Source organism: Magnolia sinica, chromosome 6 (assembly GCF_029962835.1).
Source record: "Magnolia sinica isolate HGM2019 chromosome 6, MsV1, whole genome shotgun sequence".
Lineage (NCBI taxonomy): Eukaryota > Viridiplantae > Streptophyta > Magnoliopsida > Magnoliales > Magnoliaceae > Magnolia > Magnolia sinica.
In genome coordinates this window covers 72122810-72411167 of record NC_080578.1, presented here as the reverse complement: position 1 = coordinate 72411167, position 288358 = coordinate 72122810, and the positions used below count along the sequence as shown (strand labels likewise).

The 288358-nt window shown below is 39.8% G+C and overlaps 3 protein-coding genes and 1 long non-coding RNA gene across 20 annotated transcripts; all 4 read left to right on the top strand.

Moving 5' to 3' along the window:
- Positions 1-19629: 19629 nt before the first annotated feature.
- LOC131248858 (acireductone dioxygenase 2-like) lies at positions 19630-40447 on the top strand. Its single transcript, XM_058249347.1, has 7 exons — positions 19630-19781; positions 30495-30606; positions 30690-30784; positions 38239-38353; positions 38466-38590; positions 40003-40073; positions 40176-40447. The coding sequence occupies exons 1-7, from the start codon at positions 19764-19766 to the stop codon at positions 40237-40239; spliced, it is 600 nt and encodes a 199-aa protein (XP_058105330.1). The 5' UTR covers positions 19630-19763; the 3' UTR covers positions 40240-40447.
- LOC131248859 (uncharacterized) lies at positions 30791-34607 on the top strand. The gene is made up of 2 exons (XR_009172506.1): positions 30791-30992; positions 31074-34607. It is a non-coding gene; the product is annotated as an uncharacterized LOC131248859 (long non-coding RNA).
- Positions 40448-54464: 14017 nt separating the features above from the next.
- LOC131250071 (oxysterol-binding protein-related protein 3C-like) lies at positions 54465-55190 on the top strand. Its single transcript, XM_058250734.1, has 3 exons — positions 54465-54618; positions 54702-54820; positions 55068-55190. The coding sequence occupies exons 1-3, from the start codon at positions 54546-54548 to the stop codon at positions 55188-55190; spliced, it is 315 nt and encodes a 104-aa protein (XP_058106717.1). The 5' UTR covers positions 54465-54545.
- Positions 55191-69348: 14158 nt separating this feature from the next.
- Positions 69349-239895, top strand: LOC131248856 (probable inactive protein kinase At3g63330). 17 transcript variants are annotated; one of them, XM_058249336.1, is made up of 20 exons: positions 69354-69816; positions 78575-78833; positions 80117-80222; positions 80335-80476; positions 80702-80966; positions 92911-93302; positions 94191-94267; positions 109528-109681; positions 117898-118090; positions 119618-119852; positions 130698-131102; positions 147318-147375; positions 167757-167844; positions 176004-176078; positions 208270-208353; positions 208453-208596; positions 214247-214325; positions 225291-225373; positions 225501-225555; positions 239586-239895. In XM_058249336.1, exons 1-20 carry the CDS (start codon positions 69552-69554, stop codon positions 239649-239651), a joined length of 3225 nt encoding a protein of 1074 aa, XP_058105319.1. In that variant the 5' UTR covers positions 69354-69551; the 3' UTR covers positions 239652-239895. The 17 variants fall into 17 exon arrangements, 13 of the variants coding, with proteins under 13 accessions (XP_058105326.1, XP_058105328.1, XP_058105324.1 ...); XM_058249333.1 differs by having other exon boundaries at positions 69355-69816; positions 130698-131186; XM_058249334.1 differs by having other exon boundaries at positions 69356-69816; positions 92911-93278; positions 130698-131186.
- Positions 239896-288358: the final 48463 nt, after the last annotated feature.

Sequence of the window (288358 nt, the reverse complement as noted above, 5' to 3'; positions counted from 1 at the left end):
GGCAGCCAGTTGGGCCCATTGCTAAATTTCTAGCCCGCCTATTTCCTGGGACTGCTGGAGCCCAATAAATAATAAAAAAAAATCAAGTATAAGTTTCCTGGTGGCCCACATATATCCCTGGGGGTCCCACCAGATAAGAGGGCTGAATTAAACACATAAAATAGGTTGACCATGCTGCTGGACTGAAAGTCCAGCAATGGTCCAATGGGCCTGGACGTCCCAAGGGTAGATGGTCCTATGGGCCTGGGCAATTGGCCCAAAACTCATCCAAATGGGTCTAAAAATGGAAACTACTGAGGGAGATGGCCATGTCTCACATGGACCAAGATTGGATGGATGGTGGGACAACAAAATACATCAAGGTGGGCCCACAAACTTGCATGGACGGCCAACCATAGCTAGACACCCCAGCCTGGCCGTCCCAGCCTGGTGGGCCGGTCCAGCCTGCACCACGGGCGGTACAGGGGTCCATTAACCCCAAAAACTTACAGGTAGGCCGTACCATGGGTGGGCCATACCTCTACAAAATTTTAGAATTTTTGGATAATCAGAAATATTTTAATTAAATTAAGGAATACAATCTGTCTAGAAAATCTTCTAAGTGTAGAGTTCTAAATAAACCCTGATTGAGCACCCAATAGGGTGAGCCCAGGGTGTCCAAAAATTGGAAAAAATTGATTTCTACATCCCCACATATGTATAGTACAAGGTAGGTCCACCAAAGTGGCCCACCTGATCAGAAATTATTTTATATTTTTAAGTTTCCAAACTGTAATGTTGCTAGAATTACAACAGAAAATTCAGCAAGGTACCCATATTGCCCACTCTTTTGGAGACCCAAATGAGGTGGTTGAGGCTAAAATTTGGCATGCTTATAGGTGGAACATGTACCTTCAAAAATCATATATTACTTGATACAAAACTCCCCACTAAAAGCCCCAAATTCTGGCCTCAAGTTGGCCAAAAATCTATCCAGACAAATTTAGATAATAACATGTAATTGAAAGAAATTAAATATAGACATCACTTAAGATGGGATTTAACCGTAAAAAATCATGTTGTGGACCACCCCAGTGGGCCCCACAAATATCCAGACCTTCCCCATCATTAAAAACCCCTTGCATGTGCCCTATTTAGATGGATCTTGGGGCCACATGTTTAAAGATGGACCGCCATGGATGTCCAACCTCCATGGATGGTCTGGATTTTTGTTGGTCTACAAGGTGGGCGACACATGCATGATCAGAATGCTAACATCAGAAAAAAATAAAAGATCGGCCACACGAGGAGGGGCTTCGCCACATTGAGGCCCTCCTCTTCATCAATACACCACACATTTCATTAATTTATATGTTACAACATAGATCAATCACATGCATGTCTTAGAATGAGATCAATGGTTAGGATGTCATCCCAACCATGATTCTAGGGTCTAGATGACTCATCATGCAATAAAATCCAAGGGATCCTTCATGATGGGGCCCATGAGGGGAAAACCCCATGCATGGGCGTGCATGCATAAAATAGGCCATTTGGCCACAACTAAGGGATGGTGTAGGATCTCTACCATTGATTGGTGGGTCCTACACTTCCAATATGAAAGAAAAAAGAGATCTAACAACATAGAAATGAAGACCCTACATTCTAGGAGTATATCCACCTTAGATCTCTTCCAAACTTGTATCACCTAGCTTCTAGTACTCCAAGGATGATGAATCAATGGATGAGATGAAGTGATAAGGGCTAGATGGGAGGGGATTAGAGGGATAAGGGGCTGGAATAATGGAGGGAGGTGGGACAGTTTGGAATTGCTAGGGAAAGAAGAGAAGAGAGAGAGAAATGAGAGGGAAAAAGAGAGGAGGGTTTTAAGGCAAGCAATCATTTCTCTCTTGCCTTGGTTAGAGAAGAGTGATGATTGCAATAGGGAGTTAGAAACAATGTTGTAGAGTTAGTAGGCTTTTTAGGTTTATGGGTGGTATTTTAGAGATAGGTGGTATAGGAATAGGGCCTAGGTAGTGTGTGTATGTAGTGTGTGCTGGAAATAGTGCTAAGAGATAGGACCTACTTAGAAATCCGTGCACACTATCCCTAGGTGGGCCATATGACCATGATCAAGGGCTTAGAAAATGAAATGTACACAACTTATGATCTACACGTCAGATGGACGCACAAGACGCGACGTCAGAACTGCAACGACGAAGCAGATAAGACGGCAAAGGTTTCGGCTCGATACGAGTCGGATCTATATGATCGAACTTAAGGATGACCGCAAACACTATCCGAGGGTCGCGAGTCACCGAGATTCGACCGGTAGGACAGCAGGAACAAGAGAAACGAAATGCACACTCAGACACACACATGCACACACCCGCACTCGGGTCGGGTCTTACACAAATAAACACTACAGACACATTAAAGTGCGCCCTAAGAAGTTTTTAAAGGTAATGCGGTCAATCACCGTTACTTCTTATGCTATGGTCCACCTGATAGTTGGATTTCTTCATTTTTGGTATGAGTCTTAAAATGATATGAAAAATAGTTAGGATACAGAACACATACGACAAGGTGGGTCCACGGTAAGTGCTGCACTGTCCTCGAAGAGTGTTACCTAATCCACTCCCCTATGCACAAGTTTATATGGATCCTCACAGTTTGTCGGCTAGATTATAAATGCTTTCCTCTTGACGGCACTTTCACCGGGCGCAGATAAGGTGCTACCCCTGCCAGTTCCAAGCTTGAGACAGGCCACTGAGGGGTCACTATGATGTATTAATTTTATCCACACCGTTCATCTATTTTTTTTTTATAATTTTAGATTACTGGACCAAAAATAAAGTAGATCCAAGTCTCAAGTGGACCACACCACAGGAAGCAGCATTATTAACAATGCCCGCCATTGAAACCTTCTTAGAGTCCACCGTATCGTTTATTTTCCATCCAACCTGTTGATATGGTCATATACACCTAGATGAAGTGAAAAAATAAATATCATCTCGATCCAAAACTTCTATGGTCCCTAAGAAATTTTCAACGTTAAGAATTTAATCCCCACTTTGTACTCCATTTAATCCTTGGATCTGCCTTATTTTTTGTCAACGTTTTTGGTCAATTTGGTCAAAAATTCTAAAATTATATTTTTTAAAAAAAAAATAGATAGACGGTGTGGATAGAAGTCACCCATCATGGTGGCTCCCTCAGTAGCCCGCGGGGCCTCCACTGGTCTTGAGCTTGGAATAGGCGGTGGTATTACCTAAGAGTTTTTTCCTACTGTACTCCGCACTTTTGAGCCACGTACCTTATTAAGCCCCTCAAAACCTACCTTCCAAGACTACTCCCCTGCTGTACGGACACACATTTACTGGACCAAAATGCCCCTGCTTTATAGTTGCGATTACCTATGGCTACAGATTACAACCGTAGCCATTAAAATTGACCGCGAAGTGAATGAAATTGACAGCGAAGTGAATAAAATTGACTACGAAAGGAATGAAATTGACCGCGAAGTGAATGAAATTGACTGCGAAGTGAATGAAATTGACTGCAAAGTGAATGAAATTGACCACGATGTGAATGAAATTGACCGCTAAGTGAATGAAATTCACCGCAAAGTGAATGAAGATTCACCATAAAGTGAATGAAATTCACCGCGAACTGATTGAAATTGACAGTGAAGTGAGTGAAATTCACCATAAAGTGAATGAAATTGACCGCAAACTGATTGAAATTGACCGCGAAGTGAATGAAATTCACCACGAAGTGAATGAAATTGACCACAAAGTGAATGAAGTGAATGAAATTGACCGCAAAGTGAATGAAATTCACCGCGAAGGGAATGAAATTCACCGCGAACTAATTGAAATTGACCACGAAGTGAATGAAATGGATTTTCGACCATCGACTTGATGGAATCTTGGAAAATGACCAGGTTAGTTGGCTAAAGTAGCTTCTCCTACCCCAAAATCATATATGGTACATCAAATAACTCGTTCTAGATTAGGAGATATACTTGTTAAATGGATAAAGAAATAAATGAGTAAAAAGAGAGAAAAATATTTTTATATGCTTATATATACATATTTACATAAATATGTATTAGAGAAAAATGTAGGAGGAAAAAATTTCTCCTTGTAATAATAATTTTAAAAAAAATGGACAGACTACGGCAACACTACCGCCGAATTGGCAGTAGTGCCACCCTAGTCTGTCCAATTTGTGTTTTTTTATTTTTTTTGCTGGTGCAATTCCCCATTGCTTTTGTGGGTCTTATTATGAGGTATGTGTTATATCCAAACCGTCCATCCATTTGGCGAGCTCGTATTAAGGCTTGAGATGAAAAATAAGACATATCTAACTATCAAGTGGACCACAGTGTAAAAAGTAGTGAGGGATTGAATGTCTACCATTGAAACCCATTTAGGGGTCACAGAAGTTTTGGATCAATATGAAATTTGTTTTTCCTCTTCATCCAGGTCTTTGTGACCTTATGAATAGATTGGATGGAAAATAAACATTATGGTGGTCCCTATGAAATTTTTAATGATGAAAATCAATTTCCCAACTACTATTTGTGGTGTGGTCCAATTGATCTTTGGATACGATTCCTTATATATATATATATATAATGCTCTAAAATGATCTTGAAATATGTATGAACGTTGTAGATATAATAAATACATAATTGTGGGGCCCATGTAACTTTGATCTAATTTGAAGTGAATGAATTCACCACGAAGTGAGTGAAGTTGATGAAATTCACCGCGAAGTGAATGAAGTTGACTGTAAAGTGAATGAAATTGACCGCAAACTGATTGAAATTGACTGTGAAATAAATGGAATTGACCGCGAAGTGAATGAAATTCACCATGAACTGATTTAAATTGACTGCGAAGTGAATGAAATTGATCACGTAGTGAAAGAAATTCACCGCGAAGTGAAGGAAGTGAATGAAATTGACCGCAAAGTAAATGAAATTCACTGTGAACTGATTGAAATTGACCACAAAGTGAATGAAATTGACCGCGAAGTGAATGAAATTTACCATGAATTGATTGAAATTGACCGCGAAGTGAATGAAGTGAATAAAATTCACCATGAAGTGAATGAAGTTGACCGCGAAGTGAATGAAATTCACTATGAAGTGAATGAAGTTGACCACGAAGTGAATGAAATTCACCGCGAAGTGAATGAAATTCACCACGAACTGATTGAAATTGACCACAACATGAATGAAATTTACCGCGAAGTGAATGAAATTGACCACGAAGTGAATGAAATTGACCGCGAAGTGAATGAAATTAACCAACTCAAACTCCCTAAAATTCATAACTTAATATAAATAGTAAAATTTTCTATTTATAGCAAGTGTCCTATATGGCTTGACCACTTTATTCTTCTAATTTTTCTAAGCACTTTTCATGTTTGACACAAATCCTAAAGCTCAAAAGATGAAAAGTTATAATCAAGCTAAATTTTATTATAAATAATAAAAATAGAAATAAAATGGATTTTCGACCATCGACCTAATGAAATCTTGGAAAATAACCAGGTTGGTTGGCTAAAGTAGCTTCTCCTACCCCAAAATCATTTACGGAATATCAAGTAACTCATTCTGGCTTGGGAGATATGATCATTAAATGAATAAAGAAAGAAATGAATAAAAAAAGAGAAAAATATTTTTATATACTTATATATATACATATTTACATAAATATGTATTATAGAAAATTGTAGGGGGAAACAATTTTTCCTTGCAAATAAATAAACGGACAGACTACCTCGGCACTACCACCGGACTGGCGGTAGTACCGCCGCATAAAACAGGAAGCAGATTGGCTGGTGCAAGTTTGTGAGTCTTATCATGAGGTATTTGTTATATCCAAACCGTCCATCCATTTGGCTAGCTCGTATTAAGGCTTTAGACGAAAAATAAGACAGATCTAAATATCAAGTGGACCACACTGTAAAAAACAATGGAGGATTGAACGTCTACCATTGAAACCCTTTTAGGGGTCACGAAAGTTTTGGATCAATATGAAATTTGTTTTTCTTTTTCATCAGGGTCTTTGTGACCTTATGAATAGATTGGATGGAAAATAAACATTATGGTGGGCCCTACGATATTTTTAATGGTGAAAATCAATATCCTCGCTGCTATTTGTGGTGTGGTCCAGTTGATTTTTGGATATGACTTTTTTTTTGAGATAATTCTCTAAAATGATCTTGAAATATGGATTAATACTGTGGATATAATAAATACATAACCATGGGCCCTGTAGCTTTGATCTCTTTTGAAATGTTCGTACATGCCGGATTTGGAGGAGCGTCGGCTCTCGTCTTCGCGTACGAAAGGAAAGGAAAGGACAGGACGGGTATCTTGTTCCGGTGAAAAGTTACCCCAATAGCAGGGGATTATTTTAGTAAGGTAAGTTTGCACGGGCATAATACGGTGCGTGCCTCAAAAGTGGGATTTACATTAGGAAAAAGCTGATTGCCTAGTCCGCGCGCACTCTCGCCGCGCCCCCCTCACATGGACACGCACGTCGAGACGAGGACGAATCCCCTGAACCATTACTCTGCCCTGTTTCGTGCCAGCATACCACTTGCATGTGTAGGACATCAGTGCCATTAAAGTTGCAAGACTTGCCGTGACATTCACCTGGCATAGAAATCAGCCTCATCTGCTCATCAGGTGGACCATGCTGTTGGAATCAATGGACCACCGATGGCTTAATATAACGCTTTGCCAGCCTAGTGAGGGAAATGGATTGGCTACTCCCCCTGCCCCCTGCCACGGTCGGTGCTCTGTGAGCCTTGCCACGATGTATATGTTTCATCCATGCCTGTCTACCCATTTTTCTAGGTCATTTTATGGTATAAGCCTAAAAATGAAGTTGATACAAATCTTAAGTGGACCGCACAGTGTTGATTGAATGCCCACCAGTAAAAACTTCTTGGGGCACAAGAGTTTTGGATCAAATTGATATATATTTTTTCCCTTCATCCAAGTCTGTATGACTTAATCAATAGATTAGATGTCGAATAACCGTTACAGTGGGCCAGGTTTTTAATGGTGGACATTCAATCACTACTGTTTTCCCATGGTACCGTCCACCTGAGATTTAGATATATTTCATTTTTGGGACCAAGCCCTAAAATTATCTTTCAAAATGGATGGACGGCATGGATAAAACACATACATCATGGTAGGGTCCACATAGCACCAACTACTAGCCACCTAGCTACTGGCGGCGTCACAAGACAAACCGCGTCCCCTAGCGAGTGGATTAGCCTGACTCCTGAGAGCGGTGATCCTCATGGGCGCGGATTAGGTACCAACCCCGCCTGTTCCGAGCTCAGGATAGGCGGAGGCCCTGCAGACCACTGAGGATTCACCGTGATGAGTTACTTTTATTCAAACCGTTAATCCATTTTTCAATATCATTTTAAAATATTAGATAAAAAAACAAGGCAGATCAAAGGCTCAAGTGGACCACATTACAGGAAGTATCAGTGCTAAGGATGCCCACCATTGAAACCTTCATAGAGTCTATTGTGTCATTTATTTTTCATCCAACCCATTAATATGGTCATATACACCTGGATGAAGTGAAAAAATAAATATCATCCTGATCAATAACTTCTTTGATCCATGAGAAATTTTCAATGGTAGGAATTTAAACCCCACTGTGTGGCCTATTTAATCCTTTAATCTACCGTATTTTTTGTTCGGTTTTCTAAAATGATATGGAAAAAATGAATTAACAGTGCGGATAGAAGTCATCCATCGCATTGGCCCTTCGGTGGTCGGTGGGGCCTCCGCCTGTCCCGAGTTCGGTACAGGCAGGGGTAGTACCTAATCAGTGCCCGATCCTCTTGATGGCACGTCGGCAAGAAAGATGTCACTATACCACAAGTTGTGGTACAATTTCCCGAAGGTGATTAGTTCATTGCTGAAACTCATTAGTAGGGAATCATCAATGCCACTGATGGCGTACTGGCGGAAACGGATTGGCTACTCCCCCGCCACTAGTGGTCGGTGCTCTGCGGGCCCACTATGAAGTATGTCTTTTATCCGTTCATCCATTTTTAAAAATTATTTCAGAGCTTGATTCCAAAAATGAGAGGGATATAAATCTCAGGTGGGTCACACCACAGGAAACACAATGGCGATCAGATATCCACTATTAAAATCCTCCTAAGAGCCACTGTACTGTTTATTTGACATCTAATTGGTAGATTAGGTCATACAGATTAGGATGAAGGGGGAAAAAAAACCACCAAAGATCAGCTTCATCCAAAACTTTTATGGCCCCCAAAAAGTTTTTAATGGTCGACGTTCAATCAACACTGTTTCCTGTAATGTGGTCCAATTGATATTAAGATATACCTTATTTTTTGGCTCATATCATAAAATTATCCAGAAAAATAGATGGACGACATGGATGAAACACATACATCATGGTGGGGCCCACAGAGCACTGATCACTAGCAAGTAGCGAATCTATTTCCGGTACTACCTCTACTAGGAACTAGGGGTGTACATCGAGTCGAACCGAGTCGAGCTGGCCTCAGCTCGACTCGACTCGAACACTAGCTGACATCAGCTCGAACTTGGCTCGGCTAGGTCCTCGAGCCTGACTGGCTAGCTCAGCTCAATTCGATCAGCAGCTCGGGCCGAGTTCAAGCCAAGATCGAGCCGAGTTCGCCATTGAGACATTTCCACAAACACTTGAACTGCAATTTCAAAAACCCACTGTTTTACAAACAAAGGCAATGGTTTTACAGGTGTTTTATCAAACACTTTTTCAGTAACATAAAAAACCAAAAAAAAAAAAAAAAAACAGACAAAAAAGATATTTGTTTAATGTACATACCTTGCTTGCCACCGGCCAAACCTTGCCACTAGCCACATTTCGTTGAGTCATTTTATCAAACAGTTGGTGAGCAACATCAATGGCAAAGTAATCGAGTCACCAAACTGATTCGATTCGAGTTCGATTTAAGCCGGATTCGATCCGAGTTGAGTCGAGCTGGGGCATGCTTGAACTCATCTTCAAGCTCAAAAAATCAACTTGACTCCGCTCGAACTCAGCTTCGAATTGAGTCAAATCAAGCTTTTTCGAGTCAAGTTGAGCGAGCTAACCGAGCTAGCTTGGTTCGTTTATACACCTACTAGGACCTAACTAAAGAGGGACGCAGATTGCGTCCGACTCCCGCCCGAACAGGGCTCTGTGGGGCCTACCGTGATGTAAGTGTTTTATTCACACCGTTCACCGATTTTCTCTGATCATTTTAAAGTATGATCCTAAAAATGAGGCAGGTCCACATCTCCAGTGGACCACACCAAAGGAAGCTGCACTTATAATGACATCCATCATTGAAACCTTTCTAAGGGCAAACGTAACGTTCTTATTTTTTTACATCCAACCTATTCATAATGTCATGTAGGGGTGGATGAAGTCAAAACACAAATATCAGCTTGATCTCAAACTTCTCCAACTCCCCAAAAGTTTTTAGTGGTGGACGTTCAATATCCACTTTGTGGTCCACTTGAGCTTTGGACCTGCCTCATTTATTGTTTCATATCTTAAAATGATTTTTGAAAAGAGTTGAACAGCGTGGATAAAACATTGACATCACGGTGGGCCCCATAGAGCCCTACCCGGACGGATTACGGTCCGGGGGTAGGACGTAATCCACATCCACTAAGGACGGTCACTCAGCGACGTCCATCGTTGCGGTGATGTACGTTTTTTATCCACACAGTCCATCCATTTAAAAAAATAATTTTAAGCAATTGGCCAAAAAAACAATGAGGCAGATATAATCTCATATAAACCACACCACAATCAGCAGGGATTGAACACCTAGAGCTGAAAGCCCTTTGGGGGCTACGGAAGTTTTGGATAAGCTGATGTTTATGTTTTCTTTTCGTTCAGGTTTACGTGACCTTATGAACAGGTTGGATTGCAAATAAACATCGCAGAGGCTCTATGAAATTTTCAACCGTGAGAGTCATTGTCACCACTACTTCCCTTTAATCCGCCTATATTTTTTAACTTAAGCCTTAAAATGATCAGTCAAAATTGATGGACGGCTTGGATGAAAAAACATATACGACAGTGGGCCTCACGGAACCCCTAACAGGACTGTCAGCCTTTAGCTAGTGCCCGCCACTGGGAAGACCCACAGATCGAGGGAAACAATGAACGGTCAAAATTTTGACAAATAGTATTCTACATCTAATCCTCGTGTTCAGACTTCGAACTTTTACACCCGCTCAACTTTCAAATGGATGACACCTGTGGTGGGGCCCGCTTGATGAGCTGTTTTATTCCCGTACACGTGGGGCTTTTACCACGTGATTTTTAGTGATTTAAAAAATACCTTACTTTATATATGATTTTCTAGTTGTGAGCACTGATGTTGCTAACGGTCCAAAATGTGAGCATTTATTTAGTACAAAAATTCAGAAGTTGGTAGCTTTTTGGTATATTTTTAATCATACTAAGAAATCCTGCAATCTTCGATTTGGACTGACGCGGGTTGTTTATCGTACTGACTTACTCAGTGGGTTCTTATCATACGGAGTAAACTCTGTTGGGGCCACTGTGAATTCTGTGAATTCATGTAGTTTATCCACGCAGTCCATCTGTTTATCCAGGTCATGTTAGGGGTTGATCCCAAAATTGAAGTATATCAAAGGCTCAAGCATACCAAAGGAAGTATTGATTTCCACCCTTAAACCTTTCCAAGGCTCCCAGTGCTGTTTATTTGTCATCCAAATTGTTCATAGGATCACACAAACATAGATGAAGGGAAAACAAAAATATCATCTTGATCTAAAACTTCTATGGGCCCCCAAGAACTTCTCAATGGTGGACTTAAATTCACACTGTTTCAGGTGGTGTGGTCCAGTTGAACTTTGGATATGATTAATTTTATATTTAAAGCACTAAAATTATATGATAAAATGGATGGACAGAGTTGATGTAATGAATGAATGACTTTGAGCCCCACAGTTTACTCAGCAAGCTTAATGTATTGAGTTACTCGCAATCTGCTTGGTTGGTGTACCACACACCAGCAATCTAGTTGGTGAGTTAATATTAGTAAGTTCTGTGGGTCCCATCATGAGGTATGTGTTGAAAAATAAGATAGATCTATAGATCAAGTGGACCACACTGCAAATAGCAATGAGGGATTAAACATCTACCATTGAAACCTTTTGAGGGGTCATAGAAGTTTTGGATCAATATGATATTATTACCTCTTCATTCAGATCTTTCTAAGGTTATGAACAGATTGGATGGAAAGTAAACATTATGGTAGGCCCTGCGAATGTTTTAATAGTGAAAATCATTATTCCAACTGTGATTTGTGGTGTCGTCCAGTTGAGCTTTGGATATGATTCAATTTTTGGATCATACCGGAAAATTATCCCAAAAAATGGATGAACAGTGTGGATATAATAAATACATCATTTTTGGGCCATGCAACTATGATCTCCTTTGAACCTTTCCTACAAGGCTACAACTCGGAGTTTGAGATTAGTCGCTCGTCTTCGCATGACAAGTAGCACACCAGGTATATTGCTGGTGTGTGGTACATCAGCCAATATACTTTCAGCGTGAGGTGGCAACTGGACAGTGCTCTATGGACCCCACTATTATTTATGTGTTTTATCCGCGCTATCTATTCAATTATTCATGTTATTTTAAGGCATGAACTAAAAATTGAGGTATATTCAAATACAAAGTACTGGACCACACTTTAAGAAAATGGTAGTAATTGAACGCCCATCATTTAAAACTTTGTATGGCATTCTGTAATGTTTATTGTGGATTAGGTCACACATATATAGATGAAAGGAATACGCAAATACCAGCTTCATCCAAAACTTTTGTAACCTCTAAAATGTTTTTAATGGTGGGTGTTCAACCATAGTTACTTCGTGTGGTGATTTTTTTTTTTTTTTTAAATAACATATTTATATATAGGATTTTTCTAATTGTAAATACTTATGTTAAGGATGGTCTATAATGTGAGCATTTATTTAGAGAAAAAAAATCAAAAGTAATTTTTGGTGTATGTGCAATTATATGAAAAAAATCCTCCATCCTCCATTTTCACGGATGTAGATTGCCAGTAGGGTGGTGGCGATTGGACAGTGCTATGTGTCCCCCACCATGATATCTCTTTTTTATCTACGCCGTTTATCATTGCCTAAAAATAAGACATTTAAATCTCAAGTCCATCTCAAGTGGACTTGTACACACCCCACAGTCAAGACCTGGGGAGCCTCAACCGGCTTTACCCATAACCGATGGAGGCTCTACCGGTTATGACCAATACCAGTTATATCTCTACCGGGTTCGATTGGGTACGTGTGAGCCTGACTTTCAAACCAAGCCAAGACAAGCCTGGCCAGGTGACAGAGCCATAAAAAAAAATAAAAAAAATAAAAAAGAAGAACAAGAAGAAGGGAAAGAGCCAGAGTGATAGGAAAGGGTGAGACAAAAATGGTGGGCAGAGTTTTTGCTCCTGACCTCTGATATCCAAAAGCCAAAGCTCCTTCTATCTGTTATCTCAATTTCATCCATTTTTTCAATCTCTTCTATTTTATTTAAGCTTCAATATAACATAGTATTGTCGATCTATTATTTTTCAGTTTGTATATTTCAACCTCATTACTTTGAACACCTGAGGAGTAGGCTCTGCTTTAACATCACGTAAAATATGCTCTATAGCTGTTAGTAATGAACACCAGAGGAGTAGGATCTGCTTTAACATCATGTAAAATATGCTCTATAGTTGTTTCTCTTGAAAATCTTATGTATTAGAATATGTGACTTAAAAGAGTAATTGAAAACTATGTTCCTTTTCTTTTTCGTACTTTTATTAGAAAATTCTTTTTGTACCATTTTTATTTTGTTTTCAGTTTATCTTTTGTTGTTTAGACATCTAAATATTAGTGTTTTAGTGAAAATTTCTTAAATTTCATTTGAAAGCATACAACCTAGCAAAGTAAAGATTGTGTTTTACAATGGTAGTAAAATGGTGCCTAACTTATTTCTTTTTCGTAGCCAATGCCTTTACCCAGAATTCATGGCACAAACTTATCCAAGAGTCACTTGAGCCAGAAATTCTTCAGTTTTCCCAATATCTAAATGATATCACAAATTCTAGCTCACTGTGGATTTTATAGCATTCATTTTACCTAGTGTAACGTCTCGAAAAAATCCATACAAAGACCGAGTACCCCCTCTGGTAGAAATTACTAGGGACTAAAACCTTTAGAAAATTAGGTTAATGTTAGCAAGTGTTAAATTAAAGTACTTGTAAAATTAGCACTAATCACTTTAAATATGATCTGCAACAACCAAAACGTGCAAAATCATTGACGCTACATTATCCTGAAATCTAGAATCCATCCTTAAACCTGGTTGCTCTCGGGAGTACACCGAAACTCCGTATCGGACCTAAACCGCACGTCGAAAGTCCAATTACCCCGAAACTATACGGATATGACCGCATTACTGGACTTGACAACCCCCTCGGAAATCAAGCCTTGATTGTGTTTAGAAATGCACAACTTGAGCCCGAAGCAAAGTATGTGAGAAATGTGAAAATATTTAGAAATAAAAATCCGAATTTAAGTAATCTGAGTCGTGTTGCTTGTGAGCCAAATATAAGGATTCAGACCGTTAGAATCTAACCCAAATACACCCTCGGATCAGGAGAAATGTCCCACACATGTCGATATATTTGTGGCCCTGATCGAGTGACCGTGACCGTTGAACTAAAACTAGTCCGCCACGGCTGATCTGTAAATCTGATCGGAACGAAAACTCAGCCTCACCTAGATCCATGGTCGGGGAGCTTAAGTCCGACCACACGTGAAAAATGGGCCACCAGAAGTGCTCCGTTGGACCGGAACAGTCCGTATTTGAATATAATCTAAGTATACCTTGGCCCTGGGGTCATTCTCATCAAACCTGGGCCTATATAAGGACCTTAAACATTCTCTCTCATATGCCATACGAATTTTGCAAACCCTAAGGGAAAGAAGAGAGAAAAGAGAAGAAGAAAGTGAGGAAGAGAGAGAGAGAGTGAGAGATAGATGTTGGGATCTTTCCCTGACGCTCCACGTGCTTAGCCACCACTCCTGTGTCGTTATACAGGCGATATCAATCCCGTTCTTACGTAAGAAAACTTAACCCTAACTTGTCTTAAGATTTTTGACTAGTGTATTAGATGAATTAGCTAACCTATTTCCTGTTATAAGTTATTGTGGTGCTGTAGACAAGACTTAACTTTTAAAACTGAGTTTACTACGAGTCTACCGACGTAAGGTGCGGACTATAGACGTATTGGTTATGGTTTTCAAAGCTTTCAATGTCGGTTAATGATTTATAACTGACATGGGTGCTATTTTACATGCGAAATGCGTCGTCTGTTTCGTTTTACAAGTATATATGAACTATGTGACATATAGTGTATTCTATGTATATGTTGTGATATTTGAATACGTATGGAATTTGGAATTGTGCCTAACATGATTATCTGTCGTGGTATATGCTTGTTATATATGCGACAACTCCTTAGCGAAAGGACTTGCCCTAAATCACGTCACCGCCAATATACGTTTTATATGTTAAAGTGTGTAGCCCACGTGTTTGTGGAAATGATTAAATGAATATGGAACCTGGATTCATGCATGCCATGATTATCCGCCATGGGTATATGTGTGTGGTATACGGGGCAACTCCCTAGTGAAAGGATTTGGCCTAATACATGTGTGATCAACATACATCATGTATGAAGATGTATGTTGACTAAGTGTTTGTATAAATGTCTGAATGAGCTAGTTGTTACTAAGAAGTACTTTGTTTGAGGCTTGAGATATGAATCTCGGCTACCTTTATTATGTGTATGATTTCCTCCATGTATGTTACACTATGATGTTTGCTTCCTTATGGAATGAATGTGTGTAAACTCATGTTTACGTTGCTTTTCATTACATGATCATGTGATAGTAGAAATTGAATTATTGTCCGTTATTGCTTTGACGGTCTCGTATGATTACTTGTGGAAACTGAATGAGGTTGGGACTATGATATAGTCCAGGCAATTGGTAATAGGCCCTGATTTGGTGGCTGAGGTTGTTCTCGCCACATAGAAAGTGATTGATGAATCCGAGCTGTACTTGGGATGTCGGCAGTGGTTAGGCCACATGGAGTGCTTACGCACTTCATGTCGGTCAACTCAACGTGCGCTCATACTAGTCGAGCTCGTCAAGTAACCCGATTGACCCGATGTATGTTCACCATATATGGACGCTACTGCTTGAATCTAAGGTACCAAACTCACCAGTGAAAATTTCTTTAACCTTAGTACCTCGATCTGCTAAGACTCATGAGCCAGGCATGATAGTATGGGACACCGTGGTCGAGCTGTCGGCCTACGCTGGGGTGACGAGCCTCCCCGTAGTGACCAGTGAGTAACCCAGACTCGTGAGCCGAATACGGTGGTATGAGACACTGTATTCAAGCTGTCGGCCTACATTGATAAGGTGACGAGCCCTTTGTAGTGACCTCGAGCGTACGTTAAGACTGCGTAGAGACGACGAGCCTTTACGTATTAACAGGAATACACTAGGCCTGCACTGATAAGGTGACAAGCCCTTTGCAGCGACCTAGAACCGTAACACCGTATGAGATTTACTAGGATTGACGACCCTAGATTGGATCATTGTTTGGGAATTGATATAAGTGAGGTACCTTAGATTCACAATCCTGCTGTATGAAAGGAACTAATAATAACTCGGTAATTACGCTCATTCCATCGCACTACATGTGCCCCGGGTTGAAGAGCACAGATGGAAGAAAGCATGCCGCGACCGTAAGATGGTGTCGCACGAGGGAGTATAGGCGAGGACATGCATCATGCTTACATTTCATCCTTGCATTAATAAGAGTATATATAAATGTCCGATATGTCTGCTTTATCATTACTGCTTGACTGAATTGATAACATGTTAACCTTTGCTATATGATCCCACTGAGTTGATCACTCACTCCCATGTTCTGGGACGGTGTTTTCATCACCCACCAGGCTCTATCTTAGTTGCAGATGACGATGCAACTCAAGAGGTGGAGCCCGATTACTATGGTGATCAGGATGAGTTCTCATATATGCAATTCTCCGGTGGTTTCGCTTAGGCCATCCGGATCGACGGGGCTTCAGGGTTCTACTTATAGTGGACTATCACATTTTTGACGTTTTGTACTTGGAAACAATACATGTAATTATTGACCTGGCAATGCATACACACTTTGGGGACCTATGCTGTGTTATAACGCTATACGTATTTTAGTAAGTCTTCCGCTTGCGTATTACAACTGTCCCTGGATTATGTTTTGCTGCTTTGGCTTAATCTTATTCATGTTTTATGCACTAATACAAATAATATTTAATCATCATTAAATATGTTGCATAAGTGATGCGTCGAAACTCGGGAGTTGGACTTTTACTTGACACCCAATTTTCAAGGCGTTACAGCTAGTGGCGACTTTGATCAATGCATGAACACGAGTATGTTGTATGAGGTATTACAAACAGTATAAGTATAATTATTAGATTTATTCTCAACCTTTTTGTAAGGTTGAGTATGAAGGTTTTAGATATAGATTTCATTGGATCTTAATTGACTTTAGATTTGAGCCTTCATATGTTATTGCCCATATTAAGTAAGTACCTAAAATCATTACATTCTCTTATCAATCCCTCCGCAAGGTTCGAGTATGGAGGTCTTACCTATGGGTTTCATTGGATCTGAATATACTTTGGATATAAGCCTTAACATGTTATCTCCCATTCAACCAAGCATATTATATATATATATATATATATGGAAAAGGTTTTATGTGATTGAGCTCATGGGAACTTCCCATGAGGTCGAGCTGTGTGAGCCCCACCGTGATGCATGTCGACCATCTACCACATCACTTAGATGCACCATTCCATGGTGGGCTTGGGGCTTAAAAATTAAGTCAATCCCTGACTTGTGTGGGCCACACCACATACAAAAGTTGAGAGGGGTTAACCTTTCATTAAAACATTAATCATTTGTTGGGCCCACCAAATGTGGTTCACAAATCTAGCCCATCCATTATTTGTGTCCCACTTGGATGAGGGGTTAGATGAAGTTTCATATGCATCCAAATTTTAGGTGGGCCTCACCAAGTACCTTTATAAATTTTAAGCATGTCTTCACATGATTTTAGATGGTATGGCCCACCTGAGTTCTGTATACGGTTGATTTTTGGGATATCCCATAATTTAAAGGGGACACCCATCAAATGCACGGTGTTGATGTTCGACGTACATCACAATGGGACCCACACAGCTTGACCTCATGGAAAGTTCTCGTGAGTAGAACCTTTTCCCACGAATATATATATATATTCATTCATTGTCCGATTCATGCAACTACCGTGCGGTCTAAGTAAGACCACTAGTGGGACAGCCTGGGAGAAATTTTGCCTGAGCATTCACATAACCACACCATAAGAAAACATTGGTGATTGAATGGCCACTAGTAAAAAATTTATATGGCTCTCTGTAACGTTTATTTGGCATCTAACCTATTGATTAGGTCATGCGTGCTGGATGAAAGGAAAACACAAATAGCAGCTTCATCCAGAACTTTTGTGGCCTTCTATAGCCCTTAAAAAGTTTTTAACGACAGGCGTTCAATCACCACTGTTTCCTAAATTGTGGTTCCTATATTGAGATTTAGATCACCCTCATTTTAGGTATCATGCCCTAAAAATGCTATGTAAAAGTGGATGGACAAAGTGGATAAAACACATACATCATGGTGAGGCCCATGAAGCAGAGTCTAGTGGCCACGGGTAAAGTAGGCAATCTGTATTAATTTCATTTTCGAAAGAGACTTTTAAATAAATTTAGTTTTCACAAGGAGATGGGCATAAAAATCGAAATGGTTTAAATTGTGGGTGGCATGGTGCATGTGTCTAATAGGAAATTCCGCGTAAAGATTCCTATCATATATTTGAAGGCCACCAAGTCCGACCATTGAAAAGAAAATTGATAAATGATTCAAACTCAGGTTGGCAAAATTCCATTGGTTGGATGTTTATATCTCCAGCCAAATAATCTGTGGGTTGGATGCATGCGGAAAGTCCATCCGTATGACATTCCCCACCCTATCATATCATGGTAGAATTCCTTCCTTATAAGAATAAGTAATTCGCATGACGAGATATAAAAGAGAAAATTTCGGCCCTTACTGGTGGTCTCCAACTGATGAACGGCCCGTATCTGCTTACTTCTTTAAAATAAACCATGAGGGAGGACCCCCCTAAGTCAAATTGCGTGCATGAGATGGATCGGCGTGTCAGCATGACACACGTGTGGAATATCCCGGCCATTCATCCGATTGATTTCACTTTGATGACGGCTGAGTCCCAAAAACCGGTCGTCCACTGATCACTAATTTTCCTAGCCGTCCATTTTCCTCTTAAACTGTGGGCCACCTGATCAGGCATAAGGAATATATTCTAAGAGGAGTCTGTCTACGTTCAAGATGCATGGGCTGCCTAATCACGGATATTTATCGGAAATAACAGATTTACATAGAAGAAAGGTTGGGCTGGGCTTGGTGGGCTAAAACTAGTTGAGCTGAAATCAAGCCCCGCCCAAAAATCAATTAGGCCATATATGCCAGGCCCAAGTTGGGCTGGCCCATCAGCCAAATTAATCTGTCGGACTGGATGTGTTGCGGGGCCCATTACCAGCCTTAGGTGCAGGAAGCGGATTGAGGGCAGCACCCGCCACAGGACTATCCACGCCATCCATCCGTTTTTACACAATGCATGAGTTCAAAGCTTATGAAGATCCAACGCTCAAGTGGACTACACCAAAAATAAAATAAAAAAACAGTGGGAATTTAAATCCCACTGTTAAAATAAACTTGGCAAAATGGATGGACGGTTCGGATAAAACACATGCACCACGGTAGGCCCCACAGAGCTCACGCCACGTCGTGCCACGGGGATACCTGTTGGCGGTGCAACGCATTACGCATCTGGTCGGTTTTTAGGGTTGTCAGAAAATCAGTCTGCACCACATTGTAGAAAACTGCGATACTCTGGCAGAGTGTGATTGGCGATACGCAGGCACTAGAAATTACATATGTGGCACATAGAAGAAAGTCAAATTAAACTGCCCAAAAATTATTTGTCCCATTTAAGTTGTACCATGAAATTAAAAATAGGCATGTTATATTATCTAAATAGGCATATTATATTATCTGACTATACGATTCGTGGACAATCATTTGGACGGTGAAATTGATAATATCCAACGGTCCCTTTTCAACAAACAAGTGGCTGCGAATCAGACGTTGGAATTGTTCAAAAACTCTGGATTTTGAACCATGACTTAGAGACAACGGATTCCACAATTTAGTCTGTTCATCTGTAGTTGATATATGCCGCGTCTACAATTTCAACTGCCTGCGCATCAAACATCATACGATGACCGAGTATCATGTCACTCGCCTTTTCTAAATACAAGAAGGGTAGTTTAGCCTTTTCACTATCTCGACTCGATTGAATCCAGCGGCTCGACGACTTTCTTACCGTCTATAAGTAGGGCCTTCGCGTCGTTTCCAAGCTCTGGAGATAAGAGAGAGAGAGAGAGCGGGGAGAAAATCAACGGTCGAGATAGTAGAGATGGACGCCTCGTGCAAGGTAATTTTCCTTTTTCTTTTTCCATCTATTCTCAAGGGTCGATAGCTAATATGCGCCGCTGGCATCGCTAGCTTAACCTGAACCGCTCCTGCTCCTGCTCTCAAAAGCCCCACTCTGTTTGTTATTGTTTAAGATCTCTGATTTCTTTTCTACCGTTGATTAGTCAGCAGCTCTCTGTTCGAATTCAGTTACTGCTTCTCGCGGTAGTTTGATTTTTGGGTATTATTTGTGTTCATCCCCATTATCGCCATTCCTCATGAGAACCAATCAGAATAGGTTATGTGAGATCTGTACGGATCCGCATGGTGTATTTGAAGATTTGCAGAAGATTTCTTGGTAACAAAAGCTGGGACGTATCAACCAATGCCATGTCATTGTTTAAGCGACCGATGGAAGAACGATCGTGAAGGATCAGTTACAGGACAGATGGCAGAAGAAGAAACAGAGGTAGCCAAGTAGTGGTGAACGGTTATGGTAACCGTCATAACATAAGAAAGATCTAGATAGTCGGATCAAAGCTATAAATAGCAAAAGAGTTCAACATAAAAAAGTTGTCTCATACCAACTAAATCAAACCAAACATTATCTTTCAACTATCCTTTCAATTATCAGTCAATTACATTCCTTAGTGTAATCATTTACTTTTCCTATCAAGTAAATTATATTCCTTAGTGTAATCGATTACTTTTAGCTTGCCGTTTACATTCCGTAGTGTAATCCGTAGCGCAAATCAAGTAGCTGGTAATTTTAGCTGTAATTTGAGTTTACGCTCGCGCACACTGGATTCAGTTCTTCACTCAGAAAGGTGTTTTGCAGTTGTTCTTCGCGACCGACTGTAAGAATCATTTTCTCATTTGTCTTTTATTTGTATCGAAAAATCCTTTCATATGGAAGGTAAAGGTGTAATCCATCATCAGAGTACGAACCCCACCCCCTGAATATCGCTTGATCCTGTTTACACATTGAGCGAGTGACTGAATTGGCGGCCGATCACATCAGATCTTGATCATACACTACGTGTCTACCTATCTTGGCACTTGGGGTCATAGCTATTCGGTTTGAATTAAGCCGCAATTTCAATTCTGGCACGCTTGCACACATGCAGCCGAAAATCGATCACCAACAATTTGAAAATTCAAGAAATTGATTAGATTAGCTTTTCTTTTCAAAAGGAAATATCATCCAAGTTTCAAAAAATATTGTTTGATTTTATTGTATCTTTGTTTGAATTTAACACAATGAGTTCCCAAACACAGTTTTTGGATTCCGCAGAATGAAATTTCAAGTTGCCTAAAATGATTGACAGAATTCAATTCTCTTGGAATAGAATTATTTATTTCCAAATTCTGGTTATCAAGGTTGTTTGGATGCCTTTACCTTTTTAAGTTGTGAGTGACTTACGCCTGAAAGTGACTTTCAAGTGTAAGTTGTTTACATGTTGTCTATTTGGATTTAAGTTGTAAGTTACTTATAGGTAAACTATTATTTGTGTTTGGGAAATCTGTAAAGTGTTTACAAGTAAGAAATGTGTATTCACACCAAACAAAGCTTGAAGCAGGGAGTTGCTCCAAAATCTTTAAATCACATTAAAAAAAAGCTTGGCATGAGATATGCCATTGAGTTGAGCCTATCTAGATAGATCTTTGAGCTGATTCTTAGGCTAATCTAGTCATTAGATGAGCCACAAAAATAGCTCACAAATTCAAAATACATGTAATGTAGAATTACTTAATATAAGCAACAATTAAAAATGAGACCATATGATCCAAAACTCCATGGTGTCTATTGTGATGTCTGCATGAAATTCACTCCATCCATTAATTTTGCCAGCTCATGTTAAGATGGGAGACAAAAATAAGGCAAATCGAAGATCCAACTGGGCCGCACAATTCTAAACGGTGGGGTGGTCAATTCCCACCATAGAAACTTCCTTGGCCCACATTTTATTTCTAATCCAAATCGCTTGTAACGTGATTCTCACTAAGATGAAGGGAAAACACAAATATCAACCTTCTCCAAAACGTCTGTGCCTCAATAGGTTTTAGTGGTGGGCATTCAATTCCCGTTGTTTCTTGTGGTGTAGCCCATCTAAGTTTAGGATTCGCCTCATTTTTATGTTCACGCCCTAAAATGATCTAGCAGAACTGATGGGCGGAGCGGATGTCAAACAGACATTGCAGTGGGCCCCACACCACTTTAGGTTACACGGGTTCTGTCCATCAAGCTGACACCACTATTACAAAACCCTCTCTCTCGTGCAACCTTATTTCAAAACATTCATGCTGCCTTCTTCCATCTTCTTTTAAACTCTCTCTCGTGCAGTTCTCTGAAAAAAATGCAGGAAAAAAATTATACTTGAAACGAGAGCTCACCGGAAGGGACAGAGACAGTGGCGCTTGCTGGACAGAGGCTGGAAGGTAAAGAGATAATGGAGCTTGTTAGAGGGTGGGCAGAAGGGAGAGGGAGTGGAGCTCGCCGAAAGGGTAGAAGGGAGAGGGAGTGGAGCTCACTAGAGAGAGAGAGAGAGAGTCCTTATGCACTGAATTAAAAAAAAAAAAAAAACCATTGGGGTATAAGTCAGTTACCTGGAAGTGAAAACACAACTCAAGCAAATGTTTTCAGTTGTAAGTGAAAGCTATAAGTGACTAACATGTTGTAACTCACATATGGGTGAATTTCACACCCAAACACTACCTTGAAGCAATGTTTTAAATAGAAAATAGCGTGTAGCGTAGCATTCACCCCTCTGAAACGTGAGGCGTAAGCTACACTACACGCTATTTCTAGATTTTTAATCAAAGATGCGCTTGGTTGCACCAATTCATTATATTTTGTGCTAAATTAGACTAATTAATAATGAAATTTTAATTAAATTTCATGATATTTGGTGCAACTAAACGCAACCTAAAGTAATAGGAACGGGTAAGTATAAAGGTAAAGAAAGAGAAATGAAACTAATTTAATATTATTACTTATATTGTTTATTAAAAACATTGTCTGTGAGTTATAGGTAAGTCACTTACAACGAAGGTGTTCAATAATAGTTACATAACGGCCATTTCGTAATGCTAAGGGTCCATGCTGTTATGCCATATGGGGCTATTACACCCCATTATAAAAATGTTGGATGGGGTTAAGCCATTATGGCGCCGTAACAGTCCAAAGTAAATGGGTTTATAAAAACCCGCGATGTTTTTTGTACTTTTCTCCTCCATTTTTTTTTTAAAATTTTTTATTTTTTTAAAAGTTAGTTCTTAGGTGTGTTTATAACCTAATTTAGACCATCCTTGTGCAATCTTTGATTCATGCGAATTCATCCTACATGCTTGCTACAAATGTCTAGTACAAATTGCCTCAAGTTTTCGCAACTAGCTTCATGTGGATTCTAGTTTGCATCAACATGTTCGCTCTCTCTATATATGCCCTCCCTCAATTGTCATACAAGCTCCTTTAAGAACATTTCCCAAGAAATCACTTGCCTTTTAACTTTAGCTATCAGTTGGTTTGCATTGGCTGAGTTATTGTATAATCTTCAATTATTTTTCCTCCCAAATTGACAAAATAATAACTAAGAATGATAGCTTTTACAGTATCCTCCTCTTGCCTCCTCCCAGTTCCCTTCTCCCAAGCTTCCATCACTAAATCAATTGCTTCTGGCATTACCCATCACACTTCGAATTGCTTTAACCACCGCCACCAAAACTTCCGCCAAAAAGGGATAGTGATGAGAAAATGGTTCAATGCCTTTTTGAGGCATAAGTCACCCATTTACCAATCCTACTCCTTGGATGGTCGATCGTCTTGTTCTGCCTTGTTACCCAAGTAAACGTCATGGCTCTTGGATGATTAGATGACCAAATTCATGAGGATACCTTATCACCCTCTTCCCTTCATATTAGTTCAACATGATATAACCAAGAAGGCACCAGGTGATCCCTCTCCAAATCCATTTATCCCTTCCCTCTCCTTGGAAAACTGTACTTCTTAATATTCTCATTAAACAACCTTCTCTAATATGCCCATGCACTTTATGTTTATGTTTAGATGCCCCCAATCGGTGTTAAAGCGTCTAGATAAGATGAGAAGAGATTTCCATTGGAGAGGGGCTCATGATGGGCGGAAGTTCCACCTCCTGAAATGGGTGGAGGTGTGCAAACTGCTTCATGAAGGAGCAGGGAGTAAAGAATTGGGACTATTGAATGTTGCGCTTCTCAAAAAATGGTTATGGAGGCTTGGCACAGAAACAAGAAGTTTATGGAGGGAGATCATTGTGGGCAAGTATGGAGTGGAGGAAGGGGGCTCGTTCATGAAGCAATCATCCTTATATGGGGCTTATAGCATATGGAAAGCTATTGCTTTGGTGGATCACCTATTTAGACGAGGGATTTCCTTCTCTCTATGCAAGGGAAATAGGGTTCGTTTCTAGGAGGACAAATGGTGCAGGGAGGACAAATGGTGCAGGGATAGGACGATGCAAGAAGAGTACCCAATGTTAGCTATCCTAGCTTTAGACCTTCATATCCTCGTTTCTCAATGCTTCTTTATTTGTGGTGGAGCTGTTGTTTGGTACCCTCCCAGTTGGAGGAATCTTTCCGATGATGAAGCTTATAGTTTGTGGCCCTGCTACATAGGGTTAAGTAGGTTGTGCCTTCCTTGCAACTGGAGGATTCTTTGATTTGGAATGAACATTGTTTGGGAATTTTTTCGGTTACTTCCTTTTACAGTCTCATCTCCACATCGACACGGCCCACACATACTTCCTTCCCTTAACTCTATTGGCATTATGGGGCTCTCCTCGTGTTGTGGCTTACGTGTAGCTTGTTGGCCGTAAGAAAGTCCTTGCTATCGATAACCTCCAAAGAAGGTTTCTCATTCTCCCTAACATATGCCTCATGTGCATGAAGTATGCAGAATCCATTAATCACTTGTTTATCCACTGTACCTTTGCTCATAGTGTGTGGGAGTTCTTCCTAGCAGAGGCTCAAACAGCCTGGGTTATGTTGAAGTCAGTAGAGAACCTCATATGGGGATGGCATGGAGGGGTTAGCGGAAAGGCATCTAAAATTGTCTGGAAGTTGGGTGGATGGGGTAGTGAAGAGGATTATGGGGCTTGCTCAGGAATTGGTCCCTTTTGTATCTACAGCTAGAGCTACCTCTTCTTTTTCTTTTCTTTCTGTCTAGCTGGGCTTTGTATTCTTTCCATGCTTTCTGGCAGGCTTCTTAATAAAATTGTTATCTTTAAAAAAAATCCCATGAGCTTCACAAGATTCTAAATTTTGGTTTCCCTCATTTCTTTTGAAGGGTATCACCCACATCCTTTGATCCCCTTCCCATTGATGAGTCGATTGATTTCATTGCCTTTTGGAATAGGAAAAAGGTACAAAGGTTTGAATTCCATGCATAATGGCCTTTTAGTGCACCAACAGTCCTCCTAAAATCACCAAATTTGAATTTGATTATTCTAAGGAACTTCTACTTCACATTGAGAACCACTATCGACACCCCTGATGCTCTATAACAAGGAGTGTTGCACCTATACCACCTTAAATCCGAAATCTATTTTTACATCGTAGAAGGCTAGTACCTTCTTCCACTATCCCTCTTCCTCGTCACCATATCTCCCATTTTGCTAAAAGTGTTTTTTTTTTTTTAAATAAATTTATTTATTATTATTATTATTATTATATTTATTTTTATTACTTTGAGACTCGAAGGACTTGATTCCGGTCCCCCATTGAATAGTTGGCTTACATCCTTCTTTCCATTGAAAAAGAAAAGAAAAGAAAAGATGTAGAGGCCATGCATCACCTAGTCATTCAATTGTATCATTGGCTTAACACTTTAAACCCATTTTCTCAATCTTTTAAAAAATGAACAGGCCTTTCAGGAAACCCTTGGTTAGGTCTTTGCTGCTTGGGGGAGAGGACCTTTCATGGAAAGGGGCCAATCATGTGGAGAATGCTTTCAATGGCTCTTTACTGGGAGATTTGTTGGAAAAAAAAAAGTATATTCAATGACATTACCTTTTAAAAAAAGTATATTTAATGACATTATGACACCAAAAATCTCTTTGAGAAGGTGACTGATTGCAAAGATGGTCTTCTCCCTTTCTAATTGGTGTTTGGTGGTGAAAAGTGAGGCCATCTCCTTCAAAAATTGCATTGTTTGGAGACACGCCTTTGCTTGGTTGTAGAAACTTAAGTTTGATGGCTCATTGCAGTGCAGCCTTGGTCTATGTAGAGTGGAGGGCATGTCGCAAAATGGTGAAGGTAGTATCATCTTCACCTTCTCCGGTGGCCAGGTGGATCCATTGTTGCCACGAAATCGGAGGCATTCACTCTGAGAGACTTGTTGAGACTCCTTTTTGAGTAGCACTTGGGCCCGGTAATCCTGGAAGGCAATTTCTAATTTTTCATCAATTGCGTGTCAAAAGTCTTTAGAGCATTTTGAACTCTTCCTATTTGACAAAGTTTGTTGCCATGCCTCAAGGCAAAACATTTCATTTACCCACATCAATAGAGTGAGCGGGACGTTTCTCCCTTATCTTTGTAATTATCTCTTGACATAAATTATTTTCATCTTACCAAACATGTCGGAATGACACAAAATCGGTCCTGTTTGAAAGCCTATTGAGTTTTCATTCAAGTGAGCCCTAGATCATGGGATTATGACCTGGAGTTCCGAACAATTAATGGAAAGCTTGTATGGTTGTGACCTGATTTGCAGATACTTTAATAATGTATATTTGATTAAAATAGAGGGTTAAGATTGGACTTGGATTAAAGTAGGGTTCCTTTTGTTTTGTTTTGTTTTTTTTTTTTTTTTTTTGGAGAAGTTACGTATTATATTAATAAGAGAAAGAAAACATTAGAAACGAGGCTGCACCACCGAGGGAGCTACACAGCCTACTACACTCCTAGAAACAGCAAATTATAGTCCTTTAGTTTGTCGACATTGACGGCCCACTCAACAACTAACATTCTAGCTCTAGCAGCTACATATTCCACCGATTTAGAGATTCCTTTGAAACATCTGCTATTTCTTTCTTCCCAAACTGCCCACCAGATGGCGAGAAGGGACATTCTCCATAGCTTCGTCCTTCTCTTGCCCACCGAGATACCATGCCAAGCCTTTAATAGTCTACCTGTCGAATTTGGGGCAGACCAAGCTATATCGAAATGAGACAGAAAATCTATCCAGATATGGCTGATAAAGGAACAATGAATAAATAGATGATTCACTGATTCCTCCATTGACATGCAGCACAAACATACATTAGGAATAACCATGCCTCTTTTCTTCAAGTTATCTACCATGAGCACCTTGCCCTTGCCCACAAGCCAAGCAAATCCCACAATCTTTGGAGGGGCTCCTTTTGTTGTCGGAAGAATATATATAAATGCAAAAGATTCTTTTAGTTGAATGAAAAATTGGAGTTTTATGCATTGTGGAGATTCTGCTGCTTTTGGGAATGACTCCTAATAACCTATTTGGTTATGCTCAATTTAAGAGGGCTGCGGTTCTATGCTTATACAATGTGTTGCGAATCATTATTGGATTGTCCAATGCTTTCCAACTTCGTACGTAAAATAGAGGGTTAAGATTGGACTTAATGAATAATTGGATTAAATTAGGGTTCCTTTTGTTGTTGGAAGAGTAAATATAAATGCAAAAGATTCCTTTAGTTGAATGAAAAATTGGAGTTTAATGCATTGTGGAGATTCTGCTGCTTTTGGGAATGACTCCTAAGAACCTATTTGGTGATGGTCAATTTAAGTGGGGTGTAGTGCTATGCTTCTACAAGTGCTGCAAATCATTATTGGATTGTTCAATGCTTTCCAACTTGTATGTAAAGATCTAAATTTGTAATTAGTCGTTTATTTTTGAATTATAGCATTAAACTGTTCTTAAAGTTATTACAAATGTTTGACACCGGCTGCCAACCTGACTTAACCCTCCTTTGTCAGGCTTGGGACCGGCAATGAGTGCACGACACTCCCATAAGTCTAATTGAAGTTATGGCCTGTGATAGAATGGAATGGCAGAACAGGATTCATGTAGCTGACCCCAGTTAATTGGGAAAAGGCTTAAATGATGATGATGATTTGTTCTTGAAGGATTGGGATTGGGATTGTGGCTGATTGGGACCATCTAACAGCCACCGTCCTACATCAAGTGACTTCATATGGAGATGTGTCTCTTGCTAGTTGATTTGGTCCTCTCTGCAATGAACCGTTATCCAAACATTGTCTAATGGTTACTTTTGGAGGACATTGTACAAGTGACTTTATTTATTTATCTATTAATTTTTTGAAAGATTGTACAAGAGGCTTTATGTTGGCTTCCCATATATAGAGGATGTATTGTCAAAGGACCTTTGGGGAGCATGGTGTGCCAAAACAGTTACGTATCGGCCGTAACGGCCGATACGTAATGGTAATGGTGGGAACCGTTACGCGTTTCGGGGTCGCATCGGCCGTTACCCGATTTTGTACCCGTAATGGCCGATACGGGCCCGTTACGGGGTGTAATGGCCGTTACGGGCCCGTAACGGTAACTTTTTTTTTTTTCATTTTAAGTTCTGTTTTTGCTGTTTTTTTGAAACCTCTTGCTTCCAAACTGTTTCTCACTCCTACTACTAATTTCGACCAACCTTAGCTAGACATTTGAGATAAAAACACATTATATTACAGATTTTTTAAAATCAAAGCTTGGTGGGCCATTTTTCAGAAATTCGTAAAAAATAGGTATTTATACTTTTTTAATATGTTTTGCTGTTTTAATCATGTCATATGATGTGTTAATCATAGTAGAACATGCTAATGTGCATTTTACAGATTTGGGGTGCCATTTAATAATTTTTATATATTTTTTTCTATTTATGCATGAATTTTGGTCCCTTTTTTTAAATTCGAAAAATCAATTTTTAATGGTTGTTTTGCTGTTTTAATCATGCCATTTGATGTGTTAATCATAGTAGAACATGTTAATGTGCATTTTACAGATTTAGGGTGCCATTTTATATTTTTTTCTATTTACGCATTTATTTTGGCCCTTTTTTGAAAATTCGAAAAATCATTTTTTAATGATTCTTTTGCTGTTTTAATGATTCCATATGATGTTTTAATCATAGTAGAACATGTTAATGTGCATTTTACCGATTTGGGGTGCCATTTTATATATTTTTTATATTTTTTTTTTCTATTTACGCATTTATTTTAACCCTTTTTTTGAAAATTCGAAAAATCATTTTTTAATGATTCTTTTGCTATTTTAATGATGCCATATGATGTGTTAATCATAGTAGAACATGTTAATGTGCATTTTATAGATTTGGGGTGCCATTTTATATTTTTTTCTATTTACGCATTTATTTCGGCCCTTTTTTTGAAAATTCGAAAAATCATTTTTTAATGATTCTTTTTCTGTTTTAATGATGCCATATGATGTGTTAATCATAGTAGAACATGTTAATGTGCATTTTACATATATGGGGTGCCATTTTATATATTTTTATATATTTTTTCTATTTACGCATTTATTTCGGCCCTTTTTTTGAAAATTCGAAAAATCATTTTTTAATGATTCTTTTGCTATTCTAATGATGTCATATGATGTGTTAATCATAGTAGAACATGTTAATGTGCATTTTACATATTTGGGGTGCCATTTTATATTTTTTTCTATTTACGTATGAATTTTGGCCCTCAAAAATAATTGCAAACACCTAAATGTAAGATATTTTCATATTACATTCATTCTAATATATCTATCATTGATAGTAGATAGTTAGAAAATTAAATATATGAATTTTGTAGTCAAATTCAGGTTATCTGGTTCATAAATTCATCAGACAGCCCGATACAACTTCTCACCAAAGAGTGGACCGTTAAACCACCATAAACATGTTCCAATTTATAAATGAATGCAAATTTGGAATGCTTAGAATATTCCGGATTTAATCCATATTTTTTCATATTTTTTTAGCAAAAAAAAAAAATTGCGCCGTTACGGGCCGTTACGCCCCCGTATCACCGTTACGCCCCCGTATCTGTATTGGTTTTGGAGGTCACCGTTACGCCAACTGATACCAATACGGGACACCTTGTTGGGGAGTCAATTCATACACAAGAAGCCTGTGAACAGGCTTGTAGCCAAGGTGGTATGGATGATCAGGTTATGCCTAGGAAGTCTTGTGCATTTTCAGTGTCATGGCTTTTGCTGATGGGAACATGAGTCCAGTTAGTCAGTTTTGAATGCTCAAGCCTTTCTCTTGTATGATAGATGGCATATGTTCTCCTAAATCCTAATGGCTTAGGTTGTGTTTTGATGTTATTATATTTGCATTCAGTTCAAAGGGTGTCAGCTGGAATTTACTGCCAGCCGGATTACACTCACTTGAGAAAAAGCACTGGTTTTACAAACATTCGCATTAAGATGGCTTTGACATGGAGTTTCCAGACTTTCCCAAACAAAATGCTATTTTATAACCAAAGCAGTCACCATGCAAATATCACCAAATGCCATTTAGTGTGACATCCAAAATAGGTGTTAGATTTGACTGGATATTGATGTATTTGGATGGCTTTGGCATTTTATCATGGTTGCATTTCTATTATTATAACATGGTTGTATTTCTATTATTATCCAAGAACAATTGCATAGATCATAATGCAGTAAGGTGATGGGATTGTAATCTGCCTTTTGCTACAGGATGGAAGAGAGGATGTCATCCAAGCCTGGTACATGGATGACAGTGATGAAGATCAGAGACTTCCCCATCATTGCAATCCCAAGGAGTTTATTTCCTTCGACAAACTTGCAGGCACACATCTTTACAAAATAATTATTTTCATCCCCGTTCGTATTACAATCTGACTTTCTGAGAGCAATCGTGTTTGTATGCAGAGCTGGGCGTGCTCAGTTGGAGTTTAAATGCTGATAACTACAAAACTGATGAGGAGTTGAAGAAAATCCGTGAAGACAGGGGCTACACCTATATGGTATGGGGTTTTCCCCTTTTTTCTTCTTTCCTTCCCTATTTCTAGAAGCGAGAAACTTCCCTAGCTTGCTAACTATTTCTTGTTCACATGTCATCGATCATTGCTTGTGCCTTACAACATGGCTGTCCAAACCATTCATCTTGTGTGCTTCACTATGGATGGGCCATTTGGACTCCAATAATTGAAGCCCCTCACCATCCTCACACAGGTGTTGTAATGCGGACCATTGTTTGTAAAGATCTATGTATCGACGGTGACGATTGTATTTCAATGGGATTTTTATGGACAGTGATGATCGTATTTCAATGGGATTTTGCCATGTGGCCCATCCACTGTGAGATAGCAGTGCAACTTGGGTTGGCTTAACCCAACCGCAACTGGCTCAGTCCGTAATTTTAGTCAGGTCGGGACAGTGGGGTTGAGGATGGGTTGGGTTGGGTCGGGTCGGGTTGGGTGAGGCTCAGGCTCCCGTAACCACTCATCTCTTCCTCTCTCTCAAAAGTTGTGCATGCAACAACAACATTGAGCAAGGAGCAACATATCTTAGAGGTGAGTCTTAAGGACAGTTTCAATGCTTTACACTGCAGTGGGCCCCACCCACAAGGTTTTGTGTTCATGTGAAATACTTGTACGCTAATCTGGTGAGGGAGTTTTGATACTCCAATATGTATGACACTTGAAGCTCTGGCCACCCAACAGCTGCACGCGTGGCATGAATTGACTCAAATAAAACCAACTACATTGTGGGGCCTGCTACAGCGTTAATCACGTACCAGATTGGTTGGACAGTCCTATCCTTTGATTTGTGGGGAGCTTGTTTGTTGAAACAAGGCCATCGGATGATTTGATTTGAATCACTTATGCTCATTGGGTCCAATCCTTGAATGCATGTTTATCATGTATGATAGTATCAAAAGATTTATAAAGAACTGGTTGTGAGAAAATAATCACCTGCACAACACCACAATCTGTTCAAATCACATGTTATTCGTTATCATCAGATGTTGTTACCACCCAATGGATGAGTTGGATATATGAAAATAACTTGACCTTTTGGTATGCTATCATCTAGAAACATATCATGCCGCTTTACATGTTACACTAACGCTACACATGGGAACAACAATACTCTAGCTTTAACTCCAAATCTAAGCACCGATGTCGATACTACTATTGTTATTAATGTATCTGTAAGTATCATGTAACTATAAAAGATTGTATAAAACAATTATAAAGTGCTGATGGGGGAAAGCCATATCATGCAACATTTAACTACTGTTATAAGGGGTTTGGGTGTGTTGCTACTTAAGGAACTAGCACACTCAAACGATGCTTAGAGAATGTCCTATATATCCATGCATAAACAATTGTTCCAAATAACAACTCCTAAACTGTTCGTAAATAGGTGCAAGTAATGTTGCTAACTGGAAATTCAATTAAGAATTCTATTGGTAAACAATTTCTAGAATGAGTATTGTCGATGAGTTTATTGTTAATTTTTATTGGAAGTGAAGGGTTTAGAGTTTTTATAATGTTGTGCAATCTAAGCTCAAATTTATATCATGTACCACTATGCCTAAGGACTAAATGGAACTATACTGAGTGAAAGAAGAAAGTTGAAAGAGAAATCGGGGCCCTTAGCACACGTATGCGTCACCAATGAGCTCTGGACTTCTATTCAAACTTTGATATGTCTAATTGCCATCATATTGATACGGATTGGAATTTACAAAAGAATATTATAAATTTTCATGTGATACTAACGTTGTATAGTGATGAGTTCATTGACTATAATATTGACTTGTATTTGTTGGCATGAAGTATAGAAAAATTGTGGATAATAACCAAAGATAATGTGAGTTTGAATGATCTTGCGATTTAGATTTTAAAGAGAAAGTTCAATAAAAAGAATGAAATGCTAAATGCTAATAGAAGCTGAATTCTTTCACGTGTTGTTGTGCACATATCTTGTAAAAGATATGGAAGTGGTCATGAGCGTCATACTTGTATCCGAAACAATGTGAGAAATTCACAAAGTATACTGAGGCGGTTGTGCTTGAATGGTTATACATACTGGAACTCTACATGCTTTATGTTATATTCTGCTTTACAGCTTCAAGAGGCATTTGAATTGTTATAAGAACATGATTTGAATTATCAAAAAGAAGTTAAGGATTGGTTCCTTATTGAGGTAGATTGGCTAGGCACCAATACGAATTTTCACAAAAACTAGATAGGATTTTGTGGCTTTTTTTTTTTTTTTTTTTTTTTTTTTTGAGAATTTTATCCTGATTACAACACACAAATTTTACCCCTATGGGATTTTATGTAAATTGTGTGCAAAATTTTACCTGATTGTAACAGAAATTTTTTACTCCTCATGGGATTTTATGCAAATTGTGTCCAATTTTTTTAGCCTGATAATAATACAGAATTTGCACAAAATTCCTCAATTTGCACACAATTTACTCAAAATCCCATAGCAAGTAAAATTTGTGTTGTTATTAGGTTAAAAATTATCTAAAATTTTTCGTGAAAGCTTAGCTAGATTCCAATCTAGCTCCATAGTGGATCCATCCTTAACCTGAAACCCTAAAGTAGACTCTATACAAAGTTCCATCGTGTACAAACATCTAAGAACAATGACCTCTTGCTCATGATCAACTCTCCCTTCATACTTCCTTAATTTTTATTGTCATGACGGAAAACTCATATCTTGGTGAACTTCTTGCATATTTTACGTTGTTACGAATATGAAGTATTAAGTCTTGACCTCTTTTATTCTCTCTTTAACAATGAGGTTTAAGATGTGTGCACATTATTGCATGTGAAAGAGTTCAACTATTAGTATCAACCCATTCTTGTTATAAAACTCTCTTCAAAGTTTGAATCAGTGCTGGGACTCAAATTATTCATGGTTATTGTGCATAATTCTTCTATACATCATGTCAACAAGTATAACTTAATATTACACTCAACAACCTCACTACTATATGGTATTAGTTATCATAGGGAAATTTATAATTTTCTTTTGTAACTTCCAATTCATATCAATATAATGCACGATAAGGCACATATTCTATTTATTTATTTTTATTTTTTATAGAAGTTTAGAGGTTGGTAGGCATCCTCGTTATGCCTAGGGCTATACTTTCTTTTTCAACTTCTCTCTCACTTAAATACAACTCCATGTTATCCTTAGCTACAATGGTATGTGAATAAGTTTGAGCTGTAGATCACAGGATAATACACGAAAACTAGAACCCTTCATTTTCAACAAAATTGAAAGGCAAGTTGTCAACAATAATCGTCCTAGAAAGTGCTTCCCGACAATTTTAATAATTGAAATTTCAATTAGCAACACCATTTTTACCTACTTATGTGAAAGCTAGGGGGTGTTTTCTCAAATCTTTGTTGTTGTATGGATATTTAGGACCCTTCTCTAAATGTTGTCTAAGTCTGCTAGTTCCTCGAGCTGGCACACCCTAACTCCTTAAACAGTAGTTGCTTGTTGCACAATCTGGCTTTCCCCTGTTAGCTGTTTTTTACTCTATAAAATAATCCCGCACAGCAGAAACTGTTTTATACACCCCTTTACATCTAAATGATACTTCAGATACATCAGTAGTAGCAGTAGTATTGACATTGCTACTCGAAATCAAAGTTTTGAGCTGGAGTATTCTTGTCCACCTTGTTTGACATGTAATGTGGCATCATGTAAATTTCTAGAACATAGTTTACTAAAAAGTTTAAAGTTGTTTTGATACTTTAAGATCCAATTCATTCTATGGTGGGATTATAATGAAATAGCACGTGATTTGAATTGTGGTGTTGTGCAATTGAGGTATTTTCTTATTTTTGGTTCTGTATATAAAATCTTTTGATATTTTGTTGAAGCATGATGCATGATGAATGTGCGCCGAAGGATTGAACCCAATGAATGTAAGCGATGCAAATTAAACCGTTCAGATTGTTTAAACATAGAATGAACCAAACTCATGCCAACTTTTAATTCATGACTGCTATTGCACTATAAAAAAAATGATAATATCCGATGGCCTTATTTCAGCATACAAGCTCCCTAGAAATAAGAGGCTAGGATTGTCCAACCAAGCTGATTTTTAGCCTATGACTTGGCAGCAGTGGGCCCCACAATATAGTCGGTTCCAACCAATCTGATTAATGGTCTATTACTTGGCAACAACAGGCCCCACAATATAGTCAGTTTGTCATGTGTACGGCTACTAGGTGGCTACCATATCAAGTGTCATATGCACCACAATATCAAGATCCCCCACACCAGATTGGTGTACGCATACCACGTGTATGATAATTTCGTGGGCGAAAAAAATGCTAAGATTGGTTGAGACCCATGTATCAACAACTTTGGTGATTGACAATCAAAGTTCATTTACAAATAAATATTGACAATCATGATCCTTAGATCTTTCAAAAAATAAAAAATAAAAAATAAAAATCATGATCCTTAGTCAGTGATTGCCATCAAGTATGCCAAATGAGTAAAAGAATAACAGGACAACTAAACAAAAAAAATTGGTGAACGGTCAATTATTTATTTTACAAGCTACTCACTTGCATGTAGGGTTGTCAATAGGTTGGATTCTATAGGACCCATACCCGGGCTAACTACGTCTAGGTCTATATCTAGAAGGACCCAGACCCAAATTCGATCGGTTTCAGGTACCCATTGGGTATTTAAATGGTTGGCCCCACCCGATGGATGGAATAGATCTCACTCACATATGTCACTTTGAGACACATATGGTGTGTAAGCAGATTCTCTTAGATGTGTGTGGTTTAGGAAGCCTCATTTATTTTGCTAGAATAATCAATGTATATTAAATATATACAATTTTTCTATTAAAACTAACTAGACCCGGTCCGACCCAACTTTAACTGGGTCCATCACATGGACTCGACCCAAACCCGACTAGACCTGATTTTTAACTGGGTTCAAAAGGTGATATACCAAACTTGACCCCATAGAAAATAATGGAAAATAATGGACAACCAACAAAAATACTGGATTCATGTGGTGGTCCACACGATAGTTGGATCACCTTATTTTTAAGTTGTCCCAATATCATGGTGGCTATATCCTTTTGGACGGGTGGGATGCATCGAAACATCTGTGGACCTCACGAGCAAGAGTTGTAGAGTATGCTTCTTCCACAAACATTGCAGATTGCAAAGGATCTGGGCCCACTTGCATTATTCCTATGAACTGAAAAGCATAATGCATATGATTGACTCTTTAATCTTCATCCCATGTGGTTAATTTGGAGGGTCGCCTAATCATGAAAATTGGATGGCCCAAAAATCAGATCAATCCAACAATCGTTTGACCACCACATTAATTTGGATTTTCTTTTTCTTGATTGTCCATAATTTTCTTTAGTGTGTCTCGCTTGATGATTTTATTATAGGAATGTTTTTTTTTTTTTTTTTTTTTTGGTTTTGGAAATCCCATCACATTAATCTTCATGCCATATGGGATATTTGAATACTCGAATTGTGAATGACACTTGATATGCAGGCACTTTTGTGAACTGACTAAATTGTGGGACACACTGTTGCTAAGCCACAATGCCAAAATCAAATTTTGTCCAAACAATCATAACCTTTGATTCATGGACAGTTAAGTACAACTTACAAGTGCGTGCGTGTATGTGTGCAACTTTCTTGGTGGGGTGATGGGGACGTCACGCGCACACGCACGCCCCCCCTACGCACATACCCAAGGAGGAGGGCTCCACCATCGATCTGGATCGATGACAAAGTCCAGGGAGGGTCTCCTAGTTAGAGGATTGCGTTTTGGTTCCTTGAAGTGGACCCAATTGTCATGTGTATCCCACCATGGGTTCTCATGATCATGGCCCACTATTCCAAACGATTTAGTACTTTGAATTTGGTTATTATTGTTATTAGGAACATCATTGACGGTTTAGATTACTTTGTTAGTTGTTATTTGTCGTTACTTCGTCTCTAAGTAATAGGTTGCGCACATAGCGCGAGTTTTGGGATATAAGATTTTATTATAAATAGGCACCCCTCGTAGTCTTTTTTCTCATTGATGATTGGAATAAAATTTCTGCGTTTTTCTGCTCCTTTTTGAGTTGTGAAAACCTAATCGGGTGCGAAACCCTCCCTTCTTCGAAGGGCTACTACCGTGGTGCAAAGCCACACTCATCCTGATTCGCCCCCACCTTCTACCATTTATATTCCTCTTCTCCTACAGTCATTCCACTTGCAAATCCATCGTTATTTTGCAGCCATTCCTTCTCCACAGCAGATTTCTGGAATCTGGTTGAAACTTCGATGGAGCACCACGCACGGACCGTACGTCGGATCGGGCCGAAAGTTGGGGGGTTTGTAGCCTAACCCTAGCTGACCAGCCCCAAGGAGAGGGTTTTTGGGTTCGTGGGCCCCACGCACGTGCGGACAACCCTCAAAGCACGTGCATCAGGCGTGGCCTGTTGTCCACACGCGCAGGCGGGCTTCAGGTTCACTCTCTCCTCTCTTTCACTCCTCTCTTACCTGATTTCCCTAACCCTAATCCTAGATTGTCTTAAACTCTCAATTTTTTTGCCCTATTTCCAACCCTAGAGTTTCTTGAACTGAAACTTGTGAATCCCTTGGATTGGGGAAAATATTCCCGTGCATGTGTGGCTGAATCTACTCTCCTTTAAGCATTGTTTGGTCTATAACTTTAATTGATCTAGCCCTAGCATGTGTAGGCCTAGATTCGCATAGATTCCCCTTGTTGAGTGCTTGACTTTATGTGGGATGTGGAATTTTGTATGATTGTTTCTGAACTAGTATGATCTAAAGCCTGAAATCTTGCATAACATGTTTAAATTTTCATGTCCTACATCATGGGCCCACCCCTGTGGACTAGTTGGATTCTGTACACAAACCTGGTACGCGTGGAATTTGTGTGCACCAATCAGGTTCGGGGGTTTTGATACTCTGTATATGTGTGTGATATTTATGCTGGCCACCAGCAGCTGGACACATGGCATGCGTTGATTCAACCATCATGTGGACCCAGGCCTAGCTGTACACTTGGTGGGGTTTTGTTTTGATATCCTAGTCGCAACTTGACCCAGTCCGACCAACCAACCTAGCTAACCCAACCCAACATGATATTGGCTAGGGTTGAGGATATATGGTGATCGGGTTGGGCTGGGCCACGGGTCGACCCAATTTGAGGTCAGGTTTTGGACTCATAGTCACCCTCAACCTGACCCAACCAACCCAAGTTGCACCCCTACTGTGAGACCTACTGGATGAACATCCATGTGGCAAGGCACAAGAGGCAAGATTAACAAGGGCAAGCAATGCTAGCAAATCTCAAAGGATGGAGAAAGATGGATCATGATGGTGCTGTATTATACTAAATGTTAAACAAGATGGAGCTGTCATTTTTGCAGGACATTATTGAGGTGTGCCCAGAAAAGTTACCAAATTATGAGGCCAAGATCAAAGACTTTTTTGAGGAGCATCTTCACACTGATGAAGAGATCCGTTATTGTTTAGATGGAAGTGGTAAATAGCATTTACTGTTGTGGTTGTGAATCTTACACCATCACTTGAGGATGCCACTCAATTTACCTATTTGTTTTTGTTTTTTTTCTCTTGGTTTCTTATGATGGTGAAGGATATTTTGACGTGAGAGACCAAAATGACCGTTGGATCCGTGTAGCATTGAAGAAAGGGGGCATGATTGTTTTACCTGCTGGGATTTATCACCGTTTTACACTGGATTCCGACAACTACATCAAGGTATCTTATTTTATTTTATTGTCTGTTCCTCTCTTAATAGAAACATATGCTAGGCTTGAATTATCAGCATTTTACTTATTGCTAGAAGTTTGTACAGAAAGGAACTCACTTTCATTGATGTCCAGATTTTCAACTGGTGGACCCCAAACTGACAGGAGCTGTTGCTAAATGGCCAAAACCAGCATTCAAGAAGGACGAATGCAAGTCTCCACCCGATGAAAAAAACCGTCCACTGATTGAATGGCTGGTTTTGTCCAGTGGAGAACAGTTGGTCAATCAACTACACATGATGGGTCCACCAGATGAACTATCTGGAACCACAAAATACGGATCACGCATCTGTGAAAACCCCAGTAACAAAGGCTGAGTTTTGAAAAATGCCGTCTTTTTTCTAAACCAGAGAAGCTATTTTAACTTGCACATTCGATGTGCATAGAACAGATGAAATTTTATTGAATAAAAACAAACATGGATGATGTGCTTTTATCTTTGGCGACCGTCCTCAGTTTTTATATGGATAATTAGTGTTTAACGAGAGGCGGTCTGGATACTTGTAAGAACTGAAAGATGATGCTTTAGAAGGACTTATGATACATGGGCCACATCCTCGCATGGTGTGCAAATGTTTTTCGATTTTGATTAGTGAGGCCCATGGTTCAATAATTCAGATGGGGCAATCTGTCGTGTCCATTCCAGATGAATATTCCTTAAAAATCTCCTCTCCATTGGACAATCTTAACCTTCTGATTTCTGCGCTGGCTAAGAAGAGAAGCCTGACAATGATCTGCATTGAACTGAAAAAGTCCTAATGTTGGTAACTGTAATCCTTCGATCTGGGAGATCATCGCAGCGTGTCCCACCCATGGCATGGCTCAACATACCAATGATCTGGATTGCTGAACAATGGAGCCTGCTTCTTGGAACTGAAAGTGCATGTATACTTTGCAAAGATGTGGGAGACATCATAAAAGGTCTCGTGTCTTGTGTGCAAATAGACCAATGGTCCTAATGTTAGTCACTGGAATCTTTCGTTCTTGGGAATTACCGTGGCATGTTTCTTCAATGGCATGACGTAACAAACCAGTGGTCTCGATTACCGAACAATGTGCCCCACTTCTCAGAACTGAAAACCCATGCATAATTCAGAAAAATGTGAATAGTTCAAAAAAGCTCAGCTGGACTTGATCTATAGCCGGAAGGGACAACTACTAGACTCGGCAGAAAAATCCCTTCTTCCCCATTTAAATTTGGTTAAAACTTGACTAGAGAATGATTAGACTAAAAATGCGAATGGAATTGGTAAATTCAACTGAGTCTTTACTCATCCCATCCTGCTAGACTATGTTTGTGTTTCCACCATCTAAGTGAAATGCCACCTTAGGAATTATGTACCTACATGATGCATTTTGTAGGCGATGCGGCTGTTTGTGGGTGAACCAGTCTGGACTCCGTATAACCGTCCTCATGATCATCTTCCTGCAAGGTAATGTGCTTGTTCTTGCAAATTTGCATTTCTATGGCTGGGTTTGATTCCCCTCAGCCCTGTCTTCTCCTGTAATTCTCAAAAAGGTTTGTGAATCTTCAGGAAGGAATATATTGAAGCTTTTGTGAAGAAGGAAGCCACTGGCCATGCTGTCGAAGCTCATTGACAGGTGTTGTTGGTAGATGCATTTCTGTTGTTGCTGCTTAGTCTCCCAAAACTGTTGTGGCTTTTAATAATTTCTCCATATCGTCCTTATGTGGAAGCTATGTATGGGCTTTCTTATTTGGATGAGATGATGGCTTTTGAGGATCATGTTGTTAGTATCAACTAAACCACGTTGAATTCGTATCTTTATATGCTTGCTCTATTTTTCATATTGTTGTACTTGGTGTTGTTGCCAATTCAATCAAACAAGGCCACATGTGTAAGCGAGGGATTGGATTGATTGTTCGTGTTAGGGTAAAATGCATGAGCGTGGCAGAGTGCACTCGACTCAAAAAGGTTTTGATTGAATCGCTGGTGTCCCCTGCGTCGAGATGGACAGATTGGAGACTACACCGGGATCTAGTTATCCTCTCAACCACCAGTTTGTGATCTATTCAGGCAATTTGTGAGAGGGTTGGGGTTAGCTCTTTCGAATGTGTTCATTTTTCCCTTATAACAATAGATGCGACTTTACGGCCTTAAGAACTTTTTCTTTCACTACTTTCTAAGTTTGTATGCCTCTCAAATGAATAAGAATGTAAAAATAAACAAAATAAGGCTAAACAGTATGGACCTTATTGATATTCAAAATGTATGGTCCATTACAATCGATAAAATAATATTCAAGTAGAGAAATAATCGAAACAAAAACAAAGATGAATAACTGATTCGTCTATCGGAATAGATGATCGAGGCGGGTGGTCAGCACAATGTGTTACTGGATTGATATGATCAACCGAATCGGAACTCAATCGAACATGTTCTTATAACTTAAAGGTTGAGGATATTTATTCATGCTCTTAAGGTACTATAGTAGGAGCTACTATGCAGTCCTCATCTATATTAGAACAAGTCTAAACTAAGAAAAGATAAATATAAAGTGAATAGATGTGTTTGGCGTGAGGTTTGGAGCTCTTCGTGGAGTGCTATTTATATAGGCTTCTAGGAGTTAATAGCCTTGTGTAGTCTTCAGCATCGTGAAGGATTTGGATGATCGGTTGTGAAAATCTCTTTGATTATTTTACATTAGCGTGGCCTGTTGCATACGACCACCTGTACAAGAGATAATTTTTCGCATGCATCGGCTGAAGTCCTCACATCTATGGACTTGGATCCTTGCGTTACTTGGTTTTGACATCCGTAGAGAGTTGCTTTTGATAAAGCTTTAGCATTTAATACTAGATAAATATATTTTTTGATGAGATTCTGACATTTAATGCTGAGAGAGAGAAACTTGCTTTAGTAAAGACTCTTGATTTTTGCAAAGAATACTTTTTGATAGAATTCGAACCTTTAATGCTCTCTTAAAGTCATTTACACCACACATGGCATAGCCACCATGTGCGTCTTCTGTATGGTTTAATTTGGGCACGCCAGATCAGGCCAAATTAGGTGTAAATGATAATGGATGATGCGAGTAAGATTTCGCCATTATTTAACACGTAGTGCCGATACGTGGCGGTATCTCATTGTGCAACATAAGAGTGTCAAAAACGAGTATAAACACTTGATATCCTCTGATTTGTTGACGATGGCTTTTGATCAGATGGGCCTGATTTTGAATGGACTGTTGTCTGAAACTATTAGGCTTTGATTTTGAACGGACTGTTGTCTGAAACTAATAGGCTTTCAGTTTGGAGGAGTTTGGTTCCATGGTTTTTGTTATGATAGATGAAGACTGTCGATCAGATGGGCCTGATTCTGAATTTACAAGCAGTATTGGGTAGGTTGGCCAACATCATGCCATGTGTAATTTTACATTGTTCCTTATGGTGTTGGCTATAGGAGTCTTTATCAGGCTGATCTTTTGCATGTATGGTTAAAATAAATGTTCCCACATGATAGACGGAGTGGATTTAGCCGGCTGGTAGCTTGACTCGTTTATGCACAGAGGAATGCCAGTTTCATGAAACCCCTGTTACACTAGCCGTTGTTATGAATCCCAAGGAGTGACACACACGGGACGCGGATTGCGTCCTACTCCCGGCTGGACGGCCGTCCGGGCAGGGATCCGTGGGGCTCACTGTAATGTACGTGTTTTATCCACGCCGTTCAACGTTTTTCTCAGATCATTTTAAGATTCGAACCAAAAAATGAGGCAGGTATAGGTCTTAAGTGGACCACAAAGTGGGGATTGAATGTCCACCGTTAAAAACTTTCTGGAAGCTAGAGAAGTTTTGGATCAAGCTGATATGTTTGTTTTCACTTCATCCACGTCTACATGACCTTATTAATAGGTTGGATGGTAAAAAAAACATCACTGTGGCCCTTAGAAATGTTTCAACGGTGGATGTCATCATCACTGCAGCTTCCTTTGGGGTGGTCAATTGGAGATGTGGACCTTCTTCATTTTTAGGATCACACCTTAAAATGATATGAGAACAGGGATGAACTGCGTGGATAAACCACTTACATCACAGTGGGCCTCACAGAGCGGACGGATTACTTAAAAAGCAAAAGCATTTCGTTTTTCTTTTAAAAGGACTATTTTGAAATCATATTTTGATACATAAGATAGCGTTGCAAAATGGATAACTAGGCCAATTGTAATAACGATCTCATCTTGGATTTCAGTCTTTAATAAAGAGACTCAGCCTATGGATCCTTACAAGCTATCAATGGATATACAGTTGCTCTTTTGGAAAATCTAAGAGCATCCAGGTATTGTCTTCACTGAGACTCACTTTTTTTACGTCTCAGTTTCCCTAAAAGACTCCATGACAAGCCCCTGGTCAAGAGATTGGCAAAAAATGTAGCCGAAGCGTATACTCCCTAGTCAAGACCTTAAGCAAATTCCTTTGTGTGGTCCTTGTAATGCAGGAGTATTTTCATACCAGGCTCGAGTGGGTTAGCCCATGGAATGCGGGGATACACTTAAGGTGGGTGGCTCGTGTGAGATAGTACCCATGTGATGTGGGGCCCACAAGAGGGCTTCAGCTGGAGTCCTAACCCATGTGATGTAGGGACTGAGCTATGAGATAAAGGAATTGAGTCGCCATCCTCTATTAGTTCGAGCTTTTAGAGCAAGTGGTTAATTATCCTGCATCACCTTCTCAATGTGCCACAACCCCATGTGAGCAAACTAATGTGCTCCCATGTACATGGCTTACTACAACATCATTAGTGAACAACTTAGATCAGAACCAAAGTAATTAAACAAGACCAACTTACATACACAAGGGATGAGACACAATAACCACAATCCAATGTAGTGATATCCATGTGTGTACAAGCTAAAAGGAAATATCTGAATGGATTTCAAAGGCACAAAAAATGAATACTTGTCTCCCAAGTCTCCTTAGAAAAGGATGTTATATCTCATACAGTCCCCATTAGGCATATGCCCTGGATCAATCCCACCACTGCCCACAACACTGAAAGGCTAGCCTATGCAGTTTCTCATGTGGTGAAAAATTCACATTTTCATCCTATGAAATGCTGGCAACACATTGTTTTATTTCTAAGTTTCCTCAATTTTCTACAAAGTCATTAAATTTTCGTATTTTAGTTTATTATAAATACTTTATATTTGAAAAATAATAGTATTACGCTTTCATCTTTGTAAAGCATATAATTTGTAATTGTAGCTACATAAGGAAAGTGTAAATACTTTATATTTAAAAAATAATAGCAAAGATTATGCTTTTGTCTTTGTAAAATATCTAATTTGTAATTATAGCTATATAAGGAAAGAGTTAAAGATATGCACTTGATCCCATTTGTGTATTGGATATGGAATCTTATAATGAGGATTACTAGGAAAGAGTATTGTGCTCTTTCAGAAGACAATACATGGATGGATATAGTTAGAGCCATAGAAGGTGATAGAGGGGTTGGGTTTCATGATCATGGGATAGGTGATCTGGCATGCTTTAAACTCAAACATTCAATTTAGATGGCTTTTCTTCAATTGCAAGATGTAAGACTATGTGATGATCTAGTTATCCAATTTACCCGTTGGATATGAACATCGACGACGAAGATCACCAAGAAAGAGACCCTGCCTTGCCACAAGATAACAGATAGATGAATATGAGAGAATGTCTATAAATGGTGATGGAGGAATTAGGTCTTCACGATGACTAGGTAAGCAACATAGTATGCTTAAAACTCAAACATTCAATCTACATAACTTTTTTTTTTTGTATTGCAAGTCCTAGAAAATAGTTTTCAAATAAGAAACAAAGGGCAAAAAGCAAGGGGCGAGGAGGCACAAGAGGAAGAAGAATTGTGTCATTATTTCTTGTGAAGAAAACAAAAAGAAGAAGGCAATATTTCATATCAAGATGATAGTGATGAAGATGGTGATTGTTGATGCAAAAATCCGGTGCACCATTTTTAGACCTTCGAATATCTGCGAATACGTGCATAGGAAGAAGACAAAGGAAACCCTGACTAGAGCAGGGGACCCTCCGATGCCAAACTTAGACTACGAATCTGGGTCCAGTAGTATTGAGGGGTTTTGGGTGAGAGATTCTACGTACCTTTCATCTAGGCGGATCCCTCATTTATAGCCTTTTAGGGCAGTGGTGTATATGGAAATACCTCTTGGATGGTGATTGCGTATTGCGGAAGATATCTTCCTTCGAATGTGTTGTGATTGACTTCCCAAGATCCTCGGTGAATAAATCGGAGAATAATCCTATCATATCTTAATATATTATAAGTGTATTTGAATTCCCGAGGCTGAGGTCGGCATCCGAGGCCGAGTTGATATTTGAAGCCGAGTCAGTATTCGAGGCGACCTTCAAAGTTGGTAACTGAAACCGACCTCCGAGGCTGATGATATTTTTTGACTCTCAAGCAATCCATAGTCTTCGTGTCTATACATCTGGTCAGTCCATTTTTACCCATAATAGTAGCCTCATACTTCTGAGTGTTCTTCAGAAGCTCGGGAAGTTAGCATGGACTGACACTGTGTGATGCCTTGCTCCGAAGAGGTTGGACGAAGTAGAGCTAGTGGCCTGAGCAATCGTAAGATCAATAAGTCGATTGTTCAATGGTAGATCGCGCATGGTAAAATTAATAGGAATGACTTTTCTTCCATTCAAAAGAGAGAAGTACCAGTCGTTCACATAGTAGTAGGCCGAACACTCGGTAGAAGAACTTTCTTCCCTTATACTAAGGGAAGTCCTTATTGTATATCGCGCAATCCAAGTAGTGTTACTAATTAGTGGTCCAACCTCTTTTCTAAGGATCGGACGACTGGTTGAGGAATGTTTTTCCTTTCACTAAGAGTAATTCTTAGTAGTTCGTATAGCTCGGATTATAGAAATTTGAAAGAAGTTCTCTTCCCATGACCCGGGGAAGTTCTTTTATTGTATAAATTCGTCGAATAGTAGAAAGCACGATGATAATGTCGTGAGCACCTTTTTCACTTTTAGAAAGGGAGGTTATCCTCGTCGAGTAGGTCGGTCATTTGACGCGTTTCTGATTGGAGGACTTCTTGAGTCCTCAAGAGTAGTGATCTTTTAAGTTATCAACATTTCATGGGTGAGGTAAGAGCCCTCCATGTCTTCTAGTCGATATATCCCTTAGTATTTGATGTCGAGGTCAGAGTTGGCCGATGAGCCTTATTACCGAGCTTGGTTAATTGGTTCGGTTCCGCTTCTTTCAGTACCTACTTTGGCTCAGTGTTCAAGGGAGTGTACCAATGTAAAACGATTTTGTGGATGTCAGTTGGTATGTTGGTAGGCTAGGCACCCTGCTCGGCTGATGATTTGGGAAGAGCTGGGATGGTTGCAGCAATGACAACTAGAGCTTTCTTCTTTCTTTTCACCATTGTAGTTTTTTGGTAAAGCATGAACGACTTTGATGTCATTCCCACAGACGACGCCAAACTATTGATGAAAATTTTGGTCCACCCTTTTGAGACCTTCGAGTACCTGCATAAGAAGAAGACAAAGGAGACCCTGACTAGAGTAGAGGACCCTCCGATGCCAAAGTCAGGCTAGGAATCTTAGCCAAGTTTATCGCGCTTTCGCTTTTATAATTGATCGGCAAGACCTCTTGTTGAAGCCCCAACTAATTTATCATTCCTCTCAACGAAACACTTTCTTTGAATGCTTCTGTCATTACCATATACTCAGCTTCGATCGTGGAAAGAGCCATCATAGACTGAAGTTTCAACATCCAACTGATTGCTCCACCCGCTAGCACCAACGAGCAATCGGAAGTTAACCTTCTATTATCCACACCGCTCGCGTAATTTGAATCTATATAGCTTACTAACTTGTCTCCTAATTTTTTAAATGATAAGACATAATCCTCTGTGCCTTAAATATATTGAAGTAATCATTTCACTACCTTCCAGTGTTGCTTGCTGGGGCTAGACATGTATCTGCTAACAACACTCACCGCTTATCTGCTAACAACACTCACCGCATATGAAATATTTGGTCTTGTAGTATAAACCACGGCATACATCAAGCTGCCAACTACACTCGAATAAGGCACACAAGACATGACATGCTCTCTTCATCTAATTTAGGACACTGTTCAAAAGAAAGCTTAAAATGAGCTGCGTGCGAAATGCTGACTGGCTTTGCCTTGTTTAACCTTTACTTCATTAATACCTTCTCAAGATATTCTGCCGGAGATAACCATAGTCTTCTCCTCTTCCTGTCTTTGTGTACGTCAATGCCAAAACCTCTTTGTAACCGCCAGATCTTTCATCTTGAATGTCTCCGATAGTTGAGTCTTTAGTATGTCGATCTTAGATATGCTATGACTGGCGATAAGCATGTCATCAATATACAATATCAAGATAATGAACTTCCCATTACCCAGTGTCTTGTAATATGCACAATGATCATATTCACTCTTGGTAAACTTCTAACTCACCATGAAAGAATCAAATTTTTTGTTACCATTGCCTAGGTGACTATTTCAGGCCGTATAACGATCTCTTTAACTTATAAACCTTATTTTTTGTCCCTTGTGTTTCGAAACCTTCTGATTGCTTCATATGTATATCTACTCTACTAATTCCCCATGCAGGAAGGCAGTTTTCACATCCATTTGTTCCAACTCAAAATTATATTGGGCAACCAGTGTCAATATGAATATGATAGATACTTATTTTATTACCAGCGTAAATATTTTAGTGAAGTCCACACCTTCTTTATGAGCATATCCCTTTGCTACCAACCTTGCCTTGTACATATCATGTTTCTTCTTGAAGATCAACTTACACTCTATCTCTTTTTGGCCAATGGGAAGTGTAAGGCTCGTATCCTAAATCGTATTATTCCGTAGGCTTCCGCGGTCCTCCCGGTCGAATTTCGACAACTCGCGACTTATAATCGGCGATTGCATGCGACCCTAAGTCATATCCTGTATACCTATGTTGACTCGACTCAAAACTTGTATCTTAGCGACCGCGTTGTCGTCGCGATTCCAACACCGCGTCTCGCGCGCCGATGCGATACCCAGGGCAGGAGTTGTGGGCCCGCGTTTATTTCGAGAAAAATGCTGCGCATTACAAATTCTAAGAGAATTTGTACAACCCATCATATCAATCAACCAATCACAAGTCAAATACACAACCTATCCCTCTCTTACCAATAAGGCATGACTCCCATCTCTCTCCCATTCCTAAAGTCAACTTTCTCTCTCTCTCTCTCTCTCTCTCTCTCTCTCTCTCTCTCTCTCTCTCTCTCTCTCTCTCCACCCATCCATTTCTTACAACATCCATTCCTCCCATCCCATCTTTCTTACAACACCCTCTCCTCTCTCATTCTCATCACCATTTTCCAAGCTTCCATGAAAGAAAATCCTAAAGACAGAAAATAGCTAAGAGAGCATCCATCTTCTTACCCCCTCATCTCACCATCCAACCCTTCAATTCTCATCTTTCACTATTAAAGAAGAAGTCAAGGAGCTAAGAAAGTCAATGGACCAAGAAGATTAGCAATTGGTGGGTACTTTTATAGGATTAGGTTATATTTGGTTGTTAGGCCAAGTGGGGCTTATTGATTGATGGTATGAATCTCACTTTGGACCCTAGATGTGGCCGATTGCCCACCATGATACATAAAATCATCCTATGATGGAGCCATTCTCTATGGACCCCATATAACGCCCCGATTTCTAATACCCGAGTACGAGACTCGCTTTAGAAATTCGGGAGTTTATAAATCAGATAACCAGCGGAAATACAAACTCAGAATGCGATAGCAAAATGAAGCATAGAGAATCATGTGAACCCAAATATTTGACCCACACAGCTGGGGGTCTTAGTTACAAAATTCCATAAGTTTTCAAAATTCTAAACCATTGAAATTAAAATATTGAACTATTGATTAATCTCGAAATACGCCACTACTTCTTGTTGCGGCTCGTCATCATAGTACTCTTCCTCGGGCTCCACGGTCGCACCATTAAGGCCAGCACTGTCATTCTCTACATCCGTCCCTGCATACTATGTACAGTTGAATAGTTGATGAATGAGTGACCAACTCAGTGTGAATTCCCCTCAAGATTACACATTGCCACCATAACAAACATAGTTTAAAGGAAAACAAAACAATAATCCAAAACAGGCAATATGCAGTATTATTAGATGCATGGATGTATGAATGCACATCGACTTGGGGATGCACATCCAGTCGGACTTGGGCTCGTCACCCATGCAATCATCGACCTGGGAATAATCATCCAGTCGGAACAGGGGTCGCTAATCGATGGTCTGAGAGATAGCGAAACAATACCCCAACAACTCTAGGACACGTGCTACAGCATCCAGAATTAGTTACCCGTCATCGCCAATATGCTATGAATGCATGATTAGCCAACTGCTATTAATCCAGTTACAATCAGCCAATTTAAGTAACTCAATGGTCACTATGGGGGGCTCATCACCCAGTGCAGGCTGACAGCTCGAGCATAGTGTCCCATGACTACCATCCTCGGCTCATGAGGTTCCCCACCTTAGGATGTTTTAATAAGATCCCTTAATAAAAAATAACACTGGTTCAAGGGTCCTATTTTCCCACACATTTCAACTAATTACATCTCAAGTGTGGCTTGCGTAAAATTATGGAATCCTCCACATGTAGCATTATGAGATTATATAAAGAGGCAATCATGTCAACATATGACAACATATGACTTTAAATAAAACATGCAAGGAGGCATCAGAGTTTTAAATAATGATCAAGACATGTGAATAGTAATCATTTTTCAAGGGTTATCTAGCATGTGAGCCTATTATATGGAATCACAATCAGATATTTATAATGAACACAACGACCTTAAACTAACGATGGCAATCTAGCACAAACTATGTTTAGGTAGCTTGGAAACGGAAAGCCCAAGGGAATAGTCATCACCTGTAGGGTAGTGTTCACAAACTCGGTCCAAGCCTTCTTGTGGCCCGGGGTCACTCATGGAACCTCCTAAAATTACAGATTTTATTTGTCCGGTATTCTTATGGTTTAGTTCAGCCAACACGAAGGTTTAAAGGAATGCAACAACAAGGCCTCTTAGGCTTGTGCTAGGCCCACCATGTACCAATTCAAGCAAGGTGGTCCACCTGGGCTCAAGCTCTTTCTTACCAGGGGTTGAACTGGTCCTCCCATATGGATCAAACATTGCGGATGAAGAATCCCAGCCATCCAATTATTGAACTTAGCCTAAGAACCATTGCCTGTATTTTCCTCTTGTAAGACCATTTGTAGGTCAAATGTTAACTGGTTAGGATGGTCCAACACTGAGGGTTTTGGTAGCATTGCCATCGACGGTGAGACACCCATATGAACGGTAGAGGCAATAAGTGTGCGAACAGCATCAGATGCCAGCCCAAGCTCAGCAACTCAGGTCAAGTATTTTCTAGTTTGTATTTCTTTTAGACGATGCCGGACCAAACATAACAGAGCTACCTAGTTTGCCCATAACCCATATGGATGAGCCCGTCACCTCTGTGATGGTGTGATCCAGTCCATTCATCTAGAGTCGGCCTTTCACGGTAGTTCCATACCCCATGAAACCTCCCCCATCAAAAATCCTCACATAAATGAGGTAGAGTTTTAATTAAGGAACCTTTAATTAAGGAACCTTGGCTATTGACTAAGCCTTTCATTTGACGATCCCCAAACAAACTGATAAAATCACGTCACTGGTCCATTGGTAATGGATCCTGCAAGATGAACGGCCTGGATCTCCCCAATGTGGGGCCTACCTGAACAAAACCTTTCTCTTGTTCAACCAATCATTACAGAGAACACCTCTAACAATAACATCATTCAGACAAGCTATGTATTCAGACACATACGGATTACGTGGATTTCACCAGCATCTAGTATAGGTACAGACATTATATCAACGTGGGTCCCACATGGGGCCCACCACGTGTATACAATGTAGAAATGCACGTGTATGTTGAAAGAGGCCCTGCGTCAGATGGTTGGACGCCAAGGGTTAGATCACATATTCCACAAGGGTCCCACCGTCCACGTGTGGACGGTGGATTGTGGGACCTACTGGTTTAATGCCTGTAAATAAAATATTAAGGGTCATACATAGGTGTTTCCCTCCCCCTTTTTTTTGAAACGTCCAGGGCTGTTGAAATGGATGGACGGTCTGAATTTGGTGTGGCCCACCAGTAGTGCAGGCCGCCAGCTTTTTAGTGGGGCCCACGGTCAGTGCAGCAGGGTGCGGCCCATCCGGTTTTTCTCTTTCATTTGGTGAGGCCCACCTGCAAGTTGGTGAGGCCTAGCTGAACTTTGGTGAGGTCCAAAGCCTGTCTAATACTTCTACTGCCAACGTGCTCGACCCATTTTTCAGGCCGTTTTTAACTCTCCTTTTGGCTGAGTTTTCGGCTGATTCCAGGCTGCATGATCACTTGTTTTAACTCCATATAGGCCTGGTTTTTCAGCCATCCCATGGCCTGTTTTTCGGCCCGACTTCCAGCCGTCGCATGGCCTGCTTGTGGGCTGGCTTCAGCTCATCCCACGACCCAAAGCATGGTTGGTTCCGGCCCTGTTTCAGCCTGATGAACGGCCCTGATGGTGGTTCGATTTCAGTCCAGACGTGGCCCGTCCCAGGGCCGTTCCCAGCTCGACTTCAGGGTCCATCAGAGGCTCTGTTTTCAGCCTAGGGACAACCCGAGTTTGGCTGAGATGGGACGCCCCATCCAGAGGCTGTTCATGGTCCTGTTTACCACTTGTTTTTCTGGCCCAAACATGGTGTTTGTGAAAGAAAAATGAAGAAGAAAGTGGGAGAGGAAAACCTGTTTCCTCCCTAGCCGAACCGATGCCCACACTCTTCCCTTCTTCCTTCTCTCTTTTCTCTCTCTTTCCTTTCTCTTTCTCACTCAAGTGGTGTTGCTGTGGTCCCATGCTGTGGTCCCACACTGACTCGGCTCGGTCCGGTTTTCACGGACTGAGCTGGGGCAGTGTGCTCTGAGCTCACCAAAGACGCACTCCTCTTTTTTTTTTCTTTTTTTTCACTTTCCTTCCTCGTTTTCTCTCTTTTCTCTCCCTATCCTATCCCTCTGTTTTCTTCCCTCTCTTAGTGTGGAATCTGCAGGGCTGTAATGCTTATTTATAGGCAAAGCTGAACAGCTGCCGACGGCCGTGCCAGCTTTCTTTAGCCCATAAACGGAAACCTCTGTCTTCCTCATTAAGGCCATTTCCGGCCATTTTTGGCAATGACGAGACCCTCTCCCAGCTGGCTCATGGAAGGTATGGGTCCATTGGTTAATGGGGGGTTTGGCTTGCAATAGAAGCTACTCGATTGTCCTCTCCTTCGGATCTCAACCGTTCGTGAAAGGATTGGACGGCTGGAACCGTTCTCTTTCGTTCCTATGCAGGGGTCAGAGAACCTAAATCGTTTTATTTAGTGGGCCACCACGAGTGAAATGGACGGTATGGATCGTCCGAAAAGTGCTTGGTGAGGCTCACTTTGGGGTTTAAAGTTTTACAGATTCAAATTTCTCGATGGCGGGAGAGGTCCCAACTATTTTGAAGTTTTGCTCGGTCAAAGGCGGTTTGACCGACCAACTTTATCCAGTGTACGTCCCATGCTTATAGTCCGAGGTGCGCACGCATCGTATGTGGGGTCCACTACAATGTTCCCTTCAGATCTACTCCGTCCAACTGGTTTGGGGTCCCTATATAGGGGCCTTGGCCCAGTTTGGGGTGCATTGTGAGGCCCATGTGAGCCGCTATATACCTTTTGGGGCTGTATTTGGCCTGCATGATGTGACCTGTCGGTCAAACGGGTTCAATATTTGTTTCCAACGGTTAAATGCATGTCTAAGACATAGGGGTGCTTCATTGGTTATCCTCTGACTCCCATGGATTCAGTTTCCAGAGTACTGCTAACACATATGGTCTTAGAAGCTGATTGGGCTTAAGTGATTAGATCATGCTTACCTCTTTGATTGGAGTGGAGTGTAAACTGAGTCTCCAGAGTCGTGGCAGATTATCTCAACGCTGCTTGGAAATCCTACCCTGTGCGTGTTAAGTTAAGTCATTAGGGTGACCGATCTTGAGTTTTAGTAATCGTGGGTTTAAAAGGTAACACTCGTGTTCCAGAGGTGTTATCCCATCCTCTGATTGATTTCCAAGTAGCGTTGAGATAATAAAGTTATGATACAAAAATGTATGAATAATCAGAAATACATGCATACATAGCTTGCGCAATGGACCGGTATGCCGGCTCACCCCAATATAGAATGTTATCACATCCTACAGATTGGAGAAGAGGAAGGATTTCAAACAGAGTAAGATGTTCAACATGAACAGGTCGTTTAACTATAACATTGTGCAACCGTATATCCCGCACATAAGAGGGATCATCTTCGGGTGACCGAAGCATTGTGATAGGTGACGATCTAGAAGATGAAGGACCACGAGAACTTTTCTTTTTGTCTCTACCTTCCATTTGCAACTATGAAATCAAGGAACCAAGTGGTTGCAAAAGAAGTAGAGTGGGTTTTCTCAAGATCAGATTTTAGAGAAGAAAATCCCAAAAACCTCAATGAAATAAGAAATAAATCATATCAAAGATGGAAAATGAGTGATATGAACTTGAATCTACAAGGAAAATGAAAATAAAGCACTAACCTTAAAGAACTAGGAGATGGGTTCGACTTAGGACTCGTTGGAGAAGAAGTACAAAATGAAGAAAAATGGATTTTCCCTCTAAATAAAGGCCAAACCCGCAATCCGCAAGTGGTCGAGTACAGGCTCGACTGGTCGAGTATATACTCGACTGATCGTGCACAGCCAAAAATGAGCAATTTTCATGAAATTTCATATTTTAAACGTATAAAATAACAAATATATATATATATATATATATATATATATATATATATATATATATATATATATATATATTATGATACAAAAATGTATGAATAATCAATTCAAATTGCACATACCAAGATCAAATTTTAATTTAGAAACCTACTTTTGTCGAGCGATTTTGTGAATATGTCTGCAACTTGAGTCTCGATTGGTATGTAATCCAAAGAAATTGTCTTTTCTTCCACTAATTCACGAATGTAGTGATATCTAATGTCAATGTGCTTGGTTCGTAAATGCTGGATTGAATTTTTAGATATATTAATTGCACTGGAATTATCACAATATAAAATCGTACTGCAACCTTCCTTACTATTCATAATGAGGAAGCAGTCCTCTTTTTCTTTTTCTTTTTTTTTCTGTTAGCTTTGTTAGTACACAACACTGTCAGTTCACACTTCACTGTTAGCCACCCCCACTAGGGATCGATACCAAGACCTCATTGTTGAAACGAGGTATCTTTCACTCAGTCTACCACTTGAGCAAGGGATCTGGGTGTAGGAAGTAGTCCTCAATTGGCAGTTGGAAAAAGAGGAACTGTCTGATTCATTTTTCACCGATATTGTCAACTGTACATTGGAGCAGTGATGAACTGAGATTAGTTCATTTCTTTTTATAATTGCTACTCATAATTTTCATGACCATGACATTGATCTGTTTGCTCTTTCATTTTTAATGAATGTCTTTTTGCTTTTTGTTTTTTGTGTTTCGAATCTTCTTTGCATCTCTTGCAGGATCGAGATAGTTATTGGAAGATGATGCAGAAATATATAGGTTCAGATGTTACATCAATGGTGACGCTTCCAGTTCTTATATTTGAGCCCATGACAATGATTCAGAAAGTGGCAGAGGTCTGTGCTATTTGCACTTTAAACCTAATGCTTGTCAATTTTGTGCAATGCCTTCAGCCTTGCTTATCACATATTGAGCATTATAAATTGCATTATCCTCACATATGCTGGAGTACTCCCACTTGTTAGACCTGGCTGATGAATGTGAGGATCCCTACATGCGGATGGTCTATGCTAGTAAGTGGTCTTCTCTACTGTGGTGCTTATGAGCTGCGTGCATGTATTATCTGGTTTAATGGAATATTGGCTATTGTCTGCAGCATCATGGGCAATATCTGTTTACTATGCCTATCAACGAACCTGGAAGCCCTTCAATCCCATCCTTGGTGAGACTTATGAAATGGTTAATCATGGTGGCATTACATTCCTTGCGGAGCAGGTGAACTGTTCATAAGTTTACTTTGATTTTGATTTGTCATCTTTTGGCTGCTGATATTTCACAAGAACACTGTCAGCTGATTTTTTTAACACATTCATGCATACACCCACCGCCTCCCTCAACGACCCACCCGTTAATTGCTAAACCATGTTAACATTATTTGCTGTGGTTGCTTTTTCATTGTCATTTCCATGGTGTTGTTCTGCTATGCTCAATTCCTTTCTTTTATCATGCTTCCAATTGTCAGGTGAGTCATCATCCTCCAATGAGCGTGGGGCATGCAGAAAATGATCATTTTACCTATGACGTGACATCCAAGTTAAAGACCAAATTTCTGGGAAACTCCGTAGATGTGATTCGGTCCTTCTAAATGCACATTAGTGCGTGGTGGTGGACTTTACTTTAGCAAAGGCACAGGGGTAAGTAAAAAAGAAGAACTTTCTCATCTTTAAAGGAAAAAAGAAAAAGAATGAGAGGGGTCAGGGCCCACGTGGGCTGATCCACCTATGCTTGATTGATCTGTCAGTAAAGTGTAGACTGCCTCACCTACTAGGGAGTTGTCAGGGCCCACCTGGGCTGATCCATGTCATCACTACACCAAAATTGCTAAATATAATTTTCATGTTTTTCTAATTAGGGATTTTTCTATGGCTGGAAGTATTTGAAATCCTTGAGGGATTTATAACTGTACCTCCGTTGTTAATGGATTTATACACTTCTTCCTGTTCCAAGAGATGATATTTCTGTCTACCTTCTGATGCTTGTTTAGCATCAAGATCTAGTGCTAAAGGAATCTACTATGGCGAATGACAAAGAAGATCAGTGGACCTCTAGGAGGAATCCATACATCTGTGATTAGAGAATTTCTCCATATCCTTGAGCGTCCTTATGTATTGTTTAGTGTTGCTCTGTTTTGAGGGGGTTTCTGTTTTGGTTACCCTCTCTTTGCTCTATTTGTGTTGTAGTTTGTCTTTCTGCCTTGAGCTTACATCTTTGTCTATCTACCAAGGTGTCATCTAGCTGATTATTTTACCAGGTATGGATGTTTTAACAAGTGGGGAATATCATGTTGCAGTGCCTAGAGGGTTTCAAGCATCTATTTGCTTTCCTGCTTAGGTGTTGTGATTTTACAAAAAAAAAAAAAAAAAAACTGAAATTCAAAATCGGAATCGATTTTTATTTCACTATCTATGCCTTGAAATCCATTTTATTTTTGATTTGAGATTTCAATTGATTCCTCTCTCTCAGCTGGAAGAAGGAGAGCTGCTAGCTTGGTTAGAAATATCAGATTCTTATCTACTTAGGCATCAGTTGATATGAATTGCCTGGCTTTGCTGCCTAAATTCTTTTCCTTAAATTAATCCCTGTGAGTTATGTTGAGTGAGCTTTGCCCTGAATTAGGCAACTTGCATCAGTTTCCCTACATATAGGCAAATGGATTAAAAATTGGTTTTGACATACGATATCACTCACCACCAAAACTCATGACAGGTGATATAGGGCCAATATAGAGTGAGCTCTGTTCAGTCCAAATCAGATAGTTAGGTTTTTTAATAACTGTTTTGAAAGATGTGTTCAGGTTGGATTATATACTCCTACTTGCTGAAAATTAGTTTTCTAGGTTGTTTTGGTTAATAATCTTGTTCTCGACTTGAAACCACATGCTCCATCATTTGTGCAGGCCCCATCAATTTCTTTGAGTTCCATTCCTGCTAATGTACTCCATAGGCAGATACTTCATTCAGAATTAAACCAGATGCGCCATCATTTTTGTTTTTGTTTTCGAGGGGAAACTGCTTCAAGTGTGATCACTTTGGCTAGCTATGTTCTTCTTGCTGTAACTCATTAACGTTTTATGCTTTTTCGATACCTCGCTAAAGCAATTTCTAATATAACATTGATGATAATTTGTGCTTTATTTTCTTTGTAGTCAGTGTAAGTGAAATTGAAGCTTGTATGAGCTTTTTAAGAAGATCAGCAATATTGTATGTTCTTCAAAAAATAAGCAGACCTGCTACTCTGCCATTGCAGGAAGAGTTCCAATTGGCCCTGTGCCTTCTAATGTTGCATTCTAGTATTGGGATTTTCCATGTTGCTCTATTTGTTGAAACCCCATCTTTTTTCCCTTGTCACTCCTACGTGAAATAATAAAATGCTATGCTTTAGTTTATTTATATAATAACATGTGAATTGTGAAAGAATCGTCAAAATAAATAATGAATATTTACCTGAAATAACTTTTTATATGTTGAAGAAGTTTCACAAAATAAAAGGTAACAATAGGTAAATGCAAACATAAAATTGTTTCTATATATGAGCCATGTTTATGACTGTCTAATATGCAGACACATTTAAGTGTCGACATGATGTGACTTCATAAAAATGCCATTTTTTTTTTAATTTTTAACTAAGCTATCCTTGTATTGTAAATGTGGGCAGTTGCCGATTTCTTTTCTTTTGATGTATTTTATGTTGTTCCATTGATGAACTTTTTGGTTGATCCATGACTGGAAGTTATGTAAGTAATAACTTATCTTCTGCAAAGAGCATTATGTTTGTGGTTACTATCCCATGGATTGTGCTTAGTTTTTAATGATTTTTCATATTTATTTATTTTTTGAATTTTCTTTAATTACAGAGATCTTTTTTGGTGTAGTTCTTGGATTAGGAGGAAAAACAGAGAAATTGAAAAAAGAAAAGAAAAGAAAAGATAATGCCTTTGGTACTTGTTAACATTTGTGAAATTCTATCTCCTTTCAGTTTTTGTTAAGAAACTGATATTTTCAATTTTTTTATTTCCATTGCAGTTTAGGAAGTTTATTTCAGAGTTTTGGAGTTTCTCGAGATGATTTGAAGCCATATTCAGATTGAGGAGGATTGGAAAAAAAAAATCCAAATAATTTTTAAGTTTTTCATATCATATATCACACTTGATGGTGATTGGTGACCTCCTTCTACATCTTACAGCTATACATGTCAGATCTAACGACACTAATTACTTGGACATGTGAAAGGTGCAGTGATATAATCAAGGTATTCAGGCATCACAATGCTTATTGGGCTCCCATTTCATTTTACTTAGGGCTATTGTGAAAATATGGCATTCCTCCTTGATGGCTGGCAAGCTGATAAGTGTTCTTTGATGTTGAACCAAGGGGTTTGAGATAATAGAGTTGATAGTTGATGTGCAATACTGCTTACAGGTGCGCTCTCATTTACAATTGTGTATAAAAGAACATTGTTGAGTCATTGATATATTTTAAAGCTACTAGAAATCTATAAGCCTTCTGTATATAGCCTTGTTAGGAAAATGGTGGATGTTAATAGGTCCTTTCATGTTTGTATGTGGAGGATAGTTGCATGTCTTTATCTCCGAATCATTTAAGTCATCAACCATTCTCTTTTTCTCATTCTACCATGAATTGTTGATTGGGTTTGCATGTCTTTATCTCCATAGCTCTCATCCTTGGAGATGGACTCTATAACTTCATCGAAGTACTGTCTTTCACCATCAGAAGCTTCCATGGTAGATTGAAATGGAAGGACCCTCAGAACAGGTAAAAAACCATGACAAGGGTTTGAACTATTTCGCATTCGAAATTATTTATATGCAAGAATAATTGTGAATATTTCAAAGTCTTGGTTGAGTTTGTGACTTGTAACTTTAGTTCTGATTAATAAGATATAAATTGGCTATCACTCTCAGCTGTTCAGGCAGTTTTGGTTAGGTTTGTGACTTTACTATGGTTCTGGTTAACAAGATATAAATTGGTTATCCCTCTCAGCAGTTCAAGCATTGATAGTTCCCAGTTTTATGACCTTGTATAGTATGGCCATGTAATGATGGATGTTGTTTCTTTATTGCAGGCCCCTGTTCATATGTTACCGCATTCACACACATGTTCGATGATAGCAAAAGGGGTGGGTAGTTCAATTGCAAGAAGAGAATCATTGCATGTGAGTTCTCTGCGTTATAAAACACAACTTTCTTGATTGTAATCTTGTCACCTACCCTATTGAATAATGACAACTGTTCAAGGTCTCCATTAAATATGAACCATTGGTTGTAACTATCTCATGGCTCATTCCATGGCCACCAAATCAATGGCTTTGGTGACCAGAAGGTGTGCACTTTAGGTTTGTTTTTATTTATTTATTTATTTATTCGAGACCATTTTTAATTTATTGTAATAAATATTATATTTTTTTTATGGTGAAGTAATATAAATTTTGTTCAATATTCAGTTTTAATTATATTGCATCATTTTTTATATTTCAAATATTTAAAAAAATGCACGTTTCAATTGAATTATATAAAAAATATTATTAGCCTGCCAGGGCCTTACAAATCGACACAAAGACCTTTTTCGGTGCTTATGTAGACCTTTATCGGCGCTTTTCCGTGAAAAAGTGTTTAGCAATAGTGCATTTACCGGCGCTTTTTATACTTTTGTCAGCACTAATACCATTATACAACTGCGGCGCTGAGACAAGAGCCGCTAAAATTATACTAGCGCCGCTGAAGCTTTTGCCAACACCCCCAATTATCGGTGCTTGCCTAGCGCCGTGAAAACCTACGCCAGCGCTTTTTGGGGATTTTAGCAGCGCTTTTGAGCGCCGCTAAAAGTCCTTCTTGTCGTGAAAGTGGGCTCCACCTTGATGTATATGTTTTATTCATGACGTGCATACGTTGTTAGATCATCTTTAGGACCGCATGATGGACCATGCCTATTCATATGCTTTTACCGTACCATGCACATAAAGGTATGAAGGAACTGTCATACGACTGAGCTATTTAAGGTTAAACGTTACTTTGTTATGAACCTGACATTGTATAGGTGAGGGAGAATACGTGGGTAAGTGCCGTGATTGGTAACACCATAGCCTGTTAAAGTTGGCACTGATAATATACTTAGTATAATGCATACCATGCTTATTCACATGCTCTTACTTATCATTTATATCCCCGACTATGGATATGAATGTATCATTGCTTATGCCATAGGACTGTGGTTGATACTTAGGCCACGGGACTTTTTTAGGGGACCTGCATGACTTTTTTAGGGGACCTGCATGAGATGGATTCACTTTGCATGTATGCACGATTTGCATAACATGGTTGCATGACTCAGATTATAAACTCCGCCGTTCATGTATTTGTATGCACACCCTAGAGACATCAGGGTTGTACCCACCATGGGATTATCATGGTTGCAATTATGAAAACGGACACCGAAAAATCTTTTACAGCATGTTGGGCACTAATGATGTTCATGGGTGAAAGGTCATAAATTCTGAAATCATGGGATACTCTAATATCTAGATCAAGTGGAATCATAAGCGCACGAAGACCAAATACCAGTAGGTTATGTTTCACACTCTGTTGGGCTTCATTGGAAGGGGGTGTGACCTTACCCGCCTGGGTGAAGAGAGATATATGCTATGTTGAGTCTAACCAGCTCTAAAATGAATTCACTATTGACTAGTCAACTGAATTTTTGCATGCCACTGATGAGGTGGATAGTGAGGTCTCCTCCACTCGCTTGGTTTTGCATGAGATGGGGCGACAACCAGTGTTGAAAGTGTACAAGACCCTAATGATGTCCAACTAAGAACCGTACTAAGATGTGAGGATTGGAATGATGCATCACATATGCTATTTAGACAATATCGCATCATATTTGTCATTCATATACTTGGAATTGTGGATGCATATATACAATCTAAGTATCATACAATCATCGAACACGATCCTCAATATGTATGGGACTATTTAGGATCAGAAGTCTATCATTATGGAGTTACTTCACATGTTAGGTATGTGACTAACACGGGTTATAGCCTTGGGTGCAAGACCCTTACCAATGCATGATACTACACACCATGACTCGATAATTCAATATGCACTCTTGCATTCTTGTATCATCTCTATTGTGATAACATACCTTGCTCATGTTATTTTATAGCATATATTGCATAGCCTTGGTGCAAATAGTTGTATGATTGATTTCCATCATTTTCTACTTACTCTGATGTTGATATATTGATACAATATATCTGTCACACGCATTGAGCATACATACACACACTCTACTAAACTTCATAAAGGCTTAGCATGATGTTTAACATACAGGTTACTATAGAAGGTAGCTGTCGGCAAGCTGGAGCACGCTCATTGTTTATATTTTGAGATATTATGTATTAATATTGTACTTTGAACGATTGATTAATGGATGTTGATGTTGCTTGTGAAGTTCCTTAAATTATGCTTAGATCCATAATTTTTCCCTAAAAAACAATCATCCATGTAGAATTCTGGTTTTGAGATTTACTATAAGCTAGGAGCCAAAATCGGGGTACTATGGAAGTTGTCAACATTAAATTTGGTCTACAGCAAATGGGCGTCGGAAATCGAATTTGAGGCATGACACAAAATCTGGTCAATAATTTTTGAGTAATGGATGTTGTTGGTCACTCTATTCCAGATAAGGCTTATGTTATACCTGAGTAGTAGTGCGGCCGAGAACTTGGCCTACCACTTCTTAAACCAGTTGCATAACCTAGTCATGATTCAGATGTTGAGGATGTTAAGATTCAGCCACTAGTGACGGATCTGGACCTCCCAAGTATTGTCCAACGTTATAAGGAGGATTCCTAAGTAAAGAATGCCCCCTAGGCATTCACTGGTTTCTGACTAGGGGAATAAAGTTTCTACCTTTCTGCTCAAGTAGTCTAGATTCGGCAGGTAGAGGCGCACTTCACATTCCTTGTACAGGGGTAGGATGCATATTCTATTGTATGGTAGGTATTGGCAGCATTGGTACCAAGTTCCCAACAGAGCTAACTTTAACATTTTGCCGAGGTGCATTGGGCACTTCTTGATAAGTACAGCTACCATTCGGTTCAAGTTTTTAGTATGGCTAGCCATCCATCTATTGAAGGTTTCTACTTGAATTCGTGATTGCTATGCTTGAGCTCGTCCTTATTCCACAATATGCTGGGTTTCCATTTACATATCGTGCATCCCAATTGATATTGTCTCGAGAGAGTCGCTTCGAGATGAGGATGTCCCTTCCTGATTTTAAGGATTGAGCATTGGGTTTGATGATGAACCCAAGAGTTTAGGTGGTGGTCATACCTGCATCTCCCCAACTGGAGGCAATTTATAAGGTGTCGCGGGCTCGTTTGCCCCAAAAGAGTTTTGGATAATCCTTCAACTCATATATTCACGGTTGGACAATTAGTCGCGCTTATGTCACACGGTATATTTATTAAATTAGGGGTCCCGCCGGGCGTGCCAAAAACTGTTGGCCTCTTGATTTTCTAAATTTGGTCATGTATGATATGTGTGGGCGTGTTAGAACCGACTGTGTAGCTTGATTGCAACCGAATAACTTTGACCCCAAGCGCCAAGATAGACAGATTTGTCAGAATTGATTGTATATGACTGAGATTTAAAAAGAATGGTCACCTATTCAGTCATTCGTAAGATGTTATTTAAAATGATCAAGCGATTATCAGAGGGTAGGGTTTATCCTCCGAGAATGAGTTGCACATTGCCTTTCGTATGAAAGGACTTTCATATATAAAAGTAAAATAAAAAGGAAACACTTACAGTCAACTATAGAGAGTAACTGCCAAACACCTTTATGAGAGAACTGCTTGTATTTCAATATAAATTGTCTAACATATAAACGTAGACTTGGATTACAACTAAGAATTACCGCTACTTGTAATGTAAGACTAGACTACTCATTATGGCAAGGAATGTAAAAGATAAATTATGCTAAAAAAATATAAAGATAATTGATAGATTAATTTACTTGATTGGGTTGCTATAAGACAATTTACTTCGTTAAATTCTTTTGTTATTTATATACTTCCTTGAAATAACCATTTACATGCTTCTTTCCATATTCAATTGATTATACCAATTACTTCACCACCAATCCGACCTGTCAGACTCTTCCTGAACACTTGTCCTAGTAACTACTTCAGTACTGCTTTTGTGAGACTCGTATCCTAGCCCGTACCGTTCCGTATGCCTCCGCGGTCCTCTCGGTGGAATTCCGGCGATCCTCGACCTGTATCCGATGTTTGCGCGTGATCCTAAGCCGGGTCCTGCATATCAGAGTCAACTCGACTCGAAACTTGTATCCTAGCGACCACACCATCGCCTCGGTTCTAATGCCGCAATTTGCGCACCGATCTAATACCCGGGCCAGGAGATGTGGGTCCGCATTCATTCTAAAGAAACGCCGCGCGTTGCGAATTCTGAGAGAATCTCTACAACATATCCCATCAATCGAGTCAAGTACACCCTCCATACCTCAATGCCACCTCACCCTATCCCAAGTACAAGCACTCATTCTCTCTTTTCCCCAAGTCAACTCTCTCTCTCCCCACCCATTCCTCTTTTACACAATTTTCAACTAAACCCATACCTTCTCATCCCCATTCCTTACAACACCCATCCTATCATTCCTTATCAATCCATCATTCCCCCCTCACTCTCTCTCTCTCTCTCTCATTCTCTAACAATTCTCTAACTCCCAAGAGTAAACACCCAACATCCAAGCTCTCTCCCAAATCCAAGAGTGTGACCCATTTTCCTATCCTCTCATCTCCCATCTCAACCATTTATTCATCATCAACCTCCATTAAAATTGAAGGCAAGGAGTATAGGAGTTCAAGGAGCTAAGGAAGAAGGCCGATAGGTGGGTGATCTACCGTCGATTTGCATTTGAGGGTCCACTTATATGTGGGACCCATTTTGATGTATATGTTGTAATCATGAGGGGCCCATAGTGGCGGGGTCCCTCCATCACCCCCCCTTTATCTCTCTCTCTCTCTCTTCCTTTGTATGGTGATGATGACGAAGAGGCGTATGGCCCACCATGAAGTAGGTATCTTATCCATGCCATCCACCTTTGTGGGACCCGCCTGATGGATGTGTTAAATTTACACCGTTAAACCCATTATCGGGCCTAGACGGAAAGGAAAAACACAAATATTAGAGCGATCCAAATCAGGTGGGCCACGTTCATGTGGGACCCACCATGATGCCTGTGTTGAATCCTTTCTGTCAGTGGAGGCAGTGGGGTGTGGCTACCAGTGTAGTGTGATCTGACGTTGGAGTGTACTAACCAGCTAACTTAAAGAGAGAGAGAGAGAGAGAGAGAGAGAGAGAGAGAGAGAGAGTATAATATGTATTAATAATATATATATATATATATATTAATATAGTATATTATACAGTATATGTGTATGAGAGGTGGGCCACAGGTGTGGACCCACCATGACCTCGTACGTTAGATCAGCACCGTCCAGAGCATCCAGGGGTCTCTAGATGGTGGCCTTTTTTTTTTTTACATCATGTTATATTATAATATATGATATTATATTATATTATATGACATTATATTATATTATATTATACTATCTTATGTAATATATGCTGTGGTGGGCCACTGCTACGTGGGACCCACCTTTATCTTGGCATCCACACCGTCTAGATGGATCTGAACGATGGATATGGGCAGCCTCCTGCCACCAAATCATATATATAATATATGATATTATAATATATAATATATAATATATATTGATAATATTAAAATGGGTGGGCCACTCCTACGTGGGACCACCTTTAAACATGGGATATGCACCGTCCAGATGAATCTGGATGGTGAGTATGGGCAATGCTGCTACCTGCTCACATATACATAATAAATAATATTATATTATATAATATACTTATATTATTAAGAACATATTGGTGGGCCACTACGTGGACCGCACCATGATATATATATCTGCACCATCCAATTGCTGGATGGTTCAACAAGCTTGACATCCATGTCGTCCATTCATTTTGAGGGTGGAAGCCATGCACGGTCCCACCACGATGCATGTGTTGTATCCCTACCCTCCATCCATTGACGACTGGCCCCACCATGATGCATGTGATGTATCCCTACTGTCTATCCATTTGGTGAGTTTGTCCCCAGGCTTGAGAATAAAAAATCTGACAGATCTAGTTATCAAGTGGACTACATTGCAGAAACAGTAGAGATTGAACGTCTACCGTTGAAATTCTTTTGAGAGAATAGAAGTTCTGGATCAATATAGTATTTGTTTTTCCTCTGGATTCAGGTCTTTGTGACCGTATGAACAGGTTGGATAGAAATTAACGTTATGATGGGCCCTACCTTGAAGATGTGTTGTATCTGCACCTTCCCTCTGAACTAGATGGTGGAAACCCACCTTTGATGTGTTTATGGACTATCCATGAGGCCCACCTTAGATGTGTTCATGGCCCATCCGTTAGGCTCACTTTGATGTATTTTGTGGCCCATTCGAGAGGCCTACTTTGATATACTTGTGGCTCATCTGTGAGGCCCACCTTAATATATTCGTAGCCCATCTATGAGGCCCATTAGTGTAGCTCACTCGATGTGTATGAGGCCCATGTGTAGGGCCCACCTATTGTATATTTGAAGCCCATGGATTGTGACCCATTGTGATGTATTCGAGGCCCATGGGGCAAGGCCTGATGTGATGCGTTTATAGCCCATATGATGGGGGCCATTGAGATGTATCTTCGGCCCGTGTGTTGCCGCTCATTTGATGTATGAGACCCTTGAGTGAGGCCCATAGTGAAGTATATCAGGCCCTTGTATGGGCTCATGGGCTTACTATACGTTTGGCTTTATGTGGGCCACTCCTTGGGAGCAATGTTGGTTAAATGTCTACATTGATGGGCAATGATGGTTGAATGTCCACATTGTGACCTTCCCTTAGGCTTTGCTAGTTCCATTCTCATCGATTATCGAGGCCGATACCGATTGTCGAGGCCGAGTCCGATCGACGAGGCCGATTCCATATGTCGAGGCCGATTCCGATTGTCGAGGCTGAGTCCGATTGACGAGGATGATTCCGTTAGTCAAGGCCGAGTCAGATCGATAAAGGTCAATTCCATATGTCGAGGCCGATTCCGATTATCGAGACTGAGTCCGATTGACGAGGTTGATTCCATTTGTCGAGGCTGATTCGGATTGTTGATTCCGATTATCGAGGCCGAGTCCAATTGACAAGGCCGATTCTGATTGTCGAGACCGATTTCAATTGTCGATTCTGATTGTCGAGGTCGAGTTCGATTGACAGGCTGATTCCGTTAGTCGAGGCTGATTGTAGAGGTTGAGTCCGATCGACGAGGCCGATTCCGTATGCCGAGGCCGATTTCGATTGTCAAAGTTGAGTCCGATTGACGAGGCCGATTCCATTTGTCGATGCTGATTGGGATTGTCGATTCCAATTGTCGAGGCCGAGTCCAATTGACGAGGCCGATTTCGTTTGTCGAGGCTAATTGTCGAGGTCGATTTCAAATATCGATTCTGATTGTCAAGGTCGAGTGTAATTGACGAGGCTGATTTCGTTAGTCAAGATCGATTGTCGAAGCCGATTTTGATTGTCGATTCCGATCGTCGATTCCGATTGTCAAGGCCGAGTCTGATCGACGAGGCCGATTCCATATATCGAAGCCGATTGTCGATGCCGATTCCTATTGTCGAGACTGAGCCCGATTGATGAGGCCGATTCCATTTGTCGAGGCCGATTTCGATTGTCGACACCGATTGTTAAGGCCGATTGTATAGGCCGACTATCGAGGCCGATTCCGATTGTCGAAGCCTAATGTGATGTATATGCGGTCCATATTTGAGGCTCATTGTGATGTGTATTCAACCCGTGTTTGAGGCCTAATGTGTTGTATATTAGACCTATGTGATGAGGTCTATTATGGTGCATTTGAGGACCAGGCGATGGAGCCCATTGTGATGTATCTTAAATACATGTGAGAGGCTCATCGTGATGTGTATTGAGCTCTTGAGAAAGGCCCATCGTGTTGTATATTAGGCCCTTGTGCGAAGCCATGGGTCCACTATATGTTAGGCTCTATGTGGGCCATTCCTTGGGGCAATGTTGGTTAAATGTCCACATTGTCGAGGTTAATTATTGATACCAATTATGAGTATATGACAGCATAACATCATGATACATGCCCATACGTATCATCTGCATGTTTGTTATGAGATGTGGTTGACCATTGCATATGTCATTGGACAAGTTGTTATGAAACTCCTTAATAGGCGGAGGTTATCTTACATGAGCGCACGGTATGCGCAGGATTGATGCATGACTAGATTGTATGACTCATACATCTTGCATTGTGTGTTGTGATTACTGTACTCCCTAGCAATATTAGGGCCGTGGCCTCCACAGGCATATCGTGGATGGCCAGATGGGACACCAAAAATGTTTGGTTTGAGCATCGGATTGCCATAGATGGCCCTGAGTGAAAATTCCTAAACCCTCTTGGTACCAGAGGACGTACCAACGTCGAGACCGAGTGAATATATATGAGCACATGAGGGTCGTATACCTGTAGGCAGCGTCTCTTACTGTGTCATGGTCGGTTGAGAGGGGGTGTGGCCTTACTCACCTGAGGGAGTAGGCATAGGTAGGCTGAGTTTGACCAACTCATGAATGGATCCGCTATCGACGTGCCGAGTAGATATTGGCTGACTACTGGCTAAGCGGATAGTAAGGTCTCTTCCACTTACTCAGTTGTGTGCTTGACGGGGCGGCAAGCTGGTGTAGAGTGTACTGGACCCCTATGATGATCCCAGAGATGAACAGTATTGATATGTGGACTTATTGAGCAGGAGTTGTATACTCATTCATTCATTCATTTACTATTCACTCAGGGTGGTGGTGCGCAACTATTTGTTACTGTACCTACACAATGGTCACGATTTCGGTTAGGGGCGCGCGACTAACCTGAGATCAGGATTTTATCACATTGAGTCTGACTATCCAAATAAGGTATGAGACTAGTTTGGATAGAAGTCCCTTGTAATGGACACCATTACTTGCGATACTATGTACTATCATCCCGACTTCACACTCCGGCATGGTCATTCCATTCGCACCGCATACTTCATTACAACCCCGGCATATGGCATTTTGGATTATTGTGTTTCTGCATTTATATGGTCTAGATACGCCTGACGGTATTCGTGAACTCATCAGGAATTGTATATTACATTGCATCCTCGACATCCGATATTTGGCTCTTTATGACTCCTCATTTGTATAGCTAATCTGTATTGCGTACTCTGATATTATTTGACTCATGGACTTGTCAGTATTTCCACTTACTTTGATATCGTATGATTCATGATCTTACTAGTATTTCCGATATTGTATGATTATGACATTGTATTGAATACTTGGCACTTACCTTGTGCACACACTTATACCACCCTCTAAGCTTTCTATAAGCTTATGCATGATAGATGTGTGCAGGTGATCTTAGGTAGCAGCAACAACATAGAGCTTGGAGCATGTAGCTAACTTCTAGAGCATTGACTTTGACATATGTATTTCTTTTCAGCACTATATTTAAATGTTTATATTAGTGGATATGTGATGATGATGTTGTTCTTATGATTTGGGTATACTTGTGGTTATGTTTTTTATGAGATAAATGTACGTTGAAAAATTCTCCTTCTACGATCCCAGGATCGGAATCTGGTGCATGCACACTGGGAGCCGAGAATGAGATACTACGGAGGCTGTCGACACCAGATTCGGCGATCAAAAATTTTGTGCATCCGGTTTCCAAATTTGGGGCGTGAGAGCTTTTCTCTCAACCACGTTTCGTCTTTCATCACTCGTTTATGCAGACGCGTATCATCCGACTAGTGTTAGCTATTATCTCGACAATAATATTTTAGCTGATCTTAAACATAATATGTATTTTTTATGCAATGACATGTCCTATCAGATCCAATAACCATAAAAAATAGGGCAGAACAAAAAAGCATTAGAATATGAACGGTACAAATAATCATTTAAGACGGAACAGTAATGCCCTGAGTGCTGTATCCTATCACAGCCCTTCAACATTAGCTCTCCTGAAGATGTGTTTGCCTAATTCCTAGAATAAGCTTAACATCCGGAACTACGTGTGTGGCGGACGGCACTGTTTCGACAAAATCTGATCTGTCCATCGTGCGCATCCCATCCTACTCTTCTTATATTCCAAAACTCAGGTAAGCACCACCGTGTAAAATCATGCTTACAAAGACTAAGATTAAGTGTTATGGCCTGCCTAATGTATTAGGCGTCCATTCATCCTAGCGGGATGCATCTTATGAATGGATTAGATTTAATATACAAAATACAGTGAACCGCACATACAAAGTAGACGGTTTTTAATGGTCGGCGTCCCATCATAACCGTTCCCTGTTGTGTGGCCCACTTGAACTATGGACCGGCCTGATTTTTGGGGGCAGAAAGGGCACAAATGATGGACGAATTGGATGCCATTACACCACGGTGGGCTCCACACGTCGAGTTACATGCAAGCTTAATACATGACGTGGGCTCCAGACGTCGAGTCATATGTCAACCTTAATACATGACGTTTGTCTTGGATCCAGCTTCTTCAGACGTATGTGATCCGTTGGCGGTAAAGAAAGGTGCTGTATGTGAAATCGCACGTGCAACCGCTGTATGCGATCAATTTTCAGGTCGTAAATAGGAATTTCTGGTTTTGAGTGGAAAATCGTTAGTTCTTCCCCAAACCTTCTGTTTTGATTTCATGTCGCCGTATCTCCGTACGCGTCTCCTAAACTCATAGAAAAGGAGGTACCATCGCCATACAATGCCCGAGAAATTCATCTTCTTTTTAGGGTTTCTCTCAGCCATAGTCTCACTTTCTTCCCAAGAATCATCAACATGCCTAACAGTATACAAGGAAGGTGGGGCCCCCGCCGTCTTCCAATCCCCAAAATGCCCTCGCTGGACTCTCTCTACTGACGGTCTGCGCCGTCGGGCAACGAATTGCCAGTCGGCCGTGCTTCAGGGCAGAAGGAATCATCAGGAGGATCGTACCCTCTGCGTTCTCGATATGCGGATTCCATTCCCCAGTACGTCGAGGATTCATCGTCCCTCCCCCGCCTTCTCTTTTATTTCGTTATTTCTTTATTTATTTTATGGTAACTTTCCTTCGGCTGCGTATGTTAGTCTTACACCAGTTTTTGCACCATTTTGGCAATGGGAAATTATATGATACTCAGGTAGCGTATGACACTTGATATGCAGGCAATCAGAAGTTGTACTAAATCGACTAAATTGTGGAACCTGCTTTCGCTATGTCCCAGTTACAAAATCATATTTGGTTGAACAATCCTAACCTCTGATTTGAGGGCACTTGTTTGTTGAAATAGGACCATTGGATAGTTTTCTTTTTTTTATTGTCCAATAAATTTCCACCAATCCGATAGTCAGATAATGAAATAAGCATAGTTTTTGGTTCATGATGTATGTAAACTGCAAACCATGATCTGGACATTTTAACTGGACTTGCTTGTGTGCCACATGTATGGCATATCTAAGTAATTTCCAAGGTATGTCATATCTAAGTAATTTCTAAGTGCCCTTGTATCATCCATCACACTTTGCCAAAATATAAAGAATTTCCTCTTTGAAAATGGTGTTGATTTGACCTCCTCAGATTTTGCAATAGTTTACAGCTATTTAGACTGTCCCCATTGTGGGTCCTGTTGTGGATGGATCATATCTCTAAAATCACATTGATCAAGCAATCCTAATCATCCACTTAATGGCTACCAAATGGATGTTAAAAATTTAATAGCGAGTGCTCCAAATTCAAAGGGATAAGAACTTGAATTGATAATGTTATATTTTTGCTGAGTGTTTTTGGTTATGCTTCATCTGCAGTTAGGTCAACAATTTCTGTAGAACTATGCCATGTTATGGTTGTAGAGTTGCCACCATTTTTTAAATGGCGCAACACTAATGTAGGAGTCTAGACCTTCATCTAGATGTAAAGGTTGTTCGCCCCACACGTACCTCTGCAATATGCACAGATGCATGCTAAACTTGTACATCTATAGGACATCTGAGCCTTGTATCTAGTGGCGCTGCTGCATTGATTTCCTGATCAAACTAACAGATGTCTGAGCTTTTTAGACCATCAATTGTTTTTATTTTCTACATGTGTGGCCTACTGCCTCCCTAATAATCGACTGGTCTGCCTTTTGGCCAAATGATGGACATTGTGGGTCCCACCTGATACATGTCTTCTACACATTCCAGATTGGCACGTCTGTCCACATCTAGAGCAGGTTTGTTAATTCTCTCAAGAAGGGGATTATTTGATCTGCTGGCAGTGTATGAAATTTGAAATGCATGCTGACAGCCAGTTTACATGTGGTGTGCATGTACCTCAATCCACCATCCAAATTGTGGTCCCCATTGTTGATGGGTATGGGCCAAAAATTACTCTAAATGGATGACCTTAACTGGTCAATTTTTGGTTATTAATTGGGTGCCTCAATGAGAGAAATGTAATTTTCCAAATTCTACAAGCCAATCTCAATCTATTTCTCATTTGACGGGGCGGGGGTTGTGTGGTCCCCTCCTTGTTGGAGGAACATCATGGATGAGGAGATTGGTGAGGTTGTTGGTCTGTTGGACTTCCTAAAAAGCACAAAGCCGGTGATTTAGATGGAAGACATTGTTTCTCCAATGTTTCCATGCATTTCTGGTTATTGGCGATATCGACATTTTTTCTGTATCCCTGATCATCATCGAAACATTTAGCGACACTGGTACTTCGAACACTGGTTCTCCCCAACATTTGCTTGATGTGCATGGGGAACGAGGATACCATTGATGACCCCTTCATTCATTGCTTGTTTGTTGCCAAAGTGTGGGATCATTTCCTGGGATTTTTTTCCACTGCCTGGTTCATGCCGGAATTAATGGAGGATTTGCTTTGGGCCTGGCATGGAGGAGTTGGTAGAGCTGGAAAAGACTCGTGGAGATTGCTAATTATGGTTGTGTTTGGGGTTATTTGGGTATAAATGGGCATTGTTTTTGCAATCATCAAGAGGGTTTGAATGAGGTCAGTAGTAAAGTCAAAGGCCTTGTTTCAGATTGGGCAGTGAATGTAAAGACAGCTTCGACTGGTCCTATCTTTGAGATGCATTGATTTCACTCGTGGGTTGTATTCTTTCCTCACGCTCGGCGAGTTTTCTAATAAAATTGCTGTTATTTTTAAAAGAAAATCTCCATTAATAGGTTGTTAACACAATCCAAACAATCTAAGTTTAGGTACATGCCTTTAGAAAGTGGCTTCACTATTTGGACAGTTTGGCTTGAGTTACATATCACAACTTGTGATGCATATGGATTGTCTGTTTTGCCAGAGAATCAGTGTTTTTCTACTTTCAGAAACAATAAATCTTTAGGAAATTCATAAGCTTGATTGATGGAATTTGCAAGATCCAAGGAATTTCCAAAATGAATCTATTTGCCATTTTTTTTTTTCTATGATCGCTATCACTACAGTTTGTGATAGAAATGTGATTCTTCTGTCACATTTTATGATCCTTGTATACACAAATATTTGATCCTTGGTTAGTGGATGTGTATTGCCACCTTGTGTCCCGAGTTCATACGTGTTGGGCCCACAGTCAGTGATCCGGGCTGTTGATTTGATGAGGCCCACTTTGTATGGATAATACCCCAAATATCTCCCCAACGGGAAAATTCTCACCCTTTTATCAGTAGTCTGCAAATAGATGGTTAAGAAAGGATTACTGTTTTTTTTTCTTTTTTTTATGAAGGGTAAGAAAAAATTACTGCAGTCATCATTCAATGGAAAAAGGCCAAACTTTAGATGACTAAAAATTTCAAATTTGAGGGGTTTCTAAGACATGGTCCAAGGATGGTGGGGCCCATCAGATCAACTGTCTGGATCACTGAAGCACAAGTCTGGTCCCACTTGCCCAAGGACACTGTTTTTGGGTTGAGGAAAATCTTCCCTTCCTGTAGTATCTGACTGCAATAACTGTTATAAGGATTGTTAAACAGGTTTAATAGCCTTATAACCGGTATACTGTAAGTCTGTAACCAGCTTCGTAAGAACTAGACTGGACCAGACAGTTCCACATGGTTTGTACCAGAGCTGGTACTGTTTCTATTTGATGAGAATACTGGATTGGTCAAGACCAACTGACATTTGTTTGAGCCTGAATGAGTTGATGTAAGATAGTGTCAAACCATTTGGACTGGACCACCAACCTCACCAGTTCTAATGCATTACAACAGCTATCCGTCCACTGGCTGATGGCTGTTTAGAATTTGTTATAGTGAACTCTTTTAAAGAATAAAAAATGGAATAAAAGAAGACAAAGTTCCACGGTAACATCTTTTATAAATTCAGTAACAATTCATATGGTTATCTTGGGTGGATATCATGGAGCAATAAAGGTGTTACGAAAATCTTTTTGTTTGCTGATCTTTTATTGAGTTTTCTTGGAAATTCAATACTTTTCAATTTAAAGGTTGGAAGCCATTTTGGCAAATAAATTGCTTCATGATTTACTTGTTAGCAGGTTGTTCCAGTTTGGTATTCTTCCAGAGCACTGGATACTTGTCTTGTAGGCCTCCCACTGGAAGGAGCTGTAATGCCCCGGTTTTCGAAACCCGAATATACGACTCGTTTTTCGAAAACCCGAGTGTTAACCTCTAAAGATAGTCAAATTTCAGATATATATATATATATATATATATATATTTCTTTCTTTTCTTAGAATTAGCAGTTTAGCGGAATAGAATAAGTTGATCATAAAAGGGAATCCAAATATATAAATCCAATTATTCAAGTGGCTGTCCGAAGGCGTATACAAACCAATGTCTCATTAATTTACAATTACAAAAAGAGATAATTTAATACATGAAACAAGATAAATTGCAATTGGTCTTTAACTATAAGATCACGTAGCAGATCTTGAGTAGACTTTGTACTCTACACCTCATCAACCTGAACATGATTATATCATTTAAACCACCTGCACTACCTGTACGGTTATATATTCGATGAATGGGTGGTCAACTCAGTGTGAATTCCCCTTAAGATTACACATCGCTGCATTAGTTAAGCATAATTTTAAACAATAAGATATACAAAACAATCTATGATGCGATCTTGTTTAAGTGCATAGATGCGTGAATGCACATCAACTGGGGATGCACATCCAGTTGGCCAAATAAATGAACCTGTTCAACAGTCAGTCCACTCATACAAGAGAGTGGGCCTTTCAAATAGTCGGTCCATTCAGGCAAGAGAATGAGTCTTTCAAACGGTCAACTCATTCAACTTGTAAAAGAATGGGTCTGTCAAACGGTCGACTCACTCAAGTAAGATAGTGAGACTTTCAAACAGTCTGTCCATTCATGCAAGAGAATGAGTCTTTTAAACAGTCGGCTCATTCAACTTGCAAAGGAATGAGTCTTTTAAACAGTCGACCCGCTCAAGTAAGATAGTGGGCCTTTCAAACAGTCGACTCACTTAAGCAATGAATGAGCCTTTCAAACAGTCGGCTCATTCATGTATGTGGATGAGCCTTTCAAATAGTTGGCTCATCCTTAATAAGAGAATGAACCTTTCAAACAGTCAGTCCATTTTGACAAGAGAATGGGTCTTTCAAATAGTCTACTCATTCAACTTGCAAAGGAATGAGTTTTTCAAACAGTCGACCCGCTCAAGTAAGATAATTGGCTTTTCAAACAGTTGGCTCACTTAAGCAATGAATGGGCCTTTCAAACAGTCGGCTCATTTATGCCTAGGGATTAGCCTTTCAAATAGTCGGCTCATCTTAATAAAAGAATAGACCTTTCAAACAGTCAGTCCATTCAAAATGCAAGTGCCATGAATGCATGATTAGTCCCAGCCTTTATTATTCCAATTTGCAACTAGTCGATTTAAGAAAGCTCAAAGGTCACTATGGGGGCTCGTCACCCAGTATAAGCTGACAGCTTAGGCATAATGTCCCATTCTACCATCCCCGGCTCATGAGACTCCAACATTTAGATGTTTAACGGTATCCTCCTCAACTAGTGGCCAATCACAGTCTAATAAGTGAGACTTACCATCGCATGGTCACACAAAATAATCCAACAAGCTGCCTAGGGCAAATATTCAATAATCAGGGTCGCAAGGGGCAAATATCAACAGAAAAAGATACAAAGGCACAACAATCCATGGATGGTAAGCCTACATCAATGTTTCATTTAATACATCAATCGAAGTAGTCACTAGGTGAGGGTCCATTATAATCACAATCAGTCAAGTTACATCTCAAGTCTGGATATACATATATAAGTGGGGTTTTCCATTGATAGATGTAACAATTCAAGTTCCACAAGCAATTCATAAGCAATCCACAAGCATGGTAAGATATATAAGTACAACATATAAATGTTCATACAAGATAAATGTGAAGCACATAATTTTGATGATCAGATTTAATAACTAACATAAGCAATCATGAATTAGAGATAATTATCAGCTGAAATAAAAGTTGAACTATTATTTAAGCTAACATGGAAGAGGAAAGCTCAAGGGGAAAGATTCATCACCTTATGAGTTGAACTGCCTACTAATGTTGTTAGGAGGTGCACGTGCTCTTAGAACCTTCTCGAGATAGACTTGACTTCACTTGCTCTCAGCTCAAACAAGGTGAAATTGAAAACATGATATTAGGCTACATGTTAACCGGGATTAGGAATCAATTAGCCAACCAAGGCTTTAATTTGAATTTCAATGCAAGGGTTGAGAGCGAGTCAACCTCCTCTTCTTCTTTCCTTCCTCCTCTTCGTCTTTCCTTTCTCCTCCTCTTCTTCTTCCTCTCCTCCTCCTTCTCCTCCTTCCTTCTTCCTTCTTCCTTCTTCTTTTACTGGAACTCCAGCAAAGCTTGGACTAGACCCAAACCAACTCAACCTACTTGCCTTGAACCAGGTCGAGTCGAGCTAGCGAGTCCCAACTCAACAACGAGTTAGTGCGGCATGAAACTGCAGTCCTTCTCACTCTCTTCTCCTTCTGCTCTTCATCTCTTCTTGTAGACCAAATGTTGCCCGGACTGGACCAGTCCCTCACCCAACTTGGTCTGGGCTTGGTCCAGGCCCGGTTAGTTCGAGCTGGTGCGGCAACACCCACCTTCTCACTCTCTTTCTCTCTTTCTTCTTCTCCCTATTTTTTTTTTTCTGCCAAACACGTCCAACAAGGTGGCTGGATTAAACCAGATCCACCTTACCCAACCCAGCACGACTCGGTGAGAATAGCTGAGTCAGCGAGCTCGGACTGGCAGCGAGCAACTTGCACTTGACTCGGTGTGGCACGAGCGTACAATAACCCCTACCCTCTCTCCATCTCTCTCTCTTTTTTCCTCTTTCTTCTCTTTTCCCACTCATTGCCTGACCAAAACAAGGCTGGACTCGTCTCCTTAGCGTGCGGCTCGAACGGGAAGAAGGCATGGGTGTTAATGGCAGATTTCCTCCCACTGCTCCTTTCTTCAATTCGACAATGTGAGACGGTCCCTAGGGATGCAACGGAGCTTGCGGATGCAGGAAACCGAAGGTTCGAGGATGTTTTCTCAATGGGTTTGGAGGGAGAACGAATAGGCTGCTTCTCTTCCGGGTTGCTGTAAGAGATAGAGGAGGACTATTGCTGATCGATCTTCTCTCTTCTTATAGAAAGCCCTAGCTCCCTTGGATTGTAGGATCGAACCCAAATGGTCGGGATATGATCCGTTTGAAACCACTTCCAAATAGGGCTGGTAATACAAAGCCGGTCCTTGTTTTGTTTTGGTTATGAACGAGAGCCCTAAGTTGAAGGGCCGGGATTCCTATATTCTACGACTAAGATGGAGGAGGAGAGATGCACGTAGATCTCCAGCGTGGCAGCAGCAGAGCAGGATTTCCGTTTTTGGAAAAATCCACCGCATACATCCAGTTTGGACCCTTGATTGTGTGCATGTATAGCTGCATGAATGCACATGGATGATGTGGATTTGGTCGGCCCCACCTCTTGGATTAGATGAACGGTTTGGATCTCCCAGTTGGGTGATCATGGTGGGCCACAGTGCAACCAATGGTCAACCTATTTGAGTTGTTTTCGGGCGGGAAGAGAGAAAGGGAGGAAGATCCTTCCTTTGTTTGGAAATGTCAGGTCAGCCCGACTTTGACTGGAGGTGCAATCTAGTGTATCGTTGGTGCATGTGAACTGTGCTCACGCACTGCCCCAAAATGGGGTCCACCAAAGGGTGTGATCAAATCCACGCCATCTATCAGGTTCTGCTTGCATAATTAGGACGCTTGGCCATGGTTGAGGAAGATCCACGGCTCGGGTGGGCCCCACAACTCAATTTGCAAGATGAAACAATATTTTCTAATGAAATAACGGCTGGATTTCCCTTGATTTCAATTCACTCCAATCCATTCAATTTGGGGGTCCCCATCTTGGCCTCTGACCAAAAACCAGGCAGATCCAAAGCTCAGGTGGGCCATACCTAGTGATCTCACGGTCAACTATTGATTCCCACTAATCCGATGGTCGGATTTCTTCTAGATTTGATCATCACCGATCAAAAGGGTTCTAAAGGCCCAAGGGCTATCCACACTGTGGTTAGTAGTGAGATTTAAGGCCCAGATTGTGAGTTCTTGCAAATCTCTGTTACTTTTACTCCCAACTTAATCTTCAAGTTGATGAACAATGGACTTGACGATTTAGGCTTCAAAAATGATGTTTCCTAAGATCCATACCACCTAGGAGGCCCTATGGGTTTAGACCTGGCCAAAGATGAGGCAGATCTAACTCTTAGATCGGTGACACTTTCTAAACTTATGGTTATCCCACGGCCTATGAAGATCTGATAGCCAGATCATTTCACAAACGAATTATTTGATGGTATAGGGTTCTAAGGTCGATCACACGGAGTCTAATAGTAAATCTTGAATTGAATAACCAACCTAGTACATTTGAGTGGGGATTTCGCCTGACCAGACATCAGAGACTATTGGACGGTTTGATTTTGTCTATCAAGGTGTTGAAACCCTAAGTAGATTTCTCTGATGGTGTGATGATCCATCTTGGAAATTAACGGGTGGATAGCTTGATATATGGACGGGGATTGTTTTCAATGGTCGGAGTTAGGCTAGAATGCACGTGAATGTTTACTTAAGCTAGGTTTGTATTTATACTAAGTTAGGTTACACGGTAACATCCGAGTACCGGAAGGTACGGGGTATTACAGGAGCATTGGGACATGCCTGTGTTATGTTAGGACTGGAGTCGTACACTTGCAGGGTCTATCATTTGTTTGCATCTGATTGGAGATCCATGGAGCGACAAATTTGATACTTTGACAAGGTACCTTCCCTTTCTCATGGGCATGTACTGCACCACACACTGTTTTTATCTTTCTGTTCTGTGTCAATGACTGATTGGCATACTGGTACAATATCTGCCATTGCAAAGTCATAGATAAAAAATCAAAGAATTGGCAATCCTAGCTCTCCGATTTGAGTCCTTTTTTTTTCCCAGTTGAATGTGAACTATCTGCCAAATTTTCTTTTGACCATTGATTTGCAGTCCACATGTGCTCTGGTTAGTGTGTTTTCTGGACAGTCGCCCATCCACAACAGGGACAGCACAATAATGTTCAGAATACACATGTTCCACATGTACAGGATTGTAGTCCACTGATAACAGCATGTAAAAAGTGTTTCACACTGCACTTTCCCTTTTTATTGTTACAAGAAGGGCGAGCGATCATACTTGGCTTCTCAGTGTATTGAATTATGGTATTGGAGCAGGTAGAATGGGTGTTAAGGAGGTCAGTGTCGGTATTGTGGCAGTTTTTGATGGTCATAATGGCGCTGAAGCTAGTGAGATGGCATCAAAACTTCTGTTCGAGTATTTTCTCCTGCACATATATTTTCTTCTTGATGGGATATACTCTGTTGCATTGAAGAAATCAGCCGATAGATTGCCATATAGGGTACAACAAGATGTGTTTTTTCATGTGTTCAATCAATACAAGGAGAGTGGTCAACATAATCCGGATCCTGAAAGGTACATACTTTTTCTTTTCTTTTCTCTATACTGCAATTGTGTAATGCCCATTGGAGTTAGGTCTCTATCACCTCTCTCCTCTAAGTTGAGGCCTCTATATGCCTGTGTGCCTGCTTGCTTGTGCATGGTTGGATATCTCACCATGGTTTTAAAAAATGGTTATTGAATGTATGACCCCATCGTTACATAAAATGGGAGCGAAGTAGCTTAGTGGAAAAAATGGGATGTTTCGAATGACATGGTCAGATAAAGGGCCATATCGGCACTGGTTCAACTTAATTTGTCTATAAAGATTCCTTTGTTATGAAGATGCCATTTTTGATTAGTGGCAATGGAATTCAGATTTGAAAAGTTGAAGCCCCAAGTACTATAATTTTTGGGTTTCTTCAACATTGCTTGACTTGAGTGATGCCAAAGTCGGTGATTGACTTCATGTGGGCATGGCATGGGGGCGGTGTTGGCAAGGCTGGTAAAGCTGTGGAGATTAACCATCATGGCCATCTTGTGGGGGGTGCTAGGAATGGGTGTTGTTTCCGAAATGAGAAAACCAATGTTGAAGAGATTATTAGGAAAGTAGAGTTCCTGGTTTCTAGATGGGCTGTTTATGTTAATGCTATTCCTGTCGGCTGCCGCTAGTTGTTTTGGGCTAGCTGGTTTTGGTTGTATTCTTTTCTCTCTATTGCAAGCTTTCTAATAAAGTTTTTGTTCTCTCTCTCTCTCTCTCAAAAAAAAAAAAAAAAAAAAAAAAAAAGAAAAAAAAAAGAAAGAAAAAAAAAAGTTTGCTCCCACTTGGTAAGTGTTTTGACCTTATTTTTTGGGCCAAGCCACATATTGGGGTTTTCCTGATGACAGCTTGGATCTCTCTCATGTGTGCCATGATGGTAGATATGCAAACTACCATGAATCTTCTCATTTCTTCTATTTAATAGAGAACAACTGGTTAATCAAAAGCTTCAAATTCATGAACCATAATTTACTGCTACTGTTATTTAGTATGATAGCCGACCCCAAATAGCGGGGATAAGGCAATGATGATGTTATTTGTTGCCTGATATAATTGTTAAATATTTCTAAGGTCCAAATTGTGCAGGTGGTGACACACTGCTCTAGCAGTGCCACTATTCAATGCATGTCAGACACGGATATGACATGTCTTTGAATTGTCTGGGTAATGCAGGTGTCTGTAATAGCATGGTCATTAGAGTTTAGAGACCGATATTTGTAGTCCTATTTTCCTTCAAATGTTTACCATTGCAGTAACATCAGCGTTATGGCAACCACAGGTTCAAGTTGACATTGCCCAGGATTTTTGATGGGTCGTTTCACATGGAAATCTTAAAGGAATCATTGTTGAGAACAATCCGTGATATTGATGCAACGTTTTCTAAGGTGAGTACTGCTTCTTTTGCTGGTATGCCTACATGTTTTTGTTTTGTAAGACCACATCTCGTGCTCCCTGGTACTTACATTTTTATTTTTTCTGTCCTTGAAATACGTGCAGGAAGCTTACAAATATAACCTTGAATCAGGTTCTACAGCCACCATTGTTCTGATAGCTGATGATCAAATTTTAGTTGCCAATATTGGAGATTCAAAAGCTCTTTTGTGCTCAAAATGTTTTCGCTCCCCTCATGAACTTAAAGGTTCAAATCTTCTACTAATTCACTTCCTCAGTCTTTTAACATGCTACAATGCAGGAGGTTAGATAATTGTTGTCTTCTAAAGACGGTTCTGCTACAATGTTGGCATGCTGTTGCGTTTTCTTGCAGGGATTACAACTGAATTGACAGTATCTTTGCACTCACATCACTATAGTACTCAGATTTCATGAAGTAGAATGGTTCTATAATTTGTACTGTACATTGCAGGTACTCTCTCAAAGTTGTATGGACGGAAAAGACATCATGATGCTATATTTCCTGCGAAAGAACATGAGAATATCAAGTTAGTAGCCTCCAAAGGATCGACATACTTTTGTGCTAAGGAACTGACAAAAGATCATCACCCAGATAGAGATGATGAACGAACTCGAGTGGAAGCTGCTGGTGGTTATGTTATAGAGTGGGGTGGTGTGCCTCGAGTCAATGGTGAGCTGGCTATATCTCGAGCCATTGGTGACGTGTCCTTTAAAAGGTGATGCTTTGGCTCCAAAGATATCAGTTGATACCTTTTATTTGCCTCTTTTGACTCTTGCTACCAGTATCGTGATAATAAGTAAACATGTTTGACCTATTCTGTCATTGTTTTCATGAGGTCACTATTACCTCTTGTGGGGTGTATGGTTAATTGGTTATAGCCTTTCAAACTATCGCGGTTTTTGTGGTTTTAACTTACATAAACAAGTTTTGATTTTGTTTCTCTCCCTTTTCTCACCATAGAATATTCTCTGCTGTTAGTTGGTAAATGATAGTTCATCTTGTGGGGTGTATGGTTAATTGGTTATAGCCTTTCAAACTATCGTGGTTTTTGTGGTTTTAACTTACATAAACAAGTTTTGATTTTGTTTCTCTCCCTTTTCTCACCATAGAATATTCTCTGCTGTTAGTTGGTAAATGATAGTTCATCCAGCCCATAAAGAGCCCTTGGCCACATGACATGCTATGGCCTTTGGAAAGTACTTTGCTTTAAGGGTCCATAGTCCAGATTAGTTCAAGTTTTCCTGGTATCAAAGAATCCACAATAATGCTCTTAGTTCATTGGGCAATGCAAGAAAACAGGCTAGAACTTCCAGAGCTTCAAAGTAAGAGGTGAATGTGATGATAGTCATAAGTGTTGCTCTGAATGAACGGAAAGGTAAGAAGGCTTTTCTTTAGCAATGGGATGGGACTACACTAACCAAGATGACTTATGTGGCCTTGATAGTTGATACTTGATACTGGATCGTGTGGGGCCTACTACCGTTTTTAGGGACCGTACAATCATTTCACATTATTTATTTGATTCTTTTCTATTCTTGTAGTTTGTATCTTTTTGGTAACAATTTTATTGAAGGCTTGGAAAGGGCAACAAAGAAACTAAATCATCAAGGCATTGGACAAGAATCTCCAATGCAGAGAGAAGATTCATGAACCCCTTGTTTTTTAAGAGTTTGCAATACCATTTGACAGTAATTCATTCAATTATCTTTTTGAGGAGCAATAACCTAACCTTAATTCATTCAAAATTGAGCTCTTGCAAGGGCAAGATTCTTCTAGAGGCCCAAGCAATAACATTATGAGAAATCAAAGGCCCGCCACCTTGTTTTCAAAATCTGCACATTATGAGAAATCAAAGAGCACATGAAACTTCTAGAAGATGTCTATTCTTTCTTTCAACAATTCCATTTTGTTGTGGAGTAGAAGCACAAGTGGTTTGAGAATTAATACCGTGCTCCTGAAGATAAGATATCATAGTATGGGGAAGATATTCCTTTGTGTTATCTGTGTGAAGAGTACCACTGTTCATATTAAATTGGTTTTTAACTCAACTAAGAAACACTTTGAAATGAAGTTGACCTTATCTCTATTCTTTCATTAAATAAACCCACGTCATACAAGAAGCATCATTAATAAACGAGACAATATTTAAATCTATTAGAAGCAATAGGAATTGGACACCATACATCAAAATGAACTAAAGAAAAAATTGTACTGGACTTTCTTTCCACAAGTGCATAAATAGACCTATGATGTTTGGCTAAAACATAAGCTTCATAGTGCAAGTTCTTGACATCACTAGACTCGACTGACTGAGGTAAGTGGTAGCAAATATTGTAAGACTAGACTAGAGGGATGACTAAACCAACAATACCAAATATAAAGGTCTTCCTTCTTAACACTTGGGCAATCACTATCTCACTTGAAGTATTTAAATAAAGAACGTATATTCCATCCTTCTCATATCCACCACCAAGCAATTCGTTTGTCTTTAAATCATGAAAGATACAATGAGCATGATAAAATGTCACACTACAATTTAGGTATTTTGTAATTGGACTAACATATAACAAATTAGATGCAATATTAAGAACCAATAATAGAGGACAAGAAGAATGACGGAGAAACAGAAACAATAACTTTTCTCCTAATAAGTATTAGGGTACCACATGCTAATTTCACACGACCTAAATTTAGATTTGGAGTAAATGAAAAAAAAAGAAACAGATGTACCTGCCATATGATCAGTAGCCTCCAAATCAATTACCTAAGGACTTGATGCAGAAGTAGTATCAAAAGAAGTGATAGTACTACCTGTATGAGCCCAAGAAATAGACGAGGAGACCTTATTTTGAGCGGCATCCCGTAACAAGGCATCATACTCGCTTTTTGAGGGACCACATTACCAACTGATGGAATAACATGTGAAGTTGCATAAGGTATCGTGTCCCCAACAATAGTTTGAGAATTCTTGCCATCTAAAGCTGCAAAATTTGTTGCTCGGCTTTGAAGTCGACCATGGAGGACCTAAAACAATATGTCCATTTTTACCACAGTTAGGGCGAAAAGAACCCAAAAGCTCTGCCCTAACAGGAAATTTTAGCAAACCCTAGCCGATGCAAACCAATTTCTGAGAAAACTAGAAGAAACCTTGAAGAAAATCCATCCAAGCCTGGATATTTAGCAAACCCATATGTTGCAACTAGTTTTTTGAGAAAACTCGTAGAAAAAAACACTTCGAAAATATGATCAAAACCTAAAAAGTAGCAACCCAACAATCAACAACCCATCACAAAATCTGAAGCAGCCATAAGGGATAGTGACAACTCTCAAACCAAACTCGAGAGAGGTGGGGGGCGGCTAGACATCCAACCCATACTAGAATTACAATATGCCCTTAGCACGAAAGAGAGCAAAAGAGGAAAAAGAAATAACCAACGAGCAAAGGCCCAACAGGCTCACACACAGGTTCCTACAAGGATATATTGCTATAGTTAAGGATATGTATGGAGGAGAGGTAACAAACATGAGGACCACTAGTTGAGAAATTAGTTCCCAATTATTGTAGGCTTGCACGAAGGGTTGGCATTAAGCCCATACCTTTGGCATTAGTTATGGACGAGTTAACGAAGCTTTTGCAAGAAGAGGTGTAGGTTGTTTGCAGATGCCATAGGTTTGATCGAGAAGACGGAGGAGGGTGTAAACATAGCTAGATTTATGGATGGGTGCTTTTGAATCTAAAGGATTTAGACTTAGTTGGACTAAACTAGAATATATGGAGTGTAATTTTAGTAATAATAGGAGTGTAAACGAGGAATTCTTTAAGATTGTTGACCAAGAAGTTTTCCAAAATGATCACTTTAGATATTGGGTTGATAATTCATGAGAGTTGAGAGGTTGAGAAAGATGTCACTCTTTAGAATTCAAGTTGGGTGGAAGAAATGGAGATGTGCCTTTGGCGTTTTATGTGATCGTTGTGTACCACTCAAATTGAAAGGGAAATTTTATTGGATACCTATAAGCCCAGCCGTGCTTTATGGGACAATGTTGGGTAGTTAAGGAACAACATGTTCATAGGATGAGCATAGCTAACATGAGGATGTTGAGATGGGTGAGTCGCAAGCAATGTTTTAAATATCGTTATTGTGTAATGTATCGCACCCTTGGGATATGGATATATATCGGTTGTATCGTGTAATGTATCTCTGTTGTTGGGAAACATGGGAACATTGGGAAATTGGTCGATTTTTTCAAGGAAACTTCAAGGATTGTTGAAAAGGACATCAATACACACTTATAAATCAAGACATTACAAAAAAAGTGCACGTAATAGGGGTTTCCTTTGTATGGGGTCCTAATACATGCATTGTCCAACTGAACTGATGTAAGTATATTTAAAGCCTATTCATATAATTTATAAACATAAGAAAACATGTATGGAAATACAAGCAATACATTCAAAAGAAAAAGAAGAATCACTAGATCAAGTTACATGTTTGATTTTGTGTTGGATTCAAAGATTGCAACTGATTTGGGAGAAGTTGAGAAATTTTGATTTTTTTCAATTTTCCGAAACTTGCCCCATCTCCCCCAAATCTTGAAATCGAAGCTCCAAATCCATGATTTTTCATAGAAAACATGAAGAATCATAGATTTGTAACCATTTGATATTGATTTAACATGATTTATAGCAAAAAAATAGATCAAAAATCGAAAATGCTCACCGGATCGAATATGTGGGATATATCGGCACTACTTATGCATTTCGTATCGCATAGGTGGGATACAAGATATATCGGCCGATATTGTCGATATTTAAAACACTGGTCGCAAGACGAGGGGGGAATATAATTAGAAATGAATGCATTTGAGGGAACTTTGGAGTAACACCAATAGGCATGTAATAAGATGAGGTAAAGTAGGTTTAGATGGTTTGGTTAGGTGCAATGGATTCTAAGATTGTGCCGGTTGGGAGTGATTTGGTACAAGTTGAAAGCTCTAAAAGGGCCAGGGGAAGTCCCACATGGATGTGGGTTGAGTGGAGGTAGTAAGAAAAGACTTGATGACTGACGACGTAGTTCTTAGTTGGGATAAGGTTTGGATGATGGTGATCAATGTTTTCAGTATCAATATCGATGCGTGTATGGTGTATCACGCTCACACCCTTGGGACACGAAACATATCGGGCATCACATGGGAAATATCGCTTGTATTGTGTAACATATTGTTGTTTGTTTGAAACATTGGGAAATTGGTTGAGTTTTTTAATGAAACTTCATGGATGTTGACAAAGACATCATTTCACACTTAGAACTCAAAAGATCACAAAAAATACGTACACATAATAAGTTACCTTTGTATAGGGTCCTAAACTATGCGTTGTTTGACATAAGTGATGCAACTGTATTAAAAATTAGTTTATATAATTTATAAATCGCACATTAGGCAAAAAGAATTTTAGCACATTCAATATACTAAATACATAAATATTGGGCCTAAAAAATGGCTAATTAATTTATTTTTTTTAAAGAATATTTTTAGTTGTTTTCTGATGTATTTTAATTGAAAATAATTTTTTTTTTTAATAAGTTACGTCAATCTATAGATTAGCCTTCAACCACTCCAATATGTTTTTTCCACACTCTAATTGCAAGTTAAATAGGTGAAAATTTTGGATTTTCTCCAATTTTCTCCTAGCATTTTGCATCTTCAGTTTGTAGATGATACTCTGTTATTTTGTGAAGCAGATGGTGGGATAGTAGATAAGCCAATGATGATTATTCTATGTTCCAAAGTAAGGTCTCATGCATTAAAGTTAACATTGCCAAAAGCGAAATGCTAGGGTACATCTAAGGAAGAGGTTGGAGGAATGGTATGGATTTTTGGTTATAAAGCGGTAACCTTTCCCTCTTCCTACTTGGTCTCCCCCTTTGCATTGGGAAGCCGACAAAGCATTTGTGGGATGTAGTAGTGGAAGGGTTTGACAGGAATTTGTCTAAGTTGAAAGGTTTGCATATCTCTCGGTGGGCAAATCACTCTCATTAAAGTAGTTATGTTGAGTCTCTTGCTGTATTATATGTCCTCGTTCTGTTGTCTGAAGTCGGTGATTGATAAGCTTGGAAGGAGGAGACGGGACTTTTGGGCAAGGATCGGAGGAAAGATAGATTTCCTCTCATGGCTTGGAAGGAGGTTTGTAAACCTACCTCAGAAGGGGGTGCATGTTTCAAGGTGGTCAATTTGGCTCTTTTATCTCTTCTCTCTACAAAGCGTCTTTGGTGTGGAAGGGAATAGAATGTCTCAGGCTCAAGGTTAGTTTTAGTGAAGGAATTGGTTTTGTGGTTGGTGATGGGGAGAATCAGATTCTAGGAGGATGTGTGGGTTGGGGAGACTCCTCTTCGAAATGCCTTCCCTAGAATGGCTCGTCTAATGGTGGGAAAAGATATGATGGTCTCTAAGTGTTACGATATTGTTGGATCTGAAGTTGTGTGGACTCCACCTGGTCAAAAGGATATGCTTTACGATAAATTAAAGAGTTCGTGAGGCTTCTCGATCGTCTTCACTCTCAAATGCTAATCAAAGAAGAGGGGGATAGAATTGTGTGGTTAAGTCGCGTCGCTTCTCTAATGAGTTGACCAATGTTGATGAAATCATCTTTAGAGTTAAAAGGCTTGCAATAGAATGGGCTTCTTTTATTTCATCTTTACAAGATTGAACTTTTCCCCCTTTTTTGGGTTGTATTTTTTGCGCTTCGGCTCTTTCTAATAAAGTGGCATGTTACTCTAAGAAAAGTGATGAATGTTAACCATCACTTGTAAATACATAAATATTAAGGCTAAAAAACATCTGATTGGTTGATTTTTTTTAAAATATTATTATTATTATTATTATTTTTGATAAATTTTAATTAAAAACAAAACTTTTTTTTTTTTTTTTTTCTAAATTCCAAAATTTCTGTCGATTTGTAGATCAACCTCCAACCATTCTGATGTATCTTTTCCAACTAATTGCAAGTTAAACAGGTAAAATGGGGGAAATTGTGGATTTTTTTTCCAATTTCCCCAAAATTCGGAGATTGGAATCCATGTTTGAGTATGCAAGAGATGCAAAATCATAGATTATCATCTTTGTTATGTTGATTCTAAGTGATTTAAAGCAGAAAAACTGTTTAAATTTGAGAAGAACTCATCAATTTCATTTCTGGCCCACCTGGTCTCAAATCTCAATTTCCACACCCAAATCCCCTTCTCTCCAAACAATTGAAGAGGGGTCGAAATCAGCTTAGGAATTGAAATAAAAAATTTCAGAGAAATAGTGATTTTAGGGATTTTTTTTTTTTCTTAAGAATTTTCAACAGGGCTGACGCTGGAAAGGTATTGATGATACATATCGACTGTATCGTTGATACTTAAAAGTTTATAACTGTGATAAATACAAAAATATCACAATGTATCTGTGATATATCACCCGATATTGGGAAGAATCACAACTAAGGGCAATTTTCGTATCGGTGAGCTGCGATATTGATAGTATCGGGCAATGTTATTGATACCAGTGTTTGCCATATTGATCATCTCAGTTGATATTATCGGTATCGCAGCTCAAGGATACAAATCCCCATGGAGTATAAAAAATCCCCGGTATTGCTTAATGTATCACAATGTATCGGGCGATGTTGTGCGATATCGCAGATGTCACAATATATTGCAAGATATCGTTACAGTCCCTTTTGAAATTTTTTTTTTTCCAATGTATTGATGATAAATGTCACTATTGACAGATATCGTCGATACCGTCAAGGAACCACGATTGTGTTTAGAGAAAATGCAAAAAATCCTCCATTTCTTGTCTTTTTCCTGATTTATTCCCTCTTCTAAACACCTCTAGGATGGATCAAAATCCATCCTCTTGAATCTTTTGGGAGAAAAACAAAGATTTCAAGCTGGAATCAAGATCAAAGCGGATTTGGGGCTGGTTTCAATTCAGCGAGTATTTTTGCATTTTGATCCATTTTGTTTTGTTTAAATCATATCAAATCAGTACTAAAAGGTTAGAAATGCTTGATTCATCATGTTTCGTATGCGAAATCAATGATTTGAACATTCGATTTCGAGATTTGAGGTTAGGTGGTCTAATTTGGAGGAAATTGGGGAAAAATAAAAAATTCCACAATTTCTCCCAAATAGTGCACTTGTTTTTTGTGATGTTATGATTTAAAATTGTTTATTAATGCCCTTTCTAACAATACCTGAAGTTGCACTAAAAAATTCTACCAATTTCCCAATGTTTTCCTATGTTTTCCAAAAAGTGCAATAAATTCCCTGATACAAATGATATATCCCATGCGATAACCGATATGTATCCATATCCTAAGGGTGCGATATGTAACGCGATATCGATACAGTAAGCACTGATTGATACTGCAACAATCAGTGATGATGATGACAATCTACTGAGGGTTGTTTTAAATTAATGCATTTATATGTTCTGAATTATTACATTATTTCTTAAAAAATGGCACATTTATTGATTAAATAATTTTGTTCGATGGTGCATAGTTTGGTCCCCTGAATGGAAACATATTATGTATTTATATAGTTCTTTTTTGTAGTGTTTTGAGTCCTAAGTGGAGGTAGTGGGGAAAAACTTGATGACCTATTGTCTAACCAAAGTTATGGCCCTTGGTAGAGTGGAAAGCTGGAACAAGATTTATGTACCCAACCCCAATTAATTGGGATAGGGCTTAGATGATGATGATCTACTTAGGGGTGTTTTAAATTAGTGCATTATATGTGCTGAATTATCACGTTATTTCTTAAAAGTTGACACTTATTAATTAAATAATTTTGTCTGATAATGCATAGTTTGGTCGGTCCCCTATACAATGGAAATCTATTATGTATAGTTGTTATCTTTCATGTTTTGAGTCCTAAGTGTGTAAATATGTGTCTTTAATATCTCCTGGAGTATCATTGAAAAATTCTTCCATTTTCCTAATGTTTTCCAATGTTTCCCTTGGATAACGATACATTCCCTAGTATCTGCAATATTATCGACAACATTGATACATGTTTCTGTTCCCAAAGGGTGTGAAACATATAAGGATAACGATATATAAAACCTTAATCATGCTTCCTTCTCTGCAACTAAGGCTCTACCTAGAATCTCAAATTTTTTTAATAGATAAATTAGAGTATATTTTCTGTATTTTGGTCGCAATTTACCACAAACAGTTTTTTGTTTGAAAGGAATTGGTGGCGACTCCTTTTCTATTTGATTTCCCAGCTTTCTAGCTGTATGATTCAAGTCTATCATTGAGGACAACTTTATAAGCTGACACTTTCAATACTATAGACTTGGTTCTATTGAAATATTTTCTTGATATTGTGCCAACTGGTCTAAGAAAGGAGTTTTCATCTCTAAATGGAAATATTCCTTGGATCTTCTTCATGAAATCGGGATGTTTGGTGCACGACCTGTGGAGACCCCTATGGAAGTAAAATCATTGTCTTCATAACAAGGCATTGGATGCGCTCAAAGATCTTCACATGTATTGGCGTTTGTGGGAAAGTTGATTTATTTGACAATAGCTTCGATTGAACATTACTATGAGTGATATAAGCTCAGGTGCATGATCCTTCTATTAAGGTGCCGCTCCCACTTTGGTTCATGCTTCGCACTTTCGCTCCTGCTCTCGCTTCTTAGCTATTTTATACTTGCTAACATTTTAAAAATGGTGCCTCCCCTCTCCTGCACCCAAATCTATTGCCGCTTCGCTTCATGCTTTGTGCAACTATAGCTATAAGGAAGCTTATTCAGTCTTCTTGTTCTCACCATCGTAAAGTAGTTTACAAAATCCATCGTTATATGAATGCTACTTTGTGCAAGGTCTCCTATGTGTCTTCTAATGATATAAAGTCAATGATTGACTATTCTATGTTTGTGGGAGGTAATGTCATCTCTATGAAAACCATGAAGCAAAGCATTGTCGCTCGCTCATCTTTGGAGGCAGAATATCGTTGTGGCACAGGGCACACATGAAATCATGTGACTTAGTGATGGAGGGAGTATCAACCAATGCACCAAAAGCTCCAGAATTGTTGGGGAAGCTCTGATTTATCCCCTTTATCTTGGGCCCTTCCAGGCAAAGCCAGGTGAGACCTCCCCGTGGGCAACCCCTGCATCACATGGGTCTTCAAGTCTGCATGGTTCCATAGTGGGGTCCACCATTCTGTGGCCAATCCTGTATCACACTGGCCCCGCCATATGGGCCATCCCACCCCAGCGTGGATATGCAAAACATCCTTGGGAGTTCACACCAAGATGCTCTTGCATCATCCACCCACACTGGTGAGGAGACTCGAACACTAGGCTCTTGCTCTAATACCACTTGATGGTAAGGGAGTACTGGCCAATGCACTAAAAGCTCCAGAGCTGTTGGGGAAACACCATAATATCCCTTTAGCCTAGCCCTTCCAGGCAACCCAATCGAGACGTCCCCATGGGCTACCCTGCATCTCACGGGTCCCACTGTGAGACCCACCTCGTGGCCATCCTGCATCTCACAAGCCCCACCTCGTGAGCCATCCTACACTAGTGTGGAGATGCATCTGCATCGCTTAGATCCCATCTTTAGGAGATGAGAATCAAATTTACCACTCCAGTTTTGTTGCATTGTGACAATCAATTAGCAATTCATATTGCATCTAATCCCGCTTTTCATGTAAGAAAAAAACATATTGAAGCTGTTACTTTGTACATGGGAATTTTTCTTCCCAACTACTATGTAATCCGAATGCGCGGTCAATGAGATAGCTAATGCGAGAGGACTGGGGTGGAACTGAGAACGTCAAATCGTACCTCCTTGCCATTTTAGGTGGGTGATAACCCTTCCTCCTTCAGAAGGACCCTTAGATTCTGAAACTCTACCTCGAGCTTCTTGAGTCTCAGTCGACGGGTACATTTGGGAAGCTTTCCCGCCTACGGTGATATGAATTTCTAGTCTTAGCCTCAGCAGAATTCAATCATTTTGTGCTATGGTTGAGACACGATATGCTACTAAGGTTAAAGTCTTGCGTTCGGATTCAGGGGGAGATTATATCTCCTCTTCCTTTCAGGATTTTCTATCGTCTCGAGTATTGAGCCCCAACGTTCTTGTCCACAGACTCCTGACAATAGCATCGGTCTCTGATTAACTAGTCAGAGCCGGTGCAAGGAAAATAATCAAATCTATGGTCTTGCTTCTTTATTATTATAAGAATGGCAATAATTTAGTATGAGGAGGCTTTGTTCACTATGCGGTGCCACCGCTCACCTATCGAGGTGTTCAATCAAAAACGTCATATCATCATCAGGCCCACTCGACTATCCAACACTTTTGGGATTGGCTAGGCTGGTGGGGATTGGTTCACGCAGGTTATGCTTTTACTGCTACTGGATTGCTCTCAATCGGCTATCAACTACTTGCTTAGGCAGGATCCATTGGATTTCCCTTCCTTTAGCTACTTGGATGTTTCAGTTCGCCAAGTTTGAAAAGTCCAAAGAGTGCCCGCATAATGAGTTATCATTATAATGAGTAATAGGTATAAAGTTGAACATTTGTTCCTTGTGATGATAAGTAATCCCACTTATTAGGACTATTATGTCACTACAGGCTTTACTCATGTTTCATTATTTATATTTTTGGTCCCGGGACATAGAGCTTGGTGTCATTTAGCTTACAGCTCTCGTGATGCTATGGGGTGCCCCTCTTGCATGAGTACCCCACCGATAGCAAAGTCGGACGTATCAGTCCGCACCTCGAATGGCTTGGCGTGATTGGGCAACACCGACGACCAGTTCCTCCATGACTGCCTCCTTGAGAACGTTGAATCAATTATTATTCGCACCAAGGCCATATGTTCTTCTAAAGTTCAGATGATTTTGTGCAAGCTGGGCATGTTTGACATCTATGCTTCAACTTGAGGGGAGTGTAGGAGATTGTGTGCGTGTATACGTACCTACTTGTATGTAATAGAGTAGTGGGTATAATGTGTGTACTTTTCCTTTGGTAGTCCGTCAGGACACTTATCTTTACGCTTAGGGTTTCATCATAAAGTGATATTAGATGTGAGAGGGTTAATCTCTCCTAACACCTCTCTTCCAAAACTCTCCTCCTTGTTCTAGACCATGCAATTCTACACTTCCAAAGAAGAAAAACTTCGCCAGGCTATGCTAGAAAGTAATGGTCAGAAAACTTCCCAATTGAAAACTGCTGTCCCATTACACACAAATGACCTAGTTATAGCCCACAGAATGTTATTAAATTTGATACTGATGTGAGCCTTACATTTTAATTGAAACATGGAAGAATGCCATATTGGGGAGGCCATATACTAAAGTATTTACCGAAGTTCTCGCTGGTTAGGATCGATTGGTGAAAAATTGAAAATGTCTTTCCAATAACCTGCCAACAATATTCCCATTAATACCTCACACGTAACCCCTTCACATGAATGCTAGTTATGTTGCTGTTGTTGTGTCAGTATCAGTTTTTATTTTTAGTAGCCTCTTTAGATTTCTGATTTTGAATTCCTGTAGAGTTTTAAGTTTTTTGGTTTCATGAAACTAGCCAGTTTCATATTATCCTCACTCGTTTTTTTTTTTTTGGTTGTTGTTGTTGGCAGTTATGGTGTTATATCTGTACCAGAGGTGACGGATTGGCAACCTCTAACTAGCAATGATAGCTATCTGGTGGCTGCAACTGATGGGGTCTTTGAGAAAATGACCGTGCAGGATATCTGTGATCTAATATGGGATGTACACATTCAAGACAGGGAAAAATCAGAACCCTTTTGTACCAACACAAAATTGTTGGCTGATTGCATTGTAAATACTGCTTTTGAGAGAGGCAGCATGGACAATGTTGCTGCTGTTGTGGTTCCCTTGGCATCTGATGATATTTCCAGGACTCAATTGAGGGAAAGTTGTGATCTAGATGGAAGTGTTGATTCTTCAGCTCGTGGAATGCAGAAGCTAATTGATATGAATTCAGGTTTCCTTTCTTGGCCAGTTTCTAGTTAGAAAATCCGGCTATCTTTTTATGGTATCCTTTTCTGCTTCTATATGCTAATCCTAGCATATTATTAGGTGGTTTGTAATGCTTTAAATGCTAGTGTCCCTTTATTAGTTCATACAAGTGCCTCAATGCAGAAACATGAATATCACAATAAATAGTAGTTGTACCTGAAGTGAGGAGAAACAGGAGTGGGTTTAGCTGTGTATGAAGGTATAACTACTTTGTTAATTGGTTACTCTGAAAAGTTTGGAATATTTTCTTTATCGCCACCAATACTCTTGGATCGTGGGAGATATGTTCACACCGATTCTGAGTGCACAATGAGAGCACACAATATTTTTTCTACAGGCAATATGTTTTATTTTATTTTATTGAAGTCTAGAAAAAGTTTTATGAACTAAATGGTATTTTGAGGTGACTTTCCCAAACAGTCATGAAGCCAACTTGCAATTTTGTGAGATGCTAGTGAAACAAACCAAATGCATTGCTTTCAACTGCAAAGTTGTCAAATGCTATTGGAACTCAAATACTATTTGACAGAATGGTGCACCCAAATACCGCCTTGTGTCTCTGATTATGTGGTTTTCTTCCAATAACATTCTGATATACCATGGTTTGGTGCTCTGTCATTTACACATTCAGAATCCTTGTATCCTGTTACATACAGAATATTTTCTCAGCCTTACTAGCTCATTGCAGGGGTTCCATTGCAGCTTACATTCTTAAGGAAAAGATGCACCATGTTCATTTTCCTGAATGGATTTTTTTTTTCATTTATTGTAATCTGTGCTTTAACGGTGTTCTTTTTTTGGCTTACTTGATCATGACATTATTTTTCAGCTATGGAAGGCATCAGCTAACTTGGTCATGTTTTGTTTTCCTGCCCAGCTAATGATGCCATCAGTTCTGGCCTTATACCAATGGAATTTGTTCACAAGACTATGGCAACTTTCAAGAGATTATTGGTAATACTTTTAAGGGATGATTTCACCCCTAAATTTGTGCTTGTCTTGATGCCTGCTTTGGTTCCCCTGTCATTGACATCCTGCAATATAAAATAATTATTCTTGCTTAATTTTCTATGTTCTTTACCGTGCATCATAATTTATTTTGATATTGAGGTGGCGATGATAACATGCTATCTGCTATCTAGTATGTAATTCCTATTGAGTCAGACTTGCTCCATGCCTTTCGCATGGCGCCAATGTTAATGTGGAGCATGAATCTGTTCCACTAAAATTTTCAACAAGTATATGATTTTCAATGAATATTGATGGTAGTGCTATCTTAAGAAATAATTTCTGGAGTAACATGGATGTTGAAAAGCAGAATCTTGCCTCGTTATTGTAAAGGGATTTCATTGAATCAGTCTAATGGATGTACATCTAGAGGAACTAATGAAAGAAAAGCATTGCACATGAGTTTTCTGATTGCTTCTTTTTATTATTTTTAATTATTTTAATTATTTTTATTTTCATGTTTCTGAGAGAACTGAATTTTATTTAAGGGGTCATTTGGCAGCTTGTATTTGATATAAATTGGAATCCAAATCACAATTACCATGGAATCCATGTGAATTGGAATCCTCAGTTGTGCTTGGCATTGTATAAGATGGAATCAGGTGTAATCCAAAAATGGTATTTGGAAGATGGAGTGAATTCGAAGCAGGAGTCCTATGAGATTCTACGGGCCCATTTTGATAGTTAGTCATTTTGCTTAAGCTACTTGTGCCTCAAGTTGCTTATCTTGGTTTCTACTTATCCAACAGATAAGTTTGTTTGGTAAATAGCATACTTGTTAGTAAAAAAGTAGAAAAGTTTGTTTAGTTTCCAACATCACGTAAATAATTTTTATTTCTCTTCCATTAGTCTCTCTTTCTCCCCTCAGTCTCTCTTTCTCCTCTCTTTCTCCTCTCTTTCTTCTCTTCCAAAGTTTGTAAAATATCTTCCATTAAAGTCTCTCCCAGTTTTTACTTATTTATGTGGGGTCCAACTTTAGTATCCACAGTCTATCATGTGTGGCCAACCTTTGATGTGGACTGTTCATTATGTCAGGCCCACCTTGGCCCTGTCTTCAATGTGAATTGTCCATCGTGTGGGGCTTACCTTTAATATGGACCAACCACCTTGTAAAGCCCACCTTTGATGTGGATGTCCATTATGCGGGGCCCACCTTTAATGTGGACTCTCCATCGTGCAAGGCCCAACTTCGAAGTGGGCTTCCATCATGTGGGGCCCATCTTAGATGTAAGCCATTCACAAGCGGTTGACCTTTAATGTGGACCGTCCATTATGTGGGGCCTACCTTGATGTGGGTCATCCATCACCGGGGGCCCACCATTAATGTTAATTGTCCATCATGTGGGCCCACCTTCAATGTCCGCCATCCGTCATGTGGAGCCCACTGATTTGGACCATCCATCGTGTGGACTCCATCTTCGAACTGGGTCATCCATCACCTGGGGCCCACCATTAATGTTAATTGTCCATCATGTGGGCCCACCTTTAATGTCCACCATCCATTATGTGGACTCCACCTTCGAAGTGGGATGTCCATGCAGGGGCCTACCTTAGATGTGGGCCATTCATCATCAGGGGTTGACCTTTGATGTTGACCATCCATTATGTGGGGCCCACCCTGATGTCGATCATCCATCATGTGGGGCCCACCTTCAGTGTCCATTGCCCATCATGTGGAGCCCACCTTTGACGTGCGCTATCCATCGTGTGGGCCCACCTTCGAAGTGGGTCGTCTATCATATGAGGCCCGCCTTGAATGTGGGCCAATCATCATTAGGGGTTGACCTTAGATGTGTATTGTCCATTATGTGGGCCCACCTTGATGTGAGTCCATCATGTGGGGCCCACCTTTGATATGGACCGTTCATTGTGTTAGCCCCACCTTTGATGTGGACTATCCATCATGCAGGGCTACCTTTGAAATGATTGTCCATGACCATCACGTGTAGATATCAGAAAGAGAAAAACAAGGGGGAGTTAAAAAGCAATTTTAAAAAATCTATGGTAATAAATTTGAGCTAGTAAGCTACTTCTACAAAGGTGGTTACCAAACTGACTTTTATTAAAAAAGTAACTTATTTGTTGTCAGAAGTAAAAAAAAAAAAGAAGCTACTTACGGAGTTATCCAAATAGGCCCTATGACTTCTTACACGGGCCTACCGTGATGTTTATATGAAATCCACCCTGACTGCTAGGAGCGTCACCCCATCTTCCGCCCTGGGCCCAAAATTCAGCCACATCCATGATTTCGGTGGACCACATTATTGGAAAAGTGTACTAGGCCACCCTCAAAATTGTTTCCCTTTGTGTGGCCCACCTAAATTACAGCTAGGCCTGATCTTTGTCCTTGGACATAAATTTTAGTTTGGCATCTAATGGTTGGAGTGAGATTTCATATAATCATGTGGGCCTTGAAAAAAAATCAAGGGTGGATGTCTCTCCCAACTATTACCTTTTGGTGTGGCCCATCGGAATCACAAGTCAGCCTGATTTTTTGGCCCTAGACCTAACTTGGGATGACCCATCTAATGGTCGGATTCGATTTGACGCAAACATCACATAGGGCCATGTAAAAATCAGGGGTGGGTGTCCCTTTGCCTATTGTTTCCCTTGTTGTGGCCCACTTGAATTACAGAATGAGCTGATTTTTGGGCCATGGGCTCGGAGGACCCGGTGGTCGTGGTGGATTTCACATAAACATCATGGTGGGGCCCACTGATTCTTGAATGTGAAACAACGTGATTTTCATGCAGAAGCTGATGTAAAAAGGTCAGAATGTCAACCACATGCAAAGCTCAAAATTTTCACATGTGCCCACTGTCTTATTTATGTGAAATCCACCTTGACCGTCAAGTATGTCAACCATGTTAGGCCTAGTGCCCAAAATTCAACCCCATTTGTGTTTCAAGTGGAATGCACAATTGGAAACATTATTATGAGGCAACGCTCATCCTCCAAGCTATTCCCCTTTGTGTGGCCCACCCAAATTATGAATGGGCCTGATTTTTGCTCCCAAGGTCTAAATTTTAGTTTGGCATCTAACGGCTGGAGTGGATTTCATATAATCATCATGGTGAGCCTTGAAAAAAGAAAATCAATGGTGGGCATCCCTATGCCAACTGTTTCCCTTGGTATGGCCCACTTGAATCACGCGATGGGCTGATTTTTGGGCCATGGGCCTAAAATGGGGTGATAGATCTAGTGGTTGGGGTGGATTTCACATAAACATCATGGTGGGCCCCACCCAACCCACCCGGTTCATTGCCTAATGCCGATCGTCTGTAGCTATACTTGTTAACACCCTCCTTCCAATGGTTGGATTTTTGACCATTAGACAAATCCGTAGTAATTGGGATTGGATTCACACCTTGAGGGAGTGATTTCAATCTAGACAAATTAGCGGTAAATGGAATCCATTTATCACTGTTTTGCGCCTACCAAACATGCCACCTTGTTGCTTTCACAATGATTCACACCAATTACCACTGAATATATGCTGCCAAACAACCCCTAAAATGCCCACCAGAAGGTGAGAATAGAATACAACCCGACTCTACAACTCAAAAAAAGAAGAGAGATTAGCAGACTTTGCTGCATTCATAAAGGATGCCCATTCTAGAGAACAACATGCTTAACTCTGCTAATAAATTCTTCGATGGAAGATCCCTTATTCCGAAAGCAATGACTATTCTGGTCCCCCCCCCCCCCAAGTAAATCATAAAATTTCCATTATAAGAAGCCTCCAAATTGCATTCCCGGATTTGCTTAGCCCATCTCCATGCCAGTTTCATATGAGGTCCTCAACTGACTTTGGCATCACCGAAGCGGTATGAAAGAAAACCAGAAAGTGCTCCCACACATTTTGAGCAAAAGGACAATGAACGAATATGTGATCAATCGACTTTGCATCCCTCATGCACATCAAACAAATGTTGGGAAGGACGAGGGATCTCTTTTGTAGGTTGTTTGGTTATCACTCTCTTTCTTCTTACTAACCAAACAAAGGCTGCAACTCTAGGTGGGGCTCCATAGTACCAATGATGGAGCAGATAGGAAGGCCTAAAGATGAGAGACTACTTAAAAAAATCAATCTATATAGCGAATGACTAGAAAAATTGCACGATCGATCCGCCATCCATATCATCGAATCTTCATGAGACAAGGGAACCATGTTCTTTAGAAAGTCTAATAATCTGGTCAGTTCCACAATTTCATTTGATAGATTCCTATGACAAGGAGTAGACCAAACCACATATCCCTCACAGATAGAGAAACAACAATCCACAAGAATGAAATGATCTGGAGCAAGACTAGCTATTCTAGGAAAGAGCTCTTGGAGTGCCCGATCACTGCACCAAGTGTCCACCCAAAAAACAAATTATTTTTTCCATTTCTAAGTGAATAGGTGATCCCTATACGAAATGTTTTTTTTTTTTTTTTTTTTTTGTTTTTTTTTTTGTTTTGTCAAAGCTATTGCCCGTCAAATATTAGAAGCATGATAGAGAGAAGAATTCTTCACACTCCATCCTCCTTTCTGAGATCCATGTTATCAACTACAAGCATCCTCCATAATCTGGCAGTTTCAATTCCAAATCTCCAATGCCACTTTCCAAGGAGCGCTAAGTTCATGAGACCCAAATCCTTTAACTGGGTCCACCTTCATTTATCGGCTTGTAATCCTCCTCCCACCCGAGAACGTTAAATTTTCTTTTCTCCTTGGCCCCTTTCCACAAAATCTATTCTCAAATTATCCACTGTATCCGACACTAACTTGGGACACATTTAAAAAGTGACATAAAGTACACTAGCATATTAGAAACGACTGCTTTTCTAACAGTTAGTCGGCCTCCCAACAATAGGTAATGATGCTTCCAACTCGATAATTTCTTTTCAATTTTCTTAACAACCTTATCCCAAAGGTGCTTTGTCGGCTTTCGAATACAAAGAGGCAACCCAAGACAAGTTGAAGGAAAAGCTCCTCTTGCATTCGAAAATTGGTGCCAATCACAATAATTCATTGTGCACATGGACTCCCAACATCTCACTTTCAAAAAAAATATTCAACCCTGAAACTGCTTTGAAGCAAACAACAAATTTCCAAAGATTATCTACCAAGGTCACATCTGCATCACAAATAAAATAATATAGTTTGCATATTGGAGATGATTGACGTGAATCTCCACATCCCCCACCTTAAATTCACAAATCAAACCATTTTCCTTTACTTTATGGAGCATCATACTAAACGCTTGTCCTTTTACAACAAAAAGGTGTGAAGATAAAGGATTGTCTAGTCTAATACCTCGGGTGGCCTTAAATAAAAAAAAACTTTCTGCAACCCATTAACAAGAATGGAAAGGTATGAAGACTGGACACAGGATTGAATCCATCTCCTCCATTTAAGGCTGCAACCTAATCTCCCCAACATGTAATCCAATGCTTTAAATATCGACAATATCAGCTGCTATATCCCACAATATATATTGTATCCCACTTGCGCAATACAAAATGCATAGGTAGTGCTGAACTGTCGATATATCTCACATGTTCAATCCGGTGAGCGTTTTCAATTTTCGATCCTTTCTCTCTCTCTCTCTCTCTCTCTCTCTTTTTGGTTAAATTTATGTTAAATTAGTGTTAAATGGTTATAAATCCATTGGTTCTTCATGTTTTGCATGAAAAGTTATGGAGTTGGAGCTTTGATTTCGATATCCATTGGTTCTTCATGTTCTTCATATATATATATATATATTTACAAAATTTTCCTGCAACTAGCTATCAATCGAGACTAATTTCAAAGTATTTAGGAGTATTTGATGAAATGATCATAGCATACACTCTATTTTTGAAATTTGAGTGTAGGTGGCTTGATTTGGGTAAAATTGGGAAAAAATCGAAAATTTTCCACTTCCTTCCAAATTGCTTGTAATGTTGCACTTCGAACATGAAATCAAGCATGTATGAGGGCTGATCTACTGATTTGTTAAGTCCTTGTCTATTTTCGAAACATAAAAATTATTTTTAATTAAAAATTATTAAAATCTTATTATTATTATTTTTAAAAATTTCCCTTCAACCAGCTGCCAATTGATACTAATTTCAAAGTATTTAGGAGTGTTTGATGAAATGGTCATCGTATACATCGAAACATAAAAATTATTTTTACTTAAAAATTATTAAAATCTTATTATTATTATTTTTTAAAATTTCCCTTCAACCAGTTGCCAATTGATACTAATTTCAAAGTATTTAGGAGTGTTTGATGAAATGGTCATCATATACACTCTAATTGTTATGCATTCAATTTGAATATAGTTGCATTAGTTCAGTCAGATAGCGTATAGCTTAGGACCCTATATAAAGCAAACCTATTATGTGCACTTCCTTTTTGAGATGTTTTGATTTAAAAGTATGTATTGATGTCTTTTTTAACAATCCCTGAAGTTTCACTGAAAAATTCAACCATTTTCCCAATGTTTCCCAATGTTTCCCAAAAAGTGCGATAAATTACCCAGTACAAACGATATATCCTGTGTGATAACCGATATGTATCTGTATTCCAAGGATGCGATACATAATAGGATATTGATATTTTGAACACTGATGTAATCTAAAAATTCCCAATCCACATGATTGTATGCTTTACTATGTCGAGTTTGCACACTAACCTATTTTTCGCTTCCCTATTCCTGGAGTCGATACATTCGTGAGTAATGAGAGCACTATCCAAAATCTGTCTATCTGAAACAAAAGCACCTTGATTCTTTGAAATGATCTATGAGAGAACTCCCCAAAATCTTAAGGTCAAAACTTTGGCCGAAATTTTCTACAGGGTCTAATTGGCCTCAAAACCTTCAGTACTTCAATCTTAAGGATAAGATCAATAAAGCTCTTAAAAAAGAAAAAGAAAAAGAAAAAGAAAATGAAAAAAAGGATAAGAGCAATAAATGTAGCGTCGAGATCATTTGAGAGCCGGCTTCGCTCATAGAACTTATAAATAAAGTCCATCGCATCACCTTTAATTGGCTGTCAAAATTTCTGAATAAACATCATCGGATAACCATCTAGACTTTGAGCTTTGTCTCCACACATTGAGTTTAACTTCCTTCTTCTGAAATTGGCTTTTGAAGATAAATTGCATCCTCACTCAAGAAATGTAAAAAATTCAAGTTATCTAAGCGTAACCTTGTCCATTGATCACATGACAACAAATTCTTGTAATAACTTACGATGGAGTTATAGATCTGCCTTGTTTCAAAGTTCTAATGCCGTCCACTACCAAACTGCTAATTCTATTTACTTGTGCTCGGGCAATAGCCATATTGTGGAAGAACCGCATAATTCCTGTCCCTTGCAACTCATAACAACATAGATCTTTGCCGCTACCTAATTTTCTCCTTTTTTGAGTAAGAGGCATATTTCAAGGATAAAGCTGTTCTCTTATCCCCTTCTGCTGTCAGATGACCTGCCTCCTTAACATTGAACTCGTGAATCTCCTTCAGAATGGTGTTGAATTATGCCTCCCTGGCATTAAGAACATCTTTCTAATAAACTTTTATCTTTTCCTTTAGAAGTTTAAGCTTTCGACTCAATCTAAAACCCATGAAACCATCCACCATGAATGATGCCCACCAATCAATAACCAATACTTAAAGTCATCAATCTCCATTCTGGCTAATTCAAATTTAAATGGCCTTGGACCCCAATTTTCAACATCCAACTCCAACACAATAGGCCAATGGTTAGATATAGGCCTTGAAAAGCCATGCTGACTAACAAGAGGAAACTTTTCAAGCCATTCTATTGAAACAAAAAATCTGTCGAGGTGCAAAAGAGTAACTTCTACTTAATTATTTGTTAAAGTAAAATTTACACCCTTATCGGAGTTTAAACAACTCATGTGACTCTATCCATCTAATGCAGGGGCATTTTCACACCGGGCTCGAGTGGGGTGGCTTGTGGGATGTAAGGGCACACTCGGGGTGGGCGGCTCGTGTGAGGTGGGTGGCTCATGTGAGGCAGAACCCAGTGATGTGGGGTCCACGAGGGGGGTCTGGCTGAGGACATAACCCGTGAGATGTGGGGCCTGGGCTATGAGATAAAAGGGATTGACTCGCCATGCTCTATTAGTTCGAGCTTTTAGAGCAAGTGGTTAGTTGTCCTACATCAAAGTGCTATTAAAGCGGGAGGTCTCGTGTTTGAGACTCCTCACCGGAGGTGATTAATGCAGGGACATTTTCACATCGGGCTTGAGTGGGGTGGCCCGTGGGACGCAGGGGCACACTCGGGGTGGGCAGCTTGTGTGAGGTAGGTGGCTCGTGTGAGGCGGAACCCATGTGATGTGGGGCCCATGAGGGGGGTTCGGTCAAGGACCTAAACCTTGAGATATGGGGTCTGGGCTATGAGATAAAGGGATTGATTCGCCATGATCTATTAGTTCGAGCTTTTAGAGCAATTGGTTAGTTGTCCTACATCACCATCTTAGATTTCTTCATGTTACAAGTAATAACTCCTCTCTTGGACTTTTCAAATGGGAAATGAATTGCATTGGAATCACCTCCAACGCACAATGGTAAATCTAATGTCCGTTTGGTGCCGTTTAGCTCAGGCCATAACTAATCTCTTCGACTTCGAATACAAGGTCCATACACAACAGTGAATAGTCACTGACATCCAGTGACATCCTGAAGAGAGATCTTGTAAGATGACCAAAACTGTGAACGGACCTGAGAAACTGTCTTCTTTTCTCCACGCCTCCAAATTCTAGGCAGCAACAATACCTCCCGTAGATCCAAAAGCATTCAAAGCAACCCACACTTTGTTTGAATTTGCCAAAGAGAGTTCAACATGCATTTGTTGATTGACTAAAGCTTAGTTTCCTGAAGCTTGATGACATCTGCTTTTGATTTCTTGTACATTTTCCTAATGTAGGCCTTTTTGAATTTTCAGCCCAATCCACTATCATTCCAAGAGAGAACTATCATTGATCACTAGCTTTACCCCCTCTTGCCCCGTTTCCTTGCGTGATTTGCTCGAAGAATTATAATTGATTGAGAATTCTAAACTTGGAAGCTCTCTCCAACCTTTGGGATATTTTTTGCCCTTCATTAGTTGAGCTTCCTACTGCCTTTGAGCCCCTTTGCCTTGAACAAACTGGAAGAAATCGTAAACATCTTCCTTCCAGGCCCCGAAAGATAAACCTACCATCCCTCCCACTCTTTCCAGAACATCCTTGGACCACTGAATCTAATCGTTAGTTAACGTATTACTACCGTTGGGAGTAGCTTGCCTTTTGGAGTCCGTAGCTAAATCGGACTCTACATTGTCTTTCACCTTTGTAGCACGAAGCAGGGTGATGATTAGAGCCTCCTCTGGGATATCCACCTTAGGATTTAACATTTCCAGCATCATCATCCTTACCTTCGCAATTTGCAAATTCCTTTGGCAATCCAAAATCTTCTCTCTTTCGGACCTTGAGTGACTGTCTTATCTCTTCCGAGTTTAGGCTCCCATAAACATCCTCTTTGTTTCAACTAGATCTTGCTGCAGAGATTTGTAAGCATTTATTGTTTATAGAGATGCGACAGCTCATCCAAAGCTCGTTGCAAGTACCCTTCTCACCTTCATCTTCCTTTAAAAGGCAAACCGTCTTCTGTCTTTAATAAATTACAGGGGGAAAAGAGTCCCACGTCATGCGGGAGAGAACAATTGCGAGGGAATTGTGAGGCCCATCTCCTCCATGTGTCACCATCCTAATGCCTTCTTTTTTCTTACCTCAATATTGTCCCTACCACGAGCCAACCAATGACACTTGTCCTCCGACCTCATTATTGGTCTTATTTGAAAAAGTCAGCTCGAATGAGACCCAAACCGACACATCAGCCATCTCTCTCCTCTCACCCTGTCACGTTGCCTAAGGCGACTGCTCAAAACAACTAGCGAGCGTGGTACGTGTATCATCTTCTATAGGTTCGTAATCTGAGCCCACTGATGACAATAGGCTTGGAAGTGTGTGAGGCACTCTCATATTCCCATGTTATAATCGTTGCCATGCTACGAATCTTTTGTCGTTCCTTCCTCATTAACCCCATCTCCACCAATAGGAGATGCGCACACACTTGCCTCTGCGATCGGTGGGTCTTTGAAGCACAAAAATTGTGCTCTTTCTTCCCTCTCCTAACTGCTAAAGCCTCTCATCGAAGATCTTCTAGTTTCTCCTCTGCTTTAGACCTCCCCCCATCATTGCGGTACCTCCCATGATTTCTCTCTACCCTCAACTCCAACCTCTCTTCCCAAACAACCACACCTTGATAGAAAAAGGGTTTGCAAGAGCTCTCTTCTTCTTACCACACACTCAAGCTACCTTGATTTCTTCTTCGTCTTCCATCACAAAGGTCGATTAACACCACTTCGCCCAGACATGATCCGATCACCATGAATATTTCGCGAAACCATAGCTCCAGAAGGATTCCCCATATCAAGAACCAGATTTCTTTCCTTTTGAAGTGTGATCTTTCCGACCATTTCTTGATCTATTTAATGGGCCCTACTTTGAAAATGGCTTCCGCTACCACTGCTTTATCCAAATTCGCCCCAACCTTGTAGTGAATCCATACCTTGTTTGAATCTATCACTTTTACGGTAAAATTTGCATCCATTAAGTTGTAATAATCTTCGATCCAACACCAAAGTTGTGATAGAGTGGCCTTATCAGCAGTTTTTCAACTGACGACCATTGAAGAGTATTTAAGGCATCTTTTATTACTTTCGGCCTAATGTGAACCATCGATTCTTTGGCGGTGCTTTCAGTCCAAATCCATTTCTCCTCTTCTACTTCTTTCCCCTGCGATTTCTATTGGTGGTTTTCTTCCACCCCCTGCAGACTTTAATGATGCTTCTCCCCTACTACAACATCTCTGAAGGAGACATGGCTTTCTCCTCTAACTATGCTGATTTCCTCTTCATCCTTCCGGAATGATTTCCCCTTATTATCAAGCTTCTCCTTTCGGTTTTCTGCCTCTTTGTTTCACTTTTTTCTTATCCCTTCTGTTTTTGACCTCTGGACCAAGATGGGCCCTATGAACCTTGAGTTTATTTCCTCTAAAGCTTTTGGCGTCAAATAGCTTAATGGTCCTCTCCACCTCCTCCTCCAAGCTCATATGGATGAAGGCAAACTGCGATAAGAGGAGTTTCAATCTCGAGGAATGATCACTTCCATAACGTTCCCCACCCTATCAAAGACTTTGGAGAAGTTGATTGGAAGCTATCTGTCGAGGAAGCTGTCAACGAACAACGTTGGAAGCTCCGATAGCTCCATTGTGCCCACACCTCTCTTCTTGGAATCATTCTTCTTGCCTTGAACCTTCGTCCAATCACCCATCGCCCCTTCTCCCACCGTCTCCTCCCATATCCTGCCCCCCTCTCTCTCACTCTCTCTCCACCTTCCAGATTCCTGTGACCAAACTGGCGAAGCACTTGTGGGACAAGGTCATTGAAAGAATGGGGAGGAAGTCGTCGAGGTGGAAGAGCAAAAATCTCTCATTGGGCGGTAGGATTATGCTCATTAAAGTTGCACCATTGAATCTACCTCTCTACTTCATGCTATTGTTTAGATGCATGAAGTTGGTGTTGGCTAGGTTGGAGAAGCTGAGGGTTTTTCTTTGGCAAGAATCTGGAGAAAATTGCAAGTTCCATTTATTGGAGAGGGATGAAGTGTGCAAACCTTACGAGGAAGCAAGAGTCAAAACTAGAAGGTTGGAGGTCCGAGGTCGTGAACCTTGTCTTACTTGGTGGATAATGTAGTGGCATTTTCACACCAGGCTCGAGTGGGGTGGCTTGTGTGAAGCAGGGGCACACTTGGAGTGGGCGTACTGTGTGAGGCGGGTTCGAGACCTATGTGAAGTGGGGCCCATGAGGGGGGTTTCAGCTGAGGGCCTGACCTGTGCTATGAGATAAATGGATTGATTTGCCACGCTCTATCAGTTCGAGCTTTTAAAGCAAGTGGTTAGTTGTCCTGCGACAAAAGTGGTATCCGAGCGGGGGGTCTTGTGTTCGAGACTCCTCACCGGGGGTGATTAATGTAGGGGCATTTTCACACTGGGCTCAGGTGGGGTGGGCAGCCTGTGTGAGCCGAGACCCATGTGAAGTGGGGCCCACGAGGGGGTTTGGCCGAGGGCCTGACCTGGGCTATGAGATAAAGGGATTGGTTCGCCACGCTCTATCAGTTCTAGCTTTTAGAGCAAGTAGTTAGTTGTCTTGCATCAGTGGATGTGGAGGTTTGAGATAGAAGAAGGGTGCTTATGGAGAGTGGTGATTGCAAAGAAATATGGTGTCGAGAAATGAGGGTGGTGGGTTAGGGAATCATCTTGATATAGAGCGTCTAGCCTTTGTAAGGTGGTTGGTTGCATGATGAGTGAGGGGTGCATTTTTGGGAAGACGTAGCTTGGAGAGGGTCCACCGTGTGACAAGTTTCCAAGGCTAGCTAGGTTCTGTTTGGTGGCAGAATCCTCTATTGTTTGATGCTTTTCTTTCTCTGGTGCTGATGTTATGTGGTCCTCATGTGGAGAAGGAACTAAACGGATGAGGGGGTGAATGATTTCACCTAGCTTCTAGCTCGGCTTCAAGATTTCTGATCCTTGGTAGGTGAGAAAGGATGCGTTGCGAAATTTTTTGGTTCACTCCTTGTATGGCTTGATCTCTAGATCTTCGTTGGGTGTGTTGTCACCACACTGACTTTGTGTGGCACTACGGTGCCCCCCCCAATGTTGCGGTCTTTGCTTGGGTGGTGGGAAGGAATAGGATGCTCACTATTGATAATCTTCAGAAGAGGTTGGTCATCAACAACATTTGTACCATGTTCTTGTAAGATGCTAAGTCAGTCTACCATTTATTTATTCGTTGTTCTTTTGCCAAAATTGTGTGGGAGGGCTTCTTGATTTCTTCAAAGGCTCATGGGTACTGCGGGGGACTATCTTGAGCTTTCTTGTTGGGTAGCATGGGGAGGGATGGGAAAAAAAGGAAAGTGGATGTAGAGGTTAGCGTTGTTGGCCGGCCTTTGGGCTCTTTGGGGAGATTGGAATAACCAATGCTTTTGGAACGTAAGTGGGTTGGCGACAAAGGTCTTTAGAAGGGCGAAGTTGGACATGTTGGCTTCTTGATTGTTTTGGTTTAGTTGGGTGTATTCTCTTTTGCTCGGGTTCAAGTTCCTTTGTTTTGTTTCCTTATGGGCTTCTTTTTTAATCAAATTTCCTTCCCCACCACCACCAAAAAAGAAAGAAAGAAGGTAATTGTCATCTCATCATCATAATCATCAAAGCCCTGTCCTAGCTTTTTGGCATCGGTAGAATAAACAAAAAAAAAAAAAAGAAGAAAAAAGCGACTTTGCTTTCTGGAGTTGTATAAATATTATATATTTCAATTCTAATCTCGCAAAAGTTTGATTGACGCAATTGAGTACTTGCAGTTTCCTATTCACGTTTCAAACCTTGTCGAGGAGTTTAATTGTATACTTGATCAAGTTTCCAGTTGTCTTGGGTGTGAACATTCTCTGAATTCTAGCTGTAAACCGTGTTGATTATTATATATTGAGCCTTTTGTTCCAAGTTTTGAGTTGGTCTTGGGCATGGACCTTCACCAATTTGGAGACCAGCAAATCATTCCACTGCTACAGTCATTTTTCAAGCCGGCAGCTAAACACCAGCTTTGGAATCAAATTGGACTGCTGGCTTTGTTGATGATGAGGTTGAGGGATTCTAATGATGTGGGGAGATTCCAAGTAGCTGATTGGCTAGAGGAAGTGGAGACGAGGACTTGGCTTAGGACAAACATATCGTTGGCATGGATGTCTTCGAAGACAATGGATTATAGCTTCCTTGGAGTTTTTATTATTTTATTATTTTGTTATTTATTATTATTTTATTTATTTATTTATTTATTTTTGAGAGATTTTAGCTTCATTAGAGTTGATCCTTCAAGGACCAAAAAAAAAAAAAAAAAAAACACTCCTGTTCCTTTCCTGCCAAATATGCCACACCAATGCTGTAAAAGTAAGCTTGCACTAGAGCTATCCTATGAAGTTAGAGAAAGTGGCTATAAGATCCCTGCTTCATTCCATGTCTATGCCAAACTTAGCTTGTATTTGCCTCCAAAGCTAGTTTGACCAATTGCACTGAAATGACGGATGGCTGCTAGATTCTGTGGGCTGACTGCAGAAAGGGCACAAAACGTCATTGAGGATTTGTGTTGCTCTTAAAATATCCATGGTTTTTAATTTGTCAAGAAGCCCCATCTAAGCATCTATAGAATGCTTTGGTATGTTTCATTTAAATCAGATTTCTTCAGCCCAAGGGACCGGCGCGCTACAGCTTGTACAAATTTCCAAAGCTGAGTCACAGAATCTGCCTTGAGAGTCAGGGCAGCAGATTATTTCATCTCTGGATGCTGAAGATCTGAACATTCCTGATCTTTGAATACTTTCCATGAGATCAGAGGACATAGGAGTTGGGATCTGCCAGAGCTGTCAGATAGCTGACCAAAATTTCTTTGTTCAAGTCAAGGTCATATCCTGCTCTAGAACCAAATCTGTCAAGCAATCTACCACCTTGTAACCAATGATCAGCCCAAAGAAACACGGTTCTTGGCCAAATCTCCATTTCCGACAATATGCAAAACATGGTTCTTGGCCAAACCTCTTCTGCTAGGGATGCTTTCCATGATTTCCATGCAATTCTTGGGCAAAAGAAACTTACTAGACCAAAACAGGTGGAGAGACAGGTGGGTAGAGTTAGACAGTTCTAGTTTTCCTTGGAAGGAAAGAAGCAACTTTTTTCAGCCACCAAATTTAAGATTCATTTTATCTATTAGAGGTCCACAATCTCTTGGATGGAAATGGGCTGAACATAAATTATATTCTCTTAGATTCATTTTATCTCATGAACTTTCCTCTTCATTTCACTAAAAATTAAACTATCATCTATTCCAAAAATTTCATTGCCAAATCTTTTTATTTTGAAAAAAAAAAAGTAGTTAAAAAAGGAAGAAAAGAAACTATTTAGATCATTTATAGATCTTTAGATGTTCGTAATGTAGATATGTGATTTATTCTTGTATGCTTCCAATGATTTTAGTTTAAAAATATTCCAAAATTTATTTTGTGATGCTTAATGCATTACTTGTCTTAATGCTATTGGGGCCTTTTCTTGTTGAAGGTTGAAGGGCCAAAGAAAAAAATTGGTTGCTTTTATTTATCCGAGAATCTTAATGAAAACATTGATTATGTTTTTCATGCGCAAAGGGATGATATGAAAAATGACGTTTATGATCTACCACAAGCTTTACCTAATGGCCTTGGGCACCATCATAGTAAGTTTCACCTGCTAGTGCCCCATGTTATTCTTTTTATGATTACACCTTTGGTTTTTTGAATCCTTTCTCATAATTATCTAACTGTCCAATGTTATATTCATTTTATGTTTACTCGATATGCTTGATGTTTCCTTTAGCTGCAAAGATTAATATACATGAACTTTATGATTCTTTTTCCATAAGGTTTCGGCTTTATTGAATTCATACATACACACATGTATGCATAAATTCATCCATAAATGTCGCTACCATAATACACACATTCATAAATACATACATGCATGCATGCATGGGAATGATCTAGTAGCAGCCATCAACACTACCATAAGCGACGATACTGTCAATCTCATGTCGACACTACCATAAGCATAAATACAATCAATCTCTCGTCGGCATTACCATAAGCTATGGTTGTTTAAACCTCAAGTTGGGCTTTGAGCCCAAAAATCTAGCCAATGCATGACTTAGGTGGGCCACACAACATGCAACAATTGAGAGAGGGTTGCCCACCGTTTATTGTGTTTGGTGACACCATTATGCATATACGCAGTTTAGCCCCTTCACTTTATTTATCCCACCATGATGAAGGGACATGCCAAGAATCAGGCCATTCTAACACTCACATGGGCCCCAACTCAATCAAGGGTGGCACATCATCCCCACTGTTTCCTAAAGTGTAGCCCATCCAGTGTTTTCAATATCTTGCAATGTCACCGATATATCCTGCGATATATCATCTATCCTAGCTTGGCGATACAAAACCTAACTTCAATATCCTTTTTTCATGGTATTGTGTAATATATCGCGCGATATATCGTGGATATCATGCGATATATCCACTCCCCCTTTATAAATTTTTAATGTACTGTGTGATATATTGATACTGAGTGCGATATTGAAGGGGATAAAAGGAAACCACCGCTGTTTTGTTTAGAAAATCCTAAAAAAATCACAAAAAATCATTTTTTTTGCCAAAAAAATAAATAAATCTTCTCAGAACATCTTAAGGTGATTTCGACCAATCCATTCTAGTTTATTGGAAGAAAATCTTCAAAAGTTCTTTGAAATTGTGATCGGAAGCTTCTTAGGACTGGATTCTAAAAGTTGCGTATTTTTTAGTTTTGATTATTATTATTTTTTATTTTTCATTTTTATATGTTGCAGAAAGTGTAAAATCGTAAGAAATTCATGATTCTTCATGTAAATTTTTGGATGTGGAGCTTTGATTTCGAGATTTGGGGGAGATGGGCTAAGCTAAGTTGTGAAAAATTGGAGAAAAATCAAAATGTCTAATTTTTCCCAAATCAATTACAATCTTAGCGTGTTCGAAGTATCAGTATTGCTATAGGTTTCGCTGGCCAGGGATATGGAAACAATATCGATATCGCCGATAATATCGCTGATAACCGGAAATGTGGGGAAACATGGGAAAAACGGTGGAATTTTCAGCGAAACTTCAAGAGATGTTAAAATGTACATATTTGTATTTAGAAATAAAAAAATTTGCAAAAAGAATGCATACATAACAAGCTTCCATTTAATTAGGCCTTAAAAGCATGTGTTGTTGTAAGAAATCAATCCGAACATCTCATCCAACCTATTTAACCATCCAACCTTCCATCCAAACATCCATCGATATTGCAAAATATCAACAACACATGATAGTTCACCAAGAAATTATCAACAATTGGAAATGAAAAGAAATATTGTGGTCTCAATATTGTGCATGTTGCGATATCGATAGGATCGAGATATTATCAATATTATCAATGACAAATTGAACACTACATACAACCATGTGCCCAGGAAAAAAAATTGAAATAAATTTTTTTTCTAATAAACAAAATTTTGATGATATCAATACGTTGGCGATATTATTGAATTATCGTCGATACACTTATGATACAAGCATTACCTAGAATTTACATCATCGAAAATATTGGCGATGCATTGGCGATATTGATGCATTGACAATACAAGCGACACCTAGAATTTACATAGTCGAAAATATTGTGATTATATTAGCTATATTGATACATTGTCGATACTTAGCGATACATTGCTAATACCTAGAATTTCTGATACTTCCAGCGTTATCGATATCGCTACTAGTGTTATCGGTGTCGCTGAGCTGGAGATAAAGATAATATCGGAGATATTTCTGTAATATCAGAGATAATTCGAACACTGCGTCTAAGTACGAAATCAAACATGTATATATCATGATCTATACATTCTTGGCAATTTGAGGATTTTTTTAAATTAAAAAATGTTAAAAAAAATTATAGTTTTGAAATCCACAAGTATATTTCTAGTTTTCTACTTCCTTTTTTGCTTAATGTATTGCTTGTGTTTCCATACGTGTTTTCTTATATTTATAATTTTTTTGAATCGACTTTGAATACAGTTGGATCAGTTTAATTAGACAGCGCATAAATTAGGGCCCCTATACAAAGGAAACCTATTATGTGCACTTGTTTTTTGATATATATATATATATATATAGAGAGAGAGAGAGAGAGAGAGAGAGAGAGAGAGAGAGAGAGAGAGAGAGAGAGAGAGAGAGAGAGAAACGCTCAGCTGCGCACCGGTTCGCATGTCATTACGTGCGAACCTTGCTATCAACCGTAGGATAAGGTAGAAAGTTTGGATGAAGGCGCTCTTATAGGCGAGTTTGAAAGAGCGAGTTTCCGTCTCTGGCACGCCTCTTCTCTTTATTCCCTAACTCTCCGAAGGATGCGGCGGAAACCTTTCGCATGAAGTTCTTCCTCTGGAATGCTAGGTGGGTCTCACCAAGATGTTAGTGATAAATCCACGCCGTCCATACATTTTTAAAAATAATTTTAGGGTATGAACCCAAAAACTAAGGTAGATCAAAATCTCAAGTGGGCCACACAGTGTTGATTGAACTCTCACCGTTAAAAACTTCCTGGGGCTACCAAAGTTTTGGATCAAGCTAATATTTGTTTTTTGCCATCATCCATATCTATATGACCTAATCTACATGTTGTACGTCAAATAGACATCACGGTGGGCCCTAAAAAATTTTTTAATGGTGAGAATCGTTATCATCGCTGCTTCCTGTGGTGTGGTCCACTTGAGATTTGGATCTGCCTCAGTTTTGGAATAATGCCTTGAAATGATAAGAAGAGATGGATGAACGGTGTGGATAAAAACCATACATCACGTGACCACTCAAAACTTCTACCCATTCATAGTTGGAGACGGGCGGCAGTAGGACGCAATCCACGTCCCCTTTGTAGACGCCGAAAGCTGCGCACCAGTTCGCACACTTGTGGGAACTTTTTTTGAGAAGTTATAATAAGTGATGACTCCAAAATCTGAACGGTACACGTGAAGCACCACCTCATGAAACCTCTTGGGCCCAATTTTTACTTTGATCCAAAACTTTTGTGGGCCATGAAAAATGAAAATAGTATCCTCCATTGATTTGTATTTCTCTTTACTATGGCCCACCAGAATTTTTTATTAGGGTGAAAATTTGACCCTTGATGTTTCATGGGATTCCGCATCAAATGGACCGTTCGGATTAGACGTCTGTGACACGTGTGCAAAGAAACTTCGGAAGAAGATTAGCTGGATGCGCATTATATATTGACAGGTTGAGTAGCGAGACTCGCTACTGAAGTGACATCACCAAGTTATGTGGACTCCACTATGATGTATGTGCAGTATCCACAACGTTCATCCATTTGGAGATATCATTTTAAGGCGTGAGCCAAAGAATGAGGAAGATCCAAAGCTTTAGCAGACCCCACCATAGAAAACAACGGGAAGATTGATGCCCACCGTTGAAACTTTCCTAAGGCCCACCATGATGTTTTTTCGAAATCCAATTTGTTAAAAAGTTAACAAAGACATTAAAGAAGGGAAAACACAAATATCAGCTTGATCGAAAACTTTTGTGGCCTTTAGAAGTTTTTAACGGTGGCGTCACTCTCCCCACTGTTTTCTGTGGTGGGGTCCACTGGAGCTTTGGATGTGACTCATTCTTTGGATCTTACCCTAAAATGATCTCTCCATATGGATGGACGGCATGGATACAAAACATACATCATGGTGGGCCCATAGAACTTGGTGACGTCACTTTAGTAGCATTCTTGGGGAAGCGGATTAGCTAGTGTACCTCACACCAACTATATAAGCTAGTGTAGATACGTGTTGTGCGAAGACGAGTGTGACGCTCCGCGAGATTTGTGTTTTACGAATGGTTCAAATGAGATGAAAGTTACATGGGCCCCAAAATGATGTATTTATTATATCCATACCGTTCATTCATTTTTCAAGATCATTTTAGAGCATTTGAAAAATAATGAATCATATCCAAAGCTCAAATGGACCACACCAAAAATAGCAGCGAGGATAATGATTTTCACCGTTAAAAACTTCGTAGGGCCCAACATAACGTTTATGTTCCATCCAATCTGTTAATAAGGTCAAAAATACATGGATGAAGAGGAAAAACAGATATCATATTGATCGGAAGCTTCTGTGACCCCCAAAAGGGTTTCAATGGTAGACGTTCAATCCCCCACTGTTTGTTTCAATGTGTTCCACTTGATCTTTAGATCTATCTTATTTTTCGTCTCCAGCCTTAAGACAAGCTCGCCAAATGGATGGACAGTTTGGGTATAACACATACCTTATAATGGGACCCACAGAACTTGCTGACGTCAATACACTAGCTATATAGCTGAGGTGTGGTACACCAGCCAATCCGCTTCCCATTCTCGATACTCAACCTATCAGTAGCCAATCAGCGTCTGGATTAGCCACGGATAGGTTGAGTAGCCGACTCCCTACCGAAGTGACGTTATCAGGTTCTGTGGGCCCCACCATGGTGCATATTTAGTATCCACACCTTCGATCCATTTGGAGAGATCATTTTAGGTCATAATCCAAAGAATGAGCCACATACAAGGCTTTAGTGGACCCACCACAGAAAACAATGGGGAAAGTAACGCCCACCGTTAAAAACTTCTAAGGGCCACAAAAGTTTTCGATCAAGCTAATATATATGTTTTCCCTTCTTTCATGTCTGCGTTAACTTATGAATAGTTTGGATCTCAAATGAACATAATGGTGAACCTTAGGAAGTTTCCAACGGTGGGCATCACTCTCCCTACTGTTTTCTGTGGTGGGGTCCACTACAACTTTGGATCTGCCTTATTCTTTGCTTTATGCCTTAAAATAATCTCTCCAAATGGATGGACGGTGTGGATGTAACACATACATCATGATGGATCCAGTCACGTTGCTCTACCTGTCAGCAGTTAATCCGCGTCCGATAACTTATCGCGAAATCGGCCTGGATCGCGTCCTACCGCCGCCTGTCTACAATTATGAATGGGCACGTGCTTTGAGTGGTCACGTGATGTATGGGTTTTATCCACACCGCCCATCCATTTTTCCTTATCATTTCAGGGCATTATCCCAAAACTGAGGCATATCCAAATATCAAGTGGACTACACCACAGGAAGCAGCGGTGATAATGATTCTCACTGTTAAAATTTTTTTAGTGCCCACCGTGATGTTTATTTGACATCCAACCTATAGATTAGGTCATACAGATCTGGATGATGGCAAAAAGCGAATATCAGCTTGATTCAAAACTTTGGTAGCCCCGGGAAGTTTTTAACTGTGAGAGTTCAATCAACACTGTGTGGCCCACTTGAGATTTTGATCTACCTTAGTTTTTGGGTTCATACCATAAAATTATTTTAAAAAATGTATGGACGGCATGGATTTATCACTAACATCTTAGTGGGACCCACCTGCATCCCAGCGGAAGAACTTCATGTGAAAGGCTTCCGCCGCATCCTTCAGAGAGGAGAAGAGGCATGCTAGAGACGGAAACTCACTCTTTCAAACTCGCCTATAAGAGCTCCTTCATCCAGACCGTCTAGCTTATCCGATGGTCAAGGTGTCCCGTATCGGTATCGGTTGGCGTAACGGTGACCTCCAAAACCGATACGGATACGGGGGCGTAACGGTGATACGGGGGCGTAACGGCCTGTAACGGCGCAAAATTTTTTTTTTGCCAAAAAAATATGAAAAAATATGGATTAAATCCGGAATATTCTAAGCATTCCAAATATGCATTCATTTATAAATTGGAACATATTTATGGTGGTGTAACGGTCCACTCTTTGGTGAGAAGTTGTATCGGACTGTCTGATGAATTTATGAACCAGATAACCTGAATTTGACTACAAAATTCATATATTTAATTTTCTAACTATCTACTATCAATGATAGATATATTAGAATGAATGTAATATGAAAATATCTTACATTTAGGTGTTTGCAATTATTTTTTAGGGCCAAAATTCATGCGTAAATAGAAAAAAATATATATAAAAAATATAAAATGGCACCTCAAATATGTAAAATGCACATTAACATGTTCTACTATGATTAACACATCATATGACATCATTAAAACAGCAAAAGAATCATTAAAAAATGAATTTTCGAATTTTCAAAAAAAGGGCCGAAATAAATGCGTAAATAGAAAAAAATATAAAAAATATATAAAATGGCACCCCAAATATGTAAAATGCACATTAACATGTTCTACTATGATTAACACATCATATGACATCATTAAAACAGCAAAAGAATCATTAAAAAAATGATTTTTCATATTTTCAAAAAAAGGGCCGAAATAAATGCGTAAATAGAAAAAAATATAAAATGGCACCCCAAATCTGTAAGATGCATATTAACATTTTCTGCTATGATTAACACATCATATGACATCATTAAAACAGCAAAAGAATCATTAAAAAATGATTTTTCGAATTTTCAAAAAAAGGGCCAAAATAAATGCGTAAATAGAAAAAAATATAAAAAATTTATAAAATGGCACCCCAAATCTGTAAAATGCACATTAACATGTTTTACTATGATTAACACATCATATGACGTCATTAAAACAGCAAAAGAATCATTAAAAAATGATTTTTTGAATTTTCAAAAAAAGGGCCAAAATAAATGCGTAAATAGAAAAAAATATTAAAAAAATATAAAATGGCACCCCAAATCTGTAAAATGCACATTAACATGTTCTACTATGATTAACACATCAAATGGCATGATTAAAACAGCAAAACAACCATTAAAATTTGATTTTTCGAATTTTAAAAAAAGGGGCCAAAATTCATGCGTAAATAGAAAAAAATATTAAAAAATTATTAAATGGCACCCCAAATCTGTAAAATGTACATTAACATGTTCTACTATGATTAACACATCATATGACATGATTAAAACAGTAAAACGTATTAAAAAAAGTATAAATACCTATTTTTGACGAATTTCTGAAAAATGGCCACCGAGCTTTGATTCAAAAAAATCTGTAATATAATGTGTTTTTATCTCAAATACCTAGCTAAGGTTGGTCGAAATTAGTAGTAGAAGGAGTGAAAAACAGTTTGGAAGCAAGAGGTTTCAAAAAAACAGCAAAAAATGAGCTAAAAATGAAAAAAAAAAGTTACCGGGCCCGTAACGGCCCGTTAAGGCCGTTACACCCCGTAACGGGCCCGTATCGGCCGATATGGGTACAAAAAATCGTATCGGCCGATACGGCCCCGAAACGGGTAACGGTTTGCACCGTTACCGTTACGTATCGGTTTGCACCGTTACCGTTACGTATCGGCCGATACGGCCGATACGTAACCGATTTGGCACACCCTGCCGACGGTTGATGGCAAGGTTCGCATATAACTTGCGAACCGCTGCGCAGCTGAGCGTCTCTCTCTCTTTATATATATATATATATATAATTTCCAAGTGTGTACTGGTGTCTTTCCTAACAATGCCTAATGTTTCATTGAAAAATTCTACCAATTTCCCAATGTTTCTCCATGTTTCCCAACAACAACGATAAATTACACAATACCACGATATATCTTGGGTGATAACTGATATGTATCCATATCCCAAGGTTGCGATACGTTATGTGATAATGATATGGAAAACATTGGGCCCATCTAGGTGATGGATCGGCTTGATTTTTGGGCCACTGGACAAACACAAGGGCGCATTTTCTAATGGATGGAGTGGATTTCATACAAACATCACGATGGGGTCGACACAACTTGTCACTATTGCACTACACGATGGGCTCAGCTTTTTTCTTCTTAATGTTGGTATGAAGGCTGTCTAATTGCTGTGTATATGACTTCAGGTGGAGGATCTTTAGGTCTATACAATGATAAAAATTTGTGTTTGCACTTTGGGATGGATATTGAAGGTGCCAAAGGCCAGTGCATGAACCCCGACGGCTTTGCTAGTTTTCTTGGTTTGCTTGAATCGATCCCTTTCAACGATACAGTTTTCAATTCTTCAGCATCATTTGGATACGACTCACCTGATTCTAGGTAACCTCCAATGTGCAAGCTTTTAAGGCATTATAGCATGGGCCATTGTGTTATTGTTTCTTGAAAAGTATATGCCTCATTAATTAAGTTTATGTTCGACCTTAATGTGCAAACTTTCAATTATTTTACATGAGTGCTGTTACTTATTCATCATCTAGATATATGTAGCTTACGCTTTTCCATTTACTCATTATGATTTGATTTCGTAATGTCAAAAAAAAAAGAAGGAAAACAAAGAAGTGGAATGAATGCATAAGAACTAGGATTATTGCAATTATATGTGAATACATGTGGTATGTTTCTTTTGTTAGCTGCTGATAGGGCAGGTCCGCAACCTTCACGATGAGAGTACCCTGAGTATTCATTGTTTAGAATGAGACCTGCTCTCTCTGGAGTGGAAAAACAGTACCAACATTGCCAACCACATTTTCAGTTCTGAACTGTGGGACATTTGTGATCCAGTTCTGTATTTCCACTGATATGAAGTTATAGTTCTAAGTTGTAATGTTAGTTTATATTTAAATCGGAGAAACTTATACTCTGATTTATGCAATAACATGCATATAATATAATTTATGCATCCATGATCTCATCATTTCATGTTCAAATTACAATATCAGTTTGTACATAAAACTGTATTGATTGGTCTATGGTCTAACTGAAGTTATGGCCCTTGATAGAGTGGAATGGTGGAGAAGGATTCATGCAGCCAACCCCAGTTGGTTGGGACAAGGCTTGATGATGATGATGTTGATATAAAACCGAATTGCATACGTAGCATATGCACAGTTCATTTCCCATTTAATCAGATGATCCATTAATATGATCATGTTCAGAAACCTGAGTAGCTTCTGCATTTGCTCCCTTGTAACAGCCATTATCATTCTCTTGATCAACGGTTGCCACATCCTGAACCTTGCATGTTAGCACATTTTCCTGCCTGTGATCTGATTGAATATCTGAATGGGCCTCATCAAGTGCCCTAACAACTGCCTTGAGAAGATCATTCCCAGTCATTTTCTCAGGCTTCTGCCAAATTTTATCTTGCAGATTGACATGTGCTCATACTGAATCATCCATAGCCTTAGGACCAGTGTCATGATTAGAATGTTTTATTTCTACAATATTTTTTCTGAATCATTTAATACGATGGTCATAGCCACACAATACTTTGTGATATCTGAGTGCACTTTGACATTGTAAGTGACAATCATATTGTCATTCCCACTTTATTATTTCATCATATGCAGACAATTATGACATGCTTATTTTCCATCTGTGACAAAATTCAGTGGCTAAACTTATCTTGCTAATGATCTTTGTGCACTTTGACCATTGTGATCCTGGAATTTTGTCAATATGCATTCTAATTCCTGTCCTTGGTTATTAGATGACATGCCACAGATTTCTTTTTATTTGTCTGGATTTAGTGGTTTTAGTGTAAGAAGTTTTTTTTTTTTTTGGCTACAATTCCTATTTTATGTTGGTCATAAGTATTTCTGAAGCCCCTGATGCCTTGCTAGTTAGGTATATACTAAAAAGAAGGTTTGATCGTGGATCGTATGGTGAAGTTTATTTGGCGTTTCACTGGAATTGTTCTCAAGAGGGTGATACCTTGAATCGGATGAACAAAACTAAAACTTGCTCTGTTAATAGTCTACATGTTGATCCATGTGATACAAGTTCACAAGCTAATTCATCTAGTCAGCATTGTTTTACTGATTCCGACAGCGAGGATTTATTCATTCTAAAGCGCATTATGGTAAGAAAAGAGGAACTGGTACTTGTATTGATCTTTCATGCATCCCTTTGAACCTGTATTTTGATATGCTTGAAGATGTTAGATAACAACTGATCTTTTTTTTTTTTTTTTTCAGAATTTATATTATTCTTTTGAATTGGAGCCTCCACAATTGTCAATTGACCTTATCCACATCTATGGCTATAACATGGACAAACACACACTCTCATGCTTGGAACCCATGTACACACTAAAATAAAGCATGCACGCACACAGAGTTGTGGTGGGGCCACTCAATGAGTGGATGGGGATTATTTTTGCACAAGGCAAGCACACACACACACACACACACAATGAGTTGTGGTGGGGCCACCCAATGAGTGAATGGGGTTTATTTTTGCCCAAGGCCCCACCACCCAATGATTGGATGGGGTTTATTTTTGCACAAGGCGATCATTATGGTGGGGCCAATTTGTTGCATATTATATGAGAGTGAGGGATTTTCCCTTAGGAACCAATTCACCCTCCGTCCCCCAGACGCTTCACCTCATGAAAGCCCTAGTGCTCAGACATCAACAAAGATGCAAAACAGTGTGATTTTTTTCTTGATCCTTTATCCAAGCTAGATGAAGGGTTTGTGTAGCATGGATTGCATATGCATATCATGTGTGATGAGATCTCGAAGGGTTCTCATGGATTCTCATGAGAACCAATTTTGTCGACATAACAACGAAGGCTCAATAGAATTGCAGAGCCTTTTAAGTTAATCTTGGAGTTGCCGCTAACCTTTTTAATGTACTTTTCAAGGATAGGCTAGAACCCTTGTTTTTGACACAATAATCAAGGGAGTGATTCTCTTGATTTTAGGGGACTTTACTCCAATATGGCCTATTCACCAAGTTCTTGGTTAAGGAATGGGGTTGTGGGGTAGGGAAGGTTTTAGGCATCCTACTCCACTCATGATATAGGTGTCTCTACTCACAGGTAATGAGGCTCCCTTAATTGGTATTTCAACAAATGACTTGGTTGGTTCCCAAAAGTAAACACAAAGAAGAAAAGATATATAAAGTTGGAGGGCTAGAAGAAGAATTGAGAAGGAGAGTGGGTGGATCTGTTTCATGGTCTTCTTCTCATAAATTTGATAGATTTGTCTTCTCTTTAAGTTGGACTTGAGCTTGGATTGGAGCTCATTAAAGGTTCCAGTATAACCAGAAGCTACGAGAAAGATTCCAGGCTAGGCAAGAAACGCTTGGATTCTATGAACTTATCAACCTAGATGATTTGGATGCAGATAGTGAGTGGCTTGTGGAGAAAAATGATCCAATCTTTGCCGGCGAGTTCCTTACATGGGCCCAAGTTGAAGACGCCGCTTATGGATCGGCACCTAGCGAAGGTTCTCAATCTCAACGGTGGAGAAGAGGAGATGGAGGGGTGAGCAGTAGCATGAGGCCTATGCCTAGTAGTCAAGGAGAAAATGATGATGATATTGAGATTGAAGAAGTACAAGAAGATGCTCGACCATTAGACATGGATGAGCAACTTGTGCGGACAGATGATGAAGAAACGGAAGAAGATGGTGTGTACGTTGAAGAAGGAGATGACTCTATCGATGATGACAACGATGGTGATGGTGGTGATGTGCCACGATGGGAGATGGAACAATGTATATAGTTAGTAGATTAGTAGTTTGTACTTTGTAGATTTGTTTATCAATAAAAGTATCAAGTTTTTACATTTTATTAATAAGTAGTTGGTAATTTTTAGTTATTAATAGCTTAGATAGTATAGGTAATATACTTAACCAATATTCACAAATTAGTTTGGAAATTGATGGGAGTAGTGAAGTCTTTATGAGAAAATAAAAAACAGAAATTTCCCAAAATTTCCATTTTTTTTCCCACTTTTTTTTAAAAAAAAAAAACCGTGCAAGTGCTTATGCGATTGTGCGATCGCATAAGTGATCACACCATGTTGATCGCATACAATCGCTTAAGCGATTTGACGACAACCCATTGATTTCACTGATGCCCACATGATGTGATGTGGAAAATGGATTGATTTTTTGTGTGCCCTTTCATCTAGTATAGATGAAGGTGTTAAGTTGTTCAAATTCCACACACAACACGGTGGGCTAGTACAGAAGGGTGGGGGTCCCCTCTCGTATGTCTCCTTTGGTGTGGCCCATGAACAAGGTGTTCCATATCCGTTACGATACGCCCGTAAAGGCCGATATGTATAGGTAACGACCATAACCGTTACGCGATATGGGGGTGAAAAGGGGCAGTTAGTTTTTTGAGACCATATCATCCGTTACGGTCGCCGTAAAGGCCGTTAGAGGGCATAACAACCGTTACTCACGAAACAGTCGAAAAACGATCACTTTTTTGCTATTTAAATTCATTTCTCTCTCTCTCTCTCTCTCTTTTTTTTTTTTTGTTTCACTTTTCTCATTCCAAAAACTCTCCTACATCATTTTACTATAGATTTCGACCACTATTATTATAGCTTTTAAGATTAAAACTGTGGATTGAAGTGATTTGAGTGAATAGAATCTCCGATGGCCCTTTTTTCAAAAAATCGATAAAGTAGTATTTATGCCTTTTTCTGGTTTCTTATTCTAATGCTTGATTGTGATGTGTAAACATTAGAGACATAATCATATTAAACAATTCACTAGACAGTCCGATGCAACACTCTCACCAAAGAGTGGATCGTTACACTACCATAAACATGTTCAAAACAAAAAGGAATACATACTTGAAATATTTACATTATTCTTGATTTTTTAGATATTTTTTCAGAATTTTTCTAGCAAAAAATAAAAATAAAAATAAAAAATTCAACTGTTACGGGGGTCGTAACTGTTGTTACGCCCCTGTATTGGTCGTTATGGAACCATTATGGCCACCGTTACCGATATGGAATACCTTGCCCATGAATGATTGATTTGTCTGATTTTTTGAACCCTCGGCCTAACTTGATGGGATGCATCTGATAGTCGGCATGGTAGTCAACAACACATCATGGTTGGGTCCACTCCATTTAATGCGCACCAAAGCTCTCATACACACTGGTTATCAGGGGATCATTTCCCTATGTATATGTCTAAGTGTTGTCAAAATCCTATGATTTACGATTTACAATATACGATTTTAGTCAAATCTTGAGCAAAACAATTTGAATCCCAACCTTGAATCTGTTTTTATATGAATCCTACGATTCTTTGATTTCAATCCTATGATATATGATTTGAATCCTGATTTACTATTCAAATTATACTTGTTCTCTTCTATTTTAAGCTTCACTTGGCTTTCATTTTATGTTTTTATATTAGTGAGGGCTTTAAGAATCGTTTAGAAAAGGTAAATTATTTTATTTGTTCTTTATCAGAGATCAAATGATATATATTCTCTTCAACATTAAATCATGTAGGCTTTTTTTTTTTTTTTTTTTTTTTTTTTGTGATTTCTTAGTTCTTAACTAGTCGAAACATCAAATTGATGTATGATAACCAATCATTTTGACTTCTATGTATTATGGAATGATGTTTGGAAATCAAAATATCTTTTTTGTTTATCTACAATATCAAAGGCTGCTTTTTCCACCGTAATTTATGAGAACATAGATTATTAAAAGACCCTTGTATTTTTTTAAGGGAAATTTCTTGGAAGACAAAATGTAAAGGAATACAAATCCTTTAACACTATCATGATATGGTATTACTTGGTGCACATTGATGGCAAAAAGAAGATAGATGGGTTTCTTAAAAAAAAAATATAAATCTAATTTATTTATATTTTTCATTTTTTTTTCGATTTTTTAAGAAAATTGTAAAAAAATCTTACGATTTGCAATATGATTTGCGATTCGATACGATTCAACCCCTACTACGATTTGCGATACGATAACGATTTTGTCAACATTGGTTTCTATATGTATACATGTAGAGTCTCCTATGAGCAAACCAAGTGGCTCCACCATGATATATATGTGAAATCTACTTCGATCACTAGGTGTGTCATATTATTGTTTAGAGCATCGTTGATAGTATTGAAATATCCCCGATATTATCCGTATTGATTCCGATAACATTGGTAGCAATACTAATAACACTAGTAGTCTAGGAAATTCCAGGTATTGGTGATGTTTTGCTAAATATTGTTGATATATCGATATCACTTATGAATCGCCAATATTTTCGATTGTGTAAATTGCAGGTGTCACTTGTATCGCCAATATTTTTGAATGTGTAAAATCCAGGTGTCGCTTATATCGCCAATGTATCAGTGATATTTTGATAATATTGCCAATGTATCGATATCACCAATATTTTCGAATGTGTAAAATCCAGGTGTCCTTTGTATCGCCAATATATTGGTGATATTTCGATAATATCGCCAATGCCGAAAAACTACTTATTAAAAAAAATTTCACTTCAAATTTTTTTATGGGCGCATGATTGCAATATTCAAATTATTGATGATAATATCGATCATATCACGATATAATTGTTATCATAGCATAGGCGACATCGATGCCACAATCTTTCATTTCCTTTCTAGTAGTCAACGATTTCTTGGCGAAATATCATGTTATTGATATTTGAGAATATTGATGGATGTTTGGATGGAAGGTTGGATGATTGGATGGATCGGATGGTTGGACTGGTTTCTTACGACATAACATGCTTTTAGGCCCCCATTAAGTGGACACTTATTATGTATGCGTTCTTTTTGCAATTTTTGATTCTTAAGTATGCAAATGCGTATTTTAGCATCTCTTAAAGTTTCACTGAAAATTTTTGCCTTTTTCTCCATGTTTCTCCAATGTTCCCCACATTTCCAATTATCCGCGATATTATCGGCGATATCGATATTGTTATTGTATCCCTGGCCAACGAAACTTGTGGCAATATTGATACTTAGAACACTACGTCATATCATGTTAGGGCTAGGGAAGAAAAAAGCAAAAAAAGAAGGCCAATTGTGATTCAGGTGAGCCTCAATAGGGAAAAAGTTGGGAAGTGAACACCCACCCTTGATTTCACCAAGGTTCAGCTAAATTGCAAAATGGCATGACTTTTGGGCCTTGGGCATAACATTGGACGACACACCTAATGGATTGACTAGATTTCCCATACACAACACTATGGGCCTTGGACACAATCATGGGTGGCCGTCCCCCTTCCAACTATTTTTGTTGGTGTATCCACCTAAATCACAAACCAACCTCTTTTGGGCCCTGAGCCTAAAATGGGGTGCCACATCTGATGGTAGGAGTGGATTTCACATATGCATTACGATGGGGCCTGCCCAAGCCTACCTCCATTTGCTTGTATGAGGGGCCTTGCTATAGGTGACCACTTATGTATATGGGGAATATATGCGTGTGTTTGTGTCTATATCTAGTTGGCAAAATCCTACGATTTATGATTTGAATCGAATCTTAAGCGCCGCGATTTGAATGTCATCTTGAATTCGTTTTAGATGAATCCTATGATTTTTGATTTAAATCCTAATTTACGATTCAAATTATACTTGTTTTGATCAATTTTATGCTTTACTTGGCTTTCCTTTATGTTTTTAAACCGGTAGAGTCTTTAATACTCATTTAGAAAAAGTCAATTATTTTATTTTATTCTTTGCAAGAGATTAAATGATAGATATTCTCTTCAACGTTAAATCATTGAGCTTTTTTCTTATCATTTCTTACTTAACTGGAAACACCAAATTGATCCATGACTTAGAATGTTTTTATGGCCGGTTGCTATCATGTTGACCTATATCTATTTGTAGTGGTAGTGATGGTTAGAAATCAAAATATCTTTTTTTGTCCATCTATAAAATCAAATGCGGCTTTTTTTTTTTTCCAACGTGATTCTAGAGTTTAGAAAGGTACAAGGAACATAAATTATCGAAGGATTCTTATATGTTTTTTAAGGTAAACTTTTTAAAAGGCAAGAAATAAAGGGAAGGCAGGAGTCCTTTAACGCTATCATGATATGGTATTACTTGGTGCATATTGAACGGGAAAGTATGATGGATGAGTTTTTAATTTTTTATTTGTATCTTTTAGAGAAATGTTTTTCATTTTTTAAGAAAACAATAAAATCTCATATGATTTACAATACAATTTGCAATTCGATATGATTCAATGGCTGTTATGATTTGCGATACGATAATAAATTTGACAACATTATGTGTGTGTGTGTGTGTGTGTGTGTGTGGAATGCCCACCTGTGCACCAGTTCTCACAAGTTCGTGAGAACTTTTTCAGAACTCATCACAGTGATGTGGGCCCAAAATCTGAACCGTCCATGTGATGCAACATCCTATGAAACCCTCGGGGCTCGACTTTTACCCTTATCCAAAACTTTGGTGGGCCATGGCAAAAGAGAAACAAATCAAGGGAGGAAACTATTTCCGTTTTCCATGGCCCACCAAAGTTTTGGATCAAAGTGAAAGTTGGGCCCTGGGGGTTTCATGGGATGCTGCATCACATGGATGGTTCAGATTTTGGGCCCACATCACGTGTGATGAGTTCTGAAAAAATTCTCATGAGTTCTCGTGAGAATTGGTGCCAAGGTGAGCATTCCTTTACATATATACATATATATGTACATATATACGTACGTACAGGTATATATACATATATATGTACACACACACATATACACACACATACATATATAGAGGAATGCTCACCTGCACACCAGTTCTCATGAGAACTTGTGAGAACTTTTTCAGAATTCATCACATGTGATGTGGGCTCAAAATTTGAACCATCCATGTGATGTAGCACCTCATGAACCCCCATGGCCCGACTTTAACTCTGATCCAAAACTTTGGTGGGTCATGGAAAAAGGAAATTGTTTCCTCCCTTGATTTGTCTCTCTTTGCCATGGCCCACCAAAGTTCTGGATAAGGGTTAAAGTCGGCCCCTGGGGGTTTCATAGGGTGCTGCATCACATGGATGATTCAGATTTTAGGCCCACATCACGTGTGATGAGTTTTGAAAAAGTTTTCACGAGTTCTCGTGAGAACGAGCATTCATACATATATAGCTCAATGCTCAGGTGCACACCGGTTCTCATGAGTTCTTGTGAGAACTTTTTGAGAACTCATCACACGTGACGTGAGCCCAAAATTCGAACGGTCCACGTGATGCAGCACCCCATGTAACCCGTAGGGCCCAACTTTTACCCTGATCTAAAACTTTGGTGGGCCATGGCAAAAGAAAAAAATTTCCTCCTTTGATTTGCATCTCTCTTTTCTATGGCCCACCAGAGTTTTGGATTAGGGTGAAAATTGGTCCCCAGGGGTTTCATGGGGTGCTGCACCACATGGACCGTTAGGATTTTGGGCCCATGACACGTGTGCAAAGGTGCACATGTGGGCAGGTGAGCATGCCTATATATGTATATATTATATATACATATATCCAAACCAATGATGACTTTGATGGGCCACACTACAGGAAACAATTGAGAGTTAATGTCAACATATCAATATCATCTTGATTGTTTGTGGGGCTCTCCAATATGTGGCCTAGACATGAAAGCTGTTATTGTGTGTCCCACCTAGATGAGGGGTTCCCCCAATAATCTTGATCGATAGCTTAGGTGGGCTACATGACAAGAGATGGTTGCGAGTGGATGCTCACCCAATAAAACCTCCTTGATTGTTTGTCGGGTGAACTAGATGTGGCTCAGACATCCTACCCATCCATTGTTTGCGTTCCACTTGGAGGAGGGTCTCACTAAATTTCAGGTTCCATGATCATATGCGTTGTTTCAAATTAAAAGACAACTAAAAGGCCCCGATGGCTGGGTGACCAGCCACTGAGGCCCATTAGTTTGGGGTCCAGAGCTGAACTACCATCCCGAGTTATAAAAAATGTAGCTGATATTGCACTTGGGGCATTCCTCATAAGAAAAATAATTAGGAACTTACCAAACTCTTTAAAAATATCCAATTCATAAAAATCATTAAATTGGTTAGTTATCGACTTCAATCATCAATGATCAAACTGTCAAATTTATTAATCATAAAATTATCAAATAAAACTTATCCAAAAATCAATCTGTAAAATTTTATTTATAATCAAACCATAGAAGTTGAAAAAAAAAGTTATATCTAAATTCTGGGCCTAAAATAACATCATAGCCCTCCTAAAAGTTGCCAAATCCCTCATTAGAGCGGCATGTGAAGGAAGGGGAGTACTGTCCGCGACTATCGGCAATGGGTTCGAGATTGGTGTTAAAACCTCAGAGATAGGAACAGGTTCCTCCTCTGTATTGTTAGGCATGGGGTCAGAACTGTTATAGGATGCTTCATCCTCACCCACTTCAGAGACAACGCGTCCGCAACAGAGATTGTGGTTGCCCTCTTTAAGTTATTCTTTCAAATCTTCGGCCTTCTTAATTGCAACAAGATCTTGAGTGGCCTCTACCAGTTCAATGAAAGAGCCTGGACCGTTAGTGGGAAAGAAGGTACTGCATAGATCCATGAGCCAACTTTGCTTTGATTGTTATTTGCTTTCAACTTGGCTATCTCCAAGTCCAGCTTAGCAATTTTCATTGCATAAGTGGAGAACAGTTGTTCCATGTGATTGATATAAGTAACAAGCATCACACTAAAATGCTTGGCTCGAAGCAGAGGTAACATCATATCGGCCCTATAGTGCACCTGCTCCAGTGATAGTACGTGTTTCGTGAAAAATGCAGGAAGCCATCCTCAGACTTAGGCAAGCACCTCATTGTTGTCCTCATCATTGGAGGAGCTTCCTTATACTAGATATGTGTCTTTTAATTTAATATAATTTTTTAAGCTAGATATGTGTCATCAATATATTCTTCAGGTTCTGCAAGGGCCAGATGTTCATTATTGTCATCCTTATAAACTGGGACACACTCTTCCTGTCTCGTACTCTCCAGTTTCATGGTCTTGGACTCTTGGGTACTTTGTTTTGGAAAGTTACACAGTAAAGCAGTGTAATGTATAGTAAACGAGTAATAATTATCATTACCACGGTAATCGGAAGTCGCAGTATGCCTCTCATAGCTTTGCATCTAGACATGTAAAGTGTTTTCCCAAATTAGATGCACTTGGATGTGATTTGATCAATACGTGTTATATCCACACCGTTCATCCATTTTGTACTGTCATTTTAGGGCATGTTCCTAAAAATGAGGAAGATCAAGAGCTCACATGAACCACACCACAAAAAAACATTGGGATAATGATGCCCACTGTTGAAACCTTCTTACGGCCCACTAGGATGTTTATTTGTCATCCAACTTGTTCACAGGGTCAAACAAACCTGGATGAAGGGAAAACAAAAATATCAACTTGATCCAACATTTCTGTGGACCCCCAAAAGTTTTCAATGGCAGGCGTTCAATCCCCACTGCTAGCTGTGGTGTGGTCCACTTCAGCTTTGGATCTATCTCATTTTTTGTCTCATATCATAAAATGATCACACAAGATAGATGGACGGTGTGGATATAACACATACATCATTGTGGAGCCCACAAAACTATGCCACGTCCTGTCCATGTCTTACTGGATTTAGAAGGATTACTGTGATTTTACAGCTGGCAATATCCAATCACAGTAAGGATGTAATGATGTGAGTTTTCCTATACATTACCATGGTAGTCCATGGAAACTAACAAGGCCTTGGTAACCTTCAAGAAAATAATGGAGAATCAACGACACCTTCTTCGAAGTCTGACATGATGATTAACTAGAGAGATTTTAGAACAAACTATTAATAAAATAATAGAAAGAAAGAAAAGAGGAGGTAATAAAAAGGAGAAAGGAGGAGAGGTGCAGGTAGTGGTGGACATCAAAGACAAATAGACACATTGTACCAACTGCCTATGAAGCTTTCTGGATGGGATTGAAAGAGTGAATGCAAAGAAAAGATCTTAGTTTTGAGATCTTGCCATATTATGTAACAAAATTTTCTCTAATGAAATAAGATTTCTTGACCACTAGTACTTTGTATATCATTGCATGTATTGATGATATGGTGTATTTATTTCAAAGGGTTGTTGCTGATAACTTGCAAATTTTATTTTCCCCTTGGTATCTGTATCATCGAGGTGGGATAAAAATAATATCAGTTGATATTATTGATAATGTTGGCGATATTTTGAACACTGTCCAAAAACCAGGTGGCATCCCCTCCTAACTGTTTGCATATGTTGTGGCCCATCTGATTGATTCATGGATTTATGTGATTTTTGGACCCTGGGCCTAAATCGCTGAACACACCTGATGGGTGGCTTGGATTTGTGCAACACATCATGGTGGGGCCAACACAACTTGACAAAATCGTGAGCTACCCTGCCATCGATCGACTGTATTCTTACATTGAGTTGGCGCGCATGCAAACATAGCAAATATGCTACAGATGCTGAAATTTTATTCAGCTGAAGTTAGAATATCTTCAGAAAATGACAACTTTAAGGAATAAAAAGTGGACTTGCAGTTCAACTTTGTTGAAAATTTTACTGAAGTGCAGAAAGGAGAATGTGGTTTGTTGTACTATGGTGAAGTACGTACCGAGTTCAGTATCCTTGGTTAGGTGCTTAAAGTGCAATTGTTCCATCTATCACTATGTATCAATTGATTTGCAATTGCACATTGTCAATCTGTTATCTATGACTACATACCAGTTAAAGATGCTTTCAGTTAATTTGTATTTCTTCAACTCTTTCATGCCAGAAAGGGAGCTGGTATACTAATTGTATTGTGTTGTTACTTTTGTTGCTGTTGTCATCTTTATTGTTGTTGTGGCTGTCGTCGTCGTCGTCGTCATCATCATCATCATCATTGTTGTTGTTGTTATTTTGAACAGGTGGAGAGAGGGATAACTGTGTACTTAAGTGGTTTACGGGAGAAGCACTTTGGAGAACTTTTCTTAAATGCTTCTCTATCCTTTGGTGGTTTGATATCGGAAAGGTTATCAAAATCCTTCTCAAGTGAAGATCAATTTGACCCCTCTTGCCTATTACAAATGAACAAATCTGTGTTAAATGAGAAAGAAAATATATTTTCAAGTAACTTCAAAATGCTGACGAGTGATCATGAAGAAGGCTTGATGCATATTGCTAGATTTGTAGAATCATTTGAGTCTCAATCAAAGGAGATATGGCTTGTTTTTCGAAATGAAGGATTGTCATTGTCGAAGGTGATGTATTCAACGGGAGTAACAAAAACAGTCATTGGTGGAGAGAAACATGGCCAAACAAAAAGTGTTCAGGTACTGCATCCATCTACTTGGTGGCATTGGTTAAAGACGACAGATGGTGGAAAAATGGAAATGCGTAACCTTATATGGCAGTTGGTATGTTTTTTACAAATTATCTCTGCAATTTTTTACAACTCCCAGTCTTTTCATTTCTTATGTATCATTGGCCATTAAAAAAAAAAAAAAGCTTTAGAATCTTAATTGCTTGATGTTGCAAAAATAGGTCTTGCTAAGCATGTTTATGCTCTGCGTGGTGCAATATTCTACAGTTTAGCTCGATTTGCATCCATCGAAGTAGTGTGATTTAAAGCATTCTTGTTATTCCAAGTACAATTTTCTGGTAGCTTTTATTTATCAGGATCCATTTTGTCTGACGCTCAGGAATAGCGGTGTTTTGTTTAGTAGGTGTTCATATTTCTGAAATGAATCATTTGTTTGTTTTGTTTTGTTTTTTTGTTTTTGTTTTTTTGTTTTTTTTTTTTTTTCTGTTTTTGGTCAAATTTCTTTGATTTTGTAATAAAGTATTTTAGTTATTTCTAAGAACAAAGGTTGGTGATTGACTTATGCTACCTCTTGGAATTGTTCATGTAACTTATTGGAGAAATTGAACTTTCTTGGTGAAATACATAATAACCAAATCACCCCACATAGAAGCTACTGATTTTTAACTAAAATTTTACAAAATGTGCCCTTGTTTTTCTTCACCACTAAAGTGGGAGGATTTCCTACATATTTGTGGTACCCATCTCAACCATAACCTCATTGACAACCATTAACATCGCCCTTACCTTTCTGGATATGTTCTGATTAGGGTGTCAATCTTCTTTGTCCAAGTACGTTGACTTAATCCACTAGTAAAGTGGGTCCTCCCTGCTCTTGTCACCAACGAATGCATCTCCATCAATGGCTATCAGGTCCTAGGGGTCATGCTCTAATTCCGTCCCATTTTTCCTTGCAGTTGCCTCTTCCGTGGTTGTAGCTTCATGTAATAGTTGTAGAAGAGACACTTCTTGAGCTTTGTGTACCCTATTCTTCTTATTTGTGTGGATGAGCAACCATGAGCTTTGTGTACCTTGTTTCCTCTTATTTGCATGGATGGGCAATCATGAGTAGAACTCTTGAGCTTTGTCACACTTCGACACAATGATTAGGGTAGGCAATGTCATCTTACTCATGACCTTGGTCTTTGTCCACAGTTCTTAGTCCCTACATAGTACGAGGCAACTCTCTATCTCCTCTTGCGTGCTTCTGGCTCCTCCCTTTCTGCCACACACAATCACAATAGGATCATTTATGCTCTCACCTTCTTTGGAACACAGGGATAGCCCTTCACATTGCGGTAGACTCCTAGCAAGTGTTCCTTAACTGAGAAAGTCTCGCACTCTTCAAGACATGGCCACATTAATTGCACATGGACTCAAATATTTCCTCTCAAGTGACTATGTGATCACTCGATTTCCTTTCCTCCAGTGTTTATACCATTGGTATTGTTATATGTATCGCTAAGGATCCAAACACATGTATGGATATCGTTGATACTAGGAAATGTATTGTTGATTTAGGGAAATATAGGGGAAACATGACGAAAACAGTGATATTTTTTACCCAACGAGGTTTGGGCGAGTGGCCTTCACTGTGGGTTTGCTCCCTATAGGTGTGGGTTTGATTCCCCTCCTTGGCATTACCCGATACATGTGGTTGTGGGTGATTGCATGTATTCGCAGGGATTAGTCTCACTTCAAAAGAGGTGGGGACACCTTGTGTCTTCAAAAAAAAAAAAAAAAAAACAGTGATATTTTTCAATGAAACTTTAAGAGATGCTAAAAGACACATATTTACATATTTCAGAATAAAAAAGTGGCAAAAAGAACCATAAATAATAAGTTTCCATTTAATATGGGCCTAAAGAATGTGTTGTCATAAAAAATTAGTGCAACAATAACCAAAATGAGTTCATATTATACAATTATAGGTACTAAATGATGACAAAAAAAAGTTAAAGGAACTTAAAAAAAATGCCTATCTAGCCATATGTTGTACGCACATTGAGTTACGAGGTGGCTCGAAGTCGTCTTCTCCACACCCACTCAGTTGGCAATTGTATTGTTGCTTCACGTATTAATAGTATTGTGCCTAGGTCATTGTTTGTTCATATAGTGGAGGTACTTTCTCACGTATCTTTGGTAATCATCCTCTCCGAATTATATGACTATGCCCAAATGTGGGTACTGTGTAATGGTAATCGACCTTGGACGTGTTCTGAGGAAATGAACTGACTCCAACCTCGACTCTCGAATAGAACTGAGCCCAATCATATGATGTATATCCCAAGTATCCCCTTTCGTGCTCGTAATTGTAAGCGCTCGTTGTGCGTATTTGTAGCTAGACGACTGTGACTAAGTGTCATAACGCCATACTCATAATCGATGTTCATCACACAATACCCATGTCTGTCCGTACTTATACAATTCGAGGAGGATGAGTATCAGAGATAAGTGAGAGAGTACCTCCATTGGTACGAGCAGATGATGACTTGAGCACAGTACTGCTGGCACATTAAGCCATAGTATTACGACATACAGAGTAGGGATTGAGATAACGATTACGAGCCACCTTGTAACTCCATGTGGGTATAAGGAATGGCTAGATAGGTATGTTTTTGAGTTCCTTTACTTTTTAGATGTCTTAGTTATTATTTGGTACTTGGATTTGTATTCGATAAATTCATTTTGGTTATTGTTGAACTTATTTCTTACGAAAGCACATGCTTTTAAGCCCTCATTAAATGGAAACTAATTCTTTATGCATCATTTTTTGTAAATTTTTTTATTTCTAAATATGCGATTATGTGTTTTTTAGTATCTTCTGTAGTTTTGCTGAAAAATTCCATTGTTTTCCCCATGTTTCCCCAATGTTTCCCTTAGTCAGTGATACGTTTTCGAGAATTGGTGATATTATCGGCAATATCGATACTTATTTTTATATCCTTGGCCAGTGAAACTTGTAACGATATCGATATTATGAGCACTGATCATGATGTACCGGTCTCATCGAAACATCGAAGGAGTTTGCCTTGGTCCTTTGCTTTCTAATGATTTGGTCGACGTCAATACCAACAGATGCTTCTCTCTCGACTACATTTGGAGTAGGGCCTCCCTCAACATCATCTAAATCATTTGACTTGACCCATTCATAAAGTGGGTCCTCAACATCATTATCGAACCGTGTCATCGTGTCCATTGACGGCAGGTCGAGCGGGTCCTGATGTGCCTCTTTCTTGATTTGCTCATAGCTGCCTCTCTTTCAACTTCGTATTAGAATGGCAATATACGGGCTTTTGCAACTTCTTTATATCCCAGTTTGTTCCTCTTGTTGGTGTGTATAAACAACCATGTGCTCCAATTCTTCTTGCATGGTGAAGAAGAGACAATCTGTGCGAGAGCATAGATAGCCAATAACTTTAATGTGGGTACATTGCTCACCACTCGTCTGTCCATCCATTAAAATCATGTTTTAGTTTAAATGGGGAATGTAGTTAATTAAAAACCATGCCATTTACTTATTAAAATAATAAACAAACTCACATGATATCATTGTCTATCGCTGCTTTTCTAGGTGCAATTGAGCACACACCTGTAGCATCTCTAAGACGTAGCAATTGTAAACACAGATTCACAATCACCATTTTGAATCATCCATATAAGCATATGCTATAAAAAAATATATGTTTTACCATTACGAAAATCTGCTCAATTAGCATTTATCTAGTTCCCGAAATCTGATTTTTTGCTCAGAGTTAGGGAACAACTTTTCATAGGCCTGATGGACGGCTATCGTCAATGTGTTATTCTCCCATAGTGAATGTTTGTAATGGAACTTAGGGTTCTGGTAATATGCTGAAACCCAAATGATGCTAAATCAGTTACATTAACATATAAACAAAAGTGGAACTTAAACTGCAAGTGTAAGTGATAAATAAATAAAGTTAAATGTAACAACCTTACTAGCTTAGTGGAGTGGATGGTCAAGTGTCTTAGTCTATATGTATTGATGATCTAGATCACCCATAGATGGGAATGGGGAGATGTAGCCCGTATCCTCTCTCATCAAACTCATAAGCTTGTGCAAGGACCCCATCAAAGGCCATGTCTCATTATCTACAGCCTTAAGGAATGTAAATTGGTTCTAGGATACTAACAATGTCATGTGCTTTGTCTTAGATGTAATCACCAAGTACCGTCCTTGCAACCCTCTTTCCACTCTGGGTCTATCTTTGATTTCACTTCAGATCTGTACAATCTCCTCAACCTCGCTTCGTGCTTGTTAATTTGTCGAGTGCGATAAAATTTGTGGCAAACTGTGTCGCACTTGGTTGGACAATATCCCTTGACGGTCAACAATCATGAGTGACTATATATGAAGTTTTTCACGCTCTTTGTTGCCTCAATGGTGTTCTTGACTATATCTCGTTGCCCTATGGACTTGAGCATTAGGTCAATGCAGTGAGTTGTGCACGGGGTCCAATGGATATTGTATTTTGCCAACTTCTTCCTTGCTTGACGAATGCGCTACCATTGTTCATCACAACTTACACAATATTCTTTGACTTCATCTCTCTAATAACTTCCTTCAAGAGGTTGTATATATAGGAGTGTTCCTTTATGTGGGCGGATGTATCAATAAATCTGAGGAAAACGGGCTGCCCTCTACAATACACCATGAAGTTAATAATTGACAACTTCATGGGTCCCGTCCACTCATCGCACATAACTGTCACCCCGTACATCTCTCATTTTGGCTTGAGTTCACGTTCCCAAGCTTGCGTCTCATCATACTCGTGATCAGGTTAGGCCTCCAAGATCTCCTCTGACATTGAAAGCTTCATGCCTATCCTTACACACTACACAATATCAATCATATTTTGAAAGTGAGGGCTGGCTACTCCATTTGCTGGTATGTAGCTCGAAATGAACCACCTAGCTTTGGCGCTTCCTAGTCTCCTTGAAACTCCTTTGCTCCATGTCTTTAAATCTTCGCTGCTTTGCACCCGCAATGGGTGCAAATTACATGACGTGTTGAAGTTAGTGATCGGTTAGCCAGTTTAGTAGGAGGCCTTCTTTAACCACGCTCCTTGGGGCAAAGACTTTATAGATGCACCCATTTTTGGTGTACAACAAACGAGACTTAAAAACATATGGAGCAAGGGGGGTTTCAGGGAGACTAAGGGGAGCGCTATAGCTAGGTGGTTCATTTCGAGCTACGTACCAGCAAATGTAGCAACTAACCCTAAACTCTTAACTTCCATTACAAACGTTGGCTATGGGAAGGATAATGCATTGACGATGGCCATCCACTAGGTCTATGATCAGTTGTTCCCTAAAAAGTAGATTTCGGGAACCAGGTAAATGCAAATTTGAGTAGATTTTGGTAATGGTAAAATATATTTACTTTTTTTATAGCTTGTACATTTATGGGTGATTGAAAATGGTTATTGTGTATCTGTGTTTACAGTTGCTTCGTTTTATAGATGCTATAGGTGCATTCTCGGTCGCACTTTGAAAAGCATCGATAAACGATGATATCATGTGAGCACTGTTTGAAGTATCCAAGATATTATCAAAATAACCCCAATATTCTTCTCATCTCCAGTTCGGGATATCGATAACACTGGTACTATCAGAAATTCCAAGTATCGACAACGTATCACTATGTTATCGCCTATGTATCAATATTGCCAATGTATCGCCAATATTTTTGACTATGTAAATTCTAAGCATCGCTTGTATTGCCAATGCATTGATATTGCTAATGCATCACCAATATTTTCTACCGTGTAAATTCCAGGTATAATTTGTACCACCAGTGTATCGGTGATATTTTGACAGTATTGCCAATGTATCGATAACGCCAAATATTTGTTTATTAAAAAAGAATTCATTTCAATTTTTATTTTTTTAAAATTTTTAATGGGTGCATGGTTGTATGCAATGTTCAATTTATTGACGATAATATTGATGTATTCATCATTATCACAACGTGGGCGATATCAAGACCACAATCTTTCATTTCCTTTCCAATTGTCGATGATTTCTCAACGAAATATCATGTGTTGTCGATATTCTGAAATATTAATGGATGTTGGGTGGTTGGATGAATTGATGGGATGGTTGGATGAATAAATGGGATGGTGTTGGATGAATAGATTGGATGGTTGGATGAATAGATGGGATGGTTGTATTGATTTCTTACGACATTACTTGCTTTTAGGCCCTTATTAAATGGAAACTTATTATGCATGCATTCTTTTCGCAATTTTTTGATTCCTAAATATGCAATTATGTGTATTTTAACATCTCCTGAAGTTTCACTAAAAAATTCCACTATTTTCTCCACATTCTCCAATGTTCCCCGCATTTTCAATTATTGGTGATATTATCGGTGATATCGATATTGTTTCCGTATCCCTAGCCAACGAAACTTGTAGCGATGCTGATGCTTGCTTATTATAATTAATTAAATAGTATAGTTTATGATTAAGTAACTACATTCCCCATTTAAACTAAAACATGTTTCTAATGGATGGACAAGCAAGTGGTGGGCGATGTCCCTAGTCCCCACACTGCAGTTATAGGTTTATCCGTGTTCTCGCCTAGATTGTCTCCTCTTCGCCATGCGAGAGGAATTGGAGCACTTGGTTGCTCGTTCACACCAATAAGAGGAACAAATTGGGATATAAAAAGCTGCAAATATACTGCCATTATAATATGAAGTTGAAAGAGAGAACTATGGGTAAATTGAGAAATGGGAGGCACATCAAGACTGGTTGAACCTGTTGTCACCAGACACAATAGCACAATTCGGTGATGATGCTGATGACCTACTGACCTACTTTATGAGTAGGTAAGTCAGGTGATGTATATGATGATGCCAAGGGAGGTCTCGCTCTAAAGGTAGCTGAGAGAGCAGCGTTTCTTGATATTGACGCTGACCAAGTCGTTAGCGAGTAGACTGAGGTAGACTCCTTTGATTGCTTCGATGAGGAGTTCGGTACATTATGATGGGGATGGCGAAGCATCTTGATAGTGCCCTCCTATCACTGGGTTGGTTTGAGTGATGATGAGACTTTATCCCCATTCGAGGTGGTTGCGGGATGATGACGATGATGGTGAGGGGACAAAATCCAATATGGTTGGGGTGGTGGCGACACTGGCACTGATGGAGGTGGTTTGTTTTTATTTATTTTTTATTTTTTATTTTTTCTGGGGGGGGGGGGGGGTGTTACACAATGAGTCAGAGTCAACAATTTGTTAGTCAGTTCACTGATTAGGCCCACTTTAACCATGCCGCTTAAGATGAAGACTATGGATCTTGTGCATCATTCTTGCGAAAAGCAGCGCTGCCTAGTCAACATTTTCAGTGTTGGAAGAAGAATGTGGCACGTGCCAAGGAGTCTCTTGCACATAACTTGTCATCCATGGATATCGTTTTAGAGCTCTCTATTCTGCCTTATGTGCATTGGGGATATTACGGTTATGGTCATGGTGGATTCAACACTAACTCATACTTGTCCACTTACAGATATGCATTGTTGATGGATAGCATTTCCAGTTACAGTTACAGAGGGGAATATTTGGGTACCCGCTATATGATGAGGCTTAATACTATTCGGGAGTTGGTCTGTACCCTCAAGACCCTACTCAGCTGCAATCCATATTAATCAATTAGTACCCACATTTAGGCATACTCATAAAGTTCGGGGAAGATGACTATTAGAGATACGTGAGAGCGTACCTCCACTGTATGAGCAGTCGATGGCCTAGGCATACTACTATTGGCACATTGAGCAGTAGTTTCATGACAGACGGAGTAGGGATGAGATGACTACTTCAAGCCACCTCATAACTCTATTTGGGTATGAGGAACGGATTAGATAGGTATATTTTTTTAGTTCATTTACCTTTTAGATGTGTTAGCTATTATTTCGTACTTGCATTTGTATTATATAAACTTATTTTGGTTATTATTGCATTGATTTCTTACGACAATACATAGTTTTAGGCCTCCATTAAATGGAGATTTATCATGGATGCATCATTTTTGCATTTTTTTAAAAAAAATTCCTAAATACACATTGTTCAAATTATCTATGATATTATTGAAATATCTCTGATATTATCTCTATCTCTATTTCAGCGATACCAATAAAACTGGCACCGATACCAATAACACTGGTAGTATTAGAAATTCTAGCCATCGGTGATGTATCAACAATGTATCGATATGACCAACATTTTCAACAATGTAAATTTTAGGTGTTGCTTGTATTGCCAATGTATTGATATCGCCAATGTATCACTAATTTTTCGACTATGTAAATTCCAGGTGTTGCCTGTATCACTAGTATATTTGGCGATATTTCGATATTATTGCAAAAAATCTGTTTATTAAAAAAAAAAATCATTTCAAAATTTTTATGGATGCATGGTTGCATGCAGTGTGCAATTTGTCGATGATAATATTAATAATATCGCGATATTATCGTTATCGCAACATGAGCAATATCGAGATCACAATATTTCATTTTCTTTCTAGTTGTCAACGATTTCTCGGCAAAATATCATTTGTTGTCGATATTTTGAAATATCGATGGATGTTTGGATGGAAGGTTGAATGGTTGGATGGATAGATGGGATGGTTGGATTGATTTCTTACTACAACACATGCTTTTAGGCTCCCGTTAAATGGAAACTTATTATGCATGCATTCTTTTTGTATTTTTTTTTTAATTCCTAAATATGCAAATATATGTATTTTAACTTCTCCTGAAGTTTTACTGAAAAATTCCACAATTTCCCCCTTGTTTCCCCAATGTTTCCCGCATTTCCGGTTATCGACAATATTATGGGTGAAATCGATATTGTTTCCGTATCCTTGGCCAACGAAACTTGTAGCGATGCCGATACTTCAAACATCGTGTATATTTTACCATCTCCTTAGTTTCATTGAAAAATTCCACCATATCCCCAATGCTTCCCTCAATTAGCGATACAAGACGAGTCAGAGTCAGCAATTTGTTAGCGAGTTCATTGAGATGGCCCACTTTGACCATGCCACTCGTGGCAAAGGCCATGATCTCGTCCAATCATTTGTGCGAAGAGTAGCACCGCCTAGTCAGCATTTCTAGTGTTGGAAGAAGAATGCGGTACGCGCCGAGGAGTCCCTTGCACGCAGCTTGTCATCCATGGATATCGGTTTAGAGCAGTGGAGCTCCACTTCTATTCCACCTTGTGTGCATTGGGGATATTATAATCATGGGCATCATGGCTTCAAGACTTGGTCATACTCATCCAGTTAAGCATATGTGATGTCGACGGATAACATTTCTAGTTACGGGTACGGAGGGGAATATTCAGGTTACTTGTTATGACCAGGCGCAATATTATCGGGAAGTTGGAGTTGGAGCTGGTCTGTACCCTCAGAATCCTTCTCAGCCGCTATCCATATTCATCAGGCAGTACCGACATTTGGACATACTCGTAAAGTTCAAGGAGGACGACTATCAGAGATATGTTTATTCCATTGGTACGAGTAGTCAATGACCGGGGCATAGTACTGTCCACACATTGAGCAGTGGTATCATGACATAAAGAGTAGGGATTTAGATGGCTACTTTGAGCCACCTCGTAACTCCATTTGGATATGAGGGATGATTAGATAGGTATATTTTTCAGTTCATTTACTTTTAGATGTCTTAGTTATTGTTTGATACTTGTATTTGTATTATATAGACTTATTTTGGTTATTATTGCACTGATGTGACAAATACATATTTTTAGGCATCCATTAAATGGAAATTTATTATGCATGCATTAGTTTTGCAAAATTTTTATTCCTACATATGCAAACATACTATCTCCTGAAGTTTCATTGAAAAATTCCACCCTTTCCCCCATGTTTCCCTCAATTAGCGATACATTTCCAGGAATTGGCTATATCGATACATGTTTTTCTTATCCCCGGCTAGTGATACTTGTAACGAAGCCAATACTATGAACATTGACATTGATACATGTCTATCAGTCCATTCGTCCATCCATCCATGCATACATACATTAATACATGCATCCATCCATGCGTACATCCACTCATACATTCATCCATCCATACATATAAACATGCATTTATCCATGCAGGCATGCATGCACACACACACATGCATGATCCATCTGTCATTGGACCTATTGTGGATAGGTGCATAGGCGCATGGCGAGCCACCGTTAGAGCTTACTCCTTGACATCGAGTCGTCTTGAGTGATGATAAGACTTTATCCCCATCCGGCGATGGTGGTAGGTTGATGATGGTCGATGCCAATTTGATGGTGGTGGTGGTGGCGGGGATAGAGGCTTGTTTGATGGTGGTGGTGATGGCGGGGATAGAGGCTTGTTTGATGGTGGTGGTGATGGCGGCTAGTCTAGTGGGGGGTGGCGATAATAACAACGACAGTAGAGATGATGGCATTGGGGGGGTGAAGGCGGTAGTGGTGGGAGTTACACGACGAGTCAGAGTTAACAATTTGTTAGCTAGTTCATTGATTAGGCCCACTTTGACCATGCCACTTAGGACGAAGAACATGGATCTCGTCCATCATCCTCAAGGGATCAACCAAACCCAGTCAGTGTTTCCAGCATTGGAAGGGTGGGAAGGTCACACGTGCTGAGGAGTCACTTGCACACAATTATCATCTATGGATATCAGTTTAGAGCAGAGGAGCTCCACTTCAATCCTACCTCGTGCGCATGGGGGTATTGTTGTTGTTCATGTCAACTATGGCACTCGGTCACAGTAGTCGAGCTACAAATACATGCAGCTGTAAGAGAGAACTTACAGTTATGGGTACGGAGGGGGATATTTGGAATACTCATCATATGATTGGGCTCAGTTCTATCCAGGAGTCGGTGCATTTCCTTATGACCCTACTTGTCCTGTAACGTCTCGGAAAAATCCGTTCAAAGACTCGAGTACCACCTTAAGCAGAAATCACTAAGGACCAAATTCTTTAGGAATTAGACAAAAATTAATTAAGTACTAAACTGAATTAATAAGCAGATTAGCTTGAACTGCTTTCTATACGAACTGTAAGACCTAAAATTAGTAGAATCGCTAGCGCTACATTACCCAAGAACGTAGGGTCAATTTCAAATCCCAGTTGCTTTCAGGAGCATTATGAAACTCCGTATCGGACCTGGACCACGTGTTGAAAGTCCGATTCTCGCGAAACTATATGATTATGACCGCCTTACTGGGCTTGACAACCATCTCAGAAATCAAGTCCAAATAGTATCCAGAAACACACAACTTGAGCCCGGAGCGAAGTGTGTGAGAAACGTGAATATTTTTAGAAACTGAACTCAAACTTAAGTGAATTGGGCCGTTCACTTGCAGGCCAAATTTAAGGTTTCAGACCATCAGATTTTGACCCAATTACACCTTGGATCAGGGAAATTTCCCTATACATGTCAGTGCACCTGTGGCCCTGATCGAGTGACGATGACCGTTGAACTGAAACTGGTCTACCGCGGTCGATCCACCGATCCGATCGGGCCGAAAATGTAACTTAACGTAGATCCATTGTCAGGGGACTTTCTCCGGATCGTATGCAGGAAATGAGCCTCTAGATGAGCTCCGTTGGACCGAAACTACTCTTTGGCTATAACCTAAGTATACCATGGCCCTGGGGCCATTTACGCCAGTTCTGGGCCTATATAAGGACCTTTACCCACCCCTCTCTCATTCCATACGAAATTCCAAACCCTAGGAGAGAGGAGAGAGAAAAAAAGAGGAGGAAAGAGTGACGAGAAGAGAGAAAGTGAGAGATCGTTGTCGGGATTCGATCTCGCCACTTCACGTGCTGAATCGCCTCTCCTGTGTCGCTACATCGGTGATTCCGAATCCATTTTTGGGTAAGAAATCCTAACCCTAATTTGATTTAGGAATCCAAATCGTAATTAGGGGAAATGGCTTACCTATTTTGTGAATCAGGTTGTCGTTGTGTCGTAAACAAAGACTTAGTGTACAAATTGAGTTCGATATGAGTTTACCGGCGAAAGGTGCGGACTATAAATGTTTAGGTTATGGTTTTCAGGGCTTTCAATGTCAGTAATGATTTGTGATTGACTTGATTGCTGTCATATGTGCTTAGATACGATGCTTTCCGTGTATTACACATATATATGAACTATGTTGAATATAATGCATTCTATGTGTTTGTTGAAATGTCTGAATGAATATGGAATTATGATTTGTGCTTGCCATGCTTATTAATTAAGAATACATGATCATTGTATGTGTGGCAACTCCTTTGTGAAAGGATTCGCTATAATATATGTTATAACTAATATAATACATGTATGTTGTAATGTGTAGAAGTGTTTGGTAAATTGTCTGAATGAGTAATTGTTTGATGAACTGTACTTATTAAAGGTGTTGAGATAAGATTCCCAATCACCTTAGCTATTTACATAGATTTCTCCATGTAATTTATATTAGGCTTAGTGATCCATGTATGAAATGCTTATGTATGATGATATGTGCACTATGTGTTTGTTAAAATGCTCAAATGTGATTTATACTTGAATTGGTCGTGAAGTGTTGTGTTGACTGCCATATATGAATGCTTATTGTGTTGGAGTATGATTGGGAATGATACGCAGATCAGGCAATCGATAAGAGGTTCCGACCGAGTGGCTGACTTAGCTTTGCCAAATGGACACGTTCGATGAATCCAAGTCGTACGGTGACTATCGACAGTGGTTAGGTCACACAGAGTGTGTATGCGCTCCATGTTGATTAGATTAGCGTGCGCTCGTACCAATCGAGCTTGTCAAGTAACCCGATTGGCCTAATGTGTGTTCACCATGTATGGATGCAACTGCTTGAATCTAAGGTATCACTTACAAATGAAAACCCGTTTAACCTTGGTACCACGATCCGCTAAGACTCATGAGCCGGACATGGTGGTATGGGACACCGTGGTCGAGTTGTCAGCCTACGCTGGGGTGACGAGCCTCCCTGTAGTGTCCAGTGATCAACCCAAACTCGTGAGCTGAATACGGTGGTATGGGACACTGTATTCGTGCTGTTGGCCTACGATCAGGTGACGAGCCTCTTGTAGTGACCTCGAGCGTACTCTAGGTCTACGCCGAGGTGACGAGCCTTTCCGTAGTAAACTAGAGTATAAACCAGGCCTGCATTGAGGTGTCAAGCCTCTTTGTAGTGACCTGGAACTATCTATCGTATGTGACTAATTAGGATTGACGACCCTAGATGGATCATTGTTTGGGTAAGTGATAAAAAGGGAGGTACCTTAGTTTTCCTAATATGCTGTTTAAATAAACCTAATTAAGAATTGGGCTAACACGATCATACATGTATTGCATGTGCTTTGGCTTAGAAGTGCACGTGTCCGGAGTGGTGCATGCCGCGATCGTGAGATGATGTCGCTGAGGGAGTGTAGGCGAGGGCATACATCATTATCGCATACCATTCCTACATTGACAAGAGTACTTAGGATATGATTGTTGTACTGCTTTATCATTACTGCTTGATTGAGTTGATAACATGTTAACCTTTGCCTTATAGCTCCACTAAGTTGATCACTCCCACTCTGGGACGGTGTTTTAAAACACCAACCAGACCCTGTTGTAGTTGCAGATGATGACGAGGCTTTCGTGACGGATCCTGACTTCTATGATGACGAGGAGGAGTTCTCCTATATGCAGCTATCAGGCGGGTCTATGTAGACCATGTTCTGATCGACGGGGTTACAGGGATGCTGACTAGATGCCATTACACTTGTTATTTTGTATTTTGGAACACACATGTATATTCATTTTGTCCATTTTGGAAGTATATATATATTTAACCTGGTAACATGTTCACACTCTGGGGACCTACAACAGTTTATATGTCTTATATATCTATCAGAGTCTTCCGCTTGCTTAAATTTAATTGTCTCTGGAGTGTGATATGTTGATTTAGCTTAATCCCATTCATGTTTAATGTGCTAATACAGACAACATTTAATCATCATTATCTATGTTGCATAAGTGATGCGTTGGAACTCGGGAGCTGGGCATCTGCTCGACCCTTAGATTTCGGGGCGTTACATGTCCACAATTGGTTATTATCACGCAATACCCATGTCTAGGCATACTCGTACAATTTAGGGAGGATGAGTACTAGAGAGATGTGGGAGAATACCTCGATTGATACAAATAGAAGATGACCTGGCCACAGTCTTGTCGATAAGTGGAGTAACAGTACTCTGGCCGACTGAGTAGGGATGGAAATAACAATTTCGAGCCACCTCCTAACTCCGTGTGGGAATGAGGGATGGTTGGATAGGTGTGTTTTTCAATTGCTTTGCTTTTTGGCTGCTTTAGTTATTGTTTGGTACCTGATTTGTATAATATGGACTCATTTTCGTTTCTTGCACTGATTTTTTTACGACAACTCTTGCTTGAGGTCCTTGTTAAATATGGAAACTTATTATGTTTGTTTTTTTAATTGCAAATTTGTTTATTCCTAACCATGGTTCTCAATGTGGGTATTAGTCAGCGTATCGGCTCGGCAGAAAAATGATATGATATGACGTCATGTATCGGTATCGGGGTCGTATCGACCCGTATCGGTCAGAAGGTCGGATTTTTTAAAAGCAAAATAATGTGGAAAAATATTAGAAAAATAGGAAAAAAAATGAGATATCTAAGAATCTATCAATTTTGTTTTTTGATTTTGATTTTTTGTTTATTTTTTGTTTTTTGTATTTTGACCATGTATTCATTGGTGTATCAGACCATTCTTTGATGAGAATGCAGTCTATCGATTTGACTTGTTGAAGGTCAAGTAAATGGTCCTGAATTAAATACAAATCGAGCATGATTTGGTGAACAATGCCCAATTACATTGAAATACAACAAAAAGAAGATGGAAATATAAAAAAGAAAGTGAAGGTTTAACCTTCTTTCAGATTTTTCCTATAATGGTCCACTTCGCTTTGATTTGTCGAATCCCTTTAAATCATTTGTTTTGATCCCAAAATAGGTCTAGATCTAGCCTAAAATAAGTTTTTAGGCTTCTAAATGAAAAAAAAGAAGAGAAGACGTGTGAAAATTTGAAAAAGAGAAGTCAAAATTGGGCTTTTATAGGCGTATAGGCATGTATCGGCTGTATTGGCGCTGATACGCCCCCTATCAGCCAATATGGGCCGACATGAACTGATACGGGTCAATTTTTTCGTATCGGACTGATATGATCCCGTATCGCATATTGGCTCGTGCTGATACGGATACAATATGGCCATATTGACCAATACGCTACCGATATTCATATCGATGTTCCTAATTATGGAAATATGTGTCCTTTAGTATCTTTTGAAATTTCATTGAGAAATTCCATCGTTTTCCTCATGTTTCCCAAATGTTTTCCTCTGTCAACAATACATTTCCTGGTTTCGGTGATATTGACATGTTTTCCTTATCCCTGATAAGCAGTACATGTAACGATATTGATACTATGAACACTGATTTGTTTTGATGTCAAACAAATCAAGTGGAGCTGTCAAACGTCAAAATTAAGTCTCTATAAAACTTTTTCGATTTTTTATTTTATTTTTTATATTCGCACCATTCATGCTGTTTTTGCCAATACAAGCGATGATATCAAATGTAAAAGACGATACAATGTATTTATACTTAAATAGAAAAGCCAATATCTCATGATATTTTCAATATTGCAAGATAACAGCTTGTATTGACCAATATTATCAATATTATCAATTGTATTTTGATTTTTTTGTTATACCTTCTATGTTTTGAATGGTGGGGTGTGGTACGGATAATATCTATCATACACATAACACTGATTTTTTGTTCCTTTTGTTATTTTCTACATAATAAGTTTTGTTTCGTTTGCCATAGGCCCATAACTAATATTTTCAGAATTCAATCAATAAGGTATTTTCACACTTCTTCTTGTGTGATAATATAACAAATTTCTGGATGTTTATGCTATTTTGAGTTGTTTTAAACCTATGGTTTTTGGAATGCTCATAGTTATGATAGCTATGTTGTTTAGGTTTTTATTTGCTAAATTCTTTCTATATTGCTCACCAATGTAACGTGTAGAAACATCAATTAGATAACTCGTATGTTGTTGCTTGTCTTTAGCTGATGGCTCTCAAATCATGTCATGATCGCAACATCATCCACAGGGACATTAAACCTGGTGAGAAGTTCATTTATTTCATGTTTAATGTAGTTTTGTATGTGAATGTTCATATCACTTTAGCCAAACATTGTGGATGTTAATGCACTATTGTCAGTAGATTATACAATCTAGCTATCCTTGATTTCGCTATAGCATACAATCTAGCTCTAGCAAACACATAAAAAAAGAGAGGAAGATTTAATAACTTTCAAAGTGATCATATACAAGCAAAATAGATTTCCTTGTACTTAGGAAAATAGACTGATCAATATGTAAGGTTATACCAGGAAGGTGATTGCGCAATGTAGGTTAAGTATAGTGTTTCAAATAGCGCTTGTAGCATAGCGTAGCCATAGTGCTATGTAGCATAGCTAAATTGCGTAAACCCCTGTAGCATACACTATAGTCGTTTGTAGCATACGCTACAATGTTTTTTTGTTTTTTGTTTTTAATTTTTTAGCTTCGTTTGTTAAAAATGGTGTAAAACTCACGTAATGTGAAACTTAAAAAGTAAAGTTAAAATCAAACCTTTTCTTTGTTTACTTTCCTCTTAGAATGGTGGTGATCCTTTGTTAGAAATATACCTGTGAATGATGTATGTGATTGTGGATCAGATCTACATAAAGATCCGCAGTGGCTCAAAATCATTATATCCATCTCGATGGGGTTGAGAATAGTACCGCTACTCCACAAATCAACAGTATAGTGCCCATGTCATAGTAGAATGGTACTGGTGAAGATACTTTGACATAATGTTGGTGCTCATTCTCTCAGATTTGAACCAGTATGCCTATGGTTGATATAGATCTGGGGTGGGTACATATGTAACTCCTGAATATCCATACTACTGCCTATCTCCATACTATGGATGTTCTTACCTGTATGTGGAAGTGAGCTGTCACACCCCAAACTCGGGAACCGAGCTCACAAAATTCCTAGCCCCCGAATCTGGTGCCGACAGCCTCCGTAGTACGTCATTCTTAGATCCCAGCTCCCGTACGGCAGGTTCTGATCCTAGGATTCTACAAGAAGAATTTTCAGGGTGAGTTTTTATTTTTATAAAGGAGCATAACCACAAGTGTACCCAAGTCACAAATTAACATCATCACTACATATCCACTAATATAATCTTTGAGTACAATGCTAGAAAGGGAAATACAAGATGTAATCAGAACTTAAAAGAACAGGCTCATACTCTGGGCTCAATGCTGCTGATATGCTTTAGCGTAAACAAACGTGCATAAGCTTTTTACTAAGCTTAGTAGAGTGCGTGTGTACGTGCACAATGCATATGACAATAATACAGATATCAGAGTATGCGGAAGATGATGAAGGGCCAAACTACCAAGTCCATGAATGCTGTTAGCCATGCTAAGGCTATGCAATGCAAGGCCTACGTGGCCAAATGTCATATGCTAGGGATGCAATGCAAAACATGTCAATCCTCAACTAGTCCACATATCAATACAATTCGTATCTGGAAACATCACCGAGGTCTAGTACACTCCAACATTGGCTGCCTGCTCATCGCGCGCATGACCAAGTCAGTGGAAGAGACCTCACTATTCGCCTTACCAGTGGCTTGTCAATGCCCACCCGGCTCATCGATAGTGGACCCGTTTACGAGCTGGTTAACCCTATCTCATATGGGGTCCCCTAAGTATCTCAAGGGCGTATGCTATGATCAATCGTCATCCACAACATGCATACAAACGATGCATATGGGTCATATAAGTGGGCATGATATCATTACACTAAGCATGTTATTAGTGTGTCCTATTAGGCCAAGTACACTAGCATGCTATCAGACATATCAGGCGATAACTGGCCTTAATTGACACATCATATATAGAGAGTGGGACCCGGACAACATGCCCCACTAGAAATGTAAAGGTCTATGTGGCATGGCCCACTTGAGACTAGAATCGGCCCCATACTTGGGCCTATACACATAAAGGAGATAACAAAACAAATGTACGGTTTGGATAAAACATATATATCAAGGCGGAACCATGGCGGCCCCTCAGTTAGGTTGGATAACAATTAAATATTATATTGAGCCTAGAAAGATTTCCAATGGCAGACACTCAACCACTTTGTTTTCATGGTGTGGCCCACTTAAATTCAAGCCCCACACACCCTACCAAGATGGATGGTAGGGTAGATAACACATCCCCCAAGGTGGGACCCTGAAATGGGCTTCACAGCCCCTAGTGGGCTGGGAAATAAACATTAGAGAGGCTTAAGGAAACTTTTAACAATAGACATCATTGCCCTCCTTGTTTCCTACGGCACGACCCACCTGAGATTTGGATTGGCCAGATTTTTGAGCTCCTAGCCTAAAGTGATTTGGCAAAATAGATGGGCGGCATGGATGAAATCCATGCACTATTGTGGGTCCCACGAATGGGCCCCCACTCCACGCCCTGGTGAGCGTCCGCCCACTGTTTGGACGCTGCAACACCACCAGAGCTTGGGTTTTAATTTATATATATATATATATATATATATATATATATATAGATATATATATATATATATATATATATATATATATATATATATATATATATAAAATACATTTTTGAGTTCCACCATCGAGGTAGGTCCCATTCGGACGATTCGATCTGTCCACCAGATGGGCCAGTTTGAGAGGAGTCCAATAGGTTCTGACTGGGACTGGTGTGGAAGAACAGGGAGCCCATAGTAGCCCTTTGAAGATTTCAATAGCCAAAAATTGTTTCCTTCCGTGCGGTCTGCCTGAGATTCGGATTAACCCAAAATTTTGGCCCATGGACTAAAATGATCTGGAATGACGTATGAACCGAGTGGATAACTCACATACATAACGTGGGTCCCACGAGTGGGCCCTAATCCACTCCCTTGTTGGGCATACGCCACCCTCTGACAACAAAATTTTTGTATTATTATTATTTTTAATATATATATGCATTTTTTTGGACACAACATCAAGGTGGGCCCAAGGTGGATAATCTGACCCGTCCATTGTGTAGGCCAGCTGGATTGGAGGCCAATGGCCCTGATTTGGGTTCGTTTGGACGGACAGGGATCCCACAGTGGGCCTTGGAAGGTTTCAACATACAGGAATTATTCCCCTCCATGCGGTCCACTCGAGACTTGGATATGGCTCATTTTTCGGCCCATGGCCTAAAATTATTTGGAGAAGATGCTGGATGGCGTGGATTAAAAACATCAAGGTGCCCATGTTTGCATTGTAGACGTGAGGGGTGCTCCCAGCCCCACCGTCGCCTCTGGTGTGGTCCACCTGATGGTTGGATCGTCTTGATTTTTGGGCTCATCGTCTTGTTTTTGGGCTCCATGGCTAAAATGAGTCGGAGACATGTGGATGGTGTGGATCTAAGAAATAAATCTCAGTAGGTCCTTTGAGGGGAGAACCCACTCTCCCAGCTCATGCAGAAGGCGTCAATGACGTTGGGCTTTTCAGCTCGTTGGTTTGCTATGGTGTGGACCACCTGAGATATGGTTTGGCTTAAGCTTTGGGCTCAATGGCCAAAATGGGATGGAGAATCTGATGGACATAGCCCACGAGTGGGTGGAGGCCCCATTCTTCCTCAATGCATTGTCCGCATGGCCCACTTGTGTCCCCACAACATCATCAAAGGAAAAGAAAGGGAAGGTGAATGGAAAGAGGAAGCAAGGGAAGGAGATCCAGCCATTGGGGTGGCCCCCCGCCACTATAGGGTCCACCATACATACGATACATGATCAAGGTGGGCCTCACCCTTGTGGGCCCACCAAAAATAGATAAATCACAAAGAAAGGGAGGGTTTTGATCCTCCCATGCACTCACTTCGAAGGATGAACGGTTGGATCAGTAATTCGATGGTTCACCAAGATCCTCTCTACCCTAATTTCCTCTAATTTCTCTTTTCTCTTCTCTCTTCCTTTTAACCTCTTGATCTCCCTTAATTCTCTCTCAAGCTCTCTTTTCTCTCTCTGTCTCTCTCTCTCTCTCTCTCTCTCTCTTAATCTCTTAATCTCTCCCTAATTTTCTCTAATTTTTTTCTTTCTTTTCTCAATTTCTCTCTTCTCTAATTCGTAGGAAAAAATGGGAATGAAAATATTCATAAGCAGGGTGGCTTTTGTGGTAGAGAATTTGGGATAGGGAGGGGATTTTGAAAAGGGACAATGGGTAGAAAGGGGAGAAAAAAATAAGTGCAATGATGAGTGTTGACCTTTGGAGCTTCCTTTTCATGGGGAAGGGAAAAAGGTGATGGGGGTAGGTGGTGATGGATTAGTGGATTGATAGGATGATTGATTGATTTGACAACATTGGGATTTGTGCAAGTGGGGCCCGTGTATATTGTGTGGCCCACCTCGGATTGTGCCAAAACTGCAACTTTTAATATAGGGGTCGCAATGGGGTGTACCGCGCGGTGTTGGAATCGTAGCCTCCGCGCGGTCTCTAGGGTACAAGTCTCGGGGTGTTGCGATACTAAAATAGGGTCGCGATCAAAACTCGTCGATCCGGTCCACCAGGAACATGCCCGCGTAGAAGTCGAAGCGTACGGAAGGTCTCGTGAGGTTACGGGTCTTACATGAACTCTTGACCAAAGTCGAAAAACGTTGTGCCTTAACTGCTGGAGACGCTCGCCGTTTATCCACAAGGTCTGTATCTTGTGGCACAGAACTCAAGCTACCCTTCCTGTTTGTGATCCATATCCATATCCATATTGTGGCACAAAACTCAAGCTACCCTTCTTGTTTGTGATCCATATCATGTTCGTGATTCAGAACTAGAGCCACCTTGCTTCTCACGAATACCTGTGTCCCTCAGGCAATGTGCCAAGACGTCCTTAATTTATCAGCTTTTAGGTTTGTTTTTTTCTTTAGTAACTTCTGACACTCGTAATAATGACATGGCAGGGCCGTGGTTCTCTTGGGCAAGAACCATGGTCAGTATCGTCCGTGACATGATCAAAATTCCTCTACCCAGTGATCGGGCTAAGAGGCCTCTGTGACTGAATCTCAAGTTGAGTCTCACTGTTGTCGCCACTATCCCTATCACCATCATCAACATCATTGCTATGTTCGCCATCATCATCATCCTCATCGCCATTGTCGTCGTCATCATCATCACTAGCCCATTACCCGCATCGCTCTTCGTCTTGCTTTGAGCATCGGATAAGATCTCACCACCACGTGTCCCACGTGATAGTGACTGCCTCGGGTTGCCCTCTGGACTCCTCGTCAATGGGTTAAAAACTTCGGAAGGAGATCTAGCCTGTTGTTCGTGAGTGTCAACATCAATACCATGTGATGCTGCCTCCTCTGCTACATGTGGCTCTAGTTGCCCATCTGAAGTGTCCAATATAGAATGCTATGTATTGTGTATGTGGTTTGGTGGTTAGTGTAAGTGCATGTGCACACTTTCCTTTTCTCCTACGGTGTATTATATGCTTTATTATAATAAAATATTATGTGTTAGGGCAAGCGAGCCTAACACAACATCTCTCCCAAACTCTCCTTCTCTCTCAATATTTTCCTCTCCTTTTCACATTATCATCATCAAATCTTTCTCTACTTGGTATCAAAGCATACATGCAGGCATTCCGCATCCAACACATTGAGAGGCGACACGTCACCTTGCTGACGTCAGCAGCCGTACGGCTGATGTCAGCGTTGTACGGACACATGGACTCCGTTTAAGCTAAAAGTTTAGGGGTTTGATAAATCTTGATTTTAGAAGATTTGTCATGATTTTTTCAGAATTTATTGGATCTTCTTTCATGGTATTTTGGCCGAAATAGAGAAATTCGAAAATTGGCCCCATCTTCCGTTTTTCTTCGATCTACCTCAAATCGGTAAGCTTTTCTTTGGTTTCTTTGCTGAAGATGGACCGAAATCTTCCTCCCAAGCTACCCACGGTGGATTTTTTTACTTAAGATCACTGTTTGAGAGGTTTTTAACCTCAAACGGACGTGCGGCTGGGCCATTTTCACTCGGTTAGGGCTTTTTTGACTGCGTTTCTTGGTATTTTTGGATGATTGATATTTGTTTGAGGTTTATCTCTTATTATCTTGAAGGATTGAGTGAGATAGAGTTGTTTGAATCAATCTTACTTGGCGTAGGGGCTCTCTTGGCATAAATTTATCTCTCTTGGATGCTCCTATGGCTGACAAAGGGCCCTCATCTCTCGCCATAGGGTCTCTTGAATCCAACCCCTTACAGATTACCTCCACTAAGTTGAATGGTGACAACTATCTTCAATGGGCACAATCTGTAAAAGTATTTTTAGGACCCCATGACAAGTTGTCGTATATTTTGGATGATCTCCCAAGCTCTACAGATGTTACTTACAAGTCTCAAAGGAGAATTATCAAGTTATTGCATGGTTGTTAAATAGTATGGATTCCTCGATTAGCCACTCAGTGATGTTTTTATCCTCGGCTAAAGGCTTTTGTGATACGCTTCATGATATGTTTTCGGAATCTCAGAATTTTTCATGGGTATTCCAGCTTATTCAAGAAATTGATCGGTTCTAACAAAACTCAAGATCCTTAAAAGACTACTATTCGACGCTTCGGGGTATGTGGGATGAGTTGGATATGTATCAACCTCTTCCTTTTAAATGTAAAGAGGATCATGAACATGCTCATAAGCATCGGGATGATATTCATATCATGCAGTTCCTAGCTGGGTTGAGTTCTGATTATCTTCATGTTCGAGATCAGGTTGTTATGCAGGATCCTCTTCCCTCATTGACGGTAGTCTATGTCATGTATTAGCGTGCTACTGTCTCTACTCTTCCTTCTCATTCATTTGTGCCACTCGAACGTTCGGTACATCTTGCTAGCGATCAGTCTTCTCTTGGTCTTCGGGTACCATCCTTGAGTTCAGGGCGCATTTTTGGTTTTGGTGGTTGTGGTAGAGGCCGCGAGGGAGATCCCGGTCGTGGCGGCCGTAGTCTTCATGGTCGTGGTGGACGTGATGGTTCCTGTATTTGTTCACATTGCGGTGGAACTAATCACACTGTTGATTATTGCTGGCACATACATGGTCGTCCTACGTATACTGCTGCTTCTGTTGCATCCACTGTTGCTTCTGAGACCGTCTTCCACTCCGACAGCTGAGCAGTCTACTTCAGGGGAGTCTCTTATCATTTCTCGGGCTGCATATGATGCCTTTATGCGGCTTCACATTCGCGATATTCCTGAGCCTTCTCACGCAGCTTTGGCCTAGTCAGGTACTGCCCTTCTTGCGTCATCCTCTCCTACCTCCTCGGTCGTCGACTCTGGAGCTTCCTCCTATATGATTGGTAAGTTTCAATTCTTTTGTTCTTATTCTCCTCCTCCCACTCAGTATGTCACAGTCGCAGATGGAACCCAATCTCCCATCTCTGGAATTGGTTCCATCCCTCTCTCTTCTTCCTTGTCTTTGTCCTCAGTCTTGCATGTGCCTCGTTTTCCATTAAACTTATTGTCTGTTAGCTTTCTTACTAAATCACTCAATTGTTCCATTACCTTCTTCCCTTCTTATTGTTTGTTTCAGGACCTAGAGATGAAGAGAGTGATTGGTGGGGGGCATGAGCGAGGAGGCGTTTATCTTCTCGATGATACACCCGTTGCCGCTTCTAGGTCCCTTTCTCTAGATCGAGAGTCCATGACTCGGTGGTGTTGCCGCTTAGGCCACCCATCCATAGCTAGATTGAGACTTTTGTTTTCCTCCTTATCTGTCACTAAACCATTATACTGTGATATTTGTGAATTGTCTAAACATCATCGCGCTACGTTTCCTCCTAGCTCTTCTGGGAGGAAATCTCAACCTTTTCATCTGGTTCACTCGGATGTCTGGGGACCAGCTCCAGTTATCTTGACTTTTGGATTTAGATATTTTGTTACCTTTATTGATGATTATTCACGCATGACTTGGATTTATCTTTTGAAATCTAAAAGTGAAGTGTTTGATGCGTTTAACGTGTTTTTTCATGAAGTGTGCACTCAATTTCATTGTTCCATCAAATTCCTCCATTCTGATAAATGGGGGGGGGGGGGGGGGGGGGGGGGGTAAATGTCTACTGCCTTTCTTTCTTGCAGGAACATGGTATTTTGTCTCGGACGTCATGTGCTCGCACACCTTAACAAAATGGTATTGCAGAATGAAAGAATCGTCATCTTCTTGACGTTGCTCGCACCCTTCTACTTGGTATGCATCTACCTAAACATTTTTGGGGTGATGCTCTCATAACTGCTACTTTTCTTATTAATCGTATACCCTCACGTATCCTGTCTTACAAATCTTCATTTACTATATTGTATCCTCTTAATAATCCATTTCCTCTACCACCTAAAGTTTTTGGTTGTACATGCTTTGTTCAAATTTTGAATGAGAGTAATGATAAACTTAGCCCCAAGGCAATTAAATGTGTCTTTCTAGGGTATCCTCGGAGTCAGAAAGGGTATAAATGCTTTGACCCATTGACTCGCAAGAAATATGTCTCTGCCGATGTAACTTTCTTTGAGGATATTTCCTTTTTCTCCGCTCCCGTCCGTTCCCTTTGTGATCCTCTTGCGAGTCAGGGGGAGTATGACTCTTATCCTCTTTCTACTAGTGATCATGGGAAAACTCTTCTCCCCTCTATCCAGCATCCTGTTGGTGATATGGGTGAGCCTAAGCTTCTGCAGGTGTATCATCGTCGAGATAAATCTTCACACGCTTAACCATCCACTCTTCCGCTCACTTTGGATGTTGGCTCAGGTGACTCTCCTACCTCAAGTTTAGATCTTCCCATTGCCTTGCGCAAAGGGTCACGATCTTGTACTCAACACCTTATTAGTAATTTTGTTTCATATGATCATCTTTCACCGTCTTTTCAGTCGTTTGCAGCTTCCCTTTCATCACAGACTATTCCTAGATCTCTCTCACATGCTCTTCAGAGTCTTGATTGGACGAAGGTGATGATGGAAGAAATGTCTGCTCTTTAGAAGAATCATACTTAGTACCTTGTGCCACTTCCTTTAGGCCATAAACTTGTTGGCTGTCAATGGGTTTATACAATCAAGTTTCTTCCAGACGGTTCAATTGATCGCTATAAAGCCCGTCTTGTTGCTAAGGTTTATACACAGACTCATGGTGTGGATTACTTCGAGACATTCTCTCTGGTGGCTAAGCTTAATTCGATTCGTGTTGTGCTCTCCTTGGCCGTTAATTTATCATGGCCCTTGTTTCTGCTTGTTGTTAAGAGCTTGTTGTTAAGAATGCATTTTTCCATGGGGATCTTGCAGAGGAAGTTTACGTGCATCAACCTCCTGGCTTTGTTGCTTCTCACAATCCTGCACTTGTTTGCTGGTTGAAGAAGGCTCTTTATGGACTCAAACAATCCCCACGTGCATGGTTCGAAAAATTTAGTTAGGTTCTCTTGGAGTTTGGCTTTGTTCGTAGTCATGCCGATCATTCTATCTTTATATGTCGACGATCTACGGGCATCATGGTTCTCATTGTCTATGTGGATGATATTGTTCTGTCCGGTAGTGATTCTGCTGGAATGAGGGAGGTCAAAGATTTTTTGAAGACCAAGTTTGAGATCATTATTTGCCCTAACCAACTTGTTAAGTGGTTCCTCTATATCATCGTCAGTATATGCATGTTGACTGATCGTTATCAAGTCCAATGGGTCTTGTTATGGTTTTTTTCTTCCTTCCATGCGTTGCAATGTCTTTTGTAGCTTCATCTTTTAGTGGTAGTACACTAGCTTTTGAAGCCTTTCATAACCCAATCTGTTGCGCTTGTTTGTGTGAATGAGAGAGAAGGTGCTCCAAATTCCTTCACGGGGTGAGGAGGACACCATTTGTGTGAGCATACTGACAACTAGTCGATGTAAAGTCTAGCAGTCGCTGCTATACATGGCCCACCACCTCCAAAATAGATCATTTTCCTTGATTTCACATGTACTATTAAAATATGAAAACTAACTTAAAAGTTGTAAGAGGTAACTAATGTAGCAACTCACATGCCATTATCTAGGTCCTCGCCCTTCGCGCGGTGTCGACCAAAACATTCTTACAATATCGCAGAATTGAATAATCTGTTGATGGCATTTAGTATTAAGTGTGAGTATAAAGGTTTTGATGAAGTTAGAGAAGAGGCAAGTGCGGAACATGTTTACCTCATTGCGAAAGTTGCTTTTCCCCGGATAGTTGGGGAATAACTTCTTATATACCTCATGCATAGCCACCTTCAAGCTATCGTCTTCAAAGAGTCTACGACTGTAATGGTACTTGGGATTCAGGAAGTATGCTGAAACCCAACACGATGCAAATATTCACATATCAGTACAATAAAATAGCCATTCATGTTATGTAAAGAAATAGTAAAGTACTGAAGCATTTAAAAAATTAAAAATAAATCATGTAAGTATTTTCTAGCCTGATGAAGTGGTGTAAAAGGGTCCTTTACCAAAGGTCATCGACTATTTCATGCACCCATTTCTATGCTAATGCAGGGGCATTTTCACACCAGGCTCAAGTAGGGTTGCCTGTGGGATGCAGGGGCACACTCGGGGTGGGCGGCCCGTGTGAGGCTGGTGGCTCGTACCCATGTTATTTGGGGCCTACGAGGGGGGTTTGGCTGAGGTCCTGCCCCATGAGATGTGGGGCCTGGGCTATGAGATAAAGGGATTGATTCGCCATGCTCTAACAATTCGAGCTTTTAGAGCAAGTGGTTAATTGTCCTGCATCATATGCATTGGGGGATTTTAGACTTGATGGCTTCTTTCATTAACTACATGGACGCAGGCAAAGATCCCATTGATGGATTTATCACATTATCTATTGTCCTCAGCACTACATATATGGCTTTAAAATACCCACCACACCACGCACATGTTCTTAAAAGGCGACACTCAATACAAGCTCCTCAATCCTCTAAGCTAGTCTCTTCCCCACTTTTATTCCAATCCGCATACTTAGAGCTAAAAAGATCACATAGCCCCTGCCTGTGTTTTAGAAGGCTATTTAGGGCGATGTAATTTTAGGAGGATCTTTAGGGTGATGTAAGCTGTGGCGAACCGTATCGCCTCGGGCCACACTATATCCCCACCACACCTCACCTGCATCTCAGATAGTAACTAAGTGTGGTTGTAGATGAAATTTGGGATCAACTATGCATCACTAATCACAATATTCACTGAGGGCATGTTTATCGCCTCCAACATGAGATCTATGCAATAGGTTGCGCAGGGGGTCCAGTATATATGGTACTTCTTCATTATTTCCTTCATCGCCTTAAGAAATGTGCTCCCATTATCCTTAACGAATTGCACGATTTTCTTTCTCCCGTGTCTTTCATGACATCATGCATCAACCCATATGTAATATGAGGTTTTTTTTTAATTAATTAATTTATATCTTATTGCTGGCATCTATGGACTTTTCGTACCCTACAGTCAGTGTTTTAAATATCGACGATATCGGCCGATATATCCTATGATATTTCTTGTATCCCACTTGTGCGATACGAAACACACAAATAGTGAGATATATCCCACATGTTCGATCCGGTGAGATTTTTTTACTTTCGATCCTTTTTTGCTGTAAATCATGTTAAATCAGTATCAAATTATTAGAAATCCATGTTTTGTCATGTTTTGCATGAAAAATCATGGTTGGGAGCTTCGATTTTGAGATTTGGAGGAGGAAGACCAAGTTGCAGAAATTTTTTGGAGGAGAAGGACCAAGTTGCGGAAATTTGAAAGAAATTAAAAATTTCCCAACTTCTCGCAAATCAGTTGCAATCTATGTCTAAAGATAAAATCAAACATGGATGTAACCTTATTTAGCGATCCTTCTTTTGCTTTTCAATGTATTGCTTGTGTTTCCACACGTCTTCTTACATATATAATTTATATGAATAAATTTTGAATATACTTGTATCAATTCAGTTAGAAAACGCATATATTAGGACCCCATATAAAGAAAACCTATTATGCGCACTTGTTTTCTGTAATTATTTGATTCTTAAGTGTGTATGTCTTTTTTTAACAATAACTAAAATTTCATTGAAAAAATCAACCAATTTCCAATGTTTCCCCATGTTTCCAACAACAGTGATACATTACGTGATACAACTGATATATCCCATGCGATAACCGATATGTATCCATATCCCAAGGGTGCAATACATAATGTAATACCGATATTTCGAACACTGCCTATAGTAGACCATAAAATTTATGGCCGACATCCTTATCGGTCCAGTTAGCTTGTCACACATCACACTACAGCCGTATATCTTCCACGGTGGATGAAATTTATTCACATAATGCTGCATATCAGCGTACTCCTCATCTAAATATTTATCCATTATCTCGCATGACGTGGGTGGCACCACACCCTCACCCCTACGCTACACTTCAATGATCATATTCTTGAAGTGCAGGATCATTGTTGAATTTGCGAAGATGTGATCATAAATAAATTTTTCGCAATGAACTTCCCCACTTTCCTCACATCCCCTCCACTAAACATTTTCTTCAATGTGTTTTGTGTTCCTGCCACTTCTTTGAACATTCTCGGATATAAAGGTAGATTCGATACTCACTTGTTACTGCCACAGTCCAAACCCCACATCCGGCCCCTCCTACTACCTCGTAGGCTCCTATTATTACCCCCTGCTCCACTAACCCCACCATGCTTCCGCGTAAACCCTCAAAAGTGGGCCTATTCGCCTCCCACCGCCTCTCCCAATCCCTCTCCCACTCATTTCGTATACCTAAACAGCACGTATATAATCAAGATCGTCCTCATCGAAATCCACTATATCCTCAAGACCACGCAATGCTTGCCCTAACTCGTCCATAATCTCCCTCTCTTGTATAACACATTTGGCTCTAATCTTCACATCTTTTCTAGCCAATTCCTTCATTTGTGCTTTGACATCCTTAGCGTATAGTCCATAACATTTCGATACCCTTTTGCTAAATGCTCCTTCAAACGGGTTTCCCCTCCACTATTCATTACGTCGCCACACAAATTGCATTGAGACCCAAATCGATTATCGAGAATAGGGTCCCTGTACTTCCACCTGATGTCAAGTTGTCTCCCTTTTCCTCCTGACATGTTCTACCTATAAAAGAACATTATTTTAGCATATGTAGTGTACCACATCCATAATTCTTAACAAAATCTAACCACAAACGAAATTGAATTTTTGAAAAAAAATCATTTTAACAGTTTTAATTATTTCTTAATTAAAATAATAATTATATTTTCCAAAAAATCAGAAAACTCTCTTAAATGCTCTAAAATGGGGGCCAATTGACCGCTGATGGAAGAGAATTTGAAAATAAATATTTGTTAACAAATTTTTAATTAAGAAAATATTATTTTTTTGAAAAATATTTAAAACAATAATCAATAGATCAGGTTTGATGCATGTTTCATTTTATGTTTGGACGCTAAGATTGCAAGCAACTTGGGAAATTTCGATTTTTCCCCAATTTTTCCTAAGTCGGACTACCTTCCCCCAAATTCCAAAATTAGAGTGTATGTGATGATGATATCATCAAACGCTCCTAAATTCTCTTAAATTTTGTCTAATTGACCACTAGTAAAAGTGATATTTTGAAGATTTTTTTTTTAAAAAAATAAAAATAAAAATTTCTAACTAATTTTTAATTTAATAATTATTTATTTCTAAAAAATCTCCAAAACAACAAGAATCAGTAGATTAGGTCTAACGCATGTTTGATTTCGTGTTTGGATAATCAGATTGCATTTGTAACAAATTCGGGAGAAATTATGGAATTTTTTATTTTTCCAAATTTCCCCCAAATCAGACCACCTACCCCAAATCTTGAAATCGAAGCTTGAAATCCATGATTTTCATGCAAAACATGAAAATTATCATTTATGAGTATTTGGCACATATTTAACATGATTTACATAAAAAGAAATGGATCTAAAAGCAAAATTGCTTTTCACATTGAAAATGGCTCCAAAATGTAGTTTTTCTTCGAAAGGATTCAAGAGGATGGACCAAAATCCACAATAGATGGGTTTAGAATTGGAAAGAAACTAAGAAAAAGGGAAAAATGAGTTTTCTGTGTTTTCTTGACTTTCGGATTGGACTCCTCAAGCATAAGTGTGATAGTTGTCGATATCCACAGATATTGTCAATACCAAGAATTGTTTTCTATCGGGCTGATGGGATATATTGCGGTACTTGCAATAGATTGCGATAACGTGCGATATTTCGTGAGGGACCAAAAATATGAGACAATACATATACATGTGTATTGCTGACCTGCGACAATCGGTATATTGGACGATATCGGCAATATTGAAAACACTATAAAAAACTAGGTGGTGGAACCCAAAAGGAGTGAAAAGAATGTTATTCAGATATAAATTGATGGAAGAAGGAAATTGGAATGTAGATGAAGAAGTAAATGTAATGTGGAATGAGATGGTTGAGTTCATTAGGAAAGTGGCAAAAGATGTTTGTGGAGTATCTAGAGGGAAAATCCAATCATATAAGGAAACTTGGTGGTGGAATGAAGATGTACCAAAAGCTATTCATGAGAAACATTTATTGTTCCAAAGCCTGATAGGGACTAGAAACAATGAAAACTATGAACAATATATAAATGCCAAAAAGATTGGTAAGGAAGTAGTGTGGCTAGAGTTAAGGCTTATGATGATCTTTACAACATATTGGGGATGAGAAGGGGAGGAAGATATCTTTAAACTTCCAAAAAAAATGAGAGAGATGAAGGGTAGGGACCTAGATCATGTTAGATGTATTATAAGTGGTATTAGAGGGAACTAGTAGAGGACAATGAAATCAATGAAAAATTGAAAAGATATTTTCGAACTTGTTAAATAACAAGCACTATGAGAGCATAGGGATTAAAGGAGCAATAAACTTGAATGGCGTTAGACACCATAGATACTTTACTAGGATTGGGATATTTGAAGTGAAAGAAGCTTTGAGAAAGAAGAAAACATGGAAGGCTGTCGGATCAAATTGTATACCAATAGAGGTTCAGAAGTGTATGGTTTAGAAATTTGTTCAACAGGATTGTAAAATTAAAGAAAATGTTAGATGAATGGAGGAAAAGTACCATGCTCCCTATTTGTAAGAATAAAGCAGGTAGAGAGCTGTACTAGTTAATGTGGGTTTAAACTTATGAGCCATACTATGAAACTTTGGGAGGGTGTGATCGAGCAAAGACTAAGCCATGAGACAAATCTATTAAAAAATCAGTTTGGTTTCATGCTTGGGAGGTCTATCATTGAATCTATTTTTCCTCCATAGAAATTGATGGAGAAATATAAGAAAGATAGGAAGGATCTCCACATGGTCTTTATTGAATCAAAGACAACATATGGTAAGGTTCCTAAGGAGTTAAGCTAATGGGTGTCAGGAAAGAGAGGAGTTTCAACTTTATGATGATATATTGACATGATTAAGAATATGTATGAGGGAGTGATACCAAATGTGAGGACCACTGGTGGAGAGAAGTGATTTCACAATTAATGCAGGCTTGCACCAATGTCGACGTTGAACCGACACCTTTTTGCATTGGTTATGGAGGAGACGAGGAGTCATTTGCAGGAAGAGATCCTATGGCGTATGTCAAATGACAGTTTTGATTGACGATACGAGGGTGGGCATTAGCACAAAGATAGATTTATGGAGGGGTGCTTTAAAATTTGAAGTATTTAAAAATAGTTGGGCTAAAATACAGTATTTGTAATGCAATGTTAGTAACAATAGTGTGAAAACTAGGAATTAGTAAGATTTCTACCAAGAATTTCTCCAAAGGACCACCTTCAATACCTTGGGTCAATAATTCTTGAGAATGGAGAGATTGGGAAGGATGTTGCCCATAGAATTCAAGCTGGTGGAAGAAATAGCATTGTGCCTCTGGAGTTTATTATTTAATTATTAATTATTATTATTATTATTATTTTGTGATTGTCGTGTACTACTCAATTGAAGGAAGTTTTAGAGGACAGCTATATGATCAGCCATGCTTTATGGGACAATGTTGGGTAGTTAACGAACAATATGTTCATAGGATGATCGTAATGGAAATGAGGATAATGAGATAGATGAGTGACAAGATAAGAAAGAAAAGAATTTGAAGTGAATGCATTCGGGTGAACTTAGGAGTAACATCTACAGGTAATATGATGAGGGAAAGTAGACTTTAGAGGGCTTGGCCATGTGCAACGGAGAATAAGAACCACACTAGTAAGAAGTGAGTTTGTAGAAGTTGAAGAAGGCTCTGAAAGGGCACGGGGAAGACCCAAAAGGATGTAGGTGGAGGTAGTAAGAAAAGACTTGATGACATATGCTCTAATTGGAGGTATGGCCCTTGATAGTCTAAAATGGCAAAACATGATTCATGTATACGAACCCAATTAATTGAAATAAGACTCATATGATGACTCTGCTGCTGCTGCTGCTGATGATGATAACGATAATGATGAGGAATGCGCTATCGTTGGTAGCTCTCCTCTGTAAAAATAAAATAAAATAATAATGAACATAAAAGCTTTTCCAAGTCTTTATGATAGAGTGAAATGATTGTCCATACCAATTTTTCAAACCATGCTTTAGGGGGCAAGGAGAACGAGGGAAAATATGGTTCCACCGACTTTTAGAAAATTTCCATCTAGTACTGGTGTAGGCATCCTGTCTATCATATATGCAGCAGTAAAGACTGGTTCATCGCAGTAGATTTTAGGAACCTTCATTTCCAGCATGATGGATCTAAGAACCTCTCTAAGGTGCCGATTCTCTCTCTAACACCACATTCTATTGGCTTGTATATATAAAAAAAATGATGTTTTAAGTTTCTATTTCATGATTTATAAAGTATTTTTATAGATCATGAGAAAGACAATCTTGAGATCACATCTAAACACCTTGATATTCTTTTCAAACTGATTTAAGATCATTTTATGAAATGCCTTTACAATCAAAGGAACCTTGTTTCCATGTTTCATCAGGTAAATCCATGTCATAAGAGTGATCATTAATGAAGGATATAAAATATCTATAGCCAAAAGCTGAAATAATTGGGGCTGGGCTCCACACATCAGATATTTTCACATTGAAATTCTAAATTGTTCTCGAACTTATTCAGAAACAATAACTGAAGGCACTTTATGGACACATGACCAAGACCCTTGTGCCACAAGCACGCATCATCTTTATTGGAGACCGATCTTTATTGGCAGTCTTTGACACAAAAGCTATAGATGTACTCCCTACATCAGGAAGATAGTCCCATGGATTCAAGACCACTACCAATTTTCTTCCATGTTCTCAAATCCTATACAAGAAAATGTGAAGGAAAGAAGGTGACACAACATCCCAATTGTTTAGTAAGGGAACTGACATACAAAACTAATTGAAGATTGATTTGAAATGAAGGAATGCAAAGAACAGAAAGTGATGAAAGTTGATTTATTCCTTTTATACTGGCATTCGAATGCGTGCCATTAGAAAATTTTATGTCACTGGAATAGGAGAATATGAAATGAAACCTTCTTCCTTACCCATCATATGATTTGAGGCACCTGAATCAAGAACCCAATAGGCGGAGGGATAGGACTGAGACGATGTGAAGTTTGCAATTGCAGATGTACCCGGCTACTATATTCTTGTATATGAACTCATAGATGCATGGTATGCCAAAACGATTACGTAATGGATGTAGCGGAAATGGTGGGAACTGTTACGCGTTATGGGGCTGAAACGGCCGTAATGGCTGTTACAGAAACAATGGCCTGTAAAGGCCCTGTAATGGTCTAATGGGGTTGAAACACATTTCTTCAAAAAAAAAAAAACAAAACAAAAAAAAAAAAACTGTAATGGCCGTTATGGTCTGTATTGTAATGGTAAATGGCCACCATTACCGTTATGGAATACCTTGCATATATGCTTGGACAACTGCTAGTGGTTGTCGTAACTCACTCATAGCTTGGTGGGTGGAATCGGAAGTTGAATCACCAATCTTAGGCGATACCCCCCCCCCCCCCCCTCAATAGTACCAATATTTTCGGAACAAGATTGGGTTTGGGGTGAGATGAGGATAAAGCTCCAAACACTGCTTCTTAACGTTTTTGTTTCCTTTGATGAGTGCACACTAATTTGTCCTGATCTTATGCTGATAGAGGTGCTTTACTGGATCCTTTTGTAGCTGATGTAGATATGAAAGATGTCTGATTTGCTACAATTGTGGATATTTCATGGTTTGAAGAAACATTCTGACCGTACGTGGTTGCTCTCCTGCTTGCTTCTCCATGAATATGGTTGTAAACAGATTCTAGAGAAGGAAGTCTGTCATTCACAAGGATATGGACTCCGTGTAACTCAAGATCAGGAGGAAGACTGGTTAGGAATTCAAAGTCCTACACTGTTCAGTCTGTTTTCTCGTGTCTTTAGCAGTAACTGCCAGAGTTTAGGAATGATCTAGCTCTTCCCAATGCTGCATATTTGTAATCTCATGATGCAATTGATAGAAATGAGCAAAATTTTCCGACTGGAAATACATCTTCTCAATGTATCCCATACCTCTTTCAGTTTTCTAGGTCAAGGTCCTTCTGCTGTCTCTATTCCAGTCATCCTGGATGGATCATCAAATGGTAGGTCCTTGTTTTCCATTTATGTAGCCAAGTTTCCTCTTCCTTCTAATGTACTTTTTGGTGGATAGAGACCATGCCAAAAAAAACTTTTATCGACAGGCTTGATTAACATTAACCCTGGAGGGTCACTCTAGTTGTGCCACATTGTTAATGATCTCACCCTGTACTAATTTTCGCTAGGCTGTAGTTGGATACACAATAAAAACAATCATAGATGAATGCTTTATATTGTCATAAATTTGAAAGAAAGAATCTGAAGAAGGTTCACATCAATGACATAAGAAGGATGAAGAATAGGAAGATTTGCTGAGCAACTGAAGGAGGCTGATTAGGCTAATCGCAGAATTGGCTAACCCTAAAGGCTGGCCTGCACTGATGTGGGGACCGATTGGCTTTGCTGGTGATGCAGCTAGCCCTACAGGAGATGGAGGCGATGTTGTGGGGTCGATTGGCCCTGCCGGTGGTGCGGCTGTCTATATTGGGTCTGGCCATTGCTGAAGGTGTGCCGCTTGGTCCTTCAGATGGATCAGTTGGCATAACTTAGTTGGTTAGAGTGTTAGAGGCGGTTGGAAAATAAAGGAACACAAGAAAGGAGATGAAAATGGAAGAAAAGCAAGAGGAAACGGAGGATTCAAATGGATCTAATGCTACTTTGATACCATGTAGAAGGTTTACATAGTAAAACAGTAGAAAATGGAAGAAGAAAAGAGGAGAAAGGAAGAAAGTGCCGGACAAAATGAGAGTTAGGGCTACACGTTTCCCTCTCCTCAGTCCTATTAAGACTTAAGTGAAAATGCATATGGTACTCCAAAGTCCAGACCACTGAAATACATACCCATATAATTGCATCACTTATGACTGGACCCTTAGTTTTGTCCCCTAGACAATTGAAAACTATTATACATGTTTTATTTTATTTTATTTTATTTTATTTTATTATTATTATTTTTTTAATGTGTTATTTTTTGAGTTCTAAGTGTGTAATCATGTGTCTTTTATTTTCTCCTGAAGTTCCACTTAAAAATGCCACTATTTTCCTAGAGTGTCCCCTATGTTTCCCTTAGATTGCGATACATTTAGCGAAACATGTAATATTTCCTGATGTTTACCATGATACTTCTGCATCCCAGGGGTGCGATATGCTGCTGCAATACCGCATACTTAAGACACTAGGGGGCCAATGTAATTCTTTGATAGTGGGCGAAGCAGTCCGATTTCTGATCGACCCTTTTCCCCTCTTTGTATCTGTTCTTTTCTTTGCCTATAATAAAATCTGCATTGCCATTACAAAAATAAAAAATTAAAAAAAAAAATAAAAAAATCCTCAAGGGACAGCAATTTGAGGGGTTTTTTTGTTACTTGATGATGGAAATAGGAGTTCTTGCTCTTATGCTAAGAGACCTTGATTCCTTCATTGAAGAATATGATGACCCTTTTCTAATTTTGATGTATGCTCCTTTTTGAGGATGCAGTTTTACACACGAGTTTTCATTGAAATATGTGTATGGGGAAAAGTTGACTCTCCTGTCAACTTACCTAAGTTCAAGACAGACAAACATATCACAAAACTACTAAGAAACTAACAACATAAACTAAAACATCAAAGAAATTGGTAGTGGAAAAAAGAAAAATTCCATGGGCAATATTATGGTTCTATACTATTCGGGGTTAAAATGTGTTGTTGGTGATATTTTAAGCCTTGACAAATTATACTAATTCAAATAAGTTTTTGTTTTTGTTTTGTTCTTTTCTGTGAAGAGAATATGGTGATATGCTTTGAAGATGGGGACATGGGAAGATGCTTAAGAGGAAGCCCTAGTGGAGAGAAACAATACCACATTAACATGTACTTATTTCTTTTATCGTTTAACTTTATCTCATAGATTATTCTTTTGTTTTTCTTTATTTCCTGCTCAGTTGGGTTTTCCCATTGACATTAGAAACTTGTATGTGGATCTTTAATTGGGGTTTTGCATGTATTATCTTGAGTAACATTTGCACAACTTACCAATGTATATCTAGGTTGGAAATGGTTGCTAAACAATGTGTTTTGGTTTAAAAACTGTAGGTACCACAACCACAAGTAATGTTTTATTTACACTTATTGCTGCACGGTGTTGGTCTATTGGTGTAGCTAATGAATGAGAATCATCAATTGCACGCAGTTGTATCAAACCCTCTGATCAAATCATGCCCAAACACACCTAATCGAAGATAGAGATTCTTCCACTTGAAAATAAAGTAAAAACAATGCAATAACCAGTGAATAATTGAAGCTCTCATAAGTTTTAATGGCCTAGACAATACATCCCGCTTGTGAAAACATGCATTTGCACAAACCGTAGCCCAAGGCTTAGTAGAGAAGATAAAAATCTCCCAAAAGTTGCTGGACATTTTTTCATTTATTGAGTTTTTAATGAAGGGAAACAAAAGAAAAGGCCCTAGCACTAATTTGGGCTTTACATCAAGCATAAACTATGGGTTGAATGTTATAATCATAACCATACACTCTTTATTTAAAAGAAATTGACTAAAATCCCCTCTATTTACTTAAATGAGACATAAGAAAAAGGGAAATGCTGCCAAAAGACCCTTTTGTGACCCCAAAAGTGGACAATGGGTGGCACAATCTTGGTCCATTGATGGGTTTACGGTTTTGGCCCATTATGGAAGGTATTTTGCCCCCTTTCCACACTCTAATCTATCCCAAAGCTCCTTAGCAAGTACATCAGATCGATCCATCAACATTAGGTAATCCACGTTCTTATCATCCTCTCTGGGTTGGAAGGGACTCGACATCTAGTCTGATCCACTGTCTGCTGCCCTGTATGGTGTAAGGTCAGCATTGTTGAATACATTAGAAGTATTCAATCTAGGTGGTAGCTCAATGCAATGGCTGTTGTCATTAATCCACTTTTAGATTTTGCACGGGCCAATCGTTTTGAGTGTCAACTTGTTGTGAGTGTCCACCGCGCACCTTTCTTTTCGCATGTAGACCCAGACTAGATCTCCCTATTCGAAAACCACCTTCTGATGTCGTTTGTCTGCTGCAAACCTTGCATTGGACAAATGGCTGACGTCTCTTGTGGTTATGGGTTTCACCCGGAGCCTCTCTTATGGGTTTTAATACTATTTTCTAATTATCTTTCATGAAAGTTTATGTATTTTTCCAAGCATCGTGAATGGTCCATCGGTCATACAACCATGGTTGATCCAATAATATGTGACACACGTCCATCCCTTCAACTACGTCGCACCGTACATTGTAATGATAGGTTTTACCTGTCGTGAATGAAACTAAACAATGATGGGAAATCTTTACCTTACTGCCCTTCTTAAACCATACAAGTGTATGGAATTGAATGCCTCTTGGTCTTCAACTGGAGCTTTTCTATTACTACTTCCAAGATGACATTTTCACAGCTGCCTCCATCGATGATCACCCCAAAGACATTGCCAATCACTGTGCAGCTTGTGTAGAATACATTAGTCTGCAACCAATCATCGTCCTTGGGCGATTTGGGTGTAAGAAGAGCCTTTTGGATCACCAACATTTCTAAACTATCACCATATATTCCGTCATCTCCACTGCCAGTATCATAATCCGCATCATGTGTTCCCTTTGTGGTCTTACCCTCATCGTCAACTAATTGTTCCTCCAAATGGACTTGTCTCTTTCTACATTTGGAGGAAATATGCCCAATTTCATTGCATTTGTAACATCAGATGTTATTCTAACCTATTCGTCCTATTGCCTCGTAGTTTATAACTCATCACCCGGATGCTGGAGTGACATTTTTGGCCTGATTCGAATCTCGTGCAGACTTACTACTACTACTCGGAATACCAATGGATTGATTAAAAACTTCAATGTGATCATACTTAGCTTTGCTCCTCTTTTCAACCAATGTGGCTTGCCTGCATGCTCCTGCAATAGTAAAAACTAGTTTTATTCCTTACTGATTTGCAATAGTGGACTGCAACCCATCCATGAAATGAGTAACTGGCTGCTCTTCGGTCTCAAATAAATATTCCAAGCCACCAAATGATGGAACTCTTCCGCATAGTCCTCTATGATTCTGTCCCCATTCCAGACATGTTATAATCGCTGGAAAGAGATTGCACATAGTCAATGGGTAGAAAGGCATCTTTCATAAGAGACTTCATCTTCTCTCGTGTTTTCACCTTGGACTTTCTGCACCTTCTCAGGTGACCTTAACCTATTCTCACCTTGCTGCTCTACTTAAAACTTTATTTCAATTATTTTCACCTTTTTTGTTTCATCTACATCTTTGTAATTAAAGATCATTTCCACTGCATTGATCCAATCCAGAAAATTGTCCCCATATATACTACCATGATATTCAAGGGCTTCCACCTTCACTTCCAATTCCCTAAATCAATCATAATAATCTCTCAGTGCCGCTTGTCGTGGCACAACAAACGGAGTTTCATGATGGAATGGGTTAATGTCACTCTCACTTGACTCATTGTTATCGTCTTCCTAAGTTCGGTGGTTTATTCCTCACAAATAGCATAACATGTTGTTGGGACTTGGGAGATGGTCTGCTTTTGCCTTTCTAACATGGCAAATATCTCTTCTACCGGATCTCTATCTTCCTAGTCCATTCCTTGTGCACCACAACCTTTACCTCTATGTGGCATAATTGTAGAATAAGAAGCTCACGCATGAATGGAACAGTGGCGGAAGTGAACGTTCTGATGCCAAATCTAGTGGAGCTTGTGAATGGGAATAATCAATTGCACATAGATATACCAAACCCTAGAACCAAATCATGCCCAAACATAACCCATTCCAAAAATAGAGATTCTTCCACTTGAAAAGAAAGGAAAAACAATATAATAACCAACGAATAATCAAAGCTCTACCAGTATGATGGTCTATATTATATGGCCCACTCGTGAAAATATGCACTTGCACAAACCCTAGTCTCAGGCTTGTAGAGAAGATCAAAATGTCCGACATTCCTTGTCTTTACAAGGTTGGTCCATGTGATGGTTTCGTAACCTCTAAGTCAAAGGTTTGAGGAGTTGGTGGCAGCATCATCAAATTTTTTTTTTTTTTTTTTATTATTATTATTATTATTATTATTATTTGTTTATTGAGTTTTTATATGAAGGGAAGCAAAAAGAAAGCCCTACTACTAATCTGGGCCTTACATCAAGTATAAACTATGGTATGGGTTGAATGTTATAATCTCAACCCTTCACTCTTTATTTAAAAGAAAAAGACCAAAATCCGCCTATTTATTTAAGTGAAACATAAGTAAAGCAAAATAAACCAAATTTCGTCAAAAAAAATAAAAAATAAAAAAACCAAAATTCCTAACTTAAGGGAAATGCCACTAAAAGACCTTTTTGTGGACCCAAAAGTGTACCACGGATGCCACAAGGTGTGGTCCGTTGATTGGTTTATGGATTTGACCCATTATGGAAGATATTCGGGCCCATTTCCATGCTTTAATCTACCTCAAAACTACTCAGTTAGTACATCAACTGGATCCATCAACACTAGGTAGTCCATGTTCTCATCAACTATGAAGCTACGTCTTAAATTTTCTTCATATCATTTCAAAGTTTTACATTCTTGTAAAATCCTTTCTGCTGCAACCTACCATTTCTGTTCCAATACAGCAGTCGGTAGAAGCATTTTGCTGCCCTTCACCATGTTGGTGAACCGGCACACATCAGGGACTGTGCTCATTGATGTGGACTTTACAATACAATGGCAACCTCTTGGATATGCCGCTGGCCAGAACCTAGACTGATTGTGGTCTGAACTATCTAAAAGTAGCTTACAATATCCATCAATTGGATGGGAATATATTTCCAACCTACTTTTTGTTAGGTTGAAATTCTAATGAGCATCTAATTAGTGCACATATCCTGTGAAAAGCTGGCCATTCAAATGAACAACATGAGTAGGAATACATGCACTGATGAAGCTGGTGAAGCTTAACATACTTCAGCAACATGGTGAATGTCAGCAAAACCATGAAATTTTGTCTAATGAGACTTACACAATTCAAATAGAAAGATAACTAACATACATACTTATAACTTACATATTGTTAGAGTAACATGTTGGGCTGAGAAGCACAAATTCTCATACACGCTTTTGTAATAAAATTCTCCCATTTTTAAAAGACCTCCCAAATAACTCGTGAATATTTCAAAAAGTGATTATCATCATCATCTAAGCCTTATCCCAACTAATTGGGGTTGTCTACACATATCCTGCCCTTACATTTTTCTCCGTCAAGGACCACATCCTCAGTTAAACCATAGGTCATCAAATCATTTCTTACTAATTCCACCCGCATCCTTTTGGGCCTTCCCCATGCCCTTTTAGAGCTTTGAACTTCAACCAGCTCACTCCTAACTAGTGGAGTTCTTGGTCTCCATTGCACATGGCCAAACTATGTAAGTCTATTTTCCCTCCTTTTATTATCTATTGGTGCTTGGTTTCCTCGAATGCATTCACTTCTAATCCTATCCTTCTTAGTCTTTCCACTTATCCTTATTTCAAATACACTAATTGGGTTTGCCTATATGAATCCTATTCTGTCATTCCACTCTAAGGACCATATCCCCCGTTAAACATTGGTGATAGAGTCTTTTCTTACTACCTCCATTAACATCGTTTTGGGCCTTACCCTTGCTCTTGTAGAGCCTATAACTTGAATTAACTAACTCCTAACTTGTGCCATCCTTGCTTTCCTCTGCACATGGCTAAACTGTCTTAGCATGGTATTAAAAAAATGGTTATATATTGGTGTATTGGCCAATACATGAAGGAAACGGTCACCCCTGTTATGTGATATGGGGGTAAATTGGTCTGTTATGAAAAAAGTGGGCCGATACGCTGTTATAGGCTGATAAAGCCCTAAATGGCCCATTTGAAAATTTTTATTTTCAAAATTTCTCTTGTTTTTCAACTTCTCCCATGAAGGAATTTTAGAAACTAATTTTAAACTAGATCTTGTCCTATTTTGTGAATCAAAACCAAAAATTTGAGTAGGATTCAATGAATTGAAGCAACTTGGACAACTTTGGGAAATACCATCACTTTTTCTTTTTTTTTTTCATTTTTCATTTTCCATTTTCTTTTTGTTGTATTTATATGTAAAGGGTCATAATCCACCAAATCATGCTTGATATGTGTTTGGTTAGGGCCTATGTGGTCAGGTTTTAGTAGGTTCTTACCAAAGAAATGGCATGCTACACCATCAAATACATGTCTAAAACCAAAAGAGGAATACATATTTGAGATCCTCACATTTTTAGAATTTCACCAATAAGTTTTGAGATTTTGGCCCCAAATTTTTGGCCATTATAGGGTCATATCAACCTAATATGGTGGCTGTATGACTGAAACAACCTGTATTATATTGGCTAGCAAGCTGGCGGATACGCCAACCAATATTTTATGTAAGACCTTGCACCTAAGTCTATTTTCCCTCATCTTATTCAATCCTTCCTAGTCTTGCCACTCATGCTTCTCTATATCCTCATTTCAACCATACTTGTCCTATGAATATGTTTTTCTTTAACTGCTCAACATTCTGCTCTATAAAGCATGAATGATCTTATAGCTATGTTATAAAATTACTCTTCAGTTTGATTGCTATCCATTGATCACATAATATTTTAGAGGCTCATCTCTACTCCATCAATGATTCACCTAGCTCTAATTCCATGAGCAATATCCTTCTCAATCCGTCTGCTATCTTGAATTGTTAACCCAATATATTTGGAATGGTCATTTTCAGGTACTCTTGGTGGGAAATCATAACTAATTCCTCGTTCGACTCATATGATTACTAAAATTTCATTCCATATACGCCATCTTAGTTTGACTAATTTTAAAACCATTCTTGATTCTTCCATAGTTCTAGGCAGTGTTTTAAATATCGACGATATCAGCCGATATATCCCACGATATTTCTTGTATCCCACTTGTGCGATACAAAACGCACTCGTAGTGGGATATATCCCACATGTTCGATCCGGTTAGCATTTTTTATTTTCGATCCTTTTTTTTTTTTTTTTTTTTCTGTAAATCATGTTAAATCAATGTCAAATTGTTACAAATCCATGTTTTTTCATGTTTTGCATGAAAAAAATCATGGATTGGGAGCTTTAATTTTAAGATTTGGAGGAGAATGATTGAGTTGCGGAAAATTGAAAAAAGAACTAAAATTTTCTCAATTTTTGGCTAATCAATTGCAATCTGTGTCCAAACATAAAATCAAACATTTATCTAACCTGATTTAGTGATTCTTCTTTTTCTTTTGAATGTATTGCTTGTGTTGCCACATGTCTTCTTACATATATAAATTATATGAATAAACTTTGAATATGCTTGCAGCAATTCAGTTAGACAACGCATAGATTAGGACCCCATACAAAGAAAGCTTATTATGTGCACTTGTTTTTTGTAATGTTTTGAATGTTTTGATTTGTAAGTGTGTATTGATGTCTTTTTTAACAATCACTGAAATTTTATTGAAAAATTCGACCAATTTCCAATGTTTCCCCATGTTTCCAACAACAACGATACATTACGCGATGCAACCGATATATCCCATGCGATAACCGATACGTATCCGTATCCCAAGGGTCCGAGACGTAACGCGATACCGATATTTCGAACACTGGTTCTAGGTTTGTGTTTACCCCATCCCTCATCCGTCAATCACAATAGTCATCTACAAACAACATACACCATGGGACTTAATCCCTCAATGACTTTTCCATGACCAATGTAAAAGGATATGGCTCATTGCCAACCCCTGTTGTAAGCCTACAGTAATTGGGAAATTACTCATCTCTCCACTAGTGGTCCTTAAATTTGTTATCGCGACCTCATACATATCCTTAATCATGTCAATATCTCTTCTTGAGACTACTTTATTTCCCAGCACCTACCAGATTAACTCTCTATGGAACTTGTTGTATGTTTAAGTGTGATGAGATCGTTCCTCAATCTCTCCAAGTAGAAAATAGTCTCAATTGTTGACCTTGCTGGCATATATCCAAATTGATTTTCTGATACATTTGTCTCATGCCTTTATTATTGCTCAATCGCTCTCTTCTAAAATTCCATATTACGATTCGTAAGGTTAATCCCACAATAGTTAGTGCAACTCTCTGTCTCCTTTATTCTCATATATATTTACCACCTTACTTTTCCTCCATTTGTTTGGCAGTTTCTTCAATCCTACAATCTTGTTGAACAACTTTGTCAGCCAAAATAAACCAATATCTCCGATGAACTTCCAAACCTTTGTTGGTATACCTTCTGGTCCTAGGGCATTTGTTGTGTTCATCTTTCTTAAAGCTTCTTTCACTTTAGATATCCTAATCCTACGATAATATATATGGTTTCTGGCCTCATTTGAGTTTGTGATTCCTTCCGTCCCTAAGTTCTTAAAGTGATGGTTATTTAACAAGTTCTGAAAATAGCTTCTCAAACTTTTGTTGATCTCATCTTCCTTAACCAATACCATTTGGTCATTGCTCTTAATGCAAGAGTAAATTTAGAAATACACTTGGGTGAGTATTGTAGTTGAATAAAAGAACATCTTCATGATAATGATATGATAAAATTCATATGCTTTCTTGGAGGTATTACTCTATACTGAATGAAAGATCAGGAGTCAATATTCATTCCTTGAAGAGTTTTTACCTATAAAAAGTTAATTTGGGTGTTTATGCACGCTGATGATCTGTAGATCTTTTAGGAGCAATTGTTAAAGCTGTTTTGGAATAGGGGACTTCTTATTTCTTGAAAGGAAAATTTGGATAGTCTTCCACAAGAGTCGGTACCAATTACCGGTTACTCGATCCCTAACCTGTCGTGCAGTACTTGCTTGCTAGATCGATTTTTCGTTTCAAAAAGCAAACATTTTTCATGTCCAACTTGGCACTAAGCTAACTTTTTGAGTTATACTAATGAAATAATTTTTCTTGATTGCTTAGGCGCATAATTGACTTTGGTAGTGCAATTGATGAGTTCACTGTCAAGCATCTATATGGATCTAATGGACCCTCTAGGTAAGTGTCAATTTGCCCATCAGAAATGTTATCGAGTCACTATCTGCACTTATTATACATCAATTAAACTACTGTTTTTCATTGGGTAGATTCTAATTATGTGAAAGCTTAGACAATCTCTTATGCGAGTTATGAGATATAGATGTGCTTTCTTAGACCATATGTTTACATGCTCATCCACAGTCGATTCAGATAGAGCTTACATTGCTTGATCTCACAAGAAATTTGATACACTTCATAAAAGCTTTTCCTTGTTATTGAGTGAAAGCTTTAATTATACATTCTCTTTCTTTCCATCTTATTTTTTTTTGTAATACATGAATTACAAGACTTGATTCTATTTTCTTAATGATCTGCTCTTTGACCATTGTTATGTGTGAGAATTTCTCAGATTCCATTGTAACTGCTGTCTTCTTTTTTTTTTTTTTTTCTTGGCATTTTCATATTCGGTGTGAGTGTTCTTAATTTATATTCGAAGAAGGGAATTGTGTGCGCCTCTAGCTTCTAATTGTTTGTATGTTAAGGTTCTGGTTCCATGATGATTAGAGCTACTAGAGGGAAGGACAACAGTACCATGGATACCATTTTAAAAGATGTTATCATACAGGTAATAGGAATAGGTTAGGATGTAGAAAAGTAATTTAAAAATTTATTACAAGAAAATAGCAAGTGCAGTAAAACCCGTTTACCAAACAATTTCAAATTTTTTGAATGGGTAAAAGGCTTCTGAAATTCAATTTCAGTGGGTGTATCAGCTGGGCACAAAATTGATATTGTATAGGCCGTATCGTCCTATACCTTAACTGTATCGACGCATTTTTGTTGGCAAAAAAGTGAGAACATATCTGGATGAGAAATGAAAAACTCAAGAGTCCATATCGTCAGACTATTCTGGTAAAGTTGTTGTTTCCCTACCTGGCTTGTTAAAAGTTGAATTTTTGAGTCTCTGACCTCTAAAATTCGCATTAGCGGTTATGAGAATTAGAAATTCTTTGGTTGTTCAGAGAGAGAGAGAGAGAGAGACTGGGAACATTGTCATTGTCATCTTCAAATGTTCGTGACCGAGACTGAAAAATCAGCTATAGCGGCACCCGACCTTCAACATGTGGCCTTCACCCTTCCCACGTCCATGCTTGTATTTTTGAGAAAATTTATTATGGAGAGTAAGATCTTTCTCTACGAGCCATTCATCTAATGGATCATCATCTTCAGATATGTAATCTAAATTAGTTGGATCATAAAACTGTTTAGGGCCTGTTTGTTAAATCTGAAGTCGGAAAACCTTTTTGGTAACTGTTGCTGAAGTCTGAAAGTTAAGTACTGAATCTGAAACAACCTGTTTGTTAACAAACGTCTGAAATGTCTGAAATCTGTTGATTTGACACATTTGCCCGTCTCATGTTTGGAGATGTTTTACATTATGAAGGGTTTATTTTTTTTATTAAATGAAAATAAAACCATTAAACATCCCTTTAATTCAAATCAGTGTTTTGAATAGCGCCCGTAGCATAGCTATGACGCTTCAACCTTGACTGATGTTGAAGGAACCTCGATCGGAATTACTCCAACAGGATGATCGATATCAACTGACTGTGGTCTTACATCATCGGTCGAAACCGGTCCGGTCACTTCCATTGTAGCTTCAGCGGTTGTATCATATCCTCTTCGGTCGCCACTGTTTCTGTCTCGACCGATCCTTCTGGCATCACTGTCTCAGCCACTATCACGTGTTCAGCTGAAACTGCATTCTCCTCAGCTATCTCAGTCACCAAAGCTGAGGAAGGCAACAAAGCTGGATCAAGCTTCAGAGTAAAAGGTTGAGCAGGCGACACTAAAATCTTTCGCTGGGCAGATGATGTGGTAGAAGATTGTGATTGTGATGCATGTTCTGAACTAGCAGGAATAGTGCTAATTTCAGGTGGGTTGCTTGATTGAACATGTTCCACACTGGTCATTGCTTCTGAGTCTAGGGACACAATATCAATGGCTGCTGGAGTAACAGCTGTCAAAATTACAGGAGTAATTTTGGCTTCAATTGTTGTAGAAGCTATACTTGCTAGTTTGTCAATTAGCATGAAGTCAGATTCATAGAGTCAAGTGAGCCCCAAAGAAGACCCAAGATTGAAGGCTCAAAAGGGTTAGAGGCTTGAAGTTCAAGATATGGTAAGAAAGCCTCATGACCTCGCCAAACCCTCTACCTAAACCCTTCAAACATAGCCCATACTTGACCAAAATCATCTAGGAAGAACCATTACTATATGTTAAAAGGCTATGGAAGTTGATGTCCGAGTGAAAACAAAATTCTGAAATTCAGACATTGTCGATGGCATCGAAGTGCCATCGAACAGCCTTCGATGTCATCGAAGGCAGCTCAATGGGATCGAGCTAAGAGGTAAAATTGTCCAGCAAGAATTTAAGTAATTTCTGGATTTTTCCGATGGCATCAAAGCCTGTTTGATGACATCGAAGACCCCTTCAATGGCATCAAACACAACCTCGATGGCATCGAGAAAGATCACAAATAGTCCGGCAACAAAACAAGGAAAATCCGGATTTTTTCGATGGCATCGAACTCAAGCTTTGATGGCATCGAACTTAAGCTTCGATGGCATCGAAAAAGTGCTCAAATTGTCCAGCAAGAAATTTATATAATTCTTGATTTTTCTTATGGCATCAAAGCCTGTTCGGTGGCATCGAACTTAAGCTTCAATGACATCGAACTTAGCTTCAATGGCATTGAAATACTACACAAATTGTCGGGCAACCTCAGGTCATATATTCAGAATTTTCCGATGGCATGACCTTCAATGACATCGAAAGACGCTCGATGGCATTAAAATAAATTGTCCAACAACTATTTGAATATTTTGTTGCTTGGGTTCGATGGGATCGAAGAAGGTTTGATGGCATTGTAGGTCATTTCGATGGCATCGAAGACTCTTCGATGACATTGAACCTAACAGTTTTCTGCCCGTTTTTTGACTATTGGGAATTCGTTCTATATATCAATGGGGGTTGTTTCTTGGCAATTTGGTGAGTATTTGAGGGAGACTTTGAGAGAGTAAATAGGAAAAGTTAATACCCATCTTCTCAAGCCATCTTTCCTCATGGAGTTCATCATTCAATCATTGTCTAAAAGGCAATCATTGGTATATTCAAAGCTTGGATTGAACAATGAACTTTGGCATTCATTGCAAATGGCTTAAATCTCCTGTAGCGTCGTAACGTGCGTAGCGTATGTAGCGAGCTCGTAGCATAAATTAAGTAGTTTTTTAATAAATGGTAATTATATTTTGCATTTTTTTTTGAAATGTAATTATATTATGTATTTTGTACTTGATACTCTCAACTTGTGGGATTTTAATTTCTTTTCGTACTTGTGACTTGTGGTTTTAATTAGACATTATTAATTATAGTTTGCTTAAAAAGTTGTTGATGCGATAATAGTTTGATTTGGTTTATGTGATTTGGCTTTTGACAAATGATAGTTAATAACTTGTTTGAACATGCTTCTACTTGAAAAAATAAATAATCTTTTAGGCATTTGTGTGTGTGTGTGTGTGTGTGTGTGTGTGTGTGTGTGTCTATATATATATATATTCTATTTATCGTATTTTTCTATTTTTAAGTAGAAGTAATGTGTAGCTTCTGTCACGCCCCAAACTCGTTGAACGGGCTTACAGAATTTTCGAGCTCTGAATTCGGTGGTGACATCCTTCGTAGTACCCCATTTTCGGCTCCCGGCTATCATACGCCACGTTCCGATCCTGGGATTCCACAAGGAGGATTTTTAAGGTGTTTTTTTTTTTTCATACATGAGCATAACCATAAGTGTACCAAAACTAAAGACATCATCATATTTCCACTATAATATCAGTTCGAGTACAGTGCTGAAAGAGAAATACATAATATAACAAAAGTCCAAAAGATCAAGCAATTGCTCCTTGCCTCAATGCTGTTGCGGTCTATCATAACCTGCACGTAAACAACGTGCGTAAGCTTACTACAAAGCTTAGAGTGCATGTGTGCAATGCATGCGCCAGGCATACAAATGTCATATTAAGCAGAATGGAGGGTCAGGTTGGCAAGTCCATAAATACTATTAGCCATACCCAGGCAATGCGATGCGGAGGCATACAGGGCCAAATGTCATATGCTAAGGATGCAATGCAACATGCCAATCCTGATGTCTAATCCGCATCTTAGTACAGTTCCCATCTGGAATCATCGGAGTCTAGTACACTCTAACACTGGCTTGCCGCCCCATCGCACGCATGACCTAGTGGGTGGAAGAGACCTCACTATCCGTCTCATCAGTGGTATGCCAATCCCCACCCGGCTCGCTGATAGAGGACCCATTTCACGATCTGGTTAGACAACCTAGCTTACAACCCCCTTCACCCGGTTGGATAAGGTCACACCTAGTGTTGTCATGTGTGATCGCACATTCACTTATGTGCACACTGAAGCACAAATCGCATATGCAATTTCTGCACATATGTGATCGCATATGCCACATGTGCGGATTTTTATTTTTATTTTTAATATGCCTTTTTAGTATATAAAAAGGCATTCAAAAGACTCCTACATGCACTCAGAATTCAAACTCTCTTTGCTCTCTTACACTCATTCTCTCTTACATAATTCCAAGGCCCAAGCTCCATATTTCAAGTTTGAAGTTTCAATCAAGGGAAAAGGATTCAAGATTCAATAATAAAGAAAGTAAAGCAGGCAAGATTCAAGAATACATCAAAATTGAACTCACACCAACTCCAGTCTCACATTACATGTTCTAATTCTACTTTTATCTCTTTCTAGTTTATTTCAAGTTCAAAATATCATAATCATATTCACACACCCACCACTCTCTCTTTCTATCTCTCTTTCTTTACAATCAAGAGTCAAGAGACTCAACTTACAAGTTACAAGTTAGTTTGTTATTAGTTTCTTCCAAGTTCTAACATTTTATTTTATTTTTTTTAGTTTATTACTTACAAGTTACAAGTTACAAGAGTACAAGTCTACAACATTCTCAAGACTCAAGACTCAAGACTCAAGTCAAAAGTGAAGACAAGAAGTGAAGAATTTATTTCCGAATTTTAGATTGTGTAATTTGTGTTTTTGTAATTGTGTTGTGTAACTCTCTCTCTCTCTCCCTCTCCCCCCCCCCCCCCCCACTACAAACTCTCTCTCTCTCTCTCTCTCTCCTGTTCTTTTCCCTCTCCCTTTTTACTACTAGTGTAAGTATTAGTGTAACTCTCTCTCTCTCCTCTCTCTCTCTCTCTCTCTCTCTCTCTCCTTTTCTTTTCCCTCTCCCTTTCTACTACTAGTGTAAGTGTAACTCTCTCTCTCTCTCATTTTCTTTTCCCTCTCCCTTTCTAGTTTCTACTACTACTAGTGTAACTCTCTCTCTCTCTCTCTCTCTCTCTCTCTCTCTCTCTCTCTTTCCATCTTTAGTCTTTACTTTAGTTTTTACTAGTTTACAACTTACAATTAACACATACACCAACAACATGTCTTCTTCCCAATCTTCCTCTTTAAAACCCAAGTCGAATGACTTGGATTGGAAGTATGGGCACTATTGTAGTGCTTCGGATAAGACTCACATAGTATGTGAGTTATGTGGGTTCCGGTGGCATTGCGTAGCACAAGCAACACCTTGCACATTTACCGGGGTTAAATGCAAAAGCATGTGACAAAATTACTTCAAAAATCTGAAGGGAGATCATGGAATATATGGATAAATAATCAAGAAAGAGATGCGATAGTGCCTTACATCATGAGGAATATATACAACAAGATGCATATGAAGATATAAATGTAGTTAATGATGTAAATAAAGCTAGTCCCACTCTTCCAACTTCGATAGGCCGGTTTAGACCACAACTGCAACCAACGACCTCGAAAAATGCTTGAGAGCATGGGCTCATGGATAGATGGTGTAGACCACACCTTGAGGATGTGGTTGACCAAAGGGGTTGGGGTGAAGGGCCGACTCAAACAACTTTAGAAAACCGGTATAAACAAAAAGATAAAAAAACTACTATTCAATATATTGCTAAGTGGTTTTACCAAACCGGCATTGCTTTCAACGCAGTTAAATCGAGGAGCTTCAAAGTTATGGTTGAGGCTATTGGTCAATTTAGACCTGGGCTTAAACCTCCTTCATATCATGAAATGAGAGGGACATGCTTGAAAACTAAAGTTGATTATACACGATCCTTTATAGCTGAATATAAGGAATCGTGGAAAACATATGGGTGTTCACTCATGGCTGATGGATGGACTGATAAATTTGGTCGCTCTCTCATTAAGTTTCTAGTAAATTGTCCAGCTGGGACTATTCTTGAAGTTCGTGGATGCATTGGGTCATTCACATGCTAGAGAATACTTGTTTAGCTTACTAGATAATGTAGTTGAAGAAATAGGTGAGGAATACGTTATACAGGTAATTACAGACAACGTAGCCTCATACGTATTGGACAGTTGTCTTCTTATGGAGAAGCGTTGTTTATTTTAGATCCCCTGTGTGGCCATACGTGTTGATCTGATGTTAGAAGATGTAGGTAGGTTATTTATAAATGTGATTATAAGGGTTAGAAGAATCACGATATTTATGTACACGCGCCTTTCTTCTCAGTCAAATGAGAAAACACATTGGGGGTAACTTGCTACGTCCAACAGTCACCCGTTTCGCTACAATCTTTTTAACACTACAAAGATCACATGCAAAAAAATCAGAAATTAGAAGCTTTGTAGTGTCGGTTGGCCGATTTTACAAGTGGACCTTGGTCAAAGAAGGCTGAAGGGAAGCAGGTTCAACAAACAATTATTTCGCAAAGTTTCTGGACATAAGTGGTAAAGGCGCTAAAAGCATTCTAGCTCTTAGTCACCATGTTGCGATTGGTGGATGGGGGTGAGAAGCTTGCAATGGGTTACATATATGATGCGATGGAGAGGGCAAGAAATAAGATCATGGACCATTTTTAAATATAGAGTGTGATGACAAGCCAATTATAGATATTATAGATAGAAGATGGGGTAGCCAAATGTCATCTCCATTGTATTCTGCTGCTTACATCCTTAACCCAGCCTGTTTATATATGGTTGGATTTATTGATGTGTTAGAAAGAATGAGTCCAGATAGAGAAGAACAGGACATGATCTCAGTTTTATTGGACTTCTATACAAAGAGTGAGGGCATATTCTCAAGGGATATCATCATCAGGCATCAGACGATGAAATTGCCCAATAAGTACTATGAATGTCTTACAAATAGTTTTTATACAATGTAATCTACAAAGCGACTCTTAACCTACTTAAATTGTTTTTCTCAACTGACTGATGGGTTGCTTATAAAGTGGATCCGAACAGAAATGATTCAACTCTAAAGAAGCTGGCTATGAGGATTCTTGGACTCACGTGTTCTGCCAACGGTTGCGAGCGCAACTGGAGCACGTTCGAGGCGGTAAGTTTAGTAATTGTAGACTTCAATTTTTTTAGTGTAAGCTAAATTAATTAACTAAATAACTAATGCCAAATGTGCTTTCTTTCATGTAGATTCATACCAAGAAAAGGAACCGCCTTGAGCAAAAGAAGCTCAACGACTTGGTTTTCGTCTAATACAATAAAAAGTTGCTAGAACGATTCCAAACTAGGAAAGAAAAGCCTGGTTTCTTTGACCCTCTCTGCCTAGATGAGTTAGATGTAGATAACGAGTGGCTCGTAGAAATGGATGACCCGGTATTTGCTGGAAAGGACTTGACATGGGCGCAAGTTAAAGATGTCGCATACGAATCGGCATCTAAAGAAGGTACCACCAGTGTTTAAATTATCGGCGATATTATCGAATTATCGCCGATAATTTTGGTATCGCTAGAGTTGCGACACCGAAACTCCCTTTTTTCGTTTCTCTTCCTAATATCGCCGATTTTTCGGCGATTTTATCGATTTTTTGCGAAAAGTCCAGTTATCACTCAGTGTTCGCAATATCGGCCGATAATGTCGGTATCACAGTCCAACGATACGAAACGCGTCGGAAGAAATATTCCGAAAAAATTGGAGAGAGAGAGAGAGAGAGAGAGAGAGAGAGAGAGAGAGAGAGAGAGAGGGAAACTTTCAATAGGGTGGATTTCCGCACCTGTAGAATAGATTACCCTGATTGGAAGCTGTATTTGGTGGGCCATTTGAATCGAAGCTCGCCATTCGTAGGTTACCGTAAAGAAAATCTCGATTCCCTTTTCTTCTTTCTTCTATTAGATTGTTAACGGAATTGATTTAGGAAGAAAATGAGAAAAAAAATAAAAAAATCCAGAGAAATCTGGAGATTTGGGGAAGAATCCAGGGTTTCAGGGTCTCTCGGATGAAAAATGGGTTCGGAGCCCTTTTTTATCGGGCGCGGATGTGCTACTGACGGGTTGAGTAGCGAACTTGCTACTGAAGTGACGTCACCAAGTTCTGTGGGTCCCACCATGATGTATGTTTTGTATCCACACCGTCCATCCATTTTGAGAGACCATTTTAGGTCATGAGCCAAAGAATGATTCAGATCCAAATCTCTAGTGGACCCCACCACAGAAAAAGTGGAGAGAGTGACTCTCACCATTAAAAATTTCTAGTGACCATAAAAGTTTTCAATGAAGCTGATATTTGTGTTTTACCTTATTTAGTGTTTGTGTTAACTTATGAACAGATTAGATCTCAAATAAACATTACGGTGGACCTTAGGAAGGTTTCAATGGTGGGTGTAACTCACGCCACTGTTTTCCGTGGTGGGGTCCATTATAGTTTTGGATCGGCCTAATTCTTTTGATCATGCCTTAAAATGTTCTCTCCAAATGGATGGACGGTGTGGATACAACACATACATCATGATAGGATCCACATAACTTGGTGATGTCACTTTAGTAGCGAGTCTCGCTACTCAACCTGTCATATAGCTAATCCGCGTCCTTTTTCATCGGGCACGGCTACATGAGGCACGTATGCATCTTTTCACACGTCTAGTGGGCCTCCAATCTGAACTGTTCATGTGATGTGGCATCCCATGAAACTCCCAGGAACCAAATTTTACCCTGATCTAAAACTCTGGTGGGCCATAACAAAGAATGATGCAAATCAAGGGAGAAAAATGTTTTCTTTTATAATGGCCCATTGAAGTCTTAGATGAAAGCAAAAGTTGAACCATAGAAGTTTCATGGAGTGTTGCATCACTTAGACCATTCAGATTTTGGACTCACATCACATTTGATGAGTTCTCAGAAAGTTCTCAGGTAACTCTGCTGTTGGGAAAATCTGCGTTGGCGCGGATCAGGAGCCTAGAGATGGATGGTCTGTCAGGGCTCTGTAAGGCCCACCATGATATATTTGTTTTATCTACACCGTCCATCCATTTTGATATGTTATTCTAGGGAATGAGCCCAAAATGTAGCTAGATATGAGGCTTAAGTGGTCCACACCACAGGAAGTTGTGGTGAGAATGATATCCACCGTTGAAGCTTTCCTGGGGCCCATCATGATGTTTATTTTCCATCCAATTTGTTCATAAGGTCTAATAGACCTGGATGAAGGGAAAACATAAATATTTGCTTGCTCCAAAACTTATGTAGCCCCCGTAATTTTTTAAATGGTTGTCATTCAATGATCACTTTTTCATGTGGTGTGGTCCACCTAAGATTTGGATTCATTTCATTTTTTGGCCCATACGATAAAATGATTTGTCAAAATGAGTTAACGGTGTAGATGCCAAATCATTTTAGCTTATTATCCAAAAAATAAGTACATCCAATTATCAAGTGGACCATACCAAAGGAAAAAGTGGTGATTGACAATTAATGGGCCACGCAAGTTCTCGATCAATCATATATTTGTTTTTTTCTTTGAGTTCATTTACTTTTACGTGTCTTAATTAATGTATGCCAGCTGCATTTGTAATATATAAACTCATTTTTGTAGCTATTAAAGTGATTTTTTATGGCATCGCATGCTTTTTGGGTCCCATTAAATGAAAACTTATTATGTAATGTATTCTTTTCGCAATTTTTTATTCCTAAATATGTAAATATGTGTATTTAGCCATGTCTTGAAGTTTCACTAAAAAATTCCATCATTTTCCCCAAGTTTCCTCCCTTTTCCCTGCATTTCCGGTTATCAGCGATATTATCGGCGATAACGATATTATATCTTTATCTCTAGCCAACGAAACTTGTAGCGATACCGACAACTCGAACACTGGGTACCACTCGAAGGCAAAATGATAGGGGGAGCCGGGGGGCGAGTAGTAGCAATCAACCCATTGAAGAGATTGAGGAGATAAAACGAGGAGATGATAATGATCAAATTGAAGATCCACCATTGGATGTTGATAAAGTATTAGTACATACAGATGATGAAGAAACAGAAGAAGAAGTGTATGTGGAAGGAGATGACTTAGATGATGATGGTGATGATGACGATGGTGGTGGTGATCAAATGCCATAATGACAAATAGATCATTGTATATAGTAGATCAATAATAAATAAATAACTTCTTCATTTTGTTTACTTAATAAGTGTGTTGATGTTGATTGTTGACTGTGCTGTTGACTGTTGGTTAATATTTGTTAACTATATTGTTGAATGTTGATGACTTAATATTTAATTCATTGTTTAAAGTTCCCCCTAGTTTTTATATATATATATTTTATTCATTTTTTTCTTATTTTCCTCCTATTTTTCTGATTTTTTTAAAAAAATTTGAAATATATATATATATATATATATATATATATATATATATATATATATATATATATATATACATATGACCGCATATGCGATTGTGCGATCGCATATGTGTATAGGCATATGCAATTGCACGCGATCGCATATGTGATTTGACAACATTGGTTACACCCCCTTTCAACTGACCCCAACACAATGGGAGACGCAGCCTACTGATATTTGGCACTCAGGCACTCATGTTATCTACTCGGTCTCGTCATTGGAGAATGTTGTGGTTCACAGGGTTTAGGCACTTCCACTCAGGGACATTCTACGTGCCCAGTAAACGTAACCAGATTTCCGATGTCCATACTCAAGCTGCCAACCACGATAATCTTGTGGTGGCCACAATTCTGATGTCACTAGGGTGTGGATGCAAATGCATCATGCAATTTGTGAATGCATGAGTCCATCATCTGAGTCATTCAACCATGTCATGTAAGCCATACATACATGCAGGGTGGCCCCATCTCATATGGGTTCTCTAAGAATGCCCCAAGTTCTAAGGTCGTCAATGTGGCCTTACCACGCATAGGCAAGCCAAAAATCATGAATTAGCTATTATCCAAGTCATGCAAACATGATGCGGATGAGATATGATAACGTAATACCGTATCAAGCATAAGAGTAGTATACCAAATATAAGAGCAATGCTAAATCAAGAGTTAGATAAATGCTACATTTAACAGAGTAAGTGCATCCTTAATATAAAGAAGGCATCGCATCAATGTAAATAAAGCCATATAGAAAGTATAAGCATAAACTTTGCACCAATCACTAATGTAACGCTACATAAATAATCGAGGAAGTGTCGTACCAACACAAATGTAAAACATCGCACCACATGATAAGGTAAATGCATCATTCACAATAGGTGGAACCTTAACGACCCCCCAAAGAGCTACACTTGAGTGGGCTTTCAAGTCAATGGGCCCACTCAACAAGCCTGCACACAGCGGCCAAAACATGCTACTATCTGCATCTAAATGGGGTGGCAATCATAGGGTCCACAAACGATCATGGTAGGCACGACATGGACATCAAAGTGGGCACTGCAACCATCCCCAAGCAAGGCCCAAGATGGTGACCCACAACCCATAAGAACAGGTCAAAGATTAGTTCAATGTAAGCATGCTGTGGAACCAAACCGTAGGCCCCATACACTTCAAGAGTGGGTCCCATAATGAGATGATGCGGCTTTAATACATATGCCAAGGAAGGCCGATGGTGTCACCACAACTCATATATCAAAAGGTGGCCCATGACCACACATATATCAAGGGTAGGCCCATGGCCACACGCATATCAAGGTGGATTTTGCACACCTAAATGGGTCCATGGCCACGTTGGATTACAAGTAAATATCTCAATGTGCTCCACTATTGGTGGGCCCCAAATGTACATCGAAGTAGTCCCCACATAAGCTAACCAATTGGATAGCAAATGAACATCATAGTGGGCTTCATCACTTCGTGGGCCCAAATGGTTGGAGGGCGAGTAAACATTATGATCGGCATGATAAAGGTTTCAACGGTGGGCATTATCATTCCCCATGACCTTAGTGGTGTGATCCACTGGGGCTTTTAATCGGCCCCATGATGGGCCCACACCCTAAAATAATATGGTAAAACGGATGGGTGACGTGGCTAGAATGCATACGACATGGTGGGCCTAAGGAAGGTTGCAGTACGTGGGCGCCCCAAAATAGCCCCGCATTGGGCAGTACGACCCACTTAAGCTTCAGATTTGATTCATATTCAGGACCATGCACTGAGATGAGTTGTTAAAGCAGATGGGCGATAGGAATATACAACCCATCATCAAGGTGGGCCAACCTAGTGTGCCACACCTACTGGACAATTGTGGCATGGATAAAACATAGATTTCGACAGGCCTTTTAGGTGGATGGACTAGATAAGATATATACATCTGGTGGGGTCCATAGCGGGCCCCACTCGCTAACCAAACAGCCCAGTACACAACGGGCTCAAGGAAGGTCTCAATGGCAAGCATTCTAGCACCACTGTTTCCTACTGTGGTCCATCGAGGTTTGAATCTGCTTCACTTGAGATCAAGACCTGAAATGATTTCCAAAATGGATGGAAAACTGGGATGGAATACACACATCAAGGTGGGCCCAGGGTCCGCCCATGGTAGATGGACAGAGTGGACAACATGGATATAACACATACAATACGGTGACACCCTATGAAGGTTTTTAATGGGGTTCATCATTATCACTGCTGCTCCTCGTGGAGTGGGGTCCCCCTGAGATACCGTTGCCCATTTTTGGGCATGTACGTGTCCAGAGAATGGGCCGTGAAAACAGATGGATGGTGCAGATAAAACCCATACGCCACTGTAGACCCCGCTGTCCACTGGGCCACACAATGGATCAAGCTGATAATTGTGATTTCCTTCATTCAGGTCTCAGTGACTTTCTCAACAAGGTGGAGGGAAAATGGCCATTGGGGTGAGCCCCAGGAAGGTTTCAACGGTGGACATTTGATCAACACCATTCCCTGGGTGCAACCCAGCCAAGATTTGAATACGCTACATTTCCGGCTGGACAAAATGATGGACAGTGTGGATTTCTCATAGGCATCCCATGGGCCCCACTGTCTAGTGGGCCCACACAGAGAGATGGAACATAATATGGCCAGTGTGGATGTGTAGCACAATGTTACCCAAGGAAGGTTTTAACGGCAGACGTTCAATCCTTTCTAGTTTCTAAGGTGCAGTCCATTTGAGTTTTGGGTTTGGCCTACCAAATGGGTTGGCAAGGTGGATGGACAACTGGATGAAATACATGCAGCAAGGTGGGACTCGGTCTTGTCCACAATAGGGGGACATGGTGGATTTGTCACGGACATCTCAGTGACCCCAAAGAAGGTTTCAGCAGTGGGTGGTAAATCACCACCGTTTTTTGGTCGGTGGGCCCCGTAGAGTTTCTGAATGAAGTCAATTTCTGTGTTTTCCCTTCATCCTGGCCACACATGGCTAGGGAATACATTGGGAGGCCTACAAACATCAAGGTAGGCTGTGGGAAGGTTGCATAGTGGACATCCTTGTCTCCATGGTTTCCTATGTTGTGGCCCACCAGAGAATTGGATCTGTCTCATTCTTGGGCCCAGATCCTAAAATGATCTTGCAGAATAGATGGGTAGTGTGGATGAAACACGTACAGTGTGGTGGGTCCCACAAGTGGGCCACCTCCCTTTACTGCAAAAGGGGCAACACCCTTGGGAAGGCTTCAACGGTGGGTGTCCTCATCTCCACTGTTTCTAGTGGTGTGGTCTACCTGAGATCTGGATTGCCCTCATCTTTGGGTTCCTGCCCTAAAATAATCAAGTGAAATGAGGGGATGGCGGGGACGAAACACAAGCATCAAGGTGGGCCACCTCCAACTACCAAAGGAGGCAGCGTCAAAGACCCTGCCCCACTTCATCCCATGGTGTGGGTCAACTAAGATTTGGATCTCCTACATTTTTGGGCTTCGAGCCTGAAATGAGCTGGAGAAGAAGATTGACGGTGTGGATTAAACAATTACATCATGGTGGGTTCCACGAGTGGGCCACCTGCTCACGCCCAAGTGGGGCTTCCGCCACCCTTACTGCGCAGCACGTAAACTCTTTTTTTGTTTTTTTTTTTTTTTGGTTTTTTGTGGTTCCGTTGGATGGGGCCCACACTAAGGTGATTCGTTCCATTCATCAAGTCACCCAACTCACTGTAGAACCAAAGAGCCCTATCATGGTCAGCTTTTAGGGCATACATACATCAAAGTAGGCCTTGGAAAGTTTCAACAGTGGGTGTCATTATCACAACTATTTTCTATGGTCTGGCCCACTTAAAAGCTTGATCTAGCTCGAATTTGGGTCCATGCACTAAAATGATATGGCTAAATAGATGGAAGGCGCGGATGACATGCGTGCATCATGGTGGGCCTCATGAGTTGGGCCGTTGCTCATGCCCAAGAAGGGCTTCTGCCCTCTGGTCGCTGGATAGCCAACAGCCATTCCCTTTGTTTTTATTTATTTATTTTTATTTTTTTAGTTATATGTATATATACTTATACACGTATATACACATTGATTTGCCTCCAAGTGGGCCCACGTGTGGACAATCCATTCCATCCATCTATTTGGCTTCCTCGTGGTGGGCCCAAAATGCCTTATCAACTTGATTCTGTATGTTTCCTTCATCCAAATCTGTGTGATCTTAAAGACAAGTTGAATAGCAAATAAATATCCCAGTGGGCCACACAAGGTGCGGGGCACAATATCTCACAGCATGGCCCACTTGTGGGCCCCACAATGGTCCACAACATTAAAGAAAGAAAGAGAAGGGAAGAAGGGAGGAAGGGAGGGAGAGATTGGACAACTAGATGGGTCCCCGCCACTATGGGGCCCTTCACACAACTATCACATACACAAAGTGGGTCTCACCAATGTGGGCCCATGAAAAATGAAAGAAAGCAAGGAAAAAAAATGAGAGTTTGTCTTCCCTTGCACTCACAATGATAATGAATGACCGGATTGGGCCGGATCGTCGTTCGGATGGTGAAGCTCCTCTCCTAAATTCCTCTAAACCTCCCTCAAACTCTAATCTCTCTTAATCTCACTCTTAAACACCTCATCCTCAAACACTCTGTCCAAAACACTATTTTCTCTTTAATCTCTTTATATTTTTTTTCTCTCACTCTCTTTCTTTCCTAATCTCTCTTTTCTTCTCCTCTATTTCCTCTCACTTTCTTCCTAGCTACCATTGGTGAATACGAATGGGGCTTGGGAGTGCTTAGGGTAGTTGTAGAGCTTTGAGGGATAGAGACAGAAGAAAGGAAAGAGAGGGGGTAGGAAGGGGATGTGAAAAATGAGAGAGGGATGGAGTGGTATGGATCATGGCATGGGCTAGGGATCGTCTTTATTGACTAATGAGGAGGGAGAGGGAGGTGGGTAGGGGCATTCTTGGTAGTCTAGGGTTAGTAGGTGGCCTTTATAGGGGTATTTTTGGTCTTTTGGTTAAGGGTTGTTGGAATGGGTATTGGTAAGGGTGTGAGGATAGAATAGGTATTTAGAAAAATCATCTTTATTAGATTCTCTTTAAGATTCCTTGCAAGTGTCCCCCGCTTGCCATGCGTACGTTGTGCGGCCTACCTCGGATTGCACCAAAAATTATAACTCTAATCTGGGTGTCGAAATGGGACATGCTGCGCGGCGTTGGAATCGCAGCGCCGTCGCCGTTGCCAAGGTATATGTCTTGGGTCATTGTCGTACTGAGATATGGTTACGATCGTAAGTCACCAATCTGGTCCGCCTGGAACGTGCCGGCATCGAAAAGGAAGCCTACAGATGGTTAATTAGGGTACGAGTCTTACAACCAATGTTTTAAATAGCTATGCTATGTAGCGTGTAGCTTAAGCTACGTATCATAGCTTAGCCTTAATGCTACATAGCTCATGAAAATAGCTTAGGTCACATGTAGCCTACGCTACATGATAATTTGCGTAAGCTACATGCTATAGACTATACGCTATACGCTATGTTGCTTACATTACAAGTTATTTTTCACTACAACAAAATCAATTATATTTTCAATGATTTGTTACATTTTTCTATTTTCAATAAAAATTAGATAATCTTTTCAATGCTTTTAGTAAAATAATATAAGTAGCAATATTAAATCGGTTTCGTTGCTCTTCTCTACCTTTATACTTAATCATTGTCCTTTCTTATTACTTTAGGTTGCATTTAGTTGCACAAAATATCATGCAATTTTGTTAAATTTCATTATTAATCAGTATTGGTGCGAAATATTATGAAATTGGTGTAACCAAGTGCAACCTTGAATAAAAATCTAGCAACATGTAGCTTACGCCTCACGCTTCAAAGGGGTGAGTGCTACGATACATGCTATTCGCTATTTAAAACACTGCTTACAACTTATGCTACGCACTAGGCTACTTACGCTACACGCTATAGAGGGTTGAACGCAACGCAACACGTTATCGCTATTTAAAACAATAATTCAAATAAGGCATTGGCCCAAAAAATGAAGCAAATCCTAATCTCTGGTGGACGACACCACAGGAAACGGTTGTCATTGAACAACCACCCATACCACTCGCAAATCCAACTCTGACCTTGGGTGTGCATGTAAAGTACTCACCGTAGATAGATTTACGTGATGCAAATCCTTTAATGTGTTATATCCACACCATCCATCCATTTTGTAATATCATTGTAGGGCATGGCCCCAAAAATGAAGAAGATCTAGAGCTTACTTGGATCTCACCACAGAAAGTAGTGAGACAATGAAACCCACCGTTGAAACCTTCCTAGGGCCCATCATGATGTGTATTTGCCATCCAACCTATTCATAAGGTCACATAGACCTAGATGAAGGGAAAACGCAAATATCAGCATCATCCAATACTTCTGTGGACCGCAGGAAGTTTTCAGTGGTAGGCGATCAATCCCCACTGCTTCTTTGATGTGATCCATTTCCTTATTAGATCTGCTCATTTTTGGTCTTATTGCATAAAATGATCTTACAAGATGGATGGATGGTGTTGATAAAACCATACATCACGGTGGACCCCATAGAGCCCCCTGCCTGGATGCATTAAGCATTTAATGCTTCCGGACGGGGGTAGGATGCAATCTGCGTCCAATTTGGGAGAGGATGGGATGTAATCCACTTCCAAGTTGGGCGTGGATCGCCAGATCCACTGAGGTGGGTGGGACCCCTGACTATGGGGCCCACCATGATGTATGTGACTACATTCACACCGCCCATCCTTATTAAAAGCTCATTTTAGGGCATGATCCGCTGTCTTAGATGGAACGACAATAAGATAATTCAACTTTCAATCTCTAAGGCCAAAAAATGAAGCAAATCCAAATCTCAGATGGACCATTGTACATGGAACAATGGTAATTGACCACTAAAAACTTCTTGTGGGCCACGAAAGCTTTGGATCAAAATGATATTTGTGTTGTCTCTTCATCTACTTATTTGTGAACTTATCAATAGGTTAGATGGCAAATAAACATTCCAATCGAGTCCATGAAGTTTTTAATGGTGGGAATTCAATCACGACTGTTTCCTATGGTGTGGTCCACCTAAGAATTGGGTCAGCTTCATTTTTGGGATCATGCCCCAAAATGAGCTGTCAAAATGGTTGGATGATGTGGATTTAAGGTCCATACACCATTGTGAGCCCCACAATCAGGGGTCCCACCCACCTGGGTGGATCTAGGGGACGCCAATTACCTACTGATGATGTTAGTGGCCCGTTGCTACTGGAAGGTGATGTGACCCCTACAATGATGTATGTGTTTTATCCACGCCATCCATCCATTTTTCTAGATCATTTTAGGGAATGATCCCAAAAATGAGGAAGATCCAAATCTCATGTGCACCACACCATGGGAAATCGTGGTGATTGAACGCCCACCATTAAAAGCTTCTTGGGGACCACAAAAGTTTTGGATGAAGCTTATATTTGTGTTTTCCGTTCATCTAGTTTTGTGTGACCTGATCAACAGGTTGGATGGTAAATAAACATTATACTGGGTCCTAGGAAGTTTTTAATGGTGGGCATTCAATCACCACTTTTTTTTTTTTTTTTTTGTGGTGTGGTCCACTTGAGATTTAGATCTATCTCATTTTGGGCTCATTCGATAAAACAATTTGGAAAAATAGGTGGACGGCGTGGATAAAACTCATACATCATAGTGGGCCGCACAAGAGCACTATCCAGTAGCCACCTCGCTACTAGCAACGTCAGTAGACAATCGCGTTCGGATTCGGGATCCACCGAAGCTGTGTCTACACTTAGTTGTAGACGGACAGTCCTGTCAGGGATTGTGGGGCCTACTGTGATGTATATGTTTGATCCACACCATCCATCCATTTTCCCATACCATTTTAGGGCGTAAGACAAAAAAAAGAGGCAAATCTAAGGCTCAAGAGAGCCACACTACATGAAACAGTGGGAATTGGGCGCCTACCGTTGAAAACTTCTTGGCCCCATAGAAGGTTCTCATCAAGCCGATATTTATGTTTTCCCTTTGTCTAGGTCTATGTTTTCTCTTATGGATGAGGCACATCACACTCAGTTTACTATCCACTCAGGATCTACGAAGATGTATAAGGACATGAAAAGGCAATTTTGGTGGACTGGAATGAAACGTGAAGTTGAGTGTGACGTTTGCAAACGAGTAAAGGCAGAGCACCAAAAGCCTGCAGGGGAATTACAACCTTTGGAGATACTAGTATGGAAGTGGGAACATGTAACTACGGGTTTCATTGTGGGTTTACTAAGAACCTTACGTCGACATGATGCTATATGGGTTATTATAGACCGTTTGACAAAGACAACCCACTTTCTTCCTATTTGTATTTCTTGGTCTAAAGATTGACTCGCAACGTTGTTTATAAACGAAATTGTTAGATTACATGGTGCACCTGTTTCAATTGTATCTGATCGAGATCCGAGGTTTACATCAAAGTTTTGGAAGAGTTTTTAAAAAGCAATGGAGACGACTTTAAGATTTAGCACAGCATATCATCCACAAACAGATGGGCAGTCCGAAAGAGTTAACCAGATTCTCGAGGCCATGCTCAGATCATGTGCCTTGGATTTCTCTGGTAGTTAGGACGACCACTTGCCGTTAGCAGAATTTGTGTATAATAATAGTTTTCAGGCTACTATTGGCATGGCTCCCTATGAGGCGTTATATGGTAGACTTCGTAGGTCCCCAAGTTGTTGGACTGAGATTGGTGAGTGATGTCTTTTAGGTCCCAATATTGTTCAGAAAACGTCTGAAAAGATTGATCTTATTCGACAACATATGCTTACAGCTCAAAGTCTACAGAAGAGTTTTGCAGATCGCTAGCGTAGACCCTTAGAGTTTGTCGAGGGAGACCGTGTATATTTCCGAGTTTCCCAGTGAAAGGTGTAGTACGATTTGGTGTTAAGGGAAAGTTAACCCCGAGGTTTATAGGGCACATTGATATTGTCGAACGAGTTGGCACCGTAGCTTATTGTCTCTCTTTGCCACCCCAATTATCTGGAGTTCATAATGTTTTTCACGTCTCGATGCTCCGTAAATGTGATCCGAAGATAATAGCACCTGTTATTGACTGGCAATCCTTAGCAGTTCGGGAAGATGCATCCTATATCGAGTAGCCAATTTGTTTAGTGGATAGAAAAGAACAAGTTCCTCGTACTAAAGTTATTCCCTTAGTTAAAGTCCAATGAGGTTATCATTTTGTAGAAGAAGCAACCTGGGAACGGGAAGCAGAGATACGCAATCGTTACCCTCATCTATTTGATTCCTAGGTACGTATAAGTATGATATGGTTATTGTTGATATGTTTTGAAATTTCGAGGACGAAATTTTTTTTAGAAGGGAAGAGTTGTAAGACCCGAGGCCCCAAAATCTGGATCGTACACTGGATAGCCGTTGGCTGTAAGTCCATTGGCCCCGAGAATGTTTTGACTTGATCATAATATTGTTCTGTTATCGATCCGCAAGCCGTATTTCAACCCGATGTCCGAATTTTAAGATACGGACTTCAAATTAAACAATCTGAGAAATGACAATTATATCCTTATTTTATCTGGTGGAGCCTCACCATCGCGTTTTCAAAATCCGTTAGGTCCGGAGCCTAACCCTTGTGGCCATTGTCAAGTTACGGAGTTACTGGCGAAAACGGCATGTCAATAGGACACCCGGATTGTAAGTCTATGAATAGATATGCACATGTATATTTTGATATAGTAACTCCAATGACCTCTATTTTTTTTACAATCCTTGGAATGCTTTCTTTCAAATCAATTAAATAACATTTTGTTTATTGCTAACATAAGCTTAAACTTCTCAATATCATCACAAAACATCCCATAACCCTCCTTTTTAGACAAAAGTCAATTTAAAACCATTTTCAAGTCCATAAATATGAAAACCCTCTTGTAACATCCCATTTCTAGCGCTCTCTTTCTTGTTGAGTGTGAAGTTGAGAAGAATAAGAAGAAGAAGAGGAAATAGAAGCTGAGGTTGAGAGCCAATCCTCTGATAGTCACAGGTGAGTGCATAGATTAGGAGCACGCATATGTGTATGTTTGGGTTTTCATGAAAACCCTATTGCTGAATTTTCAAATTTCGGGATAGGTTATTGCTGGATTTTCTGTTTTAGGGATTGGTTATTGCTGGATTTTCTGGTTTAGGGTAGGATATTGCTAGATTTTCATTTAGGGTTAGGTAATTGCTGGATTTTCTATTTTAGGGTTAGGTTATCGCTGGATTTTCATTTCGGGTTAGGTGATTGCTGGATTTTCTGTTTTAGGGTTAAGTTATTGCTGGATTTTCTGCTTTAGGGTTTGGTTATTGCTGGATTTTCTTATTAGGGTTAGGTGATTGCTAAATTTACTAATCTAGGGTTAAGTTAGGTTATTGCCGGATTTTCTGAAGGTTCTTGCTGGATTTTCTGATTTAGTTAGTGAGATTATTAATGGAAGGTTGGATAATATAGATGATTTAGTTTTGTTTAAATTTATACGTATAGCCACCGGTTTCTCTCTGTCTCTTACAAAGTCCACTTGCTACCTGTTTGACAAAACGTTTAAAAGAATTATCCTTCCTTCTTTTGATGTAGTTAATTCTTGAGAAAAAGCGTGCTTGTGGCATGAAGTCTTATAGTGGAATGAATCCCGGATTGAATTTAGATTGGCTAAGTCATGTGCATATCATATGCATGGTTCATAGTTGATGTATCATTGTATGATTGAGAGTAAATGATTCATATCATGGTATGGTGATCATAGTGGGTTGTGTTGCGACAGACGATGTGTCTATGATTAGTATGTGAACCGTTTAGATACATGATGCATTACATGAGACTCCTATGAGAAACTTAAAATTCATGAGGAGACCACATGAGAAAGGTCATCCTTTGCTTGTCTTGAAAAACATGATCTATGTGCTTTTGTGTGGACTCATGCATACATGCATACGGTGATTGTAAATGCGATGAAACATACTTTGTTATGAGTTGGACACCACACCGAAAATGTGTAATTCAACAGGATATGATTAGAGGGTCCATGGGTGAAAGTCCTTAAACCCCGATTGGTACCATTGAGAGCAACCAATGCCTAGACCGGGTGGAAGAACAGAGCGCTGAAATGCCGAAAGACCAAAGTAGGCATCGACTGCCACCAACATGTGTCGATTGGTTGAGAGGTTTGACCTAATCTGCTTATGGGCAAGAAAAGATAGGTTGTGTGTGACGAGCTCATAAATTGTCCGCTATCGTTTTGTCAGGAGACTTATGACTTCTCGTTGTTAGGCAGATAGTGAGGTTCAACACAAGTGGGTTAGACTAGTTCGGCCCGTGAACTATGTAGTCCCACCTCTGTAGTTGACTATGGTGGAAAAGTCTATATAAGTGGATAGCAATCATTTGTGAGTCCCACCTCTGTTTTAGACTTTGCTGATCCAATTGGGAAATATGGAAAGTTGTGGAAACGTTGAAAGGGTATGTATGTTACAAGTGGGTAGAAGTCCCACCTCTGTATATAAAAATGATTTGGGGCATAAAAAGTGGCATAATGCATTGTATCTTTAGTTTATTGTTATCGATCCAGAAAGCCTGTGCATTCCTGTGCATTATATGAGCATGACATGAAACATGCATTTTCACTGCACACACGCACTCACTGGGCTTAGTAGCTCAAGCTTTCCTTTTTATTTTTTTACAGGTGAGAGTATGGAGCTGTAGGAGTAGAGGCTACAGACTTCAGTTGTCCTTTTTGTTTTGTACATATCAGTGTATATATATATATATATATATATATATTTTTGTAATACCCTGAATATGTACATCAGGTATAGTAAATATGACATGGTTTATGTTTTGGTTTTGCGTTGATGTGCTCAGTTGTACACAGTAATATATGTTGAATATGATGAAATTTTGAGAAATGATACGTGTTTGTCGTCTTTTCTTTCAGAAATCCTCCTTGTGGAGCCCCACTCATGGGACTTAGTATGTGATAGTTGGAAGTCCCAAAATCGGAGTTCTACGGAGGCTGTCAACCAAAATTTGGTGTGTAGTAATCATGGATTACCAACACTAGATTTAGGGTCGTGACAAAAAATGGTGTCAGAGCATGATCTGGGAAATATTTGCATAAATCATATAATGTATTTACTATATGTTGTTGTGTTAGAGTTGTTAGGTTCACGCTTTGCGAAGTAGAGGAGTTGTATGGTTATTTACTGTTGTGTATATTGTATAGGTTTACCCGTTCTTTTTAGGCTAATTCGGTGTTTTATCTATAGGATGCCGCTTAGAAAGAATCCTGTTCAGACTCGTCTAGTGCAACCCAAGTCTAAGTCAAAATCTACGTCAAAATCTATTTAGACTCCTCCAGTGCAACCCAAGTCTAAGTCAAAATCTATGTCAAAATCTGTTGCAGATCCAGTTATACCTATTCCTGCAACACAACTTCAACAACTGTTGCTTACTATGTCAACTATAACGTCTAATCAAAAGTAGCGATCTAGTTATACTCCTGAGACATCAGCGCAGGAGTGGGCTAGTGCTCTTTTTATGGAGTTTAGACGTCTAGATCCACCTTGTTTTTCTGGCAAGCCAGATCCTATGGCAGCCGAGTTATGGAAGTCAGAAATAGAGAAACTTTTTCAAGTTATGGGTTGTACTTCCAAGCAATGTGTTACCTTAGTGACTTATCAATTGCAAGGAGAGGCAGAACAATGGTGGAAGTCAGTTGTTCGTTTAGTAGATCCAAAATTTGCATGGACATGGGAAGCGTTTAAAGACCAGTTCGATCGTAAGTTTTTCCCCGTAGTTTTTCGTCGTCAGAAAGCACATGAATTTGATTCTTTGGTTCAGGGTGAGATGTCTGTTGTTGACTATGAGGCTCGTTTTATAGAATTATCTCGTTTTGCTCCACATTTAGTAGCCAATGATGATTTGAAGGCGAGGAAATTTAAGGATGGTTTGCGTCCTAGTTTGCGATCTCGAGTTAGAGGGTTTGAATTGTCGACTCTTGAGGGAGTAGTAGCAAAGGCACAAATTTTTTAGTCTGATTGGAACCAACAACAAAGTACGCATCCATCTACTTCTAATCAGCAAAGGAAGAGGAGATTTATTTCAGAGAGTGGTAGTAGTTTTCAGCCCTTTTCATCCCCAAAGAGGCCTATAGTTAGATATGATGATGCAACCAGACCTGATGTAAGACCCCTAGCATCACCATCTGTTCCTCAACGACAGTTTTTAGCCAGACCTGATGTCAGATCCCCAGTATCACCATCTGTTCCTCAGCGACAGTTTTTCGGAGCCTGTTATAATTGTGGTGGTGTAGGGCACCGTAAAAAGGATTGTCCCAATTTGCAGAAACAACAACCACATCAATCACCTAGACATCAGCACCCCAGCAGCAAAGGCCACCATATAGGACAGTATGGGCCCCAATAACAACAGTCTCAATAGCAGTCACAGCGGCAGCAAGGTAGACAACCCTTACCCCTTCAGACGCAACCTCGTGTTTATGCAATCCAGAAGAGAGATTCTCAGACTAAGGGAGGAGTCATAAAAGGTATACTTGTAGTATCATCCCTTTTTGCACGTGTCCTTTTTTATTCTGGCGCATCGCATTCATTTATAGTAGATGGTTTTTGTCAGTCGTTGGAATTGCCGAGAACATCGATGACTAAGGGATTAGAGCTCTTGACTCCTTTAGGGAAAAGAATGGTGTTGAGTTCTATATGCTAGGACTGTCCTGTTTCAATAGTAGAGTATGCCCTTCCAATTGATTGTTATGTTTTGGAGTTGTTAGAGTATGATGTGATTTTGGGAATGGACTGGTTATCCAAGTACCATGCAGTGTTGGACTGTATAGCTAAGACACCTTTTCTATTCCTGACCAGCCTCGATTTCAGTTTGTGGCTAATTCTAAAGATAAGTTTATAGAGACTTTGATGTCCTGTATTCGTAACGAGTCCAAAGGTGTATGTATTGAATAGTTGCTGGTACTACGTGATTTTCCAGATGTTTTTCAGGAAATTCTAGGTTTGCCACTCGTTAGACGTACAAAATTTTGAATAGATCTTATCCTTGGCACTGCCCCTATATCCAGAGCCCCTTATCGTATGGCACCGTTAGAGATGCAAAGACAGATAGATGAATTACGTCGTTTGGAGCTTATTCGCCCAAGTACTTCACCTTGGGGAGTGCCTGTGCTTTTTGTAAAGAAGAAGGATGGTTTTTACGGTTGTGTGTCGATTATAAAGGACTTAATAAGGTTACGATTAGAAACAAGTATCGGCTCCCAAGAATAGATGATTTATTCGATCAATTGAGCAGTGCACAATATTTCTCGAAGATAGATTTACGATCTGGGTATCATCAGATTCGGGTTCGAGAGGAGGATATCCCGAAGACAGCTTTTGTGACTCGTTATGGACAATTTGAATTTCAAGTCATGTCATATGGTCTGACTAATGCACCTGTAGTATTTATGCAGTTGATGAATGAGGTATTTCATCCTTATTTGGACCAGTTTATTGTTATTTTTATTGATGATATTTTAATATATTCAAAGACAAGGGAAGATCATGAGTGTTACTTAGAGATGACGTTGCAAACCCTTCGTGCCCACCAGCTATATGCTAAACTGGAAAAATGCCAGTTTTGGCAAGAAGTAAAATTTTTGGGGCACACAGTTTCGAAGAATGGAGTTTCAGTTGATCCAGCTAAGGTTGAAGCAGTTTTGCAATGGTAACAGCCGAAGAATGCATATGAGATTCGGAGTTTCTTAGGTCTAGCAGGGTATTACAGACGTTTTGTTAACGGATTTTCTCGTATAGCTGCCCCACTGACTCGATTGACTTGAAAGGATGCAATGTTTGTTTGGAGTGGAGCCTGTGAGCGGGCATTCGCGGAACTAAAAAATCATCTTACAACAGCACCGATTCTCACTCTTCCATCTAGGAGTGAGGGATTCGTTGTTTATATGGATGCCTCGCTTATAGGTTTGGGGTATGTCCTAATGCAACAGGGCAAGGTAGTAGCATATGCATCTCATCAACTTAGGCCTCATAAGCAGAATTATCCCGCACACGACCTAGAGTTAGCAGCGGTAGTGTTTGCCCTCAAAGTATGGAGGCATTACTTGTATGGGGTTAGATTCGAACTCTTTTCGGATCATAAGAGCTTGAAATACCTCTTTTCCCAAGCCGAATTGAATATGAGGCAGAGACGTTGGATGGAATTGATGAAAGACTATGATTTTGATCTTCAGTACCACCCAGGAAAAGCTAATGTGGTGGCGGATGCTTTGAGTTGTCAGCCACAGGCCCAAGTGGCACAATTGATGATGTGAGAGTGGAAAATGGTAGAAGATATAGCTGAATTTGATTTTGAGATGACTCTACAGTCCTCAGTTGTACAATTAGCAAACTTGATGATTCAGCCCTCTTTGATATCCCAAGTAATAGAAGCCCAACAGTTTGATCAATGGGTGTTGCTTTGTAAAGATGTGATAATAGGGAAAAGTCAACCGGAGTGGCAGATAGGCTTGGATGGTGGACTTCGGTTTCAGGGCAGATTGTATGTTCCAGATATCTCAGAATTGAAGAAGGCCCTTATGGATGAGGCACATCGCACTTAGTTTACTATCCACCCAAGATCTACGAAGATGTATAAGGACATGAAAAGGCAATTTTGGTGGACTGGAATGAAACGTGAAGTTGCTAAGCATGTGTCATACTGTGACGTTTGCAAACGAGAAAAGGCAGAGCACCAAAAGCCTGCAGGGGAATTGCAACCTTTGGAGATACTAGTATGGAAGTGGAAACATGTAACTATGGCCTTACGTCGACATGATGCTATATGGGTTATTGTAGACCGTTTGACAAAGACAGTGCACTTTCTTCCTATTTGTATTTCTTGGTCTAAAAATCGACTCGCAATGTTGTTTATAAACGAAATTGTTAGATTACATGGTGTACCTGTTTCAATTGTATCTGATCGAGATCCGAGGTTTACATCAAAGTTTTGGAAGAGTTTTTAAAAAGCAATGGGGACGACTTTAAGATTTAGCACAGCATATCATCCACAAACAGATGGGCAGTCCGAAAGAGTTAACCAGATTCTCGAGGACATGCTCAGATCATGTGCCTTAGATTTCTCTGGTAGTTAGGACGACCACTTGCCGTTAGCAGAATTTGCGTATAATAATAGTTTTCAGGCTTCTATTGGCATGGCTCACTATGAGGCGTTATATGATAGACCTTGTAGGTCCCCAAGTTGTTGGACTGAGATTGGTGAGTGATGTCTTTTAGGTCTCAATGTTGTCCAGAAAACATCTGAAAAGATTGATCTTATTCGACAACGTATGCTTACAGCTCAAAGTCGGCAGAAGAGTTTTGCAGATCGCTGGCGTGGACCCTTAGAGTTTGTCGAGGGAGACCGTGTATATCTCCGAGTTTTACCAGTGAAAGGTGTAGTATGATTTGGTGTTAAGGGAAAGTTAGCCTCGAGGTTTATAGGGCCCTTTGATATTGTTGAATGAGTTGGCACCGTAGCTTATCGTCTCGCTTTACCACCCCATTTATCTGGAGTTCATAATGTTTTTCACGTATCGATGCTCCGTAAATGTGATCCAAAGATAAAAATGTTAGTAGGATTGATAACATACTTACCATAAATAAATTGTACAGTTATTTAGGAAACAGATCTGTAAATATCTTTCTTGAATTAGGCGATATAGATGCTGTAATTAGGTGATATTATGCTGTAATTAGGGGATATAGATGCTGCTGTAATTAAGGGATATAGATGTTATAATTAGGTGATATTATGCTGTAATTAGGGGATATAGATGCTGTAATTAGGAGATATTACGCTGTAATTGGGGGATATAGATGCTGCTGTAATTAGGAGATATTATGCTGTAATTAGGGGATATTGTAATTAAGGGATATATTGTAATTAGGGAAAATGATTTCTGTATAAGAAAAGGACCACTCGATTGGGGTCATTGAGCAAATCTGACAAATAGCACCTGTTATTGACTGGCAATCCTTAGTAGTTCGGGAAGATGCATCCTATATCGAGCAGCCAATTTGTATCATGGATAGAAAAGAACAAGTTCTTCGTACTAAAGTCATTCCCTTAGTTAAAGTCCAATGGGGTTATCATTCTGTAGAAGAAGCAACCTGGGAGCGGGAAGCAGAGATACGCAATCGTTACCCTCATCTATTTGATTCCTAGGTACATATAAGTATGGTATGGTTATTGTTGATAAGTTATGAAATTTCGAGGACAAAATTTTTTTAGAAGGGAAGAGTTGTAAGACCCGAGGCCCCAAAATCTCGATCGTACACTGGATAACCGTTGGCTGTAAGTCTATTGGCCTCGAGAATGTTTTGACTTGATCATAATGTTGTTCTGTTATCGATCCGCAAGCCGTATTTCAACCTGATGTCCAAATTTTAAGATACGGACTTCAAATTAAACAATCTGAGAAATGACAATTATGCCCTTATTTTATCTGGCGGAGCCCCCACCATCGCGTTTCCAAAATCTGTTAGGTCCGAGAGCCTAACCGTTGTGGCCGTAGTCAAGTTACGGAGTTACTTGCGAAAACGACCTGTCAATAGGACACCCGGATTGTAAGTTATGAATAGATATGCACATGTATATTTTGATAAAATAACTCAAATGACCTTGATTTTTTTAAAATCCTTGGAATGCTTTCTTTCAAATCAATTAAATAACATTTTGTTTATTGCTACCATAAGCTTAAACTTCTCAAAATCATCACAAAACATTCCATAACTCTCCTTTTTAGACAAAAGCTAATTTAAAACCATTTTCAAGTCCATAAATATGAAAACCCTCTTGTAACATCTCATTTCCAGCACTCTTTCTTGTTGAGTGTGAAGTTGAGAAGAAGAAGAAGAGGAAATAGAAGCTGAGGTTGAGAGCCAATCCTCTGATAGTTACAGGTGAGTGCATTGATTAGGAGCACTCATATGTGTATGTTGGGGTTTCCTTGAAAACCCTATTGCTGAATTTTCTAATTTCGAGATAGGTTATTGCTGGATTTTCTGTTTTAGGGATTTGTTATTGCTGGATTTTCTGTTTTAAGGTAGGTTATTGCTGGATTTTCATTTAGGGTTAGGTGATTGCTGGATTTTCTATTTTAGGGTTAGGTTATCGTTTGATTTTCATTTCGGGTTAGGTGATTGCTGGATTTTCTGTTTTAGGGTTAGGTTATTGCTGGATTTTCTGCTTTAGGGTTAGGTGATTGCTGAATTTACTAATCTAGGGTTAGGTTAGGTTATTGCCGGATTTTCTGAAGGTTCTTGTTGGATTTTCTGATTTAGTTAGTGAGATTATTAATAAAAGGTTGGATAATAGAAATGATTTAGTTTTGTTTAAATTTATACGTATTGCCATTAGTTACTCTCTGTCCCTTACAAAGTCCGCCTACTACCTGTTTGACAAAACGTTTAAAAGAATTATCCTTTATCCTTTTGATGTAGTTAATTCTTGAGAAAAAGCATGCTTGTGGCATGAAGTCTTATAGTAGAATGAATCCCGGATTGAATTTAGATTGGCTAAGTCATGTGCATATCATTTGCATGGTTCATAGTTGATGTATCATTGTATGATTGAGAGTGAATGATTCATATCATGGTATGGTGATCATAGTGGGTTGTGTTGCGATAGACGATGTGTCTATGATTAGTATGTGAACCGTATTGATATAGGATGCATTACATGAGGAAGGTCATCCTTTGCTTGTCTTGAAAAACATGATCTATTGTGCTTGTGTGTGGACTCATGCATACATGCATACGGTGATTGTAAATGCGATGAAACATACTTTGTTATGACACGAGTTGGACTCTATATCGAAAATGTGTAATTCAATAGGAAATGATTAGAGGGTCCGTGGGTGAAAGTCCCCAAACCCCGATTGGTACCATTAGGAGCAACTTATGCCTAGACCGGGTGGAAGAATAGAGCGCTGAAATGCCAAAAGACCAAAGTAGGCAGCGACTCCCACTGACACGTGTCGATTGGTTGAGAGGTTTGACCTGACCTGCTTATGGGCAAGCAAAGATAGGTTGTGTGTGACGAGCTCGTAAGTTGTCCGCTATCGTTTTGCCAGGCGACTTATGACTTCTCGCTGTTAGGCAGATAGTGAGGTTCAACACAAGTGGGTTAGACTAGTTCGGCCCGTGAACTATGTAGTCCCACCTCTGTAGTTGATCATGGTGGAAAAGTCTATACAAGTGGGTAGCAATCATATGCGAGTCCCACCTTTGTTTTAAACTTTGGTGATCCAATTGGGAAATATGGAAAGTTGTGGAAACGTTGAATGAGTATGTATTTTACAAGTGGGTAGAAGTCCTACCTCTGTATATAAAAATGATTTGGAGCATAAAAAGTGGCATAATGCATTGTATCTTTAGTTTATTGTTATCATTCCAGAAAGTCTGTGCATTCCTGTGCATTATATGAGCATGACATGAAACATGCATTTTCACTGCATTCACGCACTCACTGGGCTTAGTAGCTCAAGCTTTCCTTTCTATTTTTTTCCAGGTGAGAGTAGGGAGCTGCAGGAGTAGAGGCTACAGACTTCAGTTGTCTTTTTTGTTTTGTACATATCAATGTATATATATTTTTTGTAATACCCTAAATATGTACATCAGGTATAGTAAATATGACATGGTTTATGTTTTGGTTTTGCCTTGATGTGCTTAGTTGTACACAGTAATATATGTTGAATATGATGAAATTTTGAGAAATTGTACATGTTTGTCGTCTTTACTTTCAGAAATCCTCCTTGTGGAGCCCCGCTTATGGGACTTAGTATGTGATAGTTGGAAGTCCCAAAATCGGAGTTCTACGGAGGCTGTCAACCGAAATTTGGTGTATAGTAAGTATGGATTGCCAACACTAGATTTAGGGTTGTGACATGTAATGTATCACTGTTGTTGGGAAACATGTGAACATTGAGAAATTGGTTGAATTTTTCAATGAAACTTCGAGGATTATTGAAAAAATATCAATACACACTTAGGAATCAAAACATTAAAAAAAAAAAAAAAAGTGCACATAATAGGGGTTTCCTTTGTATGGGGTTATCATATATGTGCTTTCCAGCTGAACTAATTCCAGTATAGTCAAAGTCTATTCATATAATTTATAAACATAAGAAGACGTGTATGAAAACACAACCAATACATTCAAAAGCAAAAGAAGAAATCACTAGATCAGGTTACATACATGTTTATTTTTGTGTTTGGATGCAAAGATTGTAACTGATTTGTGAGAAATTGAGAAATTTTTATTTTTCTTAATTTTCCACAACTTGACACATCTCCCCAAAATCTCGAAATCGAAGTTCCGAATCCATATTTTTTCATAGTAAACGTGAAGAATCATAGATTCGTAACCATTTAACCCTGGTTTAACGTGATTTACAACAAAAACATTAATCGAAAATTCAAAATGCTCACTGGATCAAATAGATGGGATACATCAGCACTACCCGTGCGTTTCACATCACACAGGTGGGATACAAGATATTTTGGGGGATATATAGGATGATATCGTCGATATTTAAAACACTGTTCCAAAGTACCTCTATTTGAAGAGTACAATTTGAAGCTTCTTTTAGACATAAAAAATGTTTGCGAAGGGCATTTACCAGAAAAAAATAGACAAATATATATAAGGACAAGGTTAAAATGTTTGAAGCTTTCCAGCTTTGTTTCTTTGGGCTTCAGTGTAGTGCCAAGTGTGTGTGTGTGCGTGTGTGGGTGTGTGTGTGCGTGTGTGTGTGTGCGAGCGCGCGTGAATGCATGTGCGCCATTAGCTTTTCTCATTCAACGGGCCGTTTCTCAAAGCATCGATTTTTAGTGCTTATTTAGGTGACAACCATTTGTTTCCACAATAATGCATGCAACTGATAGCCCTTAAAGAGCTTTCCTACTTAAAAATTAGGGTAAATGCTTTCAGAAGTATCCACTGTGTTATTCTCCTCGATCTTAATATGCATACATTGTACAAAGATGCATTAATCTTATTTTGTAAACTAATGTAGTTTATACGTTTCCAAACCTCGTGGTGGAATGAGATGACATATTATTGGAGTTAAAAGACAGCTTAAAGGTATCACTAGAAACAAAACAATATGAGTGTACCCACGATGTCACTCAAATAATTTTAGGGTCTTAAAATAGTTGTATCTTGATTCTCAATCAGTATTCTTGATGCTCACCTCTATTTTGAATAGTTTGTGGTATCTTTTAATTTAATTGTGTTATATATGTTCTCTTATTGAAATTCTTTTATTTCCCCCTTTTTATTTCAGATCTGAGCAAACTTTTGAATATACACCTCCGGAAGCTCTTCTAAATGCCAGTTGGTTCCAGGGACCAACAAGTGTAACTTTGAAGTATGCCCCTTCATCTTATTTGTGCATTTTGTCCAGAAAGCTATTTTGGTATTTTTGATGGAATGTATTTTGTGTCAACTATACTTGTTTCTTTGACAGATATGATATGTGGAGTGTGGGTGTTGTCATGTTGGAGTTGATCTTAGGATCACCACATGTTTTCCAAATAAGTGCTCGAACCCGTGCTCTTCTGGATCAACATCTTGAGGGTTGGAGTGAAAGCACAAAGGACCTGGCCTATAAGTAAGTTTAATATTGAAAAATGACATATGAAAACAATTAATGGCTGGGCATGATAATCACATATGATGGTGTCTACCACTGTTTTAAATATCGACGATATTGGCTGATATATCCCACGATATATCTTGTATCCCACCAGTGCGATACGAAACACATAAGTAGTGCGATATATCTCACATGTTTGATTTAGTGAGCATTTTCGAATTTCTATGCTCTTATTTTCTGTAATTCATCTTAAATTAGTGTCAAATTGTTACAAATTCATGATTTTTCATTTTCTGCATGAAAAATCACGGATTGGGTGCTTCAATTTCGAGATTTGGAGGAGATGGGCCGAGTTGCGAAAAGTCGAAAAAAAAAAATCAAAATTTCCCAATTTCTCGTAAATCGTTTGCATTCTTTATATTCAAACATCACATAAAAAATGTTTGTAACCTAATCTAGTGTTTCTTCTTTTGCTTTTGAATGTATTGTTTGTGTTTTCACACATCTTCTTACATTTATAAATTATATGAATAGACATTGAATTACTTGCATCAATTTAGTAGACAACGCATAGATTAGGACCCCATACAAAGAAAACCTATTATGTGTACTTGTTTTTTTGTAGTGTTTTGATTTATAAGTGTGTATTGATGTCCTTTTTAACAATCACTAAAGTTTCATCGAAAAATTCAACCAATTTCCCGATGTTTCCCCATGTTTCCAACAACAGCGATACATTACACGATACAACCAATATATCCCATGCGATAACCGATACATATCCGTATCCTAAGAATGCGATATGAAATGCGATACCGATATTTCGAACACTGGTGTCTACTAATTGAAAGTTATAGTCTATAAACAGCCTAAACCAAATTGTTGTGTTTCTTTCTATCCATATATGTTGAGAACTTCATATGTATGTATGTATATGATTTTTTATTGGTATTTTACTTAAGCAGGGTTGTTAGTCTTCTTCTTCTTCTTCTTCTTTTTCTTGTTTTTTTTATTTTTTTTTTTTATTTTTTTTTTTTTTTATTTTTAATTTTTGGTTGTGTGTGTACATGTAAGATATGAGGTCATCAATTTATTTTTTTCATAAATAAATGCTCTCTCTCTCCCTCTCTCTCTCTCTCTCTCTCTCTCTCTCTCTCTCTCTCTCCTCCCAGCACCTTTATATATAGTATTTATGTGCTTGAGGGCAGGGAGTATTCCACTAATGGATTATAATGAGCTGAGGGATAACAAACCCTATGCAGCAGTGCCTACTCATTCGTCATAGTTATTTTCCTAAATCAAGGGAATACTTTATTGGATGATTTCCTTATGTTGCCTTGATGTATGTATGTATTGCATGGGTGTATGTGTGTATAGACACACACACACACACACACACACACACACACACACACACGCTCTGTTGCAATTGAGGATTTTATCAACCTTGGTGGGTCCAAACATGTGACTTTGAAGCTCAAATTGGTACACGTAATCATCCTTCTTATTGCTATCCAAAATTCTAGTTGAAAGCTCCATTAATTTTGGTATCAGAGTTCTCTTATGAACTTGCGTGCTTGCTTTCTTTTTTTTTTTGAAATCCGTTCCCCCTTCCCTAAATCCGTCTCTACATAAACCCTAAGGGCCTGTTTGGATAGCGAATTATGACAATAATGAATTGTAAAAGTGCAATAATTACAAATTACAATACCCATATCCTGGTCAATAGGTAATTTGACCTAGAATTCCCATGTTTGGATAGGCGTGGTAAAAGTGTAGATGATACTTTTACATTACTGAGATCCCAACTCAATAGTAAAATTATGTTGATTCTTGTGTTTGGATAAGTAATTTCTTCTGCAATGTATTGTAAATTTGTAATGATTACAAATTCTTTTACCCGTCTCCTATTACATTTGCAATTAACCACCGAATTATATGTATAAGCAAATGTTGTAAATTGTAATGATGGTGCTTTTAAGTTACAATATTGTTGTAATTCGCTATCCGAACAGGCCCAACCTTATTTCCCTAAATCACCTAGCCACTCTCTCGAAAACCCAAATACAGTCCCTAAACCCAAATCTGAGCACTAAATCCCCAAAGTTGCCTTATCTTGCAGCCCTAATTCCCTAATTTTACCAAAATCTTTGGATTTTCTAAATACCCAAAACTAACTCCCCAAATTTCTGAATTTCCCAAACCCTAAAACTAGCTTTGCTAAAACCTGAATTTCTCAACCCTAGAACGCTAATTTTCACCAGTTTGCTTGAATCACCAATTCCTAACTTTAGTTCACAATTTCCCCCAATTGGCTAATCCTAAAACCCAATTTCCCCAAATCCTCAATTCTCCTATAACCTTAAATGCCAAGTTTCATGTTCCTCAATTCCCTTAACCTAAAACCTGGCTTAAGAAAATGCCAAATTTCTTATAGACCTTGTCAGAGAGAATAAAGAACTTAGGAAGAGGAAAGACAAGGTTACGGACTTACCGTTAGATGTCCAGCCTTTTTCATATTAAGATGAGTGCCAAATTACATGAAGTGCCCCTAGTACAAAGGCCTAAAAGGAAAAAAGAGAAAAAAATTAAATTAAATTAAGACCATGATGAGACAATGAAGACCATGATCATACAAATATATGTCTATACTCCCCTTCAAGCTAAGACATCAATTTTAATCATACCCAACTTACCAAGAATATGTCGTCCAACATCGACTATAACAACTTTGATGAAGATATCAACAAGTTGTGCAATAGATTGAACAAATGGGGTGGAAATAATGCCAAAAATAACATTCTTACTAATAAAATGACAACCGGCTTCAATATGTTTTGTCCGCTCATGAAAAATAGGATTAGAAGTGATCTCAAAAATCCTTACTCAATAAAAAAAAATTCAACCACAAAAGTTCACATTTAGTATTTGCTACAACACGGTACTCATCCTTAGCACTGGATCGTTCAACAATTGTCTACTTTTAGTCTTTTAGATAACAAGTTTACTTCCAAAAGAGTACTAAATCCTATTGTAGAATGTCAATCATTTAGCGAACCTGCCCAATCAACATCAGAATATCGTTCCATATTAAGACTCGTTACAACTAAACAAGATGCTACATCCTGGAGAAGACTTAATATAGCAGAAGATGTGATGAATTGCCTCAAGATGACTTGTACAAGGAGCATGCATAAACTGACTCACCAAACTCACTGCATGAAGTAAAATATGGATGAGTAATAGTCAAATATATTAACCACCCAACTAAACATTGGTACATATGTGGATCATCAAGAAGCTCATCATAATCAACCCAAAGCTTTTTATTAACCTCTTATGGTGAATCAATAAGTTCAACACCAAAATTACCAATTGAAGTCTACAAATCAATGACATAGTTTTATTAAGGCAAAACTATGCCCTTCTTCGAATGAGAGACTTCAATACCCAGAAAATATTTCAGTGGGCCCAATTCTTTGATGCTAAATACCTTCTGAGTTCCAATTTAGAAATTGCACTAGAAGCATCACTTGTAACAATGATATCAAGCACATACACACAATGACAATACCTTGTACACGCTGCTTAACAAATACAAAGTGATCATAGTGAACATGAGTAATCCAATAAGAATCAAATCTCCACTAAATTTCTCAAACCAAGCTTGAGGAGCCTACTTCAAACCATATATAGCCTTCTTAAGACACCTAACTTACTTTTCCTCCTTTCTTGTAAAGCCAAGAGGAGCAAGCATATAAATCTCCTCAATCAAATCACCATTCTAAAAAACTTTACCATATGCCTGTGTTAAACCCTTTAGCAATTTGACAAGCTTTATATCGAGCTATACTACCATTTGGGCTATACTTAAGTGCATGCACCCCTTGAAGCCCACCAAATTTCTTTCAGCAAGTAAATCAGCCATCTCCCATGTATGATTCTCCTTTAGGAAACCATCTCTTCCATGGCTTGATGCCACAGGGGAGAGTTAAAAGCCTCTTTAGGATTTTAGGAATAATGGAAGAAGAACATTCAAAGGCAAAAATAAAGAACTTGGGGGTTGGAGACAGAATGATAGGAAGTTAAATATCGATAGAGCCCTTTAATGGCCATGTAATGGTCTTGTAATGGCCCTGTAACTATTGTTACAGACCGTTATTGAAGAAATATTGATAGAGCTGATAATATCTTTGATAACTGAAAATGTGGGGAAACATTGGGGAAATGGAGGAATTTTCATTGGAACTTCAGAAGATGCTAAAATACACATATATGCATATTTATTAATAAAAAATTGTAAAAAGAATGCATACACAATAAGTTTCCATTTTATGGGGGCGTAAAAGCATGTGTTGTCGTAAGAAATCAGTTCAATCATCCTATCCATCCAACGCTCCATCCAACCATTCAATCTTCCATCCAAACATCCATCGATATTTCAGGATATCGACAACACAAGATATTTTGCCAAGAAATTGTCGACAACTAGAAACGTAATGAAAGTTTGGGGTTTCGATATCGCCCATGTTGTGATAACGATAATATCACGATATTATCGTCGACAAATTGAACATCACATCTAATCATGCACCCATAATAAAAAAATGAAATGGAACTTTTTTAATAAATAGATCGTTGATGATATATTATCAAAATATCGTCGATACACTAGCAACTAGCAATATAAGCGACGCCTGGAATTTATACAAAAAAAAAATATTGGTGATACTTAGCGCGATAAATCGCCTATACCTGGAATTTTTTATACCACCAGTGTTATTGGTATCGCTCAGATATGGATCATTAAAATCATAGATCTCTTGGGAGTGACTTGATAATTGTAGCTACTGAAAAACACCGGTAATGTAGTGAAATAGAAGTCTTATTAGCCTCATCCAAAAGGATCCTCTAGTTCAGTTGTATACGAAATGGAAATGGAGCAACGGAAACTTAAGAAGAGATTTCTTGTAACCTCACCTTTTATTTTATGCAAGTTATGGGGGTCAGAGGCTTTTTTACCCCAAAAGGAATGAAGAAATAATAAGAAAGGAGGCAATATTCTGAGATTTTTATTTACTAAATCATGAATAATCGTCTCACATTATTTTTCCTATGTGTAAACTTTATAGTGCAAAGATATGTTTGAGGCCATGAACTTCATTAAGTCTCAATACCTACAGTGATTCTGGTCCATTCATTTTTGAGTTTTTTGGTTTCACTCCAAAAATTTTGGTGGTCCTAGCCCATGTCGCTTGTATTTTACTAATGGCTGGTTACCTCTCAAAAATCTTGAATCTTTGACTTTCTTGTCCTTGTAGTTGTGGAGAAATTCTTTGTAGACGATTTTAGTGGTACGAGTGCTATTTCTCTAACTGATTAAGCTTGGCCAGCTTATGGAAATGGAAAATTTAATCTTGTTATTGACACCTTATGATGCGTATGCCTTCCAAGTATGGCAGAGTCACTTGGTTGTTTGTTCACTAACTGTTTGCACAATATCTGTTCCCTATGCTCCACAAAATGTGTTGATGGTAGAATCTTGATTGCTAGTCCTGCAATATGACTCTTAGTTATGTTTTCAAATAATTTCCTATTTCAAAGGGCTGCCTTTTGAGCAAATCTAAATGGAAGGCCTGTCATAATGCATGCATTATGGTTCCAGATTAAGATCACTTATGGAAATGTGCATTTTGATCCCTGGAAGTTCTCCACAGCATCATAGTAGTGGGATGAAGGACCAAGTAAGTCCACTTCCATCCTTCTCTGATTTAGTTGTTTCTCCAAATGTGTTAGTTATTTTGAAAGCTTGTTGTTGTTGTATTTATTTTAAACAATTAACCTAGCATTGTGTGTTCACCAAGGGTTATTATTAAGTGTTCATCATATTACAAATGTTAAGTATGAAGTAACTGCTATTGTCCATGATGAGGTCTCTTTGTGTGTGTTCATGGATGACATGATGTTGATCAACAAGACTAGACGGGGCAGATGCGAAATTCGAAGTTAGCATGGAGGCTTTAGAGTACCGAGCCTTCAAAAGTTTGCCAAATCAAAGAGAAGTATTTGGAATGCAAGTTCTGTAGGAATAATTATGAACAAATTAATGGTATGATGAATCTGAAGTTTCCATCTCTCTTACCACTGAAGGAAATCCTGCAAAATTCATGTCGATCAGATGATTCTAACCATATGATCAATAGCATGAAAAATGGACAGTCAAGATTGAGTGGGGAAAAAAAAAGGTCGAATCTTCATTTTACAAGATTTATTCAATAGGCCCCTCCATGGATCGCTTATGGTTCCTAAGATGCTTCAAGTCAATGATGCTAACCATCAAATGTGTGGCTCATAAAAGACAATGGTAAAAAAAGGCCCATATTCAAAGAGTTAGGAATATTGAACATTGACCCTGACCTACCCCTTCTAGTGTGAATGAATCGGTGGTTCAAATCAATGACTAAGTACCCCAAATGTAAGTTAAAAGCTTTAGGACGTCAGCGGACTATGAAGGTGGGTACATTAGCCATTTCCCTACACACGCGTACACACACACACAAATCTCTGTGTGTGTGTGGACTACTATGGCAACAAAAATACAAAAATACCCTGTAAGTTATGCGAGGGCATGTGTGTGCGCTTGCACACACTATGGACTACCATAATTGTTGAGGCATAAAAATCAATTGCATGACTGCGCAACAGAAGAAAGAAGCCATGAAAAGGGTTATGCAGTTGTGGGGCTAGGAAGCAAGAAAGGAGTGAGGCCTGTGTTGCACGACTGTGCAACATGCTTACATTAATGAAACTCACGCAACAAGTATTGTGTGACCACGCAATGAACACAGGTGTTGTGCGCCTGTGCAACAATGTTATGTTACGCGTATTTAGGGCTTCACACGTGCGAATGCCTATAAATACCCCCTCACCCTTCTCATTTGGATACTTGGATAATTTGAGAGCTCCTGGTGTAGAAGAATCGTGATATTCAGGTATTGAGAAGGTCGCAGGTGGAAGGAGGACGAGAACAAAAGAGGGAGGAGAGCGGAGACCGAGCCTGTTGCACGATCGCGCAACAGGTTTCGCACAGTCACAGTAGTCCACACAATCAAACGTATGAATTTCAGCACAAGACTTTTGGCCCGTTTATTAGCATGAAGCAAGAGTTTTAAACCCGTACAACTCTCCTTTCACTTTGACGGACACTCTACAAGGCCGAAATGCTGTCGGAATCACTGTACCATTAGTTGCACTTTGCTTTAGAATCAAGGACAATGAAAGGAATGCAATAAGAATCCAGATTAATGACATAACTGATGATGAGTGTTCTTTCATTCAAGTTACTTTGTTATTTTTAGAATGAAGATATTCTTAAAACACGTTTCTAACCGAAACAATGATGTCAAAAGTACCAAAATGACACAATAGTTATGCCAAGGGGGAGAGGGTTGTGTTTGTGGGTGCATGGGTTGGTTGGTGGGTGGGTGTGGCGTGTGCTTGTGTGTGTACTACCATGATGATAGAAATACCAAAATACCCTATAAGTTATGCATGTGCCTGTGTGGACTACCACGATGACATAAATGTCAAAATACCCCATAAGTTATAGAAGGGTGAGAGAGAGTTATGTCAGTCTGCGTGTGCTCGTGCATGTGGGTGTTTGTGAACTACCATAGTGACAAAATTGCCAAAATACCTTATAAATTGTGCAGGTGTGTGGGCATGTTGATTACCATGCTGACAGAAATAGCAAAATACCTAGGGCTGTCAATGGGTTGGGCCTGGGGTAGGTCTCAGTCCGGATTTTGAATTATTTCGGGCTAGGCCATCGAGCCAGCCCTATTCAAAATTCTGATTTTTCAGGCCCAAGCCCGGCCCATTGACACCCTTAAAAATACCTGATAAGTTGTGCATATTTGTGTATATGTGCATGTGTGTGTTTGTGTGTATGGACTACCATGATGACAAGAATACCAAAAAGAAACTAGCTGTCTTTTCCCTATTGTTCTCCAGTATAATATAAGAATAATATACGGAAAGAGACTAGCTATCTTTTCCCTTGCAATGTTGTTGCTCATAAATCAGGTACTTTGTAGATATTGTTTCACATGATGCATCATGTACACAGTAAATACCAAAATACCACATAAGTTATGCATGAATGAAAGAAAAGACTAAGTGTTCCTCAATACAATACAAAAAGTGACTAGCTATCTTTTCCTTACAATGTTGTAGCCCATAAATCAGGAATTTTTTATGATACTGTTTCATGTGATACATCATGTACATGGTCGGTTGATCCTATGCTAATGTCTTGTCATTATAGAGTTGGTTGTATTATGTTCCCGATGAAGACATGGACTACCTAATGTTAACGGATCAGATTGATGTACTTGCCAAGGAATTTTAAGATGGATTAAAGCATGGAAAGGGTTCCAAATATCTTCTATAATAGGTCAAATCCGTAGACCCACCAATGGACCATGCATTGTGGCACTTGTGGTACACTTTTGAGTCCACAAAAGGGTCTTTTGGTGGGACTACTCTTTAGTTCCGAATTTTATTTTATTTTTGCTCGTTTATGTCTCACTTAAGTAGATAGGGGTATTTTTAGTATTTTTCCTTTAAAATAAGATTGTAGGGTTGAGATTATAACATTCAGTCTATAGTTTATGCTTGATGGAAGGCCCAGATTAGTGTTAGGGCTTCTCTTTTGTTTTCCTTCATATAAAAGCTTAATAAATAGAAATGTCCAATAGCTTTTGGGACTTAAAAAAAAAAAAAAAAAATCTTCTCTACAAGCCTTGGGCAAGGGTTTGTGCAATTGCATGTTTTTACACGTGAGGAATAATCTAGGCAATCAAAACTGGTGAGAGCTTTGATTATTTTCTGGTTATTGCATTGTTTTTCCTTTCTTTTTAAATGGAAGAATTTCTATTTTTGGATTGGGTATGTTTGGGCATGACTAGTCCTAGGGTTTGATATAACTATGTGCAGTTAACAACTGGCTACACTAGATTTAGTCTCAAAGCCTCCGCTTCTGCCATTGTTTTGTTATTGCATAACCTTCTTATCCTACAATGATGCCGCATAGAGGTAGAGACCGTGGTGCACGAAGAATGGATGAGGAAGACACATCCAGTAGAAAAGAGATATGCCATGTTAGAGAGTTAAATGCAAACCATCTCCCAACAACTCGCTACGCTATTCACGAGGAATGAACCAATGATTCAAGAAGACGAAGTCAATGAGTTGAGTGAGAGTGGCATTGACCCATTCCATTGTGAAACTCCATTTGTTGAGCCAAGACGAGCATGAAAGGAGGGATTATTATGACTGAAGTAGGGGGTTGGAAGTGAAGGTGGAAGTCCCTGAATATCATGGTAGTATGCGTGGGGACAATTTTCTGAATCGGATCAATGTAGTGGAAAGGATCTTTGATTACAAAGATGTGGATGGAGCAAAAAATTGAAAATAATTGCCATAAAGTTGAAAGGTAGATCTTTGATGTGGTGGAAACAGGTTAAGGCCACCTGAGAAAGGCGTAGGAAGTCCAAGGTGAAATATGGGAGAAGTGAAGTCTCTCATGAAAGTGGCCTTTCTATCCATTGACTACATGTAATATCTTTTTTAGCGATTATAGCAATCCGACAAGGGGATAGGACCGTATAAGAGTGTGCAAAAGAGTTCCTTCTTCTAATGGTTTGAAATAATTTATCTGAGATAGAAGAGCAATTGGTTACTCATTTCATGGATGGGTTGTGGGCCACTATTGCAGATCATTTGCGAATTTAACCAGTGTTTGCTGTTGTAGAAGCATGTAAGCAAGTTGCTTTGGTTGAAAAAAGGAGCAAAACTAGGTATGGTCGCATGGAAGCTTCTAATCGATCCATTGATGTTTAGGTTAGCAGTAACAAGCTTGAAGGGATTCGAGTTGGGCTAAAAATGTCACTCCAACATTTGGGTCACAAGTTTTGAACAATGGAGCAGCGGGATGAATAAGTCAGAAAAATATCTGGCGCTACAAATGCAACAGAATTGGGCATATTTCCTTCGAATGTAGGAAGGGACAAGTCAATTTCGCCGGTAGCTCCAAAGCAGTTGTGGATAACAATCAGTTGATAACAAGGTGTCCCGTATCTGTTACGATACGGCCATATCGGCCGATACGTAACGGTAACAGCTGACACCGTTACACGATACGGGGTCGAAACGGCCATTACGGAATTCTGTGATTGTAACGGCTGTTACGGGCCTTGAAAAAAAAGAAAAAAAAAAAGAAAAAAAAAATAAAAACTGACCCTTTTCATTTCTTTTCTTCTTCTTCTTCTTCTTCTTCTTCTTCCTCTTCTCGGACAGCCGGCTGCGGCTGCGGTTCTTTTTCTTCTTCTTCTTCTTCTTCTTCTTCTTCTTCTCTCTCTCTCTCTGTTCTTTCCCTCTTTTTTCTTTTCGGTTTCCCTCCCTCTCTCTCTCTCTCTCTCTCTCTCTCTCTTTTTCCGCAGGTGTACCACACAGCTTAGCTGCTGTAATAGGTACGTGTCACGCTAAGACGAGCGCTAACAGTCCTCGAGCTCCGAGTTGTACGAACGGTTCAAAGGCGATCAAAGTTACATGGGCTCCACAGCGATGTATTTATTATATCTACATCGTTCATCTATGTTTAAATATCATTTTAGAGCATTAGCCAAAAAATGAATTGTATCCAAAGATTGTCTGGACCACACCAAAAATAGCAGCGAGATGATTTTCACCATTAAAAAATTCGTAGGCCCACCATAACGTTTATTTTCCATCCAATCTGTTCAAAAGGTCAAAAGGACCTGAATGAAGAGGAAAAATAAATTTCATATTGATCCAAAAGTTCTGTGATCCCAAAAAGGGTTTCAATGGTAGATGTTCAATCCCCCATTGCTTTTTGCAGTGTGGTCCACTTGATAATTAGATCTGCATTATTTTTCGTGTCAAGCCGTAAGACGAGCTCGTCAAATGAATGGACGGTTTAGATATAACATATACCTAATGATCAGACCCACAGGACTTGCTTGCGTCAAATGAATGGATTGGTACACGTTACGCAGCATGTTGCACAATTTAATAAAATTGTATACGTGCCACATGGGCCCCACCATGCTATATGTATTTTATCCATGCCGTCCATCCATTTTGCCACATCATTTTAGATTATGATTCAAAAAATTATTAAGATCCAAATCTCAGGTGGACCACAGCATAGGAAACAGTGGTTATAGAATGCTCACCATTAAAAATTTCTTAGGGTCAACTGTAATGTTTATTTTCCATCTAACCTGTTAATAGGGTCACACTAACGTGAATGAAGGGAAAACACACATGTCAGCTTGACCTAAAACTTTTGTAGCCCCGATAAATTTTTAATGATAGTCGTTTAATTATTATTATTTCTTATGGTGCGGTCCACCTGAGCTTTGGATTTGCCTCATTTTTGGGCACATACCCTAAAATTATTTGGCAAAATGGATGGACGGTGTGGATATAACACATTCATCACGAGTGGGGTCCAAAAAACTTTGACACTCGTGTGCTACACTTCACAATCTGAGTCCTACCTAATTCGAGCCCTTAAAAAATTGTACATGAGACATGCATTAACTTAAAATTTACCAATTAAATTATGGACTGTAATTGCTAACTCAAAATGCCAAAATCAAATAGTTTGAATAGTTTTAATTGTTAATTTGTGGACGATTATTTTTTAAAATAGGGCCTTTTGGTTTTTTTTTTTTCATGATTCATTGTCCAATAAATGTCCACCAATTCACAAGTGGGATAATGCCAATAAATTGCATGAATTTGAGGCTGATTTGGGGCATGGATTGGTCCTCCAAGTCAGCCCCAAATTGGCAACGTGATCTACCTAAATTTAATTTCATTTTTTAAAAGAACTATTGGGAGAAATGATATCAAATTGTTAAGTATATAAATTAGATATTTAGAAAATTAAATATATGAATTTTGTAGTCAAATTCAGGTTGTTTGGTTCATAAATTCATCAAACAGTCCGATACAACTTCTCACCAAAGAGTGGACCGTTACACCACCATAAACATGTTCCAATTTATAAATGAATGTATATTTGGAATGCTTAGAATATTCCGGATTTAATCCATATTTTTTCATATTTTTTTGGCCAAAAAAAAAATTTGCGCCGTTACGGGCTGTTACGCCCTCGATCACCGTTACGCCTCTGTATCCGTATCGGTTTTGGAGGGCACCGTTACGCCAACCGATACTGATACAGGACACCTTGGTTGATGATGAGGGTGAGACCACAAAGGGAACATATGAAGCGAACTGATACTGATGGTGGGGATGACAGAATATATGGTAATGTTCCAAAGACGTCGATGATCTGGAAGGCTCCTACACACAAGTCGCCTAAGGAAGATGATTGGTTGTTGACTAATATCTTCTACATGAGCTGCACAGTGAATGACAAAGTTTCTATGGGATGATCGCAGCTATGAAAATGTCGTCTCTGAAGAGGTGATTGAAAAGCTCCAGTTGAAGACTGAGGGGCATCCAGTTCCATATAAACTTGCTTGGTTTAAGCAAGGTGGCGAGGTAAAGGTTTCTCATCGTTGTTTAGTTTCTTTCACATTTGGTAAAACCCATCATGATTCATGACATTGTGTGGTGCAATGTAGTTGAAGGGATGGACGTGTGCCACGTTATTGGGTCAAACATGGCAGTACGACCAACATGCCATTCATGATGGTAGGAAAAATACATATATCTTTGTGAAAGATAATCATAAAATAATATTGAAACCCATAAGAAGGGTCTGGGCGAAAGTCGTAACCACGGAGGACGCCTACCTTCTATCCCATGCAAGATTTCTGGTGGAGATTGAGGGTCATGACGTGGTTTATATGTTGATTGGGAAAAATGCTAATGCTACCATCCCTATGAGAAAATCGATGGAAGACTTGGTGAATACAAAGACCTATTCTCGGATGAGCTACCTACAGGATTACTACCAATGAGGGATATCCAACTGATGAGGACATTGGTTCATAATTTTCATTGATCCAGCCCTAACGTGTGTAGGCCTGGATCCGCATAGATTCCCCTTTAATTGAATGTTTGGATTTTTATGTGGGATGTGGAATTTGTGTGATTGTTTCTGAATTGGTGTGATCTAAGCATGAAATCTTGCATATCATATTTAAATTCACGTCCTGCATCACCAACACTGCTTGACTGTCGAGATCAAGTTTACCCAACCAAGCAACCTACAGGATGAGCCCGAAAGTGCATGATAAATTGAAATGACAAGTCACCAAGTTAATAGAAAATGGATACATTACGAAGAGTACGAGCCCGTATGCAGTCCCAACTCTACTAGGTCATAAAAAGGGATGGCACGTGAAGGATGTGCACTGATAGGAGGGCCATCAACAAGATCACTATAAAATATTGGTTTTCAATGCCCCAATTGGATGACATGTTGGAAATGCTTTCGAGGGCAAAAATCTTTTCTAAAACAGACCTATAGAGTGGATATCATCAAATTTGGATCCACCTAGGTGATGAGTGAAAGAACGTTGAAGGCATGGGAGTTGTACTAATGGTTGGTGATGCCATTTAGTCCCTCTAACGCACCAAGCACTTTCATGATGGTAATGAACTAGGTGTTATGGCCCTTCATTGGAAAGTTCATAGTGGTATATTTTGATGACATCCTAATTTACATTCTAGATATGCGCACCCATATGCTTCATCTACAGAGTGTATGTGACACTTGGAAACATGAGCAACTATATGCTAATATAAAAAAAAAAAATGTAGTTTGGGAATGGATCAGATTGTATTCCTTGGCTACGTGGTGAGTGCAGATGGTATTAGAGGTGCGTTGGCCTTTATATTCACAAGCATTTTCCAACTAGCTGAGATGAAGAAAATGTTGACACTGATGAAATGAGTTTGAAGAGTAGACGGCGAAACTGGTCACTCTCTATCCGATCTAGCTAGAAATGCTCTACTAATAAAGAACATTTGAGTATGGCAAGAGAGTTCATCAAGGCCATCTTCCATCCAATCGTTAGGTCTCGTACAAGACCCCGAACCCTTCAAATCAATGAATAAATCGATGGGAAAGATATGAGGAAATGGAATGGGACAGGAGGGAGTTCTTGCAGAAACACTTTTGCACAAAGGATTTAGGCTACCTTTGATACTTTTTGGGTATTGGGGTAGCAAGGTCGAATATGAGAATCAAATTGTCACAAAGTATGTGATGGATTTGTTAGAAAAGATAGGTCTGTTGGGGGGAAGCCAGTTGAAACTCCCATGGATACTAATGTGAAGCTGAGTGTAGGTGAAGGGGAATTGTTTAACGATCTAGGGGGATATCGTTAGCTTGTTGGAAAATTGATTTATTTGAAGATTACAGGGTCAGATATCTCTTATCCAGTCAGTGTAGTGAGACAGTTTATGCAGGCTCCTCGTGTGTAGGCTACCTTTGATACTTTATGGGTATCGAGGTAGCAAGGTCGAAGATGAGAATGAACTTGTCACAAAGTATGTAATGGATTTGTTAGAAAAGACAAGTCTGTTGGGGGGAAAGCCAGTTGAAACTCCCATGGATTGTATTGTGAAGCTAAGTGTAGATGAAGGGGAATTGTTTAATGATCCAGGGAGATATCATTGGCTTGTTGGAAAATTGATTTTTTGATGATTACAAGGCTGAATATCTCTTATCCGGTCAATGTAGTGAGGCAATTTATATGGGCTCCTTGTGTCTCATATGGAGGCAGTACTTCGCATACTCTAATACGTAAAAGGAGCCCTGGGTCTTGGAATTCTTTACAAGCGGAATAGACATCTTCGAATGGAAGGATATTCTGACACAGATTGGGCTGGTTCACCTTCTGATAGGCGTTCGACAGTAGGTTATTGTATGTTTTGTACGTGGCAACTTGGTTATGGGAAAAGCAAGAAGCCAAGTATTGTTGCCCAATCAAGCGCAAAATTAGAGTACAGGGCTATGACTCATGAAACATGCGAACTCTTCTGGTTGAAAACATTAATGTGTGAGCTCAGGTTTGTGGTGGATATATCGATGAGGTTGTATTGTGATAACCATGCTGCATCTCACATTGCCAACAATCTAGTTTATCACGAGAACTAAATACATTGAAGTTGACTATCACTTCATTCAAGAAAAAGGTGGCTAACAAGGAAATATGCATGTTGTTGTCAAGTCCTAAGATCAAATGGTAGACATGTTTATGAAGGCTCTTGGTTGTGCTCAGATAGATCGGTCTTTGTCAAGCTGGACATTCATGATATATATGCTCCAGCTTGAGGGGGTGTTATTTGTCTTTGAGCATGTGTGGAGTCCACATGTGCCACATGTGGTGATGAGTGGTCTCGATAGTCTTTCCAAGATTTATGATTGACATTGTGTTTGAACAATGTCCACATTCGTTGTATATTGTATCTGGACCGTGTCCACATTTTCTCATTTGAATTTATACCCTAGTGATAAAGTGAAAAATAATAAGCATTTTCTTCCCTTTGTCACTTTCATCTTTTCTTTTTTCTGCATGATTTATGATTGGCAACCCTAATGGCGTAGCCCATAAATCAAGCAGTTGCACTCAATAGGCGGCCTACTTGTACGATTAAGATGGATGATTACGATTAAATTTGTGATGCCCATGTTCAACATACACATCTGCCCCACCTGATGAATTGGCCATAATGATTTTTTGCGCCAAGTCATGTTCCCAAGACAGCTCTCCTAATGAACAAACTAGAGCTTGCAAAAATGTGCCACACATGTACGTATGCCACAGAGAGGATTCTTAATACACTTCATTCAATTATCCTTCGCATTTTTCTCTGTTTCAGATGTTGGTGTTCCCTTTTTCTAATGCAAAAGAATAATATGAAATGTTGTCTGTTAAGGTAGGGGGTTATTTCGTAAGCATTCAATGTGCCAATATGAATATGGCTTAATACATGACCCAAAATAATTAGCGCAAGTACAATGTTGGCTACTTGTTCAGGCTTCACTAGGTTTTTTAGTTGGTAAGTTCTATTGAAATTCTGCCTACTAGCAATTGCACTTCCCGATCGCATTTGCACCTGTTGCTCCTCAAGCCTGAGTGAAGGAGCTAGATGTCAGGTGGGCAGCTCATCATCAAACTTATGCCAAGATGACATGAGAACAAATCCTAGTAGTTCCGCTTGCAGGGTTGATGATATACATGTTGAAGCATGGAAGATAACGGATGAGATCATACTAATTTGTTTAACTAGTCTTTTCAACAAAATTTTGCAAACTTAAAATGCCAGACTAGTGAAGGAGAAGCACCATGAATCAAACTGCAGATGGATCAAACGTATGAATCATTAGATAGGAATGGCCTTAGATATGGCCTTAGGAATTATTGGTGAATGGTGATACAAGATTAATGAAGCCTAACCCAAATAGCTGGAACAAGGGTATGATGATGAAGACGACAAAGATGCTTTTTAAAGTTTTTATGAAGCTCCCAACTTCTTATTTTATACTGTCATTGATTTGTTCCTACCTTATATTTTGGTGAAAAGTCATGTTCACATATCAGTTTTGTATAAACTTCTAGGGATTTCATCCTTTCAGATACATAGAACATCATTCATGTGTACTCATAAAAAATATATATAATTTTGTAACCAAGGCTAAGGCTTGGCTGGCTTCCTGGAAATGCTCTGAAGAGTTTTTTTCACAACTAGTAAAGAACCGAGATCCTCTTAAAATTGGGTTAGTATACAATTTTCTCACTATTACTTCAATTTAGGCATATATTTCTTGTTGGCTACCATTTTTCATCAATATTCTACATAATCATTTCACTCATCTCATAGCTTATTTTGTCAACGTTTTGCAGGTTTCCAAATGTGTGGGCTTTGCGGTTAGTTCGACAGCTGTTACAATGGCATCCTGTAAGTCTCTAGAAGCGTGCAACTCTGCCGCATTTTAATTATAATTACAGTGATTTTCTCATTCCTTATTTTACTCTGGGTTGATATTAGGCCATAAAAGGGTTAGGATTCAGTTTACTAACAATACCATATAGTAAGTGGTATCAGTTCTATGAAGCATCATTAGAAGTACATTGCCTACGAATTCTGACCCGAATGATTAATCTTGGAGGAACCACAATCCAAAGCCATGCTATGAAAGTTGTTAGCTAATGGATCTCTCTCTAACAATGCTATGATTGGAACTTGAACAATCCACCTACCATCTCTCTCCCTTCCTCAATTAATTGGGATAAGGCTTAGATGATGATGATGATTTAATATCATCAAATGTTTTGCCCCTCTTTTGAGCATGGGCCCAAAAATCACACAAATATGTGGCTCAAGGGACAACATGATAAGGAAACCGGGGGGCACCTTGATTTCGTGCAGGGCCCATTGTGTTGTGTATATGCCATCCAACCCATTCAGCTAAAGCATCTACACCAAATGAAGGGATCCCACGGCCAGCCGGCTGTTTTGACACTCTAGTCCTCCCATTGGAGATATGGACAAGTTAGATCTCATCAACACATCATGGTGGGCCACACAGTGTTTTCACCGTATTGTGGTTAAAACTTTTGCAGTATGTTGAAAGCTTGATAGTTGGATAAGGCCCATAGGGCCCATTCACGTTTTTACTATTATAAATAAGAGTAGAGGGCTAGGGTTTCAGTACACCCACCCTAAACATCTCATGTTCTCTCTCTCTCTCTCTCTCTCTCTCTCTCTCTCTCATTGTTTATCTCTTCCAGCTTTCTTCTCCTTCTCTCTTCTTCTTTTCATTGTAGCTTCTCATGGCCCTCAAGATTAGCACCATGTAGCAATTTAACATGGTATCAGAGCTTAAGTGCTCCTAGGATTTCTTCTTCTTCTTCTTCTTCTTCTTCTTCTTCTTCTTCTTCATCGTCTTCTTTTTCTTCTTCATCTTTTACGTTTTCATCTTACTTTTTTTTTTCCTATTCTTCTTCAATTATTTTCTTCTTTTTCTTTTCTTTTTTTTTTCTTTTTTTTTTTGTCTTTTATCTTTTATCTTTTTTTTTTTTTAATTTTAATTTTATTTTTTTTAAAGATTTTTTCTGAAGGACTTGCTTATTTTTGTGTTGCTTTAGTTAGGGTTTGCTGATTTTTTTTTTTTTTTTTTTTTTATTATTATTATTTTTTTGAAGTAGATTTTTGGGTTGCCTTGGCTAGGGTTTGTTGAATTTTTCTTGTTGAAGCAAATTTTTTATGTTGCCTTGGATATGATCTGCTGGATTTTTCTTATTGAAGCATATTTTTGTGTTTCTTTGGATAGGGTTTGCTGATTTTTTCTGTTAGGCCAGTTTTGGGGGTATTTTGTCTTCCCCTTTCTAATCCTGGATGGTTCCCTTCTTTTCCTTCATTTTTTTCATTTTCTTCTTCTTTCTTTCCTTCTTCCTCCTCATAACCCTATGAATTTTATTCTTCTAATATTTCTCAACAAGTGGTGTTTCCCTTCCCTTCCTAATTTTCAACAGTTCCCTCCCCTTCCTAGTCTTCTTTTCTTTCTTTCCTCTTCCCTTCTCTACATAACAACAACTTATTAACCCCTTTTCTTTCACCCTTCATTCTTCTTTTTCATTCTTTTTCTATTTTGAGAGTTGTGAGGCCTTTTCCTCATTGACTCGTGATTCGTGAGAAGGGGTGGCTAGCAGCTGGATTTTTTTTATATAGAGTTTAACATCATGTGTGGGTGAATTTGAAGCCTCTTTGATATACGGTTGAAGCCCTTACTGATTTTTTTTTTTGTCCGGTTGAAGAAATTGGTGGAAATTCTTATTCTATTCCTTTCTCGAAGATTTTTTTCTAATGGATTTGTTGTTTTTCTTGCTGAATGGTTAGAGGTATTGTTGGACATCCAGGTTGGAGGTATTTGACCGGATCATCTCTTGCTGTGTTGTGTGCTCGCCTCTTCTCCACATCACCTTCGACAACTTAGCAACTTCTTCGTTTTAGGCTCTACTTGCCAAGTGGTGTGACGTGATTAGTATTTATACTAGGTAGTCGGTTTGGACCTATTTATGTACTGGATGGTTCAGGCTTGTTTGGACTAGGTGGTTGTCTTAGCATTGGCTTAAACTTATGATCGTACTTGGCTTGTTTACTCTGAACAGTTAGCTCAGACTCATTATATTGGACAATTGGTCCATTCTTATTTATTTCTTATTTATTCTAGATAGTTGTCCGAACTTATAATTGTGTTGTGCAGTTGGCCCAGCCTTGGTTGAGTTGGATAGTTGATCCAGACTCATTTTTTTATATTGGACAGTTGATCCAATCTTATTTGTTATGGGTTGTTGTTTGGACTCTATGATTGTATTGGGCAATTGGGCCAGCCTTGGTTGAGCCAGATGGTTGATCTAGATTCGTTTGTTCATATTGTATGGTCCATTCTTCTTTGTGTTGGATAGTTGTTCGGACTTATAATTGTGTTGGGCAGTTACCCAAGCCTTTGTTAAGCTGGATAGTTGATCCGTACTCATTTGTGCGGGATGGTTATTCCCATGGCTCACATCATTGATGTTGTAGAAGTGCATGTTTGTCTAAAGTTATTGCTCGTCTCATCGCCTCCACTTGCTCACCTCTCGTCATAGCCAGTGCTACTCATCTTCTCAACCTTGCTACTTTTTTATTTTTAAATTTTGTTTCGTTTAAGAAATCTTTTATACACCTCTCCAAACTTAGGTTCCTCTTTTCAAAGCACCTTGAATTTGAGGGGGATTTTTTTCTTTTTGAGAGTACAAAAAACTTTATTAGAAAACTTGCAAAAGCGAGAAAAGAATGTCTTTCTTACTTAGGTTAAATTATGTTAGCACTTATTCCAAATTGGGCCTCATTAGGATGCACGAATAAGGCCAATTGCGTCCAAGTCCATGTAATAAAGCTCATAGGGCCCATTCACGTTTTTACTATTATAAATAAGAGTAAAGGGTAAGGTTTTAATACACCCTAAGCATTTTATTTTCCTACCATCTCTCTCTCTCTCTCTCTCTATAGGTTTTGGAGTAAACCAAGAGAAATCACCACACATAACAGAACTCCAGATTGGTGAGGTTTGCCCTAATGTCAAACCCTTAAAGAAAGCAACAATATATATTAACCTTAAAAAGAGAACAATATACAAGAATACCCCTATATAGACATAGCCACCCAACATGTGGCCAATGGATAAAAGAGGAAAAATATATAACAGGCAATAATATAAATATAATATAAACAGGTGAGTCCACCACGGCCATCTAGCCGTGTGGCTCAGCCATGTGTGGCACGTGTGACATGGAAAATCATATATGTCTAACATCCCCCTCAAACTGATGCGGGTTATCAACCAACAACAGTTTGCCAATAAGGAAGGAATGTTGTGAAGAAGGTAACATCTTGGTAATAATATTGACATCTGATCTTGGGACATCACATGAGTAAGAGAAATGATGCTTGACTGATACTTCTCTCGAATAAAGTGACAATCCACCTCTATGTGCTTCATCCTCTCATGAAAGATAGGGTTGGAAGCAATCTGAACTGCATTAATGTTATCCACATAAAGTGGAGTTAAGAGTTGCAAGATCAATACCAAGATCGTACAGAAGGCCCTAAATCCACACAATCTCACTGCAAATGTAATATAAACAAGTGAGGGGACATACCCCTCCACCATGGCCATCCAGCCATATGGCCCAGCTGCGTGTGCACGTGTGACATGGGCGATCATATATGTCTAACATCTCCCCTCAAACTGAAGCGGGTTATCAACAAGCAACAGTTTTCCAACAAGGAAGGAATGTCATGCAAAAGGCAACGTCTTGGTAAGAATATCGGCAATTTGATCCTAGGACGTCACGAGCAAGAGAAATGATACTTGATTGATACTTCTCTCGAATAAAGTGGCAATCAACCTTTATGTGCTTCGTCCTCTCATGAAAGACATGGTTGGAAGAAATCTGAACTGCACTAATGTTATCCACATAAAGTGGAGTTAGAGCTGTAAGATGAATACCAAGATCTGATAGAAGGCCCTGAATCCACACAATCTCACTACATGTAGCAGACATCACATGATATTCAACTTCTGTGCTGAACTTGGAGATTGGTGTTTCTTGCACTTCCAAGAGATGAGAGAAGTGCCAAGAAATACACAATATTCGGTAGTAGAACGGCAGGTGACAACACAAGTCTGCATAGGAATATGCCTGAAGCTCCAAAGGAGTACTGGAAGAGAAAAATAGAGATCGGTCCATCGTCCAATGCAGGTACCCAATAATCCGAAGCACGACAGTCATTTGAAGAGTCCTCGGGGCAAAAACAAACTAACTGACAACTTGGACAGGATATGCAATATCGGGATGAGTCATCTTCAAGTACACCAAACTACCCACCAAGCAATGGTAAAGTGTGGGTTGCTCCAGAAGGTTACGATTGTCAAGGCTATATTGAACATTTAACTCCATGGGAGTCTGAAGAAACTTTTGATTAGTCAACTTTGAAAGTGCAATGGGATCTGTGATATACTTATACTAGTTAACAACAATTCCACGCACAAATCAAGAGATCTCAAGACTTAGAAAATAAGTGAGTGGACCCAAATCCATCATATGAAATAAAGAGCATAGAATCATCTGTAACTCAGTAATCTCAAAAGAGTCACTACCAGTCAATAACAAGTCATCCGCATAAACCAGAAGGATGATAATGCCATGGGAAGTGCATGTAAACAAAGATGGGTTGTGTCTACTCTTACAGAATCCAACACCAATAGCCACATCATGGAAACGTTGGAACCAAGCACATGGAGCCTACTTGAGATCATACAATGCTTTTCTCAAACGACACATCATATCTCTAGAACCATCACTAGAGCCAGGTGGTTGCGTCATATACACCGTTTCATGCAAGACACGGAAAGGCATTCTTCACATCCATCTAAAAAATTGGCCGACTACGAACCCAAAGCAACTACGAAAAGAGTACGAACGGTCTTCATTTTCGCCACTGGGGCAAATGTCTCATCATAATCAATCCCATATCCCTGGTTGTACCCTTGAGCAACCAGCCATGTTTTGTATTGATCATGAGATCCATCAAATAATACTCCCATTTGTTGTCGATAACCTACTGCCCTAGAGAACGTCAAAATGGAAGACATGGCATACAAAGTATGCAAACGATCCAAAGATTTATGGCGCTGAGCAGAGTGACATACCAGTGGGGGAACTGAATTAGTAGTAAGAGGGGGAATAGGGATTTGCAATAGGTGAAGTGGCCAGAGGAGGAGGCGGAGGTGGTGCTCTGGGCCAACGATGATAAATTTGCAAGGGGCGAGGAATAGAAGAGCAACCGGAATATCTAGAAAATCAGTTAGCCTAGAGGAAGAAAAACCCGATGGAGAATGCAGTAGATGATTGAGAATAAAAAGGTACATTGATGGAGTCATCAGAGGACCTACTTGGGTGTAATGTTTTAAATATCGTTATCGTGTAATGTATTGTGCTGTTGGGATATGGATACATATCGGATATCACATGGGATATATCGGTTGTATCGCGTAATGTATCGCCATTGTTAGGAAAATGGGAACATTGGGAAATTGGTCAAAATTTTCAATGAAACTTCATGGATTATTGAAAAAGATATCAATACACACTTAGAAATCAAAACATTACAAAGAAAGAAAAAAAAAACATGATAGGGGTTTCCTTTGTATGGGATCCTAATATATGCATTTTTCAACAGAACTGATGCAAGTATATTCAAAGTCTATTCATATAATTTATAAACGTAAGAAGACATGTATGGAAACACAAGCAATACATTCAAAAGCAAAAGAAGAATCACTAGATCAGGTTACATACATGTTTAATTTTGTGTTTGGATACAAAGATTGCAACAGATTTGTGAGAAATTGAGAAGTTTTGATTTTTCGAAATTTTCCGCAACTTGACCCATCTCCCCTAAATCTCAAAATCGTAATTCAAAATCCATGATTTTTCATGGAAAATATGAAGAATCATACATTTGTAACTATTTGACACTAGTTTAATGTGATTTACAATAAAAACATGGATTAAAAATCGAAAATGCTTACTGGATCACTACCTATGCGTTTCGTATCGCACAAGTGGGAGACAAGATATATCGTGGGATATATCGGCTGATATCGTCGATATTTAAAACACTGCTCGGGTGTACCAGAGACGGAGACAACCACCTACATTAGCACAACTTTCTTTGTGGATGGAAGACGAGTTCCAGATGGGGCCCGCCAGGCCAGTTTGAAGACCCACATGCATTGGACGTGCATCAGGAAGACCCCACCTTGGGATGATGCATGTAGGTTGCTTAAGAGATCATTTTATTCATAGGATTTCTGTTTCGTGTCGATCCGACCATTGAATCTTGTTGATCAGGCCATCAGGCCACCATATCTTTTAGATATGGGCTCCTTGGACTCTGATCTTGCTTTCTTTATGTTTTTTGTTATTTTTAGGAGTTATTTGATGGTCGAGATTGATAATATATGTTTTAGTTTTCTTATTTTGGATGATAGGCCACTTTACTTAAATGAGTGGCATAGTTGTAATTATGCTGGATTTTAATTCCGAATTTTTAATTATAAAAGCATAGGAGGGTTGGAGTTCTAACCGTAGTGGAGATTTAAGAAGAAGAAGAAGAAATAAAAAAGAAGAATAAGAGAGAAACTCTCGTGTGAAGAAATTTTTCTCTTTGTTTTCTAGGGTTCTTTTGAAAAAAAAAAAAAAACTCCATTCCAATTGAATTGTGGAAGGGTAGAAACTTGTTTGGTGGTGGATTCCCCAAGGTACATCATTCTTCTTCCTCTTATTCGAAAGATATTCTTCTTCGAAAGGTATTCTTCTTCTTCTTCTTCTTCTTCTTCTTCTTCTCCTCATGTCTTCCTCTTTTCTCATCCATTACAACCACCTAAACCCTAGATCTTCAATTTCCTATTTTTCCAATTTCTAAAAACCCTAATTCCAAAATCCTCAATTATCATGAACCCTAATTTTCCAAATTTCAGATTTTTCCCTTCCAAGCCTAATAATAAAACCTACAAAATTTTCCATTGAGTGTGGATCGTGTCTATGCTAAATTGGAAGTTTTATCCTTCCATCGGTCCCATTTTTAATTGATTTCTTAGTATGCGGGCATGTGATTTAGGTTAAATCAGATTTTATTTTTTATTTTTACTCTTAATTACTTGGTAGGTTAGCATCTTTTGTTAATTGAATTACTTTATAGACTCTTTCATAATCTCCACGTTGCATGCTAGCATTAAATCATGTCTCATGCATCATACATGCTCTAGAAAAATTGCATTACAAGAAATACGTACCCATTTACAAGTAACATCATAACAACGAAACCCATTTTGGGTATCACCATAGCCCAAATACATACACCAAGTGGACTTGGGGGATAGTTTCTTACGTTCCTAAGCAGGAAGGTGAACTTAACAAACATACCCAAACACACGAAATGATGAATAATTAGGTAAGGAGTCAAATAGAATAAAATAGGGGGAGATATTATGATGAGGGGGTGTCGGCATACGATTAATAAGATACAACATAACCTCAGCCTCACGAGGAACCGACATATCAGACATCAATGTATTTGCAGTCTCCACAATGTGGCGGTTCTTCTGTTTAGCCACCCCATTTTGCTCACGGGAGTCAGAATAGGTCTTTTGATGAATAACCCCACGATCAAGTAGATATGTAGCAAATTCCAAAAAAAAAAATGTATTCACCCCCAATTAGAACACAACACTTTAATTTTCTTGCCAAACTAAGTATCCACCATGGAAGGAAACTGTTAGTAAATGTAAAAAAAGTTGCGACTTGGAATGCATGAAATAAATCCACGTAAACTGAGTAAAATCCATCTATGAATATGACATAATATTGCAGTCCATATTTAGATAAAATGGGAGGAACTCAAACATCAGTATGCACCAAATCAAGTATAACAGGCGTACGAGAATTACTCAAAGAAACAGAAACACTTTAAACAACATGAAGAACAAGGCAAATTTAAAGAAGATTTATTAATGTGCAATTTATCTAATAAACCAGATGAAAACAAATGGTAAAGCCTATCAAAATGTGGATGACCAAGGCGGCAATGCCAAAGTCTTTGCAATTTATTAGCAGGAGAAATATCCAAAGCAGATAGGGTGAAAAAACAAGAGGTTGAAGTGACATCGGAAGGGAACTCTAGCATGAAGAGGTGGCCATTCCTCTTACCCTTCCCAACTACTTTCTCCGTTGCCAAATCCTGCACAACACAAAAATCAAGGAAAAGAACCAAAATATTATTTTCAGTAAGTTGACCCACAAAAATCAATTTGGAATTTGGAAGACAACTTACGAACATGAAACACATTTTTCAAAATAAAGGACCGATTAGCAGTAGTGGACAACCGTAAAGTACCAACCGACTTAATGGACAGTAATGCACCATCAGCCATAGAAATAACTTGATGACCAGTATAAGGACTAATGTCACGAAGGTGAGAAGAACTCTGACGCTTCGGAATCAATATACCAAGGAGATGACAAAGATATACCTGATAGGCCCACAACATAAAGGGCTCGTACGATATGTTGGCCCATCTCAGGGGCTAGAGGAGAGGCAGAGACCAAAGCTAGAAGAGTCACTAGAAGCAGGTGCACGCTTAAGAGGAGTAAGGGCAGCAACAAAAGCACGACCATGACCGTGATGTCCTCGGCCTCGGGAAACAACGGCAAAATCCTTTGCTTTACATTCAGAAATGCCATGACCAGTCTGGTGACAATAAGAGTATCATTCTTTGCATTGTGAGACCGGATGTCCCACCTTGTTACAGACAAAGCACGAGGAATCGAGGAAAGAACCTTAAGTTGTTGTTCTTTTGCCAATAAATCATTGATCACAACATTCATGAATGGAAAAGGACTACAACTCAAGAGAGCGGCTCGGCAATGCTCGTACCCTGGGCTCAGTTTCATCAGAAACTGTCGAACACGTGTCCACTCCTACAAATCCTAATAAATCTGCAAATTATTAGGAAACTTTAGATCCATCATTTGCCATTTAAGTCCAGATGGCCACAATATCATTATAGAATGCTTGAATACTTTTCTCACTTTGGGAAAGATGTACCAAAGCATACTCTAAACTACATAGACAGGCTTCATTGCTCTGTTGGTATATTACCCGTAAGTGATCCCACATAACCTTAGCCATGCGATGTGAAATCAAACCAACAACAATCGATTTCTCAACTGAATCAAAAATCCAAGTCGTTATTCAACCATTCTTCATCTCCCAATCAGCCAATTTCTCAACATCTATTGATTTTGGGGTCTGAATAGACCCAACTATCAACCCCAAAGACCACGACCCTTTAGAAACACTTAGAAGTGAAGATACCAAAGCCCATAATTGGTACCATCAAAGGTACATCGAGGAGCATCATTGTGAAAATTTTCTTTCTCTATAATCACAAAAATAAAAACACGCAAAGATGCAAGATCATAGTACGAAATCACTAACCAATAGATTGCACAACACACAACAGCTCCAACAATCCACCATAAATTTTTTTAACATAGGTACAACCAAATCCGTATGAATGTATGACAACCAAGAACATCATAAGGGAAATATGAAACCCAAAAAAGGACTTACCACCAGATAAGGATCAAACAACGAAGAACACCATATTTGATCTTCTTAGATTATCCGCTCTGATACCATGATAGGTTTTGGAGGAAACCAAGAGAAATCACCACATATAACAGAACTCCAGATTACTGAGGTTTTCCCTAAATGCCAAACCCTCAAAGAAAGCAACAATATATATTCACCTTGGAAAGAGAACAATGTACAAGAATACTCATATATAGACATAGCCGCCCAACACGGGGCCAAAGGATAAAAGAAGAAAAATATATTACGAGCAATAATATAAATATAATATAAACAGGCGAAGGGAAGAGACAGGCCCCTCCACCACGACCATCCAGTCATATGGCCCAGCCACGTGTGGTACATGTGACATGGACAATCAAATATGTCTAACATCTCTCTCTCTCGTAGCTTCTCATAGGCCCTCCAAATTAGCGCCATGTAGCCATTTAACACATTGAATCATTTCCCCTGTAAGCGCGCATGCACACACAAAGATATATGGACATGGTCTATTAAATATTTAGTTTTGTGATGCAATGTAATGTTTAACTACTTTAGGTTTTTCTAGCATGCTGGATATTTTAATAGTTCTTTTTTTCTTTGCTCTGGTAAAACTATTTACAATGTGACAACAATATATGAATATTGTTGGGTGTAGACCATAATTATAGTGAAAACGTTTGCATTTCATAATTTCCTATATATATATATATATATATACACACACACAACCAAATTACAGTGAAAACGTTTGCATTTCATAATTTCCTATCTATCTATATATATATATATATATATAAAAATGCTCAGCTGCGCACCAATTCTCACAAGAGCTCGTGAGCACTTTTTGATACGTGATGTGAGCGCAAAATCTGAACCGTCCATGGATGCGGCACCCCATCAAATCCCCTGGGCCCAACTTCCAGTTTGATCCAAAATTCTGGTGGGCCATGGCAAAAGGAAACAATTACCTCCCTTGATTTGCCTCTCTTTGCCATGGCCCACCAAAGTTTTGGATCAGGTGAGCATGACTCTCTCTCTCTCTCTCTCTCTCTCTCTCTCTCTCTCTCTCTATATATATATATATATATATATATATATATAAAGTCTGTTTTACATGTCTTGGAAAAGCGTAGGAATGTTTTTTTGTGGAAAGGTTTAGAAGAGAATCATAAGTTTCCTCCTTTGAAGTGGGAAGAGGAGTGTCAACCACAAGTTCAAGGTGGAGCAAGTTTGAGAAAGTTAGAGGAGATGAATTTAGCATTGTTAGGGAGATGGGTATGCAGGGTGGTGGTAGGGAGGAAATATGGGGTAGATGATACTGGATGGTGGACCAAATCTTCTTCTTTGTATCAAGCTTCGTATCTTTGGAGGTCGGTGACGTCCTTAAAACAAAGGGTTTGGGAAGGAATAGGCTTCGAGTTGGGAGCTGGAAGAAACATTTGTTTTTGGGAGGACAAGTGTCTAGGTGAAAGTAATTTGAGGGCTAGCTTTCCAAGACTAGCAGGGGTAGCTTCGGAAGCAAATTTTGAAGGTTAGCTGTTGTTTCTCTTGGAGGGGCGAGGAAGTTTGTTGGGCTCCTACTCCCTGTAGAAGGAACCTTGATGAAGAAGAGTTTATAGAATTCTCATCGCTTCTTCAAGTGTTGGTTAAAGTCTCTTCGGTTGCTTCCAGTACGGATTCGTTAAGATTTTTAAAAGATAAATCAGGAAAATTCAGTTAAATCATTGTATGGGGTCCTATGTGCAGATGGGGATAATGAGGAGATTGCTCCGACGTCATTGTTTGGAAATTTTGCGCGTTGTTGAAGGTAGCGGTTTTCAGGAGGCTTGTAGGGAGGAATAAGATGCTTATGATTGACAACCTTTGCAAGAGGATTATGATTCTTCCAAATGTATGCCTTCTTTGTTACCAGGATGCAGAATCAGTGAATCATTTGTTTCTTCACTGCCCTTTCACAAGGGAGTTGTGGGATCATTTTTTCCAACTATTTGGAGTGCAATGGGTGCTCCTAGGCTCAATAGATATATTTATTCTATCTTGGCAAGGTGGGAGTAATGGAAAATCAGAGGAGATTATGGAGGATGAGTGGTCTAGCGGGGCTTTGGGTGTTATGGCTAGAAAGAAATGATCGATGCTTCAAGAACAAGAAAGGGAAAGCCTCAAATGTGTTTAGGAGGGGTAAATCTTTTGTAAAAGAATGGGTTTTGGGTTCGGATAGGTGTTTCCAATTTCCGTTGGGTTGGTAGCAGTGTTATTGCCTCTTTTTTTTTGGCTGCGGCCTTTTAATGAAATTATCACCATTCTAAAAAAAAATGTATGAGTAGGTCTCTAGTCCAACTGGTTGGACTACAAGTTACAGTCCACTAATAGGTCTCTAGTCCAACCGGTTGGATTACAAGTTACAGTCCACCCAGCGTGTAACTTCAAACCTGTTAAGTGCATGCCCAATGGATCACATTATGCGAGAATCAGTCCTATCCACTCATCAAGTTGGCCACTCCATAGAAAACAATGTCTTGCCATTGATAAATAGAAAAATTACATGTGTGGCCCACTCGATGAGTGGATATGAATGATCTTGCACTAGGTGATCCTTGTGGTTTGGGCCAAGCGATTGGATGGGTTGGATATTGCATGCACATATGGTCGGATGTCGCATACGAGTAACAAGTGGGAAGTTGTCAGCTGTTCAATAGTTCTCTCTCATGGCATGCTGGATATTTCAATAGTTTTTTTTTCCCCCCGGATATTTCAATAGTTATTTTTTTCCCAGTAAAACCATATACAATGTGAGAAAATTATCAGAATATTGTTGGGATTTGACAGTAATTAGAGTGTGACAACACAGCATGGTGAGCTGCAGACAAAATGTTTTCACCATAATTACAGAGAAAACTTTTGCAATATCCAGGCCATCCATGAGGTAGGTCCAACCATGTAGATATGCTCATCTATGAAGAAATCTGGTTCGTGCAGCAAGTGAGCCACTATGTTATAACAGTTGGATGGCTGAGGGAAATTTAGCCAAGTCTTTCTTCAGCAGTACATTTGTTTTGTAAATTGTGGCCGACCTGACGAGTGGACTGACTTGATTCTTGGGCGAGAGCATCTACATAGTGGTACTCTGACAAACAGAATGGATCTCATACAAATGTGCCATGCTGGTACATGCATGGCGTGTCATGAGCTTCCTTGTACATGGGTTTGGGCGTAGCAGAGCTCAATAGAAATAGTTAACATCCTTTTACTGCACTTTATGCCAAGAGGAAACATTCCAAAATTCACCCCCCAAATGGCCCCTAGGACACACATGTACTGGTATTTTGTACTAATATCATTATCATGTCATATCGGTCACGAATAAATGTGCATTTATCTTATCTGGGTGCTGTAGACTTTGTATATCAGTGATCTTGAAGAGCTTTTTCTTGTATTTCCCAAGAAAAAAAAAAAAAAGATGAATCGATCTTTCAAAGCATGTAACCAAGAAAAGTTCATGAGTGATTGGATCCGTCTACAGTGACTGAAGAATAGTGTCTAGTTGTTCCTTTCTATCAGTAATACCATATGGAACCTATCTAGAACAACAAGAATGTAGTTGTTTCTTGCTTCCTTCACCAAGAGACGTTGGCAGGACAATCTCATCATTTTGAAGCAATTAAATTCAGCTTACCACCATAAAATAGGGTATTCAGTGTCCATTTTCTGGCATTCGTCTTATTAACAAGGTCTACTCGGTTTACTTGCCATAGTTCACCTATCTAACTTTTCTAGTCATCTTTTGTAGTTGTTTCTTTCTTTTTCATATACCAGCCACTCTAATGAGAGTCATGCTTGTGGACTTTCCTGAGCTCATGGCTCACATACGTGAACATGGCACACATACAAGATCAAAGCTGATCATCAGATAAGCCCCACTTCATATGCCCTGGCCCAAAAAAAATGGTCATCCTCTTCTCAGGTAGGCCACACGTGTAGAAAAGAAAATGGACAAGGGACCAACTGTTGACATTCAATATTCATTTGTGGCCCACAACACATCGGACTTGGGATGATTTTTGGGCCAGGGAATTTACATGGTGGAGCTGCCAGATGAGTGTCTTGGATCTTAGTATTACATACATGTGACACATTGGCACATATGAATCCTAAAGTCCCATGAAATTCTATTCTTGCACGTCCATTCACATATCTCTACTTGTAGTGTATTCATGAAGCTTGGTATGTGGTGCTTGCAGGAGGATCGTTTAAGTGTTGATGAAGCTCTTCGGCATCCTTATTTTCAACTACATCCCCAAGCATGATACCATTCAGGAAGATCAAATATGCCAAGTTGCCAACCTAAAACTCTTTGCGATTGTCAACATGGTATTACCTATATTCTTTCTCGTAACTTTCAGGGTTATGTTGTACAGTAATGGAAGGCAAGACTTGTTTCCCAATGAATAGTTGCAACTTTTATTTAATGAATTAGATTGTCTAGTTCCAACCTTGTACTTCGGACATTCGAGTTTTTAAAATCTTCTGAAGCATCCTTTACAGCCAGGACATTTTGATTATTTTCAAGTATTAAGACCAGAATGAGTGATGGTGAGACAAAACTGAAATACATCAGGTGGTAAATTCCAAAGTACAAAATAATAACTCTGACATGTTCATACTCAGGAGTCTTATTAGTCGGTAATATGCATTTGCTTCAACAATTGCAATTAAAAGATATGACAGGCCAAGGAGCATATTTTTAGTAGTTTTCATTTTTCATCAGTAAAATATTTTCGAACATATTTTAATTGATTTTTAAAAAAAAATAATTTTTACTGTTTGCTACTATAAATTATTTTGTAACACTGAGCCATAACTCAGGGTTCTGTTGTCATGCATCACATGCCCCATTTCATATCATTCCATGAGGGAGCTGAAGATTACTTTCAATTATAAAAGAGTCGAATAAGTGATAATAAGACTAGAAATATAGCTGGTGAAAAATTCAAAAGTACAAGATCTCAAGTTCTACTGTAGCCATCTTCCAACCCATGGATGGGATGGCTAGGATTGCCGAATACAAGTGACTCTTTAGAATCATAAGCAATTCATAATGGAAACTGTCAAATAGATTGATTGAATTGTGTGTTAGACCTATTTTTTGTACAGATGATCCTCACGCTCCACAATGAAGGCCATTAATCAGATGGTTATGATCATCAGACCAGTGTGATATTTGCATGTTACCCTATGAAATGTGTGCCAGACCTAATGGACATTGATCAATCGGCTAGACTATTTAACTGTCCCAATGCAACTAGGAGCACTATAACTTTAGCTCTGTGGAGAGAGAGAGAGGTTGGGTTGAATGCCCACCTTTGATTTTTGGCTGACATGTGATTCAGGTGGGCCCCACTAAAGGAAACAGTTAGAGGAGGGGTGTGCACTGTTGATTTTTTTTTTTAGGGCCCATCGTGATGATTATGTGAAATTCACATGAACAATTATATGCCACTCAAAAATTAAGGCATGGGCCCAAAAATCTGGCCCATCTGTGATTCTGGTAGGCCACACTAAAGGGAATGGTTTAGAAGGGTCGGTGTTGCCCTATAAACTTATTTCAATCGTGTGGTCCACTTGAATCACAGATGGAGCTGATTTTTTAGACATTATGTCAGTCACCTGATGGTTAACATGGGTTTCAAAAAAACCTCTATTAATAATCAATCTCACTAATTTGTTTTGACACCGAAGAGGATGATAGGACCCGTGAGGTTTGAAGATCTTTGAGAAGCAATTTGCAGAGTCGACAATAAATTTTCACCAACAACAGAGATTGTCTTTTATTCTTTAAAACTCTTCTTTGGCTCTCGTCTTACAAAGTTTCGATTGTAGCCATTTTGGGAGTTTCCATTATCGCCGGAGAAGCTGTTTTTGTGTATTTATTGCATCCATTACGAGAGGAGAAGAGAAGGATTTCATGAGGAAGCCGTTACGGGCAGAGGCCATCAATGGCCGTACGTTCCAACATTTGGAACTCTTGCCTTGTGCTTTGCTACCATGAGGGACAGCTTTTTACATCCCTTGCTCTACAAAAGCATGCTTTCCTTGTCATGCGATCTCCCCATTTGGAAAAAAAAAAAGTTAGTGTACATCCATCAGGGTGAGTGGGCTAAGTCATTATTTCTCTTTTGTTTTAATAACCGTTTAGTGGACAAGGAATTACGTTTCTATGAAATGGATGGTATAAAATAACCCAAATACGGTACGCGTGTCAGATCGATGATCCTAGATTTCCTCATCTGGATAAGTCTCCACGTGGTTGCACCTGGTATATATTTATGTAGTATGTAGGCCCCACATCCACCCGTGAGGATCAACTTCTAGAAAGTTCCTCCGCTTTCCTTCATGGAGCAATAGACAAAGTAGTAATTAAACGAAATAAAATAAATACAGTAACAGTACCGGACACAGGTGACCCTATAACTTTCAGTTACAAGCTGCCTCTTTTTTCTTTTTTACAAGCAGCTAGAGGGCATCGAGTCGAGTCTGACCAAGTTAGAGCCGACCCGACTCGATCAGATTTTGAAATAGATCTTCTACTGACTCGGTACTGAGTCCAGCATGCCTGGCCCGATGTAGTCCGGGTCTGACCTGGATTAACATGCACTCAGTCAGAGTTAGTTACAAGAACCGAGTCGGGTCGAGTCAGCACCAAGTCAGGACTGAGTTGGATTCGGACAATCAGGTGACGCCATGTGGTAGATGAAGGGGGGAGAGAGAGAGAGAGAGAGAGAGAGAGAGAGAGAGAGAGAGAGAGAGAGAGAGGCCTGGTGGTGGTGGGTGGCTATTGGGATCAGGAGAGGAGGGAGGGACAGAGGTCGGGTCAGGTGCGGGCATGCAACGTGTAGAGTGTGTGTGTGTGTGTGTATGCTTGAGTCGAATTGAGTTTCGAATCGAGTCAAGTCAGTATCGAGACGGATTTCAGGTCGAGTCAAGTTAATGGGTGATCCGGACTCTACTCAGGTGAGTTCAGATTGGGCGAAGTCTACACGGTTCAGATCGACTCACCTACTTAGTTCGGGTTGCGTTGGGTCCAAACAAGTTAGTCGAGTCAAGTCTACCGAGTCCACTCATCCCGTGCCCAGCTCTACTAATAGCTTTGTAAATCCACTTCAGGCATCATTTGAATTATATAGCTCTTATTATTTCTTTTAAGGGCCGGTTTGCATACATTTGTAAGTGGAAAGGTTTGTCAATTACATATGTCATGTCCAAATGAGCCCCTTAGATAAAGAAGACTAAAAGACTTGAAGAAACCAAAGTGCAAAGAAATGTAAGATGGGTATGCCATAGTACTACACCTTAAAAACTCAAAAAATCTTAAAACCCTATTGGAAAACCTTAGGAACCTATCTCCCAAAGACTAAGGATATAATAAATTAAAGGACTGCAATTCAAGTGTGTTCGGTCGCATCAAACCTACATTCGGTACCACCGAAGTGAGCTTTAACAAGATAGCAAGCAGATTGTGAAATTTGGCTGCAACTGAATGCCAAATTTAGTTGCATTGAATGCCAAATTCAGTTCCACTGAATGCACTTTCAGTGCCATTGAACTAAGCTACAACGAGACAAAAAATAGGATGACAAATTCGGCTGCAATCGAATATCAAATTCGATGCCACCGAAGGCAACGCTCGGTGCCACGGAACTTCGCAAAAATATGATAGATTGCAAATGACCAAATTCAGCTTTAGCTGAACTTAAATTTAGTCTGACTAAAAAACATATTCGGTGCGACCGAAGGTGAAAAAAATTGTTCAACAGCCAGAGTTGATTTTCATGCCTAATTCGGTGCTACCGAAAGTTAATATGGTTTAACTGACAACTAGCTATTTTTTACCTTTTTTACTCATTTCAAAAATTCTATAAAATCCAATTCTTAGGTTTCAAAACCAAGACATGATAAATGCAAAGAGTGAGAGTGTGATTCACTATCTAAAAACCCTCCTCCCAAGCTCTTCCCCTAATGGAGTTCATCATTCATTACTTGTGATAAAAGAACATTTATTGAGCATTCAAAGCTTGGATCGAAATATGAATTCCAACATTCATTAATACCCTAGCACTCATCTTTAATGGTCTTTTGTACTAAAGGGCATTGAATCTAATCCTTGGGAATCCTAACCCTATCCTTAAAGAATCCTAATCTTGAGTTAGGATTCATCTACTTTCATCCGTACCGCAATACTAGTAAAGCCACATTCATTTCAAAGTTGCAGTTCAAGAGAACTGAAGAATATGCTTTCATGATTGAGGATGATCTTTAACAATGTGCTTCAAGGGAACTCATATACTTTAAGTAAGAAAGTTATTTTTAAATTCATTTTGTCTGGAAAATGATTCTTGTGTAGGATTGGGTTTCAGAGTTTGACTAACCAAGCTCATCAAATCCTTGTGGAGGCCTCCGATGAGAGCATATATTTGTCGTCCTTGTATAAGGTGTCATGGTTAAGTTTAAAATCCACTCTCTAAGACCTTATGTAGGCCATCAACGGATGTAAAACGTATAAACCTTGTGTAGGCTGTAAAGGTTTATGGTAAACCTGATTTAAAATTATTTTGATAGTGAAATTTGATACACTCTAGGAGAGAGTGAGTTGGTCAGGAGTGGAGTAGGCACGTAGCCGAACCAATATATATATATATATATATATATATCACTGTTGTTCTACTTTGGTCTAAGCTGATTTGATATAACCACTTCCTCTTGTTTTTAAATTGTTTTGTTTGAAGTAATTAGAAGATGGTGATTGTTGTTTATTTCATTAAAATTTTAAAAATCTTATTCACCCTCCTAGGATATTAGTCATATATTTAAGATTTACTTGTAGTGGTAAAACTGCAATTTCACCACCATCTCAATGTTGTAACACAATACATTTACTATTTAGCCATATGATCATCCCTAATACAAATAATAGTTAGAAATTAATTAGAGATTGAATACAAGTAAATCCAAACTAAACTGTCAAAATTACATCCCATAATTTAGATGTGCCATGACTAGAAATTATGGTTATTTGTTTATCTGAGTACGAGACTTATGGTCAATTATTAGATGGTTAATGTTGGAGGGAAAATTGACAAATCGATAGGTCGGCTTATGGAATGGACCAACTCTACTTAACCAGCACGGGCCCTGTGAAACCCGAGCCTAATAAGGCACGTCTAGAAATAGGCCGACCTTCAAGGAGGTTGAGGCAACCGTAAGGACACTCAAAGAACACGATTACGAGCTCATTCAGATAAACCATGTTCTGACCCAATGGGTCAATTATAGTTTGACTACAGATCGACCATAGGTCTGTCATAGGATGGATATAGGTCGATCATAGATCAACTCGAGATCAGTTACTACCCGGCCATAACTCAGTCATAGCTCGGCCATTGGAGCGCCATAGATCGGCCAATGTCCGGTTAAAGGTCAAGCGACACCCCATGACAAGGTCAAGGACCAGTAGCACCCAGCTAAAGGGAACATGGACCCTCCGACCCAATTATTGGTCGAAGATGGTGAATGTTGATCTGTCATCATTGGTCGAAGATGGTGAATGTTGATCTATCAAGAAGATTGGCATCGCTGATTCCCGAGTCGTCACCCGCCAATAGGAGCCGACCTAAACCCGAGCTATAGATTCGAAGAATCCCCTAATATCCCAAAGATCTCTCCTCAGATCTTCGAGGGATAAGATCAGATCCCGATAACCTCGGAAGTCGGTAATCTCGCAAAGATCACGGATCGAAATGGATCTCCAAGATATCAAGAAGAGTCCTCGTACAATTGGGCTCCTTTCCCTATATATAGAGGTATCTCCAACCATCAAAGGTATGCTTACTCTTACCCTAGCACTCGACTGGTGTATCTTTTCTAGAGACCTTACCCTATAAAAAAGTACCTCGTTCCTGACTTAGGCATCGTAGAGTCCCCTACACTAACCAAGATCTCCTTTGTTTCTTTTTTACATCTGTCTAGGTTTGGAGGGTTAATCGCGGAGGGTCTGCCGGAAAACTGCATTAGCAGTTTGGCGTCGTCTATGGGAATCGACATTCTAAGCCATTTTCAATTCTACCAGTAATATCTACGATGGCTAGGGTAAAGAAAAAGCTCAATCCCCTTCCGATCGCGACCTTACATACGACTAGTCATGCCCCGGAACCACTAGAGCAACCAAGGCAGCTTGACCCACAGGCAAGCCATCAAGGTTCCTCCTCTGGCACAGGCAGACGCGGTCCTCAGACTCGTGCTAAGAATGGTCCAATGAACAACCTTGAAAGAGAGGTCGGGGATATAAGATCAGATTTGGGCCGCATGTACGACTATTGGAACAAATTCAACCTCAACCTGCACTGAGGGTCGACAGTCCTTTCCAGCCTTCCTGCACGCATGCCGAACAACATCCGGATCATTATCCCTCCCAACCTACTGGCGTGTCAGTCACTCCTCAGCCGAGCCAGCAGTATACTTTGGCCCAACCTGTCCCATCTCACGTGTCCGAGACCGTGCCTTTGCCTCCCTCCGACCTACATCATGAGATAGATCGGAGAAGGCGCATCAGAGCTCCGGTCGAGGCCACTGCCGAGAGTGGGGAACCGTGGAGAGCCGAGTTAAAGAGCCCGAGGGATCAGATCGGCAACATGCAACAAACATACAGAGCTAACACAGTGATGACTATGATGGAGGAAACTGAGTCCCCATTCACTGCTGAGGGTTTGCAAGCATGACTGCCAGACAGGTTTCGAAAACCTCAGATCACACCCTTCACTGGGAATACCGACCCATCAGAGCACATGGAATCCTTCTGGATCTACATGGAACTCCATGATGCTTCTGATGCAGTCATGTGTCAAGCCTTCTCCTTAACTCTGGCTGACGTTGCTCGATTATGGTTTAAACAGCTAAAGCCGAGGTCCATTAGTTCATTCTTGAAGCTCAGCTAAGCCTTCGTCACAAACTTCATCGGAGGGAAGAAGAGACTTAAGGCACCTGCTCATCTCCTTCACATAATCCAAAACGAAGGTGAACTCCTGAAGGATTACTTCAAGCACTTCAACTTAGCAGCACTACAAGTTCGAAAGTATGTTAACGCTGAGGAGTCCCGAATCTTATGGGACATCGCCCAAAGCAAAAACCCTCTAGCTAAAGAGTAGACAAAGGCAGAGCCTAGTTCGACCAATAAGAAGATAAAGGACGATCGATCTTGAGACGACCGAAATTCGAACAAACGGCCTGATAGTAAGTTAAAAAATTACACCCCCCTCCCCCCAGATCCTTACTCTTACTCGGGTGGTAGACTCTCAGGAGTTTCAACGCCCAATCAAGGGTTTGAGTATCCATAGGTGGTGAAATTCCACTAGTGTGAGTGTGTGGGGTGTGTGTGCGTGTTTAAATAAATACTAAATAAAACTTACATCCCTCTCAACAAGACGTCGGAACAAGTCCTGATGGAAATCAAGGATAAACATCATCTCCGATGGACAAATAAGTTGAAGTCTAACCCCGAAAAAAGAAGCAAGAACAAATACTGCCTTTTCCATCGAGATCATGGTCACAATACGAGTGACTACATTGACCTCAAGCAAGAAATTGAGGCACTCATTCGCGATGGTCATTTCAAGGATTATGTCGACAATAGAGGAGATCGAATTAAGGCTACTGAAGAACAGCCGATTGATAACCAGCCAACTGGAGAAATCTACACCATCTTTAGAGGCCGCGGAGGGGGAGCCGACTTGAACAATGCTCGAAAAGCACACGCTAGAAGTATTAGTCGTCTTGAGGAAGAAGTTCTGCTCCTCGGAGGACCTTCGAAAGAGCAAAATGTGGAAAAATACGGCCTTCATTGAAGAGGATGCCCAAGGTATCCACTTTCCCCATGACGATGCACTAGTAATCACTCTAACCATCGCCAATAGAAAAGTGTTTCGAATCCTCATCGACATAGGATCGTCAGTGAATGTGCTATTTGTTTAAGCCTTTGACAAAATGAGAGTTGGTTGGTCTCTTGTCACGCCCCAAACTTAAAAAACGGGCTCACAAAATTTTCAATCGCCAAATCCAGCTCTGACAGCCTCCATAGTGCCCAATTCTCGGATCCCGGCACTCACATGCCAGATTCTGATCCTGGGATCCTATAAGGAGGATTTTCAATATGATTTTTTTTTTGAATTGGAGTATAACCACAAGCATACCAAGTAGCAAATAACATCACCACACATCCACTATATCAAGAACTTTTAAGTACAATGCGGAAAGGGAAATACAGGATGATCAAAAAGCTCCAAAATAGACTGATACGCGCTCCTGCCTCAGCGTTGCTACAGTCCAATGCCACCTACACGCAACAGTCATGCATAAGCTTATAAAAGCTTAGAGGGTGGTATAAGTGTGTGCGCAAGGCAAGCGCCAAGTGTTCAATATAAGAGTAATGCGAAAATGTGTGGTAAGTCCATGAATGTTACAGTTGTACTAAAGCTATGTAATGCAAGACATGAATGTTATCGGTCATACCAAGGCCATGCGATGCAAGGCCTATGTAGCCAAATGTCATATTCAAGATGCGAAGCAAGCATGCCAGTACTCATCCAGTACACATATCAGTACAATTCCTCTCTAGGATATCACCGGGGTCCAATACACTTCACACTGACTGCCACCTCCCTAGCCACACAACCTAGTAACTGGAAGAGACCTCACTATCCACCTGACCAGTAGTCTGCCAATACTCACCCAGGTCGTCAATAGTGGACACATTTGTGAGCTGGTCAAACTCAGCCTAGCTTACAACCCCCTCACTCCGGCTGATAAGGCCACACCCCCTTTCCAACCGACCACGACATAGTGTGAGATACGACCTACTAGTATTCGGCACTCGGGTGCTCGTGTATCCACTCGGTTTAAATGTTAAAGCACTTCCTAGTACCAAAAAGGTTTTGGGACTCTCACCCAAGGACATCCTAAGTGCTTACAGTGTTAGAACTAAGTATTTTCAGTATCTGATGCGGCAATCCACGATGTGCCCGTGTAACCATGACCCTGATATCGCTACGGCGTTCAATGATCATATCACACATATGCGAAATGCATGAATCATACTATCCAATCATGCAGCAATCTTGCGCGTACCATGCGCTCATGTGGGTAACTCCTATTAGTGAGTCCCATAAGTAATCTGCCTAATGGCATATGCTATGATCAGTCAATACTCATATCAAGCATACATATGATGCGAATGAGTATGAATCATGGAATTATACTAAGCATGTTATAAAATGATGAATTATCACAAGTATGAGCCTATCAATGGGCCCTAAGGAGAGTTACAATGCGAACATTTAACCAACATTATACTTACAATGTGGGCGTCAAACCATCATTGCTCCCAAGGCATAACCCGCCATAAAGGTCAATACTTAAAACACGGTGGAATCACATTCAATGGGCCTTATGTATATCCCATTGGGCCTTGACTCATGGGCCTCCAATACATCAAATGGGCCTCGCATCATGGGCCTCATGTATATCAAGGTGGGCCTCAATGGATGGGCCATGACTACATCAAGATGGGCCTCCTCAAATGAGCCTTATAAATATCAAGGTGGGCCTCAACAATAGGCCACAAATACATCAAGGTAGGCCTCCTCAAATGGGCCTTATAAATATCAAGGTGGGCCTCAGCAATAGGCCACAAATACATCAAGGTGTATATATAGCATATATAAATGAATCATATCAAAAGATCAACTGGACCGCACTCCAAATGATAGTAGTGATAGTGATTTCCACCGTTAAAATCCTACAGGGCCCAATAATGGAGATAGATGAAGTGAAGGTAGAAACATTAGCTAGATCGGAACTATCGTGGCCCTTAAGAAGTTTGAACGGTGAATGTCACTATCCCCACTATTTTTCAGCGGTGGAGATCCACTTGAACCATGGATCTGACTCATTCTTTAGCTCATGCCAAAAAAAATGAGCTTTCAAAATTGTTGAACGGTTTGATGCAACACATGCATCATGGTGGGTCCCATAGGGATAGATGGCATGGAGAGGACACATACATTATTGGGGACTCACCGTCCAGTGGTATGGACGGTGAGGCAAGAACACATACATCATTAGGTGGGTCCCACTGTCTAGTGCTGTGGACGGTGCGGACAGAGCACATACACCATGGTGGTTTCCACCGTCCACAACCATGGACGGTGTGAGTAAAACACATACATCAATGGTGGGTTCCATGTGGGGCCCACCATAACGTTTGTCTGTCATCCAATCTGTTGGTAAGGTCACACGGACCTGAATGAAAAGGAAAAACAAATTTCATATCTGATCCAAAACTTCTGTGATACCTAAAAGGATCTCAACGGTAGACGTTCAATCCACACTGTTTCCTAGGATGTCGGCCTCCGGAGTTTCGTATATGGCTGATTTTTTTGGAAGGGCCCGCTGCCCTAAGGGGCCTATCACATGCACTGTGCTGATGTTCACACACAACACGGTGGGGCCCACTGCTAGGACTTAGGTCCCAGCCCATCTGTCCATCAACGCAGCAGGCGCTGCTGTGCGCCTCTGGCAGCAGCAGTGACCTGCTGCATATGTTTTTATTATTATTTTTTTTTGAAAAAAATGGGTTTTTTGAGGTTTTTCTCAGGTGGGGCCCGCATCGTGAGGATCCACCCCGCCCACTGGATTCCATGGCCCGATACTGTCCAAAGGAGCCCAATATCTAGTATGTTTTAGTGTACTAAAACATTAGGGTGAGTTTTAATGATGAAAACCACCATTTTCTATGCTATGGCCCGTCGAACCTCGGATTGGCTCCGTTTTTCGGTTTAACACCTAAAATGAGGTAGGAAAGGGGATGGATGGCTTGGATTAAGAATATATATCAAGGTGGGGCCTACATGAGCGGCCCACCCAAAACCCTTTTTTTTTTACGTTAGTACACCCATTGTCAGCTCACACTTCACTGAGTTGCAATGTCCAGCGTCCCCTGGACGCTGGACGGTTGCATAAGACATATATTTAAGGTGGGCCCAACCTACGGACATGTTTTTCAGGTGGGCCACCCAAATGGTTGGATGGTATGGGTAATACACACATCAAAGTAGGATCCATTCGAGTGGGCCACATGGCCACCTATCACAAGAAAAATGAAAAGAGAGTGAGAGAAAGAGAATGAGACACACGTGATGATGGAGGGACCCTGACACTATGGGCCCTCCGTTTCCATGCATTTAATCATACATCAAGTGGGTCCCAATATATGTGGGCCTACCAAATCAAAAATCAACGGTGGAGATTACTTCTCCACCAAGATGGAAGGTCTAGATGACCTCTTTTTAAGCTAGAAAGTAAACATTATGATGGGGGTCCATGGAGAATGGCCCCATCATGGAATGATAATGAGAATCAAGGTGGGCCGTCGGCCACATCTTAGGGTCCAAAGTGAGATCCATACCATCGATCGGTAAGCCTCACTTGGCCCATCATAAAAACATGAACACTAGCCTATAAAAGCACCCACTGTTCAATCTTCTTGGTCCGATGGAATGCCGATCTCCTTGTGCTTCACTTTGATGGAGGGTGATGAGGTTTGAATGGCTGGATGATGGTTTTTGGGGTGGGAAGTGGGCCACACAACTCACTCTTTTCTCTCTTGAAATGGCTTGGAAGTGCACTCTCTTCCCTTACTTGGAAAGTGTGTTGAGAAATGAGAGAGAGAGAGAGGGTTGTAAGGAGAGAGTGAGAGATGGGTGATGGATGTGAGTGATGGGTGAGGTGATGGTGTACTTAACATGTATGGGTGTGTAAGAGAGAGGGTGAGAGAGAGTTGACTTGGTGGTTGCTTTACTTGTGGAGAAAGAAAGAATGGGTGTGTGTACTTGACATGAGGTGATTGATTAATTGATTAATTTGATTGATTGATGGGACATGTTGTAGAGATTCTCTTGGGACTGCAAATGCGTGGCATTTTTTTTGAAATAAACGCCGGCCCACATCTCCCTGCCAGGGCATCAGATCGGTATGCAAGACGCAGCGTTGGAACAGCGGCGATGGTGTGGTCGCAATGGTACAAGTCTTAGATTAAGCTGACTCAAATATACATGGTACGACTTAGGGTCGTGCGCAAACGTCGATCATAGGTCACAGGTTGCTGGAATTCGATGGGAAGGATCGCGGGAGTCGACAGAACGGTATGGATTAGGATACAGGTCTTACATCTCTACTCCGACCAGTCAAAACTCCATTAATCGGTTTCTCAGGAGGACAAGTTATGCTTAAAGGAGCCGTCTAGCTCCCCCTCTCAGCTAGAGATGGACAGAATCAAGCCACCGTGATGGTTGACTTCCTTGCGGTCGACCAATCATCTGTCTATAATGCTATCCTTGGCTGACCGTCATTGTACCTCTTACAAGTAGTGGTATCGACTTATCATTTGGCTATGAAATTTTTGACCGAGCAAGGTATTGGGATTGTCAAATGTGATCAACATGACACTCGGCAATGCTATGTGATGGCACTGAGAGCCCCGCATGAAACAATGACCATAAAATCCCTAGATCTGCGTGAATAATCTTAAGAGAGAGGTAGACCCATGGAAGACCTCATTCCGATCCCACTGAATGAGACCGACCCATCCAAGACTGTCCAAATTGGATCATCTTTGACATCACCACTGTGTGATAAGATGGTAGACCTCCTCCGACGCTATGCGACATTTTCGCGTGGTCCCACGAGAACATGCATGGAATTAATCCCACTGTTATCACGCATCGACTGAACATCGATCCATCCTCCCGACCAATTTGATAGAAGCGACATGCTCTCAGCCCTGAGAGATATGCCATGATTGAAGAAGAGGTAAGCAAACTTCTCAAAGCCAGTTTTATTGAAGAAGTCTACTACCCAGATTGGGTGGCCAACATCGTACTGGTCAAAAAAGCTAACGGGAAGTGGTGGGTCTGTGTAGATTAAAGACCTGAACAAGGCTTGCCCTAAAGATAGATTCCCCCTTCTTAAAATTGATCAGTTGGTCGACAGCATTGCGGGACATGAATTACTTAGTTTTATGGATACATATTCAGGATATAATTAGATTGTAATGCACTCTAACGATAAATCTAAGACTACCTTTGTCACTGAAAAGGTCTTTATTGTTACCGTGTGATGCCCTTCGGTCTGAACAATGAATGAGAGACCTATCAACATTGGTCAACAAGATGTTCACTTGCCAAATAGGGTGGATAATGGAGGTCTATATCAACGATATGCTCATTAAGAGCATCAAAGCTACTGACCATGTGGCCGACTTGGAAGAAATGTTCCTCGCTCTTCGCAAATACCGAATGAAGTTAAATCTGAGCAAGTGCACTTTTGGCGTTAGCTCGGAAAAATTTCTTAATTTTTTTGTCAGCCAGCGAAGGATCGAGGTAAATCCAGAAAAAATTAAATCCCTCCTTGACATGCAGTCACCAAAAACAATCAAAGATATAGAGGCTCACTAGAAGAGCAGCAGCCCTCAACCGCTTCGTGTCCCGAGCTATGGACGAATGTCTCCCTTTCTTCAAGCAGTTGAAGGGGAGGCAGATAGTAGATTGGACCAAAGAATGCGAGGCAACCTTCTAGCAGCTCAAGCAATACCTATGATCACTGCCCTTGCTATCTAAACCCGAACTAGGAGAAACTTTGTTGCTAACTTGGTCGTATCCGATGCAGTAGTTAGCTCGACGTTGATCAGAGAGCATGAAGGGAAACAGTTCCCAGTCTAATATGTCAGCAAAGCTCTGGTCCCTACAAAGACGAGGTATCTCACGTTCGAAAAGTTGGCTCTCGCTTTGGTGATCTCTTCCTTACGCCTGCGGCCATATTTCCAAGCTCACACAATCATTGTTTTAACTGACTAACCATTACATCAAGTTCTCCAAAAACCCAAAGTTTCGGGTTGGCTAACCAAATGGGCAATTGAATTAAGTGAGTTCGACATCAAATACCAGATACGGGCTACAATCAAGGGTCAGGCAGTGGCCGACTTCATTGTCGAGCTAACTTGTTCCCCTAAGCAAGATCCGATCATGGACCGAGATATGACTGACCTACCCAAGCCAGAAATTGCCCCAGACATCATTAAACTGTCCGACTCCCAGGCAGTACCCGACCCACCACTCTATGTTGATGGCTCATCCAATTCTAAGGCAAGCGGGGCCAGGACAGTCCTAGAGACTCCTGACCATATGTGCATACAATATACCTTGAGATTTGGATTTCAAGCCTCCAATAATACAGCGAAATACGAGGCCTTACTTGTTAGACTCAAATTAGTAGCAAACATGGGGGGCTCAACATCTCGAGGTCTTCAGTGATTCACCATTGGCCATTAACCAAATAGCCGATGCCTATCAAGCCAAAAAAGAACGCATGAAAGCCTACCTCCAAAGAGCCAAAGAATTGATCGACAATTTTAGGAAATGCGGCGTCGCCATGATTCCATGGGCCAAAAACTCAAAAGCTGACATGTTGGCAAAGCTCGCTACAACAGATGAAGATTAGATCCTATCACGCCCCAGACTCAGTAACAGGACTCAAAAGAAACCTGATAGTCGGTTCTGGCGGCAACAGCCTCCGTAGTACCCCAATCTCGGCTCCTGAGGCAGGTTCCGATCTTAGGATCCTATAAGGAGAATTTTTTTTATAATCATATATCCATTCCAATACGAGCATACCTAAGATCACAGTAAGTAAATTTCATAAATAATAAAAGGACACATTACAAAATCCACTATAAATTTGAGCTTTATATATGATACAATACTGATGGAAATACATATGATAACAAAAGAAGGAAGAGGATCTGCAACACTAGGTCCTTGGCTCGCACACCTATTCAAGCTCCGCTGCTAAGATGCCAACCTAGGATCTCCTACACACTTCAATCATGCATAAGCTTATACAAAGCTTAGAGGGTGGTGAAAGTTTGTGACAATGGTGCGTAGAAGAATAATAGGGGATACAGAAAGGAAATATGATCAAAGCCAACACCACCAGCCTTACCAAGGCTGCTATGAATGCAAGAAGCTATACCAAGGTAGTACAATAAATGTAGGAAGCCATACCAAGGCTAAATAATGCAATGAGTGCTGGGCGCCATGCCAAGGCAATGCAATGTAAGCTTATACAACCGATGCAAATGCAATGCGAAGTGATGCCAATCCTCATATCTAATCCACATATCAATACAGTTCCTTCATAAGGAATCTACCGGGGTCTAGTACACTACAGGATGACTGCCGCTCTACAGATCTGCACAGTCAAATGAGCATAGGAGACCTCACTACTCATCTGTGGACAACCAATCACCAGCAAGGTCTGACGGTAGTGGACCCATTTACGAGCTGGTCAGACTCAGCCTAGCTATTGCCCTCTTTCCCTCAGACAGGTAAGGCCAAACCTCATTCTGACCGACTACACGACAATGGGAGTCGCGGCCTAAAGGTGTAAGGCCCTCGTGCGCTCATGTTTTCACTCGGTCACGGCGCTGGAGCAGATCCTTAGTACCATAGAAGTTTTGAGATTTTCACCCAAGGGCATCCTATGCACCCCATATGCTCAAGTAACATTTTCGGTGTCCAATCATGGCCATCCACGATGTATTTGTAAAGGTTACAATCCTGATGAATCAAGGGCAATAATGTTCATATGTTATGCAATGCCAGATGCATGAATCACACAACCAACCATACATAAATTCTAAGCATCCAACATGCTCAAGAGGGGATACTACGTCCCTCGGGGAAGGTATCATGCAATGCCCAATAACACAATCATAACCACACACACAGTGTCATTCGAGCATACAATGATGCACATGGGCCATGAAGATGAATCTAGACGCACTATGCGGCGATATACAAAGTAGTACACTCCTCCTATCCAAGAAGGAACCAAGACTAGTACTTAGACAATATCCATACGGAAATCCAACCTCTAGTGGGGGCCCATTTACTTGGGGTAGTCCACGAGATTGAGCATACAAGCTATGGGTCTAAGTAATGCAGAAATGAGCCTAGCAAGAGTCTTAGATGAGCATCCAATCACACTTAGATACAATCGGGCCTATAGGGGTTCATAATGGGGACATTTAACCACCATTCCCTAAAAGGCATAAGAACCATGAACTATATGAATAGAAGGCCCAAGGCCTACATTCAAGATAAAAATAGGTGGTCACATATGTGAATACTCCTCATAATGGGCCATAAGAAAAAAAAAAGGATAATACTATCTTCAACAACATGGGCCCCAAGAGGGGAATTAAGGCCCAAGGCTCAATTCCCAATGGCCATAGAATCCATGCATTAAGTTGGACCTGGTGGGCAGCCTGCGTACACTATACGACCCAAAAACAAGTTTAAGTTTGGATGAAATGGGCCCCACTACATCAGCCCAACACTAGCAATTTAAGTGGGCAACCGAGGGCCCAATACCATCCTTATCTCAGCCCGCAAGTCCATCAAAATGGTGGAAGTCAGCCCAATATATGGCTGGGCTATGCTGGGACGTCCCAACCCACTCTGGGCCCCCGGGATGCCCTAAAAATATGATCTAAGATGAGGTCCTCATGTGATCACTAGAGGTGACCTTAAAGAATGCATTGATTAAGCCCAAAGATTATAAAAAAAAATATAAGTATGCAACACGTACATAAGTTCTCAATATGGTGGGCCCCATAGCCAAATAAAGTTTTAACCATAAAAATGTTCATTTAAGGCCTTTTGATAAACTTTTGGCCCGTTTGACTTCCTAGACCTACTAAAGTCCAGAAATTAATTAACTATATGAAAACAATCTCATGAAGGCCAACAATATTCACAGGGGGCCCCACCAGATGGAGGGTGTGTATACATCATGAAAAGATTAAGTGGGCCTGCTACTGGATTGTGAGTCCAACAGCAATCCAAGGCAGAGAGTGTTTCCATGATCGGGCGATCCAAGGCTTGAATGGCCTGGACCAACATACGTTGAGGTAGGCTCCACATACATCCATATTTAGTCACAAATAAATGGCCTTGGATCTATGGTGGGCCTTTAACCATCCATAGAGGAACCCATGGGCCTACCTTAGGCCCACCAAGGAGGGCATCTAACCTTAACTGGGTCACAAAAGGTAGCCCGCCACTACTCGAATAAGAAACAAGGCCCAAGGCCTAAGCAATCCATGGCCTAACGGGCTATACACCAATCCTAGGCAATATGGTGGGCCCAAAAGCAAGGTTTGGGCCCAACCATGAAGGTCACAAAACCCATATATTGTGGTGGTCCTAATGGGCAGCCCGGTAATCCAACCATAATGACAATATCCTAACTTTATCCAAGTAAGTTGGGCCTCACAAATTGGCCCATATACAAGATCATTTTAGTGGGCAACAAAGGGCCCAACCACTTTGCATTTTATGGCCAGTGACCCAACACAATAAATGGTGAAATTCAGGCCCAAATGGTCAAGGGGCTTAACTTAGTAGATCTAAGATGAATGGGCCTACCAAGGCCAATCAAAACTATGAGCATAAATCCAAAATAAAATCCAATGGAGGTGGGCCTCCAAGCATACATACATGAAGCCCAAAGATACCTTAGAAAATGGCAATCTTATGTGCATAATCCACCCTTAATTTGGTGGGTGCCCCAAAACATGCCATTAGGGGCAGCCATTTTGGGCCCATTACTAAATTTCCAGTCCGCCTATATTTTGGGCCTGCTGGAGCCCAATAATAAATGATAAGGATTAAATATGAGTTCCCTGGTGGCCCACATATATCTCAATGGGTCCCACTAGATGGGAGGACTGAATTACACATATAAAATAGGTGGACCATGATGCTGGACTGAAGGTCCAACAGTGGTCCAATGGGTTTGGGTGTCCCTATGGTGGACAAGAGATGGCCAGTCTCATATGGACCACAATTAGATGTACGGTGGGAGAAACAAATACATCAATGGTGGGCTCACAAGGAGGGGTGGACGGCCAATCATGGCTGGACGTCCCAGCCTGGGCGTCCCAGCCCGCACCACGGTCGGTATAGGGATCTGTTGACCCCAAAAATTTGTAGGTACGTTCTAACATGGGTGGGCCACACCTCTATAAAATTTCACAATTTTAGGTTTACAAAAATATTTTAATTAATTTAAGGAATTCAAACTGTTTAGAAAATCTACTAAGTGCACAATTTTGATAAACCCTGATCTGAGCCTCCAATGGGGTGGATCAATGGCCTCAAAAAAATTGGAAAAAATAGATTTTAGGTCCCCTCATATATGTACTATAAGGTGGGGTCCACGGATGTGGCCCACTAGCAGAAATATTATTTTATAATTAAGAATTTCCACTCTGATATGTTGCTGGAAACAGTCCAGAAATTTTAGGCTAACCACCTCACTTGGGCCACACCTTTGGGGCCTCAATCGGGGTCGAATAGGGCTGAAATTTGGAGAACATCAAGATGAGATCTCCACATTTCAGAAAAACATATTTTATGGGTACAAAAGTTCCCCCAATCAGTCCCAAATTCAAGCCCAAAGTCTAACAAAAATCTGTCCAGAAATTTCTGGACAGCAATACATGCATGGATAAAATAAATGTATGGGCCTACTAAGGAAGGGATTTACCCATAAATTGGGTGTCATGGCCCACCCTAGTGGGCCCCACAATTGTCTAGAACAAACTCCAGAATTTCCACCATTACATGAACATTTAAGGTGGCAAAAAGGGGCATCCAAACCATGGTGTTGGTTGAGTATAGATGTCCCTTCCTTACTGGGTTTTTCTGGGCAATCCAGGCCCACTAAGTGGACCACATATAATATCATTAGATTACAAAAGAAGGAAAGAGAAGGAAGAGCATCCGGCCATCAGGGGAAGACTCCGCCATTATTCAGCCGTCCCCACACAATCACAACCACAAATAACAATATAAACACATTGTATAACATAGATCTTATGATGCATGGCCTAGATCTTGAGATGAACGGTTGGGATGCCATCCCAACCACGTGCAAGGGTCTAGATGACCCATCATACCTAGAGAAATAGGGAAAATCCCCATGCAAGGGGTTCATCAAAGGAAGAATCCCATGCATGGACATGCATGTACAATATGGGCCTTGTGGCCACATCTAGATGGTTGTGTAGGATCTCCACCATTAATTGGTGAGCCCTACACATCCAAATGAGAGAGATGAAAGAGACTACATGAGGAAGAAGAAGATACATGAAGAAGAGGAAGGATCTACTTGATGAAGAAAGTACCTACCTTGATCCTTACAAAAATCTAAGTCTCCTTGCTCCTGTTGCTCCAAGGAAGGGAAATCAATGGATGAGATGAACTTGTAATGGATGGATTTAGAGAGATTAGGGAAAGAAGGGGCTGGAAATGGAGAGGGAGAGGTGGGGATGTCCCACCTTCCACTAGCAAGAAGGAAGAAAAAGAAAAGAGGGAAATGAGAGAGAGAGAGAGAGAGAGAGAGAGAGAGAGATGCTTGTAGGAGAGAAATGATTGCAACCTTGTTTGGGGAAGAGAAATTTTAGCCTTTCTCTTGAGAAATGGGGCTTTGGTTAGAGAAATAATAATAGGCTAGCAAAGGAAAGCCTATTGGAGGATATGCTAGGGTTGTGGGTGGTGTATGGGTGATGGGTAGTGTAAATTATGGGATTTTAGGTGGTGTTCGGTAGTGTGTGTTGAAACTTATGCATTAGGGATGGGACCATCTAGGAAAATGTGCACACCACTCCTAGGTGGGCCACGTGATCATGATCAAGGGCTATAACATGAGATGTACACAACTTATGATCTATACATCGGATGGATGCACAAGACGCGGTGTCGGATTCGCAACGACGATGCGAACAAGATGACATAGGTTTCGGCTTGATCTGAGTCGGGTCTACATGACTGGACTTAAGGATGACTGCAAACACTATCCAAGGGTCGCGTGTCACCGGGATTCGACCGGTAGGATCGTGGAATCAAGATAAATAAAATGCATACATACACACACATACACACACACATGCACACACATGAACTCGGGTTGGGTCTTATAGATCCACAAGGTCCATCCCGATCGAATTCCTAGCCTAACCGAGCATCAATGAAGCCAAGCTCACGGACGTGCTTTCACTCAACTCGGAATCAACCTGGATGGATCCAATCATCAACTACCTCAAGAGCGGTAGGCTACCTGAGGATCGAACGGAAGCACGGTGAATGAAGATCAAAGCTGCCCGATATACCATACTAAACAGTATACTTTATAAGAAAGGATTCTACCTTCCTTATTTGAGGTGCGTCTGACCAGCAGAATCAGAATACGTCCTATGGGAAATCCATGAAGGAATTCGTTGGAACCACTCTAGTGGACAAGCGTTGCCACACAAAGTCATTTGACAGAGTTACTACTAGCCTACCATCCAACATGATACACGGAAGCTCATCTAGAGATGTGATAAGTGTCAGAGATTCACAAATATACCTTGGCAACCACTAGAAGAGCTCACCCTTATGACCGAGCTGTGGCCGTTTTCTCAATGGGGGCTTTATTTTATCGGTCCGCTCCCCGTGGGTAAAGGTCAGACAAAGTTCAGCGTCGTAGCTGTTGACTATTTCACCAAGTGGGCAAAAGCGGAACCGTTAGCAAAGATAACCGAACAAAAGATCACAGACTTCATTTGGAAGAATATCATCTTCGATAATGGGAAACAATTCGATAAAAAACAGTATCAAGAGATGTGAAAGAACCTCAGAATTTGAAAGGTCTACTCGTCATCGCAACATCCACAAGCGAATGGATAAGTCGAGGCAATCAACAATATCATCAAGTATCATCTCCGTACCAAGCTTGAGAATGCTAAATGAGCATGGGCTGAAGAACTCCCTAAAGTTCTCTAGGCCTATCGAACTACTGCCTAAATAGCTACTGGGGAAACCCCTTTCGCCTTAGCATATGGAGCAGAGGCAGTCACTCCTGTAGATATCGAACTACATACAGCCAGGATAAATTCATTCGACGAATAGGCCAATACCAAGCTTATGGCCCTCAATATCGACCTCCTTGAGGAGCAAACGGAACAAGCTCAGACTCAGACCATCATTCACCAACAGCAGGTATCACGCTTTTATAATGCATGAGTCAAGGTTAAAAGATTTCGAGTTGAAAATTTAGTTCTTCGAAAGACATTCCAGAATACCAAGGAGATAGGGCCAGGAACCTTAAGTCTGAATTGGGAAGGAACTTATGTGATATCAAGCACAAGCCGACCTGGTTCGTATCGACTAGAAGACCTAACTAGACTACTGCTCTCGCACCCATGGAACGTCAAACATTTGAAGATCTATTACCCTTAAGTCAGTACAATGTTCATTATGTGTTATTCAATTCTGAGTTACATTAATAAAGAGTCAGCATGTTATCCGATCAATTATCGACCAAGATCTGATTAATAAGCGATCTTGATCTGATCAACAACTGAGATATATCTGAACTAACTGGTTTAGACAAGTTTTAGTAACTCTCCGGATAATATCTGACTGAAGCCCGAGTTATGACTTAGGCTCAGTCTGACTTACTCATATGAAGTAAACAACGATCTACTCAGCTCAGAAATTCAAAATTTAAGAAAAACAAGTATTTTCATTGATAAGGCCCAAAGGACATGATTACATCAATAATATCCCAGAAAAATACTTGTACATCGATTTATAAATGACTAAGTATTGAAAGACAAAAAGGCACAGGCAAGCAACTCTTGAAGTGCTTGAAGCTAAAAAAGGCACAGACGAACAACGCTTGAAGTGCTTGAAGACGAAAAAGGGAAAGGTAGAGTAGGACGAAGAAAATACTACTCTGTAAAAGCTGAGTATCAAGCCTCAGGAGGTTGCTAGGGAGTCACCTTAGGAGTGGCCTCAGGAGCCGCCTCATCGCCCGACCCATCGGAACTCAACTCTGGCTCATCAAAAGTGGAGAGATCGAGCTCTAAGATCACCCTCATGCACTCAGTGTAGCCTTGGCGGAAGAGGTTATCCCTCTCATCTAGGAACTCCTGAGATGATTCGAACTCTTGGATGACCTCCTTCCGAGCCAGGGCGATCACAACCTTGGTCTCCTTCCCCAGCTTCCCCTCAATCTCAACGAACCGAGCATGGCATTCATCGTGCCAGCCCTTGGCTTCCTCGAGATGCGCTACTACCTTGGCCTTCTCGGTGAAAGACACCTCAAGAGCCGTCTTCGCAAGCTTGAACTCGGCTTCAAACTGAGCTGCCTTTTGGTCGGCCTCCTCCGCTCGATTACGCATCTGAGCAAACTCGGCGCACGCCTTCAATATGCACGGGGCGAACTATAGAGAAAAGGAAAAAGGGTGAGGACGAGCAATAAAAAATGAAATTCAAATCTGCTTCGGATGAAGTCCTTACTCTAAGGAGGCTCGTCGACACGTGCCCAAGAACCATATTCATGGGAGAGCTGAACAAGCTGGCATACTCCTCTTCGACCGTATGACGGTCTACCCATGGGAGGATCTCCTCAACAGTCCGGCGAAGAGTCCCTCACCTATCTTCCGCCTCCACCCTCCCCGAAGGTCGGGCCTCGGTAGGAAGCTCAGAAGCCCCAGCGGAGGTGATGTTTTCTGGGACGACCGTTCCCGCTGCTCTAGAAGAGGTCTCCACCTCATGCTCTCTCCCTCGACCTCGAAGATGACTAGGAAACAAGGGCTGACCTTCTCATTGGCCTTAGAGGTCTTTTGTCTCTTCTTCTTCAGCGCCACCAATTCATCTCGAGAGGGCGCACAAACCTTAGAGGGAGGACGAAGGAGGGGTTGAGCTTCAGGCATCTCTGCATCACCGCACAAGAATGATACGTCAGAAAGATTATTGGAAAAAATTCTAAATTGTGGAGCTCTGCTAAAGATCTTTCCCAAGTTCTTACTAGTGAGTGCTGAGTTCAAACCGGTTTTAGAAGTAGCTCGGGCTAAAGAAGTACTCTTTAAGACCTCTTATTCCCTTTAATCGCCTGCAAATCCCTAATTTGAGCGAGCGACCCGTTGTTGAGAAACGGAGGATGCTTGGGTATGGCTACAACAAAAAACGCAAGTGACGAAGGTCAGATGTCAGTAAAAACCAACCAACTGAAGGACGATTACTACAACGAAAATACTGACCTGGGTTGGAGAAAGCTCAGGGGACAAGGGGTTGAGTTGATTCTGGCTCGGCGATCTCCCAGCACCTAGAGGCCCAGAACCATTTGTCCCTCCAATTTTTATTAGAGGACGGAGGGTCTGTTATAAGGGCCCTGCCAGTATTCTACCAAGCGGAGAGGTAGTACCAGCTGGGCTGAAGATTGTTCGGCTCTAACTAGTACAAGTGAAGGAACTCGTCCACTGAGAGTTCGGGCTTGTCTAGCTCAGCCCATAGGACTGCACAACCGAATAAAGCCCTCCACCCTTTCGGGATCATTTGTCCTCGGGCTAAGCCAAGGTGAGCTAGTACGCACCTGATTATTCCATGCAAAGGAAGCCGGACGCTGCATTGAAGCGTGACCTAGAAGATCACGACGACCCCCTCTGGAGGTCGGTTAAGAAGCTCATCCGGCGAAGGAAGCCAGAGAACTATAGACTTGAGGGCATGATATTCAAGCCTGATCCGGGCTAACTCCTCCTCGGACAGGGTCGAGGGCACCGGCCCCCTTGATCCCTCCTCGTCATCAAGTTCTTTTGGATCCACCTCACCGGGAGGGTCGCACCCACGACAACTGGCTCCTTTGCTGGGGATATACTTGGCGTCCTAGGCACGGGCGTTGGCCTCTACGTTGGGGACAGATTCAACTCCCTAGCCAAGGGTGCCAGTCTCTGTGCAGGAGACTGCTCCAACACCCGTGATGATGATGACCGAAAATCGACGTCCTCCATCACCACCAGCGGCGACGGTGGGTTCGACATCACCCTAAGGCGACTACTTGCTCCACTGGCACCGCCAGAGGCCCCCTCCCGCTAGCTCAATAAGCTGGACATATTATGTTTGCAAGTGAAACCACTTGGAAATGGAAAAACAAAAGGAGGGGGAGATGGAGCTCACTGAAAAGATAGCGGGTGAATCTCCGGCTTGACTGGGGAAGGAAATGGACGCCGAAAAACGTCCAAAGAGGGAATGGAAGATGAAAAAGAGGAAGAAGAAGAAATGTGAAAGGAGGAGCCCTAAGAGTTAAGGCTTCCCTTTTATAGCCATGTCATGTGGCTGCTATTAAAGACGCTCATCAATGCACGTCCATACGTCGTCCCCTCAACTACCCCAACTCAACACGTGGCGCGACCCCATGTGCTGCTCGACCCCAATATCGAGTACGATGCCATGCATCACGATCTCATTGGTCTGTCGTTGAAAAGACGGCTTGGCGCCCCATGTGACCTCGAGCCACGAAATGACATGTCATGATTATAGACTGACAATGTTTCGACTACCGTGCTGGCCACATACCATACCTGACATTCATGGCAATAAGACTCGACTTAGTCCACGCATAACCTGACCTAACTACAGCCAGCTTACTTTCCGAACATCCGTAGATCGGCTCGAAAAGTAAAGGAGGCTCACCGATGGGGAAAATTTTGACAAGTCGATAAGTTGACTTATGGAATGGACCAGCTTTACTTAACCTGCACGGGCCCAGTGAAACCTGAGCCTGATAAGGTGTCTACGTTCAGAAATAGGCCGACCTTCAAGGAGGTTGAGGCAACTGTAAGCACACTCAAAGAACATGATTACGAGCCCATTCGGATAAGCCGTGTTCTGACCTAATGGGTCAATTACAGTTTGACTACAAATCAACTATAGGTCGGTCATAGGTCGAATATAGGTCGATCATAGATCAACCCCATATCGGTTACTACCCAGCCATAACTCAGTCATAGCTCGGCCATTGGACAGCCATAGATCGGCCAACATCCGGTTAAAGGTCAGGCGATGCCCCATGACAAGGTTAAGGACCATTAGTGCCCAGCTAAAGGGAACACGGACCCTCCGACCCAATTATTGGTCGAAAATGGTGAGTGTTGATCTATCATCATTGGTCGAAGATGGTGAATGTTGATCTGTCAAGAAGATCGGCATCGCTTATTCCTGAGTCGTTACTCACCAATAGGAGCCGACCTAAAACTGAACTATAGATTTGAGGAATCGCCTAACATCCCAAAGATCTCTTCCCAGATCTTCAGGGGATAAGATTAGATCCCGATAACCTCGGAAGCCGATAATCTTGCAAATATTCCGGATTGGAACGGATCTCCAAGATATTAGGAAGAGTCCTCGCACAATTGGGTTCTCTTCCCTATATATAGAGGTATCTCCAACCATCAAAGGTACAATTACTCTTACCCTAGCACTCGACTAATGTCTCTTTTCTGGAGATCCTACCTTAAAAAAAAGACCATGTTCCTGACTTAGGCATTGGAGAGTCCCCTGCACTAGCCAGGGTATCTTTTGTTTCTTTTTTACATTTGTGTAGGTTTGGGAGGGTCAACCGTGGAGGGTTTGTCGGAAAACTGCATCAACAGTTGAAAATAGAAAAATATCCAAAGGCCCTATTTCAACAATCAAGTGTTCATAAATTACATATTATTTGTTCCTCAAAACTGATTTCCACATTTTAACCAATTTAATTTAAATTAATATATGCCATTAGGTATGATTTCGGGGAATCTACATGTCAAGTGTCATACGCAACTAAAACATCAAGTAACTCTCCATTGAAAACCACCATGAGTAAAGGTGCATGTGTGTAACTCGAATTAAACCGTGCAAATCATGGTTTGCAAATTAGCTTTTTTCGCATTGCATCGTTCATCACCAATATGGGTCCATATTAAGCAATGTCGCAGTGTTTCATGATACAATTGTATTGTTTATGGATGATATCAGTACAATATCCTACCATACAAACCCTTGTCCAAACACGTGTTAGCTCAATACCCACGAGTTTGTGTAGGGATTAAACTCTGTGAGGCCCACTGTGATGTGTTTTATCCACACCGTTGATCCATTTTTCTAGCTCATCTTAGGGGATGAGCCCAAAATTAAAATATATCCAAAGCTCAAGTGGATCACAACACAAGAAATAGTGGGAATTAAACACCTACCATTGAAAACTTCTTTTGGGTCAAGGAAGTTTTGCATAAGCTGATACTTGTGTTTTCCCTTCATCCATGTTTGTGCGACCGTATGAACAGGTTGGATGACAAATAAATGTTACTGTGGGCTCTAAGAAGGCTTCAATGGTGGATGTCATTATCATCACTGTGGTGGGGTCCACTTGAGGTTTGGATATGCTTAAATTTTGATCTCATGTACTAAAAATGAACTGATAAAATGGATGGATGGTGTGGATAAGACATATACATCACGGTGGGCCCCACTGAATTTACTCAGTACGCAATTTGCTTCCCCTCATGCAACCTTTACAGAAGATGCTTTTCCTACGAGAACCTGCAGGGGACTGATGGGTCGCAGAGCAGAGCTGGTGTGGAAACAGTAGAAACCTGGGACTGGGATTCCGTAGTGACACTTCCAACATCGTGGTGGTCGGGGCTCTGTGGGGCCCACTATGTTGTATGTTTTTTTAATCCATTTTGTGGGCTCAGTTTAGAGCATATAAGACCAAAACTGAGGCAGAACGAAATCTCAGGTGGACCACACCATTGGAAACAGTGGTTATCGAATACCTGCCATTAAAAACTTTTTGAGGGCACTAGTTTTGGATCAAGCTGATATTTGCGTCTTCCTTTCCTCCTAATCTGTTGTGAGATCGAATCAACGAGTTGGATGACAAATAAACATTGTGTTAGGCCATATGAAGTTTCCAATGATACGCATTCAATCACCACTATTTGTTGTGGTGTGGTCCACTTGAGATTTGAATCTGTCTCATTTTTGAGCTCATTGAGCAAGAAAAATAGATAGATGGCTTGGATAGAACAAGTGCATCATGGTGGGGTCGATAGAGCACCAACCAGTACCAAACTCGAATCCGAGTCTAGAAACCTGAGTACGGTACACATGTCCTCGGCTAAAGATTTTTAGAATTCCTAATTTGGATAGTAGCTGAATCTGTGATTGTCATGAAGCTCAAGCCAGAATGCTGTGAGAAAGGAACGATCCCTCTGTCCTTTTGGTTGTTGCCAGTACCATGCTTACATGCATATATGGGGATGAGGATTATGAAATGACACCCTGTTACTATAGTTGTCCGTGGTGACTTGACTGGCTGGATTTGATTGGGCCATGTGACAACATTGATAAGGATGGCAACAGGCCGGATTAGGGCTGGGTCAGTGTTTGTCCAAGCCCGGCCTGCATTGTTCAACATAGGCCTCAGTCCAGCTTAGGCCTGTGACGGGTCAAAATAGTCTAGCTTGAGCCCAACCTGAAATGCTTATGCCCATTTCTCAAATGAGAGAGAGAGAGAGAGAGAGAGAGAGAGAGAGAGAGAGATATTCCTGTTTAAGGTGTTGCAATGACCACAAGGTTGCCGTGTGGTTGGTCCGGTTGGCGACAATAGTGTTAGATTCAAGAAGGATCCCGGCAAAAATCTAACAGTTTGGCTCGAGGCGACGATAAGAGAAGCTTCTGGTATGAGAGAAAAAGAGAGATGAGGTGTGGTTTGGATCTTGAAATGTGAGCCATGTAAGCCTTAATGGGTCAACCCGGATTGGATTTGGGCGGTTGTACATTATCCACGCTTGGCCTATTTATAAAATGGGCTTAAGATTTAATCTCGAGCCCAACCCTTAGGCCTGCAACTCAAGCCCTAACTAAGGCAGGCCTGGCCAGAAAGCTCGACGGGCCAGCTCGGCCAATTGACAGCTCCATTATGGGTTTTTAATCCTCACCATTCATCCATTTTTCCATATAATTTTAAGAAATAATTTCAAAAATAAGGCAAAAGGCTCAAGTGGACTACGCCTCATAAAGCAAGGGTGATAATGATATCCACTGTTAAAACCTTCCTGGGCCCACTGTAATGTTTATTTGCTACCTGTTCATGAATGAAGAGAAAACACAAATATGAACGGCATGCATTTAATCCCCACTGTGTAGTTCACTTGAGCCTTGGATCTGTTTCCTTTTTAGGATTATATCATAGAATGATATGGCAAAATAGATGGATGGTGCGGATGAAATCCATACATCACGGTGGTCCGTCGGAACTCACCTGTGCAGTGCTTGGTATAGGCTGCCTGGTAACAAATCTCTGTCCACCACTTTACTAGCACATGGTTCAATCAGATCTAACTACGTAGGGTCACCACGGACGTCTGTGGCAGAATGATCGGTGTCTCATATGCGGGGCCACGCATAAAACCAACTTCCATAGAGTTTCTTGTTTTTGTTTTTTTGGAAAGATTTTATTTTATTTTATTCTAATGGACAGACGTCACTCTCCAACTGCTCTAGAACTTTCGGTTGCTCTAGAGCTTTCCTTTCCTCTCATTATCATATTGCTCTCTAGAACTTTCCTTCTCATTATTATATTTGCTCTCTTTCTCTCTCTCTCGTCCCTACGAAGCAGCGTGCGTTCTGAAGTGTTTTTCCCCATCTCAGACCACTTGAATGACCAACGTTCCTATTGGCTGCAGGTTCAGGGGATCCGTTCGAGAGATTGTTGACTCGTCCGAGTCGACTCGGGTTCAGCTGAGTCAAGATCTAATTCGGTTAAAATACACCCGACTCCTATCAGTCACTCCTTGTGTCTCGACTTAGGTCCGAACGAGTCAGCCTGAGTTGGTGACCCATGCAAGGAAGTAAGTCTCGGTCCAAATCTCTTTTACTTCTACTTGAAAGATTGAGGTGAAGAGGGAGACTGAGAACCGGAGTAAACAGCAAAAAGAGCAGAGATTATGGCCAATGGAGATCGACGACAAGCATCACTGTCACCATCGACGCAGGTACGATACATCCATACATCTTCGGACTCCACCATTCATCACATGAGCTTACAGCTGTAATCTTTTCTAAGATTTTTCATGTGCACAGTCACTTGTTTTTTCACGGTGAGTGATAGCTGAAACTAAACCGTCCAAAGAATGTAACCTATTGTGGATAGGTTAATGATATTAAAAAATAAACTTTAATAATTTTGATCTTTGATTTCAAAATTTGATTCCATTATATCACACTATATGAAAAAGGCCAAAATTCGCTGACATAAACATTGAAAAGAGCCGTCCAATATTTTGAAGTCGAAAATGAAATTCGACGGCTCAAAACCGTTTGATGGTTTTCGGGACTGGTCGAATGAAAATCTTAACCGAGAAATAATTCGGTAGTTGGCAACCGTCGAATGATTTTGTTGGCGTGGACTAAATTTGATGGTCTGAATCTGGCGTTCTAGGATGTATATTCGACGGCATGAAGCCGTCGTTCTGGGCTATAAAATTTTTAATAATTGACTGCCCTAAGCCATTGAAATTTGATCCTCTACTGAAAAAGAAAAAGAAAAAAAGAAGATAAATTTTACTGAATTTGGAGCCTCAGGGTTATGGTTGTGCCTGTACACCTGATAAACGTTTAAAATCATTGTAATCCATCGTACACGATAAACACATTTTATACATTCTAAAATCACTATAATCAATTGTTTTTTTCATTTTCAAATAAAAAATACAGTACAATTAAAGTATATCTAAATTCTAAACGTTTGTTTTTCTTACAGAAACATTCAGAAATAATTAACACAAACTCATACATTAATTGTAAAGAGTCCAACAAATAGCTTAAACAATTAAATCCATAGTGTGATAAATATAGGATATGAAAGAACATACAATTGCAAACTGTTGCCCACATCTGCTCACTTTGGCATTTATTTTTATAAGAATATTTGTTAGGTACTCGCTGTTGACTCTTTGTGGCGCAATACATTAAGCATCCGGATTATGAAATTTTTTTTTTTTTTTTTTTTTTTTTTCTCCCTATGATATTCAGAGAGAACACACTCATTCATTAAGGGCATGTTTGAAATAATGCATTTACATGTATTTTCTCTCACATCACAATAAATAGCGCTTGAAAGTGAGGAGTTTCCCGGCTTAGTTTTCATGATATAACATGTAAGTTAAAGCCAAAATTTTGTGAGCCCCACCATGATATATGTGTTATATCCATGCCATCCATTCATAATTAGTACATATCATTTTTGGGTATGGGCCCAAAATGAGCAGACTCAAATTAAGCTCAAGTGGACCACACTGTAGAAAATAGTGGAGATTGAATGCTAACCATTAAATGTTCTTCCTATAATGTGGTCCACTTGAGCTTTGGATTTGCCTCATTTTTTGAGGCATGCCTTGGAATGGTCTAGCAAATGAATGGATGGCGTGGATAAAACATATATATATATATATATATATATATATATATATATATATATATATATATATATATATATATATATATATATATATATATATATATATATATATCATGGTGGGATCCACAAACTCCTGTCTTGTTTTCCATACCTAAAAGTTGTTGTCATGGTCATATAGCCTCCTTTCCATTATAAATTCCAGTGGTAAGTAATTAATGAAAAAAAAAAAAAAACACACAGACACACACACACACGCACACATTATAATGCAATTGAAATACATCATTTCAAACATGCCCTAATTTTAAAGTAAAGGGTAAATGCTTAGGGCCCGTTTGGACGGGCGGATTGAAGTGCAGTGGATGGGATCCAATTGGATTGCACAACTATCAATGCAATTAATGTGTTGTTAGTGGATTGTCTGCAATCCACTCGTAATTACAAATCCAGAGTTCGATTAGGTGGCCCGTTTGGGAAGGGCCGTCCATCCAGGATTCATTTCAGTTGTCCTGTTTGGACAGGCATGGAATTGAAAAGCTATCCCAACTACTGTGTACGGATGGCATGTAAGGGAAGCCTGCATCATGTGGGCGGGGATTAAAGCACGCCGAATCAAGATTGTTTGAGTGGAAATGGATTGGCTACTCCCCCTGCCACCAGCCAATGGTTGGTGGTCGGTGCTCTGTGGGCCCCACCATGATGTATGTGTTTCATCCATGCCGTCCATTCATTTTTTTAAAAGATCATTTTATGTTATGAGAGAAAAAAATGAGGTATATCCAAATCTCATGTGGAGCACCGTTATAGGAAATAGTGTTGAATGAATGTCAACCATTAAAACTTTTTGGGGGTCATAAAAGTTTCGGATCAAGCTGATCTTTGTTTTTTTTTTTTCTTTCCCCTTCATTTGGGTCTGTATGACCTAATCAATAAATTGGATGTCAAATAAACAGTACATTGGGCCTTAAGAAGATTTTAATAGTGGATATTCAATCACTATTATTTCCCTCTATGTGGTCAACATCAGAATTATATCCCCCTAATTTTTGGCATTAACCTTAAAATGATCGGTAAAAAATGGATGAACGTAGTGGATGAAACACATACATCATAGTGGGGTCCACAGAGCACCGAACATCAGCCACTGGGCTGGTGGCAGGGGGAGTAGCTAATCCGTTTCCTGTTCGAGTAGCCAAATTGCTACTGACTACTGACGTGGCGTCACCAATCCCAGTGGACCCCACCTGATGCATGTGTTGTATCCATACCGGCGGGTGCTCCCTTTGACACCGTCCATACCGGTGTTGTATCCATACCGGTGGGTCCACGTCCGAACGCAGGACTGCCGATGGGATTGGAATGGGCTCGAGGCGCCATCCAGAGAGAGAGAGGAGGAGATGGATGGACTGCCGAATCCAGCAGAAAATCGCTGTTACTGCCATCCGCCTTATCTCCTCGTCAAACCAAACACGCCGTCGCCCCTACGTTGGTGGAGTGGACTCGCGAATCCCATAGAGTACCGATTACTCCCTTTTAATCCATCCGTCCAAACAGGCCCTTAAGAAATTATAATTTCGTCATTTTCACAAATTAATTAATATAATTCAATCCAAACGATGCACCCAAATGCAACAAAAGATAGGCAATTTCACCTGATGAATAGTAGAAGAAGATTACTAAAATTTTATAGTTGGAGTATCGAGATCTCCGAGAATATCTCTCATCCGAGCCAAATATTCAGCAGAAAGAAAAATCCAAGTAAATGAAAATTCATGAGCACAATATTTTAACAAAAATAAAAATAAAAAGATGAAATCATATGCACTTTCCCAATTACCTCGAACAGGAGGCAGCTTGAAATCAAGACATTGGCTATCACTGGATCCTGACAGTTGCTGTTGGCCTCACCAAATTCAACTATCCCAAGTGTGAGCTCCCCCGGATGCTCCCCTCTGAGTTGATGTAAGCCCCATCACAAGTCCCTATGTAAAGCATCGATCCCACTAAGATCAATCTAATATTTGTGTTTTCTCTTCATCTAGGTTTGTTTGACCTTATGAACAAGTTGGATGGAAAATAAACATCCTAGTTAGCCCTAGGAGATTATCCTCAACACTTTGTAACTTGTTATTAAGACATCAGGTAACACCATAGCTAATTTATAATAAGGTTTTTAGTTTTTAGTTTTATTTATTTATTTATTTAATCGGACTCTTTGTAACCAACGAGAGAGTTGCTTACATACTTACCATCGTGATAAGATCAAGCCACTGTAATTCATCTCTTTTCCTCAGACAACAACATAAAACTGCATTCGAGTATGAATGGTTTTTCAGTATGTTTCACTACAAGATCGATGAGAGCTTGCGTATGAGCTTAAATGGTGTAGGGAGAGTCAACGATGGATTTTCTCGGACGATCCTCCTGGATTTTCTACTGACGATTTAAAGCATGTTACTAAATGTCATTGACGTCGAATTGTCATCTAAAAATCTCAAAGACCCGTACGAGGAAACTCCATCATCGACTCCCCCTATTACCATTTGAGCTTATAAGAGAAAGACATAAGGTTATGCAAGCTCTCCTAAGTTTTACATTGAAACAGATCGAAAAACCATTCAAACTTGAAAGCATTTTTCTATTGCCGTTTAGGGAAAAGAGATGAACTACAATGATTTGATCTTAGCTTCTACCAGACGTCTCTCTAAATTTTCGGTTGCCAATTTGAAGCTGACCATAATAAGCACTATTATTATCCGTTCCGTTAGCGAAAGATTATCCTTGCACATTATCCACCATAAATATACAATCGATATCAATTGTACCCGATGTCGAATCAACAGCCTGAATTTTGAAGTCACATTTAGCAAAAGAGAAATAAAAAATCCAAACATACCCAATCAACATTTGCAAAAACTCACCTATGAAAAATGAACAAATCCATTCAAATTTAAGCATGTAATCCAAATTCACAGTGTCAAAAAATGATATGAACATATCCAAACATCAACTAACAAGTATCAAAAAATTAAAATAAAAGTTTAAAAAGTATTAGTTCCCAATAATGTGAATCATATTCGAAGGTCACCTAACAACAGAGATTAAATTAACATTTGTAAATGTCATCCCCTCAGGTAGATCCTGAAATTGTAGTCTAAGTTTAATAGCCACCACTATAGGAACTAGAAAGTAAAGCTAAATCCTATAGGGGGTGATATGACCTTTTAAATTTTCCTGAATTAATTTGCCAGGTCCACCTCCAATTACTTAATCAATCACACAAAATATATATTGATATATTAATTCGACTCAAAACTAAAACATGAATATAATGAATCATCATGTGAGTAATTAATCAAACATGTTGGCTACAATAAGGAAATGCATTCACATTTAACAAAAATGAAATTAAAAAAAAAATCATTTAACTCATTACACGCTATGTATAGTGGTTTGGCTATGTTCCTACTCCACTCCCGACTGATGCAGTCTCTCCTATAGTGTACCAGATTTCACTCTCACAATAGTTTTAAATCAGGTTTACCATAAACCTTTACAACCTATATAGGTTTATAAGTTTTGCATTTGTTGATGACCTACACAAGGTCTTAGAGAGTTTGAATTTCAAACTCAACAAAATATCTTACACAAAGATAACAAACATATGCTCTCGTCGAAGGCCTACACAAGGACTTGGTGAGTTTGGTTTATTAAACTCCGAAACCCAATTCTACATTAGAATCAGTTTCTAGACAAATAGACCAAAAAATAACTTTTTTACTCAAAGTGGATGAGCTTCCTCTATCATGAAAGCTTCTTCTCCATCTGTCTTGAACAATAACCTTACAGTAGATGTGCTTTTGTAGTGCCAAGGTAAGGGAGAAAATGATGGGTGAATCTTCTTAAAGGATAGGGCTTAGAGAAGACAAAAGGGATTCACCTACTTCAGCATTCGTTGGCCATAATGACAAAAGATTTTCCTGATAAGGTCAAGGCCATTAATCAATGTATTGAGTTCATCATTCAATCTGAGCTTTGAATGCTCATTAATGCTCTCATAAACATAAAGATTGCATGATAAACTTAAGGAATTAGAGCTTGGGAAGAAGGCTTGAAGATAGGAAAAACACTCACACAAGACTCTAATGGATTCTCCTCCAAGAGGCCAAATGCCCCTTTCCACATATAAATAGAGTGCTTTGTAATGAGTGAAAAATGGGTAAATGGCTAGGCTCGAGTGATCGAGCTTGGCCTCAATTAATTGAACTCCAGAGCGATTTAAAGTAGAAGCTTGTTAAACATATCTGGAGAGGTTCGATCACTCAAACAGGATCACTTGAGAGCGATTGATGACTTTCTCGATCGATCGAACTAAATCATTTTCAGACTAAATTTCTTACTGGACGTTTTTGGCTAAGTTCGATTGCTCGAAATAAATTGATCGAGCATGAGCTCAATTGCTTGAGACAAAGTTCGATCATAGTGCATATACAAGATATTATAAAGATAGGATCGATGAACTCATTCAGGGTGTAAGGTGTTCTATTGGACAAGGCTATAAACACTTGGCAATTGTTTTTTCTAGCAAAGGATAGGCCAACTAGAGCTATTTTGATTTTGGTCTTAAAAGGACATAGGTTTTGGAACTAAGACACTACTATATATATACCTGTCTTTGAATAGCCTTGGAATGTTGTAGGCACTACCAATTATTTCTTTCGAGAACCTCGTGATGTCACGTCATCAACTCGTGCTTGAGGAGCAACTGGGCGTGAAGGCCCTTCCTCATCTTTCCATTTGGCATGACGCTCCTTTTGAGGGAAATGTGTGATCAACGCATTCAAACTCAAGAATCTATCAATGGGAGTGTAAAAAAAAAAATGCAAGACACACTAGAAATTAACTAAAACCCCTAAATAACACAACAACCTTAGAGAGAAATGTAAATGCGTACCTAGGGATGGAAAAATACCCCAAAATCAAAGAAGAAAATGCACATTAAGATCGAAATCAATACTCTAAGGGCCCGTTTGGCCGGGTGGATTGGAAGGGATTGAATGGTAGTAGGGTGGATGGCATGGATTTCTAGGTAATGATGGTGTTGTCAGTGGATTGTCTGGAGATCCATGGGATTGATATATCCCTGGATTGCTATATCCAGTCTGTTTGGCGCCCGGCCAATCCCGGTATTAAACCTTCTCATCCCTTCTAATCCCTCACACCAAACACGTCCTAGGCAAATTTGAAGGATTAGGGTGGATTTGATGGGATTTAAATGTAATGATGGTGTTGTCAGCGGATTGTCTTGAGATACATGGGATTGGGATCAGATCACCGACTCTGTTTGGCACGCCAGGCCAATCCCGGGATTTGACTTCCAATCCCTTGCAATACCATCCAATCCTTTCCAATCCGACCGGCCAAACGGGCCCTAAGGAGTTTTTAGATAAAGTATCGAGCACAGAGAGGTAGGGGATTGATTGCTCAAAGAGGGGAGAAGAATAAAGTATACATGGGCTTATTACAATCATTTTACCATAAAACAAAAATATTATAAGTCAACCATAATCTGGTACAACTCAATGACTCCCAAGAGGCTGTAATCATCAAGGACAACCACATCTGGCCTTGAAAAACTCTCGATCCACTGAATAAGGCAATCAAAACAAGTCAGGCCAGGCCATATTTGGCATACTTGAGGCAGCTAGGCATCTGGGGCTATCACCTCAACAAGATTAGCAGGGGTAGCAGGGGCAGCCATTGCAGCATTTTGAATGTCACTATTATATAATTCATCAACCATGGCCACTACCGTGTCATCTGGACAAGTGGCACACCAAAATGGCCCCCGGGAGGTGGGGGAGATCACCTGACAACAACGATACGAATGTAGGGCCCATGCCAATGCAGAATAGTAGAAGTTTGGTAGAACTCAACACAACAAGCGAGAAATAAACCACAAAAAAAAGGATCTTCAGTTCAAATTGGTACCTTGGATGTGATTTATATTTGATTTTTATTTGGCTTGAATTCAGCTAGCATTTGACTTATGTTTGGGCCTAGATTTAACTTAGTTTTGACTTAGGCTTAGACGTGGCTTGGCTCAGGATTTGGCTTAGGAATGGACTTTGGCTTAGTATTAGACTTGGCCTGACTTAAGGTTTGACTTGATTTCGAGTTTGGGGGATGTAGTAGTTGAAACCAATTACATCTCATGCATCGTAAAGACTAAGCTGATTTCCCTTGGTGAGGTGTTTACATATGCCCCTCTTTGTCATACTTACATGCAACTGAATGCCAAAGCAAGTAGATACTTTACCCCTTTGGTCAAGTTATAATGTGGTATGGACCCGTTGCCTACCATAGTGTCAGCATCAATTGAGTGTTTGGAAAGGAAGTAACTTATATATATCACGAGGGTTTGAGGAAAATTTTATGATTATTTTCTTGTGCTTTCTGCGATATTATGAGAAATCAATGTCATGCTCCAAACCTGAAAATCGGACTCACAAATTTTCGATCACCGAATCCGGTGTAGATAGCCTCCGTAGTACCCCATTCTCGGCTCCCAGTGTCCATACGCCAGATTCCGATCTTGGGATTCTACAAGGAAGATTTTTCCAATGTACATTTAACTCGTAATAAGCATAACCACAAGTTTACCCAAATCACAAAGGCAACATCATCATCACATATCCACTAATATATACATTTGAATACAATGCTGAAAGGGAAATACATATATCGAAATCAAAACTCCAGAAGTCAGCTACATGCTCCAAGCTCCACGCTGCTGCAACCTAATGCCACCTGCATGCATCTATCGTGCATAAGCTTATAAAAAGCTTAGAGGGTGGTGAAAGTGTATGCGCAAGGTAAGTGTCAAGTATTGAATATAATGCCATAATCATACAGTATTGGAAATACTGTCAAGATCATGAATCATAGGATATTAGAGTAAGAGGAAACATACTGGTAAGTCCACGGGTCATACAATATCAGAGTACGCAATGAAGATCATAATGCGGCAAATATCATATACTGAACCTCATCCAGAATATGCGATGAAAAGACATAGCAAGCCAATATACCATATGCCACGAATGTAATGCAATATATGGTGCGAATGAAATAACCAAGCTGTAGTGTGAAGTCGGGATGAGAGTACGTGGTATCGCAGGCTATAGGGCCTATCACAAAGGACTTTTATCCAAACCAGTCTCATACCTAAATTTGGATAGATAGACTCAATGTGGTAAGCTCTTAATCTCAGGTTAGTCGCACGCCCCAACCAAAATTCTGACCATTGCGAAGGTACACAATAATTAGTTGTGCACCACCAGCCCGAGTGGATAGTGAATGAATGAATAAATGAGTATGTAACTCTTGCTCAATAAGTCCACGTATCAGTACTGTACATCTATGAGATTGTCACTGGGGTCTATTACACTCCACGCCAGCTGCCGCCCCTATGTGAGCGCACAACTGGGTAAGTGGAAGAGACCTCACTATCTGCCTACCAATATTGGGCCCAACTCGTCAATAGCGGACCCATTCCTCAAGCTAGTCAGACTTAGCCTAATATTGCTTACTCCCTCAGGCGGGTAAGGCCACACCCCCTCCCAACTGACCACGACATAGTGGGAGACGCAGCCTACTAGTATACGGCCCTCATGCGCTCATATATATCCATTCGGTCTAGACGTTGGGGTGTCCTTTAGTACCAAGAGAGTTTAAGTATTTTTATCCAGGGCCATCTATAGCGGCCTGATACTAAAACCAAACATTTCTGGTGTCCCATTTGGCCATCCACGACATGTCTGTGGAGGCCACGACCCTGATGTCGCTAGGGCGTACAGAATCACAACACAATGTAAGGTGCATGAGTTATACAATCCAGTCATGTATCAATCCTGCGCATATCGGGCACTCATGTGAGACAATCTCCGCCTATTAGGGAGTCTCATAGCAACCTGCCCAATGACATATACAATGGTCAACCACATCTCATAATAAACATGCAGATGGTGCGTATAGGCATGTACATGATGCTATGCTATCACATACTCATAATCAGTATCGACAATCGGCACCGATAATCGGCATCGATAATCGGCCTCGACAATCAGAATCGGCCTCGACAATTGACCTCGACAATCGGAATTGGCCTCGACGATCGGAATTGGCCTTCACAATTGGAATCGGCCTCAACAATCGGCCTCGACAATCGAAATCGGCCTCGACAATCGGAATCAGCCTTGACAATCGAAATCGGCCTAATCAGAATCGGCCTTGACAATCGGAATCAGCCTTGACAATCGGAATCGGCCTTGAGAATCAGAATCGGCCTCGATAATTGGAATCGGCCTCGACAATCAGAATCAGTGAGAATGACGTCCCACCGTCAAGGCCTAAAGGAAAGTCACAATGTGGACATTCAACCATCATTGCCCATTAATGTGGACATTTAACTAACATTGCTCCCAAGGAGTGGTCCACATATAGCCAAAAAGTATAGTGGGCCCATGGCCTCACACAAGGGCCTAATATACATCACCATGGGCATCGGTCAAGGGCTTAATATACATCATCATGGGCCTCGGTTAAGCGCATAATACACATCACGATGGGCCTCACTAAATAAGTCACATATACATCATACTGAGCCTCACCAAATGGGTCACAAATATCACATTGGGCCGCACATATGGGCCTCTCATACATCGCATCGGGCCTTATCCCATGGCCTTAATTACATTACAATGGACCTCATATTTGGGCTGCATATACATCACTATGGGCCCCATACATGGGCTTCATATACATTACAATGGGCCTTAGACATGGGTCTCAAACATGAGCCTCATGTACATTACAAAGGGCCTCATTGCATGGGCCTCATTTACATCAGGTGGGCCCTGCACACATAGCAGGTGGGCCCTGCACTCGTACAGCAGGTATGTAGCTAGTGTGAGGGTACTCTAGCTAATCCGTTTCCCACATGTGCATCAAGGTAAGTCCCACCGTCTAAGGACTGGACGGTGGAGATACATACATCACGTGGGTTCCGCAAGTACATCACGTGGGGCCCACAGCTAGGCAGTATGAATGAAACACAAATATCATGGTGGTGTCCCACACCATGGCCCACAAAACTTGTTGATGCCATCTGCAACTATGGACGACGTAGATAAAACAAGGTGGGCCACGTCCAGACAACTGGACTGTCTAGATACAATGCATACCTCATGTGGGCTCCACCAGTTGGAATGGATGGACGGTGTGAATACAACACATTATCAAGGTAGGGCCCACCATAACATTATTTTCCACCCAATCTGATCATAAGGTCACAAATACCTGAATTAAGAGGAAAAATAGTTTTCATATAGATCCAAAACTTTTGTGACCCAAAAAGGGTTTCAATGGTAGACGTTCAATTCACCACTATTTTCTACAGTGTGGTCCACCAGATATATGGATGGTGAGGATGAAACAGGTACATCACGTGGGTCTCACCTGCCATCTCAAATAGCTGAATGGTGTGGTGAAACAGGTGCATCATGGTAGGTACCCACTGTCGGATACAAAATAATTACATCAAGGTGGACCACGTCGAGCATTGTTGGATGACCCAAATACCACACATACGTCAGGGTGGACCCCACATGAGTGGACAGTGTGAATGCACCACATTCATCTGGCAGACCTCACCGTCCAAATCTACTGGACGGTGAGGATGAAATACATAAATCACGGTGAATTCCACCATCCTTGATGGACGGTGGATGCAAAACATACATTAGGTGAGTCCACACGTGTGGCCCACTAGTTGGAATGAAGTTGATACTAGTGTTTTTCCTGCTATCCAGTGTCCAGGGCTGGACAACATGGATACAATACATACATCATACAGGTCACCACTGTCCAGATGATGGACGGTGCTGATCATTCATTAGCAGTAGGTCCCACAGCCCAGACAGTTGGATGACATGAATATATAACACATTAATCAAGGTGGGTCCCACCTACTGCCCACAACTCAAAATAGATGATGGCGTGGATATAAACCATTAACATCAATGGTGTGTACCACTGTCCAGATCTGTTGGACGGTGGATACTACACATACTTTAGGTGGGTCCCACGTACGGACAGCTTGGATATGTACATCATAGGTGGGGTCCACCGCCACATTTGGACAGATGGACAGTGTGAAAACATCCATCTAGGTGGGCCACACGTACATGCCTTGGATGACCTAGATAAAACCCATTCAAATTTTTTTTTTTGGTGGGGGGGTGGGGGTTTACCACCGTCTATAACGTCCAGCAAGTGGACGGACGGTGTGGATTCCTCCCATGCATCAGGTGGGTCACGTCCAAAAGGACAGATGGTGTGGATGACATCTACACACGTCAGGTGGGCCATACATCAAAAGGAAAATGGAGAGAGAGGGAGAGAGAGATAGAGAAAAAAAAGAGAAATCGAAGTAGCAGAGGGACCTCGCCACTATGGGCCCCTCTTTGATACAAATCATACATCAAGATGGGTCCCGCCATATGTGGGCCCTCTAATCATCAAAATCACACAAAAATCACCCACATCAAGATCCCTTCTTCCTTCTTCCATCAACGCGTTCGATAGCTCCAAATAATGTGATCCAACGGTTGAGATGAGGCTTGGAGGGTGGAGATGTGAGGTAGGAAGGTGGGCCACATTAGGCTCTCATTTCCTTGGAAGCCATGAATGTCCACTCTCCCTTGGTTGCTTGGGAGATGGAGTTTGAAATGAGAGAGAGAGAGAGGGGGGGGATGAGATGTAAGAGAGAGAGGGATGGGTGAGTGAGTGATAGGTGATGGGGAGAGTTGACTTTAGGGTACTTGTGTAAGAGAGAGGTAAGGGTTACTTGTACTTGAGATGGGATGTGGTACTTGACATTTGATGGGATTGATTTAAAAGATTCTCTTGAGTTTTGTAAAGCACGGCATTTTTTTTGAACTGAACGCGGTCCCACATCTCCTGGCCCGGGTATCGCCTCAGTGCGTAATATGCGGTATCGGAACCACGGTGACGGCGCGGTCGCAAGAATACAAGTCTCGGGTCGAGCCGACTTTGATATATGGGACACGACTCAGGATCGCGCGCAAATGCCGATAATAGATTGCGGGTCGTCAGAATTCGACCGGGAGGACTGCGAAAGCTTATGGAACAATACAGGCTAGGATAATCACAATCAATTACAACCCTTTCACATCAGATTGAAAATAATATCAGAATAAATATGAAAAGTAATGCCACTGCTCTTTCCAAACTTATGGGGATCCTCCTACTGTTTAGATCTGTGATGACTTTTGCTTCTTATTCACCCTAAGAGTATTTCCTTGAATCGATCATCAAAGTGGTTAACTTCCTCGTGCTTTCCGCAACCTTATGAAGAACTCACTACGCCTACTTGGACTCAATCATACGCCACAAGCATCCCATACTAGTTATGTGCGGGTGGCATTTTTTCATACAATCTTCTAATTTTGACACATAGATTACAACTAATCTTTTACACCACTGAAGAATGATTTCTCTAACTAGGATTAGAGACTTGCTCATTATTTCTTTCATTGCATCCCACAATTGCATGACCATCCTAACACTTTTGTTCAGGCCCATCATGTTTTTTTCGCATACAGATTCAACAAATCTAGAAAAACCACCACTGGTCAAATCTTACTTCACTATTATGTTGGTCCCTACCCATAGGTATATGAGACCTCTTAGTGCCTTGGACTCCAGGCACTTATTTTGAAAAGCTTTTTGGAAATTTTGAAAAGTGGCCCATCTGTGGGCGACACTGCATGGGGATTTTATTGTAGTAATTTTTGAAGATTTTTCTAAGCTATTAGAAAGATCCATCCGATCTCATGGGAGGGTTTCATTGTCTTGTTTTTATTTCAGCCTTTTTTTTTGGATCTTTTGAATAAGCGTAACTTATCCTTTTGCCTTTACTCGATGATGTTGGGGGTGATTAAAGCTAATTTTTATTGGGAGCAATACATCTTTCGTTTTATGAAACATATCTGACTCGCTCTTTTGACTGAAATTGGAAAAAAAAATAAAATCAAAGGTTATGATCAAATTCGATTTTATTGAAAATGCTCTTCTTCTTCTTTTTTTTTTTTCTGTTTTTTTGTTTTTTAAGTCCCTACTTATATAACGGAGTTTCATGGGATTTTTATTACAAAGATTTTTTAAAATAAATCCAGCTTGTTTTGTTGTTTCCATTAGGAATTTTTAGGGGTTATGATAAGAGACAATCTTTATTGTGAACATTTTGATGATGTTTTAGATATGATCCGGCCTTTTATCATGTGATTCCACAGTTACAATCGAGAACGGTTTTTGTTGGAAAAATTGGGTGATTATAGAAATATGATCTGATCTATTGTTTCACAATCTGACAGTTGTGATCAGGACTGATTTTTATTGAAAATACTTGGATGAATTTTTAAATATGATCTAGCCTATTGTTTCGCGATCCGAATATAGTTGCAATCAGGATCGATTTTTATTAAAATATTTTTTTATGATTCCCTCTCTTCAAATCCTCCTTCGTTTTCTCATCTTATTCCTCTTCAATTTCTCTACATTTCCTCCTTTTCTAATTTCACTTTATCATCTCTTCCTCTCACTTTTATTTCTCCTCTCTCTCTCTCTCTCTCTCTCTCTCTCTCTCTCTCTCATTTCTCTTTATCTTATGTCCTCTCTCATCTCTTATCATCTCACTTGTTATATCTTTCTTCTCATCTCTTCTCATCTTCTCCCTACTTTTCATTTTCTTTTCCTATTTCTCACTCTCCATATTTTTCCTTTCTTTTCACTTCTTACTCATTTTTATTATTTCCTTCATCCTTTCCTTTCCTCTCTCATCACTTCAAGTATTTTTAATGGCTAAATTTGATGGGGAATCCCTTCCAAATGTCCCATCTATGCAGTGTTATGAGGGTGGCACATGATGTGCAACGAGCAGTGTGTCACCCACCTCTCTTTTGTACCCCTAATTCTGCCAAGGATTGGTCTTTAGCATGAGTCTTCTCTCCCTATTTATGTTAGCCCTCCATGATTTTAGAAAGCTCCCCCATCTTCCTTCTTCCACTATCTTTCACCTCATTTTCTTACTACTGCTTTTCTCTTTCTCTTTTCTCATCCTCTCTTCCTACTTCTCTTAATTTCTCTTCTTTCCTTCCATCCCTCTTTCTCATTCCAACCTTCCTTTTTTCCTTTAACTCTCCCTCTCTCTCTCTCTCTCTCCACTTCTTTTTTCTACCCTTTTTCTTTCCTTATTCTCTTATAGTCTTATATTAATATGTACAAAAAATGGGTGGCAAACTTATGGGGTTTGACTACGAGATTGTCTATTGCAAAGAGAAGGACAGCGTAGCGGTGGGTGGTCTCTTACGACAATTTCAACAACTTGCAAATAACACTGAGTTGTTAATATCATTTTCCACCCTTCTTTTTGACATCAAGAAATAAATATTAGAGGATTATGCTTCCAAGTCTCTCATTGATTAGTTGTAGGATCTGGAGTGTAAAAAATGATTTTCGAAGGATGGAAATCTCATTTGCTACAAGGGATATATAGTTGTCTCCCTCATTAACACACATTGACAAACTTCTTGAATTCCACTCTACTCCAGAGGTGAACCATTTCGAAGTGTTACACATCTACAAATCACTGTTACCATCTTTCTATTGGTATGGTATGAAGTGGCGAGTATGGGAATTCATTGTCACATGTGACACATGACAACATAATAAAAATAAAACTTATGGTCCAGGCCTCCCGTAGCCACTACTAATTTTCGATCTATAGTTTGGTCTGTATATCAAATCTAGTTTGGTCCAATAAATCAATGGATTTTTTCAATGGGCTTCCACATTCTCATAAGAATCAATTATTTTATTGGTGGCCGATTATCTCTCTAAGTATGCACATTTTGTGGCCCTTTCACACCTTTACACGACTGCCTCGATTGCTTCGGCATTTGTTAAAAAAATCACCTATCTTCATGGAATGCCTAAGTCTAATGTAAGTGACCGTGATAAAGTGCTCTTAAGTCAATTTTGGCAGGAGTTTTTCAATTATAAGGGACCAAGCTACATATGAGTATTGTTTACCACCCTCAAATTAATAGTCAAACCGAGGTTACCAACTATTGCATGGAAATATATTTGAGGTGTTTTAGAAGTGGTTTCTGTGGGTCGAATAGTGGTATAATACCTCATTCCAAGTTTCTATATAGATAATATCCTTTGAAGCTATTTATGGCCGATAACCCCTATTGTGTCCATGTACATTGATATTAATATGATGGTGGGCTAGCTTGAGATTGAACTCTTGAATCATGACCACATTCTTTAGTACCTCAAAGAGCATCTCATAGTAGCTCAAGTTTGCATGAAGGCTCAAGCTGACAAGTATTGTAGTGAGCGAGAATTCTCAATTGGAGATTGGGTATTCTTGCACCTACAATCCTACCAATTTTTTTTTTGTAGCTCTCTGCACCAACATGGAGTTGGTAATGAAGTTTTACAGTCCCTTCAGGGTCCTACAACGCATTAGCTCCGTCACTTTCAAGTTGGATCTTCCTTCCTCCAAGATTTATTCTATTTTCCATGTGTTCTACCTCAAGAAGCAGTAGGGTCTTATGTACATCCAAATGTGGACCCACTGGCCGAGGCCACCTCAACATTAAGCCCAAAATAGTGTTAGATCGAAGAATCATCAAGCGTCATAACCATGTTGTCGTTGAGGTTTTTTTTATTATTTTATTTTATTTTATTTATCAAATGGAAGAATATGCAACATGAGGATGCCACTTGGGAAGTTTGGTTTGGCCTACAGAAACCGTTTTCTACCTTTATGCCATGAGGATGAGAGTCAGGGGGCTAACTTATTCATATAAGTACTATATCCTAACATGACTAGTAGAGGGGCCATCTTAGTAGTTATCATTTTTACTCCTTTAAAATAGGAGATTTGTTAGTTATCAGTATTTGTGTAGGAGATTTGCTTAGTTATTAGTATTTATGTGGGGGCAAAATATTGCTTGCTTAACTTATTCATACAAGTACTGCATCCTAATGTGGCTAATATGCTAGCTATCAGTATTTGTGATTAAGTAGGGGATTTGCTTAGTTATATTTATCTTGTCACCTAAGTAATGTTCCATAATTCTCTTTATATAGATTTCTTGAAAAATAATTAAAAGTAGATGATTTTTACCTTTAACTATATTTTGCACAAGATTACACTCCTTTTCTCTTTCACATTGGCTTGATAGGACTTACACGGTATCAAACACCCACTATTGAAACCATTATAGGGCCTACTATAACATTTATTTATCATCCAACTTGGTGATAAGGTCACTCGGACTTGGACGAATGAAAAACATAAATATTAGCTTGAAACAAACTCTTATGGTCTACGATAAGTTTTTTTTATTGTAATTATCACTAGTTCTTTCTATGGCGTGGTCCACTTAAGCCTTCGATCTACCTCCTTTTAAGGCTCATGCCCTAAAATGATCTTTCAAAATGGATGGATGGCGTGGATAAAACACGTACATCACAATGGTCCCCACAGAGCCCTTGCTAAGATCGTCTTTCTTTATCTAAGTCCGGGAGGGGGTAATACCCAATCCGCGTCCCTTATGTGTTGTTCTATACTCATGTAAGATGGTGCCCAAATGCATCATTTAGTGATCTATGAAATTGTGCCTGTAGTGTAATGGGATTACCACGGTTGTTCTTGCGAAAACTTGGTGGAGCTAAAGAATGAAGGCTATGTCCTAGGGGGGTGATTAGGACCTATTTAAAAATTATACCCTTTTAAAATCCTAATTGTCTAACTTAAGCTAATTTCTAATTAATCTAAGCAAGACAATTTAATTCTAAGGCTTCTAATTCAATAGAGAGTCCAATCACATAGACTATAAATGTTTGCAAATAAGCAACTAGTCTATATCAAGTTAGTGTAAATGTGTGTGTGGGATATGCTAACTATTAACACTAAGCATCTAATCATGCATACATAATTAAGAATTTAAACACAAACATAATTAAACATGTGTGCAAATGAAAATCCCAAATGCAATCATATATAGTGGTTCAGCTACTTGCCTACTCTAGTCCCGGCGGACGACTTAACTCATGAATGTATCAAATTTCACTACCGGAGGTTTTAAATCAGGTTAACCTCTAACCTTTACAGCCCTATATAAGGACTTTATGATTTTAGGCTCTATACAAGAGCTAAGGTCTTACATAAGTACCAAGGGTTTTAGGCCCTATGCAAGAGCCAAAGTCCTACACAAGAACCCGGTCATTTAAGCCCTACGCAAGAGCCAATATCCTATACAAGAACTTAGGGGTTTAGGCTCTACACAAAAGCCATGGTCCTACACAAGAACTTAGGATTTAGGCTCTACAAAAGAGCCAAGCTCCTATACAAGAACCTAGTTCGAGTTTGGAATACAAACTCTTACCTCAATCCTACACAAGGAAAGAGAGTAAAAATGAACTCTTAAATATGACAATTTACTTGTCGAATTGAGTCCTTTTGTCATGCCTTCTTGGGTTGCTTGATCATCACTCTTCCGTTCTTCAATTAGCTCCCCAATGCTCTCTTGATCATGATACCGCTGCTTTACCAATGCTTTACTTTCAAGATTAAACGTCTTGCATATGATGCTCTTTCGAGGTGACTAAGGTAATGGGAAGTTGGTTGAATCTCCTACAACTAGTGGAAATTTTTTTTTCCTATGGGATTTGTTGTGCAGCACGCCAACAACACAGTGAGTCTAGATCCAATCTCAGGCCTCACTCTCAAACGATAAACAGGAAGAAATATAAACTAGAAATAGATCAAAGTAATCCAAACAAACCACATGACAAGATATACGTGGAAAAACCCTAAACTAGGGTAAAAAACCACGGATGCAAACTTTCACTATGAAGAACAAAGATTACAAGGTAATATACTAACCCTTCCCTTAGAAGAACATAGAAAATCCCTTGCCCACACCTTAGAAATATTTTCTAATATTCACCTTAACCCTAGAATAGCCCTAGTGACCCCAATTTATAGTTTTGACAACTTTCCTTTCGCACCCTTGCGAAAGGCAACACGAAAATCCACAGTCCACATTAGATTCGGAAATAAATCTGCGTAACCACGACCGGTCGAGCAGAATGCACGACCGGTCGAGCGGACCCCACGACCGGTCGTGCATGGCTCACGACCGGTCGAGCACATCGGACCCAAAAAACTGATGCTCGCTGGAGTTCAAGTCGTGCCAGTCCACGACTGGTCACAACCGGTCGAGCGGGCTCCATGACCCGTCGAGCAGGGGCCACGACCGATCATGCGTGGCCCCAGATGTGGCTCCACTTCTCAACAATCTCCCACTTGGAGACACATCGCCATAAACTTTTGTCTTCTTCATCCGGAGTGCACCACCTCCCCGTCTTCAAGCTTGAAGACCAATCAAAGCTGAACAAAGCTTCAGCTTGTCTCGTGTGATCGCCTTGGTCAACATGTCTGCAGGATTCTCACTTGTATGAATCTTCTCCAGAGCAATCAATCCATCTTCCAGTAACGAACGTATGAAGTGATATCTGATGGCAATATGCTTGGTCCTTGAATGAAAGACTGAATTCTTAGCTAAGTGTATTGCACTTTGACTGTCACTGTACAGCTTGCAATCTTCTTGCTTCTTACCCAACTCTTCCATGAAACCTTGCATCCATACCATCTCCTTGCGCGCTTCTGTAGTCGCAACATATTCTGCTTCTGTCATACTGATAAATACTATCTTCTGTAACTGAGAGACCCAACTGATTGTAGCACTACCCAGAGTGAAGTCATAACCTGTAGTACTTCTTCTGCTGTCGATGTCTCCTACCAAATCTGAATCCACGTAACCTTGTAGCTTGATTTTCGATCCACCATAGCACAACCTTACATCCTTAGTACCTACCAAGTATTTAAGGATTCTCTTCACGGCTTCCCAATGTTCCTTCCCGGGGTTATTCATGAACCTACTAACAACTCCCACTGCTTGAGCAATGCCTGGCCTCGTGCTCACTATAACATACATGAGACTCCCAATAGCTGACGTGTATGGGACTTTAGCCATGTAATCCCCTTCCTCCTGCGTCTTTGCTCCTTGCTCCTTAGATAACTTGAAGTGGTTGGCTAGTAAAGTGCTAACCGACTTACCACCTCCTATATTGAATCGATCAAGTACCTTGGCTATGTAGTCTACCTGTGACAAAACTAATTTCTTATTTTTCCTGTTACGCTTTATCCTCATGCCTAGGATTTATTTTGCAGCTCCTAAATCCTTCATAGAAAATTCTCTAGACAATTGTCTTTTGAGATCTGAGATGTCCTTCATGCTTGAATCGACCACAAGCATGTCATCAACGTACAGAAGAAGGATGATGTACGATGTATCAAACTTCTTCAAGTAACAACAGTAGTCTGCATGACATC

What these genes read in the sequence shown, in the direction of transcription:
- LOC131248858 (XM_058249347.1), top strand. An exon ending in ACAGGGGCTACACCTATATG is followed by an intron (nt 30,785 to 38,238) that starts GTATGGGGTTTT and finishes TCATTTTTGCAG; the next exon opens with GACATTATTGAGGTGTGCCC. An exon ending in TTATTGTTTAGATGGAAGTG is followed by an intron (nt 38,354 to 38,465) that starts GTAAATAGCATT and finishes ATGATGGTGAAG; the next exon opens with GATATTTTGACGTGAGAGAC.
- LOC131248856 (XM_058249333.1), top strand. Translation starts at nt 69,552, where the DNA reads ATGCCCGAGAAATTCATCTTCTTTTTAGGGTTTCTCTCAGCCATAGTC. An exon ending in TTGATGCAACGTTTTCTAAG is followed by an intron (nt 80,223 to 80,334) that starts GTGAGTACTGCT and finishes AAATACGTGCAG; the next exon opens with GAAGCTTACAAATATAACCT. An exon ending in CTCCCCTCATGAACTTAAAG is followed by an intron (nt 80,477 to 80,701) that starts GTTCAAATCTTC and finishes TGTACATTGCAG; the next exon opens with GTACTCTCTCAAAGTTGTAT.
- LOC131250071 (XM_058250734.1), top strand. Translation starts at nt 54,546, where the DNA reads ATGCTGGAGTACTCCCACTTGTTAGACCTGGCTGATGAATGTGAGGAT. An exon ending in CATGCGGATGGTCTATGCTA is followed by an intron (nt 54,619 to 54,701) that starts GTAAGTGGTCTT and finishes TATTGTCTGCAG; the next exon opens with CATCATGGGCAATATCTGTT. An exon ending in TTACATTCCTTGCGGAGCAG is followed by an intron (nt 54,821 to 55,067) that starts GTGAACTGTTCA and finishes TCCAATTGTCAG; the next exon opens with GTGAGTCATCATCCTCCAAT.